The sequence below is a fragment of the Ranitomeya variabilis genome, chromosome 6 (assembly GCF_051348905.1).
Source record: "Ranitomeya variabilis isolate aRanVar5 chromosome 6, aRanVar5.hap1, whole genome shotgun sequence".
Classification (NCBI taxonomy): Eukaryota; Metazoa; Chordata; class Amphibia; order Anura; family Dendrobatidae; genus Ranitomeya; species Ranitomeya variabilis.
In genome coordinates this window covers 533027605-533315438 of record NC_135237.1, presented here as the reverse complement: position 1 = coordinate 533315438, position 287834 = coordinate 533027605, and the positions used below count along the sequence as shown (strand labels likewise).

Sequence of the window (287834 nt, the reverse complement as noted above, 5' to 3'; positions counted from 1 at the left end):
ATTCCGAAAGTAAAATAATGCGTAAAAGAAAAAATAATGACGAGAAGGAATGGAAAAAATTTCCTGCGTTGTTTGGTAAATATAATTAAAAAGTGAACATTATTAATATCGCCTAATCTAAAATGACTCAAACTGTGAATAATTACTTAATTTACCCTACATAATGAATGCTAAAAATAATAATAATAATAATAATAATAATAATAATGGAAAAACAGTGGTGGAATTGCTGTTTTTGTTTACCCCTAAAACAGCAAAAATGATTAAAGTGATCACAAAGTTGCACTTGTAGCCAAAATTGAACTAATAAAAAAGTACACCTTGTCCTTCAAAAAGCAATCTGTCAAATAGCTCTGACAAATGGAAAAAATAAGAACGTCATGGGTCTTTGAACGAAGGCACACAATATTTTTAAAAGTGTTTGAATACATAAATTTGTCATTCCCGTAATTGTGCTCACCTGCAGAATAAAGATAAAAATGCCATTTACTCTGTATGGTGAACGCTGTGAAATAAATAAAAACAAGTGAAGAATTGCTGTTTTCTATTTATCTCACCTCAAAAAAAAAAAAAAAAATAGAGATCAAAATGTTATATGTACTGCAAAATGGTACCACTGAAAACTACAGCTTCAAGAAAAAAAAAAACAGAGAAAAAAAGGCAAGATATACCTTTCAGAATATGGCAACACAAAAGCAAATTATTTTTAACCCCTTCATCTGCAAGTCTTTACTAACCTTCCTGACCAGGCCAAATTTTACAATTCTGACCAGCGTCACTTTATGTGGTAATAACTCTGGAACTCTCAAGGACTCAAGGAATCCCAGTGTTTTTTCAAGACAAATTGTACTTCATTATTGTGGTAAATTTAGGCCGATATTTTTCACATTTATTTGTTAAAATATCGGAATTTTGGAGAAAATTTTGCAAGTTTCAAACATTTAATTTTTATGCAATTCAACCAGATAGCTAAATAGTTAACACATAACATTTCCCACATGTCTACTTTACATCAGCACAATTTTTGAAACATAATTTTGTTATTTTTTGTTTGTTAGGAAGTTAAAAGGGATAAAAGTTGATCAGCGATTTCTCAATTTTCCAAAAAAATTTACCAAACTAATTTTTGCAGGGACCACATCACATTTGAAGTGACTTTGAGGAAGCCATATGACAGAAAATACAAAAAAAGACACCATTTTAAAAACTGCGTCCTTCAAAGTGCTCAAAACCACATTCAATAAATGTATTAACCCTTTACGTGCTTCATAGAAATTAAAGCAATGAGAGGAGCACGTGTCACAGGCACAGTATAACCCTGTGTAGGCCTGTTACAGTTAAGGGAGGGAGTGGTATAGTTGTGGGGTAGTCGGATTCCTGTCTGTGAAGCTGGCACTTGGGGTCTCTCAGGCTGTATAACTTGAATTCTGTGAGTTGTGGCTGTTGTGGCCCATACTGTGTTGGGAGAGAAAATTCTGTTATTTTTTGCATAAGTTATAAAGAAAAGTTGGTTTAATATCATATTGCACTCTGAGTCATTCATAGCAGCGCCGTTTTCTGTTCTCGAGCAGCGACCGGCATAACGGTCGTTACATTTTGGCGTAGTCGGCAGGATATGGTGCTCGCTATGGATGTTACTGATGGTACAGAAGGCGCTGTCGCTCTTGCTGTAGTTATTCACCCCCCTTCCCCCATTGTTTCTGGTAGAAATCGATTAGTGGGTTGCTCTGCCACGGGAGCGCTGCTTAATCACCTGGCCAAGTTTGATGGATACAATCTGCTGCTCAGTGATTGGGAAGGCAGGTTAAAGAATGCCATTGCCTTGCTCGGTGTTAGCCCCCGACTGCAGTCAGAAGTCGCGCTGAATGCTTTGGAGGAGGATGCCCACAAAGTTGTCTTGTTGAAATCCGAGGATAAGCGAAGAACAGTTGATGACATCATTCAGATATTGAAAAAAGCATTTGATCACGTGGCAGCGGCAGGGCAACTGCGAGTACAGTTTTTTGCTCGGACCCAGAGAGACGGAGAAAGTCTGATCCAGTATGCTATAGCGTTGGAGGAGCTGCATCAGGAGGTTAAAAGGAAGTCAACTGTGACTGTGGGTACCGAGGCCGAGGTTGACAGCATTCTTCGGAATCAGTTCATTGAGGGGATCCAAAGAGAGACACTAAGGAGTGAATTGTTACTGAAAGCACGAAGTATTCCTGGTATTACATATGCTGAAATTCAGGAAGAAGCAGTAGCACGGACCTTAGAAGTGAAGCCCATTCTGCAGAGGAGTAACCTGCAAGTGGCTGATACACGAGGGCCGGGACCAGATCCCATCCAGACACAGCTGGCAGCTTTACAGAAAACAGTGGAAAGCCTGGCAGAGCAGATGCAGCAGATGCAAGTTCGGGAAACACCTCCGATGTACCCGGCACCGCCTAACCCCTCTATTCCATTGTATGGGCGATAACCCTATACCTCAAGGGAAATGTCGACTGCTATAAGACCCTGGCCATCCAGAGGTTGGGCAAGAAGACCGGTGCAATGCTGGCGATGCAGGGAATTTGGTCATTTGCAGCGAGACTGCCAGAGGAACCGGGCAGATGAAGCTTCATCATCAGTAAAAGAGAGGCCCTTGCTGTAGTTGGGCATACGGCGGGGCAGGAACAAAAATCAGTGCCCAATGTCTGTTCTGAGGATCTGATTGAGGACAGTCCCACTTTGGAGGTGCAGTTTGCAGGCAAGAAGGTGGTGTGCCTGGTGGATAACGGGTCGGAGGTGACTACGATGCCAATTAAGTTTTTTAAGGTGCACTTCGAAGGGACTGTCAAACCGGAGTCGGGACATCTATTAAAACTGAAGGCTGCCAATAATGAGGAACTCCCAGTGGCGGGCATTGCGTGGATGAAGGTACAGCTGTGTGGTCAGGAGTTGGGGACCAAGGGAGTGGTGCTCGTGACGACGCAGGCGAGACCAAACCTTCCGGTGGTTCTGGGAATGAACATCCTGAGAGAGCTGGATTCCCTTCTGTTTGAACGTGATGGTCCGCGTTATTGGAAGCGGGTGACGCCCCACAAAGTCACTCAGAGAGTCCTAAAGCAGGTGGTCCGTTCATGCGGCATTCAGAAGCGTTCGGCAGAAGGAAGAGCAGTGGGAGTGGTGTATGTCCCACGCGGGTCTGCTGTTGTGATCGGTCTGGGTCAAGAGAAGCTTGTATTGATGCCGGTAGGGACACACAGAAAACTGAATGGTGTGGAGGTGATTCTGGAACCGACCAGTCAGTCAGAAGACATGGATAGTCTAATGGTAGCCCGAACAGTGGCCGTTGTACGAGATGGAAGTGTACCAATAAGGTGTTTGAATCTGCAAGATCATGAGATGACTCTGGCAGCAGGCACCAAGCTGGCTGATGTATATGTGTGCAGCGAGAGAGTCATTCCCAAAAGTCAGTTTATACTAAGAGCTGACCACAGGACTGCCTGGACCCTGTCAATGCAGACGACAACAGAAGAGTCCCGCACACCTGCGTGGAATGGCAGGAAGATCATGGAGATTATGGGGGTGGATGAGTCCCAGTTAACATTTGAGCAGGTGCGCAGGCTGGAGGATACACTGTGGGAATATCAGGCTGCTTTCTCCAGGGATGATGAAGACTTTGGTTGCACAAAGGCAGTAGAACACAAAATACCCACAGGAGATACCCCTCCGATTCGAGAGAGATATCGTCAGATCCCGCCGAACTTCTATCAAGAGGTTAAGCGGATGATAGCGCAAATGCTAGACAATGGGGTGATCCGCCAGAGTCAGAGTCCTTGGGCCGCACCAGTCGTGTTGGTACGGAAGAAGGATGGGTCCATACGGTTTCGTGTTGATTACCGCAAGCTGAATGCACATACTGTACGTGATTCTTATCCATTACCAAGAATCGAGGAATCCTTGTCCGCACTAGGGAAGGCGAAGTATTTCTCTACGCTTGACTTAGCCAGTGGCTACTGGCAGGTGCCCGTGGCGGATCGAGATCGGCAGAAGACAGCATTCATCTTGCCGATGGGTCTGTTCGAGTTTAATCGGATGCCCTTTGGACTGGGTAATGCCCCAGGAACATTTCAGCGATTGATGGAGTATTGCTTGGGTGACTACAATTTCGAATCTGTGTTGATCTATCTGGATGATGTAATCGTATTCGGAAATTCATTCGATGATCACCTGAAAAAGCTGCGGAAAGTGTTGCACCGACTGAGAGACAATGGACTTAAGATCAAGCCAAAAAAATGTCAACTGTTCCGGACGCAGATTGAGTATCTGGGGCATGTAGTGTTGGCTGAGGGTGTGCATCCTGCACTGAGTAAAATTGAGGCCATTCAAGGGTGGCCCAGACCCAAGACCCAGAGAGAAGTACAGGCATTTCTCGGTCTAGCCGGATACTATCGCCGATTTGTAAAAGACTTTGCTAAAGTGGCTGAGCCACTGAACGAGCTGTTGAGAGGGACGGCGCGAGGGCCCAAGAACCAACCCATCCAATGGACAGATCGACAACAACAGGCATTCGATCGGATCCGGGATGCCCTTGTGCAGGCACCTTTGTTGGCGTATGCACGTTTTGACCGACCTTTCATTCTGTACACTGACGGGAGCCTCCATGGCCTGGGAGCTGTGTTAGCCCAAGAGCAGGAGGGGCGTGAACGGGTTATTGCATATGCCAGTCGGTCTCTACAAGACACCGAGTGAAACCCAGATAATTATAGCTCATTTAAGTTGGAGATGTTGGCCTTGGTGTGGGCTATGACTGAGAAATTTGCAGAGTACCTTGCTGGCTCTGAGATTTTTGTGATGACTGACAATAACCCACTGGCACACCTAGAGAATGCCAGGCTGGGAGCCCTAGAGCAGAGGTGGGTAGCACGGATGTCCAAGTTTAATTACCGGATTCAGTTCCGTTCTGGTAAAGAGAACTCCAATGCCGATGCACTGTCACGAGTGACTTGTGGTACTCCCCGGCATGTTGTGGATGAAGACCTTGAGGATACCGAGATTCCTGACCTGAGACGATTACCTGTGTTCGTGAATGTGGCACGGTTAAGTGGGGTGGCGACACAGGTCCCCACTTTGCTGGGAAAGACTCGTCAGGAGTGGGCCGATTTACAGGATGCAGACTCCGAGCTGTCACGAGTAAAGAAGTGGCTGAGTCAAAAGTCCTGGCCCGACAGAAGGGTGAGAGCTCGGCTGGGTGCAGGGGGCAGAAACTGCTACGGCAGTGGGATCGATTGGCCATAACGGAAGGGGTACTGTATCGCTGGATCTACATAGCGGCAGAGCTGGGGTACTGTTGGCAGGTGGTGATCCCAGCCTCAATGGCTCCGGATATTGCCTGAGAGGCTCATACGCAGGGTGCACATTTTGGACCTGAAAAGACATATAGATGGTTGCATCGATTTGTGTACACACCTGGCTTGGAAGAAGTCGTGAGAGGTGTGTGCTAAGTGCCGACCCTGTGAATTGAATAAGTCTCCAGAACAGAGAGCTCCAGTTCAGACAATCATGACGTCTGCCCCGCTGGAAGTATTAATGGTGGATTATCTGTCCATTGGGTACTCCAGCAGTGGTCATCATTCATGCCTTGTCATGACCGATCATTTCACAAAATTTGCTGTGGCCATTCCCACTAAAGATCAGACTGCTAAGTCCGCAGCAGAGGCGATCTGTACACATTTCATTCCGGTGTATTGCTGCCCCCAAAGAGTGCATTCAGACCAAGGTACCTGTTTTCAGGGTCAGCTCATGACTGAGTTGCTGCAGGTCTATGGGATTCAGCAATCACGGACGACGCCCTATCACCCACAGGGAAATGGAGCTTGTGAGCGATTCAACCGAATGCTGCTCCAGATGCTGAGAACGCTGGAACAAAGGCAAAAGGGGCGATGGCCTGAGTTTCTCCCTGAACTTATGTGGGCTTATAATAACAGAGTCCATAACACTACAGGGTTCACGCCTTATGCGATGATGTTCGGCCGGCCAGGACGAGAAATCGGGGAGCTGAGTCTGACAGTACCGGATAAGCCGCAGTATCGTACAGCCAGTGACTGGGTCCAGGACCACCGAAGAAAACTGCGAGAGATCCATCAGATAGTGAAAGAACGTGTAAGGGATCATCCACACCGAGATCAAAAACCAGTGCACGGGCATGAGTTCCAGGTGGGTGACAAGGTGCTAGTGCGGGTTACACGTCCAGAAGGGAAGTTCAGTGACAGGTGGGAGGATACGCCTTACACAGTAGTGGAAAGGGTGTTCCCAGGAGGAAGTGTGTACACTGTGGTCCCTGAGGGGTGTATCGGACCTCGTCGCACGATGCATCGGAATTGGTTAAAGCGGTGTATATCTGACGCACCTGTCAGTTCCCCTGAGTCATCCGATCCAACGATGGTGCAACCGAGCAATGTTGAGTGTTACTGTTGGGATGACTGTGATGGCGACCTCTCAGAAATGCAGAGTCTGACAGTGCAAACTCCAGATATGCCCAATGATGTTACTGTTCCACAAGATACGACAAATGTTTTGTTGAACAGGTACTGGCTTACGGAGGTCAGAGAGGAGCACAGCCGGAATTCCTCCGATACGATATAATCCTGATGAGTATGTGTTGCTTGTGAGTTGTGAGAAGCCATTTGTTGGGACGCCAAATTGAAAGTGGGGTGGAGTGTTAGATGGTGATGGGTTTTTTTAAAATCATAAACAGTGTTGATACAGTAACTGTGTTCAGCCACCGGAGGTCACCCTTGAGTAATAGACATGATAATTACAATGTTGTTGCATATGCAAATTGCCTCTTCTGAGAAAAAAAGGACTTAACTCTATAGCGCCACCTGTTGGAAGTAGCGATCCTACAAGTTACAATCAACCCTCTAACGAGTCGTGCAATATGACTTAGGATAAAAGCCAAATCAGTATCTCAATTCGCAGACGCGGTGTTTTGGGCTGTTGGTCCTCGTTAGTGCGAAGCATGAGAACTGATTTGGCTAGGTGAGAGGCTCTGGACTGGGTCTAAGGGGTATCGTTTCTCCTTATGGAGAGTGACATACCATCTCAGGCTTGTCAAGGTAAGGAGGCTTATTTGCCGTACAATACTCCTCTGGGAAATTAAATATGCAAATTGCCTCTTCTGAGAAAAAGAGGACTTAACTCTATAGCGCCAATGTTGTTGCAGTAATTTTGTTCAGCCACTGCAGGTCACCCATGAGTAAAAGACAAGAAGATTCTGGAAATAGGACAGTTACCTCAGAGAGAGTTTCTGGGCGTTTGAGAAGAAGCAGCGCGGTGATGGAGAGTGGGGAATCCAGATCTTGAGGCATTCCTGTTTTGGGACTGTGTGATTTCAAGTAAGCTATTCTTGTGAGTAAACAGAGAAGTGTGACCGGTCACCGACTGTGTAGTTAGCTAGGGATAGCTAGATAGGAATCACAGCCGATTTAAGGACACTCTTGTATTAAGAATTGCCTGACAACTAATAGACACTGTGTGGATTCCTGCGCTTCACGATTCTGGCTGTGGGATATTCCTGGAATTATTTGTGAACTTTATCTGGATCTGCATCAGAAGATTTGGTGGCTCAAATACCTATTTAATCCGCTGCTGGACGGCTGTATAACAAATTCAGTTATTTACCGTTGAAGCATATATTGTGAACGAGTACACTGTGAGCACTCAACAATAAGACAGAGCACTGCGTATACACTGAGTATATACTGTGATATATATATATGTTGGGAAAAACGGGGTACCCGTGATTTATTGTAAATTAGGCGGGAGGCGGGTGTAAGATTGTATTCCTGAGAGGAGCACGTGTCACAGGCACAGTATAACCCCGTGTAGGCCAGTTACAGCTAAGGCTACATTCACACTAGCGTCGTACTCGGCCCGTCGCAGAGCGTCGGGCCCACGTACCGACGCTAGCGTTGTTTGCGCCACACAACGGGTGCAGCGGATGCTGTTTTTCCACGCATCCGCTGCCCCATTGTGAGGTGCGGGGAGCTGGGGGCGGAGTTCCGGCCATGCATGCGCGGTCGGAAAAGACGTTCTTGACGTAGCAAAAAACGTTGCAAGCAATGTTTTTTTGCTGCCAACGGTCTGCCACAACACGACGCAACCGTCGCACGACGGTTGCGATGTGTGTCAATGCGTCGCAATGCGTCGCCAATGTTAGTCTATGGAGAAAAAATGTCGCAATGCGTCGCCAATGTTAGTCTATGGAGAAAAAAGCAGCGCCGTATTCTGTTCTCGAGCAGCGACCGGCATAACGGTCGTTACAGGTGCTTCATAATGACAAGCACAGGGGTCTTCAACACATCATAGTAACCAGTCGGTGACCCGCGATCACTACATGGGCGTATAGAATGACGCACCCTCATGCCGGCGCGTAATTAATCCTTCTGACAGAGTTTGACAGCAGCATTTAACAGGTTAACAGGAGGCAGATCCTGGCTGTAACACACAGACATTACCTGCCAGGTATGGGGAGATCATGACGTGATTTCATAGGTGTAGGGTATCATATGCAGCGGTGGACGTCTACGTATAAATGGGAATGTAAAATAAATATTTTATACTATTTTTCTATCCATAGTGTGAACGAGGAGCGAGTGACCTCCACTAGATGGCAGTATTTTCCCACACTACGAAATGTACAATTTCAACAAATACCGCGCTGCTATTTTCATATCATCAGTTCCATTTATCCACTATTCATAGACCTTGGTTTATGGTAATAGCACGGAGAGATGTAGATGTGACATGTTACTGCTCACCGCTGCTCTTTCTTTTTGTTTTGCAGGTTGTAAGGCTTTTCTGTTCTAATAATTTACAATAGAAAACATATTGAATAGATAATTCCAGACTTGCTCCGTGATTTACTGTCCATAGCAGAGACGCGCCAATATATAATCGGAAGTCTATGCCTGTAATTATACATGTAGTAATGTTGGAAAGGTCATTTGTCTCACGACTGATTTATAAATTAGGACATTTTGCATATTCCCTTTTAAAAAGTTTGTCCAGCTTTCATGATTTTTTTAATTTTTTCACTTAAATTCACGTATTTGGGGCTAAAAATCATTTTGACAATTTGGATGCATTAAAAATGTTGCACCGTTTCGCTTCTACAGTTTCTTTGTTTTCCCGCATATTTATCTTTGATGCAGTCTGTGGTCGTAGATCAGACGAGAGGAGCTCAGAAGAAGACTTTGATTGATGATTTTAGCCCCAAAAACCTGCACTTAAATAATAAAAAAAAATATATATATATATATATATATATATATATATATATATATATATATATATATATATATACACTCACTGGCCACTTTATTAGGTACACCTGTCCAACTTCTTGTTAACACTTAATTTCTAATCAGCCAATCACATGGCGGCAACTCAGTGCATTTAGGCATGTAGACATGGTCAAGACAATCTCCTGCAGTTCAAACCGAGCATCAGTATGGGGAAGAAAGGTGATTTGAGTGCCTTTGAACGTGGCATGGTTGTTGGTGCCAGAAGGGCTGGTCTGAGTATTTCAGAAACTGCTGATCTACTGGGATTTTCACGCACAACCATCTCTAGGGTTTACAGAGAATGGTCCGAAAAAGAAAAAAAATCCAGTGAGCGGCAGTTCTGTGGGCGGAAATGCCTTGTTGATGCCAGAGGTCAGAGGAGAATGGGCAGACTGGTTCGAGCTGATAGAAAGGCAACAGTGACTCAAATCGCCACCCGTTACAACCAAGGTAGGCCTAAGAGCATCTCTGAACGCACAGTGCGTCGAACTTTGAGGCAGATGGGCTACAGCAGCAGAAGACCACACCGGGTACCACTCCTTTCAGCTAAGAACAGGAAACTGAGGCTACAATTTGTACAAGCTCATCGAAATTGGACAGTAGAAGATTGGAAAAACGTTGCTTGGTCTGATGAGTCTCGATTTCTGCTGCGACATTCGGATGGTAGGGTCAGAATTTGGCGTAAACAACATGAAAGCATGGATCCATCCTGCCTTGTATGGAGCATCTTTGGGATGTGCAGCCGACAAATCTGCGGCAACTGTGTGATGCCATCATGTCAATATGGACCAAAATCTCTGAGGAATGCTTCCAGCACCTTGTTGAATCTATGCCACGAAGAATTGAGGCAGTTCTGAAGGCAAAAGGGGTCCAACCCGTTACTAGCATGGTGTACCTAATAAAGTGGCCGGTGAGTGTATATGAGGGTGGTTTTTTATGGCGCTCATTGAGTGGTAAAAATAACCTGGAAATATGATTCTACAGGTCAGTACAATTACAGCAAAACTAAACTTACATTTTCTCTTTCTCATTAAAGTAATAAAAAAACTTTCAGAAATTGATAAAAAAAGAAAAATTTAGCTTGTGCCGCCATTTTTCAAGACCACTAACATTTTCATTTTTTGGTTTACGGCTTAATTTTTTCTCCCTGAGTTGAGGTTTTTATTGATATTATTATTGATATTATTTTAGGGCAGATACAATGTTTTGATTGCTTCTTGTATTTTTTTGTGGAGTTGCCGTATCCAAAAAAACGCAATTTTGGCATTTTGATTTTTTTTTTTCATTTTTACTCATTTGGTTAATTGATTAATTGAATTTTTATGCACATGGAGATACCAAATGTGAAGGTTTTTTTTTACATCTTTATTTTTAAAGGGGTGATTGAAATTTTTATGTTTTTTATATCTTTTAACTATTTTTATAAACTTTTAATTTATTTCTTAGTATTGGGCAGCGCGCATTAAATGCGGAGGTCAGAGATTGACATTTAACATGTTAAAGGTTAAAAAAAAAATAATAGTGGGTGAACAGATGACTGAAAAACACAGCCATCATCAGCTGGGAATGGTGCGGGCTCATCTCCTGCTCCCAGCAAGCTCCATAAATGTAAAGCACTCATTGTTAAATTGTTAGAGGGAATCTGTCAGCAAATTTTTGCTACCTCATCTGAGAGCAGCCTGATGTAGGCAAAGATTAGCTGAATCCAACGATGCATCAATTAGTTTACTAGGTGCAGCCGTCCGTTTCATTCCTTTGTAAAGCAATGGTGTTGCATTTCCCCGCATTTTCCCTAATAGTGACTGTACATTGAAAAGTCAAAGATTTTTTTGGATGATTTAAAATCCATTATTTTAAAACCTCTCCCAAAGTATAAAAAGTATGCAGAACTTGGACACCACAGATCGCAGCCGATGAATTCATGATGAATAACGTTAATATGATTAATAACATAATCCCCTATTAACTTGAAAGTTCTTCGAAAGTGTTGCTCCATAACATTGCAAATATTAGGCAAGCAGATCATAAAATAATCCATTATATCACTGGCAAAGTCTTTTTTTATGCATTTAATAGTTTAGATCAAACTACACAATGCTTAGCGTTCTGCTCCATCTGGTTACCTGGGACCACGGCCAGGTCCGGTTTACTTTTCCTGACTTTAAGTATGATTTATGACAGTTTCAATTGTTAGAACAGTTCCTTTCCCTCCATGTTGTAGTATATAATTTGCCATTGTTGTGTGCTTAAAGTGGTCCTATCAGTTTTATGAAAAACGCAAGAAGTGTCAGTATATGAAATGATGAGATTTTTCTCAAATACATGTGTGGTACACCGGAGCTCAGGGCGGTGGAGACTCTACAGTACATCGGGCGCAGGTAGGATCTTCTTTGTCCCTGTTACACGGTCGGTGGTGGCCATGCCAGTCTCCTCGTGCCTCGGAGGCACAGTGGAAAGGATACACGGCTGCGGGTGTGTGTGGGTTAAATGCCGCTGTGTTACCATTTCCTCTAGGTGTACTGATGGTGAGTGGGATCCCCATGATGTAGATGCCATGGGTGACAGGAGAGTCAGGGAGTAGTCAGGAGTCAGGTTAACGATGAACATGTTAACTTTTACCTCAGAACAACCATGGATGGTAACTGTCAGAGATTGTACATTGGAAAAAACGTGCAGATGACCAAACAGTCCCAAACCACAGACGGCATATGGCAGCAGAGACAGAGAACCGGGAAGCATAAGAGGACCTCATGACAAGAAGTCCCGTCAGTGGCCTAAGTCTGGTGCCAGTACTGGATGCTGTGGAAACTACCTTCCACCCTTTCAGGATCACAATCCCTGGATGGCCTCCATGTCCCAACCTCTATAACCTTCATTGACGTGTGAGTTGTGCTTAGTGGACTTTTTTCCCCATAGTTGCTATAAGTAACTACTCCTGGCCGAATGTTCTTCCTGCATTCTGGGCACTCTTGCAATGGCAGTAGACCAGGGTGCATGGTAGAATCAGGGCACTCACCCGAGCAGTAGACGTCTTGTGGCTGCTCCATATTGGCCTGGTGAAACAGGGGAATAAGTTCCCTCACCATGCTTCCTCGTGCTGCGTGGCTCACTGAACTTCCTTCCTAGACTCTTGACTCTAAACTCATTCTTAGTGACTCTCTGCTGAACTCTGACTGCAATTATTCTTACCATAACTTTTATATGCAAAACTCCACCCGCCAAACTGTTCTCTTAGGAACCTGCCTTTGTGAAGATATTTAACTGTTTCTCTTCCTTTTTAGTAACGCAGCTCTGGTGTATTACATATGTCATTAGCAAACCAGTTGATTTCCTTCAGTATTAGCGGGATGCACTTTTTAGTTGCACTTTTTCAGTGAACTCAAAATCTATTAAGGTTGGGATCAATCCACCAGTTTTGTCCAATTGCTTTTTTATTGAATACAATGGAAGAATCGATTAACCTATTTTCTCTTAAACAAAAACACAAACGTGGTGAATCATTTCACAAATTAATCCCACTTTGCAGTGAATCAGTAAGGCACAAATCAGGAGAAAACTTTCCTCCCCTTCAATCAGAAATCTGAACTTTTCTTGATGTTAACTATTAGTATTAATAATACATGTAACAAGATGTCATGTGTATTCTACAAACTAAATAAAGAGGACACAGCTGTTTATAAAGGGTTAATCTGCTAATATGAGGACACAGCAGCTTGTAAAGCTGGTGGTTAGGAGCACTCGGAATGACCTGATGAGCAAACTAGTAATACAGGACAAGCTCTGGGAAGTGGGAGCTCTGCTGACTGCAACCCCTAATCCTATCACAACAACTAGAAATAGCCGTGGAGCGTACCTGACTCTGCCTAGACGCCTCTTCACAGCCTAAGAGCTAACTACCCCTAAAGATAGAAAATACAGCCTACCTTGCCTCAGAGAAATTCCCCAAAGAAAAAGGCAGCCCCCCACACATATTGACTGTGAGTTAAGATGGAAGTCACAAACACAGGAATGAAATAGGTTTCAGCAAAGGAGGCCAGACTTAACTAAACAGACTGAGGATAGAAAAGGTATCTTTGCGGTCAGCATAAAAGCTAGCAAGGCAAAATCATGATAGCAAGCTGGACAAGAAAACAGTGGTAAACAAATAAGCTAGCAGGGACTTAGCTTTTGCTGGAGAAGACAGGTCATCTGAAAGATCCAAGAGAACTGAATCAGTACTAGGACATTGACAGCTGGCATCAAGTAACGATCTGAGTGGAGTTAAATAGAGCAGCCAGCCTAGGACTAAACGAGGTCAGCTGAGGAAAGAACCTCAGAACCAGCAGCTCCACTCACAGCCACCAGAGGGAGTCCATGGACAGAACTCGCCGAAGTACCATTCATAACTACAGGAGGGAGTACGAGAACAGAATTCACAACACTAAATATTGCCCAGATACAGCAGCATGCATAGCATCCAGAGAAGACTGGAGATCTGTACTGTTGCATCTTATCCTCCTAATTTCGCAGCTCCATATTATACAGGAATCAATCTGATTCCACAAATAGAGCAACATTCATCAAGATCTAAATAAACTCTCTTGTTTGGTTTACATGCAGCACTCTCCCAGGCACCCACACAATGGTATCGCTCAGCTCCAAAACAGCAACCTTCACAAAGCGGGATCATCAAGTACTGAGGAACAGAGGGCAGAAGTTTCACCAATGTTCTACTGACTCCATAATGGCAGAGTACAGGCCTCCTCTAGTATTAACATTAACAGAAAACTGTTCCATTGCCGGGATTTTCATGGCCGAGCAGCTGCATACAGCCTTACATCACCAAGCACAATGCCGAGTGTCGGATGAAGTGGTGTAAAGCCGCCACCACTGGACTCTGGAGGAAACGTGTTCTGTGCAGTGATGGATCACACTTCTCTATCTGGCATCTGATGGACGAGTCTGGGTTTGGTGAATACCAGGAGAATGTTACCGACCTTACTACATTGTGCCTGCTGTACAGTTTGGTGGAGGAAGGATAACACCATAGGCATGTTGTCAGGGGTCGACGGCAGCCACTTAGTTCCAATGAAGGGAAATCTTAATACTTCAGCGTACCAACAATTCTGGACTTTTGTATTATACAGCTTTTAAGGATCAGTTTGTGGAAGACCTTTTCATGTTCCCCATGACTGTACTCAGTGCACAAGATCCATATAGACATGGAGGAAGAGTTTGTGTAGAACAAGACCTGCCACACTGACCCCTTATCTCAACCCCCTCCAACACCTTTTGGATGAACTGGAAGAGATTGTGAGCCCGGCCTCTCCACAACATCAGTGTGTGACTTCACAAATGTTCTTCTGCATGAAGAAACAGAAATTCCTGCAGATACTTCAAAAATCATATATAAAGCCATCCCAGAAGAGTGAATGCTGTTTTGAGTGGGAAGTCATAAAAGCTCCTGCTTGTGTAATATTTATGTTTCCCAATACTTTTGTTTGGAAGTCTTGTGGCTAGCCGAGTACCTTGACCCAAACTTTGAAAATTGGGGGTACTATAAGTGAAATTGTTCTTTCTGGTAGGTTCCTTCTCATGAGAGAGGAAATCAGATTTGTATATAACCTTTTAATTTAGGCAATGCTTTCTGCTGAACACTGCATATCAGTCCCCAATAGAATCTCCGTCCGTCTCATAAGTGTTCTTCTACCACTATTTTTGTACACATGTAAAAAGATATAATTTGCTGGGTTGGAGGTGTCATTGTAATTTGGGGATACTCAGTGGATAACATATTTTGGAAAATTTCTGACACCACACCACACAGAGTCTGGTACAAAAGTGACCCTCTTTATTAGATTGAAGTAAAGATTTATATAATTTATGACATATTGACTCATTATAGATTCACTTTCCTTCCAGATCATGCAAAATAGCTGTAAATAGAAATCCAGATTGAACAGGATGTACCACTCTAAAGCCCCCGTCTCACTAAGCGAGATCGCTAGCGAGATCGCTGCTGAGTCACAAGTTTTGTGATGCAACAGCGACCTCAGTAGCGATCTCGCTATGTGTGACACGTAGCAGCGACCAGGCCCCTGCTGTGAGATCGCTGGTCGTGTCGGAATGGCCTGGACCTTTTTTTGATCGTTGAGGTCCCGCTGGGTAGCACACATCGCTGTGTTTGACACCTTACCAACGACCTCGTTGACGACTCAGACACTGAATCGTCATAATAGCTCCCATGTGACATCGTTGTACAGGTCGCTACAGGTCGCTGGTGAGATGTCAAACAGTGAGATCGCAGCTGCGATCGTTGGAGATCTCACTGTTTGACATCTCACCAGCGACCACATAGCGACGCAGCAACGATCCCTGACAGGTCGTATCGTTGTCGGGATCGCTTTAGTGTCGCTAAGTGAGACGGGGCCTTAATCCTTGAAAGATAAGAAATAAATCTCTCTGTAGTTCTATTGTGTCTATTTAAAGGCATAAATTGTCCTCTCTTTCAATTAAAGACATTAGCTGTGGTTCATATTACTATTTCTACTATAGGGGCGTGACACAGTACAAAGTGACTCTGTTGGTTTCCGATGGTCTCATATTTGTAAATGTCTCCATCGGGGCTCTGTTGGGCTTTGTTCCTTAGAATGCAGTTTTTTGGTGATTCTGAACAAAACCTTGATGCAAGGCTCAGTGTAAAGCATAGTGGAAGGCCTCATTCAGATGTCTGTTATTCTCATGTACAAGAAAAACAGACCGATTATTTTGATCCGACTTAGATCAGAGTTTGACGAGAGTTGGGTTCGAGTGTCACACATTTTTCTCATACTTGGAGAAGAAAAAAAGTTTCTGCACCTACTCACAGGAGACAGGTATCCATCTGAGTGTGGTTCAAATTTTTCACTGACCCATGGACTTGCGTTGCCTATTTTGATCCGCCTCTCGGATCAAAATCGGACATGTCACCACGATTTTCAGTGGACCGCTTGGTTCACAAAAAATCACGGACATGTGAATGGCCCCTAGACTATCATAGGTATGAGTACTATCTGTGAAATCCATGTATAGCATTCATATTCAAAAATCACACATCTGAATGAGGCCTAAGTGTGAGCTTTGCCTTAAAGATGCTTTCCCAGACTCTGGCTTTAACAAACCCCTGCCAACCTGCAACAAATACAAAAATATTCTATGTATCCATACTTGACAACTCACCTGGATCATGTAGGAGGCTCCTAAACTAAGGGGAGAACTCCTAGAATCCCAGAAAATCTTCTGGACCCAGATGAAATCACCCAGAAAGCAGTGATTTCAAAGGCTCTCAAGGCTGCTATCAAAGCAACATGGGCTTCCATAACTCCTCAGCAGTGCCACAGACTGATCGCCTCCATGCCACGCCGCATTATTGCAGTAATTGATGCAAAAGGAGCCGCGACCAAGTATTGAGTGCATTTACTGAACATACATTTCAGTAGGCCAACATTTCGGATTTTAAAATCATTTTTTAAGCTGTGTTATGAAGTATTCTAATTTACTGAGATAATGACGTTTCGGTTTTCATTGGCTGTAAGCCATAATCATCAACATTAACAGAAATAAACACTTGAAACAGATCACTCTGTTTGTAATGACTATTAATATATGAGTTTTACTATTTGCATTGAAGAACTGAAATAAATTAACTTTTTGATGATATTCTAATTTTGTGAGAAGCACCTGTATATACATTATTGTTCCTATGGTGAGCAGGACGCTAGATGGCAGCATGTACAGATCTAAGGCGCAGGAGAGGAAGTAGTCTGGTCTGTGCTCTGTGCAGTAGTTAGCATGTCACAGGCAGAGTGCAAACTCCAGTCCAAAAGAGCCGAGATGATTGGAAAACTACAGTTACATATAAGTATTTATTTTCAATGGTTGTACATCAAAAAGTTGCTGAATCCTTTTCTATACTTTTCTATACTGGAAGTGAACAAAAAAAATCTTGTATGCAAAAAAAATGTCTTGCCCAGCTTACACTTTTTTTATTACTCCAAGATTGCAAAAAAAAAATTTAAAAAAATAAAAACAGTAACCTGTTTGAAAATGATTTTTTTTTACATTTTTTTAGCAATCATGCTTAATTACTTGGATGCTTACTGTCATTTTCTGAGAGTGGCACTGAAGTGGTGCAGCGCTGAAGGGGCATTAATTTTGGTACCATTTGGGCCCCTCATGACGCTATCACAGGATGTCAATTATTTGCAATGGCTGCTGCCACCCTTGTACTTCCATAGCTTCATAGGAGATCGTGCTTTTTATTTTATACTGCCATAATGCTGTATGACAGCACAGAGCACAAGTGATAGCACCATCACGATTCAAGTAGGGAGACTAACAAAATAAATCAAAAGTAATTAATAAGTTTTTTAAAAAAATATAAAAAAAAATTAACACTTGAATCACCCTCTCTACCTAATCCATAAATAAAAAAATAAATATACCCGATATCAGTGCGCCAATAAAACCTTGATCTCCAAGAACAGAAAGTTAATTTAACAAATGCCATCAGTAAATGACAATAACAAAAAAAGTTAAACTGCAAGAGCTGCTGTTTTTCAGTCACTGTTCCTCCCTTCAAAAATGCAACGCAAAGCAAAAAAGTGATTAAAACGACACACACTGTATTTCCAAAAATATGACAAATAAAAATGTTAGCTCGCTATATAACTATTTAAAAAAAAAAAAGCCGTCGCAGATAGTTAAAAAAAAAAAGTCTCCGAAAACGACGACACAAATGGTTATTCTTTTTACGAAGTTCTGAATTTTTCATCCCATAAAGAATTAAAAGAAAGTTTGGTATCTACACAATTATCCTGACCTTAAGAATAATGCTGACAGGTGATTTTCTTACAGCTCCTGTTGTAAAAGCCAAATGGGAAAAAAACAATAATGGAATTGTGCTTTTTTTCAACATTTTGCCGAAATTGGATTACTTTTCAGCTTCTTCATTAATTAATGGTAACATGAATGGGGTCTTTCAAAATTACAAACGGTATACAATAAAAGCCACCATATGACTTTATAGAGACAGAAATATATATATAACGTATTTTGTGGATTATAAGACGCACTTTTTTCCCCAAAAATTTGAGGGGAAAATGGGGGTGCGTCTTATATTGCATATATACCTTACCAGTACCTTTGCTGCAGGCCGCAGGCTGGGATGAGTGGGTGTCCGGCAGTGCTGCGGGTGCCTGGCAGTGCTACGGGGGTGTCTGGCGCTGCGGGGGGGTGAGGCGGTGCTGCCCAGCGCTGCTGCTCTCCGGTCTGGTGCTGCTGCAGGGGGCTCTACTGATATTTTGTGAAAGGCCAGAGCCCCCGCAATGCCATGGTTTCCTGTGTGGTGGACTCCGGGAAAATGGCCGCCGGGGGGCGGCGAATGCGCAGATGGAGATCTTGGCACCAAGATCTCGGGAGATGAGATCTCAGCTGGACTGGAGACACCCGCAGCAGCACTGGGCAGCACCGCCAGATACCTCTGCAGCGCCGGACACCCACGTAGCACTGCCAGGCACCCACGGCACTGGAGACATCTGCAGCAGCACCAGGTAGCACCGCCGGACACCCATGTAGCACCGCTGGGCACCCGCAGCTCCAGAGACACCCACAGCAGCAGCGGGCAGCACCGCTGGACACCCCCTCAGCACCGGACACCCGTGCAGCACCGGACACCCACAGTGGCGCACATCAGAACACCCCCTCATCCCAGCCTGCGGCCTGCAGCATCACCTCACTCCTGCCTCCTCCAGCAGCGACCCTGGCATCCCGCTTCACCGCAGCCACCACCCCCAGTAAGCAATAAGACGCATGGATTATAAGATGCACCACCATTTATTAAAAAAATTCCTATTTTTCTCCCCAAAATTTGGGGTGCGTCTTATAATCCGGAGAGTCTTATAATCCAAAAAATACGGTAGATATATATATGGAGCACCCCCAGGGCAGCAGGGTACTCGGTACCAGGTCATTCGGTTCACAGGGGGATGTCACGGTGGCTGACCCAATCCGTGGCCCTGGGACGTCCGTATTGATAGGGAAAGGTCTTTAAAAGGGAAATGTTCGTGACGCCACCTGGGGTATTCGGTCAGGGTGACCGATGCTGCTTTAAGGGGTCCGCTGGGGTGATGTTGTGGCAGCCAGATGGTATACCTTCCCACAGGTGAAGTGTGTCCCCAGGGCTTCCCAGTGTGTAGATGGTGGATGGTGAGAGGCGCAGTGAAGAACGAGGACACAAGGTTGCAGTCTCTTTACCTTTACTGAAGACTTCAGCATCCACAGTCCAGAGCACCAGATCACAGGGCAGACAGAGTCCGGCTGGTTTGGAGGCAAATCCAGAGTCCCCTTGTCCAGGTAGAAATCAGTAGCCTTCCTCTAGTGCCGTGGTGTTGTAGATGTTATGTCTCTCTCTCTGTCCCGCAGATGGATAGGACTAACCCGTATGACCGGTGGCTTGAGGCATTTTACAGGGACTCTATCATGCCCCAGCCTCTAAGGGGTGCCACCTTGCCTCCTGGGTGTAGGGGCGGACAGGTAACATGAAATTAGTTGTCCTGCCAGTCTCTGGAGCAAGGCATAAAGGATCGTTGCTCCCTCGGTGTTCCGGCTACCGGGATCCTGTGTCTCAGAAGGAGGCAGCCTGTGTAGGGCTGAGCCCCTCCTGGTATCCACTCCTTTGCTACGACTTCTATCACCCTCTCTGCAATACAGTTCTCCTTCAGTGTCTCTTTCTGCAAGCTACAGCTCTCAGGGCATGCACAGCTTCGTGTCCTTCTGTCTCGATCTCTGACAGGATCCCACCCCTGCGAGGGACCAACTACCTGAGCGAAGCTCAGGCAGCAACTAACTAACTTCTTCCCCAGGCAACCAGTTTTACCTAAGTGTGAGGAGTGCTCCCCCTGGTGGCCTGGAGTACGAAATGTGTTGCATGTTTGTGATACCTGGATGCAGTTGTCCTTCTTTGCCTCCAAACGTAATATCACTCTCCCCTAGAGGAAAATGTCATTACTGCAACGACCATGACCCTGGGGTGCTGAATATATATATATATATATATATATATATATATAATATATATATATATATATATATATATATATAAATTATGCTTCTTGAAACACGGGTCAGTGTATGTTATATGCATTCCACGACATTCATGTAAATCCCTTTTTTTTCCCTTATTGTCTATATACAGTTTTACTTTCCTCTTTTTAATATTTAAATATACTGTTGGTAAAAAAATAAAAAAATGAAACAGCCACATAATATTTGGAATCTGCAACTTTTTTTTAAAACCATTTTTTGTATTTGTGATATTGCGGAAAGCGTGAGGGCGGGCAGCGAGCATTAATTTGATGTAGATGTCTACGCGGACTATTCAATCCCATAAAAGTATGATTTCAAATATGTCTCTGTGTACAACATGGCAGTAAAATAGCTTTTTTCCTGATTGTGTTCTTTTTCTATCTCCATAACATTCCCTTTAGCAAGGTGATATATCTCAGGCCCATAATTCTGTACGAGAAAGTCATCTTAAAGTAACTTAGCTTGGAAATATAGCGAGAGACTACACAATTAACATAAACTGCGCTGCACTTCCGAATGATATCCGCCACCATCAGCAACATAAAGACACAGAAGTAGAAGCCGCTTTTATGTTCGCTCGCCACTTTAGATACAACGCTCTGCGATTCCATAGCTATTGCTCCGTACTCCAGCGGTTTTATAGAAATATTTTCAGAGAACCAATAATGATATTATCCAGGGACTTTTTACAGTCTGAGTAAAGCGTTGTCCTTCTCTAGAAATAGGATTATAAAGAAGATTAACCAACACAAATAAAAAAAAGCTTTGGTTCAGTATATCGATGGTAATTTCATATATTAATCCTAGAGGAGATATGCTGCAGAGAGTGTCTTTTCTCTGCAAGACACCACACATTTGTGGATTCCATGGACAGTGTATTGATTTAAAGGAGAATTGTGCAATACTTCTTTCCTCCTGCGGGGGCACTGTGGGAGAATTGGACACTTACTCTTGGGTTCCCTAAGGGAGATCAGTAAAAGTGCACAGATACATTAGATGGCTTTCTCCCCTGAATTTTCCACACACAGAAAAGCTCATATTTTCTATGAAAGATCTGCTCCTGGGCAAATAACACGGAGAATAAATAGGATTATCTGTTTGAAATTCAATAGGCCCAATCCTCCACACCCCTGACAGCATATGTCAGGGAAGATTCGGGAGACCCATATACACATTAGGCTTTTGGCTATGGTGGGTTCAGCCAACTTCATTCTAATATTTATGGGGTCCTTAAGAGTCTCAGATGAAGCAAATAGTGATGAGCGAATATACTCGTTGCTCGAGATTTCTCGAGCACACTCGGGGGTCCTCTGAGTATTTTTTAGTGCTCAGAGATTTCATTTTTCTTGCCGCAGCTGAATGATTTACATCTGTTAGCCAGCAAAAGTACATGTGGGGGTTGCCTGGTTGTCAGGGAATCCCCACATTTACTTATGCTGGCTAAGGCTGGTTTCACATTTGCGGTTGTGGCCGCAGCGTTTGTACCGCAAATAAACGCATGCGTCGTGTATTCCTATATTTAACATTAGCGATGCATGCGGTTTTTTTTGTTTGCGTTTTGCCGCGTTTGACGACGCATGCGTCGTCTCGTTGTTTGCGGCTTGGCGCGGAAATGCAACATGTAGTAATTTTTAGAGGCGTCTATTTGCCACCTGGAAACGCATGCGGTCGATTGCGCAAGGATTGCGACAAAAAAACCCATTGCTGTCTATGTAAACGTATGCGTTTACAAGCACATGCGTTTGGTTGCGTTCTTGAACGCATGCGTTTCAATAGAGAAAAACATGTCTAGACACTGATAAGCCACCCCCCACCATCAAGGTGATAAAGGGAGGGTGTGGACAGTTGCTGGTCACTTCTCACCAGACTCTGAAGCAGACGAGACACAGGCTACATCTTGGAGGAAATCAAGACCCTGAACAATGTGAGTATATCCTGTTATGACCCCAATGGCAGGGGGTCTCAAAGACAAATAGCGAAGTCTGCAAACATAAAACCCAGCTCATAAGGCAGTGGTAACTGGGCTGACCATATACCTGAACCTAGCACACAAATAACAGCAGCCGGGGAACGTACCTACATTGATTCTAGACGTCTCGCGCCAGCAGGAGAACTAACTAACCCTAGCAGGGAAAAGAAAGACCTTTCTTGCCTCCAGAGGAAATACCCCAAAAAGTTGGATACAAGCCCCCAACAAATAATAACGGTGAGGTAAGAAGAAAAGACAAACACAAGAAATGAACCAGGTATGAGTATAGATAGTGTGACAGTGATTGTCTCTTCAGTTTGTGTCCAGTGGATACAGGAGAAGAGAATCATGACGCAATGACGTCAACAAGCTTACCAATAAAGCAACATGGCTGCCATAACACTAGCAGTATGTGGCCAGTGTTTTATATCAGTATTTGTAAGCCAAAACAAGGAGTGGAACAATTAGAGGTAAATTATGATATTAACATAATAACTAGCACCTCTGCTTTTATCACCCACTCTTGTTTTTGGATTACAAAAACTGATATTAAATATATATCAAATACTGCCAGTTTTAGGACAGCCTTGGTTTGGAGAGGAAAAAGATAGGAGACACGGTCAACACAACCAAAAGTAAAGTTTATTAATGAGAAATATTATTATCATTGTAGAAAATTACTGGTACAGATGTAATTCCAACAGGACATTTACACAACATTGTCCTGCCATGACACACGTCCAATATCTGAATAAAAAAAGGCAGCAAATTGGTCCCGCATGTGACCAACGGCTGCAGTTGACCACAGCAGGTGATGCTGGCTGATGCAAGAATGCGCCATTTAGCGACCAGAATGCCAAAGGTACACTCTACTGTTCTTCGGGCCCTGGTCAGTCTGTAGTTAAAGATCCTTCTAGTGTGGTTCAAGTCCCGACTGGAATAGGGCTTCAGTAGGTTTTCACACATCTGAAAGGCCTCATCCCCAACCAAAACAAATGGCATCGGTGGACCTTGAGTGTTGGGGAGAGGTTGTGGCGGGGGAAAATTGAAATTGTTGCCATACACACGGTGGCCCATATCCGAGTTCTTGAAAGTCTGGGAATTGTTGCCACGGCCAAAAGCTCCAATGTCCACAGCGATGAAGCGACAGTTCGCATCGGCTATTGCCATGAGCACAACAGAAAAATATTTTTTGTAATTGAAGTACTCCGATCCTGTTCTGGCTGGTTTGATAATGCGAATGTGCTTTCCATCCACCGCTCCTAAACAGTTGGGGAAATCACACACACTCCAGTATTTTTCCGCAATTTCCAGCCACATGTCCTAGGTGGGTAGGGGTATAAACTCATCCCGGAGTACATTCCACAAAGCCCGGCAGGTGTCCACAACTATTCCAGACAGGGTGGATATTCCAAGCCGGTATTGAAAGTGGAGGGATGATAAACTCTCTCCGGTTGCAAGAAATCTGGAAGACAAACAAACACAAAAAACATTACAATCTATTCTTTTTATGGTGTGGTTACGCTAAAGAAAGAAAGGAAAATACCCAAAAAATACATGTCAGAAAACACTAAATTGGGACTATCATTGGTTTAGATTTTGAACGTACCTTAATGTAACCAGCAGACGTTCCTCCGGTGGAATCGCTCTACGGAGCTGGGTGTCCTGTCTCCGTATGGCTCCTTGGACACGAGAAAGCAAATCCCGGAATAAGTCTTGCGACATCCTTGTGTATTCCTGGAATTTCTCTGGGTTGGCATTAAGCTCAGCATAGAGCGTGTGATAGGCTCCACGGCTCTCACGTAGTTCGATAATGGGGTGCTTCCAAAAACGCCTACGTTGTCTCCTTCTTCATCTTTCGCGATTTCTGTCTTGCTCCCAAGCAAAAGCACAGGCAAGAAACAGCTTGAAGCTTAAATCCAGGTTGAAATAAAAGCTCTCCATGCGAAGATCCATCGTGACACAGGATACAGTAGCAAACTGTTAAAATTTCAGTAGCCCTAGGGTCTATATATAGAGATCCCATAATACACGCCCTCTGTAGTCCCATTGGCGGTGTCTGGTTATCTTGATTTTTCTCTTGTGAAATTTCTCATCATGTGCACCAAAAACGCAAACGCAGGAAAAAACGCGACAACGCATGCGTCTAAAAAACGCCGCATTTTTACGCGTTTACTTGCGGATGCGTTTTAAACGCTGCGGATTTAAACGCTAATATGAAACTAGCCTAAGAGATGTAAATCATCCAGCTGCGGCAAGAAAAACTAAATCTCCGAGCACTAAAAAATACTCGGAGGACACGCGAGCGTGCTCGAGAAATCTCGAGTAATGAGTATATTCGCTCATCACTAGTAGCGAACCCTTTAATTAGCACAGACGAGTGGACCAGGGTAAATATTAATTTGCCTGTTCTCACAGATTTGCCTAAGAAATTCGATTCACAGAGAAGATATTCTAGCAAATTTAAAGGGAACCTGTCAGCATGATTTAGCAATGTAAAGTAAAGGTATGGCCATAATGGCGCTGGTATAAATATTAAACCAATACCTTTAGTGAAGAAATATGAGTTGTGGATTCCTTGTCCTTCCTGGGCAGCGTGTGTGCAGATCGATATCTTGCCCCAAAGACGTCCTTTAGAGATTTACTTGAGATCTTAATCTGTGCATGTGCCATCACTAGCACCAGTTTTTAAGACTGGCGGGAGTTCAATCTGCGCACGCGTCTCAATTGGCATTATTTTTTTTTAAGATTGGCAGGAGATCAACCTGTGCATGCGCTGCCAGTGGGACCATTTTTTTAAGACTGGCAGGAAATCAACCTGTGCATGCGCCGCCATAGGCACAATTGTTTTAAAGATTGGCGGGAGATTAACCTGCCCATGTGCTGCCACTGGCACCAATTTTTTTAAGACTGGCGGGAGATCAACCTGCGCATGCGCTGCCATGGCACCATTTTTTTTAAGATGGCGGGAAATCAATCTGTGCATTCGCCGCCTTAAGCAGAATTTTTTTAAGATTGGTGGGAGATCAACCTGCACATGCGCTGCCACTAGCACCTATTTTGTTTAAGACTGGCCGGAGATCAACCTGTGCAGGCGCTGCCACTGGCACCAACTTTTTTTAGGACTGACAGGAAATCAACCTGTGCATGCGCCACCATTGGCACTATATTTTTCAGGTCCACCGGAAGACCAATCTGCGCATGCACCGCCTGCAGCAAGGATAATGCAGGCACAAAATTTCTTAAAGGAAGCAGGTCACTCACAAAGCAGGGACTTATCATACAGACACCAGAGCAGGTGGAGGGGTGGGGCAGCAGGAGAAGACCCAGTGCACAGTCCCGCCCCTGTGCACTTAAAATTAATTATCCAAAACTGTTGTGAATTTGGATTCTGGGCTCCTCCGGTGGCCGCTTGTGGAATTGGACTTGTCATCCTCTTTCCTGTTTCACCTGGTTCCATCAGTAGTGGGTGTCGCTATTTAAGCTCATTTCTCTGGTGGTTTCTTGCCGGTCAACAATGTTATCTGATGCCTCTCAGTGCTTGTTCCTGCTTCTAGACAACTACTAGTTAAGTTGGACTTTTGTCCATGTTTTGTTTTGCCTATTTGTTCCAGTTCACAGCTGAAGTTTTGTTACTGTGTCTGGAAAGCTCTCGTTGATCAGGGATTGCTACTCTGGCGTTATGAGTTAATGCCAGAGTTTAAGGTAATCTCTGGATGGTGTTTTGTTAGTGTTTTTTCTGCTGACCATGAAAGTATACTATCTGTCTTCTGCTATCTAGTAAGCGGACCTCAAATTTGCTAAGACTATTTTCCTGCTGCGTTTGTTGTTTCATCTGAACTCACCGTCATTATATGTGGGGGGCTACTGTCTTCTTTGGAATATTTCTCTAGAGGTGAGCCAGGTCTTATATTTCCCTCTGCTAGCTATTTAAGTCTTAGGCCAGAGCTGGGCATCTAGCGATAAATAGGAAATGCTACCTGGCTATTTCTAGTTGCGCGGCAGGCTTAGTTCATGGTCAGTATAGTTCCATCTTCCGAGAGCTTGTCCCTCTATAGGCTTGCTATGATCTCTGCCTGCAGAGATCATGACAGTTTGACCGGCCCATAAAGTGTTAAAGACCCAGGTTGAGAAAGGAGAGTTATAAGAAGTCTGCTGGAATTTTTTTTTTTTTTTTTTTTTTTTTTTTTTTTTTTTCTTCCTCCAGTCTGCCTTGCTGCAGTCTTTTTTCTCTCTCTCCTCCTAATCTCTGTATGCTCTGTGTGCACCTGACAATAATGGATCTCCAGAGTGTAACTGCGGGTTTGAATAATCTCATCACGAAAGTACAAAATTTACAAGATTTTGTGGTACATGCTCCGGTATCTGAGCCGAGAATTCCTTTGCCGGAGTTCTTCACAGGGAATAGAGCTAGCTTCCAGAATTTCCGAAATAATTGTAAGCTTTATTTGTCCCTGAAGTCTCGTTCAGCTGGAGACCCTGCTCAGCAGGTTAGGATTGTGATTTCCTTGCTCAGGGGTGACCCTCAAGATTGGGCCTTCTCATTGCCAGCAGGGGATCCTGCGTTACGCGATGTGGATGCGTTTTTTCTGGCCTTGGGCTTGCTTTATGAGGAACCTCATTTGGAACTTCAGGCAGAAAAAACTTTGATGGCACTATCTCAGGGGCAAGACGAAGCTGAAGTTTTCTGCCAAAAATTCCGTAAATGGTCTGTGCTTACTCAGTGGAATGAGTGCGCCTTGGCGGCAACTTTCAGAGAAGGTCTCTCTGATGCCGTTAAGGATGTTATGGTGGGGTTCCCTTTGCCTGCAGGTCTGAGTGAGTCCATGACAATGGCTATTCAGATTGATAGGCGTCTGCGGGAGCGCAAACCGGTGCACCATCTGGCTGTGTCTATGGAAAAGACGCCAGAAAGTATGCAGTGTGATAGAATTCTGTCCAGGAGCGAGCGACAGAATTTTAGACGGAAGAATGGATTGTGTTTCTATTGTGGGGATTCTACTCATGTTATATCAGCATGCTCTAGGCGTACAAAGAAGCTTGATAAGTCTGTTTCCATTGGCACCATTCAGTCTAAGTTTATTTTGTCTGTAACCCTGATTTGCTCTTTGTCATCCATTGCCACGGACGCCTATGTTGACTCTGGCGCCGCTCTGAGTCTTATGGATTGGTCCTTTGCCAATCGTTGTGGTTTTGATTTAGAGCCTTTGGAGACTCTTATTCCTCTGAAGGGGATTGACTCCACCCCATTGGCTAATAATAAACCACAATACTGGACACAAGTAACCATGCGTATCAATCCGGATCACCAGGAGATTATTCGTTTCCTGGTGCTGTATAATTTACATGACGATTTGGTACTGGGATTGCCATGGTTGCAGTCTCACAACCCAGTCTTGGACTGGAGAGCAATGTCTGTGTTGAGCTGGGGATGTAAGGGTATTCATGGGGACGTACCTTTGGTTTCTATTTCGTCGTCCATTCCCTCTGAAGTCCCTGAGTTCCTCTCTGATTATCAAGACGTCTTTGACGAACCCAAGCTTGGGTCGTTACCTCCGCACCGTGAGTGCGATTGTGCCATAGATTTGATACCGGGTTGTAAATATCCAAAGGGTCGTTTGTTTAATTTGTCTGTGCCGGAACATGCTGCTATGCGGGAATATATAAAGGAGTCTTTGGAAAAGGGACATATTCGTCCATCTTCTTCTCCCTTGGGAGCTGGGTTTTTCTTTGTCTCAAAAAAAGACGGCTCTTTGAGACCATGTATTGATTATCGGCTTCTGAATAAGATCACTGTTAAGTATCAATACCCATTGCCATTGCTTACTGATTTGTTTGCTCGTATAGAGGGTGCTAAGTGGTTCTCTAAAATTGATCTTCGTGGGGCGTATAATTTGGTGCGGATCAGGCAGGGGGATGAGTGGAAGACCGCATTTAATACGCCCGAGGGCCACTTTGAGTATTTGGTCATGCCTTTTGGTCTTTCTAATGCCCCTTCAGTTTTCCAGTCTTTTATGCATGATATTTTCCGCGGTTTTCTGGATAAATTTATGATAATATATCTGGATGATATTCTGATTTTTTCTGATGACTGGGACTCTCATGTCCAGCAGGTCAGGAGAGTTTTTCAGGTTCTGCGGTCTAATTCTTTATGTGTGAAGGGGTCTAAGTGCGTTTTTGGGGTCCAGAAAATTTCCTTTTTGGGGTATATTTTTTCTCCCTCTTCCATTGAGATGGATCCCGTCAAGGTGCAAGCTATTTGTGACTGGACTCAGCCCTCCTCTCTTAAGGGTCTTCAGAGATTTTTGGGCTTTGCCAACTTTTACCGCCGATTTATTGCTGGTTTTTCGGATGTCGTTAAACCACTGACTGATTTGACCAGACAAGGCGCTGATGTTGCTAATTGGTCCCCTCATGCTGTAGAGGCCTTTCAGGAGCTTAAGCGCCGTTTTGCCTCTGCCCCTGTGTTGCGTCAGCCTGATGTGAATCTGCCTTTTCAGGTTGAGGTTGACGCTTCGGAGATCGGAGCTGGGGCAATGTTGTCGCAGAAAGGTTCCGACTGCTCCGTCATTAGGCCTTGTGCCTTCTTTTCTCGCAAATTTTCGCCCGCAGAGCGGAATTATGATGTTGGGAATCGGGAGCTTTTGGCCATGAAGTGGGCGTTTGAGGAGTGGCGCCATTGGCTCGAGGGGGCTAGGCATCAGGTGGTGGTATTGACTGACCACAAAAATTTGATTTATCTTGAGACTGCCAGACGCCTGAATCCTAGACAGGCGCGCTGGTCTTTATTTTTTTTCTCGCTTTAATTTTGTGGTGTCATACCTACCGGGTTCTAAGAATGTTAAGGCAGATGCCCTTTCTAGGAGTTTTGACCCGGACTCTCCTGGTAATTCTGAACCCACAGGTATCCTTAGGGAGGGAGTAATTTTGTCGGCCGTTTCTCCTGATCTGCGGCGGTCCTTGCAGGAGTTTCAGGCGGATAGACCGGATCGTTGTCCGCCTGATAGACTGTTTGTTCCGGATGATTGGACCAGCAGAGTCATCTCTGAGGTACATTCTTCTGCATTGGCAGGTCATCCCGGAATTTTTGGTACCAGGGATTTGGTGGCAAGATCCTTCTGGTGGCCTTCCCTGTCACGAGATGTGCGAGTCTTTGTGCAGTCATGTGACGTTTGTGCTCGGGCCAAGTCTTGTAGTTCTCGGGCTAGCGGACTGCTGTTGCCCTTGCCTATTCCTAAGAGGCCTTGGACACACATCTCGATGGATTTTATTTCAGATCTGCCTGTTTCCCAGAAGATGTCTGTCATCTGGGTGGTCTGTGACCGTTTCTCTAAAATGGTCCATTTGGTTCCTCTGCCCAAGTTGCCTTCTTCTTCTGAGTTGGTTCCTCTGTTTTTTCAGAATGTTGTCCGATTGCACGGTATTCCTGAGAATATTGTTTCTGACAGAGGTACCCAATTTGTGTCTAGATTTTGGCGGGCATTCTGTGCTAGGATGGGCATAGATTTGTCTTTTTCGTCTGCTTTTCACCCTCAGACTAATGGCCAGACCGAGCGGACTAATCAGACCCTTGAGACATATCTGAGGTGTTTTGTCTCTGCTGACCAGGATGATTGGGTTGCTTTTTTGCCATTGGCAGAGTTCGCCCTCAATAATCGGGCCAGTTCTTCCACCTTGGTGTCCCCGTTTTTCTGTAATTCGGGGTTTCACCCTCGATTTTCCTCCGGTCAGGTGGAGTCCTCGGATTGTCCTGGAGTGGATGCGGTGGTGGAGAGATTGCATCACATCTGGGGGCAGGTTATGGACAATTTGAAGTTGTCCCAGGAGAAGACTCAGCGTTTTGCCAACCGTCATCGTCGTGTTGGTTCTCGGCTTTGTGTTGGAGATTTGGTGTGGTTGTCTTCTCGTTTTGTCCCTATGAGGGTCTCTTCTCCTAAGTTTAAGCCTCGGTTCATCGGCCCTTATAGAATATTGGAGATCCTTAATCCTGTTTCTTTCCGTTTGGACCTCCCTGCGTCCTTTTCCATTCATAACGTTTTTCATCGGTCGTTATTGCGCAGGTATGAGGTACCTGTTGTACCTTCAGTTGAGCCTCCTGCTCCGGTGTTGGTTGAGGGTGAGTTGGAGTACGTTGTGGAGAAAATTTTGGACTCTCGTGTTTCCAGACGGAAACTCCAGTATCTGGTCAACTGGAAGGGTTACGGCCAGGAGGATAATTCTTGGGTCAATGCATCTGATGTTCATGCTTCTGATCTTGTTCGTGCCTTCCATAGGGCTCATCCTGGTCGCCCTGGTGGATCTGGTGAGGGTTCGGTGCCCCCTCCTTGAGGGGGGGGTACTGTTGTGAATTTGGATTCTGGGCTCCTCCGGTGGCCGCTTGTGGAATTGGACTTGTCATCCTCTTTCCTGTTTCACCTGGTTCCATCAGTAGTGGGTGTCGCTATTTAAGCTCATTTCTCTGGTGGTTTCTTGCCGGTCAACAATGTTATCTGATGCCTCTCAGTGCTTGTTCCTGCTTCTAGACAACTACTAGTTAAGTTGGACTTTTGTCCATGTTTTGTTTTGCCTATTTGTTCCAGTTCACAGCTGAAGTTTTGTTACTGTGTCTGGAAAGCTCTCGTTGATCAGGGATTGCTACTCTGGCGTTATGAGTTAATGCCAGAGTTTAAGGTAATCTCTGGATGGTGTTTTGTTAGTGTTTTTTCTGCTGACCATGAAAGTATACTATCTGTCTTCTGCTATCTAGTAAGCGGACCTCAAATTTGCTAAGACTATTTTCCTGCTGCGTTTGTTGTTTCATCTGAACTCACCGTCATTATATGTGGGGGGCTACTGTCTTCTTTGGAATATTTCTCTAGAGGTGAGCCAGGTCTTATATTTCCCTCTGCTAGCTATTTAAGTCTTAGGCCAGAGCTGGGCATCTAGCGATAAATAGGAAATGCTACCTGGCTATTTCTAGTTGCGCGGCAGGCTTAGTTCATGGTCAGTATAGTTCCATCTTCCGAGAGCTTGTCCCTCTATAGGCTTGCTATGATCTCTGCCTGCAGAGATCATGACACAAAACCTTCAAATGTGGATTATAGAAGAACCACAATGCAGATTTCTTCACTAACGGCATCAATTTATTCTGTTCACTAGCCCCATTGTGGTCATGTCTTTACGTTTCTAAATCATTCGGACAAGTTTTATTTAATGTCCCTTATTATGTTTTGGGGTCCCTAGAGACTCCAGAGCATACTAAACATGAGATGTAAAAGATACAAAAAATTCCTTATACACCTCTCCGGCCTCTATGCTCTACACCTTAACCTGTCCGGTCCTCTCCGCATCTGCTTATCTGCGAGGCTTGCACCGATGCCTATTAGGACATCATGATATGCGCCTCAACCTTGCCCGCACATACGCAGAACCCTCCTGGCCCCATCAAAGACAGATGTCCTGACCCAGTGAGAGAGGCCCAGAGATGAGATTTCTGCCGCTGTCCGAAGATGCGGTAAGTACCGGATAAGAGAGGTCAGAGAAGTGTGAGGTTAGGTGAGTAAAAGGATTTTAATTTTTTTTAATCCTTTGATGACCCTTTAGGGTTCAGAACAATGGTGTCCAGCAATAGTAATAAAACATTTAATAAGAAAAAAAATATTTGATAAAAAAAAATAGAAACCAAAGAATAAATGACTCATATACTATATAACCAAAACTAAATTCCAATTCCTATCTACTGGATATTGCCTCTATGTAAACATCAGGGGTAAGGGGAATATGCAATAAACATAAAGTCGGTATATGGCTACTCTGTGCATAAGCAGGTGATCAGAGTTAATGCCCAAGCAATGTGTACAGTTTGGAAACAACTCAGAATTCTCATAAGTACTTTCATTTTTATGGAGAACATTTTTTCGCAACCATGAAGCGGAAACACCTTGGCCGACGTTCCATATCTGCACTGAGATTACCGAGAAGCTCTGGAGAGTCGTAGCGAAGAATAGAAGGCATCAATAATTAGGCAAAAAACGCATTTCATCTTTATTCTGCTGCAACTTCTTAAATTACTGAATGCATGGGCAAATTAGAACAAATACTACCAGATAAACTACAGATTCATATTACGGCTGGATATACACATGCATTTTCACTTTTTAAAACTTTACTTAATTTTTGGGCAAATAAAAGTTGAAGGCATTGTCCGGGTATGGAATATTGTATCATCAGTATCAGTTTGGAGGGGTCAGACTAATCATTATTAGCTCCAATCATGGCCAGGTGCACACACTGAATGGAGCAGAACATCAGAGCCCTCTTTAATGTGTAGAAGCCGCTGATGGGTACTGCAGATCAGCTCCTATTAAAATAAAAAGAATAGGAGCTGATCTACATTAATGGCATATGTACTGTTCAATGTTTACATCTGGCCGCTGTCTAAGCCAAAAACAACTGAACAGTGGGGATGCTGGATGTTGGACCTCCATTGATCTGATATTGATGAACTATCCTAAGGACAGTACCAGTTTCAAATCTACACTCTGTAACACTATTCCCAGCTTTCCTGCATGGTTCCCCTCCCCCTCCATGCAGGGACGCAGGCATACTCACTGTTCCCGCCCCGCAGCGTGGTCACCTTCAGCTCCCATATCTTGTGCACACTGCACTTCATGGCAGCGCACCTAGTGTTCGCGAGAGTGTGCTTTCTCCTTTTTAATGCCTGTTGCTGATAAGCATTTAGTATTATTAGTTCACTTGCCAAATGGCTCCCAGCCAATTGTCGAGAACCATCCTATATAAAGTGCTCCCTCTCCCTTAGGGAGTCGACCCACTAGTGAGTTGTTAGGTCCTCTGGTCCTGGTGTGGCCAAGGCCTTTAACCCGAATCCCTGGTCCCGGTGTGACCAGGTCCTGAACCTCAATTCCTGGTCCTGGTGCACTCAGTCCTGTTCCCAAACTCGCTTGGGCCCAGTGTGGCAATTTACCTGAACATTGTCCCCTGGTCCTGGTGTGGCCAGTCCTGTTCCTAAACTCCCCTGGTGCCAGTATGTCCAATTTCCTGAACATTGTCTCTTAGTCCTGGAATGGCCAGTCCTGTTCCCAAACCCCCTGGCCCTGGTGCAGCCAACTTCTGAACATTGTCCCCTGGAACTGATGCGGCCAGTCCTGTTCCCAAACTCCCCTGTTCCCCTAGTGGCCAGTTTCCTGAACATTGTCTCCTGGTCCTGGTGCGGCCAGTCCTGTTCCCAAACCCCCTGGTCCTGGTGGAGCCAACTCCTGAATATTGTAACCTGGTCCTGATGCGGCCAGTCCTGTTCCCAAACTCCCCTGATCCTGGTGTGACCAGTCCTATTCCCGAAATCCCCTGGTCCCGGTGCGGCCAGTATCTGAACATTGTCCATATCTGAACCTCCATGTCAGTACTGTTGTGCAGTGAACTCCAATTTAACGTATTAGTCTGAATTGAGTCCTATTCAGTGTAAGCATACCTGACCCCTGGGGTCAGTAGTTGCAGTACCGGGTTCTGCCTAGGAATGGTACCTGGTTACTACCTGCCGCACAAACCTGACCTCACCCCTAGAGGCTCCAATGGTCACCAAGTAGCTGCTTAGCCACACCCTTTCCTTGGCAGGCCTGAACCTGTGGCATAGTGGGTCCACTAATCCACGTGCTGGGCGTAACATGCTCTATGTGGACGATGCATACTTGGAGTCATCACGGCAGCAGCTGGAGTTGTGCAGAGTAATTGAGTCGTAAGTCTTATCAATTTTGATTGAGAACCCCCTGGGCAAGATTTTAGAGCAGCTAGCACTAATGTGAAACATCATTTTTGAAAGTTTGGAGAATGTAGAGCAAGTGTGGCAACCTCTACACCAGTGGATGTGCTATAAATGTTGAAGACTGGAATTCTCGTTTACAGAGTTATGTAGAAAGGCATATCATAGTCAAAAGCCATTTGGCTGCTAGAGAGGAAAGAGGAGGCCCATTACAAAATAATCTCATCGCTAGGCTAGGGTCACATTGCGTTATGTGACCGCGTTTAACGAACTACGTTACACCGCGGCATAACGCGGTGTAACGTAGTCCGTTAACGCCGCCATTGCCTGTAATGGCGAACGCATCGCTAGCGCCCGCCCACATTGGGCGTGCGCTAGCGATGTGCCGTCATTTGAGTGACGGACCGCGAATGCTGCAGTGTTCGCGGTCCGTTCCTCGCTAGCGCAGATCGAGGATCTGCGCTAGCGGGATCGGCTAACGCGATCCCTTTTGGGACATTGCATTAGCGCAGTCCGTAGCGCTATGCGCTAAACGGACTGCCCTAACGCAATGTGACCCTAGCCTTACTTAAAAGGAACTTGTCATCTGATTCATGCTGCCCAAACCAAAGCCAGGTAGATTTGCAGCCAGGAAGATGTTCCTCTGAAATTTGTGACGTTACAGAGAATATACAGTTAGGAAATGTGACCAGGGGCCATAACCAGAGATCACACTAGCCCAGTGCTACCCCCAGTTGGATTTCCCAGCACTGCTGGAGGTGATTGACAGGTCTTTCCTACAGCAAGAGACATGTCAATCAACTAGGATGGCACTGGGAAGAGCTAGCTGGAAGTAGCCAGCTGTATATTATGCAGTATGGCGCAAGCCCAACTCCTGAGCCCAACTTGCACTCCATGTGCAATGGATGTTGGGAAGGGGATAAAGAATCAGTGAAAAATGCACTCAAAAAGAAGATGGGGTCATCAGGAGGTACTATTGAGGGTAGCTAGGAGTGTGTTGGTGTCAAGCAGCTTCCAATTTTTTTTTCTTTCCAAAACAAGCACAAAAACATTTCAGTCTCTCTCCACTAGGAGAATCATTACCCCTTATTCCCCAGTCAGAAGCCTCTCATGCAGCCGGATCAGATCTCTTGCTTTGCACTGAGGCGGGGCAACACCCCGAAACACCGTGTCTGCAAATTGACAATCTGCTTTGACTTTTATTCTAAGTCATATGTGAGGCTCATTAAAGGGTCGATATTGACTTTTAGGATTGCTATTTCCAATATTTGGTGCTAGAGTTCAGGTCTTCTTCCTCTCTGGAGAGGCAAATTGCATTTTTAATTTCTGAGAGAAGCATTGCGTGGCCTCCGTAAGTCTCCTTACACTGGCATGTCAAGCATCTCACTCTTTTGTCTTTTTTTTTTTTATCTGCCCTTAACAGTAACCACATTGTAAATATATTTTCTGCTACTTCACACAAAGTTTTAATTTGCTATTAAATAGCTAAAATAAAAATCCAAAAAGTCACTAAGAGGCTAATGAATAATATAGAACCTGACTGATTAAAAATCAATGATGTTAACAAATATTGGATTCGGGAAAGTATCCAGATTAAAGCAGCACTAGTTTTATGAGGCTGTAAGCAAATAGGACTCCATCAGCCAATAAACAAGGACATAAAACTTTGCTTTAAAACACTGGTTTGAATAAAACATAATGTGTACGTAGCCTTCTTGGTCAGACCTTAACATAATGAGCGCAGGAAGCCCGAGCGAAGATTTTACTTCCACATCATAATTTATAAATGAAGTTTGCAGCATTCTATACATAGTCAGCAATTTTCCTGTAAGGTCCTTTGTGTGAAGGTGTTTTTTTTTTTTTTTTTTTCATAATTAGAAATGAAATGCGAGTTCCAATCATGTTACATTAAGTTCTTCTCTGCCGGTGAAATGAAACTTGTATTGTAGCCACCGTGAGTTTTTGCTTCTATATTATGCCGCATCCAATACCCATTCTGAGCTCTATTCAGCTGCCGCACTTCAGGTCAAAAGATTAAAAAAACTTTAGAATCCAAATGTAAAAAAAAACTAATTAAGCAACTTTAAGAATATGCAAATTGAATGTTAACAGCATATTGAAGAACAATAACCATCGCTATGTTAAAATGACTTTGGGCGAATGTAGTTTTATATTACATTACGCTGCCAGAAAGGATTAAAATTGTGTTTTTTAATAAATAAAAAAATAAAATAAAAATGGCCGCACTTTGTTACATAAGAGACTGATACCTGATGACATCATTTATTTTTTATAAGGCGATAAAAAATCTTTCTCATCTTCTGGACTGTCCCTAAGTCTTGAGTAACATTGGCGAATGAAAAAATTGAGGACACAGAGGAAAGGAGAGGGAGGAGGGAGGTGAAGTTTCTGCTGCAGTTTCTCTTTTTTAGCCTACTGTATGCTGTGGGAGGGAAAGAAAGAGGAGCAGCAGGAGAAAACATCTCATTGGGCACAGCAAACTTTATTAAAAGAAATTAAATTGAAGGGGTGTCCTTTTTATTTTCATTGTTTTTCATTTTAATTCATTGTTGCCCTGTGCCTAAAAATAATGAATAGAGAATTATTAGCCTTGCGCTGACTCTCCACTGCTGACTTTAGTCTTTGTTAATGTGGTTGCACTGGTGACATCATGTGAGAACGAAACAAATTTTACAGCCAATCAATAGGCTCAGTAGTGATGCTCATGTAGAAGGCACCAGACAATTGAACCCAGTGGATTGGCTGTATGGGATGTCCCCATTCCAGCCACATCAAGACAGACCAGAGTCAGTGGGCTAGAACCTGTGCTGAAGTAGCAGTGGGTCAGTACAGGTGTAAGGCTCACCTAGTGAGGTAGATTCCCTAAGCCTCAGGTCTGGGTGGGCACACAGACCCCGGGTGTGTGTCTTAATAGACCTTACTCTATGGATCAATATATGGGGCCCATAATTCTGTACGGAACAATATATGGGGGCATCATATACTGTATGGAGCAATATATGGGGGCATTATACTGTATGGAGCAATATATAGGGCCCATAATACTGTATGGAGGACTATGTGGTGCCCATAATTCTGTATAGAGGACTATGTCGTGCCCATAATTCTGTATGGATTACTCTGTGATGCTCATAAAACTTGTTGGAGGACTATGTGGTGTCCATAATTTTGTTTGGAGGAGTATGTGGTGCTTATAATACTGTATATAGGACTATGTGGTGCCCATAATACTGTATGAAGGACTATGTGGTGCCCATAATACTGTATGAAGGACTATCTGGTGCCCATAATACTGTATGGAGGACTATGTGGTGCCTATAATACTGTATGGAGGACTATGTCGTGCCTCTAATTCTGTATGGAGCACTATGTGATGCACATAATACTGTATGAAGGACTATGTGGTGCCCATAATACTGTATGAAAGACTATCTGATGCCCATAATACTGTATGGAGGACTATGTGGTGCCTATAATTCTGTATAGAGCTCTATGTGATGCACATAATACTGTATGAAGGACTATGTGGTGCCTATAATTCTGTATAGAGCACTATGTGATGCACATAATACTGTATGAAGGACTATGTGGTGCCCATAATACTGTATGAAGGACTATCTGATGCCCATAAAACTGTATGGAGGACTATGTGGTGGCCATAATACTGTATGAAGGACTATCTGGTGCCCATAATACTGTACAGAGGACTATGTTGTGCCTATAATACTGTATGGAGCACTATGTGGCGCACATAATACTGTATGAAGGACTATGTGGTGTCCATAATACTGTATGAAGGACTATCTGGTGCCCATAATACTGTATGAAGGAATATGTGGTGCTTATAATACTGTAAGGCGGACTATACTGTCCGGTCTAAAGTTATAGGTCTGCAGTCACTCAGTGTGCTGTGCGCTGCGAGGATTCTGAGCTATAGCAGAATGTATAATAGATATCACTCATGTAATGGAAGAAGTAAAATATTTGGCATTGTACTATACCTATATTTCTGTGCATCTTGAATCATGTTATGTGTTAAAGGGGCCCACTGAGAGTCTTTTGCCCGGGGCCCACGAAAACCTGGAGCTAGGTCCTAGCATTTGTGCCCCAATATCGCTCAAGGTGTAGGGGAGACTGTGACAGACTCCACTAAATGATTAAAGGAAACATAGTGAACACTCTGATCCCGCCCACTGCACTTGTAACTTATTAGCATACAATTTCATCGAAGGATTTCTCTACAACAGTAAAACAGATTTCTAGGAGAAAGTTAAGGATTTACTCAGCATTAAAGCGCCTTTATATACACGCCATTAATTTGGGATGTAAAATACGGAAGACAGGTTCTCTTTAAGTTTTAATATTTGATAAGTGTTTATCTTCCTCAAATAATTCAGTAGTCAAATTTGGAGCATTTTTTTTTTGCAGAAAAGCCCAAAGATTTTATATGTTGCTTCTCTTTCCATGTGAAAATAAACAGAACCATGTGAACTACAAGTGTCTACGGTCACGTGGGCCGCCGCGATCAATCACAAAGCCGTGACGCCATCGGAAGGTCCTTCACGCGTTCATTCTTAAGAAGGAAGGCTGCCGGAAAGAAGCAGGGCGCGTACGAGGGTGAGTATATACCTAATAGGAATATACTCACCCTCGGCTTCTTTCCGGCAGCCTGGTTGTAACCGGCATCTTCCGTTCCTAAAAATGGCGCTTGAAAGACCTTTCGAATGCTTCACGGCTTGTGATTGGTCGCGGCGGCCCACGTGACCGCTGAGCGACCAATCACAAGCCGTGACGTAATTCTCATGTACCTGAGAACCAGAACAGGACCTAGAATTACGTCACCGGCTTGTGATTGGTCGCTCAGCGGTCACGTGGGCCGCCGCAACCAATCACAAGCTGTGAAGCATTCGAAAGGTCTTTCAAGCGCCATTTTTAGGAACGGAAGATGCCGGTTACTACCAGGGTGCATCAGAGGGTGAGTATATCAATTTTTTTTATTTTAATTCTTTATTTTACACGTAAATATGGATCCCAGGGCCTGAAGGAGAGTTTCCTCTCCTTCAGACCCTGGGAACCATAGTATCCCATTGCACTGCATTGGGTTTCGCGTTTCGGCCGACCCCGACCCCGACTTTTTTATAGGATCGGCCGATTTCACTCGACCCGACTTTTGAGAAAGTCGGGTTTCGTGAAACCCGACCCGATCCTATAAAAATAAAAGTCGCTCAACCCTAATTATTACACTTACTAAATATTGGGATATGATCTTGGAGATGGGAATACCCCTTTTGTAGGAAGCAAATTCAAAGTATATTTGAAGCAGTTTTTCATGTGGATTTTAAAGCAGAATCCACTCCAAATTCACATCCAAAAACTCAGTGGAAACATATCCTGAGTGTGTCAAGAGGAGAGTCAGAAAACAGCAAAATAATTGCTCTTGAACTCTTGTTGAAGAAGGACCATAGATATGTGCTCTGCTTGTAATACACACAGATTCCGCGCCACTGTCCACACAAAAATGCTTCAAATCCACATGCCAAAAGCTTCTCTTTTATTTTAATACGGAAACATGTCACTTTTTTCATGTGCTTTTTCTATTTCCATGTGGTAGAAAATTCTTTTGAAACATAAATTGTGGCAAAACACCTGTTTTCCCAAATTTGTATTGCTATTTTTGATGTGTTTTTAGCTATTTATTTCTTAAACAATCCACAAACACCTCCTATTAGGTCGGGGTCACACTTGCGAATGCAATGCGAGAATCTCGTGTGAGTCTCGCACATCAATACCCGGCACTGCCGCAGGCACTCGGGACCAGAGCGTTCAGCAGCACAGAAATACATACAGCTCGAGTGCCTGCGGCAGTGCCGGGTATTGATGCGAGAGACTCACACGATTTTCTCGCATTGCACTCGCAAGTGTGACCCCGGCCTAATAGTTAAAAACATTGCAAAACCTTACTGAAATTGTGCCAAAGACCGGATCAAAAAGCTGTCAAATGCTGTTTTTCCAAAACTAAATGTTTTTACAAGCTTTCTTTTATGTGGTTTTTCAATCTGAAAAATCCACACTGAAAAGCTCCATGTGAACATAACCTCGTATGAACAGCAAAGTGGATTTCCCACAGTGTTTTCCGAGAAGTTTTGATGAGGTATTGGAGAAGATTTGCTAAAAAAAAAAAACTTCAAGGAGGATCTAATCTAATTTGTTCACTGTTAGTTGATAAGAATTAAACTATTAACGCTTCTATTTGTGAAAACATTCTTGGTTTGCTGTATTTTTCCCCCCATACCTGCCTAAAACTGTTGCACAGTACTGTATATATATGTGTTAGTTGAATTCTAGAATGAATACAATTGCACGTCAATGTGCCATGATCATCAAAACTGGATTTTCTTCCATCTAGTATTAATAAAACCTGGATTTTAATAGCATACTATCCAATGAATAAAATTTGGAAAGACTGGACTATACTTACCACGGTTTCTTTTCTAGATAAAGGAATTTGCAGCAGTCTACCTAAGCTGATGGACAGGCATGATCACATCACAAAAAGGGATTATCCAAAATAAAAAAAAAAGAATACTGCTCATCTACGAGGACTACAGGGAGCCGAGCACAAAGCATCACTAGATTATGTATAAAAGCGCTCTCAGTTTTCAAAGGAAATGCAACTAAAATCATATGGAGCTGTGGACGATAACCTGCTTATCTGGCCCGCATGTCGCTTGTGCCCACGAGAGATGGGGGGATTTAATAAGCAGTTTTACATTGTATGCAGAAGAATCCGACATCGGCTTGGTGCACTAGACAGGGAAGTTCTACCTGAAATAATTCATCTCAGAGGCAAATATATTGCATGGATGAATCCAAGAGTCAAGTTATGAGATATCGAGAGTCTGAAAGCAAAAGATATTGCTTCTTCCTATCCATCATGTATATAAGATGATATATTATGCAGCACATTATAGGAAATTTACATCTTATCGGCCCTCGTTACCATTGGGGCTCAGAATCTAATCTCTGTATCTCAGATACATAGGGACAAAATCAGAGGAAGCCAAATTTTTGTATACTCTTTTTTGGAGGAGAACTGCAGGTACGGCACTCCATTCCCATGTTGTACTAGTCAGATTCTAGGGACTAGTTCTGATCAACAGCGGAAAATACATGTCAGTATTGGCTAAAGTTGACCCTTTTACATAGAGGCCAACCATAAGGATGCTATGGGGAAGTTTAAAGTCTAATGGTGGCCATTCAAGCAAATGACTGAGCATGTAGTGCATTGATGACCAGGTCTACCAGAGTAATAGACGGTCTTGAGGTGGCCCCAAGACCTTCTTTATGATATCCATATGTCCTTGTGTGTCAGAGCATGGGCCCACCAGAGGGACCTCTAAAGGTAACCATACATAATCGATAAAAGCAGGCTGAACCCGCTGATCGAGAGGAAACCAACTGACTTTCCACAATGAATGAGGATCTCATGACTTTTCCATGATAGAAGATATCAGAGTAAAGAAGGTTCAGGTATGTTGGATTTTAAAGCCTGATCTTTTTGTTCTCCCAGGAGATAAGCCATTCGAAAGGTTTTGGGGAATGGCTTACTCCCCTCTCCTCATTAGGGGGGGTCAAGAGGAAAAGCTGTGAGCAAACAATCATTCAGTCAACAGTTATAGGTCAAGATGGTTAAAAGGGCTGTCCATTTTTTCTTTGTTTTAATAAATTCTTGTGGTCCTTACTAGTATAAAACCATTACAGGTTCTTCTCCTGAACTTGCATTCCTCAACTTCATATGACCAGAAAGGATCAGCCTCCCAAAATTGAAAAACCGTGCACATGGGAACGTTGACTTGTAATTGGAAGAGGCTGATGGACAGGTCTGGTGACATGATCCTTCATCAGCGGCCATTTTGAGAAAATAATGTCATTAATGTATTTGCTAAAATATAGATATGGTGGCCTCCCAGACACCTCAGAGAAATGTCCACAAAACCTGCCAATTTTGTCAGGAAAGGCTAAAACTATTTTATGTGTATGGGAGCAGCTTCTCAACTATCGATAACATTATCAAAAGGATGAAGGAATGGACATGCTGAACATCCACACTAGATCCTTTAGTTCTCCAGGGAGACTAAATGCTAATAGAGATTTCTCACAGCGGCTTACAGCTATCTTCCCATACACATGCACACTGTGATGAACCTGACATGCCAGTACTGTACATGGGGATGTGATAACTATTAAAGACCCTGTGCACACTGCATTTCTGCAAGGCATTCAGAGGTTCGGTCTGAATCCCCCTAAAAATGGGATTCAGGCGAACCCCCGACAGAGCTACGGACTTCAATGATGCATGGGTTTTTTTTATGTATGGGCATATGAACAGTCTATGTTTTTGTGACCATTTGAAATGGTGGACGTTTTCAGAAAAAAAGTGCAAATGGAGTTCATTTCAATTCCGTTTGTGTCATTGCATCCTATGGTCCCATCAGGGGATTCACTTGCTTCCTGTTTTTAAGGATTTCAGGAGGAACTTCTGTACACATTACATTACATTACAGGTGGAATTGTGCATTATTATGAGCTCTTGGACTCTAAAGAGTCCATATACCGCTCTTGCTGCCATCATAAAGTTGACAAAGCTGTGTAGTTCCGCTCCACAACTGATCACATCCAGGGCTGCTGTCACCCAGAACAGCTGATCAGCAGGGGTTCCCCCAGTCAGATATTGATGACTTATCCTAAGTAGGCCATCAATATAAAGTACCAAGCAACCACTTTGACATTGCACTGTATGACCCAGGAAAAACAGTTCATTCTCTCGCAATGTATAAGTGATGTTTCCGCTGAAAGCTGAAATCTGCAACACATCAGAGAAAAATGTCAAACTACACTATAATTTCAGACCCCATGGCCACCAAATTATCTTATGAACATCTTTTGGGTCAGCCAGATCCTTTCCATGCCCAAAACCAGATAAGGATACCTAACAACCTGATGAACAATGCTTGGAAATTCCCCAAATTAATAAAAACAAAAGAATAATTACCATATGGAGCAAATAAAAAATGTAAATTGCCTAGACCAGTGTTTCTCAACTCCAGTCCTCAAGATCCACCAACAGGTCACATTTTCAGAATTTCCATAGTATTGCACAGGTGATAATTTCATCACCTGCTCAAGCATTAATTCCATCATCTATGTAATACTAAGGAAATCCTGAAAGTGTCACCTGTTGGCGGGTCTTGAGGACTGGAGTTGAGAAACACTGGCTTAGACCCTCAATAAAGAGAGAAAGTTCCTTTTCTTACATTTTTGCAATTTCTATTCTCTTGATCCAGTTTTTCTTCAATATCGACTCATTGCTACAGGTGATTGTATTCCGGTGAAATCTGGCAAAACTCGTTGTTCCTTATAATGTTTTTGTCAGAACCAGTTACCAAAGGATTTTTTCAAGAGTGAGCATTAAATCCTAAAATGCTGTTTATTATTCCTGGTGTGACGCTGTTCATTGTGCTTCTTTAGCTGCTGACTCTTTGTTTTTCGGTTCTGTGTCGATTGAATTGGATTTTACATTAACTCCTTTGTAGCCACTGGGTTGCCTAGTACCTCCATTAATTCACCGGCCCCTCATGTACTACATAATGAGGAAGAGATTTATGGAGTTTTGTTTTTTTTTTCAGAATATTTCAGAAGGGGAACATTAGAATAAAAGGAAAACAGAAAAAGCAATTTAACTCCAGAGATGGAGATTAGCTCACCATATGTAGGACTGTGCTGAAATGCCTGAAGTTACAGATGTAATGGAAGTGACTCATGAAAGGAAAGGTTAAGCATTATCATGTATTATGCATGAGGTCTGATTCAGGTTGGAGAAAGGTACATTTGTCTATGATTACAGTGAATCACAACACAATCAGCTTTGGCACCAAATGGACTCAAAGAATAATTCGACTTCAAATTAACGAGTAATTTTGGAACAGGAAAAACAAACATTTGAGTGCTGCAATGTTTGGATGGTGCAATTCATTTTTTACATGAAGAATTTTCACTATTTATGTGCACCTACTTTTAATATCCGTTACTTGTAGGGAAACAAACAGGTGCACTTGAGAAAATGGCCCCTGTTGTGGATTCTGTTTTTGGGCTCCCTCTGGTGGTTACGGCTGGTACTGGGTGACTTTGGTGGGTTGCGGTCTCTGGTTTCCACCTGTCCATCAGAGGCTGGGTGTTTCCTATTTAACCTGGCTTTCCTGTCATTCCCTTGCCGGCTATCAATGTATCAGTGTGTCTCTGTTACCTTTGCTACCTGCTCCTAGGCCTTCAAGACAAGCTAAGTCTGGATTTCCCTGTTTCATGTTTGCTTTCATGTTTTTAGTCCAGCTTGCAGATATGTAATTCTCTGCTGCTGGTTGCTCTAGTGGGCTGAAATTACCACTCATGTACCATGAGTTGGCACATGAGTTCAAGTAATTTCAGGATGGTATTTTGAAGGGTTTTAAGCTGACCGCGCAGTTCACCTTTTGTATCCTCTGCTATCTAGCTTAAGCGGGCCTCATTTTGCTGAATCTGTTTTCATAACTACGTTTGTGCCTTCCTCTCATTTCACCGTCATTATATGTGGGGGGCTGCTATTTCTGTGGGAATATTTCTCTGGAGGCAAGATAGGTCTGTGATTCTTCTGATAGGGGTAGCTAGATCTCCGGCTGGCGCGAGACGTCTAGAGTCCCCCCAGGAACGTTCCCCGGCTGCTGTTAGTTGAGTGTTGAGGTTCAGGATCGCGGTCAGCTCAGGTTCCAGCACCCTAGAGCTCGTCCTGTTTTTGCCCGTGTTACGTGTTTAATTCCCTGCCATTGGGAACATGACAGTATAGCCGGCTCACAAAGTGTTAATTGTTTGGGCTGAAGCAGGAGAAAAAGAAGTGTTGAAGGGAAATTTTTTTTTTTTTCCCCTCAGAGTTTTGCTGCCTAGCCCTTAATTGCTGTCTAGCTGCTTCTTACCTCCTCTTAACCCTTGAATGGCTCTGACCTTAGCTGTTTAACATGGATGTCCAGAGTTTGGCTTCCAGCCTGAATAATCTTGCTGCAAAAGTTCAAAACATACAGGATTTTGTTGTTCACACTCCTATGTCTGAACCTAGAATTCCTATTCCAGAGTTTTTTTTCTGGAGATAGATCTACCTTCCTGAATTTCAGGAACAATTGCAAATTGTTTCTTTCTTTGAAATCTCGCTCCTCTGGAGACCCTGCTCAGCAGGTCAAGATTGTAATATCTTTCCTGCGGGGCGACCCTCAGAATTGGGCATTTGCATTGGCACCAGGGGATCCTGCATTGCTCAGTGTGGATGCGTTTTTTCTGGCACTGGGATTGCTCTATGAGGAACCTAACCTGGAGGTTCAGGCTGAAAAGGCTTTATTAGCCCTCTCTCAGGGGCATGATGAAGCGGAAGTATATTGTCAAAAATTTCGGAAATGGTCGGTGCTTACTCAGTGGAATGAGTGCGCCCTGGCTGCAAACTTCAGAGATGGTCTTTCTGAGGCCATTAAGGATATTATGGTGGGGTTCCCTGCGCCTACAGGTCTGAATGAGTCTATGGCTATGGCCATTCAGATTGATCGGCGTTTACGGGAGCGCAAACCTGTGCACCAGTTGGCGGTGTCTTCTGAACAGGCACCTGAGACTATGCAATGTGATAGAATTCAGTCCAGAAGTGAACGGCAAAATTATAGGCGGAAAAATGGATTGTGTTTTTATTGTGGTGATTCAGCTCATGTTATATCAGCATGCTCTAAACGCACAAAAAAGGTTGATAAATCTTTTGCCATTAGTACTCTGCAGTCTAAGTTCATTTTGTCTGTAACTCTGATTTGTTCACTGTCATCCATTTCCGTCGATGCCTATGTGGATTCGGGCGCTGCCCTGAGTCTTATGGATTGGTCATTTGCCAAACGCTGCGGTTTTAGTCTGGAGCCTCTGGAAGTTCCTATTCCTTTGAAGGGAATTGACTCTACACCATTGGCTATGAATAAACCGCAGTACTGGACACAAGTGACCATGTGCATGACTCCCGTTCATCAGGAGGTGATTCGCTTCCTTGTACTGTATAATTTACATGATGTACTAGTGCTTGGTCTGCCATGGTTACAAACTCATAATCCAGTCCTGGATTGGAAAACAATGTCTGTGTTAAGCTGGGGATGTCAGGGGGTTCATGATGATGCACCTCTGATTTCAATCGCTTCATCTACTCCTTCTGAGGTCCCTGCGTTTTTGTCTGACTATCGGGATGTTTTTGAGGAGCCTAAGCTCAATTCGCTCCCTCCTCATAGGGATTGTGACTGTGCTATAGAATTAATTCCTGGCAGTAAGTTCCCTAAGGGTCGTTTATTTAATCTGTCAGTGCCAGAGCATACTGCTATGCGGAATTATATTAAGGAGTCCTTGGAAAAGGGACATATTCGTCCATCTTCGTCCCCTCTGGGAGCAGGGTTTTTTTTCGTGGCAAAAAAAGATGGTTCCCTGAGGCCTTGTATAGATTATCGCCTTCTGAATAAGATTACAGTCAAATATCAGTATCCATTGCCATTATTGACTGATTTGTTTGCTCGCATTAAGGGGGCTAGGTGGTTCACTAAGATAGATCTTCGCGGTGCGTATAATCTTGTGCGGATAAAGCAGGGTGATGAGTGGAAAACCGCATTTAATACGCCTGAGGGCCATTTTGAGTATTTGGTAATGCCTTTTGGACGTTCTAATGCTCCTTCAGTCTTTCAGTCCTTTATGCACAATATTTTCCGTGAATATCTGGATAAGTTTATGATTGTGTATTTGGATGATATTTTGGTGTTTTCTGATGACTGGGAGTCTCATGTTCTACAGGTCAGGAAGGTGTTTCAAGTCCTGCGGGCCAATTCTCTGTTTGTGAAGGGCTCAAAATGTCTCTTCGGAGTCCAGAAGATTTCTTTTTTGGGGTACATTTTTTCTCCTTCTACTATTGAGATGGATCCCGTCAAGGTTCAGGCGATTTGTGACTGGACACAACCTACATCTGTTAAGAGTCTTCAGAGGTTCTTGGGTTTTGCTAATTTTTATCGTCGGTTCATTACTAATTTTTCCAGTGTTGTTAAACCTTTGACTGATTTGACTAAAAAGGGTGCTGATGTTGCTAATTGGTCTCCTACGGCTGTGGAGGCCTTTCAGGAACTTAAGCGACGGTTTTCTTCTGCTCCTGTGTTATGTCAACCAGATGTTTCACTGTAACAACTCTGCTGGCATCACGGCATGGCCTCGCATTTCTCACACTATCTTACCCACTGCTCCAGGCCATGATGTGGTTTCTGTTTCTTGCCAGCTCCATGTTCTGTGTCTCTGCTCTCTGCATGCTTCATAGTTCTGTGTATAGAGGGGCGGCGCCTGAACTCTCTGGTTCTTATAGGAATCAGGTGCATCTGTCCAATCTGTTCCTGACCAATTGCCAGGAGACCTCCAGTATTTAGTTCAGCTCCACCCAGTGTTCTGGGCCTGTGCAATGTGTTAGCTCAGTTAGTGTCTTGCTTCTGAGTTTGCCTGGCCTTGCTCTGAGTTACTCCCTCTCTGGAGGATTCTCTGTGTTATTTCCTTGGTCTTGTTGTCCGCCCACCAGGAGGCAGAATATCCTGGTCCCAGTGTCTTTGTCCTTGTGTCTTGTTCCATTGCCTTGTCTGTACTTAGTCTTACCTCGGTCTTCTAGTCTTTGGCTTCCTTCCCTGTTGTCTTTCCTTGTATTCTCAGTCTGCTTACACTCCGCACTCTTGCAGCTCTGCCTGCTCTGAACCTTTGTTACTTTACCTCTGCTCCTCACTTCTGCGTTTCTGCTCCTTTCTACTCAGCTTATCTTCTGCTGTTGCAGTTATCCCTTGCTGCAGCTTCTCTCCACATTCCTTGTGGCTCTGCTCAGCTTTGCTGCAGAGACCTCTCCCGCAGCTCCTGGCTCCGCTCCTTGCGGTTCTACCTGGCTCCGCTCCTTGCGGTTCTACCTGGCTCCACTCCTTGCGGTTCTACCTGGCTCCACTCCTTGCGGTTCTACCTGGCTCCGCTCCTTGCGGTTCTACCTGGCTCCGCTCCTTGCGGTTCTACCTGGCTCCGCTCCTTGCGGTTCTACCTCCTCTGCACTTGGCTCCGCCGCCAGCCCTTGGCTCCGCCTCCTGCCTGTCTGCACTTGGCTCCGCCTCCAGCTATTGGCTCCGCCTCCTGCCTGTCTGCACTTGGCTCCGCCTCCAGCTATTGGCTCCGCCTCCTGCCTGTCTGCACTTGGCTCCACCTCCAGCTATTGGCTCCGCCTCCTGCGGTTTTTCACTTGGCTCCGCCTCCTGCTCTTGGCTCCGCCTCCTGCATTTCTGTTCTTGGCTCTAGCTTCTGTGCTTTCGCTCTGCATCCGCTCTTGCGGTCTTTATCTACTTATTCCTAGGTCCTCGTGTCTGAACAGGTTCTTACCCGTTCTACATACCTGCCTGCAGACCGGTCCCTACCGGTTCTTCCAGTGTACCAGTCTTGTCCACCAGTCCTGCCAGAGAGCCAGCCGTGCCCGCCTGCCTACCAGAGAGCCAGCCGTGTCCGCCTGCCTGACAGTGTTCCTGTTGTACCCGTCTGCCTGCCTATGTGCCAGCTGTGCCCGCTTGCTTGTCTATGTTCCGTTCCCCAGTGGGATCAGCAGCCACAACCAGACTCCACCCTGGAGTGGTACCTGGTAGCTTCCTATTGCACAAGTCTGACCTCACCATCAGAGGCTCCAGCGAACACCTAGGAAGCTACTTAGTTACGCCCCTTCCAGGGAGGTTTGGTCTGTGGCACAGTGGGGCCACACACTCCCCCGCGAGCTCACGCCCACCAGTCAGGGCGTGAGCGTGACAGTTTGCACAGGCCATGGCCTCCGCTGTATCCCATGTCCTACCGCTCGCAGAGCATGATGAACTTTTTTCCTGCCCGTATGAGCAACCTGAAAAATTTGTTCCACCAAGGGTGGTTCAGATTGAAGAGACCTCTGACCCAATTATAGTCTCTAATGCTCTCTTCAAGCAACTTCAGGCCTATGAGGAGGAGCACTACCCAGCTGACCCACCTAGGTTCTATGGGAATCCTGAAGAATGTCAGGGGTTCCTGAAACAGTGCTTACGCTACATCCTGCAGAATGCAGCTTGTTTTCCCTCTGACTGGGTCAAGGTGGGTTACATCATGTCCTACCTGGCCGAAGATGCTCTAATATGGATAACTCCCCTCTGGGAAGCAGGGGATCCTATTGTCATGAACCTAGGGGCCTTCCTAGTGGCCTTCCGTAAAGTATTTGACAAGCCTTGTCCTGCTGCTCCTGTTAAGTCTTCCCCATCTAGATCCGAGAGGCGCTCCAGACGGGCGAAACCCGTGAAGAAACCCCCACGTCAAGCCATGACCGTCTGTGACCCTCCTGTTCCTCTACCCGTTAAAGCAGCAACCTGTGTTAAGCCTAAGAAGGTTGATGAGAGTGGGCTGGCAAAGCAGCAGCCTGAAATCAACCATAAGAAGGGCATACAATGTCGCTGCTGTTGTGAGGAACACCTGGATGGCCTCTGTCCAGGGGATCTTAAGCTCCAAAACCTCGGGCCAGTTGGAGAGGCTGCCCCTGGCGAGAGTACGTCCTCTCCATCTAAGTTAATGACTGTTTCTCTGCCTTCTGGGAGCTTTGGTGTGTCTAAGCCGCCTGTCATACGGAGTCGGTGTATGGTCTCCGTTCTTCAGCTCCAGAACCCAGTGTGGGCGTTGCCTGATAATGGCCGAACCCTGCTAAAGAGCAGTCTAGTCCTGCAAGGACAACTACAGCTCCAAGTTGGAGTCTTATACACAAAGAAGTTTGTTTTCCGTATGCTGTCTGTTATGCCCATGGGTCATTCTAAGCCAAAGACTCTACCACCCGCCCTGGTCAAGAGTTGCAGTAAGGTGCTTCGTTTGAACTTACCCAGTCTTGAGAAGTGTCTGGTTCCCATGCGTCAAAGACACTCAGCAGTGACATCTTCTTCTGCTGGTCTGCTAGTCGTCGAGTCAAGCTGTGCTGACGTCACCGAAGATGGGGAAACGGTGACTATGTCTCCACACATCTCCAGCGACTATACCAGTAAACACTTAGTTGTCGAGTCAAGATGTGCTAATGTCACCGAAGATGGGGAAGCGGTGACTATCTCTCCACACGTCTCCAGCGACTTTGCCTGTGTTCCGTTCCTAGGAACATCCCCGCCGCTTGGACGATTTCTTCTGGATAACGGGCAGAAGATGGTTCCTATGTTTGTACCTTCTGCGTCCTTGTGGCCGGCTGGTGAAGATTTCAAGACAGAAGTTTGTTCACCTCAATTTTTCTCTGGCCCGGTGGAGCTGATGCTCTCCACACTCATCTCTAGTGACTTTTCCTGTGTTCAGTATCCGGGAGCTTCTCTACTACCTGTTGGGCAAAATTTGAATCCTATGAGACGGTTTCCAGTTTCCAAGTGTCTGGCTGGTGAAGATATTAAGATGGCAGCATTCAAGTCCCTGTTACCTATGTACCTGGAGGAGGTGGTCCTGCTCATTGTGGAAGCTAACCCTGTTGAGTACCAAAAGACTTTGTTTTCTGAGATACCTGGTGACCCTCCTGCCGCCTTCTACCCTGAAGATGTCATGTTGGCCTGGACTATGTGTGCTCCCATCCTTCTTCTACAAGTTATTCTGGCTGGCTTGAAGAAGAGGGGCCGTAAAGGGGGGGGTACTGTAACAACTCTGCTGGCATCACGGCATGGCCTCGCATTTCTCACACTATCTTACCCACTGCTCCAGGCCATGATGTGGTTTCTGTTTCTTGCCAGCTCCATGTTCTGTGTCTCTGCTCTCTGCATGCTTCATAGTTCTGTGTATAGAGGGGCGGCGCCTGAACTCTCTGGTTCTTATAGGAATCAGGTGCATCTGTCCAATCTGTTCCTGACCAATTGCCAGGAGACCTCCAGTATTTAGTTCAGCTCCACCCAGTGTTCTGGGCCTGTGCAATGTGTTAGCTCAGTTAGTGTCTTGCTTCTGAGTTTGCCTGGCCTTGCTCTGAGTTACTCCCTCTCTGGAGGATTCTCTGTGTTATTTCCTTGGTCTTGTTGTCCGCCCACCAGGAGGCAGAATATCCTGGTCCCAGTGTCTTTGTCCTTGTGTCTTGTTCCATTGCCTTGTCTGTACTTAGTCTTACCTCGGTCTTCTAGTCTTTGGCTTCCTTCCCTGTTGTCTTTCCTTGTATTCTCAGTCTGCTTACACTCCGCACTCTTGCAGCTCTGCCTGCTCTGAACCTTTGTTACTTTACCTCTGCTCCTCACTTCTGCGTTTCTGCTCCTTTCTACTCAGCTTATCTTCTGCTGTTGCAGTTATCCCTTGCTGCAGCTTCTCTCCACATTCCTTGTGGCTCTGCTCAGCTTTGCTGCAGAGACCTCTCCCGCAGCTCCTGGCTCCGCTCCTTGCGGTTCTACCTGGCTCCGCTCCTTGCGGTTCTACCTGGCTCCGCTCCTTGCGGTTCTACCTGGCTCCGCTCCTTGCGGTTCTACCTGGCTCCGCTCCTTGCGGTTCTACCTGGCTCCGCTCCTTGCGGTTCTACCTCCTCTGCACTTGGCTCCGCCGCCAGCCCTTGGCTCCGCCTCCTGCCTGTCTGCACTTGGCTCCGCCTCCAGCTATTGGCTCCGCCTCCTGCCTGTCTGCACTTGGCTCCGCCTCCAGCTATTGGCTCCGCCTCCTGCCTGTCTGCACTTGGCTCCACCTCCAGCTATTGGCTCCGCCTCCTGCGGTTTTGCACTTGGCTCCGCCTCCTGCTCTTGGCTCCGCCTCCTGCATTTCTGTTCTTGGCTCTAGCTTCTGTGCTTTCGCTCTGCATCCGCTCTTGCGGTCTTTATCTACTTATTCCTAGGTCCTCGTGTCTGAACAGGTTCTTACCCGTTCTACATACCTGCCTGCAGACCGGTCCCTACCGGTTCTTCCAGTGTACCAGTCTTGTCCACCAGTCCTGCCAGAGAGCCAGCCGTGCCCGCCTGCCTACCAGAGAGCCAGCCGTGTCCGCCTGCCTGACAGTGTTCCTGTTGTACCCGTCTGCCTGCCTATGTGCCAGCTGTGCCCGCTTGCTTGTCTATGTTCCGTTCCCCAGTGGGATCAGCAGCCACAACCAGACTCCACCCTGGAGTGGTACCTGGTAGCTTCCTATTGCACAAGTCTGACCTCACCATCAGAGGCTCCAGCGAACACCTAGGAAGCTACTTAGTTACGCCCCTTCCAGGGAGGTTTGGTCTGTGGCACAGTGGGGCCACACACTCCCCCGCGAGCTCACGCCCACCAGTCAGGGCGTGAGCGTGACATTCACTTCCTTTTCAGGTTGAGGTTGATGCTTCCGAGATTGGAGCGGGGGCGGTTTTGTCACAGAGAAGTTCCGATGGCTCGGTGATGAAGCCATGTGCGTTCTTTTCTAGAAAATTCTCGCCCGCCGAGCGCAATTATGATGTGGGTAATCGGGAGCTTTTGGCCATGAAGTGGGCATTTGAGGAGTGGCGTCATTGGCTTGAGGGTGCTAGACATCGTGTGGTGGTCTTGACTGATCACAAAAATCTGATTTACCTTGAGTCTGCCAGGCGTCTGAATCCTAGACAGGCTCGTTGGTCGTTGTTTTTTTCTCGTTTCAATTTTGTGGTTTCATACCTGCCAGGTTCAAAGAATGTGAAGGCAGATGCTCTTTCCAGGAGTTTTGTGCCTGACTCTCCTGGAGACTCTGGGCCTACTGGTATCCTTAGGGATGGGGTAATATTGTCCGCCGTCTCCCCAGACTTGCGACGTGCATTGCAGGAGTTTCAGGCGGATAAACCTGATCGTTGTCCACCAGAAAGACTGTTTGTTCCGGATGATTGGACCAGTAGAGTCATCTCCGAGGTCCATTCTTCTGTGTTGGCTGGTCATCCTGGAATATTTGGTACTAGAGACTTGGTGGCCAGGTCTTTTTGGTGGCCTTCCTTGTCAAGGGATGTGCGCACCTTTGTGCAGTCTTGTGAAGTGTGTGCTCGGGCTAAGCCTTGCTGTTCTCGGGCCAGTGGGTTGTTGTTATCCTTGCCTATCCCGAAGAGGCCTTGGACGCACATTTCCATGGATTTTATTTCAGATCTCCCTGTCTCACAGAAAATGTCCGTTATCTGGGTTGTGTGTGACCGCTTTTCTAAGATGGTTCATTTGGTACCCTTGCCTAAGTTGCCTTCCTCCTCTGAGTTGGTCCCTTTATTTTTTCAGAACGTGGTTCGTTTGCATGGGATTCCGGAGAATATCGTTTCTGACAGGGGATCCCAGTTTGTCTAGATTTTGGCGGACGTTTTGTGCTAAGATGGGCATTGATTTGTCTTTCTCGTCTGCATTCCATCCTCAGACGAATGGCCAGACGGAGCGAACTAATCAGACCTTGGAAACTTATTTAAGGTGTTTTGTTTCTGCTGATCAAGATGACTGGGTTGCCTTTTTGCCACTGGCCGAATTTGCCCTTAATAATCGGGCTAGTTCTGCTACTTTGGTTTCTCCTTTCTTTTGTAATTCGGGGTTTCATCCTCGTTTTTCCTCTGGTCAGGTGGAGCCTTCGGATTGTCCTGGAGTGGACGTGGTGGTGGATAGGCTACATCAGATTTGGAATCAGGTGGTGGACAATTTGAAGTTGTCTCAGGAGAAGACTCAGCAGTTTGCTAATCGCCGTCGCCGCGTGGGTCCCCGACTTCTTGTTGGGAACTTGGTGTGGTTGTCTTCTCGTTTTGTCCCTATGAAGGTCTCTTCTCCTAAGTTCAAGGCTCGGTTCATCGGTCCTTATAAGATCTTGGAGATTCTTAACCCTGTATCTTTTCGTTTGGATCTCCCAGCATCGTTTGCTATTCATAATGTGTTCCATCGGTCGTTATTGCGGAGGTATGAGGTGCCCGTTGTTCCTTCAGTTGAGCCTCCTGCTCCGGTGCTGGTGGAGGGAGAATTGGAGTATGTTGTTGAGAAGATCTTGGATTCTCGTGTTTCCAGACGTAAACTCCAGTATTTGGTTAAGTGGAAGGGTTATGGTCAGGAGGATAATTCCTGGGTGGTCGCCTCTGATGTTCATGCGACTGATTTGGTCCGCGCCTTCCATAGAGCTCATCCTGATCGCCCTGGGGGTTATCGTGAGGGTTCGGTGACCCCTCCTCAAGGGGGGGGTACTGTTGTGGATTCTGTTTTTGGGCTCCCTCTGGTGGTTACGGCTGGTACTGGGTGACTTTGGTGGGTTGCGGTCTCTGGTTTCCACCTGTCCATCAGAGGCTGGGTGTTTCCTATTTAACCTGGCTTTCCTGTCATTCCCTTGCCGGCTATCAATGTATCAGTGTGTCTCTGTTACCTTTGCTACCTGCTCCTAGGCCTTCAAGACAAGCTAAGTCTGGATTTCCCTGTTTCATGTTTGCTTTCATGTTTTTAGTCCAGCTTGCAGATATGTAATTCTCTGCTGCTGGTTGCTCTAGTGGGCTGAAATTACCACTCATGTACCATGAGTTGGCACATGAGTTCAAGTAATTTCAGGATGGTATTTTGAAGGGTTTTAAGCTGACCGCGCAGTTCACCTTTTGTATCCTCTGCTATCTAGCTTAAGCGGGCCTCATTTTGCTGAATCTGTTTTCATAACTACGTTTGTGCCTTCCTCTCATTTCACCGTCATTATATGTGGGGGGCTGCTATTTCTGTGGGAATATTTCTCTGGAGGCAAGATAGGTCTGTGATTCTTCTGATAGGGGTAGCTAGATCTCCGGCTGGCGCGAGACGTCTAGAGTCCCCCCAGGAACGTTCCCCGGCTGCTGTTAGTTGAGTGTTGAGGTTCAGGATCGCGGTCAGCTCAGGTTCCATCACCCTAGAGCTCGTCCTGTTTTTGCCCGTGTTATGTGTTTAATTCCCTGCCATTGGGAACATGACAGGCCCCTCCAAATTGGCCAGGCCTCCTCAATGTCTCGAATTAGAATTCTTGTCCTGAAATACTTCAGATCACACTTCTGTCCAAGTAGAAGCCATCCATTGCTGATCATTTCAGTAGGGTTTCCCCTGTGCAGATAAGTCATTTTAGTATCATCCTAGATGCTCTTTGAAAAAGGGAAGACCTCTTGACCTTTCGGAGAAATTGGCAAATCTCAACGACATGTGAAAACCTGTTGTGAATTTGGTTTCTGGGCTCCCCCGGTGGTTTCTGGTGGTACTGCACTTGTGTGCTTCATCTCCTCTGTTCACCTGTTTTCCATCAGTATGTGGGAGTTTTCTATTTAGCCTTGCTCCTCAGTCATTTCTATGCCGGCCAACAATGTTACCAGAAGCCTTTCTGTTGCATGTTCCTGCTCCTAGACTACTATCAGCTAAGTTGGACTTGTTGTCCTAAGTTTGTTTTGCATTTTTGTTCCAGTTCTCTGTGATTGAATATTTCTGAGGCTGGAAGCTCTTGTGAGCTGAAATTGCCACTCTGGTGTCATGAGTTGATATTAGAGTCTTAAAGTAATTTCAGGATGGTATTTTGAAAGGGTTTTCAGCTGACCGTGAAGTTCCCTCTTCTGTCTTCCTACTATCTAGTAAGCGGACCTCAATTTGCTAAACCTATCTTCATACTTTGTATGTCAATTTCCTCTAAAATCACCGCCAATATATGTGGGGGCTACTGTCTGCCTTTTGGGGAAAATTTCTCTAGAGGTAAGCCAGGTCTGTATTTTCCTCTGCTAGGGTCAGTCAGTTCTCCGGCTGGCGCTGGGCGTCTAGGGATTAAACGTAGGCACGCTACCCGGCCACTGTTAGTTGTGCGGTAGGTTTAGCTCATGGTCAGCTCGAGTTCCCATTTTCCAAGAGCTAGTCCTTTTGTATGCTTAATTACGTTCTCTTGCCATTGAGAACCATGACAGTTTGGCCGGCCAAGGGTTAAAATAATTGGCAGAAGAAAGGAGAGAAAAGAAGTCTGCAGAGAATTTTTTTTTTTTTTTTTTCCTGAGTTTGCTCATTAGTTGATTCACTAGCATCTCTGCTTACTGCAGCCTTCGTCTCTCTCTCCTTCTAATCCTTGAATGGTTCTGATTTCACCTGATTAATATGGATCCACAGAGTTTAGCTACAGGTTTGAATAATCTCGCTATGAAGGTTCAAAGCTTACAGGATTTCGTTATTCATGCTCCTACATCTGAACCTAGAATTCCTTTACCTGAATTTTTCTCTGGGGATAGATCTCGCTTCCAGAATTTCAAACATAATTGTAAATTATTTTTGTCTCTGAGATCTCGCTCCGCTGGAGATCCTGCACAGCAGGTCAGGATTGTAATTTCCTTGCTACGGGGCGACCCTCAGGATTGGGCATTTGCTTTGGCACCAGGGGATCCTGCGTTGCTCAATGTGGATGCGTTTTTCCTGGCTTTGGGGTTGCTTTATGAGGAACCTCATTTAGAGATTCAGGCTGAAAAAGCCTTAATGGCCCTGTCTCAAGGGCAAGATGAGGCTGAAATATACTGCCAAAAATTTCGTAAGTGGTCTGTGCTTACTCAGTGGAATGAGTGCGCCCTGGCGGCGAAATTCAGAGAGGGTCTCTCTGATGCCATTAAAGATGTTATGGTGGGGTTCCCTGTGCCTACAGGTCTGAATGAGTCCATGACAATGGCTATTCAGATTGATCGGCGTTTGCGGGAGCGCAAACCTGTGCACCATTTGACGGTGTCTACTGAGAAGGCGCCAGAGATTATGCAATGTGATAGAATTCTGTCCAGAAGCGAACGACAGAATTTTAGGCGAAAAAATGGGTTGTGCTTCTATTGTGGTGATTCAACTCATGTTATATCAGCATGCTCTAAACGTACTAAGAAAGTTGATAAGTCTGTTTCAATTGGCACTTTACAGTCTAAGTTTATTCTATCTGTGACCCTGATTTGCTCTTTATCGTCTATTACCGCGGACGCCTATGTCGACTCTGGCGCCGCTTTGAGTCTTATGGATTGGTCCTTTGCCAAACGCTGTGGGTTTGATTTAGAGCCTCTGGAAGTTCCTATACCTCTGAAGGGTATTGACTTCACGCCATTGGCTAGTAACAAACCACAATACTGGACACAAGTAACTATGCGTATTAATCCGGATCACCAGGAGATTATTCGCTTCCTTGTGTTGTATAATCTACATGATGTGTTGGTGCTTGGATTGCCATGGCTGCAATCTCATAACCCAGTCCTCGACTGGAAAGCAATGTCTGTGTTAAGCTGGGGATGTCAGGGGACTCATGGGGACGTACCTTTGGTTTCCATTTCGTCATCTATTCCCTCTGAGATTCCGGAATTTTTATCTGATTATCGTGACGTTTTTGAGGAACCTAAACTTGGTTTACTACCTCCGCACAGAGATTGCGATTGTACTATAGATCTGATTCCGGGCAGTAAGTTTCCAAAGGGTCGTTTATTTAATCTATCTGTGCCTGAACATGCTGCTATGCGGGAATATATTAAGGAGTCCTTGGAAAAGGGACATATTCGTCCTTCGTCATCTCCCTTAGGAGCCGGTTTTTTCTTTGTATCTAAAAAAGATGGCTCTTTGAGGCCGTGTATTGATTATCGGCTTTTGAATAAAATCACGGTTAAATATCAGTATCCTTTGCCACTGCTTACTGATTTGTTTGCTCGAATAAAGGGGGCCAAATGGTTCTCTAAGATTGATCTTCGTGGGGCGTATAATTTGGGCGAATTAAGCAGGGGGATGAGTGGAAAACCGCATTTAATACGCCTGAGGGCCATTTTGAGTATTTAGTAATGCCTTTTGGTCTTTCAAATGCCCCTTCAGTCTTCCAGTCCTTTATGCATGACATTTTCCGTGATTATTTGGATAAATTTTTGATTGTGTATCTTGATGATATTTTGATTTTTTCGGATGACTGGGACTCTCATGTCCAACAGGTCAGAAGGGTTTTTCAGGTTTTGCGCTCTAATTCCTTGTGTGTAAAGGGTTCTAAGTGCGTTTTTGGGGTTCAAAAGATTTCGTTTTTGGGGTACATTTTTTCCCCCTCTTCCATTGAGATGGACCCTGTCAAGGTTCAGGCTATTTGTGATTGGACGCAACCCTCTTCTCTTAAGAGCCTTCAGAAGTTTTTGGGCTTTGCTAATTTTTATCGTCGATTTATAACTGGTTTTTCTGATGTTGCTAAACCGTTGACTGATTTGACTAAGAAGGGTGCTGATGTTGCTGATTGGTCCCCTGCTGCTGTGGAGGCCTTTCGGGAGCTTAAGCGCCGCTTTTCTTCCGCCCCTGTATTGCGTCAGCCTGATGTTACTCTTCCTTTTCAGGTTGAGGTTGACGCTTCAGAAATCGGAGCTGGGGCGGTTTTGTCGCAGAAAAGTTCCGACTGCTCCGTGATGAGACCTTGTGCGTTCTTTTCTCGTAAATTTTCGCCCGCTGAGCGAAATTATGATATTGGTAATCGGGAGCTCTTGGCTATGAAGTGGGCTTTTGAGGAGTGGCGTCATTGGCTTGAGGGGGCTAGACATCAGGTGGTGGTATTGACCGACCACAAGAATTTGATTTATCTTGAGTCTGCCAGGCGCCTGAATCCTAGACAGGCGCGCTGGTCGTTATTTTTCTCTCGGTTTAATTTTGTGGTTTCTTACCTACCAGGTTCTAAAAATGTGAAGGCGGATGCCCTTTCTAGGAGTTTTGAGCCTGATTCCCCTGGTAATTCTGAACCTACAGGTATCCTTAAGGATGGAGTGATATTATCTGCTGTTTCCCCAGACTTGCGACGGGTCTTGCAGGAGTTTCAGGCGAATAGACCTGATCGTTGCCCGCCTGGTAGAATGTTTGTTCCTGATGATTGGACCAGTAGAGTCATCTCGGAGGTCCATTCTTCTGCATTAGCAGGTCATCCTGGAATCTTTGGTACCAGGGATTTGGTGGCTAGGTCCTTCTGGTGGCCTTCCCTGTCGCGAGATGTGCGAGGTTTTGTGCAGTCTTGTGATGTTTGTGCTCGGGCCAAGCCTTGTTGTTCTCGGGCTAGTGGATTGTTGTTATCTTTGCCTATTCCGAAGAGGCCTTGGACTCACATCTCCATGGATTTTATTTCTGATCTCCCTGTTTCTCAGAAGATGTCTGTCATCTGGGTGGTGTGTGACCGTTTCTCTAAGATGGTCCATTTGGTTCCCTTGCCCAAATTGCCTTCCTCATCCGAGCTGGTTCCTCTGTTTTTTCAAAATGTGGTGCGTTTGCATGGTATTCCGGAGAATATCGTTTCTGACAGGGGAACCCAATTCGTGTCTAGATTTTGGCGAGCGTTCTGTGCTAGGATGGGCATTGATTTGTCTTTTTCGTCTGCTTTCCATCCTCAGACTAATGGCCAGACCGAGCGAACTAATCAGACCTTGGAGACTTATTTGAGGTGTTTTGTGTCTGCGGATCAGGATGATTGGGTTGCCTTTTTGCCCTTGGCGGAGTTTGCCCTCAATAATCGGGCTAGTTCTGCCACCTTGGTTTCTCCTTTCTTCTGTAATTCGGGGTTTCATCCTCGTTTCTCTTCCGGTCAGGTGGAGTCTTCGGATTGTCCTGGAGTGGATGCTGTGGTGGAGAGGTTGCATCAGATTTGGGGGCATGTGGTGGACAATTTGAAGTTGTCCCAGGAGAAGACTCAGCATTTTGCCAACCGCCGTCGTCGTGTTGGTCCTCGTCTTTGTGTTGGGGACTTGGTGTGGTTATCTTCTCGTTTTGTCCCTATGAAGGTTTCTTCTCCTAAGTTTAAGCCTCGGTTCATCGGCCTGTACAAGATATTGGAGATTCTTAACCCTGTGTCCTTTCGTTTGGACCTCCCTGCATCTTTTTCTATTCATAATGTCTTCCATCGGTCATTGTTGCGCAGGTATGAGGTACCGGTTGTGCCTTCCGTTGAGCCTCCTGCTCCGGTGTTGGTTGAGGGTGAGTTGGAGTACGTTGTCGAGAAGATCTTGGACTCCCGTGTTTCCAGACGGAGACTTCAGTATCTGGTCAAGTGGAAGGGCTACGGTCAGGAGGATAACTCTTGGGTGACAGCCTCTGATGTTCATGCCTCCGATTTGGTCCGTGCCTTTCATAGGGCTCATCCTGATCGCCCTGGTGGTTCTGGTGAGGGTTCAGTGCCCCCTCCTTGAGGGGGGGGTACTGTTGTGAATTTGGTTTCTGGGCTCCCCCGGTGGTTTCTGGTGGTACTGCACTTGTGTGCTTCATCTCCTCTGTTCACCTGTTTTCCATCAGTATGTGGGAGTTTTCTATTTAGCCTTGCTCCTCAGTCATTTCTATGCCGGCCAACAATGTTACCAGAAGCCTTTCTGTTGCATGTTCCTGCTCCTAGACTACTATCAGCTAAGTTGGACTTGTTGTCCTAAGTTTGTTTTGCATTTTTGTTCCAGTTCTCTGTGATTGAATATTTCTGAGGCTGGAAGCTCTTGTGAGCTGAAATTGCCACTCTGGTGTCATGAGTTGATATTAGAGTCTTAAAGTAATTTCAGGATGGTATTTTGAAAGGGTTTTCAGCTGACCGTGAAGTTCCCTTTTCTGTCTTCCTACTATCTAGTAAGCGGACCTCAATTTGCTAAACCTATCTTCATACTTTGTATGTCAATTTCCTCTAAAATCACCGCCAATATATGTGGGGGCTACTGTCTGCCTTTTGGGGAAAATTTCTCTAGAGGTAAGCCAGGTCTGTATTTTCCTCTGCTAGGGTCAGTCAGTTCTCCGGCTGGCGCTGGGCGTCTAGGGATTAAACGTAGGCACACTACCCGGCCACTGTTAGTTGTGCGGTAGGTTTAGCTCATGGTCAGCTCGAGTTCCCATTTTCCAAGAGCTAGTCCTTTTGTATGCTTAATTACGTTCTCTTGCCATTGAGAACCATGACAAAAACCCCCCAAAAGCATCCTGGATCATTTTTCTGTGCACGATATCTCTATGCTCGGCCTTCAACCAGAGCCACAACTTACAGATACATATGTAGGGTAGGGGAAAAATGGTGCGGAAGGAGTGAGGTCTTTATAAAGGGGGCATTCCAGAAACTAAGGAAACTACAGCACAATGAGGCGTATTTATCAAGCTACATGCAGCAAAATTCTGGTTAAAAAATCAGTCTTTCATAATTTACACCATATTTATTTTGTTTTAGACATTATTAACGACTTGTCCAGCAAGATGGTGTGGTCTCTCTAGAAATATATAGAACAAGGTGCGGGGTCTAAAATACAACAAATGAGCAAAGATTGTGGCACATGTTTCTAGCACACAGTAGGTCATCCAATAAATGGTGTAAATTTAGATTAGACTGTAGTAAAATCAGACAGATTAATGTAATAGCATTAACCGTTTAGGATACATCTGATGCATTTTAAGATGTCTAGTCTAAGATTGCCGTGTCTAAGAGTTAGACAATTTTGATAACTATACTTCTATGTTTTATAAAAGTTGGCAGGCAGAACATAAATGGGTTGTCCAAGTATTTGATGACGTATCTACAGGATATATCATCAATAGCAGATCGGGTGGGGTTTTACACCAAATGCCCCCACCGATCAGCTGTTTTTTGCTACAGTGGCCGGATATAAACACTTACAATTGAAAAAAAATCATCTTTTGTACCTACACAAAGTACTTCCAGAAAATCCTTATTTCCTCTCCCGTCCCCCACAAAAAAAAATGAGGATGATTGTAAGGGCTCCTTCTCACTTGCGAGAAATATGTCCGAGTCTTGCAGGTTAAAACCCTGCTCTGGCGCCGGCACTCTAGAGCGGAGCATGCGGCCGCACAGCAATACATGGAGCTGCACGCTCCGCTCTGGAGTGCCGGCACCAGAGCAGGGTTTTAACCTGCGAGACTCGGACATATTTCTCGCAAGTGAGAAGGAGCAATAAAAGAAAATTGTTGTCATGGAAACTCATGAATTTTTTTTAGAAAAAATGTTTTTCCTTTTGTGCCCAGTCCTGCATAGGATTCAACAGGGTAAACCACCACCGTCGATTCCCATAAGATATTCATTTTTACAAAAACTTAGAATGATGGCAAAGAAAATTGCAGCTCTAGAAACCTATAAAGTTCTGTTTAAAAAAAATTTACGCCTTTTGTGCAGAATCAATTGGAGGATCTGCGTTATGCAGCGTGAAACTGTTACTTTTCTCAAACTCATGGCAGCAATGAAAAATATTTAGGGTAAGCTCACTGTCACGATGGGTACTGGGTAGACTAAGGCTGGTTACCCGGGCCCCTGCGATATCCCTCAGACTAGGGAATACCCTGTCTGTCCCTCTCCCAGAATTTACACTGATGGTGTACATGTCTGGCCCGCCAGGCCTGACCTTGACTCCTGTTTCAGTCCTATGCTGAAACCTCCACCCGCCACCCAGTGATAAGACCACACAACAACCCCTACAGAAAGCACAGACAGGGAAAACTAAAAACGCACCACGCCACAGACACACAGGAAAACACTATAATGTGCACAGGGCAAAACAAATACAAATATAGGAAGAAGAAATATGACAAAGGATAATACACCACCAGCTTCTCCTAGACCACCACTCCAGACCGAGATCACCAGGCACAAGACACAAGCTATAATCATCGACGCCCAAAGTCCAGAATGACTATTTAAAGGCCATGGGCGTGATCCAGCCTCCAACCCGATTACCAGCTAGATTAACCCCGGACAACCTGGATAAAGTCTAGCCGGTGCCGCTGAGCGTATAGTGGATGAATGTGGAATTACCGCTGTCTGTCGGATGCCCTAGTGTGAATAGCGCCCGACATGACAGTCACACTAGGCGTTTTTCCAGCATTTTTTTTCTGCAGCAAAACCTGGTTTCTTGGCAGGAAATAAGCTGCAGAAAAAAGCAGGTTTTCCTTGTTTTTTTTGCGTTTTTGTTGTGTTTTTTGTGCAATTTTTACTGCAGTTTTTTTATTCAAGATTTGTCTCTTGTGCATGCTGATAAAGTTTTGTGTTGAAAAACAAAGTCCTATTCTATAGAATCAGGTTTTGGCACAAAAAACACAGCAAAACCTGATACCTGCGTTTTTGGTGCGTTTTTTTCACTTCCAATTCATTTCAATGGTTGAAAAACTCTGAAAAAACTCTTCTCTTTCTATACCGCCCCTATTGGACAAACAATCAGTAGATTTGGTCTCCAATACCATCTCTCTGCTGATGACACCCAATTATACACCTCTACTCCTGACATCACGCCTGCATTATTACAAAACACCAGTGATTGTTTTACCGCTGTCTCCAACATCATGTCCTCCCTCTATCTGAAACTGAACCTGTCAAAAACTGAACTCCTCGTGTTCTCTCCCTCTACTAACCTACGTATACTCGACATTGCCATTTCCGTGTGGTTACACCATTGCACCCCAGCAACATGCCCGCTGTCTTGGGGTCATACTTGATTCAGAACTTTTATTCACCCCACACATCCGATCATTGGCCCGCTCTTCTTATCTGCACCTCAAAAACATTTCTAGAATTCGCCCTTTTCTTACTTTTGACTCTGCAAAAACTCTTACTGTTGATCTTACTCATTCTCGTCTGGACAATTGTACCTCTCTACTAATCAGTCTCCCACTTACCAAACCCTCCCCTCTCCAATCTGTCCTGAATGCTGCAGCCAGGATCATACAGTATTCCTCACCAACTGTTACACCGATGCCTCTATCTTGTGCCAGTCATTGCACTGGTTACCCATGCACTCCAGAATGCACCCTACATCTTCTCCCTAGTCTCAGTCTGCTACCCTACCTGTGCCCTCCATTCTGCTAATGACCTGGGGTAACATCCTCAATAATCAGAACCTCCCACTCCCGTCTCCATGACTTCTCACGTGCTGCACCAATTCTTTGGAATGCATTACCCAGGATAATATGATTAATCCCCAATACCCACAGTTTTACGCGTGTCCTTAAAAACATCTTTCTTCACACTGGCCTACCACTTCAACACATTAATCTAACTATCCTTGTGTTGCCCATTCAAATTTTTTACCATAACCAGTTTCCTCGCATCATGTTCTCATACTAATGCATTTAATAGCCCTCTGTGTCTGTACTGTTACATATTCTGGCTGATAATCGGTTCATGCAGCTTTACATGAACACCCGATTTCTTACAATATGGCTAGTCCGAACAACGAAAGCAATTGTTACCTTCCATCTTTCGTGTCTCTCCTATTTCATCATAGATTGTAAGGTTGCGAGCAGGACCCTCATTCCTCTTGGTATCTGTTGATTTATATGATTACTGTTATGCCATAATGTCTCTTGTCTGTACTAGTTCCATCTAAAATGTAAAGTGCTGCGGAACATGTTGACGCTATAGAATTAAAATTATTATTATCATATGATTGTAATAACCAGGCACTGGTTGAGGATGTGGCCTGGCCACTAGAAAGATAATCAGGAGGAGAAGAAGAAAGACAGTTTGAGCCTTGCTCATGCTAATGTAAAGCAGGTAATCTGAATGCAACAGCGGAGACAACAGGCAGGATCAACAATCTACTTTACTTTATTCACTTAACAGGGTTAAATGCAGGAAAGATTAATATCACAGATAAATGCACAAGAACAATTTTCACAGTGTCATTTACAAGCAACAGGCAATTATATACATATAGATATACTGGTTAGTACATTACAAGAGATATGTCCTCGAGATTAGCTCAGGGTCTACAGTCCAACTTTGTTCTAACTGGGGAGGGGGGCAAACGCTGTATTTAGCAGGAACAGTATCTAGGGCACCCTTGCAGCTTTACTGACAAAGCCTAATAACACTTTCTGGGACTCTTTATCGTCAGCCAGGCCCTGTCTCATCTGTAGCCTCCCCCTGCCCACACCCTATATCCTGAGTCTGTGCTGAAAGCAATGGCCCTGCTCACTCGCGTCCTCCGATCACCAGCTGAGGTGAAAGTCTCTGGTCGTGTATTCTTTGGGTATCTTCTGCGCTTGACCGCCAACGGGCGTCTCCTGGGTTCTGGGTCCTGACTGGTGTTGCTCTGGTCTTCAGTACTTGACCAGCGTAGTCTGGAGACCACTCCTTGACTGGAGTCACCCAAATCTCGCTCACTGATGCACAATGTCCTGCTTGTCTTGCTCTCCAAGCATGTCCAAGTAACTCGGCCGTGGCGTCTCTTGGGCCTGGCTTGGTTCTGATCACAGAATTCCACTGGAGCGAGGCATGGCTTTTCCTCACAACTTAGGCCTTCTCTGGCATCTGACCACTCTTGGGCTCTTCTGTGCTGATGGTGACTGCAAGCCCACCTCGCAGGCATACAACATGTCCTGGCACAGGTTCTGGCACCAACTCTCCTTCTCAGCCTGGTCAGGCTTTTATATTCAGGAAGCCCTTTCTGTGTCACCTGATCAGGACTAACAGCTTTATTCACTTCCCCTGCAAACCTCCCAGCACAATTTGGATCCTGCTAACACAAATCCTTTTCTCTCTTTCACTTTGGTCCAGCAGATGGTGGTCTTCACTTACAGTTGCTCAGTCTCTCTTATCTATCTCGCTACAACTGGTTAGTTTGTTTTTTCACACAAGCAGGTGATGTCACTTCATGTGCTCACTGAGAGCCATAGTTCCTATTCATTGTGTGCTGGTATGCCACAGCTTATGTTTCAGCTGCAGAGCCTGGACACTGCAATAGATAGGTCTTTCTGCAATCTGCAAAAGAACTGACAGCCGGTTCAGAGAAGGTGCAGTGCGCCGACTCCCAGTGATCAATTGTACTAGCACCTTTGAGACGCAAGTAGAATTAAAGCTCTGACCGCCGGATCAGGGCGACATCAGCAGCTTGATCAGGTCATGTGATCAAGCTGCTGATGTCACTCGCCAGCGCATAGAGGAAATAATCCACGTTATCTATAAAATTTATGGAGAAGATTGCATAAAGTTTTGTAGCGGCAGACAGATAATTTCTATGTTTGTATTGCGTATCCCTTTAGCAAAACCAAAGAAATGAGTCGGAGCTTCAGTTTGTATAGGTGCAATGTATAAGAGCACGTTCACACTGTGGCCATTTCGCAGACAAAACCCAAGAAAAAAAACAAAACAAGCATAGACCCTGTAGTGAGTAAATAAGTAAATAGTAATAGTACATGTAAATAACATAGCGTACCATGCTGATCAAAAAAGTGTAATAACCGTCATCCTGCGATAAGGTGTACCCATGGGGAGAGTCCTAACCTGTGTCTAGTAATAAAACCTTACCTTGTGTCAGGCGATCTCAATATTGAGCAGGACAGGAGCCTGACTATTGAGACACCTGCACATGTCACGGTGGGATGGATTTTTGCTTTATTTTAATCAAAATTGTTTTAACTTAGCACTTTATTTATATGTACTGGTATTATTTACTTACTATGGGGTATATGCTAATTTTGGTGTGCTTTTTTTGGGTTTTGTGTATTCCTTTAAAAAAAAAATGACATAATTTTTGCCAGAACTGTATTAAGTAAGAGACCACCACATCGGAACTCTGTCATGGGCAGCCCAATCTCCAGACCTGAACCCCGTTGAAAACCTCTGGAATGTAATCAGGAGGATGATGGATAGTCACAAGCCATCAAACAAAGAAGAACTGCATACATTTTTGCGCCAGAAGCAGTGTGAAAGACTGGTGGAAAGCATGCCAAGACGCATGAAAGCTGTGATTAACAATCATGGTTATTCCACAAACTATTGATTTCTGAAATTTTCCTGAGTTAAAACATAAATATTGTTATTTCTAAATGATTATGAACTTGTTTTCTTTGCATTATTTGAGGTCTGAAAAACACTGGGTTTTTTTAAAAAAATGTGACCATTTTTCTTTGTCAGAAAAAAAATATAAAATTCATTGCTTGGAAATTCAGAGACATATTGTCAGAAGTTTATAGAATAAATAAACAATTTACATTTCACTCAAAAATATACATATAAAGAGTAAAATCGGACAAACTTAACATTTTGCAGTGGTCTCTTAATTTTTGCCAGAGCTGTATAGTGTTGTTTCTCTGACACAAATGGAGTCTCCAGCCCCCAGCATTTCCAGTAACAAACAGAACAGGTTGTACTGGTTCTCTGCATTATTTAGACCCCTATGTCTTTGTCCATTAGAAAATTTACAAATCGGAACAAAGTAGCAGACGATCTAATTGCAGAGAATTTTGCTGCTTCTGATCATAAGTCAAAGTGCTCAAAAACATCCGGGCAGAATCCTATCTCTCCACAAACTGAGGTTATATATTTCGGGAGAGCTGAGATTTCACGGATGGTAAAATATTTATGGAATTCTATGTCAAGGTGGAGGCGAGCGAGCAAAGTACAAGAACAGAGGCGAAAAAAATACCCACTGCAATATTAAAGGCTCCAGACTTGTGTGTCAGACAGGTTAGCAGATGTACAAGGTAAAACAAGCTTTTGCTCAAAGGAAAGTAGCAAGTGTGGTGAAAGTAAAAAGAAAATGAAAAGTGTCGAAGAAGACAAAGTGTAAAAGTAGAGAGATGAGAACTTTATACTGTACGGCACAAATAACTTCACTACGAGATCAGATCATAGGAAAACAGAAAACTCCAGAGATCTGAAGCCAGATTATATTGACCAGATTCTACTTTTATTCAAAATATGGCTTATTTCGTTTTTTGTAGGTTTACTTTAAATAATATTTGCCAACTTTGACATCAAGAAAATTCAGAAAGGAGCTGCAAATGTTTTGCTCATCTGCCCCTCTCGTCTTTATATGATATGGACATGACATTTATAGTATTTGAATCCCAAATAATGCATATTAAAAATCGTTTTTATTTTAAAGCCTGAACATATAAAGCAAAACTTTACAATTCAGAGGGTACATAGTAAATAAAGAAAATACAGAGTATCATAATTCAACACATACCAAGAGGAGTGAGGGCCCTACTTAAAAGCTTACAATCTATGAGCAAATAGGGGTGATATAAAAGGTAAATGGTAAAAAGTGCTTACAGCATGTGTACACGTATAAGTGGTACTGAGTGCATGGAACAGAGAACGGGATAGTTAGATTAGGGAGGTGAGGCAAAGTGATGGTCTAATAAAATGTGTTTTAGGCTGTGTTCTAGGACCCTTACTCTTCTCAATCTATACAATTGGCCTGGGACAAGTCATAAAGTCCTATGGCTTCCAGTACCATCTATATGCTGATGACACTCAGCTCTACCTCTCTGGCCCAGATGTCACCTCTCTGCTGCCCAGAATCCCGGAGTGTCTATCAGCCATATCCTCCTTCTTCTGCTCTCGCTTCCTCAAACTCAATGTGGACAAATCTGAACTCATCATCTTTCCTCCATCTCACAGTTCTTCCTTACCTGACTTATCAATCGCAATTAACGACATCACGTTTTCCCTCGTACCAGAAGTTCGCTGCCTCGGAGTAACCCTTGACTCTGCCCTGTCCTACAAACCGCAAACTGCACATCCAAGCTCTTTCCACCTCATGTCGCCTTCAGCTCAAAACTATCTCCAGAATCCGTCCTTTCCTCAATCGTCAATCTACTAAAATGCTTGTACATGCCATCATCATCTCCCACCTCAACTACTGTAACATCCTTTTCTGTGGCCTCCCTGCTAACATCCTTGCACCTCTCCAGTTCATCCTTAACTCTGCTGACAGACTAATTCATCTCTCTCCTCGCTACTCCTCTGCTTCCCTCCTCTGTAAATCTCTTCACTGGCTCCCAATCCCTCAGCGTATCTAGTTCAAATTATTAATACTGACCTACAAAGCCACCTGTCTCCTCCGTATATCTGTGGACTAATATCCCGATATCTTCCCTCATGTAATCTCCAGTCATTGAAAGACCTCCTTCTCTCCTCCACACTTATTTGCTCCTCACCCAACCGCCTCCAAGACTTCTCCCGAATATCACCCATCCTCTGGAATTCTTTGCCCCAACACGTCCGACTATCAACCACATTTGGATTCTTCAGACGGGACCTGAAAACCCAACTTTTCAGAAAAGCTTATAGCCTGCAATGACCCCGCTGTCTCATCACTACCGGAGCTACTGGCTCACCAACACCAGAGCTGCTGCAACCCTCAACCTATTGTCTCCTTCCCCACCATTCTGTAGAATGTAAGCCCGCAAGGGCAGGGTCCTCTCCATTAAAGAAGTCTTGGAAATGGGAGAGGGAGGTTCCTATTATGGAGGATGTTAAGGTACCTTCACACTAAACGATATCGCTAGCGATCCGTGATGTTGCAGCGTCCTGGCTAGCGATATCGTTTAGTTTGACAAGCAGCAGCGATCAGGATCCAGCTGTGATATGGCTGGTCGTTGAACAAAGTTCAGAACTTTATTTGGTCGTCAGACCGGCGTGTATCGTCGTGTTTGACACCAAAAGCAACGATACCAGCGATGTTTTACACTGGTAACCAGGGTAAATATCGGGTTACTAAGCGCAGGGCCGCACTTAGTAACCCAATGTTTACCCTGGTTACCAGTGTAAAATGTAAAAAAAACAAACAGTACATACTCACCTTCGCATCCCCCGGCGTCCGCTTCCCACACTGACTGAGCGCCATAAAGTGAAAGTGAAAGTACAGCACAGCGGTGACGTCACCGCTCTGCTGTTAAGGCCGGCGCTCAGCCAGTGCAGGAAGCGGACGCCGGGGGACACGAATGTAAGTATGTACTGTTTGTTTTTTTTACATTTTACGCTGGTAACCAGGGTAAACATCGGGTTACTAAGCGCGGCCCTGCGCTTAGCAACCCGATTTTTACCCTGGTTACCCGGGGGCCTCGGCATCGTTGGTCGCTGGAGAGCGGTCTGTGTGACAGCTCTCCAGCGATCAAACAGCGACGCTGCAGCGATTGGCATCGTTGTCGCTATCGCTGCAGCGTCGCTTAATGTGAAGGTACCTTTAGTCTTAGGTCATTTGCAGAAGTGAGATGATGGGTTTGATAGTAGATGGAGATGAGGGAGGAGATATAGGGTGATGCAGAACTGTGGAGACATTTGGATGTAAATTTAAGTTTATATTGGATTCTATAGTTGATGGGCAACCAGTGAAATGGCTGGCAAAGGATATAGGCATCTGTGTAGCGGATGGACAATAATATCTTAATTGCTGCACTCATGATAGATTGGAGAAGGGAGAGTTTAGTAAGAGCGAGACTGATTAGTAGAGAGTTAAAGTAGTTCAAACGAGAATGAATCAGAGCAACAGTAAGAGTTTTTGCAGACTCAAAGGTAAGAAAAGGTAGAATTCTACAGATATTTTTGAGATGCAGGTGACATGAGCGGTTGAGTGATCGAATATAGGGAGTGCAGGAAAGATCTGAGTCACATATGATTTCAAGACAATGAGCATTCTGTGTCACGACTCTGTTGTTGGGTGTCCCAGGACCAGGGGTTGCATCTCTATGCCTAACGTTAGGAGTGCCCTAGCTCGCCCTGTTCTCCAGATTGCTTATGATGGTGAAGACACCGGGGCCATGTACCTTGTCTTAGCTCCTGAATCTGCCCTCAGTCTGTACCCTTCCCCCACCCAGGCAAGAGGGGAGTAGTAGTGTTCCGTAATACACCAACTAGACTAACAAGGTAATACAAACAGGGATAAAGGAAAACATCAATCATACAAATAAACTCATACAACAGATTTAAAAACACGGGGGAGTGGATGATGGGGTAAAACCAATGTAGGAATAGGACGGGAATTAGCACACACCCAAAACCTAGTAACAGTCTCAGATAAATCCATCAAATGACTTCTCAAACAACAACCACAAACCACCATCTCCTAATGATGCCGCATTAGTTTGCTCTGGCAATGAGTGCTTTCCAAGACTCAGAATATATAGGTGAGGAGCATGGCCAACAATGAACAGCTGAAGACATTATTGCTGGAAAGCTTCCAGGAGCTCTAAACAGAGCAGATTAACCCTTGCACTGCTAAAAGAAACTTGCACTGTTTAATATGAAGGTGAAGTGTTTCTAAAAGGTGCAGGAGTAAGAGAAATCAAATGCTGCGGTCTTCCAGCACCTCTCTGCCGTGGTAAATCCATGACACTTTCCTTGCTGACTTCACTGCATCCGTCCAGCTGCTTCCTTGATTCCTGAGAGTATCTTGTCCTTTCTCCCAACGTGCCATCAACGCTTGAAGACCATGTGCCTACCCAGAACTGGGCTTAGTGGGTCCGCTTCACAAAGTGAGCCTGACAGAATCCGAAGACCATGGAACTCAAAAGGGCAGCAGCAACTACACCGTTGCCATGGGATACGGATGATCTGCTGGGACTGGTACTGTAACTCTGATCAAGTCAACGGGAGCTTGTCTAGGCTATGTGGAATCTCACAGCTCATGAGGACACACTTTCCCAGATTCCTGCAGCATCTTCACCTGCTCCTCCATACCTGCTACAGCCTAATACATTCTTAGGATATTCTGCTTTTGAAAGATTCCCCATTTGCCCATTCATGCACGTTTTTATGGAAACCTTAAGGCCTGCCGGGGCTTTGTGAACCAATACACCAAACACTGAGTTATGTCCCCAGGATTTTTTTTTCTGACAGATCCAAAGTGGCATATATATTTTTTTTATGTCTGGGAACGCTTTGGCATGGGCTGCAACAATGTGGGAACAGGATGATCCTGTGATGGATTCCCTACCATCTTTCCTACCTGCCTTCTATAAAGAATTTCATGAACCAGGTGGTGTCCACTTCACTGTTGATCCCATACAGGGGCTTAGTGAGACGGGGCCTTAAGACAAAGGAGTCACTCTCTCTCTGGGATATTATGCCATTCAGTTCTGCACTCTGTTAGATTGTCCTGGAACAATGGCCTTCTACTGGCTGTCTTGAAACCAGCTTATCCAGTTGGATCAAAGATGAGCACGCAGGTAGAGATTTATTGTCTTTCATTAATGATTTAATTTCCCTTGCCACCCAAGTGGACTTGCGTTTAAAAGAACTGTCAAAGGAAAAAATGCTTGATTTTCGTGTGCCACTTTCTGAAACTTCTTCAAAATCGCCTTCCGGAATGGCTGAACTGGAACAGCAGAGAATTTTATGGACTTCTTTCTAACCAACAGGCTGAAAATTCCCTTAGTTTCTTTGCAAGTGTCCTTAAAGGGAACCTGTCACCCCGTTTTTTGAAGATGAGCTAAAAAAAGCGTTAAATAGGGGCAAAGCTGGGCGTTACATTAGTGTCTTTTGTGTGCCTTTATTACCCACCTATGCTGCTGAAATACCTTTGTAAAGTCGCCATTTTCTGCTGTCACTCACGCTGGTCTGGTCCTATGGGTGTTGTGACAGCACTGTTTCTCCCCCAGATCAGGCTCATCATTCCGTTGGTGGCGTAGTGGTGTGCGCATGTCCAACAGAGAATATCCACTGCCCAGGAGATGAAAAAGAGCGCGATCTGCGCTATTCAGCCGTTTACCGGTGGGCGCGGCCATCTTTCTGTGGCCGCGCGTGCGCAGATGGAGCGCTCTGCTGCCCGGGGCTTCAGGAAAATGGCCGCGGGATTCCGCACGTGCGCAGATGGAGATCGCGGCAGCCATTTTCCTAAAGCCCCGGGCAGCAGAGCGCTCCATCTGCGCACGCGCGGCCACAGAAAGATGGCCGCGCCCACCGGTAAACGGCTGAATAGCGCAGATCGCGCTCTTTTTCATCTCCTGGGCAGTGGATATTCTCTGTTGGACATGCGCACACCACTACGCCACCAACGGAATGATGAGCCTGATCTGGGGGAGAAACAGCGCTGTCACCACGCCCATAGGACCAGACCAGCGTGAGTGACAGCAAAAAACGGTGACTTTACAAAGGTATTTCAGCAGCATAAGTGGGTAATAAAGGCACACAAAAGACACTAATGTAATGCCCAGCTCTGCCCCTATTTAACGCTTTTTTTAGCTCATCTTCAAAAAACGGGGTGACAGGTTCCCTTTAAGCTAACCTCCACGAATGGCTCAGCAATTCCAGGTAGAAGTATCCAATTCTGGATAGTGAAGGTAACTCTCCAGATCGGTGCACTATACTTTGAGGACGTTTTTTTTTTATAATTTTGTCACAATCTGATACACTGATGCTTTTGGGACTTCCGTGGCTATGGCTACATGCTCCAGTAATTGACTGGTCATTCGAACAGATTGCCCACTGGGGATCATCTTGTTTTCATACCTGCTTCAAAATTCCTCCTGAAACAATTTTTCTGAAACTCTGTTCTACATCCTTTGCCTGTTATATTTCCGCCTCCTATCAGAACTTCACAGATGTCTTCTCCAAGCATAGGGCCAAAGAGAACTTTAGGGAAGACGTGACTCAGCCTGAATGTGTCCTTGCTTCTGCCTCTTAATTTTCTAACTCTCCATCTGCAGGTCATGCCGTGGCCCTCAACAGGTCCTCTTCTACAGTGAAAAACAGTTCTTGCTTCTACTGATGATTGACTCATCTGGACTGTGAAATGACTTGTGGTCCTGAGGAGAGATGCTAGGTGCCAAAAAGGACATAGATGCTCCAATCCTGCTCAAGAGATGAAATACCTAGCATCCTCTTTCTGCTGTCACAGACTCATCTAGGAGGGGCACTAAAAGTTGGGGTACTGTTACACACCTGTCCCAGGTATCCTGGTCTCCTATCTTTCTATCTTGGTGCGCTGCCCTCTGTTGTGCTCCACGTTGTGTTTTGCAAGTTGCCTTGCATGGATCCAGGAGAGCATCTCTCTAGACCTATTTAAGGTCCATTGACACACCACTGTGTTTCAAGACTCTTGTTTTGTATACTCCACCTCCTGTAAACATCATGCCAACCTGCTTCTTTCCTTGCTAACGTCACTGCATCTACGTAGCTATTCCCAATATTCCTGAGCATAACATGCCCTCATTCCCCATGTGCCATTCTGCTGGCTACACCAATGCCCAGAAATCGTTTACTCACCTTGATATGGGTCCTCTTCACAAGGTGAGCCTGAAAAACTTTTATTTGCTTAGGGCTTTCTCTGACTGCACCAAGTTCTGAATTAAGCATGGAACTTGAGCCAAGCATCGTTGTGTGCTGAAGGCACCAGTAGGAAAAAAATCCAAGGAGCCTTGTTGTAAAACTTCTAGTGTTCAGTGAATCTATGCCTAAAGGAATCAGTACAAAGGACGCAGATGTGTCCTTTCTTACCTTTCCTCTTAGTTTGGCATAGACCAAGATGAGTGATGACCAGCTTTGTGAAAAAAAAAATTAATTTGTGGTACTCTGTTAGGAGATGTTTGCAGTATGTCTGCATTTTGGCCCCCAGTGGTTATGATGTGAATTGCAACCAGTTGAGAATTTTTCATGCATATTGTGATATTGTATTCAATTTAGTGAAAAATTGGATTTCTTATTAAAATAAGATAAGGGTGGATACATCTGTGCCACTCCACTTAGTCAGACCAAACTTAGGGATGTTATAAAAACCGTGGTGTCACAGGCACTTACAAATAAAGTGACAGATTAGAAGAATGAGAACACTAGTTAGCTGACAGCACTTAAGGCTATATAGATGACTTCAGTAACTGACTCATTTCACAGAAAAAAAATAGACTGTTTGAGCAGCAACATTCCAAAAGTCATTTGAGAGGAACATGAGCAGAGAAAAGATTAAATACAAAAATCTAAAAGAAGCGCAGCAAACCATGAAAAAGATTAAACGCACTGCTTTGTCTGACCTTGTAGTGTGCCAGCTTGTGGCACTTGGGATATAAATATTATTTGCTTCTCGCAGCACACAAAATTGTGTTCTTGCATTTTCCCATAAAGAGTTTGAGCAGCCATGGCGGTTTTATTAGTTGTTGCTACTAAATGAGCAAGTAGAACGCAGGGCGCTTTATGATCATGGATTCAGGAACACGTACACTGCGGCTTTAGTGATTCCAGACTTCATCACTTTCCCTTCTCTCATTTTGTACATTTATCTCTGAAGTTGAATGCCATAGCCAGCAAGAACTTTGTGAAATTTGGGGAAATTATGTATGTTTGTATTGCTTGGAAAAGAAGAGTACAGAAAATGTCCTTATAGTCTTTAAAGGTGAGAAAAAAAAACATTTCAGTGTTCCTTATGTTGCAGATTTTAGCTTTCAGCAGAATCATCAGCACTCAGACATTGCTGAAGAGTTACTTGGGACATACAGGAACATTTATTATTATTACAACATGGATGATTGTTACACACCTGTTCCTGATCTGGGCTCTGCTTCATCTACCACGGTCCGTTAAACTCTCTGCTGCTCCACGTTGGGCTTTGCAGGTGACCTTGGCGTGTTTTCATGTGATGAACTGCCTGGGCCTATCTAGGGGTTCTAAGACACACACCCAGACTTACAGTTTGTATGTGCACAGCAAACTAGCTGTGGGCTGCAGGTAGTCCCTTGTAGACCAGCAGCTTCTAGTGCTGCTTCCTACTTGTCTCCGGCTTATAGTGACTCAGGAGTTATGTCAGTTATCTTTCCTCGGGTCTATTAGACCTCTTCACCTCGCCTGCAGTTTTCAGGATGTCTTCCTGGCTGTGTGTGGCCTCCTTGGTTGCTGACTTTCCCATTACTCTGGAGCGTTATCAGCTACCTGCTTGCAGTTTCCAACATTGCACTCTGCCTGCCTGTGGCTTCCTGTACTCCACCTGCCTGACTTAGGTTTCCTGCTTTCCAAAGGCTTGTATGCAATTTCCTGCACTCCACCTGCTTGCCTTCAGTTTCCTGACACCCTCCACCTCCACTGGGTTGCTTGCGGATTCCTGATGTCTTCTGCCTGCCTGCGGTTTCCTGCACTCCATCTGTCTACCTATGGCTTTCCAGTCCCTCTATTCACCAGCCTGCTGCACTGACACCCGTGAGCCATGTGCCCACCTGGACCTTAGGCTTAGAAGATCCATCTCATGCAGTGAGCCCCCTGAACTTCTCGTAACAAGGATGTCAAGAGTGTGTCATGTCCTCCTGGGAGATCCTGGCCTTCTCATCCCTTCCTGTGAAAATTTAACTTCCTGGCTTGCTGGAGATCGTGTGCTGAAGTTGGAGTTCGTAGTTGCTGCTGGAGATTGTTGTCTGTTTTAGGGTGTATGCTTTCTCCATTATCATATTTCCATTTGGTTTGTACCTTCCTATCCTTCTCTATATTCCTCCCTACATCTGTCCCAGGCCTCCTGGGGGAGGTGGAGTTGACAACTTAGGACCTTAGAAAATGCATGAAGACCACAGAGAGTTTTAAGTACCGTAACAATAATATGGATAGACAGCGGAGTGTGCTTACTTATAAATTAGTCACCAAAGACAAATTCTGTAAAGTTACAAAACATCTTTACTAATGCAAAAATTACAAAGAAACCACGTGCCAAATAAAGAATTGAGTCCATATTAGAAGTCAGTTTATATTAAAGGAACAAGCGGGCAGCAATGTAACCAAGAAAGCAATGGAAGGCACACAATGTGAACATATGGGGGAAGCCCAGACATGCATGTCAAAAATGCCATTCGTTAATAAAGTGCATAGTGCATAACATATGAACAAATATATGAATGCATGTACTGAGGCACCACCACAGGTCACAAAGAAGCAGGGCAAAAAGATAAAAATTATGTAATGCCAAGCAAAATCTACTTGGCCAAACATGTAAAGTCATATGATTATAGCTATAAAATAACAGCTCCAAATCATCTTACCCATACTGATGGGGCACCAGCACACTGGTTGGGCATCAGTACGGGTAAGATGATTTGGAGTTACTACTTTTAATGCATTTGTGGTGACTTATAGGCCATCATCATTAGCTGGAGCTGTTATTTTATAGCTGTAATCATATGACATTACATGTGTAAAGACACGCACACTCACTGTGTGTCTTTCTATGGGTCGCCGCACATGAAACGTAGGACAGCCAGGGAATGAACGGACACCGCAGTGCTCGAGGAAAAGCGGAACAGGATCTGTCTGATCACGAGATGGCTGGGAAGGCGCCGGGGGGCGGAGCCAAGCTCCAAGAATGGAGGAGAACCGACAGCTAGGTGAACGCTGGGTACATAGTTAGGCAAGCCGAGGTCAGAAGCCGGGAAGACGAGCTGTAGCCAGGGATGAGACAGAAGGATGGTGGGGGACAAGCCGAGGTTGGTAGCCAGACGGGAACGCAGGACAAAAGAACAAGACAGAGAGTGGTCAAAGACAGAGCCAGGGGTCAGAACTAGAGAGTACAGAGCGGTACTGAATCAAGAGGCAGAAACAGAGTCTAAGCCGGGTCATACACTGGAAACACAAGCACACAGAGGCACAACGATATCAGAACGATAACCTGGGTCAACAACTCAAGCCGGGTAAGCAAAAGTATCACTGACACAGACCAAGGCCAGCAGCAGACCTAAATAGCCCTCCATAAACCAAAGAGAGGCTAAGCAAGGTTAACCCCCACCTGACCAGGACAGGAAAAAACCCTGTCCTGTGTCATGACAACATGTTTGGCCAAGTAGATTTTGCTTGGCATTACATAATTTTTATCTTTTTGCCCTGCATCTTTGTGACCTGTGGTGGTGCCTCAGTACATGCATTCATATATTTGTTCATATGTTATGCACTATGCACTTTATTAACGAACGGCATTTTTGACTTGCATGTCTGGGGTTCCCCCATATATTCACATTGTGTGCCTTCCATTGCTTTCATGGTTACATTGCTGCCCGCTTGTTCTTTTAATATAAACTGACTTCTAATATGGACTCAGTTATTTATTTGGCACGTGGTTTGTTTGTCATTTTTGCATTAAAAAGACGTTTTATAACTTTACACAATTTGTCTTTTTTGACTAATTTATAAGTAAGCACACTCCGCAGTGTATCCATATGATTGTTACGGTACTTAAAGCTGTCTGTGGTCTTCATGCATTCTCTATTGCATATTTGAGAATACCCCCCCTTTTTTAGGAATATGTATTATGTACTGTATATACTCAAGTATAAGCCGAGAATTTCAGCCCATTTTTTAAGGCTGAAATTGCCCCTCTCAGCTTATACTTGAGCCATTCCCAGGATTCAGCAGGGGAGGGGAAGCGACAGCTGTCTAATCATACTCACCTGCTCCTAGCGCGGTCCCTGCACGTCCCTGGTTCTCCGGCGCCGACCGCTTCTTCAAAGCGTTGAGTGGTCACCGGTACCGCTCATTACAGTAATGAATATGGACGCGATTCCACTCCCATAGGGGTGGCGCCGCATATTCATTACTGTAATGAGCGGTACAGGTGACCGCTCAATGCTGGAAGAAGCTGTCGGTGCCAGAGAACCAGGGACGTACAGGGACTGCGCCAGGAGCAGGTGAGTATAACGGGGGCATTGCGCGATATTCACCTCTCCTCGTTCCACCACCAGGCTTAGCTATACTGTACAGTTAATAATATCAGCATAAACTGCATTTTATGTGGCCATAATCTACTTTTATGCAGCATTATATGGGGCAAATTTCCTATGGAGCATCTTATGGGGCAATAATCAACTTTTATGCAGCATTATATGGGGCAAATATCTTTATGGAGCATCTTATGGGGCCATAATCAACATTTGTGCAGCATTATATGCAGCAAATGTCTCCATGGAGCATCTTATGGGGCAATAATCAACTTTTATGCAGCACTATATGGAGCAAATTTCCTATGTAGCATCTTATGGGGCAATAATCAACTTTTATGCAGCATTATATGGGGCAAATATCTTTATGGAGCATCTTATGGGGCCATAATCAACATTTGTGCAGCATTATATGCAGCAAATGTCTCTATGGAGCATCTTATGGGGCCATTATTAACCTTTGTGCAGCATTATATGGGGCGTATTTTAATATGGAGCATCTTATGGGGCCCATCATGAACTGTAAGGAGCATTATATGGGGCTCCTGATTCAATATTGATATTCAATAACACTTAACCTACTGATGTCTCAATTAATTTTACTTTTATTGGTATCTATTTTTATTTTTGACATTTACCAGTAGCTGCTGCATTTCCCACCCTAGGCTTATACTCGAGTCATTAAGTTTTCCCAGTTTTTTGTGTCAAAATTAGGGGTCTCGGCTGATACTCGGGTCAGCTTATACTCGAGTATATACGGTAATTCATTGGTTCCGGTATGTTTTCATAATTTAGGACCTTAACAGGAGCATAGTAAGGTTGGAGACTTGGGCCTCTCTACCTTTAAGAGTACCCCCAGGAGAGGGATAGTTAGGGTCCCTGTTCCCAGGACAGATTGAGGCCCTCCTTCCTTACCAAAGACCACCACAGCGTGACAAAGGATTAGAGGAAGAACACATGCAAACAAACTGGAGAGGTTAACACAGACAATGCAGGCATGCACAATCTGCAGCCTAGGGGCTCACTCCTTTTTTTTGCTTGGATACAGCTATGCTTAGTCTGGACTGAACTACTTCTGTCCTGGAGCGTCTGAAACGGCCATCGTAGTGGTGAGCTGAAATTATCCATTTTTTTCCGTTATGAAACAGTGGTAAGAAGGAAGACATTTTTTAAAGCAAGTGCAAGGCTGCAGTAGCATCATACGCAGTGAAGAGGCAGTGACCCCCAAATTCAAACACAGAAGTCTCTTTTAATGTGTTTCTTCAAAGCATTAAAGTCCAATTCACATAAATGCATATAACTTCAGTGGATATTATCAGTTACCAGTTTACACCAGTTCAACGCAATACATATCACATGGCTTTAGATTTGCGGTCCCTAAACAGGCCAGATTTCCCTTGTCCAGTTTCCCTGGGCGACCGCACGCCATCTCACAGTCTCTATACGTCTCCATACACACAGCCTCATATGTTGCAGACACTACACACGCCAGCCCTCCTCTGACTAGTTCTCGTGGGTGTCCTGCATCCCTGTATCACAGTCTCTTTACAGACTCTTTACTCACACAGTCGTACACAGTTCAGGATATCCTCCGGATAGCAGCCGGGCACCATATCCACCTGTTTGCAATCGTTGCACATGCTAGTCCTCTTTCAGACACAGGACATCCACCTCCAGGCACAGGACTGTCCATATCCGATTCCTTCGGGCACAGGACATCCACCTCCGGGCACAGGACTGTCCACATCCGAGACCAGTACCATGGATGACTTGCATCTCTGTGTATGCTGCGGGTGCCAGGCTATTCAGCTGCCCTGGCTGCTGGCTCTGCTGGCCTCCATGCACTCTGCAGACCAGCACACATCAGACTGACACTGACGTGCACCTCGCACACCTGACCTGACACTGACACCCATACCCCTTACTGCAGGGTTTTTAAACACACACACAAACCTGTGGCCTTCAGCCACAGATGACGTCACCGCTGTGCTCTGCTTTACTGCCGGCGCTGACACATTCAGTGCAGGAAGCTCTCGACAGCAGCGCGTAACCCTGTGGACGCTGGGGGACGTGACAGACATCAGAATGTGAGTATGTACTTTTTTTTTTTTTTTTTACATTTACAATGGTAACCAGGGTAAATATCGGGTTACTAAGCGCGGCCCTGCACTTAGTAACCCGATGTTTACCCTGGTTACCCGGGTGCTGCAGGGGGACTTAGTTGAGACAGTTTCAACGATGCCGAAGTCGTTCCCCTGATCGTTGGTCGCTGGAGAGAGCTGCCTGTGTGACAGCTCCCCAGCGACCACACAACGACTTACCAACGATCACGGCCAGGTCGTATCGCTGGTCGTGATCGTTGGTAAGTCGTTTAGTGTAACGGTACCTTTAGGAAAATACCTTCACCAATACACAGTTAGATTTTTTTGGGGGGGGGGGGTTCCCTAGGACCGGGCTCAATTCTGGGGGATGGACTGGGTTATTTAGGACTCTGATCAGGTAATCTGGGGTTATTCCTGGCTGGAGCTGGATACATGTGCTGTGGTCGTGGTATCCGTCATCTGTAAGAGCTTGGACTGACTGCAGACTATACAGGCAGGAGATACAAAACCTATGGGCCAACCAAAAGTTGTGAGACAGTGGGTATCGCCTGGTACGGGGGCAGTGGAACTACCGGTTCTGGGTTGGGATCTTGCGGACTGGGGGTATCTCATTATTGCCATCTACTTGGATTTGCTGTACCCTAAATGGAAGAAATAAACTAATTGCATTGTTAACCTGCCTAGGTGATGATTACAACCCACAACCTCAGACCTTCACAGAGAGGATTTGTCCTCCTCCACCCCTAATTCATTATAAGTCCCTGACAGCGTCTTCTCCCCACCATCAATTCATTTAAATCCCTGTATAGCATCCTCCAGCTTCTTTCTCTATTCAATATAAGTCCCTGATAGTATCCTACCCCCTTTACCCCCTCATCACTCACCCCCAATTCATTATATGTCCCTGATAGCATTATAATGAATTGGGAAGGAGTAAGACGCTATCAGGGACTTAGCATACTTCCCCACCCCAAATTAATTATGAAACCTTGTATAACATCTTACATTCCCCCTCCTATTCATTATGAGACCCTGATAACATCTTTTCCCACTCTCCAATTCATTACAAAGATTCTTATTCCCCTTACTGCCATCTGTCCCATTATACGCCGCCTCCCGCAAGGGCCTCCTCCACCCCTGGTCCTCGCTGCAACTGCTAAGGCTGCAACGGTGGTAAGATTGCTGCTTGTTGATTGTTTCCAGTATTTTCCTCATACATTGTACACAATAAAAAAAAAGTAAAAAACAGCAAGAGTATACGGAATATAAACTGTAAAGATACTAAATGTTATATTTGCTGACTAAGTTCATTAAAAGGAGCTTCACTGTTAGCGTCACTCTGCTCGTACAAATCATATCGGAGGCTCATAAAATAACAGCACAGAAAAATAAACCTATTGTTTAATATTATAGAATGCAATGTATCCTAGGTCCGATAATAACAGAGAAGGCGTTACTGTACATACACAGGACATAGCTGGGGCTTCACTGCTTTTTAATCTTTTAATCCCATAAATTTGGACATTGGGAAAAAGACTGCAAACATCGCCTCCTGCTGGCAGTTATGGAAAGTGTTGTCATTTAGTCCTCGCTGCTTTGTTAGGTGTCCCTATGCAAATGAGACCACTCTATGGTGCCCATAATTTCTTAAAGGATAGATCAAAGTGCAAAACCAAAATGAGAAAACCCACCCAGATAAAAAGAAAAAAAAAATACTTGCTGCCCATTGGGTGCCTCTAGGTACTGGACTTTTTCTGCACCGTAGTGATGGGACCATCTAAAAATTTTCTTATTCTGCTGATGCTACACACAAATATATACTGTATATACAGCACAGACCAAAAGTTTGGACACACCTTCTCATTTAAAGATTTTTCTGTATTTTCATGACTATGAAAATTGTACATTCATACTGAAAGCATCAAAACTATGAATTATCACATGTGGAATTATATACTTAACAAAAAAGTGTGAAACAACTGAAATTATGTCTTATATTCTAGGTTCTTCAAAGTAGCCACCTTTTGCTTTGATGACTGCTTTGCACACTCTTGTCATTCTCTTGATGAGCTTCAAGAGGTAGTATATATATATATTTCAAAGTCAAACTGGGAAAAATAATTAAAGAAAATGTATTTTTTCATGCTTTTTCCTTAAAGGTGTTGACCACTTTCTATTTTATTTTTTTTTAATTTTTTTATTTTCTACAAATGTGCAGATTACCTCTTTTCTCAAGGTTAAAAAAACAATCTCGCTAGTGCCACCTACTGGAGGTAGCTATCCTTTATGCTAAATAGCTCACAAGAGCTGTCTGTAGATGGTGTCTGGCATGGCTTATATTGGCACTAATGAGGAGACTGATGGCATTGGTAGGGACATGGCTGACACAGGAGGACATGTAGAGCTTTTTATAGGTGGTAGTCATGGTAGGAGCATTGTGGTGGGCATTGCCTGATGTGATATTCAAGATACACAACACTGCTCTGTGAGCCACTCTCATTGGGGTACAGCCACTAGCAAACGTCAAGGATATGGAGACTTGTGCTGATTTATTTTTCTTAACTGCAACCTAAATAGTAAAGGCATGGCTGTATAGAGTGACTGCAGACTTGTAGTTTCAGACCGGGCAACCCATTTAAGTTCACCAAAACGCCCTGTCTGCGGCACACAGCACGAATAAGGGTTCACCCACTCCCTGTGCAGTTTATTGCTAATGTATTCAGGACCCTGAATACGAAATAATGCAAGTGAAATTAATTAATTAGGCAGCAGTAAAAAAATAATCCCCTAATGATTAATTATTCCACAACACTTGTTGTTGCTGTAATTTCCCTTTAAGTAATTGATAAAACATTAGATCTAGAATTAGGATGCGCGGTTATATGTGCAGCCTGTTCTTTATCCCCGCCAGCTGCCAGCTTTCCCCTGATTTGTGGAATAATCATTATATTGCGGAGCTGAGAGTCCTAGATGGCACCAACATCCTTCAGATCAAGGGTTCTTGTAATTGCACATGAGATCTTCTGTCTCTTTGAAGCTGATACGGCTCCACTTCTAAAAAAAAAACACAACAGATTTCAAGTGTTTACCGAGCGTCTTACAACCAAAGCTGAGGATAATGCAATGAGCTCCTCAGTCCTCGTCTTATGATAATATGACGGGAGAGGCATTGATTACAGGGCCGAGTCCTGGACCTGTAGGACAAGGCAGGTAACAATCTATAATGTTAATGATCAGTCTAATAAAAGATACGTGCAAACAAAGCTAGTTCTTTAACAAATACATATATATAAATCTGTTCACCGCAGACAGATCTTAGTCCTCTACATAGGCACAGAGTTATATAATGTCAGTCTGTAGCGTGCACCATACAAATGCATCATAGAAGTGTGGAGCTATGAATTAATCCAGACTAAAATATGATGTATACAGACTGTACCGTGCCATCTTCCACCATCGCCCTCTAATCAGCATGTCCATTTATCTATTCTTCCTACAGTTACGTCACCCAGCTTTCCACACTGAATTTCCCCTACCATTTCTCCTTGCAACCACTTGGTAAGTCACCCAGCTTTCCATGCTGAATTTCCCCTACCTCTTCTCCTTGCAACCACTTGATACATCACCCAGCTTTCCACACTGAATTTCCCCTACCTCTTCTCCTTGCAACCACTTGGTACGTCACCCAGCTTTCCACACTGAATTTCCCCTACCTCTTCTCCTTGCAACCACTTGGTAAGTCACCCAGCTTTCCATGCTGAATTTCCCCTACCTCTTCTCCTTGCAACCACTTGGTACGTCACCCAGCTTTCCACACTGAATTTCCCCTACCTCTTCTCCTTGCAACCACTTGGTACTTCACCCAGCTTTCCATACTGAATTTCTCCTACCTCTTCTCCTTCCAACCACTTGGTACGTCACCCAGCTTTCCACACTGAATTTCCCCTACCTCTTCTCCTTACAACCACTTGATACATCACCCAGCTTTCCACACTGAATTTCCCCTACCTCTTCTCCTTGCAACCACTTGGTATGTCACCCAGCTTTCCACACTGAATTTCCCCTACCTCTTCTCCTTGCAACCACTTGGTACTTCACCCAGCTTTCCATACTGAATTTCTCCTACCTCTTCTCCTTGCAACCACTTGGTACGTCACCCAGCTTTCCACACTGAATTTCCCCTACCTCCTCTCCTTGCATCCACTTGGTACATCACCCAGCTTTCCACACTGAGTTTCCCCTACCTCTTCTACTTGCAACCACGTGGTACGTCACCCAGGTTTCCACACTGAATTTCCCCTACCTCTTCTCCTTGCAACCACTTGGTACGTCACCCAGCTTTCCACACTGAATTTCCCCTACCTCTTCTCCTTGCAACCACTTGGTACGTCACCCAGCTTTCCACACTGAATTTCCCCTACCTCTTCTCCTTGCAACCACTTGGTACATCACCCAGCTTTCCACACTGAATTTCCCCTACCTCTTCTCCTTGCAACCACTTGGTATGTCACCCAGCTTTCCACACTGAATTTCCCCTACCTCTTCTCCTTGCAACCACTTGGTACATCACCCAGCTTTCCACACTGAGTTTCCCCTACCTCTTCTACTTGCAACCACGTGGTACGTCACCCAGGTTTCCACACTGAATTTCCCCTACCTCTTCTCCTTGCAACCACTTGGTACGTCACCCAGCTTTCCACACTGAATTTCCCCTACCTCTTCTCCTTGCAACCACTTGGTACGTCACCCAGCTTTCCACACTGAATTTCCCCTACCTCTTCTCCTTGCAACCACTTGGTACGTCACCCAGGTTTCCACACTGAATTTCCCCTACCTCTTCTCCTTGCAACCACTTGGTACGTCACCCAGCTTTCCTGTTATGATCCCAGTGGCAGAGGATCTCAGGGATTTCAGCAAAGTCTGCAAACACAAAAAACCAGCTCATAGGGAGGTGGTAACTGGACTGACCGCATAGCTGATCCTAGCCCACAACTAATAGCAGCCGGGGTACGTACCTACGTTGATTCTAGACGTCTCGCACCAGCCGGAGAACTAACTAACCCTTTCAGAGAAAATAAGACCTTACTTGCCTCAAGAGAAAGGTACCCCAAAGTAGATACAAGCCCCCAACAAATAATAACGGTGAGGTAAGAAGAAAGGACAAACGTAAGTATGAACTAGATTCAGCAAAGAGAGGCCCACTATATAAAAGCAGAAAAATAGGAAGCGGACTTATGCGGTCAGCGAAAACCCTACAAAAATATCCACGCTGAATATCCAAGAACCCCCAAACCGACTAACGGTGTGGGGGGAGAATATCAGCCCCCTAGAGCTTCCAGCAAAATCAGGAATCACATTTTGAACAAGCTGGACTAAAATTAGAGCAATGCAAATAAACAAAAAATAAGAAAGCAGGACTTAGCTTATCTTGCAAAAATCAGGACCAGTAGACAGGAGCAAACAGACATGAACTGAATACATCGATGCCAGGCACTAGACTAATAATCCAGGAAGTTTAAATAGAAACACCCAAGGCCTAACGAACCAGGTGAGTACCAACCTGGGGAAAGACAATCCAAGTGCCATACCGCTAGTGACCACAAGAGGGAGCCAAGAAGTATAGTTCACAACAGTACCCCCCCTTTAAGGAGGGGTCACCGAACCCTCACCAAGACCACCAGGGCGATAAGGATGAGCAGCGTGAAAGGCACGAACCAAATCGGCCGCATGAACATCAGAGGCGACCACCCAGGAATTACCCACCTGACCATAGCCCTTCCATTTGACCAGATACTGAAGCCTCCGTCTAGAGAGACGAGAATCCAAGATCTTCTCCACCACGTACTCCAACTCGCCCTCAACCAACACCGGAGCAGGAGGCTCAACAGCAGGAACCACAGGCACAACGTATCGCCGCAACAAAGACCTATGGAACACATTGTGAATGGCAAACGACACCGGAATATCCAAACAAAAAGACACCGGGTTAAGAACTTCCAAAATTTTATAAGGACCAATAAAGCGAGGCTTAAACTTAGGAGAAGAAATCTTCAGAGGGACATACCGAGAAGACAACCAAACCAACTCCCCAACACGAAGTCGGGGACCCACACCGCGGCGGCGGCTTCTCCTGTGACAACTTCAAGTTGTCTGCCACATGATTCCAAATCCGCTGCAACCTATCCACCACGAAATCCACCCCAGGACAGTCAGAAGGCTCAACATGACCCGAGGAAAAACGAGGATGAAAACCAGAGTTGCAGAAAAATGGCGAAACCAAAGTAGCGGAACTAGCCCGATTATTGAGGGCAAACTCAGCCAATGGCAAGAAGGTCACCCAATCATCCTGATCCGCAGAAACAAAACATCTCAAATAAGCCTCCAGTGTCTGATTAGTTCGCTCCGTTTGGCCATTAGTCTGAGGATGAAAGGCAGATGAAAACGACAAATCAATGCCCATCTTAGCACAAAAAGATCGCCAGAATCTGGACACAAACTGGGATCCTCTGTCAGACACGATATTCTCAGGAATGCCGTGCAAACGAACCACATTCTGAAAGAACAAAGGAACCAGATCGGAAGAGGAAGGCAACTTAGGCAAGGGCACCAAATGGACCATCTTGGAAAAACGATCACACACCACCCAGATGACAGACATTCCTTGAGACACCGGAAGATCTGAAATGAAATCCATGGAAATGTGTGTCCAAGGCCTCTTCGGGACGGGCAAGGGCAAAAGCAACCCGTTGGCACGAGAACAGCAAGGCTTAGCCCGAGCACAAGTCCCACAGGACTGCACAAAAGAACGCACATCCCGCGACAAGGAAGGCCACCAAAAGGACCTAGCCACCAAATCTCTGGTACCAAAAATCCCCAGATGCCCTGCCAACACCGAGGAATGAACCTCGGAAATAACTCTGCTGGTCCATTTATCAGGAACAAACAGTCTGTCAGGTGGACAAGGGTCAGGTCTACCAGCCTGAAATCTCTGCAACACACGTCGCAAATCAGGAGAAATGGCCGACAAGATAACTCCCTCTTTAAGAATACCAGCTGGCTCTGAGACTCCAGGAGAGTCAGGCACAAAGCTCCTAGAAAGAGCATCAGCCTTCACATTCTTCGAACCAGGCAGGTATGAGACCACAAAGTCAAAACGGGAGAAAAACAATGACCAACGAGCCTGTCTAGGATTCAGGCGCTTAGCAGACTCGAGATACATCAGATTTTTGTGATCAGTCAAGACCACCACACGATGCTTAGCACCCTCGAGCCAATGACGCCACTCCTCAAATGTTCACTTCATGGCCAACAACTCCCGATTACCAACATCATAGTTCCGCTCAGCAGGCGAAAACTTCCTAGAAAAAAAAGCACATGGTCTCATCACAGAGCAACCAGAGCCTCTCTGTGACAAAACAGCCCCTGCACCGATCTCAGAAGCATCCACTTCAACCTGAAAGGGAAGTGAGACATCAGGCTGGCACAAAACAGGCGCCGAAGTAAACTGGCGCTTCAGCTCCCGGAAGGCCTCCACGGCTGCAGGAGCCCAATTAGCAACATCAGAACCTTTCTTGGTTATATCCGTCAAAGGTTTAACAACGCTAGAAAAGTTAGCAATAAAACGACGGTAGAAATTAGCAAAACCCAAGAACTTCTGAAGGCTCTTAACAGACGTGGGTTGAGTCCAATCATGAATAGCTCGGACTTTGACTGGGTCCATCTCCACAGCAGAAGGGGAAAAAATAAAACCCAAAAAGGAAACCTTCTGCACTCCAAAGAGACACTTTGAGCCCTTCACAAACAAAGCATTATCACGCAAAACCTGAAACACCATCCTGACCTGCTTTACATGAGAATCCCAATCATCAGAAAAAAACAGAATATCATCCAGATAAACAATCATAAATTTATCTAGATACTTCCGGAAGATGTCATGCATAAAGGACTGAAACACTGAAGGAGCATTAGAGAGCCCAAAAGGCATTACCAAGTACTCAAAATGACCTTCGGGCGTATTAAATGCAGTTTTCCATTCATCTCCCTGCTTAATGCGCACAAGGTTGTACGCACCACGAAGATCTATCTTGGTAAACCAACTGGCACCCTTAATCCGAGCAAACAAGTCCGACAATAGTGGCAAAGGATACTGAAATTTAACCGTGATTTTATTCAGAAGCCGATAGTCTATACAGGGTCTCAAAGATCCGTCTTTCTTGGCCACAAAAAAGAATCCCGCACCAAGAGGGGAAGAGGATGGACGAATATGCCCCTTCTCCAAAGAGTCCTTTATATAAGAACGCATCGCGGCATGCTCAGGTACAGACAGATTAAATAATCGTCCCTTAGGAAATTTACTACCAGGAATCAAATCTATAGCGCAGTCACAGTCCCTATGAGGAGGAAGGGCACTGGACCTGGACTCACTGAATACATCCTGATAGTCAAATACTCAGGAACTTCTGAAGGAGTAGAGGAAGCAATAGACAACGGTGGGGAATAGCAATGAATTCCCTGACAACCCCAACTTGACACAGACATAGCCCTCCAATCCAAAACTGGATTATGGGTCTGTAACCATGGCAGACCCAAAACGACCAAATCATGCATTTTATGCAGAACAAGAAAACGAATCACCTCCCGATGTTCAGGAGTCATGCACATGGTCACTTGTGTCCAATACTGCGGTTTATTCTCCGCCAATGGCGTAGCATCAATTCCTCTAAGAGGAATAGGATTTTCTAAAGGCTCCAGGACAAAACCACAGCGCTTGGCAAACGACAAGTCCATAAGACTCAGGGCAGCACCTGAATCCACAAACGCCATAACAGGGTAGGAAGACAATGAGCAAATTAAAGTCACAGACAAAATAAATTTAGGCTGCAAATTACCAATGGCGACAGGACTAACCACCTTTGTTAGGCGTTTAGAGCATGCTGATATAACGTGTAGAATCACCACAGTAAAAACACAACCCATTCTGACGTCTATGATTTTGCCGTTCGGTTCTAGTCTGAGTTCTATCACATTGCATTGAGTCAGGTGTCTGTTCAGACAACACCGCCAGAGGATTAGCGGATTTGCGCTCCTGCAAACGCCGATCAATCTGAATGGCCAGCGCCATAGAATCATTCAGACTTGTAGGAATGGGGAAGCCCACCATCACATTCTTAATGGCTTCAGAAAGGCCATTTCTGAAATTTGCGGCCAGAGCACACTCATTCCATTGAGTAAGCACCGACCATTTCCAAAATTTTTGGCAATACACTTCAGCTTCATCCTGGCCCTGAGAGATAGCCAGCAAGGCTTTTTCTGCCTGAATTTCAAGATTGGGCTCCTCATACAGCAATCCGAGCGCCAGAAAAAACGCATCAATATTTGCCAATGCCGGATCTCCTGGCGCCAATGAGAAAGCCCAATCCTGAGGGTCGCCACGCAAGAAGGAGATAACAATTTTAACTTGCTGAGCTGAGTCTCCAGACGAACGAGGTCTCAAAGATAGAAACAATTTACAATTATTCCTAAAATTCCTAAATTTAAATCGATCTCCAGAGAACAGCTCAGGAATAGGTATCTTAGGCTCTGACATAGGACTACTAATAACAAAATCCTGAATGCCCTGCACTCGTGCAGCAAGCTGATCCACACTAGTAATCAGAGTCTGAACATTCATGTCTGCAGCAGAGCTTCAAGCCACTCAGAGAAAAAGGGGAAGGAAGAAAAAAAAAAAAAAAAAACTCAGAACTTCTTTTCTTTTAATCCCACTTCTGCAATGCATTAACTATTCACTTAGGCCTGGCATACTGTTATGATCCCAATGGCAGAGGATCTCAGGGATTTCAGCAAAGTCTGCAAACACAAAAAACCAGCTCATAGGGAGGTGGTAACTGGACTGACCGCATAGCTGATCCTAGCCCACAACTGATAGCAGCCGGGGAACGTACCTACGTTGATTCTAGACGTCTCGCACCAGCCGGAGAACTAACTAACCCTTTCAGAGAAAATAAGACCTTACTTGCCTCAAGAGAAAGGTACCCCAAAGTAGATACAAGCCCCCAACAAATAATAACGGTGAGGTAAGAAGAAAGGACAAACGTAAGTATGAACTAGATTCAGCAAAGAGAGGCCCACTATATAAAAGCAGAAAAATAGGAAGCGGACTTATGCGGTCAGCGAAAACCCTACAAAAATATCCACGCTGAATATCCAAGAACCCCCAAACCGACTAACGGTGTGGGGGGAGAATATCAGCCCCCTAGAGCTTCCAGCAAAATCAGGAATCACATTTTGAACAAGCTGGACTAAAATTAGAGCAATGCAAATAAACAAAAAATAAGAAAGCAGGACTTAGCTTATCTTGCAAAAATCAGGACCAGTAGACAGCAGCAAACAGACATGAACTGAATACATCGATGCCAGGCACTAGACTAATAATCCAGGAAGTTTAAATAGAAACACCCAAGGCCTAACGAACCAGGTGAGTACCAACCTGGGGAAAGACAATCCAAGTGCCATACCGCTAGTGACCACAACAGGGAGCCAAGAAGTATAGTTCACAACATTTCCACACTGAATTTCCCCTACCTCTTCTCCTTGCAACCACTTGGTACGTCACCCAGCTTTCCACACTGAATTTCCCCTACCTCTTCTCCTTGCAACCACTTGGTACATCACCCAGCTTTCCACGCTGAATTTCCCCTACCTCTTCTCCTTGCAACCACTTGGTACGTCACCCAGCTTTCCATACTGAATTTCTCCTACCTCTTCTCCTTGCAACCACTTGGTACGTCACCCAGCTTTCCACACTGAATTTCCCCTACCTCATCTCCTTGCAACCACTTGGTACATCACCCAGCTTTCCACACTGAATTTCCCCTACCTCTTCTCCTTGCAACCACTTGGTATGTCACCCAGCTTTCCACACTGAATTTCCCCTACCTCTGCTCCTTGCAACCATGTGGTACGTCACCCCGCTTTCCACACTGAGTTTCCCCTACCTCTTCTCCTTGCAACCACTTGGTACGTCACCCAGCTTTCCACACTGAATTTCCCCTACCTCTTCTCCTTGCAACCACTTGGTACGTCACCCAGCTTTCCACACTGAATTTTCCCTACCTCTTCTCCTTGCAACCACTTGATACATCACCCAGCTTTCCACACTGAATTTCCCCTACCTCTTCTCCTTGCAACCACTTGGTACGTCACCCAGCTTTCCACACTGAATTTCCCCTACCTCTTCTCCTTGCAACCACTTGGTACATCACCCAGCTTTCCACACTGAATTTCCCCTACCTCTTCTCCTTGCAACCACTTGGTACATCACCCAGCTTTCCACACTGAATTTCCCCTACCTCTTCTCCTTGCAACCACTTGGTATGTCACCCAGCTTTCCACACTGAATTTCCCCTACCTCTTCTCCTTGCAACCACTTGGTATGTCACCCAGCTTTCCACACTGAATTTCCCCTACCTCTTCTCCTTGCAACCATGTGGTACGTCACCCAGCTTTCCATACTGAATTTCTCCTACCTCTTCTCCTTGCAACCACTTGGTACGTCACCCCGCTTTCCACACTCAGTTTCCCCTACCTCTTCTCCTTGCAACCACTTGGTACGTCACCCAGCTTTCCACACTGAATTTCCCCTACCTCTTCTCCTTGCAACCACGTGGTACGTCACCCAGCTTTCCACACTGAATTTCCCCTACCTCTTCTTCTTGCAACCACTTGGTACATCACCCAGCTTTCCACACTGAATTTCCCCTACCTCTTCTCCTTGCAACCACTTGGTACATCACCCAGCTTTCCACACTGAATTTCCCCTACCTCTTCTCCTTGCAACCACTTGGTACATCACCCAGCTTTCCACACTGAATTTCCCCTACCTCTTCTCCTTGCAACCACTTGGTACATCACCCAGCTTTCCACACTGAATTTCCCTTACCTCTTCTCCTTGCAACCACTTGGTACATCACCCAGCTTTCCACACTGAATTTCCCCTACCTCTTCTCCTTGCAACCACTTGGTACGTCACCCAGCTTTCTATACTGAATTTCCCCTACCTCTTCTACTTGCAACCACTTGGTGCATCACCCAGCTTTCCACACTGAATTTCTCCTACCTCTTCTACTTGCAACCACTTGGTACATCACCCAGCTTTCCACACTGAATTTCCCCTAACTCTTCTCCTTGCAACCACTTGGTACATCACCCAGCTTTCCACACTGAATTTCCCTTACCTCTTCTCCTTGCAACCACGTGGTACATCACCCAGCTTTCCACACTGAATTTCCCCTACCTCTTCTCCTTGCAACCACTTGGTACGTCACCCAGCTTTCCATACTGAATTTCTCCTACCTCTTCTCCTTGCAACCACTTGGTACGTCACCCAGCTTTCCACACTGAATTTCTCCTACCCTCTTCTCCTTGCAACCATTTGGTTCGTCACCCAGCTTTCCACACTGAATTTCCCCTACCTCTTCTCCTTGCAACCACTTGGTACATCACCCAGCTTTCCACACTGAATTTCCCCTACCTCTTCTACTTGCAACCACTTGGTACATCACCCAGCTTTCCACACTGAATTTCTCCTACCTCTTCTACTTGCAACCACTTGGTACATCACCCAGCTTTCGACACTGAATTACCCCTAACTCTTCTCCTTGCAACCACTTGGTACATCACCCAGCTTTCCACACTGAATTTCCCTTACCTCTTCTCCTTGCAACCACGTGGTACATCACCCAGCTTTCCACACTGAATTTCCCCTACCTCTTCTCCTTGCAACCACTTGGTACGTCACCCAGCTTTCCATACTGAATTTCTCCTACCTCTTCTCCTTGCAACCACTTGGTACGTCACCCAGCTTTCCACACTGAATTTCTCCTACTCTCTTCTCCTTGCAACCATTTGGTACGTCACCCAGCTTTCCACACTGAATTTCCCTTACCTCTTCTCCTTGCAACCACTTGGTACGTCACCCAGCTTTCCACACTGAATTTCCCTTACCTCTTCTCCTTGCAACTAGAGTTGAGCTAATTTGCTCAGGTTCCCTCAACAATCCCCACTCCACAAACTTGCACACCCTGGCAGAAATCTTAAACACCTTGATCCACGCTCACTTTCTGAATTCCTCCTCCCTCTTACAGATGTAAGTTCCCTACACAATGTGAACACTGCTGCTGCTTTATATAACACCATAATAGCTATAGCTCTGTAATTGTTCGCTCCTCACATACTAAAGCTTGCAAAATCAACAGACAACCCTGGCACACCAGCCTGAAGAGCTGAGGCGGGCTTCTAGGGTTGCTGAGCAGAGATTGAAAAGATCCCACTCCAATGAGCACTTCATCGCATTCAAACAGTCGCTCACTAATTTCAAGGCCACACATGAAAATGTAAATATATGTAGTACTTTATATTATGAGTGTTTTATCTCACTCCAGTGCTGGAATTTCAGCTACACTGCTCAGTATTTCTAATACACATTCATGATAGCTTTTGCTGAAAAGTTACTTAAATGCTGCATGTATGTGGGTTATATAACTGTGTTCAAACACTGATATCCCTTATAATGCCTACATGAAAATCTAAATTTATGTAGTACTTCAAATAATGAGTGTTTTATCTCACTCCTGTGCTGGAATCTCAGCTACACTGCTAAGTATTTCTCATACACATTCATTACAGCTTTTGCCGAAAAGTTACCTAAATGCTGCACGTATGTGGGTTATAAAACTGTGTTCAAGCATTGACATCCCCTTTAATATCTGCATGAAAATCTAAACAGATACAGTCTTTTATATTAGATATTTTTCATTCTTTTCAGATCTCTGGAAATATATAAAAACAAAAACCTTTTCGGTGCTTGTGAAATTGTTCTGCTGTCATCCTCTCTGCTGCTGGTGGAGTCACACAGAGTAGACTGCCTGGAGAGGAGCGAGAAGATACATGAACCAAAAGAGCCATTTTTAAAATGAAAATGTAAAAGAGCTCAGTGGCCTGCAGCAAATGGTCCATTTAATAGCCTATTGTCACACAGGAAATGGTGTGTTATAATGAATCTCACCTTTTATTGATACATCGTAGCGCCAAGGACCGGTACATCGAACACCTGTGAGCACATTATTGCTTTTTTTTTACATCTTTCGACGTATCTCACAGACTGTACAGACTGTGCCTAATGAACTCCATTTGCTACTTGTCTGTAAACTTCTCCTGCACAGTTCGTTATAACCTAAATTTATATTCGGACTTACAAAGGCAGAACCTGTACCTAATTATATTCATTATTCAACCGAGTGTACTTAAACAGTATTTATTACCAAAATCGGGCACGAGATATATTTCTTAACCGTTGCAAGCGCATTAGAGAATACCTTGGTCGGTAAATGGACTCTTTAGAAACAGAAAAACAAGTTCCTTTTAAAAACAGCGCCACTTGTGGCCTCAGGTTGAAGTTGGTATTGCAGTATCATCATATTAATTTAAAGGGTAACCGTCGTTTTATTAATTTATTATTTCATAAATCAATAATTCCCATGAAAAAAGGAAACTCTGTAATACATCTTATCAGAGAAATCTGTTTCTTTCTATTCCTGGACTTTTCATTAATTCTCAGTTTTTTATTTATGTGTTAAATCTGTCTATATCTTATCAGAGAAATCTGCTTTTCCTTCATTCTCAAAATTTTCAATTCACGTGTGAAATCTGTCTCCTGTGGCGAAAGACTTTACCATTACAGAGAAAGGAGATGACATTTGGTGCTCATAAAGAACCCGTGTGCCTCTGGCTCCTCCTCCCATCTCTATACATAGAACTTTATGAGCACCAACTGTCATCTTCTATCTCAGGAATAGGAAAATCTTCATATTTTACAGATTTTACCCATGAAGTGAGAGTGACAGATCATCCCAGGAGGAGAAAGAAACAGATTTCTCTTACAAGATACATTACAAAGTTTCTTATATTCATATGTACTACTGATCTATGAAATAACAATTAAAACAAAAGTTACTCTTTATCACCTTACCGCTACTTTTCATTTTTGCAAGTTTGGTTTTTTACTCCCTTTTTTCCAAGAGCCATCATTTTTTTTAATTTTTCTAGTGACACAGCCTTATGGCGGCTTGTTGCTTGCAAGTCAAGTTGTTGCTTTTAATTTCACCATTTGTTTTTTCTCTGTAATATATTAAAAACATATTCCAAGTGAGGTGAAATGGTAAAAAAAGCATAATTTCAACCTTTGGTTTTAATTTTACAGAGTTTATTGTCTAGTAAAAATGTCCTTTCAAGATGATTCTCCTGTTTTCACCTTCCTGACGTGGCCAAATTTTACAATTCTGACCAGTGTCATTTTGTATGGTAATAACTCTGGAACACCTCAACATATCCCAATGATTCTAGGAATGTTTTTGTGACACATTGTACTTTATGTTAGTGGTAAACGTAAGTCGATATTTTTTTGCCTTTATTTGTGAAAATATTGGCCTTTTGGAGAAAATATTGAAACTTTCACAAGTTTTAAACTTTTAATTTTTATGGCCTTAAACCGGAACATTATATCACACAAAATAGGTAATAAATAAGATTTCCCACATGTCTACTTTGCATCAGCACAATTTTTGAAACATAATTATTTTTGGTAGGAAGTTAGAAAGGTTAAAAGTTGACCAGTGATTTCTCAATTTTCCAACAAAATTTACAAAACCATTTTTTATAGGAAGCACATCACATCTGAGGTGACTTTGAGGGACCTATGTGATAGAAAATACCCAAAAGTGACAGTCAAGAAGTTTATTAACCTTTCAGGTGCTTCACAGGAATTAAAGCACAAAAACGTTAATTTAGCCCCAAATTTTGGATTTTTACCAGGGTAATAGGAGAAAATGGACCATAGAAATTTGTTGTACAATTTCTCCTGAGTATGCCGATACCCCAAATGTGGGGACAAACTACTGTTTTGGCACATGGCAGGGTTCAGACGGAGCACTGTTTGACTTTTGGAGCGCAAGATTGGTTGGAAAAGCTAGTGGACACCATGTCGCGTTTGCAGAGCCGTCGATGTGTCTAAATAGTGGAAATTCCCAACAAGTGATCCCATTTTGGAAACTACAGCCCTCAAGAAATTTTATAACGTTGAATCAGGAGAATAAAAAAATACATTTTTCCCACAAAAATTTTATGCCCAATGTTTTCATTTTCACAAGGGTAACAGGAGAAAATGGACTATACAGTTGTTATACAATTTCACTTGAGTACGCCGATACCCTATATGTGAGGGAAAACTACTGTTTGGGCGAATAGCAGGGCTTGGACGGGAAGGAGCACCAATTGAATTCTTGGTCTCAATTTTGGCTGGAATAAATAGCAGATGCCATGTCACATTTGAAAAGCTTCTATCATGCCAAAATGGCAGATACCCCCACAAGTGACACCGTTTTGGAAACTACATCTCTCAAGGAATTCATTTAGGGGTGTAGTGAGCATTTTTATCCTTCAGATAAATCCCAGAATTGTATGATATTGAGCTGAGTAAACAGATAATTACCATTTTGCCACTAAAATGTTTTCTTTAGCCCCGAGTTTTCAATTTTCAAAAGGCATAATAGGAGGAAATTAACCATAAAATTTGTTATGCAATTTCTCCTGAGAACATCGGTACCCAATATGTGATCAATAACCACTTTTGAGGCACAGTGGAAAGATAAGAAGAGAAGGCCATATTGGAGTTCAGATTTTGCTGGAATGGCTTGAAAGTGCAATGTCACATTGGCAGAGCCCCTGAGGTGCCAGAACAGTGAAACCGCCCATAAGATCATAAGACAGACGGTGTCCATGGTGTCTCTATCTGCTTCATTATAATGAATCTTCTGGCTGGGGTTCTGTCTGAATCACGTATTTCAGAGATTTACACACAAACCCCATATAGGGCAGGATAAATGTGAGTCAAGCCTTACTGTGATCTTTGGGAGGCAGATTGAATAAATGAACAGCAGGTGAAGAATTGGTTTTATTTTGCTTTTACGCTGTTCCTAGTGCAGTAAGTGATTAGACTACTTCATTCTTCTGATTGGTGCGATTCCAACTATACCAGATTTATATTGGTTTTTTTTTGTTTGGCTGCTGTCACACATTAAAAGACGCTTTTTATTGCAAAATAAAAGTTTTTGCATCCCCATATTTGAGAGCTATAATTTTTCTATATTTCATAGCATCCTATAATGGCTTGTTTTTTACAGGACGAGTTGACGCTTTTATTGGTACCATTTTTGAACACATAACATTTTTTTATCACTTTCTATTCAGATTTTTGGGAGGCAGGATGAACAAAAACCAGCAATTCAGGAATTGTTTTTTTTAATGTCGTTTACCATGTGGTAAAAGTGATAAGACGGCTTTATTCTTTGGGTCAGTACAATTTTCGCAATGCCTCACCTCACCTCACAGCCCCCATAGAATGTAATGCAGCACAGCCCCCATAGAATGTAATGCAGCCAGCCCCCATAGAATGTAATGCAGCCAGCCCCCATAAAATGTAATGCAGCCAGCCCCCATAAAATGTAATGCAGCCAGCCCTCATAAAATGTAATGCAGCCAGCCCCCATAGAATGTAATGCAGCCAGCCCTCATAAAATGTAATGCAGCCAGCCCCCATAGAATGTAATGCAGCCAGCCCCCCATAGAATGTAATGCAGCACAGCCCCCCATAGAATGTAATGCAGCACAGCCCCCCATAGAATGTAATGCAGCACAGCCCCCCATAGAATGTAATGCAGCCAGCCCCCTATAGAATGTAATGCAGCACAGCCCCCCCATAGAATGCAATGCAGCACAGCCCCATAGAATGTAATGCAGCACAGCCCCCATAGAATGTAATACAGCACAGACCCCATAGAATGTAATACAGCACAGCCCCCATAGAATGTAATGCAGCACAGCCCCCATAGAATGTAATGCAGCACAGCCCCCATAGAATGTAATGCAGCACAGCCCCTATAGAATGTAATGCAGCACAGCCCCCATAGAATGTAATGCAGCACAGCCCCTATAGAATGTAATGCAGCACAGCCCCCCATAGAATGCAATGCAGCACAGCCCCCATAGAATGTAATGCAGCACAGCCCCCTATAGAATGTAATGCAGCACAGCCCCATAGAATGTAATACAGTACAGCCCCCATAGAATTTAATGCAGCACAGCCCCCATAGAATGTAATACAGCACAGCCCCCATAGAATGTAATACAGCACAGCCCCCATAGAATGTAATGCAGCACAGCCCCCATAGAACGTAATACAGCACAGCCCCCATAGAATGTAATGCAGCACAGCCCCCATATAATGTAATGCAGCACAGCCCCCATAGAATGTAATGCAGCCCAGCCCCCATATAATGTAATAAATCCCCCCCCATAGAATGTAATACAGCCCCCCCTCAATAGCCCCACAATCCAGTTATCGCTCATTGATATATTTTAAAAAAAACCCACTCTCCTCACCTCTCCTCGTGCCTGTGCTGTTCCCGGCTCCAGTCTCAGCAGCTGCAGTCTGCCCGCCCGACACACAGCAGGTGCGCGATGATATGACGTCATCGCGCACCCGCAGTGTCAGAGGCAGAGCGAGGAATGATGGGAGAGGGAGCGACAGCAGACGCTCTCTCCTCCATCATTGCATTCAACTGTACCGGAGTCATAGACGCCGGTATAGTTGAATGCTGCGGCGCTGGCAGGGGGGTGAGTTGGCGGCGGGGGGGAGTCGGCGCTGGCCAGCGGCCCACTGTCCAGAAATACAAACTCCTTTACTTTAATTTCAGCCAGGTAAATTTCTGCTGGTTTAAAAAATTGTGTCCTACACATGGAGGTGATGAGTACCCCCAGGTTGCTAACCTCACCGCAACCTGGGCTTCTTAGTTTACCTGAAGGCTGTTTACTGCGAGATAAGGAAGGGCATATGTGTTAGAATCTGTTTTGTTTTTTGACCATCCGCCATATTGTTGTGGTTTTTTTTGCTGCTGGTCCTTTTCCCCCTGGTGCTGGGTTGTCTTAGGTCAGGTGACTGTATCACCCTTTATTACCCAGCACCTGCCTCCCAGTCCTTGCTGGACAACAGTGTTAATCCGCTTGAGTTCTGGCTAGGTGCTTTGATAGCTTTCTGTGTTTGATATTGTGCAGTTCTGGGATCTCTGGTTCTGCTATCTTTTGTTTCTGTTTTCAGTTGGTTTCTGCAGCCTTCTCTGTGTTTTCTATTGGAAGGTGACCTGTTTTTATACCCAGTCCTTAGATCTTTTAGGGTCCCCCTTCCCCCTATCTATAGGTCTTCGCTGAGATTAACCTAGGATCGTCGGTGGGTCTTTTCGCAAGGAATGGGTCGCCCACTCCATCATAGGGTATCAGCCTAGTCTCAGAGCAGGGTCCGTTTTCCCCCTTCTATCCTAGTTCTGTGTTGCAGTTCCGTAACAGTTTGTCCAGCCACCCATAAAAAAAAAAAAAAATTATCTCCCGGATTCCTTTAATATGTGCAGCATCGAGGAACTTGCTCAACGCTTATAAGGGTTAACTTTGGAAGTAGCCGACCTGCAACAGCATGTGAGTAATTAGTCTGGAGCACACTCTGAAGAACATAAGGTAGGATTACCTGAGTTTTTTTCTGGTAAACGGCAGGAATTTTTTACATGTAAAAATGCATGTTTACTATATTTTCGGCTTAGACCCAGATCCTCTGGGAGTGAATTACAGCGTGTGGGGATTATTATGTCTTTATTGCAAAGTGAACCCCAAATCTAGGCATTTTCATTACATCCTTGTTTGACATCAGTAGAAGCATTTTTTTTCTGCTCTGGGGTTGTTATATGATGATCCTGATCGGGTCACATCAGCTGAGGCAGAGCTCAGACAGCTTAAACAGGGTTCTCTTGATGCTGAAAGAAGGTATTACACCCTGTTTAGACGATGGTCTGCAGAGGTCAGGTGGAATGACCCAGCGCTCAAGAGTCAATTTTTGGCAGGTTTGAGTGAAGAAGTTAAAGATTTGCTCATTGCATATCCTGCACCTGATACTTTGGAAACTGCTATGCATTTAGCTATCCGTGTGGATAGAAGAAGATAGACAGAATGAAGGGAAGGCTCTTATAATGCTTAACCCCGTCTCTCAGGATAGTCCCGTCGACTGCGGGAACCGATGCAACTTGGGGCGATGTCCTCTCATTCCCAGGAGAGGGAGAAAAGGTTTCAACAATTCCTAGACAAATATAAGTTTGATTCTGAACCACTGTCATCTCCTATTTCTGTTGTGGCTATTGACAACACTCCTCTGGAACATGAGTGTATTTCTTGAAAGGTTACCGGGTTCCCACTTACTGTGAATATGGAACATCAGGAGTGTATAGACTTGTTTGTCCTTGCTACATTACCTTGCCCAGTCGTCCTGGGTTTACCCTGGTTAAAAATGCACAATCCTTTTCTGGGCTGGTCGTCTAGTACTATAAGGTCCTGGGGTCAGGGGTGTTATGGTAATTGTTGTGAAGAAGGAGCTACCTGAAGCCATTCAGGATTTCTGGAGGGTATTTTCAGAGGTTGAGTCGCAAGCTCTACCACCCCATAGAGATTACGACTGCGCTATTGAGTTCGTCCCAGGTGCCACACTTCCTAAGAGTCATTTATTTAATCTGACGATTCCCGAGAGGGAGGCCATAAAGGAATACCTACAGACTAGTTTAGCTGCAGGTCATATAAGACCCTCTAAGTTCCCTGTGGCTGTAGGATTCTTTTTTGTCAAAAAGAAGGATGGGGCCTTAGGCCGTGTCTGGATTTTGGGGAGATTAATAAGATCACTGTGTGCAATCCTTACCCGTAGCCCTGATTCTGGATTTGTTTAACCAACTAACCGGAGCAAAGTGGTTCTCTAAGATTGACCTTCATGGGGCATATAATTTGCTGTGGGTGAATGAGGGCGATGAATGGAAGACAACCTTTAATACCCCTGAAGGTCATTTTGAGTGTCTGGTGATGCCTTTTGGCCTTACTAATGCGCCTACGTTTTTTCAAAATTTCATTAATGACATTCTGAGGTCGTTGATTGGCAGGAGTGTTATTTGTTTATTTGGATGATATTTTGATCTACTCGTCCAATCTGGAGTCGCATTGGCAGAGAGTCCGCGAAGTTCTACAGATTTTGAGCGAAGACTCACTCTTTGCTAAATTCGAGAAGTGTGAGTTTGTGGAACAGAAAATGAGTTTTTTGGGGCACCTTGTCTCCAGTGATGGGTTTGAGATGGACCCGGTGAAGGTTCAGGCGGTATTGGAGTGGCGTAGGACTGAGTGTTTGAAGTCGGTTCAGAGATTTTTAGGGTTTGCTAATTATTACAGAAAATTCACAAATAATTTTTCTGTAATCGCTAAAGCTATAACTGATCTCACCAAGAAGGGTTCTAATACTGTTAAAGGGAACCTATCACCCCGTTTTTTAAAGATTAGATAAAAATAGTGTGAAATAGGGGCAGAGCTGGGCTTTACATTACTGCCTTTTTGGTGCCTTTACACCCCCGTTAGGCTGCCGAAATACCTTTGTGAAGTGTCCGTTTTCTGCTGTCACTCAAGTTGGTCAGGTCGGATGGGCGTGGTCACAGCGCTGTTTCTCCCCCAGATCAGGCTCATCATTACGTTGGTGGCGTAGTGGTGTGCGCATGTCCAAAGAGAAGATCCACTGCCCAGGAGATTCAAAACAGCGCGGTCTTCGCTATTCGCCGTTTACCGGTGGGCGCGGCCATCTTTCCTGTGGCCGCGCGTGCGCAGATGGAGCGCTCTGCTGCCCGGGGCTTCAGGAAAATGGCCACGGGATTCCGCGCGTGCGCAGATGGAGATCGCGGCGGCCATTTTCCTGAAGCCCCGGGCAGCAGAGCGCTCCATCTGCGCACGCGCGGCCACAGGAAAGATGGCCGCGCCCACCGGTAAACGGCGAATAGCGAAGACCGCGCTGTTTTGAATCTCCTGGGCAGTGGATCTTCTCTTTGGACATGCGCACACCACTACGCCACCAACGTAATGATGAGCCTGATCTGGGGGAGAAACAGCGCTGTGACCACGCCCATCCGACCTGACCAACTTGAGTGACAGGACAAAACGGCCACTTCACAAAGGTATTTCGGCAGCCTAACGGGGGTGTAAAGGCACCAAAAAGGCAGAAATGTAAAGCCCAGCTCTGCCCCTATTTCACACTATTTTTATCTAATTTTTAAAAAACGGGGTGATAGGTTCCCTTTAAATGGTCCTCTGAGGCGGTTAAGGCTTTTGAGCATCTCAAGGAGAGGTTTAGCTCTGCTCCTGTTTTGATCCAGACAGATGAGACCAAGCCATTTCTGGTAGAAGTTGATGCCTCTTCAGTAGGGGTGGGGGCAGTTCTGTCCCAGGAGGGAGAGGATGGGGTGCATCCCTGTGCTTTCTTTTCTAAAAAATTTTCAGAGACTGAGCTCAACTATGATGTTGGGAACAGAGAGTTGCTGACCATTAAACTCACATTTGAGCATTGGCGACATTTTTTGGATGGGGCTAGACATCCGATACAGGTTTTTACTAATCATATGTTAGGATTGGCGGAACGCACCAAATAATAATAGGAGATAATATAAGGTGCGTTCGCAGTCCGGGGTCCACCGTGCAGCTAAGACACCTGCTGCTTGGTAATAACGGACGATATGGCGGTATAATGTGAGTACAAACACGGGTTAGCTTCACCCGGTATGAAGGAAGCGAACCCTGTTGCGTCACAGGGCCGTGATACCGCACAGAGAGTGCTAGCAAGGCGACACAGAACTCTGCCCCAAGACTCAGGGTAAGAGTCCCTCTAGATCTCTTGCGCTCGACACCGCTACTGCGGTGCCAGGGAAACTAAAGTAAATATTTACCGCACAGGAGTGCGTGCTGCGTCGCTCTGGCGGACACCACTAACCACCCTAATTAGGGACAGGAAAGCACACTATCTGCGCACGGCGCCGCTCTGGTGGTCGCTGCTAACTGAATTCAGCAACTTGTGCAATTGTGCAGGATAGCCCTGTCGGGTGCTAAGTAGCTTTATCATTCACGAGCAGGCAACAACACTAGGGATGGGAATGATTAGGAGCTTTCATCCATCGACAGACCTTCATCCATACACACAAGTTAATAAGTTTACACTAGCGCATGGCCGAGCTGCCATGCAAACCTTTTATAGCAGTAGCGCTCCAGGACCTTCCCGATGGACCAATAGGAGCCGCAACAGGACCTGAGCATGTGACCCCCGACCCTCCAATGGGCATGCTCAGTGTGGGAAAAGCAGGACTTAGTCCCTGAAATGCCTGCTCACTGCTGAACAGTGCTGGCTACAAAGGCAGAGCCTGGAAGGACAGCAGTACCCAAGTGCACTGTATCAGCTTGAGCCAGACGCTGGGATCGACGTCTCTGCTGAGCAGGTTCCACTGCGGCTAGAGGAGAATGGGAGACCGCAGTGGACATGGTTCAAGGTTCCCCCTGTGCAGTGGCAGGAACTTGACACCTAACATCATAAGAATCTGATATATCTGGATGCTGCTAAACGTTTGAATGCCCGTCAAGCTAGGTGGGCACTGTTTTTTGCCTGGTTTCATTTCTCCGTAACATACTGTATATCCCTGGGACAAAGAATGTTAAAGCGGATGCTTTGCCTTGTAGTTTCTCTCCAGCAGTTAATACTGAGAAGGAGGTATGTATTTTGCTGAGAGGGGTGGTGTTGGCAGCATTGGATTCTGAGTTGGAGAGTAGCATCCTAGAGGCCCAGAATGCTGCACCAACTAACACTCCATATGGTAAATTATTTGTGCCTAGAGCCTTGCGGAGAGCTTTGTTTGCTGAATGTCATGAGTCTCGGTTGGCGGGTCATCCAGGGATTTCGGAAACTAGAAAGTCGATCGGTCGAAGTTTCTGGTGGCCAGGGTGGCAAAGAGAAATCATCAAGTGGGTGCATCAGTGTACTGTGTGCGCTAGGTCGAAGGCCTCACATGGTCTGGCTGCAGGGTTGCTGTGCCCTTTAGAGGTTCCTAGTTCTCCATGGTCACAACTTGCTATGGATTTTATCACCGATCTGCCGGAGGGCTTTTCTGTCATCTGGGTTGTTGTGGACCGGTTTAGTAAGATGTGTCATCTTGTCCCGTTCAATAAATTACCCTGCGCCAAGACTCTAGCTAAAGCATTTGTGAAAGAGATTGTCAGGCTCCATGGGGTTCCCACGGACATTGTTTCCGATAGAGGACCATAGTTTGTGGATCGCTTTTGGCGTGCTTTTGTGACAGATTAAAGGTTTATTTGTCATTTTCGTCAGGTTATCATCCGGAGTCCAATGGACAGACCGAGAGAAACAACCAGGATGTTGAGCAGTTTTTGAGATGTTTTGTAGCAGACAATCAGGAGATGTGGTCGGAATATCTACCACTAGCTGAGTTTGCTCTTAATAATCATACATCTTCCTCGGCTGGGTGTTCTCCTTTTTTTTGCTGTACAGGGAGGCATCCACCTTTCGGTCCATTTTCTAAGATTGGGGCAGCGGTGCCTGAAGAGGAGAGTTTTTCTGGAAATTTGGACAGGGTTTGGACCAATGTACACCATAATCTGAAGGAGGCAAATAGGAGGTCAAAGAAATATTTTGACAAGAAAAGAAGGGAGGCGTTGCTTGCAGTTGGGGACATGGTCTGGTTGTCCTCTAGGAATCTGCGTTTGAAGATCCCTTCTAAAAAACTGGGGCCTAAGTTTGTAGGACCCTTCAAAGTGGTTCAGGTTGTCAACTCGGCAGCGGTGAGATTAGACATCCCCTCGTCCTGGAGAATTAATTCAGTTTTTCAGGTATCTTTACTGAAGAAAGTTGACACATCAGATAAGGAGGTGATGCCGACTGTTCCCCCAGTTGACGAGGACGGCAAGTTTGAGATTTCACGCATTTTATATTCCAGGTGGCACAGAGGAAGGTTGCTGTATCTCCTGGAAGGGTTTCGGTCCCGAGGATAATTCCTGGGTGAAAGCTGAGGACGTCTTGTCCTCAAGGCTGATTAGGGCTTTTCACAGGAGATTTCCAAATAAGGCTCGGCCAAGAGGATCCTGAGGATCCTCGTAAAAGGGAAAGGTACTGTTAGAATCTGTTTTGTTTTTTGACCATCCGCCATATTGTTGTGGTTTTCTGGCTGCTGGTCTTTTTTCCCTGGTGCTGGGTTGCCTTAGGTCAGGTGATTGTATCACCCTTTATTACCCAGCACCTGCCTCCCATTCCTTGCTGGACAACACTGTTAATCCGCTAGAGTTCTGGCTAGGTGCTTTGATAGTTTTCTGTGTTTGATATTGTGCAGTTCTGGGATCTATGGTTCTGCTATCTTTAGTTTCTGTTTTCAGTTGGTTTCTGCAACCATCTCTGTGTTTTCTATTAGGAGGTGACCTGTTTTTATACCCAGTCCTTTAGATCTTTCAGGGACCTCCTTCCCCCATCTATAGGTCTTCGCTGAGAATAAAGGGAACCGTCACCCCCAAAATGGAAGTTGAGCTAAGCCCACCGGCATCAGGGGCTTATCTACAGCATTCTGGAATGCTGTAGATAAGCCCCCGATGTATCCTGAAAGATGAGAAAAAGAGGTTATATTATACTCACCAGGGCGGGCGGTCCGATCCGATGGTTGTCGCGGTCCGGTCCTGGGCCTCCCATCTTCTTACGATGACATCCTCTTCTTGTCTTTACGCTGCGACTCCAGCGCAGGTGCACTTTGTCTGCCCTGTTGAGGGCAGAGCAAAGTACTGCAGTGCACAGGCGCTGGGCAAGGTCAGAGAGTCCCGGCGCCTGCGCACTGCAGTACTTTGCCCTGCCCTCAACAGGGCAGACAAAGTACGCCGGAGCCGGAGCATGGAGACAAGAAGAGGGCGTCATCTTATGAAGATGGGAGGACTGGACGCCCATCAGACTGGACCACAGCCGGACCGCCCCTGGGTGAATCTAACCTCTTTTCCTTATCTTTCAGGATACATCGGGGGCTTATCTACAGCATTCCAGAATGCTGTAGATAAGCCACTGATGCTGGTGGGCTTAGCTCAACTTCCATTTTGGGGGTGACAGGTTCCCTTTAACCTAGGATCGTCGGTGGGTCTATTCGCAAGGAATTAGTCACCCACTACATCGTAGGGTATCAGCCTAGTCTCAGTGCAGGGTCAGTTTTCCCCCTTCTATCCTAGTTCGGTGTTGCAGTTCCATAACAATATGCCCATGAAATGGGACATTTCACCACAGTAAAAACACACTCCCCCTTTTTGCCGATCAACAGAGATTTTTCCAGAATGAGTTGCTGCGCCCACCTGAATGGGTTCCTCTGATGACTCAGTCCCAATCTCCATTGGCCTCAGACCTCCAGTACCTTGGGGTGTCTCTCTATGTCTCTGGCGAAGATGGCGATCAACCCAGATCTCCAGAAACATGGCCACCTCAAGGGAGACAGGAGTCTCATACAGGGCTAAAATATCCTTCGCTAGTGGTTTCTAGAAATAAAAAAAACAAACCCTTATTTCTAATCACAGACGGACCCTTTTTTCAACAATATTATTTCCTTATTTTTGGGAACTAACATTGCTGTCGGACGGCTGTAATACAAAGACTCCAGACTTATAGAAGGGTAACAATTCCTATTATGCATGAATGAACAATCCCAGACTATGAATGAGCATGCTTCATAAATGTAATGAATTCATATATTAGTTATTATTGAAAAGCACTTAGATCTCTGATATATGGAGCAAAGCACTTTAGACTTTTTTGCTAAATGCGTCTAACTCCTGTAATTAAGAATTATTGAGTGGCGCGGTACTTTTTGTACAGATTCCACCACTTTATTATACCGTTCACCTTATCATGCACTTTGCAATAACGGCCGACTTTCTCCCCTTTTTAATCAATGCGTCCAACATTAGATCAATAGGGTCATCACCGCTGACTAATCAAGAGTCTACTTTACATTTATGCAGCTAATTCACGAGTGCTCAAAAGGACGGATATATTTTGTGGCTCTGACTTCTGAAAACTGTAAAGTCTGAGATCTACCCAGCTACTTAAGGCGAACCGATCACGTTGTACATGAAGTCCGATCTTGGACAACAAGGAGATGTTGAGCAGAATGATATTTGTTGGAAAAGATTCAGTAAAACTTGTATTAATTGAAATCCCTGCTGTTTGGATGAAGATGAGGAGAGATGAGCAGATCTGACAAGATTCGAATTGGCCAATTTTCAATTTGCATTTTTATTCTCTGCAAATTAAATGTCTCTTCTTATTGTCTGGGGTCTGGAGAGATCCTAAGATATAATTGTTGCATAGTTTGGTTGCAGAGGAAACTTATGAGAGTAGATTATATGGGGTAATTCAACTTTTATCTTCACAGAACATGAGGTACATGCATCAGCTTCTTAATACAGCATAACAAGAAGTCTGAATTACCTTTTACCAGAGAGAATGTGAAACCAAAGTATAACAAGTATATGCATTACATTCAACTAATAATATAACAGTAACAACATCACCATCTACTGTCAGAAAAGTATAAACTCCTCCTGCACTCAAATAAGTCTGTATCTGTTGCATATCTGCCAACACCCTTTCTCAACAGTAAGGACTTATTCAGTTAAGCCTAATTTCTTCATCAGTCACTGATGCCTTTCAGCATTCAATGCTTTTGTGAAAATATCTGCTCTCATATCTTCAGTTGGGCAGTACTCTAAATTTTTGGATTCCTTGTTCCTGGTGATTTCTCAAGAAGTGAAACTTCACATCAATGTCTTTAGTTCTTGGATTAATCATTTCTGTCTGAGCAAGAACTAGACACCCTTGACTGTCCTCATACATCTTTATTGGTTCCAACTGTTGTTGTCCTAAGTCTGTTAGCAGTTGTCTTAACCATAGAACTTCTTGACTGGCATGTGCTATGGTGACATATTTTGCTTCTGTCGACGACAGTGTTACTTTAGATAGTTTCTTGCTAGTCCAACTAATTGGTCCACCTGAGAGCAAGAAAAGATAGCCACTGGTAGATTTCCTGTCAATTGGATCTCCACCCCAGTCTGCATCAACGTATCCGGATAAAATTCATTTCTCGCTCGCAGGTAGTTTCAGTTTAACACTGCTATTCCCTTTCAAATAACAGATTACTCTCTTCACGGCATTCCAATCCATTTTGTTTGGCTTTGACACCTTCCTGCTCAAAATTCCCACTGCTGCTGCAATGTCTGGCCTTGTAACAGTCGCAAGATATAATGTATATACTCGAATATAAGCTGACCCGAGTATAAGCCGAGACCCCCTAATTTTACCACAAAAAAATTGGAAAACTTATTGACTCGAGTATAAGCCTAGGGAAATGCAGCAGCTACTGGTAAATTTAAAAAATAAAAATAGATACCAATAAAAGTAAAATTAATTGAGACATCAATAGGCTAAGTGTTTTTGAATATCCATATTGAATCTGGAGCCCCATATAATGCTCCATAAAGTTCATGATGGGCCCCATAAGATGATCCATATCAAAATATGCCCCATATAATGCTGCATAAAAGGTTAATGATGGTCCCATAAGATGTTCCATAGAATATTATGCCCCATATAATGCTGCACAAAGGTTGATGGCCCCATAAGATGCCCCATAGAATATTATGCCCCTGATAATGCTGCATAAAGGCTGATGGCCCCAATAAGATGCTCCATAGAATAATATGCCCCATATGCTGCTGATTCTGCTGCGATAAAAAAAAAAATGACATACTCACCTCTCGTCGCTGGGGGTCTGGTGCTGGTGTCCTGAGCATGCGGGGACACCGGCGCACAATGGGTGCCAGATGCTGGAGTCGCCACTGGCTCATGCCCCTGGCACTTGTGATATATACCTGTCCCTGTCCCACCACCACGCGCCGCTGTGTCTTTCGGGTCTCTGCAGTGACTGTTCAGGCAGAGAGCACGCACTAACCAAGTCATCGCACCCTCTGACCTGAACGTCACAGCCAGAGGACGCAGAAGACAGAGCCCGGCTGTGAAACGGGGACAGGTGAATATTGCATGGCTCACCCTCCTCCATCATACTCACCCTCCTGGCACGGTCTCTCTGTATGTCCCTGCTTCTCCGATGGTCTCTGGCAGCTTGTTCCTGTGTTCAGTGGTCACGTGGTACCGCTCAATAAAGTAATGTATATGAGCTCCACGCCTATGGGAGTGGAGTCGCGTCCATATTCATTCACGGTACCACGTGACCGCTGAACTCAGGAAGAGCTGCGAGCGCTGGAGACCATAGAAGCAGGGACCTGCAGAGACCGCGTCGGGAGCAGGTGAGCATGACGTGACAGCCGCCACTCCTGCCGCTCCCCCTCCGACCCCCTGGAACAATGACGCGAGTATAAGCCAAAAGGGGCACTTTCAGCCTAAAAAAATGGGCTGAAAATCTCAGCTTATACTCGAGTTTATACGGTAATAATTTTCCCATTGCCTTTCTATATTAGTCATCATTCGGTATCTGTTGCATGATATTGATAAATCTAAAAACAGCACCAGAGATGAACCACTGAAGACTTTACCCAGGCACTTTAAGGATTTCCATATTTCAGATTCCAGTGTCCTGAAAATGAGAGCAATTGATCAGGTATCAATGGGTCAAAGGGGTGGAGATTTATTTAAAAAGCTGGCACAAATTGAAAGTCGCTGGATATACCGCTTACAAACAGTGACACCATTAGGGCTTAATGAAAATTTGGGGTTTAGTTCTTTTCTGTAATGGTATTGGTATCTCTTAACATGGTTTAGGGTTGGGGTGTTTTTAATGGGCATGCAGTCGATGTTTCATCACAGTCTGCATGGTGTTTCATATTTTCATTTCATTTATCTCTTTTTTTAATACTTTATTATATTATAGGTTTTCTTCTCTTTGGCTGGGTAGCCTATGTCTTGTTTGGCTCAGTGATCAGGTACTGGATCTGACAACGATTCATGGGAATTTGATCTGAATCAACGTATGAAAAGGATATTAACCTCTATAAGGACCATTTTTTTCCATCTAAGCAATCTACGATCCAGCCATTGGCCCTTTATATCCGGAGTATCATTCGTGGTCATATGGACTTTTTTAATTTTAATATTTTTAACTAATATAAGTTTATTCACTGTCGGGATTTGATTGTATCATATTTTTAATGTAAATACACTTGACAATTTATAACAACTTAGTCCTATTAGTATATAAATGATATACACATGTACATATATGTAAACAGGTAATATATTACGATCACACTTAATTAGGGGATACCTGGTTATTAGTGGGTATTTATATTTTAATTATATTTAACATAATACATATGTAGAATGTAATATGCAAAAGAAAAAAATGTCCAGCTTCACTGACTTCACAAACTTAAACACACAAACGCGTTTCTGGAATCTAAGCTCCCTTAATCATTCATGACCATTGGTCATGATTAAGGGAGCGTAGCCTCCAGAAACGCGTTGAGATTCTTACCCATATGGTTTATGCTGAAGTTTGTATCCTCCGTGTCTAAGTTTGTGAATAAAGAAAACTTTTTTTCACGGATTCTGTGAAGCTGGACATTTTTTTTCTTTTGGATTCTACACGCCTGGACACAGCGGGTCTGTGCTCCCGAAACTCAGCTTATGCATCACGGGTGAGCTGGTTTATAGTCCTTCTCTTCAGAATTTAATATGCACTTTTTATTCACATACCCTATTGCTATATCCTTGAGGTATAGCGATTCGGGACATTTTAGGAGTCATTGTTTCTATTTCTCCCACAGCACCATCAAATTATGTAACACTATGAAACAATAGGTCAAACACATTACTTAGCACTTTATTGAGCACTATGCACTTTTATTTATCTATTCAAATTACAAATGATAACGTTGGAATTTTTTTTTCCTCCAGTATGACACGTGCCCTGCTGTTATATCCATTGGCGCTATGGTGAGCAGGCACTGGGAGCGGGACGCCTGCGCCGTCTCCTTGATGGCTCGGGCTGAGCTTGCGTTCCACGGCCGCAAACCATGGCGTCGCACAGATGGATGGTACCAGAGGCGCATGCGCGATATATACCAGATGTGAACTCCGTATGACACTGAGCGTGTTCATACAAAACAAAACCAGGTTTTTCATTGGTTACCCTTCATATTTAAGGTACTCTCCCCTCCCCTCCAGCAATCGCCTCCTGACGAAGGGACGAAACGCGCGTTGGGGCGCTAGGGGATAACTACATACAACAGACCACTCCAAATGTAAGTGCCATCAATTGATATATTTTACTATGGTCTCATGAGCACGCAAGCTATAGCTGAGACAGGATATTCTATGGGATCATATGATAGGATTGTACTATGCACTGCATACATAGGCTGTAGGTCAGGTTTATGTTGGCACATTTCCCCATTAAGGTTAAGTAGTGACCTGATTTGTGATATGGACTAATTTTGGATTTATTTTGAAGTATTTATGTATACATTTTGTCTGGTTTACTCTAATAAAAATTGTACCTTTTACTTGGCACAGTATCCTGGATTTTCTTTTGTGGTTATGTATGTGATCTGGCGTTTGATGCGAACTGTTAATATCTAATTGGTGAGGACATGGTGCAGGAGTGGAGTTTTTCCAAGACTGGATGGTGGAACTGTGTAAAGTTTGAGAGGTGAAGGCGGGGCTGGGGTGGAGCCTGGGCGGAGTCTCAAGGGGACCCAAAAATGTTGCCAGTATGGGGCCCTGAAATTCCTAGTGGCATGGCAGCCCTGCACATAGTCACAGCAGAAGAGGGCAATGCATGACTGGGAACTAGGTAGCTTTCAAAACTCCGTGAACTTTTGCAAGTTTACTTTTTTACCTGCTGTCATTCTTAGTGTATAAGAGATGTGAGCAACCAGTGGTTATCCAGTGCACGCTGGGCTGGGAGATGGAGTCTGACAACAGATGGAGTCCTACAGGTTGCCATGGAATTGAAAGCTGTGATGGGTCTTCTAATAATCTGTATTGTATGCAGCGATGCAGCAAATAACCTCTTTCTCTAGTGAAGAAACTCAAAACTAAATTGATTTTGTTTACTGCTTTCCACATGACGGCCGCTACAGGGCCAGAACATAATTCAGAATGCAATAAACACATTTTCTAGAACTTCGCATAGGTCTGCCTAATGACTGCACTCACAGACATACTTAATTCTGAACTACATTAAATATTAAACCCATTTTTATGTTCTTTTATACATTTTACATTTTCGTAGCTACAACAGGCGGGATACCTGGTATGCCAGAAAAGATTGGAGGGACATAAGAGAACCCTGTGCATTATGTAGAGGCAGTGTGCTGTATAGCAGATACAAGGTCCTAGGGACGTAGGGGGCAAACCTATAGGAGGTGCGAAGGGTGCAGTCACACACTTCCCGGTGAGAACCAGCAAAACTGCAATAATGTACATTTTTCATGAGATGTGACCACGGAAGACAGTAAGTTGACCACTTAACAGAGCTAGGAAAGAGTAATAAAATGGGACAAACCAGAGGATGAACCAATACCACAGTCAAGAAAAGTAGGAACCAGGAATAGAAAAGTAGATACCAAGTGTACAATCCAAAGGACAATGCAGGGGTGTAGTAAGGAACTCATCACTGGAGCCAGGGAAGATAAGGAACAAAGTGGTAATGTTTCTCCCTGTGGGGAGTGCCAAATTGCCATAAGGAAACTTATAAGACCATACAATGCTCTTTTGGGAATTTAAATATGCAAATAGCATCTTCAGAGAAGAAAAGGACTAGGGGTAGCAATCATAAAAGTTAATATTAACCCATTAATGAGCCTTGTCACATCGCTTAGGATAAGTAGCCAAACTAGAAACTCCATTTGCAGACACTTGCTTCGGAGTGTTTGCCCCTCATTAGTGCAAAGCAGGAGGTCCGATTTAGCTAAAGGTACCTTCACACTAAGCGACGCTGCAGCGATACAGACAACGATGCCGATCGCTGCAGCGTCACTGTGTGGTCGCTGGAGAGCTGTCACACAGACCGCTCTCTAGCGACCAACGATGCCGAGGTCCCCGGGTAACCAGGGTAAACATCGGGTTGCTAAGCGCAGGGCCGCGCTTAGTAACCCGATGTTTACCCTGGTTACCAGTAAAATAACAAACAGTACATACTCACATTCGCGTCCCCCGGCGTCCGCTTCCTGCACTGACTGAGTGCCGGCCCTAACAGCAGAGCGGTGACGTCACCGCTGTGCTGTGCTTTCACTTTACGGCCGGCGCTCAGTCAGTGCAGGAAGCGGACGCCGGGGGACGCGAAGGTGAGTATGTACTGTTTGTTTGTTTACATTTTACACTGGTAACCAGGGTAAACATCAGGTTACTAAGCGCGGCCCTGCGCTTAGTAACCCGATGTTTACCCTGGTTACCAGTGTAAAACATCGCTGGTATCGTTGCTTTTGCTGTCAAACACAACGATACACGGCGATCTGACGACCAAATAAAGTTCTGAACTTTAACCAACGACCAGCGATATCACAGCAGGATCCTGATCGCTGCTGCCTGTCAAACTCAACGATATCGCTAGCCAGGACGCTGCAACATCACGGATCGCTAGCAATATCGTTTAGTGTGAAGGTACCTTAAATGAGAAGCCTCTTACAGAGAGTCTAAGGGGGAATGTTTCTCTTTGTGGAAAATGCCAAGTCGGTGTAGAGACTTATAAGCCCTGTAATGCGCAAATCTGATTTTGGAGTATTTTGTGGATCATTTTCCTTGATTTTTAGGTTACATATTTGTTATAAGCCCTGGCCTTTTCTTAAATGTATAGGTTAGTTACTGAGTCTAAACCAGTGGTAATCATTCAGACATATTGGGGGGGGGGGGGAAATGTGGCTCTGGAGTTTATCAAGGAGCCGCCTACCATATTCAGCAAGGACTGCGTCAAGGGGTAAGTACCAGATGAGTGAACTGAAGCTGTTCAATCCAGTGCAAAACCTTTAAAGAGAACCTGTCACCAGTTTTGTACCTTATAAACTATTCCCATCACCTTTACAAGCATGAAAAATTGGTTCCTTCAACCTCATTACACCCTCATAGGTGACCCTGCAGACCTCGAAAAAGTTATTTATTCATGTTGCACGATGCATGCAACTTGCGTTGTCCGGTCTGATGGGGTGAGTGCCACCCCGGTCTCTTCAAACGCCATCTCGTTTATCCCAATGAGATACATCTAGATTTGCCCATGGGAACAGACCTCACAATTTGTGTGCAGCCCAGAGGCGTAGCTAGGGTTTTGGTTCGGGGGGGCGAAACTTCTGAGTGAGCCCCTAACCAGGTAAGGCTAGGTTCACACTGCGTTAACAGCAGCCCGTTCAACACATACGTTAACGGGCTGCTGTTAACGCAAGTGCCGGTATGGCAGCACGCTAGCGCAGATAGAGCATCTGCTAGCTCTATCTGTGGTAGCAGTGACAGACCCGGAAATGCTGCAGCCCGCGTCTCGGGGTCCGTCACACAATGACGGCACATGGCTAGCGCATGCCCATTGTGGGCTAGCGCTAGCGATGCGTCCGACATTGAACTAAATGGCGGCGTTAACGGACTACGTTACACCGCGTTATGCCGCGGTGTAATGTAGTCCATCTAACGGATGCATATAACGTAATGTGAACCCAGCCTTACCCTGATTACAACAAGGTGATGCGCCCTAATAGTGGAGGAGGACCTCAGCACATGACCGCGCTGTTACTGAAGATAATCTCTATATAAAGACCACTATTGATATTACCGCCATATGGTCAATGGTAGATACCAGCCCTACAGAACATATAAGAGATCACTGCACAGTTACAGATAATGACTTACCGCTGACGTCCTTTCTGATGGAATCATTATTATTATTATTATTTATTTATATTGCACCATTGATTCCATGGTGCTGTACATGAGAAGGGGTTACATACAAGTTACAGATATCACTTACAGTAAACAAACTAACAATGACAGACTGATACAGAGGGGCGAGGACCCTGCCCTTGCGGGCTTACATTCTACAGGATTATGGGGAAGGAGACAATAGGTTGAGGGTTGCTGCAGCTCCGGCGTTGGTGAGGCGGTAGCGTCAGTAGTGATGAGGAGGCTGCAGGGTCAGTGCAGGCTGTAGGCTTTCCTGAACAGATGGGTTTTCAGGTTCCGTTTGAAGGATCCGAATGTGGTTGATAGTCGGACGTGTTGGGGCAAAGAATTCCAGAGGATGGGGGATATTCGTGAGAAGTCTTGGAGGCGATTGGATGAGGAGCGAATAAGTGTGGAGGAGAGACGGAGGTTTTGGGAGGACCGGAGATTACGTGAGGGAAGATATCGGGAGATTAGTTCAGAAATATATGGAGGTGACAGGTTATGGACGGCTTTGTAGGTCAGTATTAGTAATTTGAACTGGATACGCTGAGGGAATGGGAGCCAGTGAAGAGATTTGCAGAGGGGGGAAGCAGAGGAGTAGCGAGGAGAGAGATGAATTAGTCGGGCAGCAGAGTTAAGGATGGACTGGAGAGGTGCAAGGGTGTTAGCAGGGAGGCCGCAGAAAAGCATGTTGCAGTAGTCAAGGCGCGAGATGATGAGGGCATGCACAAGCATTTTAGTAGATTGACGGTTGAGGAAAGGACGGATTCTGGAGATGTTTTTGAGCTGGAGGCGACAGGAGGTGGAAAGAGCTTGGATGTGCGGTTTGAAGGACAGGGCATAGTCGAAGATTACTCCGAGGCAGTGGACTTCCGGTACAGGGGAAAGCATGATGTCATTGATTGCGATAGATAGGTCAGGTAAGGAAGATCTATGGGATGGAGGAAAGATGATGAGTTCAGATTTGTCCACATTGAGTTTGAGGAAGCGAGAGAAGAAGGAGGATATGGCTGATAGGCACTCTGGGATTCTGGGCAGCAGAGCAGTGACGTCTGGGCCAGAGAGGTAGATCTGAGTGTCATCAGCATAGAGGTGGTACTGGAATCCATGGGACTTTATGAGTTGTCCCAAGCCAAGTGTATAGATTGGGAAGAGTAGAGGTCCTAGAACAGAGCCTTGGGGGACTCCAACAGAGAGGATGGGATGAGGAGGTAGTGTGGGAGTGGGAGACGCTGAATGTGCGGTTGGAAAGGTACGAGGAGATCCAGGATAGGGCGAGGTCTTTGATACCAAAGGAGGAGAGGATCTGTAGTAGGAGGCAGTGGTCAACTGTGTCGAAAGCAGAGGACAGGTCTAGATGGAGGAGTACAGAGTATTGTCCATTAGCTTTGGCGATAAGTAGGTCGTTAGTGATTTTGGTCAGGGCTGTCTCAGTTGAGTGATGGGGGCGGAAACCAGATTGTAGATGGTCAAAGAGCAAGTTAGATGAGAGGTGGGAGGAAAGTTCAGAGTGGGAGTGCTGCTCCAGGAGTTTGGAAGCGAATGGGAGCAGTGATATTGGGCGATAGCTGGACATAGCAGTTGGATCGAGGGTTGGCTTTTTAAGGATAGGCATGATTGTGGCATATTTGAAAGCAGAAGGGAAGGTGCCAGAAGATAGTGATAGGTTGAAGAGGTGGGTTAGGGATGGAATAAGTGTGGTGGTGAGGTTGGAGAGGAGGTGGGATGGGATGGGGTCGAGCGTACAGGTGGTGAGGTGCGATTTGGAGAGGAAACAATTAAGCCCCCCTTCAGTGATGTTGGATAGGGAGGTTATGGGGTTTGGGCATTGGTCTGGTATACAAAGGGGTTGTGGTGGTTGAACAATGAAGACTTGCCTTGTTTGGTCGATCTTATTTTTAAAGTGTGTGGCAAAGTCCTCAGCAGAGAAGAGGGAGGTTGGAGGGGGCAGTGGGGGGCGGAGGAGGGAGTTGAAGGTTTTGAATAACTGTTTGGGGTTGTAGGATAGAGAAGATACGAGGGTTGTGAAGTAGGCCTGTTTAGCAGAGGTGAGAGCAGATTGAAAAGCGAGTGTTGCCTGTTTGAATGCAGTGAAGTCGTCTTGCAGGTGTGTTTTTTCCAATGCCGTTCCGCAACCCTGGACACTTGCCGGAGCTTTTTAGTGGTGTTATTGTGCCAAGGTTGTCTATTGATACGTCGCACTCTGCCATGGACGAGAGGGGCAACTGTGTCAATAGCTGATGCAAGAGTGGCATTGTAGAAAGCAGTGGCAGTGTATGTGTTGTGGAGTGAGGATATGGATGCCAGTGGTAGGATAGAGAAAAAAAAGGTTGCACTCTATTGTGACAAAACACGTCAAATATGAAATACATGAAATATGAATAGCAAAATGGCTTTTTGAACATTAGGAAAAAAAATTTGAGACGCTTAGCACAGAATTTGGCCAAATAGTGTGAGCCCATCAACCATCGTCAAGGTGGTCTCATTAAACTGATGGGTACCTGACCTCCCTGTCCAAATGTGAACACTTACCGAAGGCCAATGTCTGTATGCTTGGGTGAATATGGACACCTCTCTCAGCAAAGCCTACATATGGGTTGGCCGGAACCAAGTGTGATAAGATGTAATAAAAAACCAGATGGTTCCGGCCAACCCATATGTAGGCTTTGCTGAGAGAGGTGTCCATATTCACCCAAACATACAGACATTAGCCTTCGGTAAGTGTTCACATTTGGACAGGGAGGTCAGGTACCCATCAGTTTAATGAGACCACCTTGACGATGGTTGATGGGCTCACACTATTTGGCCAAATTCTGTGCTAAGCATCTCAAAAATTTTTTCCTAATGTTCAAAAAGCCATTTTGCTATTCATATTTCATGTATTTCATATTTGACGTGTTTTGGCATGATAGAGTGCAACTTTTTTTGTATATTATATATGGAGGTAGCTGCTCCTGGTATGCACCTTGTCAGGACTCTGAACATTTTTTACCTTTTGTGCATTACTGCCCTTTTCCAAGATGGCGTCTTTGGTCTCATGTGCACTGTGTCTTCCTGCTATAAAACTCCACCCCAGCCTTCAGTCTGTGCTAGAGTATTCTGCCTTGCATCCAGCTCCTGACGACTCCCTGGCTTTGCACCTGCACCTGCTTCTGTGAACCTGTGTGGAGATCCTGCTACTCTGCTCTGAGTTCCTGCTGCATACACCAGTGTCCAGTAATCCTCCTTCATCTGCTGCTCGTGTTTACTTCCATCTGCATTTGCTGGACATGTAAGCTGTTGCTGCTTTGCAAAAACCTGAGACTATTAACCAGGCCTCCCTGGTTGAGCTAAAATAAGATTTGAACTGCCTTATAAGCATATCTATCTGTGTTTGGACTAAGACAAGGATTTATTTGTGTCAAGTATCCTGAAGAATAATTGTGCTTCATAGACTTTCTGCGTGATTGCATTTTCCTCTGAAGTTCCCTATAGACTGCTAAGCTGCGTTTAACGCACCTGTTTGTATCACCGTGTGATAATATAGACTTTACCACTTATAAAACTGTGTCCTGTAGTTGTCTTGTTCCACGCAAAGAGTCTCCTGAGTTATCCCCTATAATTATTACACACCTATTCACACTAGTTTGGATGTGCCAGTCTTTTTTCTGTCATTTCAGTGGTAGGATAGAGGCAGAGAGTGTGTTGGCATCTAGGTGTGCAAGGTTTCTGCGGGGGTGCGCATTTTGTTGGACATGGATGACCGGTGAGGAGGACAGGGATGAGAAGGTGAGCAGGTGGTGGTCGGATAGAGGGAGAGGGGAGGTGGTGAAGTTAGATAGAGAGCAGAGACGGGTTTATACCAGGTCTAATGTATGTCCGTCTGTGTGGGTGGCTGCGGAGGACCACTAAGTCCAAAGGATGAGGTAAGGGACAGAAGTTTGGAGGCTGTTGACTGAAGAGTATCAATGGGGATGTTGAAGTCACCCATGATGATGGTGGGAATGTCAGCAGAGAGAAAGTGAAGAAGCCAGGTGGAGAATTGGTCAATAAAGGCAGTGGCTGGGCCTGGAGGTCGGTATATGATGGCCACTTGGAGGTTGGAGGGAGAGTAGATGTGGACAGAGTGGACTTCAAAAGAGGGGAGGATAAGGGAGGGTAGAAGTGGGATTGGGTTAAAGGTGCAGTTAGAAGAAAGGAGAAGACCCACTCCTCCACCATGTTTGTTGCCGGGTCGAGGGGTGTGGGTGAAGTGGAGGCCTCCGTAACACAGTGCAGCAGGGGAGGCGGTGTCAGAGGGTGTTATCCATGTTTCTGTGAGGCCAAGGAAGGAAAGATTGCAAGAGAGAAAAAGGTTGTGAATCACGTGAAGCTTATTGCAGATTGAGCGGGCATTCCAGAGTGCTCCAGAGAGAGGGAGTGGGGGGGACGTCAGGGGCACAGGTTTTATGTTGGAAAGATTGCGGTAGTTCACATTAGATAGGGAGCGATAGGAGGGGGTAGGAGTGGGAGGTATGAGCTGTGGGGGTACCGGGTTGGTATATATGTCTCCAGCAGTGAGGAAAAGCAGAGAAAGGGAGAGCAGGTGGGAGAAAGAGTGGCCGACTTGTTTTATGTTTTCTTAGGACAGATTTGAGGTTGAGGAGCAGGTTAGCAGAGGAGGACAGGTGGGGAGGTAAGAGGGAAGGGGAGATGATTATTAGGTTAGGGAGTGCTGGGGTTTGTGATAGGGAAAGAAAGAGAGGATTAGTGGAGCAAACACTGTAAGGGCATAGGTAAACATGGTGAGGGAGTAATGGTGAGGGAGTAAGCTAGGTCCAAGTAATAAGTGAATCATTCACTTTTCCCGTCTGGCCCAGACCGACATGACTTCTTCCAGGTACAACTCGTCTGCAGAGAATACAAGAAAGAGACATTTCACTTCTCACATTCCAGCCCCATCACCATCTATTCCCAACCTGCACAAACTCCTCATCCTGCTGATACCCCAATACTGAGCCGCTGCTGCCGTATGTGTCCCTATTACTGCCCCTGATACCCCAATACTGAGCTGCTGCTGCCGTATGTGACCCTATTACTGCACCTGCTGTGTGGTTCTCTGTGCCTTCTAAATTCTAAAGCAACCCTCTATAATATAGTAATGCCGGATGCAAGTGCCCTAGAAAACAGTGCCCATATTTTGCCCCTAGAAAGTAATATTGCCCTGTGTGCCCCTTTGATAGTCACAGTAACCTGAGTTCCCCTATAACAATGAGTGCCCACTTTACATTTAATAAAGTCCTGAGTCTTCCCCTGTACAACTCTCCTATACACAGCATGATGCTCTCTTATACACAGTATAATGCCCCCTCACTGTATAGTACCACCCACACAGTATACTGACCCCTTAGTAGCCTCCAAACTGTTTTATGGCTCCAACACTGTATGATGGCCCCTTCACTGTAATCCCCACACTGTATGATGGCCCCCTCGCTGTAATCTCCACACTGTATGATGGCCCCTTCACTGTAATCCACACTGTACGATGGCCCCTAGACAGCCTCCATATAGTATAATGCACCAATTCATCCTAAATATAGTATAATGCACTCCACATAGGCCTACTCTATATTGTATAATGCATCCCCATAGGCAGACTCTATAGCACAAGACAGCACCCATAGGTAGACTCTATAACATAAGGCAGCCCCCATAGGCAGACTCTATAGCATAAGGCAGCATCCCCATAGGCAGACCCTATAGGAAAAGGCAGCACCCCCATAGGCAGACCCTGTAGTATAAGGCAAAACAACATGAGCAGACCCTGTAGTATAAGGCAGCACTCCCATAGGCAGACCCTGTAGTATAAGACAGCACCCCATTGGCAGACCCTGTAGTATAAGGCAGCACCCCATAGGCAGACCCTGTAGTAGAAGGCATACCCCATAGGCAGACCCTGTAGTATAAAGCAACACCCCATGGGCAGACCTGTAGTATAAGGCAGCACCCCATAGGCAGACCCTGTGGTATAAGGCAGCACCCTATAGGCACACCCTGTAGTATAAGGCAGCACCCCATAGGCAGACTCTGTAGTATAATGCAGCCCACAGAGGCAGACTTTGTAGTATAAGGCAGACCCAACCATAGGGAGACTCTGTAGTATAAGGTATCACCCATAGGCAGACAATTCAGTAAAAGGCAGCACCCCCATAGGCAGACCCTGCAGTATAAGGCAGAACCCCCATTGGCAGACCCTGCAGTATAAGGCAGCACCCCATAGGCAGACCCTGCAGTATAAGGCAGCACCCCTATAGGCAGACCCTGCAGTATAAGGCAGCTCCCATAGGCAGACCCTGCAGTATAAGGCAGCCCCCATAGGCAGACCCTGCAGTTTAAGGCAGCACCCCCTAAGCAGACCTTGTAGTTTAAGACAACACCCCCTAGGCAGACCCTGTAGTATAAGGCAGCTCCCCCATAGGCAGACTCTGCAGTATAAGGCAGCACCTCCATAGGCAAACTCTGTAGTATAAGGCAGCACCCCCATAGGCAGACTCTGTAGTATAAAGCAAGGCCCCCATAGGCAGACTCTGTAGTATAAGGCAGCACCCCCATAGGCAGACCCTGTAGTACAAGGCAGCACCCCCATAGGCAGACTCTGTAGTATAAGGCAGCACCCCCATAAGCAGACTCTGTAGTATAAGGCAGCACCCCATAGGCAGACCCTGTAGTATAAAGCAGCACCCCCATAGGCAGACACTGTAGTAAAAGGCAGCACCCCATAGGCAGACCATGTAGTAAAAGGCAGCAACCCATAGGCAGACTCTGTAGTATAAGGCAGCACCCCCATAGGCAGACTCTATAGTATAAGGCAGCACCCCCATAGGCAGACCCTGTAGTATAAGGCAGCACCACCATAGGCAGACTCTATAGTATAAGGCAGCACCCCCATAAGCAGACTATGTAGTATAAGGCAGCACCCCCATAGGCAGACTCTGCAGTATAAGGCAGCACCTCCATAGGCAAACTCTGTAGTATAAGGCAGCACCCCCATAGGCAGACTCTGTAGTATAAAGCAAGGCCCCCATAGGCAGACTCTGTAGTATAAGGCAGCACCCCCATAGGCAGACCCTGTAGTACAAGGCAGCACCCCCATAGGCAGACTCTGTAGTATAAGGCAGCACCCCCATAAGCAGACTCTGCAGTATAAGGCAGCACCCCATAGGCAGACCCTGTAGTATAAAGCAGCACCCCCATAGGCAGACACTGTAGTAAAAGGCAGCACCCCATAGGCAGACCATGTAGTAAAAGGCAGCAACCCATAGGCAGACTCTGTAGTATAAGACAGCACCCCCATAGGCAGACTCTATAGTATAAGGCAGCACCCCCATAGGCAGACCCTGTAGTATAAGGCAGCACAACCATAGGCAGACTCTATAGTATAAGGCAGCACCCCCATAAGCAGACTATGTAGTATAAGGCAGCACCCCATAGGCAGACCCTGTAGTATAAAGCAGCACCCCCATAGGCAGACACTGTAGTAAAAGGCAGCACCCCATAGGCAGACCCTGTAGTAAAAGGCAGCAACCCATAGGCAGACTCTGTAGTATAAGGCAGCACCCCCATAGGCAGACCCTGTAGTATAAGGCAGCACCCTTATGGGCAGACTCTGTAGTATAAGGCAGCCTCCATAGGTAAACCCTGTAGTATAAGGCAGCATCCCCATAGGCAGACTCTGTAGTATAAGGCAGCACCCCCATAGGCAGACCCTGTAGTATAAGGCAGCACAACCATAGGCAGACTCTATAGTATAAGGCAGCACCCCCATAAGCAGACTATGTAGTATAAGGCAGCACCCCATAGGCAGACCCTGTAGTATAAAGCAGCACCCCCATAGGCAGACACTGTAGTAAAAGGCAGCACCCCATAGGCAGACCCTGTAGTAAAAGGCAGCAACCCATAGGCAGACTCTGTAGTATAAGGCAGCACCCCCATAGGCAGACCCTGTAGTATAAGGCAGCACCCTTATGGGCAGACTCTGTAGTATAAGGCAGCCCCCATAGGCAAACCCTGTAGTATAAGGCAGCATCCCCATAGGCAGACTCTGTAGTATAAGGCAGCACCCCCATAGGCAGACCTTGTAGTATAAGTCAGCACCCTCATAGGCAGACCCTGCAGTATAAGGCAGCCCCCTTAAAAAAAACAGTAAATACTCACCTATCTTCCTCCTTGTTCTCGCGGTGCTCCGAGCTCCCGCTCATCTCCTGACAGCTGGCGCTGGGTAGTGACGTCATCGCGCCCGCTGTCAGTGTCAGCATTGGTGACGTCAGACGCTGACATGGGTACGAGAGAAAGAGCGTAGCGCTCCTTCCCTCATCAATGAGGTTAGCTGTATCGGCTAAATGCCAAAACAGCTGACCTTGCAATGACAGACGAGGCCCACAGCTGGCACAGGGCCCCCGCCTGCTCCGGGGCCCCATAGCGGCAGAGCAGGGAGATCGATTCTCCCTGCTCTGCCACAGAATGTAACTGTATCGTCGCGCTGTCCGCGCCAATACAGTTACAGTAGCGTAGCTCAGGGTGGGCCCCCTCTGTGTAGCTCAGGGTGGGCTTGGGGCGATGGCCCCCTCTGTTCCCCCGGTAGCTACACTTCTGGTGCAGCCTGAGAAATAAATTAAACACTTTTTTGGAGGGTTGCATTGGCTCCTATAAGAGATCAAAGGAGTTGCAGTAACTCCATTTACAAGATTTTAAGTGTAATAGTCATTGTTTATAAGGTATAAAACTTGTGACAGGTTCCCTGTAATTGGGCCATAATTATTATAATTAATAAATGACGGTAATTATAAATAATTATTTATAGTGCTGGTGTAGAAGAGCAGGAGGAAAAGTCTTGGATAGCATCATTTCCATCAGTGTGTTTGTGCTAGACACAATACGTAATGTTCATTTTAAACCTGGATTAAAAGATATTTTTTAGCAACCTACGCCCCTCGCTGGATCCTTGTTTTTTCCATATCCTGCTGTGGTTGCCTCACCCTGTCCCTTGCAAGGAGCTGGTTTGCATCAGGGAGTACACATACCTATGCTGGTAAGCTGACTTTTTGCATTTTTCTCCTGCATCTTCACCATAAAATGCAGCATGAGAAGTATGCAAAAGAACATCTAAACAAGCCTGATGCATTCTGGAAACAAGTCCTGTGGACCAAAAAGATTAAAATAGAACTCTTTGGCCACAATGATCAAAGGTATGTGTGGTGAAAAAAGGCCACAGAATTTCAGGAAAAGAACAACTCGCCTAACATTAAGCATGGGGATGGATCAATGATGCTTTGGGGTTGTGTTGCAGCCAATGGCACGGGAACATTTCACGGGTAGAGGGAAGAATGGATTCAATGAAATTTCAACAAATTCTTGATACAAACATAACACCAGCTGTAAAAAAGATGAAGTTGAAAAGAAGATGGCATCTACAAATGGCTAATGAGAAGTGTTGAGCATTCTGATACTGCAAATATCGGGTATCGTCCGATATTCGCTGTATTGGAATTCCGATACCGAGTTCTGATATTTTTGCGATATCGGATACCGGAATCGGAAGTTCCCACAGTGCAAAAATGCAGTATAATTGAGTGTGGGCGGTGCGTGGGCGGAGACTGCGTGTCTCTGGGTGGTCTGTGCATGCCTGACGGCGGTTTGTACGGCCTGCCGGGGTGCTCTGTGCGGCGTGCCGGGGCTCTGAGAGCGTGCCGGGGCTCTGTGCGGGGCTCTGAGAGCGTGTCGGGGCTCTGTGCGGGGCTCTGTGAGCGTGCCGGGGCTCTGTGCGGGGCTCTGTGAGTGTGCCGGGGCTCTGTTCGGCGTGCTGGGGCTCTGTATGGGCTGCCGGGGTCTGTGCGTGTGTGCAGTGAAGGAACAGATGATTGGCCTCGGGGAGACCAAAACATCCAACACCGCGGAGACACCATCACGTGTTTCTCAACGCAGTGATCCAGAACACTGCCCCCATCCCTTATGGGAAATATGCAAATGCATGTAGGATAGCTGCGGAGACACCATCACATGTTTCTCAATGCAAGCAGTGAATAGCCAGACCTTTCCCCGGGAAGGAACAACCACGGGAAGGGCAGCATCCAATAAAGGAAAACATCCAATACAGGAAAACCACCTATGCCAAGCATGGTATCCATCCACATGTGCGTGTGTGCAGGCATCGTCCGATGGGAGTACAAGTCCCATCGGATGATGCCTGCTACAATGACAGTGATTAACACATTAGCCAATGATGGGACAGTAGTAGTCCCATCATCCGGCTAATGTGTTGAATGTAAAAAAAACCCCACTACATACATGCTACATACTACATACATACATGCTACATACATGCTACATACATGCTACATACATACAACATACATACTACATACATGCTACATGCTACATACATACTACATACATGCTACATACATACTACATACATGCTACATACATGCTACATACATACTACATACATGCTACATACTACATACATACTACATACATGCTACATACTACATACATACTACATACATGCTACATACATGCTACATACATACTACATACATACTACATACATGCTACATACATACTACATACATGCTACATACATACATACATGCTACATACATACTACATACATACATGCTACATACACACTACATACATACTACATACATGCTACATACATACATACATGCTACATACATACTACATACATACTACATACTACATACATACATACTACATACATACATGCATACTACATACATTACATACATACTACATACATACATACTAAATGCATACTACATACATACATACTGCATACAATACATTCATACATTACATACAATACATACATACAGACATACAGTACGTTAAACATAGATTACATACTCACCTTTACTTGTCACTTTGTTCCCCGAAGCCAGTGTCATCTGTAAAAAAAAAAGATTAAAATAACAAACATCCAATATACTCCCTGATCCGCAGAAATCCACGAGTGTCCCACGAAGATCTCCCATGGAGAACGGCAGCATCAGCTGGTGCGACCGCTCTCCAGGGGCTGCAGGAACACAATGACGGGAGGAAGGTATCCTTCCGCACTGTATTCCTCCGCCGCTGTAAAAAAACAGTCTCTAGTCTCACTGTATGCCATTGCTGTGTGAGAAATTTTCCCAGGCAGCAATTGCCATAAAGTTAGACTTTGAACTCAGGTAACCTCAGTGATACACTGCAGGAGCCATTGTCTCCTGTCAGTGTGTTACTGAGGGTTCTATAGAGCAGTGACATCACCCAATGTCACTGTTCTATAGGGGAGGTCGTCGTGGGACACTCGTTAATTAATTGGACTATGGCGGACAGGTAGTATACAGTTTATTATTTTACGCTTTTTGCAGCCGCTAAAATCTGGTAAGTATGGTTAAATGAAGAATATTAAAATACTTTTTTCCTAATGTGTGCGTGTTTTATTAACCCTTTCCTACTATTGGATTAATAATGGATAGGCGTCTTATTGACGCCTCTCCGTTATTAACCCGGCTTAATGTCACCTTACGATAGCAAGGTGACATTAACCCCTTATTAACCCATATCCCACCGCTACACGGGAGTGGGAAGAAGAGGGGGTAAGTGCCGGAATTGGCGCATCTTACAGATGCGCCATTTCCGGGGCGACTGCGGACTGGTATTTGTACCTGGAGGGGGCCAATATCCATGGCCCCTCTCTAGGCTATGAATATCAGCCCGCAGCTGTCTGCATAGCCTTTCTGGCTATAAAATATAGGGGGACCCCACGTCATTTTTTTTGGGTGGGTCCCCCTATTTTAATAGCCAGTAAAGGCTACGCAGACAGCTGCGGGCTGATATTCATAGCAGGCTACAAATATTGGCCCCCGGTCGTCGGCTTTCCCCCTCTGGCGCAGAAAATTGCGCGGGAGCCCACGCCGTTTTTTTTCCTTTTTTTTTTAAATTAAACGCTCATTAAGGCCTCTTTCACCCTTGCGTCGGTACGGGTCCGTCGCTATGTGTCGGGCTGACGTACCGACGCACGTTGTGAAATTTTGCATGACGTTGGCAGCGGATGCAGTGTTTCAACGCATCCGCTGCCCATTCTGAAGTCCGGGGAGGATGTGGCGTAGTTTCGGCCGCGCATGCGAGGTAGAAAATGGCGGACGCGACGGACAAAAAAACTTTCACTTGAATGTTTTTTCGTGCCGACGGTCCAACAAAACACGACGGATCCATTGCACGACGGACATGACGTGTGACCATCCGTCGCGATCCGTCACTAATACAAGTCTATGGGTAAAAAACACATCCTGCAAGCACATTTGCAGGATCCATTTTTTTCCGCTGGATCCATTTTTTCTCATTGTATTAGCGCCGGATTGCGCCTGATGGCCACATGTTTCATCCGTTTTTTTGCCGGATCCGTCAAAAAAGCTGTTTCTGCCTGACAGATAACACATACAGAGGAACGTTTTTTCTGTCCGGCGAAAACACGCACAGTGATGGATCCGGCAAAAAACGTATGAAACTGAGATGTGAAATGATGAATCCGGCCTCTGAATCTGTTTTTTCATGCATGTTTCCATTCAAATCATGCACATTTTCCGTTTATTTATTTTCCAAAAAACACATCAAAACCTGCATCAAAACTGCACCAAAAACTGCATCAAAACTGCACCAAAAACAGCATCAAAAACCGCATCAAAAACCGCACCAAAAACCTGCATCAAAAAAAGCACCAAAAACTGCATCAAAAACCGCACCAAAAACCTACACCAAAAACTGCACCAAAAACTGCATCAAAACCTGCATCAAAAACTGGTGCAATTTTTTATGCTGTTTTTGATGCTGTTTTTTGATGCAGTTTTTGTTGCAGGTTTTTGATGCTGTTTTTGATGCAGTTTTTGGGTGCGGTTTTTGATGCTGTTTATGATGCTGTTTTTGATGCTGTTTTTGATGCAGGTTTTTGGCGCAGTTTTTGATGCTGTTTTTGGTGCAGTTTTTGATGCAAGTTTTTGGTGCGGTTTTTGATGCAGTTTTTGGTGCTTTTTTGATGCAGGTTTTGGTGCGGTTTTTGATGCTGTTTTTGATGCAGGTTTTGGTGCAGTTTTTGGAAATAAATAAATGGAAAATGTGCATGATTTGAATGGAAACATGCATGAAAAAACGGATTCGGAGGCCGGATTCATCATGTCACATCTCAGTTTCATATGTTTTTTGTCGGATCCGTCGCTGTGCGTTTTTTTGCCGGACAGAAAAAACGTTCCTCTGCATGTGTTTTCCATCCGGTGGAAACAGCTTTTTTGACGGATTCAGCAAAAAACAGATGAAATGTGTGGCCATCAGGCGCAATCCGGCGCTAATACAACTCTATGAGAAAAAACATATCCGGCGGAAAAGCGTATCCGGCGGGAAAAAATGGATCTGGCGGAAAAAAACGGAACCAGCGGAAAAAACTGATCCGGCGGAATAAAAAAAGGATCCGGCAAAAAAAAAATGGATCCGGTGGAAAAAAATGGTTCCTGCAAATGTGCTTGCAGGATGTGTTTTTTACCCATAGACTTGTATTAGCGACGGATCGCGATGGATGGCCACACGTCGCGTCCGTCGTGCAACGGATCCGTCGTGTTTTGGCGGACCGTTGGCACGAAAAACGTTCAAGTGAATGTTTTTTTGTCCATCGCGTCCGCCATTTTCTACCGCGCATGCGTGGCTGAAACTCCTCTCCGGACTTCAGAATGGGCAGCGGATGCGTTGAAACACTGCATCTGCTGCCAACGTCGTGCAAAATTTCACAACATAGCGACGAACCCGTACCGACGCAAGGGTGAAAGAGGCCTTAATGAGCATTTAATTTTTAAAAAATGGAAAAAAAACGGTGTGGGCTCCCGCGCAATTTTCTGTGCCAGAGGGGGAAAGCCGACAGCTGGGGGCCAATATTTGTAGCCTGCTATGAATATCAGCCCGCAGCTGTCTGCGTAGCCTTTACTGGCTATTAAAATAGGGGGACCCCCCCAAAAATGACGTGGGGTCCCCCTATATTTTATAGCCAGAAAGGCTACGCAGACAGCTGCGGGCTGATATTCATACGATAAAGCAGAAAAGGAGAAACGGAGTTTCATGTCCAAAAAACATTTATATAAATATTTAATTAAATTACAGCAATTTTTACCAATGATTACAAATACATACAAATACATAAAAATAAGAATCAAGCGCTTTAGAAGGGTAGGGGTAGCACAGACAAGAAAACGGTGCAGAAATCGGCCTGATGCCACATGTAAAAGCAGATCACTTGTATTGTGCAAAGTATAACATAGGTCTAGAGACGGGGAGCGTATAGCCAATTATATGCCAATACCATGAGCCCTGTACACTGACTCATATCTCGCATGTCAAACCATAAAGCCTCCCCCCGGACTCTTACCCATGTACTGGCACCACGACCGGACCACACCGTTGCCCCAACGCACGTTTCGCGTCAGCTTGCTTCCTCAGGGGGATGATACTTACATTTGGTATCGGCGATATCCGATATTTTTGGGATATCGGCCGATCCAATCCGATACCGATACTTTTGGATATCGGACGGTATCGCTCAACACTACTAATGAGCCTAAACACACATCAAAATCCACAATACACGACCTCAAAAGGCGCACACTGAAGTATATACAATGGCCCTCAAAGTCCCCTGATCTGAACATCATTGAAAATCTGTGGCTAGACCTCAAAATAGCAGAGGATTTAAGACGACCCAAGAATCTCACAGAACTGGAAGAATTTTCCAAGGAGGAATGGGTGAAAATCCCTCAAACAAGAATTGAAAAAGTCTTGTCTGCCTACAAAAAGTGTTTACAGGCTGTGATACTTTCAAATAGGGGGTGCTGCTAGGTACTAACCATGCAGGGTGCCCAAACGTTTGCATTGGCCCATTTTCCTTTTTGTAATTTTTAAAATGTAAAAAATGAAAATATACAGTACAGACCAAAAGCGTGGACGCACCTTCTCATTTAAAGATTTTTCTGTATTTTCATGACTATGAAAATTGTACATTCACACTGAAGGCATAAAAACTATGAATTAAGACATGTGGAATTATATACTTAACAAAAAAGTGTGAAACTGAAATTATGTCTTATATTCTAGGTTCTTCAAAGTAGCCACCTTTTGCTTTGATGACTGCTTTGCACACTCTTGGCATTCTCTTGATGAGCTTCAAGAGGTAGTCATCGGGAATGGTCTTCCATCAATCTTGAAGGATTTCCCAGAGATGCTTAGCACTTGTTTGCCCTTTTGCCTTCCCTCTGCGGTCCAATTCACCCCAAACCATCTCGATTAGGTTCAGGTCTGGTGACTGTGGAGGCCAGGTCATCTGGCGTAGCACCCCATCACTCTCCTTCTTGGTCAAATAGCCCTTTCATAGCCTGGAGGTGTGTTTGGGGTCTTTGCCCTGTTGAAAAATAAATGATGGTCCAACTAAACGCAAACTGGATGGAATAGCATGCCGCTGCAAGATGCTGTGGTCGCAATGCTGGTTCAGTATGACTTTAATTTTGAATAAATCGCCAACAGTGTCACCAGCAAAGCACCCCCACACCATCACACCTCCTCCTCCATGCTTCACGGTGGGAACCAGGCATGTAGAGTCCATCCGTTCACATTTGCTGCGTCGCACAAAGACACGGTGGTTGGAACCAAAGATCTCAAATTTGGACTCATCAGACCAAAGCACATATTTCCACTGGTCTAATGTCCATTCCTTGTGTTCTTTAGCCCAAACAAGTCTCTTCTGCTTGTTGCCTGTCCTTAGCAGTGGTTTCTTAGCAGCTATTTTACCATGAAGGCCTGCTGCACAAAGTTTCCTCTTAACAGTTGTTGTAGAGATGTGTCTGCTGCTAGAACTCTGTGTGGCATTGACCTGGTCTCTAATCTGAGCTGCTATTAACCTGCGATTTCTGAGGCTGGTGACTCAGATAAACTTATCCTCAGAAGCAGAGGTGACTCTTGGTCTTCCTTTCCTGGGGCGGACCTCATGTGAGCCAGTTTCTTTGTAGCTCTTGATGGTTTTTGTCACTGCACTTGGGGACACTTTCAAAGTTTGCCCAATTTTTCGGACTGACTGACCTTCATGTCTTAAAGTAATGATGGCCACTCGTTTTTCTTTACTTAGCTGCTTTTTTCTTGCCATAATACAAATTCTAACAGTCTATTCAGTAGGACTATCTGCTGTGTATCCACCAGACTTCTGCACAACACAACTGATGGTCCCAATCCCATTTATAAGGCAAGAAATCCCACTTATTAAACCTGACAGGGCACACCTGTGAAGTGAAAACTATTCCCGGTGACTAACTCTTGAAGCTCATCAAGAGAATACAAAGAATGTACAAAGCAGTCATCAAAGCAAAAGGTGGCTACTTTGAAGAACCTAGAATATAAGACATAATTTCAGTTGTTTCACACTTTTTTGTTAAGTATATAATTCCACATGTGTTAATTCATAGTTTTGATGCCTTAAGTGGGAATGTACAATTTTCATAGTCATGAAAATACAGAAAAATCTTTAAATGAGAAGGTGTGTCCAAACTTTTGCTCTGTGCTGTATATATATATATATATATATATATATATATATATATATATATATATATATATATATATATATATATATATATATACATAACTTTAGCCCTTGAAGAGATCACTTCATCTTGAACTTGCTTAATTGTTCACAATAACAGTCATTTTGACCAGTGGTGCCCATTTTTACATGTCACTGTTCATAAGCAAAAAGCATAGAGCTCAAGTGTATAAAAAAAACCTGTACAAAATTACAGAAAAGGTGTGTGGTAAAGGCCATTTTCACACAAAACCCACCACCCAGATAAAAACCATTCCATATATATCAGAAGACATATTCTTCGAATACTACTGAGAATATAGACAAAATGCCTAAAATATGACAAGTTCCAACGACCCTGGAATTTATCAGAATAATATAATGCAGCCTTTTTATTCACTGTGACAGTTCACTTTCCAATTTCAATACATTTTTTTTTCCAGAAATGTACTAATCTTCTTAAACTGCGATCAAATGTCTAGAAAGACTTTTCCCCCAATTGTGACAGTTTCCTCGGAGCATCAAGTCATCCTCCACAAAGGACTTCAATGGTTTGTTCTAAGTAGACGGCGACGATATTAGAAGCTAAAGGCGTTCCTATTAACAAAGTGATGTAGGCAATTCATATCGCACAATGGATCGCATTACCCTGTTCAAACAGCAGGAGAAAATGGTCTGTGAAAATGGATTTTATTAAGCTATTCTGCAAAAAAAAAAAGTGTCAGAAGTAGACGTGTATATCAAGGTTTCTGGAGTAAAAGTCTCCTAAAGTGGAAATAAGTTTGAGTTATATACAGGTAATTTCATACTTTTCCGGTTGCGTCGTTAACAATGTACAGGCAATTTATGTATGGCGTCTTCTCTAAAGCTGCCCCATCCGTATGGAATTTTGCTATTGAAAGACGTTAATGTCAAATTGTAAATTGTACTGAGCTCCACGGGTAGATTAATCATCTATAAATGGCAGCCAGGTCACCGGTGTTCAAACTTTAGAAAGCTTTTAAAGATTCAATTTCAATTCTCAAAGTAAAAAATTCAGAACAAATATGGCTCTTGGTAATATAAGGATATTTACGTCCTGCCCCGAGACCCACTTCTAACTCCACCAAAGAGTAAAAGTGTCATCTCTTGTGCCCCACACAATAAATTTTGATAGGGTTTTTGCTGACCGTATAAGTCATCTTACTATATTCTGCTATTAGTCAGTGGGCCTCTCTTTGCTAAATATCTAGTTCATTCTTACGTTTGTCTTTTCTCCTTACCTCACCGTTATTATTTGTGGGGGGCTTGTATCCAACTTTTGGGGTCTTTTCTCTGGAGGCAAGAAAGGTCTATCTTTTCCCTTCTAGGGTTAGTTAGTTCTCCGGCTGGCGCGAGACGTCTAGAACCAACGTAGGCACGTTCCCCGGCTGCTGCTATTTGTGGTGCTAGGATTAGATATACGGTTAGCCCAGTTACCACTGCCCTATGAGCTGGTTTTTTATGTTTGCAGACTTGGTATGTACTTTTGAGACCCTCTGCCATTGGGGTCATAACAGTATGCCAGGCCAAAGTTGAATGTTTAATGCATTGCAGAAGTGGGATAATAAGAAAGGAAATTCTGAGTTTTTTTTTTTTTTTCCTCTCTTTGTTCCTCCCCTTTACCTCTGAGTGGCTTGTGCTTGCTGCAGACATGAATGTCCAGACCTTGATTACAAGTGTGGATCAGCTTGCTGCTCGTGTGCAAGGCATACAAGATTTTGTTACCAGTAGTCCTATGTCTGAACCTAAAATACCTATTCCTGAACTATTCTCTGGAGACCGATTCAAGTTTAGGAATTTCAGGAATAATTGTAAATTGTTTCTATCTCTGAGACCCCGTTCATCTGGAGACTCAGCTCAGCAAGTTAAAATTGTTATCTCTTTCTTACGGGGCGACCCTCAGGATTGGGCCTTCTCGCTAGCGCCAGGAGATCCGGCATTGGCAAATATTGATGCGTTTTTTCTGGCGCTCGGATTGCTTTACGAGGAACCCAATCTTGAAATTCAGGCAGAAAAAGCCTTGCTGGCTATTTCTCAGGGCCAGGATGAAGCTGAAGTGTATTGCCAAAAATTTCGGAAATGGTCCGTGCTTACTCAGTGGAATGAGTGTGCTCTGGCCGCAAATTTCAGAAATGGCCTTTCTGAAGCCATTAAGAATGTGATGGTGGGTTTCTCCATTCCTACAAGTCTGAATGATTCCATGGCGCTGGCTATTCAAATTGACCGGCGTTTGCGGGAGCGCAAAACTGCTAATCCTCTGGTGGTGTTGTCTGAACAAACACCTGATTTAATGCAATGTGATAGAATTCAGACTAGAAATGAACGGAAAAATCATAGACGTCAGAATGGGTTGTGTTTTTACTGTGGTGATTCTACACATGTTATATCAGCATGCTCTAAACGCCTAACAAGGGTTGTTAGCCCTGTCGCCATTGGTAATTTGCAACCTAAATTTATTTTGTCTGTGACTTTAATTTGCTCATTGTCTTCCTACCTTGTTATGGCGTTTGTGGATTCAGGTGCTGCCCTGAGTCTTATGGATCTGTCATTTGCCAAGCGCTGTGGTTTTGTTCTTGAGCCTTTGGTAAATCCTATCCCTCTTAGAGGTATTGATGCTACGCCATTGTCGGAAAATAAACCGCAGTTTTGGACACAGGTAACCATGTGCATGACTCCTGAACATCGGGAGGTGATTCGTTTTCTTGTTCTGCATAAAATGCATGATTTGGTCGTTTTGGGTCTGCCATGGTTACAGACCCATAATCCAGTCTTGGATTGGAAGGCAATGTCTGTGTCAAGTTGGGGCTGTCAGGGAATTCATGGTGATTCCCCGCCGGTGTCTATTGCTTCCTCTACTCCTTCGGAAGTTCCTGAGTATTTGTCTGATTTTCAGGATGTATTCAGCGAGTCCAGATCCAGTGCTCTGCCTCCTCATAGGGACTGTGACTGCGCCATAGATTTGATTCCAGGTAGTAAATTTCCTAAGGGAAGACTATTTAATCTGTCTGTGCCTGAGCATACCGCAATGCGTTCGTATATCAAGGAGTCTCTGGAGAAGGGGCATATCCGTCCATCCTCTTCCCCTCTTGGTGCGGGATTCTTTTTTGTGGCCAAGAAGGACGGATCTTTGAGACCTTGTATTGACTATCGGCTTCTGAATAAAATCACTGTTAAATTTCAGTATCCTTTGCCTCTGTTGTCGGACTTGTTTGCCCGGATTAAAGGTGCCAAGTGGTTCACCAAGATAGATCTTCGTGGTGCGTACAACCTTGTGCGCATTAAGCAGGGAGATGAATGGAAAACTGCATTTAATACGCCCGAAGGTCATTTTGAGTACTTGGTGATGCCTTTTGGGCTCTCTAATGCTCCTTCAGTGTTTCAGTCCTTTATGCATGATATTTTCCGGAAGTATCTGGATAGATTTATGGATTGTTTATCTGGATGATATTCTGTTTTTTTCTGATGATTGGGACTCGCATGTAGAGCAGGTCAGGATGGTATTTCAGGTTTTGCGTGAGCATGCTTTGTTTGTTAAGGGCTCAAAGTGTCTCTTTGGTGTACAGAAGGTTCCCTTTTTGGGGTTTATTTTTTCCCCTTCTGCGGTGGAGATGGACCCAGTCAAGGTCCGAGCTATTCATGATTGGGCTCAGCCCACGTCAGTTAAAAGTTTTCAGAAGTTCTTGGGTTTTGCTAACTTCTACCGTCGTTTTATCGCTAATTTTTCTAGCGTTGTTAAACCTTTGACGGATATGACCAAGAAAGGTTCTGATGTTGCTAACTGGGCTCCTGCAGCCGTGGAAGCTTTCCAAGAGTTGAAGCGCCGGTTTACTTCGGCGCCTGTTTTGTGCCAGCCTGATGTCTCAATGCCCTTTCAGGTTGAAGTGGATGCTTCTGAGATTGGGGCAGGGGCCGTTTTGTCGCAGAGAGGCCCTGGTTGCTCTGTAATGAGACCATGTGCCTTTTTCTCTAGGAAGTTTTCGCCTGCTGAGCGGAATTATGATGTTGGCAATCGGGAGTTGTTGGCCATGAAGTGGGCATTTGAGGAGTGGCGTCATTGGCTCGAGGGTGCTAAGCATCGTGTGGTGGTCTTGACTGATCACAAAAATCTGATGTATCTCGAGTCTGCTAAACGCCTGAATCCTAGACAGGCCCGCTGGTCATTGTTTTTCTCCCGTTTTGACTTTGTGGTCTCGTATTTACCAGGTTCAAAGAATGTGAAGGCTGATGCTCTTTCAAGGAGCTTTGTGCCTGACTCTCCTGGAGTCGTAGAACCAGTTGGTATTCTTAAAGAGGGAGTTATCTTGTCAGCCATTTCTCCGGATTTGCGACGTGTGTTGCAGAGATTTCAGGCTGGTAGACCTGACTCTTGTCCACCTGACAGACTGTTTGTTCCTGATAAGTGGACCAGCAGAGTCATTTCCGAGGTTCATTCCTCGGTGTTGGCAGGGCATCCGGGAATTTTTGGCACCAGAGATCTGGTGGCTAGGTCCTTTTGGTGGCCTTCCTTGTCACGGGATGTGCGGTTATTTGTGCAGTCCTGTGGGACTTGTGCTCGAGCTAAGCCTTGCTGTTCTCGTGCCAGCGGGTTGCTCTTGCCCTTGCCTGTCCCGAAGAGGCCTTGGACACACATTTCCATGGATTTCATTTCAGATCTTCCGGTGTCTCAGGGCATGTCTGTCATCTGGGTGGTATGTGATCGCTTTTCCAAGATGGTCCATTTGGTATCTTTGCCTAAGCTGCTTTCCTCTTCCGATCTGGTTCCTTTGTTCTTTCAGAATGTGGTTCGTTTACACGGCATTCCTGAGAATATTGTGTCTGACAGAGGATCCCAGTTTGTTTCCAGGTTCTGGCGATCCTTTTGTGCTAAGATGGGCATTGATTTGTCGTTTTCGTCTGCCTTTCATCCTCAGACTAATGGACAAACGGAGCGAACTAATCAGACTCTGGAGGCTTATTTGAGGTGTTTTGTTTCTGCAGATCAGGATGATTGGGTGACCTTCTTGCCGTTGGCTGAGTTTGCCCTTAATAATCGGGCTAGTTCCGCTACTTTGGTTTCGCCTTTTTTTTGCAACTCTGGTTTCCATCCCCGTTTTTCCTCGGGACATGTGGAGCCTTCTGACTGTCCTGGGGTAGATTCCGTGGTGGATAGGTTGCAGCAGATCTGGAATCATGTGGTGGACAACTTGAAGTTGTCACAGGAGAAGGCTCAGCGTTTTGCCAACCGCCGCCGCGGTGTGGGTCCCCGACTTCGTGTTGGGGATTTGGTATGGCTGTCTTCTCGATTTGTTCCTATGAAGGTCTCCTCTCCTAAATTTAAGCCTCGCTTCATCGGTCCTTACAAGATATTGGAAATCCTTAATCCTGTGTCCTTTCGCTTGGATTTTCCGGTGTCGTTTGCCATTCACAACGTGTTCCATAGGTCTTTGTTGCGGCGGTACGTTGTACCTGTGGTTCCTTCTGTTGAGCCTCCTGCTCCGGTCTTGGTTGAGGGCGAGTTGGAGTACGTGGTGGCGAAGATCTTGGATTCTTGTCTCTCCAGGCGGAGGTTTCAGTATCTGGTCAAGTGGAAGGGCTATGGTCAGGAGGATAATTCCCGGGTGGTTGCCTCTGATGTGCATGCGGCCGACTTAGTTCGTACCTTTCACGCTGCTCATCCTGATCGCCCTGGTGGTCTTGGTGAGGGTTCGGTGACCCCTCCTTAAAGGGGGGGTACTGTTGTGAATTAGACTTTTTTGGCTCCCTCTTGTGGTCACTGGTGATATGACTCTGGGATTGTCTTTCTCAGTTTGGCACCCACCTGGGTCGTTAGTCCAGGGGTGTTGCTATATAAGCTTCCTGGATTCTCAGTCCAGTGCCTGGCATCGTTGTAATCAGATCCTTTCTGTTTGCTCCTGTCTGCTGGTCCTGGTTCTTGCAAAACTAAGCTAAGTCGTGCTTCCTTGTTTTTTGGTTATTTGTATGGCTCTTATTTTCTGTCCAGCTTGTACTAAATGTGATTCCTGATTTTGCTGGAAGCTCTAGGGGGCTGGTATTCTCCCCCCAGGCCGTTAGACGGTTCGGGGGTTCTTGAATATCCAGCGTGGAAATTTTGATAGGGTTTTTGCTGACCGTATAAGTCATCTTACTATATTCTGCTATTAGTCAGTGGGCCTCTCTTTGCTAAATATCTAGTTCATTCTTACGTTTGTCTTTTCTCCTTACCTCACCGTTATTATTTGTGGGGGGCTTGTATCCAACTTTTGGGGTCTTTTCTCTGGAGGCAAGAAAGGTCTATCTTTTCCCTTCTAGGGTTAGTTAGTTCTCCGGCTGGCGCGAGACGTCTAGAACCAACGTAGGCACGTTCCCCGGCTGCTGCTATTTGTGGTGCTAGGATTAGATATACGGTTAGCCCAGTTACCACTGCCCTATGAGCTGTTTTTTTATGTTTGCAGACTTGGTATGTACTTTTGAGACCCTCTGCCATTGGGGTCATAACAGGGTCCCACTCCTGACAGGACCTCTCTGGGTCTAACCCAGGCTGCTCCTGACTCGGTGTTATCTCGTCGAAGCCCAGTCTGCTTCTCTCTAACTTTCTATCCAACCCCCAGTTTTACCAGAGTGTGAGGAGTGTCCTAATAGATAGGACCTTTTGCTCCCCCTGGTGGCCGGAGTGTGAAGTGTAGTGTGTGACTGTGATACCTGGTCAGGTGAACTCTTTTAGTGCAATCAGACGTACCATCACTCCCCCTGGTGGAGAAGCGACGTTACTGCAACGACCAGGACTCTGGGGCGCTGCACTCCCCCCCCCCCCCCGTTAAATCCAGTACTCCCGGACTGGGAAAAGAAGAACAACAATGCATGTTAGCAAAAGACATACAAAATTTTGAAATGCTGTAAACAATTAAATATAACAGTGCTTCCCTTTATGGGAGGTGAGGACACTTGAACGTTACAAACAAGAACATATTTACATAGTGCAAAAAGGCAAATTTGCAAACTGTTACTATCTATCTATCAAATACTATTACTCATACAAGTATTCTACTTACTATCTACTAAGTGCTATCTCTCAACAATAATTTAACTTTTCCTTTAAGGGCGTAAGGGCAGGTACCCACTAAAGGTATACTAACTATTAAGTGATATAACAATATGTTAACTTTCCTCTTATTCTAAATGCAAAAGTCTTTCAACCATCTACCTATGGCTCTCTAGAGGACTCACTAACCCCTACGGGTTCACTTTATTGAAATTCAGCTTTCAATCTTCTCTTGTCCTCAGTTTCCTTTTTCTCAACATTATCAAACATTTCTATTCCAAGCTACATACTATCATTATGTAAGAACATTATTACTATCTAACTATCTAAGGCAACATTATCATGTTTCGGCTAAGTGCAACTAGTGAACATTCCCTTTAAGAGGGAACCAATTCTCTTTTAAGGTAGTGCAAACTATTTGCAAGTCAGTTTAAAGCAAGAGCCTCCGTGCTGTAATCCGGAACAGTCTCTTCAAAAAGCTCTTCTTTTTGTAAAACCAGTAGGGAGCACCTTTAAGAAGGTGCAAACTATGTACAAGTAGTTTGTGAATCATTTGTAGTTCATGATCCCAGCAGTTCTTTGATGCAAAAATAGAAAAACTTGTGCAAACTCAAAAACAATAAGGATCCCGGGTCAACAAAGGGATCCCTTTAAGAATAACCCTAGATGGGTTTTAGCAGCAAAGCAGGAAACAAACAGTTAAATGAACTATGTACAGTTTCATGGCTCTGAGGTTTATTCTCATAGTAGGTTGCAAGGCATCAGTTGGTAGCGGACGCCTCCTGACCGGCAAAGCTTCGGTTCCGTGTTCTCATCTGATGCGGTGTCAATGGTTCGTCTCTCAGGTGTGGCCAGGTCACCAGGGGTCTGGATTCGAATGTCAGTTTTGGTAGCAAGTTCAGTAGCGGCAATAATGCACACAGTGGTAGTAGTGCTGGGACTCGTCAGTTCAAAGGTAGTCTTAGTCAGGGCAGCAGGTGGCGCTGCGACGGGGCCTATCAATAGTTCCTCAGTCACCGGGGCAGGGTTGGCATTCTCACCTGCCGCAGCGGTATCCTGGATGTCGGCTGGCTCTGCTGGTGGCGGCATCCGCGACGGTGTTGGCATCCGCGACGGTGTTGGCAGCGGCTCCTGTAGCGATATAGGGAGTGGTGGCGGTGTTGAGGAATCCTCCGCAGGTGTCGTCCGGTATGCGACTTTGGTGTTTACCCGCATCTGCAGGAGCCGATCAATCAACTCCTCCATTCCGGCCTGCAGGAAATCAGAATCAGCGATGGAGGCCTGGTTACTGTGCCCCTCCAGGTAGCTGGGGGAGTCCTCTGCTCTGACCACACGCTCTGGTCCTGGGCAGCTCGCCATGGCGTCCTCCTTGTGGTTCACCTCTTCCTGGTCCTTTTTCCGCTCTCTCCTTCGTGGGCGGTTTCGTTTTCTTTGTCTCCGCCCGCCATTGAGGATCAGGAGGCGGATCTTGGCTGCTGAAGGACACGTCCTCCGGACACAGAAATATTTAGACTGGGCGGCCATTATTTTTCGCGCTTCTCAGTTCGTTCACGCCCACTCCACACCCTTCTTCTTCTCCTTCGCTCCTCGTGGCGCTGTAATAGCGGCAATTTTGGCAGGAATTTTTGGCGGCAAGTGGCAATACACAGTCTTTGCAATAAATCACAGTTCAAGCACAATTCAGACACAGTTCCAAGGCACACATGACCCGATTCTCGGGCTTAAGTAGATCCTGTTAGTGACGCCAAAGTTGGATAGCCCAAAGGCGCAGGGCAAGGGGGCACTCGGCACCGGGTCCGTCCCTCTCTCGGTTCTGGGGATGTCACGGTGGCCCGACCCGGTCCGTGGCCCTGCTAAGGGGCGTACAATTACAGGTGATAGTTTGTCAAGTGTTCGTGACGCCACCTGTGGTATTCGGTCAGGGTGACCGACGCTGCTTAGGGGTCCGCTGGGGTGATGGAATGGCAGCTAGATGGTAAACCTTCCCACAGGTGAAGTGTGTCCCCAGGGCTTCCCAGATGTGTAGGTAGTGATGGTGGACGTTGTAAGGCGCGATAAATAACGAGGACACAAGGTCGCAGTCTCTTTACCTTTTACTGAAGACTTCAGCGTCCGCAGTCCAGAGCACTGTTCACAGGGCTGGCTGAATCCGGCCGGTCCGAAGGCACATCCAGAGTTCCCTTTGCAGGTGGAAATCACTAGCCTTCCTACTAGCGCCTGTGTGTTGTAGTACCTCCCTGCTGAGCCCCACGGGATAGTCCTCACAACTGTTGTGTATCTTTCTGATGTTCTCTGTTGTGAATTCTGCTTTTGTGCTCCCTCCGGTGGTTGTAGGTGGTAATGCAGTTGTCCCTGAGTTGCAGTCCTGGTCAGGTGTATCTGCTGATTGCAGTTCTGACTGGGGTATTTAGGCGTGCAGGATTCATTAGTCCTTGCCAGTTGTCCATGGTTGTTGGAAGGTTTTGGTCCTGGTTTGGTTCCTTCTGCCTTCTGCCAAATCAGCAAAGATAAGTGTCTGGTTTTGTTTCTGTGGCACACATGCTGTGTGCTTAATAATTCTGTGCTATTCAGTGTTTTTTGTCCAGCTTAGATTGTGTCAGTATTTTCTCAGTCTTGTTGGATTCTCTGGAGTGGCAGATATACATTCCATGTCTTTAGTTAGATTGTGGAACTTTTTGTATTATCTGCTGTGGATATTTTTGGATGGGTTTTTAATACTGACCGCTTAGTATTCTGTCCTATCTTTCCCTATTTAGCTAGAGTGGCCTCTTTTGCTGAATCCTGTTTTCTGCCTGCGTGTGTTTTTCCTCTCCTACTCACAGTCAATACTCGTGGGGGCTGCCTATCCTTTGGAGTTCTGCTCTGAGGCAAGGTAGTATTCCTATTTCCATCTATAGGGGTATTTAGTCCTCTGGCTGTGTCGAGGTGTCTAGGGTTTGTTAGGCACACCCCACGGCTACTTCTAGTTGCGGTGTTAGTTCAGGTTTTGCGGTCAGTACAGTTTCCACCTACTCCAGAGAAAGTTCATGCGGCTCCAAAGTCACCGGATTATAACAGTTCTCTCTCTCCTTCCCCCAGATGGTATGGATAGGACGCACCCGTATGACGGGGTAGGCCTGGAGTTATTTTATAGGGACCCTTGAGACGCCCCTCTCCCACAATTGCCTCCGTTGTCTTCATTAGGTGAAAAGGTTGGACAGCCAACTTGGAATTAACTGCCCTGCCGTAGTTCAGGGTAATGCATAGAGCCTATTACTCCCTCGGTGTTCCGGCCACCGGCTACGCGCCTCAGAAGAATGTTGCCGATCTTAAGGCAGGACTCCTCCTGGTTCTATCTCCTTTGTGCTGTGATCTCGTTTCTCACTTCTCCACAATATACTTCGCTTCGTGTCCTTTCTTAGGATGCCGCCGCAATGAGGTGCAAGCGCAGCTCTGTAACGCTCTGTCTCTTGCTAGGCCACTGTCAGTGTCCCACTCCTGACAGGACCTCTTTGGGTCTAACCCAGGCTGCTCCTGACTCGGTGTTATCTCGTCGAAGCCCAGTTTGCTTCTCTCTAACTTCCTATCCAACCCCCAGTTTTACCAGAGTGTGAGGAGTGGCCTAATAGATAGGACCTTTTGCTCCCCCTGGTGGCCGGAGTGTGAAGTGTAGTGTGTGACTGTGATACCTGGTCAGGTGAACTCTTTTAGTGCAATCAGACGTACCATCACTCCCCCTGGTGGAGAAGCGACGTTACTGCAACGACCAGGACTCTGGGGCGCTGCACTAGCTCCAGCTCTCATGGGGTTAATCGACAACTTCCTTTCTCCTGACTTATTGTGCTCTAATACTACAAGTTCCATGATGCATTGCACTGGCCACTAAGCCCGAACCTAGCACACCCACTCCAAAACACACCCAAACCCCTCCCTCCTGTAGCTTCAAAAAGATTTGTGATGTCATTTCTGTCCAACCTCCTCTTTTACATTTGTCCAACCCACACTCCATTACACACATAGACAGATAGATAGATAGATAGATAGATGATAGATAGATAGATAGATAGATAGATAGATAGATAGATAGATAGAAAAGAGTCCAAAAAGTCAGAGGCAGCACACCATTGCAAATACATTTCAAAAAGTGTTCAGGTTTTAATCGCCCATCATGGCAAAGTTTTAGCTCATAAAGAGCCTTTCTCAAGCTTTCTCGTCCCGAGATCTCGGGAGACGAGATCTGAATCTGAGCATGCGCCTCCCCCAGCAGCCATTTTCCCGGAGGCCACCGCATCGCAGCAATGGAGCTGCCAGTGCCTCCGGGCTTTGAGGAAATGCCAGCGGAGCCCTGATGCTGCACAGAGATACGCCGCCACCGCCCCCCAGCACAGAGCCCCCACACTGCGCAAAAAGGAGCCGCCGCCGCCCCCAGCACGGAGACCCCACGGTGAGCATAGAGGAGCCGCCGACACCGCCCCCCCAGCACAGAGAGCATCGCTGCTGCAATCAGGTAATGGGGGATACTCCACTCACATCTTCCCTCTCTTCATCATCGGGACCACTCCACCCCACCATATGCACATTGGTCACCCGCCCTATAAGACGACATGGCGTATAAGAAGACCCCTGACTTTTAAGATTTTATATTTTAACTAGAAAAGTTGGGGGGTCGTCTTATACGCCCAGTCGTCTTATATGCCGGAAAATACGGTATATGCTCACCCCGACAAATATATAAATCTGCATAAGATCCCTCAAAAATCAAAGTGCTGCTTAGGTGCAAAAAGCACATCAGTGTGAACACCTCATCTCAAGGTATGAACAAAATATTCAAAATATTCCAAAAATAGATGGACCAAAAATTAATCAAGGCCAAAGGCCAAGGTAAGTATGGTGGACCTATCCAAATCCGTATTGCTCATATAAAGCTTGCAAAATTTAATAATAATTCATTAAGGCCTTTGGGGCTCTGTGATTCCAGCCAGAAGGTCCAGCGTGCTTCACGTTGTAATATTTTCTTTTCCCAGTCACCCTGTCTAACTGCAGGTTCCATTTTCTCAACTACCTGGAAAGAAATGTTGCTGACATCACCCCAATGCCTAGAGTTCACGTGGCTAGCAAGCGGAGTGTCCCTACCGTGTCTGATATCACCCAGATGTTCACTAATTCAAACACGTAGCTCACGCTTGGTTTTATCTACATAATCCAAAGGGCATGTGCATGTACATAGATATACCACCCCCATTGTTTTGAAGTTAGCAAAACTTTTCATAGTATATACTCTCTTCCTGTAGGAACTGGAGAATGTTTTAGATGGACATATGCATTTGCAGAAACTACAGTTCCCGCACCTAAAGGTTCCAACTGATCTATTTTGCAACCAAGTCCCTTCTCTCTTGAGGGGTTGGAGGTGACTATGTACCACACAGTCCCTTAACGATTTTCCTCTTCTGTATGTAACAGATGGTTTGGGGGAGATATGATTAAAATTGCCCAGTGTTTTTCTAGGGCCTCCATTACTTTCTTAGATTGATCATCAACTCTGCCTATCAGCCTTGTCTGACTATTGGAATCTTGTTTTTCCTTTGGGACCAGTAGGGAGGATCTACTAGTGAGCTTAGTATGATTATACGCTGACTCAATAGTGTTCATCGGATATCCCCTATCCCTGAAGCGTCCCTTCAGATCCTTTGCCTCAATTTCAAAGTCTCCCCAATCCGAACAGTTCCTCCTGACCCTGAGGAACTGACCCCTGGGGATCCCACTCTTCAGCGTGGGAGGGTGACAGATAGATGATAGATGTGAGATACATAGATAGATAGATAGATAGATAGATAGATAGATAGATAGATAGATAGATAGATATGAGATACATAGATAGATAGATAATAGATAGACAGACAGACAGATACAGTAGATAGATAGATAATAGATAGACAGACAGATAGATAATAAATAGATAGATAGATAGATAGATAGATAGATAGATAGATAGATAGATAGATAAAGGTTCACATCTATTTGAACCGAAACATTGCTGAGATGGGCTAATAAAAGTAGCTCCTGCTTTTTCACTATGAACACAACACATTAGCCGGATGATGGGACTACTACTGTCCCATCATTGGCTAATGTGTCACTCACTGTCACTGTAGCAGGCATAGCCGGATGGGACTTGTAGTCCCATCGGACGATGCCTGCACACACGCACACACCAATGACCCCCCTGCACAGTCCCACAGACCCCAGCACCGCCCACCCGTAGACACCAGCACCGCCCACCCGCCCACAGACACCAGCATCGATCACCCGCAGATTCCAGCACAGCCCGCAGACACCAGCATCACCCGCAGACACAAGCACCGCCCTCCCACAGATCCCAGCATCGATCACCCGTAGACACCAGCACCGCCCGCAGATCCCAACATCGATTGCCTGCAGACCCTAGCACCGCCTGCAGATCCCAGCACCGCCCGCTCGAAGACCCCAGCACCGCCCGCCCGCAGATCCAAGCACTACCCGCCAGCAGACCCCAGCACCGCCCACCCGCAGACCCCAGCACCGCCCGCCCGCAGATCCCAGCACCGCCTGCAGACACCAGCACCACCCGCCCGCAGACAATAGGACCGCCCGCAGATCCCAGCACCGTCTGCCCGCAGACACCAGCACTGCCCGGCCGCAGATCCAAGCACCGCTCACAGCCCAGTTACTCTTGATGAGTGACAGCTATCTGTGGAGGCTGGGTCACGCCTGTGGAGTCTGGGTCACGCCTCACATCAGGAAATTGACGTGACGTCGGCGGATATTAGAGGCAGCTGCAGCCTGGGGGTCACGTGACCCGGACTCAGCCGCTGGCATAGCGCTGCTCACAGGCTAAAACGGCAACAGAAGGTATTTACAAAATTCATGAGGGGCCCTGGGGGGATACATTGGGGGTTAATTGAAAGTAGTGGACAACCCCTTTAATGTTTGGAACTAGGCCCGAATGGGATGGGCTACATGGGAGGAGAGAGGAGGATTTCCTGCTAGAAAGATAGATAGGGCCCAGCTGGCAGCTCTAGCAGACCTTAGGTCTGACTAATTGGCAGATTCACATGTAGTTGGTATTCCTGTGGAAAGAGTGGGATGAGAGAGGCAGATAGTAAGACCCTAAAGAGAGAGAGAAGTGATCCAGAAGCTGTATAGCAATCCAAAGTCAGAACAGAGACAGAAGTGGGAGTGTATTGAGGCCTCGGCCAGGAAGCCCAGAAGAACATTATAGAGTTTTCAGCTGTAAAGGTAATGGAATTGGAAAAGGAAACAAAAAGAAGAGAAAGTGCACCACGTGGTAGTTCAGAAGCGTCAGAAAAAAGGAAGCGTAGAAAAAAGGAAGCTGAGTAGCTGTCTTATTGGCACAGAGACTGTCCTACGGAGAGAAGGACGCAATATCGTGGGCTGGAGTTTAAAACTCTTTCTTAGTGGACTTTAGTGAAATTATTTGGGAAAGACTGAAGCTCCGAAGGAAGTGTGCTGGCCTGTGCTAAGAGTTGAGAGAAGAAATGAGAGAGACAAAGTGATTTCAGCAAGGTAGGAAACATGTGTGATGTTGTGTCCTACTAAAGAAATGTCCAAAGTTATTCTACAGTAAAAAGAAGTTAAATTTTGAACTGCGGTCTCCCTCACTTAACTCCTTAACATCTGGTCCTGGCCGACCAAATACAACAACGCCATGCGGTCTTCAGCGGCGTATCGCCAAAACACCCAAAGTATTCATGTAGCATGCCAGAGCGTGAATGATGAGTACCTCGCTCACGGCTACCACTGCACACTATGTTACACTTGGTGTAGTTGGCAGGATCAAGTCTTGCAAAGGAATGCGAGGAAAGCTCGAAAAACATAGAAAATGGCAACTATGGGGCACTTCAAGATGGCTCAGAGAGTTGACCCTAAAATGGCTATTGGTGGCGCAGCACGAAAAGAAGATCCTGCACATAGAGAAGTGTGAAGAGTCGCCTCAAGAAAGGAGTGTCCTGCTGAGAATAGCAGAAAATAGAAAAGGCCTGCCCACCGAGATGTGACGAGAGAAAACGGGAGGAGACGTGTCATGATCTCCATGGCTAGAGAACATAGCATAAGCCTATATAGGAACAAGCTCTTGGAAGATGGGAACTGTACTGACCATGAACTAAACCTACCGCACAACTAGAAGTAGCCAGGTAGCATGTCCTACTTTTTATCCCTATATGCCCAGCGCCGGCCGGAGAACTAAATAATGCTAGCAGAGGGAAATATAAGACCTGGCTCACCTCTAGAGAAATGCCCAAAAAGGAGACAGAGGCCCCCCACATATATTGGCGGTGATTTTAGATGAAATAACAAACACAGCAGGAAAATAGTTTTAGCAAATTTGAGGTCCGCTTTCTAGATAGCAGAAGACAGAAAGAACACTTTCATGGTCAGCAGAAAACCCTAACAAAACACCATCCAGAAATTACTTTAGGACTCTGGCATTAACTCATAACACCAGAGTGGCAATTCCTGATCAACAAGAGCTTTCCAGACACAGTAACGAAACTGCAGCTGTGAACTGGAACCAAAAAGCAAAAACAAACATGGACGAAAGTCCAACTTATCTAGTAGATGTCTGGGAGCAGGAACAAGCACAGAGAGGCTTCTGATAACATTGTTGACCGGCAAGCAACTAACAGAGAAGCCAGATTATATAGCGACACCCAGATCTGATGAGAACAGGTGAACAGGAAAGATGATGACACAAGTTCAATTCCACCAGTGGCCACCGGGGGAGCCCAAAATCCAAATTCACAACAGTACCCCCCCCTCAAGGAGGGGGCACCGAACCCTCACCAGAACCACCAGGGCGATCAGGATGGGCCCTATGAAAGGCACGAACCAGATCGGAGGCATGAACATCAGATGCAGTGACCCAAGAATTATCCTCCTGGCCGTATCCCTTCCACTTGACCAGATACTGGAGTCTCCGTCTGGAAACACGGGAGTCTAGGATTTTCTCCACAACGTACTCCAACTCACCCTCAACCAACACCGGAGCAGGAGGCTCAACGGAAGGCACAACAGGTACCTCATACCTGCGCAATAACGACCGATGAAAAACGTTATGAATGGAAAAGGATGCAGGGAGGTCTAAACGGAAGGAAACAGGGTTAAGAATCTCCAATATTTTATACGGACCGATGAACCGAGGCTTAAACTTAGGAGAAGAGACCCTCATAGGGACAAAACGAGAAGACAACCACACCAAATCTCCAACACAAAGCCGAGGACCAACACGACGGTAACGGTTGGCAAAAAGCTGAGTCTTCTCCTGGGACAACTTCAAATTGTCCATCACCTGCCCCCAAATATGATGCAATCTCTCCACCACCGCATCCACTCCAGGACAATCCGAGGACTCCACCTGACCGGAGGAAAATCGAGGATGGAACCCCGAATTACAGAAAAACGGGGACACCAAGGTGGCAGAGCTGGCCCGATTATTGAGGGCGAACTCCGCCAATGGCAAAAAAGCAACCCAATCATCCTGGTCAGCAGACACAAAACACCTCAGATATGTCTCCAGGGTCTGATTAGTCCGCTCGGTCTGGCCATTAGTCTGAGGGTGAAAAGCAGACGAAAAAGACAAATCTATGCCCATCCTAGCACAGAATGCCCGCCAAAATCTAGACACAAATTGGGTTCCTCTGTCAGAAACGATATTCTCAGGAATACCATGCAAACGAACAACATTTTGAAAAAACAGGGGAACCAACTCGGAAGAAGAAGGCAATTTGGGCAGGGGAACCAAATGGACCATCTTAGAAAAACGGTCACACACCACCCAGATGACAGACATTTTCTGGGAAACAGGCAGATCTGAAATAAAATCCATCGAGATGTGCGTCCAAGGCCTCTTAGGAATAGGCAAGGGCAACAATAATCCACTAGCCCGAGAACAACAAGGCTTGGCCCGAGCACAAACGTCACAAGACTGCACAAAGCCTCGCACATCTCGTGACAGGGAAGGCCACCAGAAGGATCTTGCCACCAAATCCCTGGTACCAAAAATTCCAGGATGACCTGCCAATGCAGAAGAATGCACCTCAGAGATGACTCTACTGGTCCAATCATCAGGAACAAACAGCCTATCAGGCGGACAACGATCCGGTCTATCCGCCTGAAACTCCTGCAAGGCCCGCCGCAGGTCTGGAGAAACGGCTGACAAAATAACTCCATCCTTAAGGATACCTGTGGGCTCAGAGTTGCCGGGTGAATCAGGCTCAAAACTCCTAGAAAGGGCATCCGCCTTAACATTCTTAGAACCCGGTAGGTATGACACCACAAAATTAAACCGAGAAAAAAATAATGACCAGCGCGCCTGTCTAGGATTCAGGCGCCTGGCGGTCTCAAGATAAATCAAATTTTTGTGGTCAGTCAATACCACCACCTGATGTCTGGACCCCTCAAGCCAATGGCGCCACTCCTCAAACGCCCACTTCATGGCCAAAAGCTCCCGATTCCCAACATCATAATTCCGCTCAGCGGGCGAAAATTTACGGGAAAAGAAGGCACAAGGCCTCATCACGGAGCAGTCAGAACTTTTCTGCGACAACACTGCCCCAGCTCCGATCTCAGAAGCGTCGACCTCAACCTGAAAAGGAAGAGCCACATCAGGCTGACGCAACACAGGGGCAGAAGAAAAACGGCGCTTAAGCTCCTGAAAAGCCTCCACAGCATCAGGGGACCAATTAGCAACATCAGCACCCTGTCTAGTCAAATCGGTCAATGGCTTAACGACATCCGAAAAACCAGCAATAAATCGACGATAAAAGTTGGCAAAGCCCAAAAATTTCTGAAGACTTTTAAGAGAAGAGGGCTGCGTCCAATCACAAATAGCTTGAACCTTGACAGGATCCATCTCAATGGAAGAGGGAGAAAAAATATATCCCAAAAAGGAAATTCTCTGAACCCCAAAAACGCACTTAGAACCCTTGACACACAGAGAATTAGACCGCAAAACCTGAAAAACCCTCTTGACTTGCTGGACATGAGAGTCCCAGTCATCCGAAAAAATCAGAATATCATCCAGATACACTATCATAAATTTATCCAAAAAATCGCGGAAAATATCATGCATAAAGGACTGGAAGACTGAAGGGGCATTAGAAAGACCAAAAGGCATCACCAAATACTCAAAGTGGCCCTCGGGCGTATTAAATGCGGTTTTCCACTCATCCCCCTGCCTGATCCGCACCAAATTATACGCCCCACGGAGATCAATCTTAGAGAACCACTTGGCCCCCTTTATGCGAGCAAACAAATCAGTCAGCAACGGCAATGGGTATTGATATTTAACCGTGATTTTATTCAAAAGCCGATAATCAATACATGGTCTCAAAGAGCCGTCTTTTTTTGACACAAAGAAAAAGCCGGCTCCTAAGGGAGATGACGATGGACGAATATGTCCCTTTTCCAAGGACTCCTTTATATATTCTCGCATAGCAGCATGTTCAGGCACAGACAGATTAAATAAACGACCCTTTGGGTATTTACTACCCGGAATTAAATCTATAGCACAATCGCACTCACGGTGCGGAGGTAGTGAACCCAGCTTGGGTTCTTCAAAGACGTCACGATAATCAGACAGGAACTCAGGGATTTCAGAGGGGATAGATGATGAAATGGAAACCAAAGGTACGTCCCCATGAGTCCCCTTACATCCCCAGCTCAACACAGACATAGCTCTCCAGTCAAGGACTGGGTTGTGAGACTGCAGCCATGGCAATCCTAGCACCAAATCATCATGTAGATTATACAGCACCAGAAAACGAATAATCTCCTGGTGATCCGGATTAATACGCATAGTTACTTGTGTCCAGTATTGTGGTTTATTATTAGCCAATGGGGTGGAGTCAATCCCCTTCAGAGGAATAAGAGTCTCCAAAGGCTCTAAATCATACCCACAACGATTGGCAAAGGACCAATCCATAAGACTCAAAGCGGCGCCAGAGTCGATATAGGCGTCCGTGGTAATAGATGACAAAGAGCAAATCAGGGTCACAGACAAAATAAACTTAGACTGTAAAGTGCCAATGGAAACAGACTTATCAAGCTTTTTAGTACGCTTAGAGCATGCTGATATAACATGAGTAGAATCCCCACAATAGAAACACAACCCATTTTTCCGTCTAAAATTCTGCCGCTCGCTTCTGGACAGAATTCTATCACACTGCATACTTTCTGGCGTCTTCTCAGTGGACACCGCCAGATGGTGCACTGGTTTGCGCTCCCGCAGACGCCTATCGATCTGAATAGCTATTGTCATGGACTCATTCAGACCCGCAGGCACAGGGAACCCTACCATAACATCCTTAATGGCATCAGAGAGACCCTCTCTGAAAGTAGCCGCCAAGGCACACTCATTCCACTGAGTAAGCACAGACCATTTACGGAATCTCTGGCAGTAAATTTCAGCTTCATCTTGCCCCTGAGATAGGGACATCAAAGTTTTTTCTGCCTGAAGTTCCAAATGAGGTTCGTCATAAAGCAACCCCAAGGCCAGAAAAAACGCATCTACACTGCGCAACGCAGGATCCCCTGGTGCCAATGAAAAAGCCCAGTCTTGAGGGTCGCCACGGAGCAGAGAAATCACAATCCGAACCTGCTGTGCAGGGTCCCCGGCAGAACGAGATTTCAGGGACAAAAATAACTTGCAATTATTTCTAAAATTCTGAAAACCAGATCTATTCCCCGAGAAAAATTCCGGCAAAGGAATTCTCGGTTCAGATACCGGAGCATGAACAACAAAATCTTGCAAATTTTGTACTTTCGTGGTGAGATTATTCAAACCTGCAGTTACACTCTGAAGATCCATAATAAACAGGTGAACACAGAGCCATTCAAAGATTAGAAGGAGAGAGAAAAAAAAGAAAGACTGCAGCATAGACAGACTGGCAAATGATCCAATTAAGAGCACAAAAAAAAAAAAACTCTCAGCAGACTTCTTATTTCACTCCTTTCTCAGCCAAGGAATTAACCCTTTAGTGGGCCGGTCAAACTGTCATGATCTCCATGGCTAGAGAACATAGCATAAGCCTATATAGGAACAAGCTCTTGGAAGATGGGAACTGTACTGACCATGAACTAAACCTACCGCACAACTAGAAGTAGCCAGGTAGCATGTCCTACTTTTTATCCCTATATGCCCAGCGCCGGCCGGAGAACTAAATAATGCTAGCAGAGGGAAATATAAGACCTGGCTCACCTCTAGAGAAATGCCCAAAAAGGAGACAGAGGCCCCCCACATATATTGGCGGTGATTTTAGATGAAATAACAAACACAGCAGGAAAATAGTTTTAGCAAATTTGAGGTCCGCTTTCTAGATAGCAGAAGACAGAAAGAACACTTTCATGGTCAGCAGAAAACCCTAACAAAACACCATCCAGAAATTACTTTAGGACTCTGGCATTAACTCATAACACCAGAGTGGCAATTCCTGATCAACAAGAGCTTTCCAGACACAGTAACGAAACTGCAGCTGTGAACTGGAACCAAAAAGCAAAAACAAACATGGACGAAAGTCCAACTTATCTAGTAGATGTCTGGGAGCAGGAACAAGCACAGAGAGGCTTCTGATAACATTGTTGACCGGCAAGCAACTAACAGAGAAGCCAGATTATATAGCGACACCCAGATCTGATGAGAACAGGTGAACAGGAAAGATGATGACACAAGTTCAATTCCACCAGTGGCCACCGGGGGAGCCCAAAATCCAAATTCACAACAGAGACGCTAGTGAATTGGCATGGCGCATCAGAGAAAGCTACTATCTGCTGTATATAGTTCTTAATAAGTTATCCTGCAGTAAAAAAGAAGACGTTCATTTTTTAATTGTGGTTTCCCTCACTTAACTCTGTAACATCTGGTCCTGGTGGCCGAATGCAATGGCACAATGAGGTGGCAAAATAACTCAAGGCCACACACCAAGCCAGGACCACCATCTTTACGTAGGGTGCTGGGGTGTGGAAGATGAATACCTCACCCACGGCTGCCGCATCGTGCCACGTTACAGCCTTGTAAGCCATCTCCTACCTACATTCGTGACTCTTCTTTTAGTTAGCCAGTCTGCCATGGCATCATATGTGCGTCATGCCGCAACAAAGACGCCAGGAAGACTAATCAAAACAAAAGACTTGGATGCCATCAGGTAAGAGGCGGTTCTCAGGTCCACAGATTAAAAGGGTTGTCCGGCCTAAATTGATAAATCAACCCCTTTAAATGATTTGGCCGCTGGACCAGGTCCTGTGAATTGATTCACAGCATCTACAACTATAACATCCAAAAATCATATGATTCGTTTTTCACATGAATTAAATTTTATTACATATTCATAACTTAAAAGGAAAAACACATTAGTCATCCACCCGACTGTATTAACATAAAAAATTAGTTTGATGGGTTATTTAATTTGAAACGTGAACAGTAAAAAAAATGAAAAGGAAAAACAATTCTAGAAATTGTTTTTATCTGCGTTATCCAGTCATTTATATGTACATATGTAATACAAAAGCTCATACAATGTCAGAAAAATAATAATAATAAAAAAATAAAAAAAAAGTAAGGCAGATTATCTGCCCGTTGTGATGTATTTGATTGGGGAAGGAGAAAGCTACATGCAATTTGTCTTACTTAAAGGCTGTACAGGCAGCAGAGCAGATTTGCTTTTTTTCCCCCTTATTCTTTTTGTTAAAGCTTTATGTTTGCTAACAATGCAAAATAATAAAACACACAACCTGATAAATGAACTCAATTTACATTTTCTTCTACCAGTACACCAAGGAGAATGCAGAAAACAAGCCAGAGGAATAATAAATCATTAAGTATTACAATCATATATTACTTTTTTCTCAAATTTACCAGGTCACGTGTATCACCCATGAGTCATGGGCCATGTCATTTTCCTATTAAGATCTAATGAACCAAATCTGAAAATGGGTTATAAGGCCTGGTGAGGCTCGAGAGAAATATTCATCTATTCTAGAAACGGATATTAGCGCGGTCCTGTGATAGGAGCCACCGGTGTAACAAGTCCATTCATAACATTTCTTCCTCCTAAATCTTCCCCCATCACCTGTGAGTGATATTACTGAGAAGTGGAAAGAACTCGGCGATGAAGTATTGACCTTGTAGTGGTACAGAGCGGGGGAGGAGCAGCGGGGAGAAAAGTCACCAATGTTCTGCTGACCCCATAACTGCAGAGTCCAGACCTCTTCTGGTATTAACATCATCACAAACACTGCGCCAGGTGTTGGCCTATTAGTTCCAGTGAAGGGAAATCGTGATGCTTCAGTACAAGACATTTTACACAATTCTAGTTGTGGGAACAGTTTGGAGAAGGCCCTTTTCTGTTCCCCATGGCTGTGCCCAGTGCAAAAGGTCCATACAGACAAGGTTGGGGGAGTTTGGTGAAAAAACATGACCGGCTACATGAGCCTGGACTCCAATCCCATCCACCACCTTTGGGAGGAGATAGAATGGAGATTGTGAGCCCGGCCTCTCCACAACATCAGTGTCTGACCTCACAAATGCTCTTCTGGATGAAGGGGCAAAAATTCCTAAAGACATCTCCAAAATTTTGCAGAAATTCTTCCCGGAGGAGAGGAAGCTGTTATAGCCTGATGAGAATAAAACATTTATAATGGATGATGAGTCCTAAAAGATAAGGTAAACCAGTGTGCACAATTAAAGCAGCTGGCCATACACGAGAGGTGTATGTAGCATTTAAGCAAGCCCTTTAGTCTTAGCCATGCAAGGAGGTACTCATCTTCAGGTTTGACACTATATCTGAAGACAAAAATGAAACATCATATGTTGCAGCATTTACTACAATTGTGTGCCCATGCCATTAGGTAACCAATATCAGCCAATCGTGTCCCGGCGGGATTCCGTAAGCGTGATCAGTGGCGTATCCAGGGGGGGCAGCCGGTGCATGTGCCCCGGGCACAGCCGACAGGGGGGCGCCTGATTATGCGGCGGTCCAAGGAGACTCCTTGTCGAGTCATACCCAGAGGTCGGCAGGGGAGGGTGAGCGGGGGCTGTCTATTTATACTCACCTGCTCCCGGCGCGGTCCCTGCAAGTCCCTGGCTCCCCGGCGCCCCAGCTTCTTCCTGTACTGAGCGGTCACATGGTACCACTCATTACAGTAATGAATATGCGGCTCCACCTCCCATAGGGGTGGAGCCGCATATTCATTACTGTAATGAGCGGAACCATGTGACCGCTCAGTACAGGAAGAAGCAGCGATGGGGAAGCAGGGATTGCACCGCGCCAGGAGCAGGTGAGTATAACGGGGAGGGGGAGCGCTGCGCAATATTCACCTGCTCCTCGTTCCAGCTGCCGCTCTGTCTTCAGCATCTTCTGCAGTGACGCTCAGGTCAGAGGGCGCGATGACGTGGTTAGTGCGCGCCCTCTGTCTGAACGTCAGTGCAGAAGACGCTGAAGATGGACCTGCGGCTGGAACGAGGAGCGGTGAATACTGAAAGTGCCGAGGGCCTGTGCGATGGAGAGGTGAGTATGTGATTTTTTTTTTATCGCAGCAACAGCAAATGGGGCAAGTGTCTGTATGGAGCATCTTATAGGGCCATAACGTTTGTGCAGCACTATAACGGGGCAAATGTCTGTATGGGGCCATAATTAGTGTTTGTGCAGCACTATATGGGACAAGTGTCTTTATGGAGCCATAATCAACGTTTGTGTAGCACTATATGGGCCAAGTGTCTGTATGGAGCATCTTATGGGGCCATAACGTTTGTACAGCACTATATGGGGCAAGTGTCTCTATGGAGCATCTTATGGGGCCATAATCAACGTTTCTGCAGCATTATATGGTGCAAATATCTTTATGGAGCATCTTATGGGGCCATAATCAACGTTTCTACAGCACTATATTGGGCAAATGTGTCTATGGAGAATCTTATGGGGCCATTATTAACCTTTATGCAGGATTATATGGGGCTCCTGATTCAATATGGATATTCAAAAACACTTAACCTACTGATGTCTCAATTAATTTTACTTTTATTGGTATCTATTTTAACATTATGGGGATTTAGGAATGTACCTTGGCTTGGTCATACAGTTTCAATAGAGTTAAGGTTCAAGTGGGGGAGGTTTGGGGGGGCGCCAAATTGATCCTTTGCCCCGAGTGCAGGAAAGGCTAGATACACCTCTGAGCGTGATGTCACCAGCTCCCGCTTATCTCCTGATGCGGAAGTCGGTGGAGCAGCACTGGCCCTTTAACTTCACATGCAGCCTCTGTACATGGTTGGTATTCACCTAGGTGCTGTCGTAATTTAGTAATGCTGCAGAAGCAATGAGGGTTAAAGTAGAACAGGCAAAAATTGGTGGCTGGGGGTAATTAATTATTTTATGTTTGGGGTAACATATATCATGAGGGATAGAAACTTTTTTGCCTGACCCGATGCTCTGGCAAAATGTACCACCTGATGAAGATAGTGTTATGCTATCGAAACGCGTTGTGGAGATCGAAGGGTTAATAAAGGTTTGTTAACCAGATTGCTGTCCCTACATTTATCCCTTATCTCAGCGCTCCACAGACCACTACAAACTTTTTCCTCCAAAGCTTACAGGGAAGACATAATCTATTTGTTCACTGGGTTCCCCACATGATGATCACTGATAGCAGTAATCTAAGGGTACTGTCACACTCTGCAACTTTCCAACTATCACGACCAGCGATACGACCTGGCCGTGATCGTTGGAAAGTCGTTGTGTGGTCACTGGGGAGCTGTCACACAGACAGCTCTCCAGTGACCAACGATGCCGAAGGCCCCGGGTAACCAGGGTAAACATCGGGTTACTAAGTGCAGGGCCGCGCTTAGTAACCCGATATTTACCCTGGTTACCATCGTAAAGGTAAAAAAAAAAAAACAGTACATACTCACATTCTGGTGTCCGTCAGGTCCCTTGCCGTCTGCTTCCCGCTCTGACTGAGTGCCGCCGTAAAGTGAAAGCACAGCACAGCGGTGACGTCACCGCTGTGCTCTGCTCTTACTTTACGGCCGGCAGTCAGTCAGAGCGGGAAGCAGACTGCGAGGGACCTGACGGACACCGGAATGTGAGTATGTACTGTTTGTTTTTTTTTACTTTTACGATGGTAACCAGGGTAAACATCGGGTTACTAAGCGTGGCCCTGCGCTTAGTAACCCGATGTTTACCCTGGTTACAAGTGAACGCATCGTTGGATCGGTGTCACACACACCGATCCAACGATGACAGCGGAAGATCCAGCGACGAAAGAAAGTTCCAAACGATCTGCTACGACGTACGATTCTCAGCGGTGTCCCTGATCGCTGCTGCGTGTCAGACACAGCGATATCGTATGGATATCGCTGGAACATCACGGATCGTACCGTCATAGCGACAAAAGTGCCACTGTGTGACAGTACCCTAAGAGTATACAGTGGGGAAAAAAGTATTTAGTCAGCCACCAATTGTGCAAGTTCTCCCACTTAAAAAGATGCGAGAGGCCTGTAATTGACATCATAGGTAGACCACAACTATGAGAATCAAAATGAGAAAACAAATCCAGAAAATCACCTTGTCTGATTTGGAAAGATTTATTTTGCAAATTCTGGTGGAAAATAAGTATTTGGTCATTAACAAAAGTTAATCTCAATATTTTGTTTTTTATCCTTTGTTGGCAATGACAGAGGTCAAACGTTTTCTGTAAGTCTTCACAAGTTGGCCACACACTGTTGGTGGTATGTTGGCCCATTCCTCCATGCAGATCTCCTCTAGAGCAGTGATGTTTTTGGCCTATCGCTGGGCAACACGGACTTTCAACTCCCTCCAAAGGTTTTCTATGGGGTTGAGATCTGGAGACTGGCTAGGTCACTCCAGGACCTTCATATGCTTCTAACGAAGCCACTCCTTTGTTGCCCTGGTGATGTGCTTGGGATCATTATCATGCTGAAAGACCCATCCACGTTTCATCTTCAATGCCCTTGCTGATGGAAGGAGGTATGCACTCAAAATCTCATAATATATGTCCCCATTCTTTCTTTCATGTACACAGTAGAGTCATCCTGGTCCCTTTGCAGAGAAACAGCACCAAAGTATGATGTTGCCACCCCCATGCTTCACAGAAGGTATGGTGTTCCTTGGATTCAACTCAGCATTCTGTCTCCTCCAAACACGACGAGTTGTGTTTCTACTAAACAGTTCTACTTTGGTTTCATCAGACCATATGACATTCTCCCAATACTCTTCTGGATAATCTAAATGCTCTCTAGCAAACTTCAGATGAGCCTGGACGTGTACTGGCTTAAGCAGGGGGACACGACAGGCAGTGCAGGATCTGAGTCCCTGGCGGCGTAGTGTGTTACTGATGGTAGCCTTTGTTACGGTGGTCCCAGCTCTATGCAGGTCATTCACTTGATCCCCCTGTGTGGTTCTGGGATTTTTGCTCACTGTTCTTGTAATCATTTTGACCCCACCGGGTGAGACCTTGCGTAGATCCCCAGATTGGGGGTCTTGTATGTCTTACGTTTTCTTATTATTTCTCCCACAGTTGATTTCATCACACCAAGCTGCTTGCCTATTGCAGATTCAGTCTTCCCAGCCTGATGCAGGGCTACACTTTTGTTCCTGGTGTCTTTTGACAGCTCTTTGGTATTCGCCATAGTGGAGTTTGGAGTGTGACTGTTTCAGGTTGTGGACAGGTGTCTTTTATACTGGTAACAAGTTCAAACAGGTGCCATTACTACAGGTAATGAGTGGAGGACAGAGGAGCCTCTGAAAGAAAAAGTTACAGGTCTATGAGGGACAGAAATCTTGCATGTTTTTAGGTGACCAAATACTTATGTTCCACCATAATTTGCAAAATAAATCTTGCCAAATCAGACAAGGTGATTTTCTGGAGTTGTTTTCTCATTTTGATTCACAACCCAGTTATGTGTCAAGGGCAAATTCAACAAAGAGACCAATGTGTTGTAAAAAAAAATCACAATTTTGGCCATGTATCAAAAAAAGTGTAATTTTGGCCATATACCATACTTCAATACTTTAGTATAATTCAGTAGTCTGGAGGGAAATAGAGATGGGTAGTCCAGCTCCCTCCCAAATGAAAGAAAGAGTGTATGGTATACTGGTCACTTATCAGGGCCGGACTGGCCATCGGGCAGTTCTGGCAAATGCCAGAAGGGCCGGTGGCAGTAGTGGGCCGCTCGAGTGTGCCGCTGTCGGCACACTCCCCCCGCTGTCGGCACACTCCCGGCCCTGCATTCAACTATACTGGAGTCATAGACGCCGGTACAGTTGAATGCAATGATGGAGGAGAGAGCGTCTGCTGATGCTCCCTCTCCCATCATTCCCCACTCTGCCTGCCGCTGACACTGCGGGTGCGTGATGACGTCATATCATCGCGCACCTGCTGTGTGACCGGGAGTTTGCAGCTGCTGAGACCAGAGCCAGGAGCAGTGCGGGGCAAGAGGAAAGGTGAGTAGAGTGGTTTTTTTAAATTATTATTATATATCAATGACTGAGTGATAACTGGATTGTGGGGCTATTGGGAGGGGCTGCATTACATTCTATGGGGCTGTGCTGCATTATATTGTATGGTGGCTGTGCTGCATTACATTCTATGGGGCTGTGCTGCATTACATTCTATGGGGCTGTGCTGCATTACATTCTATGGGGCTGTGCTGCATTACATTCTATGGGGACTGGCTGCATTACATTCTATGGGGCTGTGCTGCATTACAATCTATAGGGCTGTGCTGCATTACATTCTATGGGGGCTGTGCTGCATTATATTGTATGGGGGCTGTGCTGCATTACATTCTATGGGGCTGTGCTGCATTATAGTGTATGGTAACTGTGCTGCATTACATTCTAAGGGGCTGTGATGCATTATATTGTACGGTGGCTGTGCTGCATTACATTCTATGGGGACTGGCTGCATTACATTCTATGGGGTCTGGCTGCATTACATTCTATGGTGGCTGGCTGCATTACATTCTATGGGGACTGTCTGCATTACATTCTATGGGGGCTGGCTGCATTACATTCTATGGGGGCTGGACTGTATTACATTCTAAGGGGGCTCTGTTGTATTAAATTCTATGGGGGCTGTGCTGTATTACATTCTATGGGGGCTGTGCTGCATTACATTCTATGGGGCTGTGCTGCATTACATTCTATGGGGCTGTGCTGCATTACATTCTATGGGGGCTGTGCTGCATTACATTCTATGAGGGCTGTGCTGCATTACATTCTATGGGGACTGTGCTGTATTACATTCTATGGGGGCTGTGCTGTATTACATTCTATGGGGGCTGTGCTGTATTACATTCTATGGGGGCTGCGCTGTATTACATTCTATGGGGGCTGGCTGTAATGCTGGATACAGCTGTAATTATATGTTATATAGTCGTGTTACACTCCCCTCACTTCTTGTAACCTACAAGTGTACAAAGATATTATACAGTCACCATGTGACAAGTGGGCCTGTGTAACTTCAAATGCCAGGGCTGAATTTTAGTCCCAGTCCGGCCCTGTCACTTATTAATAAACGGGGACCCTACAGAGTTCTTTCATTACCTTGCTCATGAAGGGGGTTCCCTGGTCTGTCAGAATCTCCTTCGGCAGACCTGTCCTAGCAAAAATATAGACAAGTTACTCTTAGCCAAAGAGTTCTTTAGGGGTGCTATTTCAGGGCACTGGGTCGTATAGTCCATGACCACTAGGATATATTGATGCCCTCATGCGGACTTAACTAAAGGACCTACTAGGTCCATGGCAATTCGCTCAAACGCGATCTCTATTACTGGTAACGGGAATAGAGGACTTCAAAAGTGCAAAGAGGGAGCGGTTATCTGGCAGGTGGGGCAGGACCTACAATAATTCAGGATCTCCCGATAACATCCTGGCCAATAGAACCTCTGCAATATTCTCTCCTGCGTTTTCTCCACCCCCAGATGTTCCCCCAAATCATGCGAATGGGCCATGTCTAGAACCCTCCGCCGGTATGGCACTGGATCCAACAGCTGCTCCACTATTTCACCTCCCCACAGTGTAGTCACTCTATACAACAATTCACTATTGACTGCAAAGTGTGGGTACCTGGTGTCAGCCCCCGGCTCTTGAGCAACCGCAGCAATCACAAACACATTTTCAAAGGCCACTTTTAGGGTTAAATACCACATTTGAGTAGTCCCCAAATTTTCCCCAGAAACCCCCAGTTCAGGACCTCGGCCTCACTGGTCACTGTTTCTTCCTCATCATCAGCTAGGACACACAAGGAGAACTCCTCCACCTCAGGGTTGCGCTGGCTCCTGGCTGAGCCACTGGGCAATCCTGCCTTTCCCCACAAATCCCAAAACAGGATGAAGTCCCGGCCGATTATCTCAGGGTATAGTAAGCCTCTGACTACCCCAACCTCATGGGACTCTGTACCCAACTTGATTTAATCAATACTCTGGCAACAGGGAAGTCTTTGGCATCCCCATGGATACAACGTACGCCCACGTTTCCCTGGAATCAACTGGTGGGGAAGCGTGGCCCTTATTAGGGTCATCAAACTCCCAGAGTCTAAGAGTCCTGATACCAGTACTCCGATTTTGGTCACGGGGCATGACTGCAGCCCATCTCTGGGCTGATAGTTCACACTGCAGGCTGGGTAGGCATAATACGAGCAGCGCCTGCCTAAGCTACAATTCATCTGCTCAGCAGACATAGGACAACGGGCCACTATGTGTCCAGGACCATGACACCGCCAGCAGATCAAGTCTTTAACTGCAGCTTTTGGTAGCCCCTCATTGGCTCCTCGGACTCCCCCCAGTGGTGGCTCTGTTACCCCTTTTTTGGGACTCCGGCTCCTGGTGGATATCCCATTATGGAGATGTACCGCCCCCTGACTTCCTCATGGACCTCTCGACCACCTGATACCTTTCTATGAGGCCGACCAGATCATCCGCATTCAGGGGGTTTCCTTAGGCAAACCAGGTCTGCACTGGCCTGGGGAGAGAGTGAATAAATCTGTCCATGACAACCCGCTCGACCATCTGGGCTGGAGTGGAGGACTCCGGCTGCAACCATTTCTGGACCAAATGCAACCAGTCAAACATTTATGAGCTGAGAGGTTTGTCACCACAACACGCCCAGTGATGAACCCTTTGGGATGCCATTTTCAAGTTGGCATATTCCTGGGCATCCTGCAATGCCAAGTCAAAATAGGCTTTCTGGGCTTCACCTGTCAGATAGGGGGCCAGCACCTCTGCCCACTGCCCCGGGGGCAGACTCTCTGGCTCTGCCCCCTGTTCACAGTCAAAAATGCCTCGACGTTATGCACGACGCTAGTGTGAAAGAGACCTTAGTTGCTCCTCGAGGTAGACGCAGGCACGAGTAGAGTTAAAGTCTCTTGGTGGTTTATTACGTCATAAACCAAAAATGGTAACAGAAAAACAACATTTATGGCTCAAAAGAAAATAAACAGTTCATACACAGTCCTGCCAGTACTTCTGGGACAACACATATAGCAGCTCTAAAGGAGCATCAGCCTGGAGGCTTTCTTGCCTCTACACAACACAGACACAGAGAAGGAAAAACTGGCTGGACATTGATTTCCCCAGCCACACCCTTGAGGAGGAGATATGGTGAGTAGGTGTCCGGCCCATCTCTTACCTGCTCACCTAAAAACCCACCCATAACATGGACACTTAACTCCTTCAGCACATATCATGCTGAAAAGAAACTTATGGGTTTCTAGATAACGGAGGAAAGCAATCTCCCCTCACATGCAGTGCCAGTGACCCTGTCACAGGGGTTTATTCACATTAATATTATTTTTTCCTGAGGGATGTTGGAAAAAAAATGTAATCCTGTAAACCCCTTCAATGCACTATTTAGTGGTCTTTCAGGGCTGTATGATGGCATTATCTGTGGACAATGCAAAATACTAGCGGTGTGATTAAAGGGTTATTCCCATAATAACGAGTTATCCTTACTGATCACTGTGGATGGGATGACTGGGGCCCCAGCGGACCTGAGTATATAGAGCCCCATCCTGAAAGGAGCAGAGGTGCAACTTTGTCTTTACGACAAGAAAAGTGATCCCCTATTTCCGGATCTCCCACTGATGGTCCCAGGATCATAAGGCTACTTTCACACTAGCGTTGGGAACTGCACGTCGCAATGCGTCGTTGTGGAGAAAAAACGCATCCTGCAAAGTTGTCTGCAGGATGTTTTTCCCCATAGCCTAACATTACCGACGCATTGCGACGCAGTGCCACACGTTGCAACCGTCGTGCGACGGTTGCGTCGTGTTTTGGCGCACCGCCGCCACAAAAAAAGTAACATGTAAAGCTTTTTTGTGTGTGGGGACCGCCATTTTCGACCGCGCAAGCGCAGCCGAAACTCCGCCCCCTCCTCCCCGGACCTTAAAATGAAGCAGTGGAAGCGTCTTAAGACTGCTTCCGCTGCCAACGTTGGGCATTTTCTTCACAGTTTGCGTCGGTACGTCGGGCCGACGCTAGTGTGAAAGCAGCCTAAGGGGTCCCAGCGGTGGGACCACCAGTGATATTTTAGAAATAACCATTTAAAGTAGTAATATAGACCTTAACAATTGTTGTTTACCCAGATGATAAGCCATCAACAGGGGCGTAACTACCGCGGTCGCAGCGGTCGCCATTGCGACCGGGCCCCGCAGGTCAGGGGCCCCGGGCCGGCAGGTCTGAGCAGGGCCAGGCTGGCCATCGGGCACTTCTGGCAAATGCCAGAAGAGCCGATGCCAGTAGTGGGCCGCTGCACTGTTCCTCCCCCGGAACCCCCCCAGTGCCGCCGCCGCCGCATTTAACTATACCGGCGTCTATGACACCGGTATAGTTCAATGCAATGATGGGAGGAGAGAGCGTCACCTGACGCTTCCTCTCCCATCATTCCCCGCTCTGCCTCTGACAGTACACTGCGGGTGCGCGATGACGTCATATCATCGCGCACCTGCAGTGTCCTGGGCAGACTGCAGCCGCCAGGAGCAGCGCGGGCAAAAGGAAAGGTGAGGAGAGTTGTTTTTTTTTTTTTCTTTTTAACCGGACTGTGGGGCCATTATCGGGGGGGGGGGGGATGAGATGAGATGTGGGCTGTGCTCTATATACCCCTGTGCGGGCTCTGCTGTATATACCCCTGTGGGGACTCTGCTGTATATACCCCTGTGCGGGCTCTGCTGTATATATCCCTGTGCGGGCTCTGCTGTATATACCACTGTGCGGGCTCTGCTGTATATACCACTGTGCGGGCTCTGCTGTATATACCACTGTGCGGGCTCTGCTGTATATAACACTGTGCGGGCTGTGCTGTATATACCACTGTGCGGGCTGTGCTGTATATACCACTGTGCGGGCTCTGCTGTATATACCACTGTGCGGGCTCTGCTGTATATAACACTGTGCGGGCTGTGCTGTATATACCCCTGTGTGGGCTGTGCTGTATATAACACTGTGCTGGCTGTGCTGTATATAACCCTGTGCGGGCTGTGCTGTATATACCCCTGTGCGGGCTGTGCTGGATATACCACTGTGAGGGCTGTGCTGGATATACCACTGTGCGGTCTGTGCTGGATATACCACTGTGCGGTCTGTGCTGGATATACCACTGTGCGGTCTGTGCTGGATATACCACTGTGCGGTCTGTGCTGGATATACCACTGTGCGGGCTGTGCTGAATATACCACTGTGCGGGCTGTGCTGGATATACCACTGTGTGGGCTGTGCTGGCACCCAACACCATGTTGCAGTGCAGGAGATTCCTGCAACAGTCCGAGGCGTATCTAGGGGAAGCGGGGCGGGGGAAGGTGGGGGGGTTGTGGGGGCGGGGGAAGGTGGGGGGAGGGTAGGGGGGGTAGGGGGTGGGGTAGGGGGCGGGGGAAGGTGGGGGGGGTAGGGGGGGGCCCCATTTGGAAGTTCGCACCGGGGCCCATAACTTTGTAGTTACGCCACTGGCCATCAATATCAGTTTTGTGGGGGCCCGACTATCGGAGACCCCATAGCCTGAAGCTACTGTATATGTAAACATTGAGGATGCTGTGGATTTTTAAGGACGTATTCCAATCTCGTATATATATTTATGGCATATCCTAAATCTACAGCATGTGCAGGTCTCAACAGCCTGGAGAACGACGCCCGGACACACGCCAGCGGACAGGAAATAATATCATTATATTTCTTTGAGGTTTTTTTTTCAGCAAACCCTTTAATGCACCATATGGCTTTGTGGCACTACATGGCACCACTATTACACTGTATGGTGGCATTATTACATACTTTACAGCAGTAGTACTTTTATTAAAGGGAGTCCGTCACCCCCGAAATGCATTTTAAATGGGATGCACAGGGTTGTAGGGGGTTAGGCCTCTTTCACACTTCCGTCTTTCAGCTCCCGTCACAATCCGTCGATTTTTGAGAATGCAGGATCCTGCATTTTCCCATAGACTTGTATTAGCGACGGATTTTGACAGATGGCCTTCTGTTTCATCCGTCGCGCACTGGATCCGTCGTAAAATAGCGGTCTGTCGTGCAGAGAAAACGTTCATAGGAACGTTTTTTGTGCACGTCGGAAAATCGGTCAGCGACGCATCCTGCGCTGCCCGTCGTCGGCTACAATGGAAGTCTATGGGAGCAGGATCCATCGCTGAGCTTCACACACAGGAATCCAGCGACGGATCCCGTTTTTCCCCTCTGAGCATGCGTGGAAGGATTTTCAATTCCGGGAAAAGGTCTCTCTCTCTCCCTGGACATTCAATTCCCGGAATTTGTGAACGACGCATCCGTCATTACACTGGATGCGTCACACATGGTTTTCCCTATTTTCGTGACGTCCATCGATCCATCCTTTTGCTGTACAACGACAGACAGCAGAAAACGGAAGTGTGAAAGAGGCCTAAGCCCTTATAACAACCACACTAGCACTGCGCCTATTACTGGCACAGGGTTGGAGAAAATAACTTTTAATTCGTATGCTTCGGTGCTCCTAGGCGTAGACAAGAGTTTAGGGCACAGTTACGCCAGTGCCAGCATGGTTGTTAGAGGGTTGAGTCCCCTAGAACACTGTAGAGCACATTTAAAATACATTTTGACTCCTTACACGACCTTGTAGTATGAATTGAAAACAAAAATGTTTTTTTCCCACGGTAACCAATCAGAGCGCAGCTTACATTTTTCAAACCCAGAATACGAAATAAAAGCAGAGCTGTGATTGGTTGCCATTGGAAACCAATAACTTGCTGACCAACTAGGGTGAAGCCCCGCCCCTTTGTTTGAACTACGCCCAGTCCGCTCGCGCGGTGCCTTCACTTATTATAGTATTGTTTATTACACACCGCCTTACTGTTTATATCCCAAATCATGACCCCCTGAAATAAAATTGATATTATGAACAGTATGCTTTCCGTGTTTTTCCTTAGTTCCCTCAACCAAAATGGCGTCTTCGCCTCCTGACTACACCCCGCCCTTTCCTCCCAATGACGTCACACGCACCTCGCCGCTCTGCCCCGCTAGCTCCCCGCCCTCTCTATGGTTACGCTCGCTGCCTGTGGTTTTTCATCAGTAAACATCCTGCGGATTTGAACGCGCTGTTTGGGCGGCAGGAAGGGCCGCGGCCGCCATCTTGTTTGTGTCAGTGTGGGCCCGAGAGGCGGAAAGGGAGCCAGGAACCGAGCGGCGGCCGCCTCAGTGCAGAGCGGGGGGCAGCACACGGCGGTGAGTGTCCGGCAGGGGGTGAGTACGCGGGGAGTAGTGAGGAGAGGGGCGGCCGTGTGCGCGGAGTCCTCCCCGGGGCGGATATCCAATATGGCGGGCAGGAGGAGGAAGAGGCCGCGCTCGGTCCTCGGCTGCCTACACCGCCTGTGTGCTCGTATGTGCAGGCGGAGGCCGCGGGAGGTCCGCGGGCTGTAGGCGCCATCCTCCGCCCGGTACCGGCCTCATAGCCTGCCGCTTCTCCGCGCTCGGGCGGACATGTTTATTTAAAGGGGCCGCGCACCTACAGCAACATCCGACCTCACCTGTGGACTGTACTGGTGCACGGGCCTGCAGAGGGGCTGATAACAGAGAGCAGCAGCTCAGCTTCTGAGGCTGTAAAGTTCATTGTTATCCGGTTCAGAGGTGTCTAATCTGCCGATCTCCAGCTGTTATGGGACTACAGCTCCCAGCATGTCTTGTGAATGAGAAATGCAACTGTATCTTCTTAATCTTTTTTTCATATTCTGTAATTATTTTTTTTCTGGTGATGGAGCTGGAAGGGATTTTTTTTCTTTACTTTTTATAACTTTTATCAAATTGTTTGTTTGATGTTCTCTATCATGAGCACACGCACCCTCTGCCTCCCGGCTTGCCCCGCAGGGTGTGGGCGGGGGGCAAAACATGTCTGTGAGAAAATACACATATAAATGTGGGGAGGTGAAGTGCTCTGGAATAATTTACCCCAGACCCTGGCAGTGCATTGAGTTTCTGGGACACTGTTTAACCCCTTAGCGACCGCCGATACGCCTTTTAACGGCGGCAGTTAAGGGTACTTAAACCACAGCTGTGGAAAAAGTGAATAGCGCCCCCCAGAGTTGGATTTTCTCTGGGGTCTCGGTTACCGGGGATAGCCGAGACCCCAGAGAACATGATTCGGGGGGTTTTTACCGACCCCCGAGTTGCGATCGCCGGTAATTAACAGTCGCAAACCCCCCCCCCCTTCCGCGATTTCCCATTTAATTTCTCTGTCCTCCGATGTGATCACACATCAGAGGACAGAGAAATGGGGTCCCTGATCGCCCCTCCGATACTCACCTGTCTCCCCTGGTGCTCCTCGTGGCTCACGATGGGCGCCGCCATCTTCCGGCCAAAAAGTGGCCGGCCGGCACCCGGGAGATCTTTGGGGTCTCGGCTGCAAAGAACATGATCATGAACATGATCGGGGTCGGTTTTCACTGACCCCTGTTTTGCGATCGCCGGTAATTAACTGTTTACCGGCGACCGCAAAAAAAAGCGATGTGTAATTCTCTGTCCTCTGATGTGATCGCACATCAGAGGACCGAGAAATAGGGGGATTCGGGGACCCTGTCATACTTACCGGTGTCTCTGGGTCCTGTGTCCTCTCCTGGTCCTGGCCGCCGGCTTCTTCCTTCGGTAAGCATGATCTGCTGGCTGGCAGCTGGAGGGGTTGGGGCTAAATTTAGGGTTGGGGCTAAATTTAGGGTTGGGGCTAAAGTTAGGACTAGGGTTGCGGCTAAAGTTAGGGTTAGAGTTGGGATTAGGGTTTGGATTAGGGTTGGCATTAGGGTTACGTTTGGGATTAGGTTTGGGATTAGGTTTGGGGTTAGGGTTGGGATTAGGGGTGTATTGGGATTAGGGTTAGGTTTGAGGTTAGGGTTGAGATTAGGATTAGGGGTGTGTTGGATTTAGGGTTATGGTTGTTTTGGGGTTAGGGTTGTGATTATCGTTAGGGTTGTGATTAGGATTATGGATCGGGTTGGCATTAGGGTTAGGGGTGTGTTAGGGTTAGGAGTTAGATTTGGGGGGTTTCCACTGTTTAGGTACTTCAGGGGGTCTCTAAACGCCACAGCCAATTTTGTGCTCAAAAAGTCAAATGGTGCTCCCTCCCGAGCTCTGCCGTGCGCCCAAACAGTGGTTTACCTCCACATATGGGGCATCAGCGTATTCGGGATAAATTGGACAACAAATTTTGAGGTCCAATTTCTCTTGTTACCCTTGTGAAAATAAAAACGTGGGGGCTAAATAATCTTTTTTGTGGAGAAATTTTTTTTTTTATTTTCACAACTCTGCATTATAAACTTCTGTGAAGCACTTGGGCATTCAAAGTTCTCACCACACATCTAGATAAGTTCCTTGGGGGGTCTAGTTTCCAAAATGCGGTCACTTGTGGGGGGTTTCTACTGTTTAGGTACATCGGGGGCTCTGCAAACGCAACATAACACCTGCAGACCATTCTATCAAAGTCTGCATTCCAAAACTGTGCTCTTTCCCTTCCGAGCTCTGCCATGCGCCCAAACAGTGGTTTACCCCCACATATGGGGTATCAGCCTACTCAGCATAAATTGCACAATTTTGGGGTCCAATTTCTCCTGTTACCCTTGTGAAAGTAAAAATTTGGGGGTGAAAAATCATTTTTGTGGAAAAAATGATTTTTATTTTCATGGCTCTACATTATAAACTTCTGTGAAGCAGTTGGGGGTTCATAGTGCTCACCACACATCTAGATAAGCTCTTATGGGGGTCTAGTTTCCAAAATGGGGTCACTTGTGGGGGGTTTCTACTGTTTAGGTACATCAGGAGCTCTGCAAATGCAACATGACGCCCGCAGACCATCCCATCAAAGTCTGCATTCCAATCGGCGCTCCTTCCCTTCCGAGCCCCAGCATGTGCCCAAACAGTGCCCCACCCCACATATGGGGTATCAGCGTACTCAGGAAAAACTGGTCAACAGATTTTGGGGTCCAATGTCTCCTGTTACCCTTGAGAAAATAAAAAATTGCAGGCTAAAAAATCATTTTTGAGGAAACAAAAAAGGATTTTTTATTTTCACAAGGTGCTGGAATCATTCTGTGCAGGTGATTAAATTATCACCTGTGCAATACAAGGAAATCCTGAAAACATGACCTGTTGGCGGCCCTCGAGGAATTCAGTTTGACACCTCTGCCTTAAGGGGTCTAGTTTCCAAAATGGTGTCACTTGTGGGGGGTTTCCACTGTTTAGGCACATCAGGGGCTCTCCAAACGCGACACGGTGTCCGATCTCAATTCCAGCCAATTCTACATTGAAAAAGTAAAACGGCACTCCTTCTCTTCCAAGCTCTGCAGTGCGCCCAAACAGTGGTTTACCCCCACATATGAGGTATCGGCGTACTCAGGAGAAATTGCACAACAACTTTTGTGGTCTAATTTCTCCTGTTACCCTTGTGAAAATATAAATTTGGGGGCAAAAAGATCATTTTTGTAGAAAAAATTTGATTTTTTTATTTTCACGGCTCTACTTTATAAACTTCTGTGAAGCACTTGGGGGCTCAAAGTGCTCACCACACATCTAGATAAGTTCCTTAAGGGGTCTAGTTTGCAAAATGGTGTCACTTGTGGGGGGTTTCCACTGTTTAGGCACATCAGGGGCTCTCCAAACGCGACACGGCGTCCGATCTCAATTCCAGCCAATTCTCCATTGAAAAAGTCAAACGGCGCTCCTTCTCTTCCAAGCTCTGCGGTGCGCCCAAACAGTGGTTTACCCCCACATATGGGGTATCGGCGTATTCAGGAGAAATTGCACAACAACATTTATGGTTAAATTTCTGTTTTTACACTTGTGAAAATAAAAAAAAAATGGTTCTGAAGTAAAATGTTTGCAAAAAAAAAGTTAAATGTTCATTTTTGCCTTCCACATTGTTTCAGTTCCTGTGAAGCAAGTAAAGGGTTAATAAACTTCTTGAATGTGGTTTTGAGCACCTTGAGGGGTGCAGTTTTTAGAATGGTGTCACACTTGGTTATTTTCTATCATATAGACCCCTCAAAATGACTTCAAATGTGATGTGGTCCCTAAAAAAATGGTGTTGTAAAAATGAGAAATTGCTGGTCAACTTTTAACCCTTATAACTCCCTAACGAAAAAAAAATTGTTTCCAAAATTGTGCTGATGTAAAGTAGACATGTGGGAAATGTTATTTATTAACTATTTTTTTGTGACATATCTCTCTGATTTAAGGGCATAAAAATACAAAGTTTGAAAATTGCAAAATTTTTAAAATTTTTGCCATATTTCCCTTTTTTTCATAAATAATCGCAAGTAATATCAAAGAAATGTTTCCACTATCATGAAGTACAATGTCACAAAAAAAACAATCTCAGAATCAGCAGGATCCGTTGAAGCGTTCCAGAGTTATAACCTCATAAAATAAGGGAATGTGCACACGTTGCGGATTTTTCCACAGCGGATTTGGAAAATCCGCAGTGCAAAACCACTGCGGTTTTCACTGCGGATTTTATCGCGGTTTCTTCTGCGGATTCCTCTACGGGTTTTCAACTGCACTTTCCTATTGGTGCATGTTGAAAACCGCTGCGGAATCCACAGAAAGAATTGACATGCTGCGGAAAATAATCCGCTGCGTTTCCGCAGCCTGTGCACAGCGTTTTTTTTTTTTTTTCCATAGGTTTACATGGTACTGTAAACTTTGGGAAAACTGCTGCGGATCCGCAGCGTCAAATCCGCTGTGGATCCGCAGCGTGTGCACATACCCTGGCTGGTCAGAATTGTAAAAATTGGCTAGGTCACTAAGGGGTTAACTTTCACACCTTGGTCAGCCACAGGCATTGTTCCATCTCACACCTTGGTCGGCCAATGTTTACTTTCTACGCATCACTAATTTAATCAAGCTGTACTAATCCAAGACAGGGTGGTAAACCTGCGAAAATCAAACATAATTGGGTTTCACATACTGCTGTACTTGCTTTATTTTCACTAATAACGCAGCAAAACGTGTGTGGGGTTTTTTCAGCGTTTTCACCACCCATTTTAATGCAAATTTTGATCTGCGTTTTATAGTACCAGCTATGTCTTGAGATTTCATGCACAATTTTTTTTTGTCATTATTTTGTGCTTTGCAAGTTTTTTGCACAATAGAGCATGCCACTTTTTTCAACATTTTCCATCCATTAACATGAATGGTTGGTGAAAAAAACACTGAAAATCCGCAGATGTCGAGGTTTTTTTTACATTAAAGTTTTAGCATGCACAAGAGACAAATTTTGCATGACAAAAACCACAAGAAAAAAAACCAAAACCTGCTTTTTTTTTCTGCAGTTTATTTCCTGCCAAGGGATCAGGTTTTGCTGCAGAAAACAAAATGCCTACTGTGAACTTATCCTTACTTTCAATGGGTAAAAAACGATGAAAGTGACATGCTCTATTGTGCAAAATAAAAAGCAAAGGATAAAATACTGAGGGCAAAAAAAAATTCAAGCTATGGGCATGAGATTTCTGAAATCTCATAGACTTTGCTGGTACTGTAATACGCAGCTGAAAATTAGCATTAAAAAAAGCTGAAAAACCACCACGTGTGAACATAGCCTAAAAGGTCAAATGTGGTGACAGATTCCCTTTTTAATAAGTTAAATTGCTAAGTTTCTTTTGCAAGCACCTTGCAGATTTATATATTTGTGAAAATTAAATTGCACAGGAAGGTGAGCAAGAAAATGGCGGCATTTCTCCTGAGGTGCGGTGTTGCTTTCAGGTTCTGTTTGCGTTCGTTTAGGATTCTGTAGAGAAGGAATAACTTGGAAAAAATCTATTTATAAGGAAAGGATTCCTAACTGAAACCAAAGTTTGTTACGATGATCCATGAAATGATTTGTTGCTCTTTGCACAGGTTTGTTCTTAGGGTACGGGGTACGTGTCCATGGACTGGATTACATCCGGATTAGCTGCGGACTGGATGCTGTGTACAGCCGCAACGTTCAACCTTCAGCGTCCAGATGTTACAGCATAGTGGACGGGATTTTATGAAATCCCGTCTCCACTATGTGTGCGAACTTGCATCCGGCGGCCCTGCATTTCCGGACATGTGATGCATCTTTTTAGAACGCATCATGTCTATCTTGCAGCGATTCTCCATCTCTACAAGATAAATCACTGGGCCCTATATGTATCTGGTGCGGCGATTCCGCATGTGTGCAATGAACATATCCGGAATCACCACACATACCACCACGGAATCACCACACGTACGTATAGTTTAATGTTTAAAAGGGTTGTCCACTACTCCAGCAACCGTTTCTGAATCCCCATGTCACCCCACCACCACCTATACTCTCCTCCGATGCTGGCGTCATACCAAGGGTCTTAGCACTGGCTCTCCCGGGGCGAGTGACATGGCTTTACTGATCTCCCCTCCTTCGGACAAATCGGGACATCAGGTGGAAGTGAGAGCAGCCGCAGCTTTGACTTCCTTTGGATATAAATAAATAATAATCTTTATTTTTATATAGCGCTAACATATTCCACAGCGCTTTACACACATTATCATTGCTGTCCCTATCAGTAAGTCTTTGGAATGTGGGAGCAAACCAGAGAACCTGGAGGAAACCCACGCAAACACGGGGAGAGCATACAAACGCCTTGCAGATGTTGCCCTTGCTTGGGTTAGAACCCAGGACCCCAGTGCTGCACAGTAACAGTGCTAACAGTGCTGCCCTATATATTGTATCCATAGGAGGTGGGAGTAAGGCCATGTCACTCGCCACTGTAGATCAAGTGCTGAGACCCTGAGGCGGTTATAAGGGGTTATTCTACGGGGGGGGGGAATCGGTAGTGGACAACGCCTTTTTTGTTCAAGTTTTTTTGGGTTTTTGTTTTTTACGGCTGTTTAGGTATCAGCAATGTATGTTCTCTGTGTAGTAAATACCAGTTGCCGTCTTCTACTCTTGCCAGCGCTGCTCCTTCTTTCTCCACCATCCTGTGACAGCAGCTGTGACAGGCTGGAGATCATTGGCCAAACGTTACTTTCTTGGAAGCACCACTCCGGCTGTTTTTTTTATCTGTCCCTAGTAATAAACTTAGACTTACCAGCTGCCGTCTTTTGCTCTTCCTGTCTCCGGTCCTGATCCGCCATCTTGTGACCACAGCTCTGACTGACCATAAGTCAGAGGTAGTGGTCACAAGCTCTGCGTAACCTTTGGAACCTTCTTTTGGCCTTACTCTGGCTCTCATAGACTTACACTGAGAAGTGACCTCCGCCTCACCACTGGAGAAGTCTGGCAGCTAGTAAGCTACAGAGGACAATGGCGGCTCATGAATATTAGGGATCAATCTGCCACGATCGTGGCCTAGTGTTATTTTACTGTAATCCAATTTTATTGCATGCAAGAATCAGCTCACAGGTGTGGGGAAGATGGAGAACTTAATTTCTCCTTTGTGTGAGTTGGCATACACCGGACTGCACTCTGATGACATCCAAGTGCAGTCCGACTGATTGCATGCACCCTTACATTGTATGGTGCACGTCATCTGATCTACGCTGCTTATCCGGTGACACATCAGATGGCATTTGTTCGAGTTATACGCTGTCTACTTACCAATATTATTGAACCCTAAAACTGGGGGCAGGGGAGCTTAACATTAACGACACCACTCCAGTCATGTGATCCTAAAAAGAAACGGCGCAGCGCTGTAAAGTGCAGGAGAAGGCAACCGGTTAGTGTTCTACTACACACATGGAACATACCTTACCGATACCAGTGGTGAAATGAAAAGAATGCCAAAGTGGTTCAGCTTCTGATGGGCTCTGCGGGGGCAGGAAGCTGCGATATCCTATTTAACCGCTGCAGCCGATCACAGGCCATAGCATGTGACCGATGGTCAAGATGTCGCTGCTCAGCACCTGATGGGGGATAGAGCAGGTAATGCTACCGTCATTCCTGCCCCTGATGTTCTGTGCGGTCACTTCATTTTGTGGCTCAGTACTGATACTGACAAGGGGTTTTATATAGTTTAGATTTTTTTTTTCCTTACTCTGGGATCCATTATTTTATATTTCCGTCATCACTTGGGCATTACCAGGAATAACCGTAGTTTTCATTGACATTTTGGGCTACGTAAGACTTTTTCATCATTTTCTATTTTAGGAGCATAGATGACTGACAGAATTTTTATTGTGGCTTTCCTTCTAATCAAAACTTTTGTGGCCCAAATGTTTCCTGTTCCTTTCTATTTGCTGGTAGATAAGTGAATGTATATTTTCCAACTGAGGCAGTGGTGGGTGCGCAGGCGCGGCAGTGGTGGGTGCGCAGGCGCGGCAGTGGTGGGTGCGCAGGCGCGGCAGTGGTGGGTGCGCAGGCGCGGCAGTGGTGGGTGCGCAGGCGCGGCAGTGGTGGGTGCGCAGGCGCGGCAGTGGTGGGTGCGCAGGCGCGGCAGTGGTGGGTGCGCAGGCGCGGCAGTGGTGGGTGCGCAGGCGCGGCAGCGAGCGCTGCTACATTGCAGGTCATTTCATTGTTGCAGGTTGGTTGCCACAGGCGGTAGTTTCTATGTCTGTAATTATAGGACATAGGGCAGTTTTGTAGTCTGAGGTCCACTGCAAACCACAGTGAGGGACAGGTAGAGGCATGTAATGCCAATTCTGAAAGTTTCTCCACTTTGTTTTTGTTTTTTTTTTCCCAAGAGCTTTATGAGGACTTTTGTGTGTGAGTTGTAATTTGATACAATTCACTTTATCATATTATGTGCAGGAAAATAGAGAAAAGAATGTGATAAGGGCAGGTGGAATGGTGACGAAACGACTGCTGCAATTATTTTGAACCTGCAGTAAAAATGAGCTGGCAGCATGTTTGTCCATGTCAGTGTGAGGCACCAGGGATCCCAGCAAGTGAAAGTTGTCATCTAAGGTCTCCCATCCGGTGACCACTGGGCCAGGGTCCTGCGGGATGATGGCCCATGTCTAATTGCAGCACTCGGTGGTTGGCGTCTACGGTTGTCATGTTAGGGGCCCTTTATTCTCATGTGGCTCCAGAGAGCAGTAATTACATGTTGAGCTGGTGAATATTTTTTTACTTTGCCTGTTCTTTTATAGCGGAAAGTTTAGTTGCTATATAGATGCATGAACAGTGTCCTATGTACATCTGTGTATGTATATAATCTCTACGCATCCAGTCCTGTATCCGGTGGGGTGATCTGGAGGACAGATGCATTTCTATGGATGACAAGTTGCAGTGTGTGTCTGTCCCATGATGACGTGTATAGGAACTTGCTGGACGTCTGTGGTTAGGGGATGGTGACCAGAGAGATGCTTAACAAGTGACGGGTTAACAAATACATCTTATCAGAAAGAACATTCTGCTAAAACATAATTTATTAAATCATAACATTAAAGTAGTCAAAGACCAAATTAAGGCATGAGACTATAGAGATCAAAACAATCAAAGTTTATAGGTAATACAGAGCTTTGTCCTTAAAGAGAGAAATCCGAAATAGTTTTTTATTTCACCCTAAGGCCGGTTTCACACGTCAGTGGCTCCGGTACGTGAGGTGACAGTTTCCTCACGTACCGGAGACACTGACACACGTAGACCCATTAAAATGAATGCATCTGTGCAGATGTCATTGATTTTTTGCGGACCGTGTCTCCGTGTGCCAAACACGGAGACATGTCATTGTTCGTGGGAGCGCACGTATTACACGGACCCATTAAAGTCAATGGGTCCGTGTAAAACACGCACCTCACACGGACGGTCTCCGTGTGGCGTGCCGGAGACAGCGCTACAGTAAGCGCTGTCCCCCCCACTGGTGTTGAATCCGCGATTCATATGTTCCCTGCAGCAGCGTTTGCTGCAGAGAAAATATGAATAATAGTGTTTAAAATAAAGATCTATGTGTCCCCCGCCCTCCCACCCCCTGTGCGCCCCCCCCCCCCCCGCTGTTCAGAAAATACTCACCCGCTCCCACGTTGGTTGTAACTCCTTCCTCTCTGCCCCGCACCTTCTACTGTATGCGGTCACGTGGGGCCGCTCATTTACAATCATGAATAGTCGGCTCCGCCCCTATGGGAGGTGGAGCCGCTTATTCATGACTGTAAATGATCGGCCCCACGTGACCGCATACAGGAGATGGGGCCAGACCAGGAAGCCGCGACAGCCAACGAGGGAGCGGGTGAGTATTTTCTGAACAGCGGGGGGGGGGGGGGGGGACACATAGTGTTTAAAATAAAGATCTATTATTCATATTTTCTCTGCAGCAAACGCTGCTGCAGGGAACATATGAATCGCGGCTTCAGCACGATGCAGGGTACCACACGCGTGGGTACCACACGCTCCGTGTGGTACCCACTCGCCATACGGGCGGCACACGTGTGCCGCACGTATGGCCTACGTGAGTTCACAGGCACACGGACACGGATAACTCCGGTACCGGAATTATCTGGACGTGTGGGACAGCCCTAAAAGTGGCCTCAATTATGTCCCTTCCTAACCGCAGAGGTTGGCACCTTATCTTGGCGCCCCCGCTCACTGACGGCTACCCCTAACATTTCCTAATCTGACTCGTTCCACATTAACAACTGGTAGACATATAACCTGCCTCCATAAACGGAACCAAACTTCACTAATACGGTGGTGAGTCAAAGAAAAAACAGATTAGTTAGATGGCTTAAAGATATTGAAACGACAGCATGGGTGAGACAATCACACAAGTATTTCAGTTTAAATTCCATAGAACAACCATTGTATCTTACAAAACATTTAAAGTAGGGCTTAAAGGATAACCTCCATTATTTTTAGCCCCAGTCAAAAAGACACAGCCCCTACACATACTGCCAGAACAGATAATGGATCGAGAGTTAAATGCCAGGACGATCAGTATGGATATTGAGCCTGGCTTACCCTGACAGGTCCCCCTAGTACGTGTCCTGCCTTGCTGCGGACGTTGGCACCCTATTTTGGATGCAAAAGTGGCTTTCCCTCAATCATCCTATTATTCATCCTGTGCTGAGATATAATTAAGGAAATTAATGATATCTCACAATATTACCTATAAACATTGTTTTGATCTCTCTAGTCTCATGCGTTAATTTGGTCTTTGACTATTTTAATGTTATGATTTAGCAAATGTTATGTTTTATCAGGATTTTCTTAATAAGGTCAAGTTATCCCCTAACCCCTTAGCGACGGGGCCAAATTTTTGAAACCTGACCAGTGTCACTTTATGTGGGAATAACTCTGGAACGCTTCAACAAATCCCAGTGATTTTGAGATTGTTTTTTTCGTGACACATTATACTTTGATAATGGTAAATTTAGGTTGATATGTTTTGTTTATTTATAAAAAAAATTGTAAACAAAATTTACAATTTTCAAACTTTGAATGATGATCCCTTTAATCCAGATATCGCAGCAAAACATTAATAAATAACATTTCCCTCATGTCTGCTTTACATCAGCACCGTTTGGAAAATGTTCTTTTATTTTGTTAGCATTTTAGGAGGTTTAAAAATGTAACAGTAGTTTTTCACTTTTTCAAGGAAATCTACAAAATTTATTTTTTTAGGGACTTATCCATGTTTGAAGTGACTTTAGGGGTCCCATATATTGGGAAACCACCAAAAGTGATACCATTTTAAAAAGAGCACCCCTAGACATATTGAAAACTGCTGACAGGTAGTTTATTAGCTCTTCAGGTGCTTTACAGGAATTAATGCAAAGTGGCATGATAGGAATGAAAATGTGAATTTTTACCACCTAAATTCCTCTGACTTCTGAACAGATTACTACAGCTGTCAGACTCTAAAGGTACCGTCACACTAAGCGACGCTGCAGCGATACAGACAACGATGCCGATCGCTGCAGCGTCGCTGTGTGGTCGCTGGAGAGCTCTCCAGCGACCAACGATGCCGAGGTCCCTGGGTAACCAGGGTAAACATCGGGTTGCTAAGTGCAGGGCCGCGCTTAGTAACCCGATGTTTACCCTGGTTACCATCGTAAATGTAAAAAAACAAACAGTACATACTCACCTTCACGTCCCCCGGCGTCCGCTTCCTGCACTGACTGAGCTCCGGCCCTAACAGCAGAGCGGTGACGTCACCACTGTGCTGTGCTTTCATTTTACGGCCAGCGCTCAGTCAGTGCAGGAAGCGGACGGCGGGGGACGCGAAGGTGAGTATGTACTGTTTGTTTTTTTACATTTTACACTGGTAACCAGGGTAAGCATCGGGTTACTAAGCGCGGCCCTGCGCTTAGTCACCCGATATTTACCCTGGTTACCATTGTAAAACATCGCTGGTATCGTTGCTTTTGCTGTCAAACACAACGATACACAGCGATCTGACGACCAAATAAAGTTCTGAACTTTAATCAACGACCAGCGATATCACAGCAGGATCCTGATCGCTGCTGCGTGTCAAACACAACGATATCGCTAGCCAGGACGCTGCAACGTCACGGATCGCTAGCGATATCGTTTAGTGTGAAGGTACCTTTAGGCCACTATTTGGCTGTGAATTGCCATAGCAAACATCAGGACCACACAATCATGATCTGAGGGCACCAATTGGGATAAAGAGGGAGAAGCCACACTCTGCTGACCATTTATAGGATGTAGTCACTATTGACAGCAGCATCTAAGGGGTTAAACAGATTTGGACAGTGCAAACACTGATCGTGGCAGCAAGTTGTCAGCTATAGTGTACAGCCGACAGCTGCTGGATTGTTACCTGTATGTGGAGGCTATCCTCTTATATCTCAGGTCAGTTAAAAGACGTATTGGCTGTCATTAAGGGGCTAATCCAGTGGGTAGGCGATAACTTACTACAAATAACCATTTAATAGCCGGCTGAGATGTATCAGCCGCCAGTAACCAGTCAGCACATTGCCTCTTGTCTATAGACGTGGTGGTTTTAGGCATCAGCTGTGGCAGTCACAGCGATGACAATCTATATGGTGACATGTTACACCAATCCATTTTACCTTTTTTTATTTTTTTTTTCAATGGCAAATCTGTCCAGTGTGAACATGTTGCAGGAATAAGCTGACCTTATTCCATCAGTAGCCACAATACTTTGTGGGTGGTCTGTGATATGGAGGGTCCCCGTGTACATGTGACAGCACACCGTGGACCCTGAACCAGGGTGGGTCATCTGTTTCATTTACAGAATGCAGATGTAAATCTAGCAGGGTGACTACAAGGTCCAGCATGTCTAGATGCTGTCAGTAATGTGATACCTAAAAAGAGCTGAGTATTGGAAGTCTGAGCTCCTGCCTCGCTGATGGGAAGTTTATGAACTGCGCAGTATTAGTATCAGTCACCATAACGTTTTTAGTTTGGGGTCCATCACAACAGTCACCCGCTATGTGCATCGTTTCCTAGAGGCAAGTACATTAACCCCTTTCTGACCTCGGACTGGATAGTACCTCCGAGGTCAGAAGCCCCGCTTTGATGCGGGCTCCAGCGGTGAGCCCGCATCAAAGCCGGGACATGTCAGCTGTTTTAAACAGCTGACATGTGCCCGTAATAGGCGCGGGCAGAATTGCGATCTGCCCGTGCCGGTTAACTAGTTAAATGCCGCTGTCAAATGCAGACAGCGGCATTTAACTACCGCTTCCGGCCGGAAATGATCGCATCGCCGACCCCCGTCACATGATCGGAGGTTGGCGATGCTTCAGCATTGTAACCATAGAGGTCCTTGAGACCTCTATGGTTACTGATCCCCGGCAGCTGTGAGCGCCACCCTGTGGTCGGCGCTCATAGCAAGCCTGAAATTCTGCTACATAGCAGCGAACATCAGATCGCTGCTATGTAGCAGAGCCGATCGAGTGGTGCCAGCTTCTAGCCTCCTATGAAGGCTATAGAAGCATGGCAAAAGTGAAAAAAATATAAAAGTTTAAATCACCCCCCTTTCGCCCTTATCAAAATAAATCAATAAAAAAAAAAATCAAACCTATACATATTTGGTATCGCCGCATTCAGAATCGCCCGATCTATCAATAAAAAAAAGCATTAACCTGATCGCTAAACGACAAAGTGAGAAAAAAATTCGAAACGCCAGAATTACGTTTTTTTTGTCGCCGCGACATTGAATTAAAATGCAATAACGGTCGATCAAAAGAACGTATCTGCACCGAAATGGTATTAAAAACGCCAGCTCGGCACGCAAAAAATAAGCCCTCAACCGACCCCAGATCATGAAAAATGGATACGCTACGAGTATCTGAAAATGGCGCAATTGTTTGTTTTTGTTGTTTTTAGCAAAGTTTGGAATTTTTTTTCACCACTTAGATAAAAAATAACCTAGTCATGTTAGGTGTCTATGAACTCGTACTGACCTGGAGAATCATAATAGCAGGTTAGTTGTAGCATTTAGTGAACCTAGCAAAAAAGCCAAACAAAAAAGTGTGCGACTGCACTTTTTTGCAATTTCACTGCACTTGGAATTTTTTTCCTGTTTTCTAGTACACGCCATGGTAAAACCAATTATGTCGTTCAAAAGTACAACTCGTCCCGCAAAAAATAAGCTCTCACATGGCCATATTGACGGAAAAATAAAAAAGTTATGGCTCTGGGAAGGAGGGGAGTGAAAAACGAACACGGAAAAACGGAAAAGCCCAAGGTCATGACGGGGTTAATATAGTGTTTGAGCTGCAAGACACAAGATCAGTGTGACAGACCCGTGGGCCACTGATTAACATGTTGGCAAACTGCATCCATCAGAAGGGGCCACATTTCAGTCTCTTAGTGAATGAACAGCTAAATAAATTTACACTTGTTTCAATATGAAAATTGTCTCTTTAGAGAGGAAGCTGATTGCCGCTTCCAATAGGTGGCGCTACAGTTCTAGTTCTTTCTCTGACGTGACAATCTGCATAGTTAGTTATTTCCCCAGAGGAGCATGTATGGCCTGTAAGTCTCCTCACTCTGACATGCCAGGCCTGGCTTGTTACTCCCCCAAGGAGAAACGTTGCCCACATTGGTTGATTGCTGCGACCAAAGTGTCCCAAGAAAGGCTGCTCGCTGCTATTGTAGGCGGTTGCAATTTGGGATCTGTGTGAAGTAGATGCAACTATTTTTTTGGCATTTCAGAATTGTCTAACTCTTGGCCAAACATGACGGTAGCCGCTCTTACAAACATGGCTGCTTGTGGAGACAGCACAGAGCTCAGCTTGATTGTTGCTTTGTATATAAATGTTATTGCCCGTGTAGCAGAGTCCCGGTAACCAAACTGTGTGGTATTGAGTTGTACGTTGGCGAAACCATTGTCTGTTCATTAAAATGTCATAAAACTGGCTCGGTGAAGACCCCGGAGAATCAGACTAGTGGGGGGCTACTCTCTTTCCTACTTTGCAGTCAGTATTTTTAATTCCTTTGTCCCCTTGCCATTTTTTTCCCTCCCGTTTTTCCCAGACCCACAACTTTTTTTTTTTTTTTAAAACATTTCCGTCAATATAGCTGTGAGGGCTTCTTTTTTTTTTTTTTGCGGGATGAGGTGAACTTTTCTTTTGAACGACACCATTGATTTAACCATATAGTGTACTGGAAAATAGTGTGTGTGTGTGTGTGTGTGTGTGTGTGTGTGTGTGTGTGTGTGTGTGTGTGTGTGTGTGTGTGGGGTCCAAGTTCTGTGAAGTTGCAAAAAAAAGTGATTCATTTTTTTTTCCTTTTACTTTCTTTAATAGTCCCCTTAGGAGACTTGGAGCTGCAATCATCTGATCACTTGTGCTATATGTATAACAGAAATCACAGGAGTATCGTAATGATAGGCATGGGGGTCTTCAGCAGACCCTCGACTGTCATGACAACTGTTCGGCGCCTCGCGATCACTTTCCAATGGGAGCATGGAATGACGGGTTTCTTGGTATATCTTGCTGTCAGAGATCTACAGCAGGATTGTGACAGGGTAACAGCCGCGTGTGCAGCACCCACCCATGACTTTTAAAGGCACATGACAGCTAATTAAATCAGATGTCATGTGCGGGGAAAGGTGTGGGTTCAGCGCCGTTACTAGCATCAGTCAGGGACATGACATAGGATGGAAATTTGTCATGTTGTGAAGGGATTAAGGTGGAATCGGTCCCTAAACTACGCCAGGTTGGGCACTCAGCCGGCAGGTGTCGCCCAGATTGGCCACGTTTTTGTGCTCCTGTACTGTTCACCTTGTGGTTTCTACACTTTTGTAAAAGGCCTCATTTCTAATTGTCTTTCAGGTAACTAAAGCGTTGGAAAATGTTCTACGCACACTTTGTCCTGAGCAAGAGGGGGCCGCTAGCCAAAATCTGGCTGGCGGCCCACTGGGACAAGAAGCTGACGAAGGCCCATGTGTTTGAGTGCAACCTGGAAAGCAGCGTGGAGAGCATCATTTCACCCAAGGTAACGAGGCCACGCGTTATAACGACTGTATGGGAGCTGCCCCTTCCATCTGTAACCCGTCCCTGTCGTTTCTCTAGGTGAAGATGGCTCTACGGACTTCTGGTCACCTCCTTTTGGGCGTCGTAAGAATCTATCACAGGAAGGCGAAGTACCTCCTTGCCGACTGCAACGAAGCTTTTATCAAAATAAAGATGGCTTTCCGGCCTGGTGAGTAAAGGCGCTCTGCCGTGTTTTCTGATCTTTTAGCTCATAAGTAATTTTCCATCAAAGTAAAGGAATCACTTCTTGATTGATTTATTTTTCTTTTTTGGGTCTGTCTACAATTAAGTGATGGGCGTCCCATTTATCTGCCAAACCCTACTCCTCCCGCGAAATGACATTTCATGTTATCACTACTGAGCAGAGCACAGGATGCAGTGTCCATGATCAGATCGGCTACGAACTGATCCGTTCAGACATTTAGATTTCAATTTGCGGGGAGATGGTATCTGCTGGTGCTATAATTGAAGGTGGCACGCAATCGCTGCTACTAATCAGGGACTGGACGTGTGCCCGGGACACAGGGTCCCAACCTCCCGCTACCTAACTAAACACATCATGGCGCTTTCTGTTTTCACCAGTTTTTCAGACTTCTGCCATAAAACAAAAAAATATTTCAAGGTTTCTGTACGCAAATATAAATTTTTGCAGCATTTGATAAGTGGCAAAGGTCCAAATAGATATGATGCTCACCAATAGGAATCCTGTTCAGTGCAACATAAATGGACTATTTTTTTTTTCTTTTTCCCCAAAATTGAGTAGCTCTCCGCATACTTATAATTTTTTTGTGTGTGTGCTCCAGCATTTTTTCCTTATTTCTGTAACTGTCTGCAGTTCCCATGAATTAAGACCATAACCCTTACAATACTTTTACTGTAGGTGTGGTGGATTTACCGGAGGAAAATCGTGAAGCCGCATATAACGCCATCACACTGCCGGAGGAGTTCCATGATTTTGACCAGCCTCTGCCAGATCTGGAGTAAGTAAATTAATAATTATTGTTTGTAGCCCAGGTAATATTCATCCACACACTGCCAATAATCTCCGTATGGGTACATGACCAGCCTCTGCCGGATCTGGAGTAAGTAAATTAATATTTACGATTTGCAGCCTAGGTAATATTCATCCACACACTGCCAATAATCCCCGTATGGGTATTGACCAGGCTTGCAGTTTTAACATTATTTCCCCCTGATGAATTTCAATGATTTCAATGATTTCACCCTTCTGTACAAATTATATTAGAGATCCTCAACACAGAATTTTTCCGTCATGTGTGAACATCTTCATCAGCCATTTTTGGTATGTCAGAAAAGTGAATGATCGCCTTCTCTTCCCTCAGTGACATCGATGTAGCCCAGCAGTTCAGCCTGAACCAGAGTCGAGTGGAGGAAATCACCATGAGAGAAGAGGTCGGAAATATCAACATTCTGCAAGACAATGATTTCGGTAGGAATTTGCTTCTTTTGTCTCCCAATCCCTTCATTCAATCGGGTAAATTTGCAAAGTGATTGTAGAAATGAGCAACTTTGCAGAGTGGACTGTGTCCCAGCAAACTGGAAGCTAAAAAGCTGTGGAGCGGTGAGCTCCTGTAACTAAGTATAGCCCTCTAGAGTCTTAAAGGGTGGTCCCGGTCAGGAAACTTTACCTGTATTCACAGACCTTAGTTACAAAATGAGTTGTGCTCTTAGTCCAGCGCGAGTCTCCACTGCTGCCCCGCGTTAAGTTTTGACCGTTACATTAGCATCACGGAGCTCTGTGGCTCATGCCATCTGCATAGTCATCGCCACAGGGCTCAGTGATTGGCTGCAGCGGTGTCGATGTGACATCACTGCTGCAACTGAGCCAGCAGCAGACACGGCTGGACCCAAGGAGGGTAAGTGAAGCGCACATTATTTTCAGTGAACTGTACTTATAGGGAAACGTTTTCTAAAAGGGAAATTAAACTCTCTTTAATTGTGGTGTTCAGTTTGTGCTGATTACCTGAAGAACGAACAAATGACATTAGCTCATCACATGCTAACAAGTACAACAAAGCCACAGTATGTGATTGCCGTCCTCAAGACGCGGGATATTATGCACAGTGGCCAATGTCTAAAAAGGATTGATAATATAGGTGCACAATTGGCCCTTTTTATTTTTTATCTTTGTGATCTGCATTAAAGTATCAACTCTGGATTACATATTTGCTACTAAACTCTTAGTTCGCTGGTTGCATATAGATTCTTGCTGCATTAATGGATTATCGATATTGCAGGTGACTTTGGCATGGATGACCGAGAAATGATGCGGGAAGGTAGTGCGTTTGAGGACGACATGTTGGTCAGTACCAGCGCCTCCAACCTGTTACTGGAGCCGGAGCAGAACGCCAGTGAGCTCAATGAGAAGACCAACCACCTGGAGTTTGAGGAGCAGTACAAGGATGACAACTTTGGAGAGGTCAACGACGGCGGCATACTGGGTATGGATCACAGCTTACCGACCAGTTAGTTGTAGGCAGGATGAATGTTGGTGGTCTTATTATAAAGGTCAGGCAGGAGACGTGTACGTGTGTGTGGCTTTCATAAAAAATATATATATATAAAATATATTCTTATCCGATTTCTCCCGTTCTGTTTCATCAGATGATAAACTCTTAAGCAATGATGGAGGCGGCATCTTCGACGATCCACCAGCGATTCCGGAGGAAGGAGTTGTAATGCCGCAGCAGCCTCCCCGCGAAGATGACATGGATGATGACGATGTTGTTTCAAGTGAGTGTCTGTCTTACTCACAAGTGCTTTAGATGTTTGCTCCTTGATGGCGCATCTGACCCTCATGCCCTCTCTTGGCTTTCAGTGGGTGGACCAGACAGCCCTGATTCTGTGGATCCTGTGGAGCCCCTGCCCACCATGACCGACCAGACTACTTTAGTTCCCAATGAAGAGGAAGCTTTTGCACTGGAGCCTATCGACATTACAGGTAACATTACAATTTATACAATCGTGGTTAATTAGGTGATCAGGTGGGAATGGATCTTAATAAAAGATGGTTGTTCTAGATTTTCATTAAAGGGGCATGTGTCCTCAGAGAAACGACTTACTGGTTAAACCAGGTATTAGGCTGGTTTGACATTTGCGGTTGTGTCCGCAGCGTTTCATACGCATACATCCGCATGCATCTTGATTTCCTATCTTTTACGTTGTAGACGCAGGTGCATGCGTTTGCTTCGTGGTCTGCGGCTGACGCACCATGTTACAATTTTTGTTGCTGCAAATTTCGGCCACCATACACATGCAGACGCTTGCAGAAGGAGTGCATCAAATAAACGCATTACAGTCTATGGGAACGCATGTGTACGCAACTGCTTGCGTTTGCACCAGGGTTTATATACAGAAATCCCATGAGACATGCCCATTGGGCGTAGCTTGTGTCAAGAAAATTATTCTTGAAACAGTTTTTCCTATCAAACGCATGCGCATAAGAAACGTGAATGCGTGCAAATGTTGAGGTTTTTTTTATAAGTCATGCGTAAGTTGATGCAGAAAAAAACGCAGCGTTATCATGCATGCGTTTTGCATTGCGGTTGCGGACGAGATGTTGCAGACTCAACCGCAAATGTGAACCTAGCCTTAATGTTGATTTATTTGTATTCATTTTTTTTTAATGGTTACATTTTATACTTCATATCTTGCAATATCCCAGTTGTGACCTGCTCTTTCAAAAAAGCTAAATTGACACTGGCAGCAATAGAGACCCAGACCAGATTTATCACTACGACTAGTAAACGTGCCGCCCTGTAGTCCTCCATTTGCATGAGCTCTGTATAACCCCTTCCCCCACCAGTGATGGTAGTTTGGCAGATTTGTGCCTATGCAGAGTACACCAATCAGTGGTGTGTTCATGATTATACACAGTTCTGTATTTTGAGAATTGAAAGATCTGCAACATTTAAGTGTTTTTATAAAAAACGAATTTCAGCAAACAGCTCAGTAAGTGACACATTGCTCGAATGCGGGTCTCTGCCCCTACATCAAGCTGCTTTCAGATGGGGTAGTAAAATCTGGTGACAAATTCCTTTCAGTGTGGGATAAAAAGGATTCTGATGATGAATTCCTTTGTTTATGCCTTGCTTATATAGCGTTATCGTATTCTGCAGCAGTTTAAAAGACATCACTGTCCCCGATGGGGCTCACGATCTAGATTCCCTATCACCGTCTTTGGAGTATGGGAGGAAACCAGAGTACCCCGAGGAAACCTACACAAACATGGGGAGAACATTCAAACTCCTTGCATATATTGTCATTGGTGGGATCTGAGCTCAGGACCCCAGCGCTGATTAATCTTGATTAATCTGTAATGAATAATCCCCTTTAATGTCAACAGTTAAGGAAACTAAAGCCAAGCGGAAAAGGAAGCTGATTGTAGACAGTGTAAAGGAGTTGGACAGTAAGACCATCCGTGCCCAGCTGAGCGACTACTCCGACATAGTCACCACCCTGGACCTGGCGCCCCCCACAAAGAAGCTGATGATGTGGAAGGAGACGGGTGGCGTGGAGAAGCTCTTCTCTCTGCCTGCTCAGCCTCTGTGGAACTCCCGACTTCTGAAGGTAAATTTTCCTGTTCGTAGCCACAAGACTTTTTTCTATTATTATACATTTTTATAGCGCCATTTATTCCATGATGCTTTACATGTGAACGGGGCAAATATAGACAAGTACAATAAACATGAGTAAAACAAGGCACACAGACGTACAGGAGGAGGGAGGACCCTGCCCGCGAGGGCTCAGTCTGCAGGGGACGGGTGAGGATACAGTAGGAGAGGGTAGAGCTGGTTGTGCGGCGGTTCAGCAGACAGAGGATGGCTGTAGGCTTGTCGGAAGAGGTGGGTATTCAGGTTCTTTTTGAAGGTTTCTATGGTAGGCGAGAGTCTGATGTGCTGGGGTAGAGAGTTCCAGAGTATGAGGGAAGCAAAGGAGAAGTCTTCTATGCAGTTGTGGGAAGTAGAGATGAGGGGGGAGTAGAGGAGGAGATCATGAGACGATCGAAGGTTGCGTGTAGATAAGTACCAGGAGACCATGTCACAGATGTATGGAGGAGACAGGTTGTGGATGGCTTTGTATGTCATTGTTAGTGTTTTGAACTGAAGCTTCTGGACAATAGGAAGCCAATGAAGGGCCTGGCAGAGAGGAGAGGCTGGGGAATAGCGGGGAGATAAGTGGATTAGTCGAGCAGCAGAGTGTAGGATGGATTGGAGAGGTGCTAGAGGGGAGGCCAGAGAGTAGGAGGTTGCAGGTTGTCAAGGCGGGAGATAAGGGCGTGCACTAGTGTTTTTGTGGTTTTAGTCAAGGAATGCAAGGATTTGGTAAATGTGCGAGTTTGAGTCGGCAGGAGGAGGCAAGGGCTTTGGATATGTGGCTTGATAGAAAGGGCAGAGTCAAGGATCACCCCGAGGCACCGACCATGCGTGACCGGGCAAAGTGAGCAGCCATTGACATTGATGGAGGGGTAGAGTGAGATGGGGAAAGATGAATTCTGTTTTGTCCATGTTTAGTTTTAGAAAGCGAGCAGAAAAGAAGGCCGAGATAGTTAGACATTGAGGGATTTTGGTCAGTGAGGAAGTGAGGTCAGGTCCAGATAGGTAGATCTGCGTGTCATCGGCGTAGAGATATTGTAAACCGTGGGATTCTATGAGCTGTCCCAGGCCGAAGGTGTAGATGGAGAAGAGCAGGGGCCCTAGGACTGAACCTTGTGGAACACAGACAGGGGGCGAAGTGAGGAGGTGGTGTGGGGGTGGGAGACACTGAAAGTCCAGTCTGTTAGATATGATGAGATCCAGGATAGGGCCGAGTCAGTGATGCCAAGAGATGAGAGAATCTGTAACAGGAGGGAGGGGTCCACAGTGTCGATGGCAGAAGACCGGTCCAGGAGGAGGAGGACAGAGTAGTGTAGAAGGCAGTGGACAAGTCCAGGAGGAGGACGGAGTAGTGTCGCTTGTTCTTGGTTAGTAAGTCGTTAGTCACTTTAGTTAGGGCAGTTTCAGTTGAGTGATGTGGTCGGAAGCCAGATTGTAACAGGTCAAAGAGGGGACAGGAGGAGAGGTGGGAGGACAGTTCTGTTCCCAGTTTTGTTCTGGGCTAATGTCTTAGTGTGAATATTTGCTCCTTTACTCAGTACCCATCTGTTTTGTCCTGTCAGCTGTTCACTAGATGCCTCACCCCTGTGGTACCTGATGAGCTCCGAAAGAGAAAGAAAGGAGGTGAAGCCGACAACTTGGACGAGTTCCTGAAGGAGTTTGAGAATCCTGATGTTCCAAGAGAGGAGATGAGGCAGCAGGATGTTATCGGTACGTGCTCAGCATTTGCCACTTCTGCTTTACCTTCTAATAACAATGGGGTCAAATACTCCATGATGGTTACGTGTGGGTTGAAAATGAAAGGGGTCGTCCCATCTTATTAAATTGGTAAAATTGTAATGTACTGGTCAAAAGCTGCCTCTGCCACCAAGATGGGTGAAAGCACAGTTCTGAGCTGTGCCATCACACCCTCTCTGGAGGATGGAAAGTGAGAACCCGTTGACTGTCATGGAGTGATGTATTGATGACCTGGCACATGCACCAATTGTTTGTTTGCTGCTTCCGCGATGGCTAAATGTAAACTGTATGGAGACTACTCACCAGCACTCCACAACTAACACTGATGGGCTTTCATCCGGCCTTTAATCCGAGACTTTCTAACTAGACGGCTGCTCATTATGTTTTAGTAAAGTCTTGTCTTGTGCCCTATAGATCAGCCCATCTTGGAGGAAGCTAGCAGACTACAGGAGTCCATGATGGAGGGAAGCAGGACTCATCTGGATGAAACCGTGATGCCACCACCTCCTCAGCCACAAGAGCAAGGCGTGAAACGCGACTCCCAGCAAATGGAGCCAGAGCCATTACTGCCGGTGAGTGCCAGCCTGCCGAATCGCTGATTGTGCACAGCGTACACCAGATACATTGGAAACGCTTGCTTCTATTTGGCAGGCGTGAAATCTACGTATAATTGCACATTCACATTGTGGGTTTTTGTATTGCAGCAGGAGCCAGAGCCTCAGATCGAGATGCCACCAGTGGAGCTTCCTCCTGAGGAACCGCAGAATCTTAACGACCTGATCCCCGAACTCAACCTCATTCCTGAGAAAGAGAAGGAAAAAGAGTTTGAGGAGGAGGAGGAGGTAGGGATCACCGTGCTTGTGTGCTAAAGATAACCACCTAAAAGGGGGAGTTTTTAACTCACGGGGGTTAATCATGGGCTTCAGAAAATTATCTCCTTCACTTATGTGTTTAAAAAAAAAAAAAAAAAAAAGGCTCACTTAGGCTACGTTCACATTTGCGTTGTGCGCCGCAGCGTCGGCGCCGCAGCGCACAACGCAAACAAAAACGCGGCAAAACGCACGCTAAAACGCTGCGTTTTGCGCCGCATGCGTCGTTTTTGGCCGAAAGTTGGACGCAAAAAAAATGCAACTTGATGCGTTTCTTGCGTCCAACGCTTGCGGCCATGCGGCGCAAAACGCAGCACAACGCATGTCCATGCGCCCCCATGTTAAATATAGGGGCGCATGACGCATGCGGCGGCGCCCGACGCTGCGGCGCTGACCGCAAATGTGAATGTAGCCTAAGAACAGCATTTATAGGGACTCTTGTCACCAACTTTGTACATCAGCAACAGACCCCATGGCCATGTAGGTCTTAAAAATACAAGGTAATGGATGATGTGAAGACTCCCAATCGCTCCAACCCTGCAGGAGTATTTTTTTTTTTATGTTTTCCTGCCGCGTGGATCTCTGCCCCGGTTGGTGTCTTGTCATGTTTCTAGCCCTTTGTGCTCGGGGTCCGCAGCCTTCACTATTGTCCCCATCTGTAATTTCCACCTGCAGTATAGCTTTTGGCACAGTCACCGATGTGTGTGCTCCTGAAATGACACCACAGTACGTCGTCATATCTCCAGCCAACTAAACACATCTGTGGTTTTAACATCTCAAAAAAATCTGTTTCACCAAATATTTTCTGAGGAGACTGGAGAGTCATTTGCGATGTACCAGACAAGCGGGTGGTTTAATACGAGAGCTCGGTGCTCCGGAGATAGTGAGAAATATGAATTTGTTTTCTCCTTGGCTTGATATCCTATGAATATTGATCAGGACTCGCAGATGTTCCTCATTGCTGTTCTTGTTACTGCAGGAGGAAGACACCACCGGGACGGAGCAGGACCAGGAGGAACGGCGCTGGAACAAGAGGACTCAGCAGATGCTGCACGGCCTTCAGGTACTGTGCCGATAGTAATCGCCGACACCTCGTATCTGTATAGTTTTATCTCTCTACGCTGGTGGATGAGTGACGCGCACCATCACTGCATCCTCATCCATTATAGCCCTGCACGTGAAAAAAATCTATCGAGCTTTTGGGGTCCTTTGTGCTGTTTTATTGAACTATAAATAATTTCACAGATGATCCCATTATACGCATCAGTTTTTCCCATTGCATATAGACACGTGTACAAATACATTTTTTATGTCTAGACTTTTTTTTTTTACTAAACCTTCGGGGCATATGCCTTGTAATGCCGATCCAACAGTAAAGGGATTAGTATTGGCCCTTTGCATTTAAAGCCATTTCATAAGCGGAGTAAAAAATTTACCTGGGGAATAATCCTGACTTTTTTATCTTTTTTGTAAAATTAATTGCGGGTTAGTGTTTGTTACAAGGCCAGGTACATGCTTCTCGGTACTCACATCCTGGGCCCAATAGTAAATATGGCTTTTACAGGCCTCATCCTGTACCTGCGCCTCGTGCCTCTGATTCTACCTCCACATACACGGTGCGATGCAGGTGCAGCATCTGGAGCTCCTGGTCTGAACGCCTTGTGCCATCTCCGCTACATGGGTCAGGGCACAATGTACATGTAGCTATATAGGTGGTCACTGACTAGTTGGCCCTCCCCATTGGATAAGTATATACATATTCACCTGCTGGTTACTAAAGGACTGTGACCTGCTCTTCAGATTTGCTAAAGCTCATCCACCATGGCTTATCCCACTTGCCAAATGGGTCATGGTTCTCCAAAGTCTAGGAAGTGAAAGTAGTAAATCTACCCTTTAGTTAAAATAGTTTAAAGGGATTGTCCAGCAGATACTTGTTTTTAGGCATGGATGCTTTTAACATTATAAAGGCACACTCTCCTAACAGCAGCTCCGTGTATCCAGTGTAGGACGCTCAGTATGGAAGTCACATGACCACTGAAGCCAGGGATTTGCTGCATCGGTCATGTGACTAACAGAAGAGCGTGTCATTGGATGATTCTCTGATGTGTTGTAGTCACCTGACTGCTGCAGCCAATGACATACTTCATTGGTCCAGTGGCGTCTGAGAGGACAGACGTTTCTTCCTGAGCCAGGACAGATCCCCGGAGCGTCCTACACTAGATCGATGCAGCTGCTAGTAATGGATTATACCTCCGTTTATTATTTTAAAAGCATCCAATGAAGAAAAACACTTTTTGACAACCTCCTTTAAATCTTAGGTTTTGGGCTTTGCTGATTTTTTTTTTCTGTTTTTTTATTTGCAGCGAGTCCTCGCCAGAACCGGCGCCGAGTCCATCAGTTTGCTTGACCTGTGTCGAAACACAAACCGGAAGCAAGCAGCGGCCAAGTTCTACAGCTTCCTGGTCCTTAAAAAGCAACAGGCCATTGAACTTACCCAGGAGGAGCCCTACAGCGACATCATCGCCACGCCAGGACCCAGGTTTCATGTGGTGTGATTTGGCTTTCTGCATCCGCCAAAGCAAGCGACTTCCCAGCCTGTACAAATCCTGCCTGCCGGAGCTCGCATGGCAGAGCGGCGTGATGAAAAGTGACCCCCATGCCGATCAGCACCGGCTCACGCTGGTCATGTCACACAAGGCTATCCTATTGGCTCATGGCTGGTTTCAAATGTAAAAAGTTTGTCCCGTTTTTATTTTATTTTTCCAATGCAACATCTATTTTTTATGGGTTTTAAATGTGGATGGGTGAATGTGATCTCCATCGTCTTTAGTCACTGACTCATTTTACAAGTTCTGCTGAGGTTAAAAAAAAAAAAAAAAGTGTTCAGAGTGCGGTGAGCAAATGTGGAGGGCAGCAGTGTGCAGTGTTGGCCGCCATAAGCATCGCAAAACCCAGTTTTACACTTTTTTTTTTTTTTTTTTTTTTTTTTTTATTGTTTTTGCGCTCCGCTGTTTGTTTGATTGGATAGAAGAAGTTACCTCTATTTTCAACGTTTTTGGTTTTAAAGTTGCAGAAATATTTCCTACTAAGTATTTACTATCTGGATCTCCTCCTCTTTCACTTGCTCTTTGATTTTTCACCATTGGCCTTTTTTTTTCACCCTGTTCTTGTTCTTCTGAGTTTTCTATTAACCCATCTATGTTCCTGGTAGTTCCAGACAATTCTTTTAGTTTTTTTTTTTCTATTTCCAGTTTAATTACTTATGGTCAACAATTTAATATTCCTGACACCTCCTAATTCACACCTAGTCCGACGTGTGGTCTCATGGAGGAATGCATGTATAGACCTGTGCTCACTGGGTCTTCGGGGGCCGGAAAAATCTGTCATGACTATCAATATCAAGTCTATGACCTCCACGTGTATCGATAAGATCCTTAAGACTTATCTGCAATGTAAATCTACTGCAATGATATCGGATGCAGATTTTGTTGCAGAAATGCGGCAGATTTTCTTCACTTGCGTAGTTGTTGGCGACATAATTCAATAGCACTAATCATTTAACATTGCGGATTTCGGGAAATCTCATTCACTGCCCAGCTGCTATAATGAGGAGCTGAGACAGAATATTTTCTGCCTATGCAGAGAACATGCTGCTGGCAGGATTCCCACTCGTATATGGCTCAGGTCTATGCGTCGGTATAGAAGTGTCTGTACTTTTAGTACCAAATTAAATGGCTTCTGGGCATATAACCGAGGACTTATCTTCGCAGCCCACCAAGCTGTGTAACTTCCCTCACTACTCACCCGGGACCCCCAGAACTAGAACACAAGGCGACTTCCCTAGGAATGGCCAAATCTGTCTTTGTTTTGTTTTCATTTGGGTTTTTTATTGGCTCTTATTCTACTTTTGTAAATTTAAACTGAGTGTAAATAATGACATTTTAGTAGTATTTTAAGGCATTAAAGGAAAGCTAAGTAATGTATGTTTTGGGGTTTTTTGTTTTTTTTTTGCATTCAAGCATAAAATCTTAGTTTAATTTCCCCAAAATGTACAGAGAAGGGGATAAGATTACCCCCCTGGAGAATGAACGCTCTGTCAATCTTTGTATCTGATCTGGCAGCATTTTTCACGCCGACAGGATGATCATATTATTTTCCAATAATAATAGCTATAGTTCTTTTGTCTTGTTTAGACATTTCCAGGAGAGACGACAGGTAACCGTGACACAGTTCTTTAAAATTAAAGATTCTTCATTGTGTATCTTTGTATAATGACCTTTCTGCTGAGAAAGTCCATTAATTTCCCAGTCTGTCCGGCCATAATGTAGGACGTGCGAGGCCGAGGTGAAGGCGATGCCCTGCTGGACCTTACTGGTATACAGCTCCTGTATCATGTCTCACATATCGCCATATATCTGTATGTGTACGTTCCGGCCATAAATACTGCACACTGCTGTGTTTTGCCTCTTTGATTTCCAAAAAATACACAAATTTAAAATCTTTATCAAGCCTGGCTGATATTGTAGATCATTTATTATATGTGTATAAAGATCATGTTCTACTACAGCTCCCAGCATGCCCTGACAGCTGTAGCCTCTCTGTTTATGCTGGAAGTTATAGTTTTGCAGTGGGGAATGGCAGGTCAGTACAATATTTCACTAATGGTCCCTTTAATTTCCTATTTAAGATCTTTTTAATTTATTAAAGTTGACTACAAAAAATACAATTTCATAAATGACTATATCTGAGCTAAAGTTTTGGCGCTGTTTAATATTTCATTAAAGGGCTATTCCCATCTCCAAGATCGTATCCCAGTATGTAGTAGGTATAATAGCAAATACCTACAAATTGCAATTTAGTACAGTTCTTCTGGTTTGCTGTGTCACTTACCCCTTTTGCAGGGCATTACAGTAGCTTAGGTATCCATGGTTACGACCACTGATAATGTGACAGTTCTTACTGGTCATAACCATGGATACCAAAGGCGGCGTCAATGCCCTGCACATGGTGTAAGTGACATAGCGAATCAGTAGAACTATATACTACAGTTGTAATTAGAGGTATTTGCTAATATTATACCTACTACATATTGGGATATCATCTTGGAGCTGAGAATACCGCTTTGTCTATGGGCCCATACACCGCTGAGTAATTCTGTCCGGCGATTTACACAATCGTTGACCCACCGCATTTAAGGGCATCCAAAATATCACAGGTTTAGTCACACCTAAGTGCTCTGCATTGGCCAATTTGAATTTTAAGTCTGCGTGCGTATCTGCCAGCCACCACTAGAGGGAGCCTAGAGCATCCTGTATGCAGTAACCTCTCCAGCTCCCTCTAGTGGTGTAGGTTTTCATCATTCAGTTTGTCTATGGAGGTAATTTGGAGCTTTGGAGCTCTGACCGCTATACAAGGGATTTCGAGAGATAACCGGCACAAAATTTCTGGCTTTAAATATGATTTGCCGTTAAAAAGAGCTTCACTTAATTTTTTTTTTCTACAGTCTTACATTGTCATCCACCAGGCTTTAAAGGGTATTACTCCCCCCCCCCCCCCCCCAACCACACAGGGGAGAAAACAAGTCAACGAAATTAATATTTTAAGCATTTTTCGTGCAGTTTCCCCATCCACAATAATGTAAAAAAAAAAAAAGCTTTACGCGTGCTTTGCTCTTTTCTATATGACGTGCCTCCGAGCCCCCTCCCCACTTTGTATAAAGATATTGTAGATAACGTGGATGTTCTAATTATAGAGATTAATCTTGTTACACCATTTGGTCGGTTTTCATCGCTTCTTGAGAATAATTGTTCCTGAATATAGTTGATATGCCGTGTTATGTATAACTTTTCTAATAAAAGCCTTGATAATCTGCGCTCCCGTGTTGGTTTCATTATCGGGGAATTTACAGTAAGATGAACTGATCGCCGGAGTCTTTATATAGAGAAGTCCCTTTGGCAGTAGGAGGCCGGTCCCGGCATGGGTGTGCGGTAAACAAGTCCTCGGAGAACATCCCCGCACCTAACACCATTGTACTGTAGGTGCAAGAAAATCACATCATCACATTGCAAACGCATTACACACCGATGACCATACAGAGAACACTTGTGCGACTCTCAGCAAAGAGACTAAGACCGATTTTTCCATACGTTTAGTGCAGTGATTCCCAAACTCCAGTCCTCACGGACCCCACGGGTCATGTTTTCAGGATTTCATTAGTATTGCGCAAGTAGTGGAAGTATTATCAAGGCATCAGGAATTTTCTCACCTGTGCAACACTATGGAAATCCTGAAAACATGACCTCTGGGGTCCATGAGGACTGGAGTTTGTGAAATACTGATTTAGTGTGACCCCGGCCTAAGTGCAGCTCGGGGATGAGAGTGTAAGGGCAGCTCTGGGATCTCGGGGATGAGAGTGTAAGGGCAGCTCTGGGATCTCGGGGATGAGAGTGTAAGGGCAGCTCTGGGATCTCGGGGATGAGAGTGTAAGGGCAGCTCTGGGATCTCGGGGATGAGAGTGTAAGGGCAGCTCTGGGATCTCGGGGATGAGAGTGTAAGGGCAGCTCTGGGATCTCGGGGATGAGAGTGTAAGGGCAGCTCTGGGATCTCGGGGATGAGAGTGTAAGGGCAGCTCTGGGATCTCGGGGATGAGAGTGTAAGGGCAGCTCTGGGATCTCGGGGATGAGAGTGTAAGGGCAGCTCTGGGATCTCGGGGATGAGAGTGTAAGGGCAGCTCTGGGATCTCGGGGATGAGAGTGTAAGGGCAGCTCTGGGATCTCGGGGATGAGAGTGTAAGGGCAGCTCTGGGATCTCGGGGATGAGAGTGTAAGGGCAGCTCTGGGATCTCGGGGATGAGAGTGTAAGGGCAGCTCTGGGATCTCGGGGATGAGAGTGTAAGGGCAGCTCTGGGATCTCGGGGATGAGAGTGTAAGGGCAGCTCTGGGATCTCGGGGATGAGAGTGTAAGGGCAGCTCTGGGATCTCGGGGATGAGAGTGTAAGGGCAGCTCTGGGATCTCGGTCACGCCTCAGTGGGCCTGCTATCTGGAGATTGGGCAGGACTGATCCATACGTAGAGTGCGCATTTTGGATTAGTCAGAATATGCTGCAAAAGAAGTTAGATAAAAGAAGTAATGTAATGTGAACTTGTCCCACACAATGGGAGTCTGCAATCCGCTTTAAAAGACAAATGCCGCCATGTACCGTAATTGGTTTATAGGTGTTGTCCCTGCTGTCACATTCCCTTTAATCGTGGACCTAGGTGTTGAAACAAGCGGGTTCCTCCATTGAGTGCTAGGCCCATCACCTTAAATCAGCTGACTTTGGGTAGCAGTGCAGAGGGTCTTAGAAGCCGATAAACTCCTACTACTAAATCTGCTTTAAAAAAAAAAAAAAGCCTGCCCCAAAAACACATGGAAAATTCTTCTATTAATCATTTATATGGGAAATGCACCTTTTTTTAAAAAAAAAAAAAAAAAAAGTTTTCCTTTACTGAAAAGCTTTGGAAAAACACCTGGTGGAAAATAGAAAGTGCCTGCCGCTTCTTTGAAGCTGATCCTGATGGAATCCGCTCAAAAGCAAGCACTGTTCAATCAAAAGGCTAAATACAAAACTTTTCCAAAACTCATCAAAACCGCTTAAAAAGAAAACTCTCCAAAGAAGGAACGTTTCCTGAAGTGGTTTCTGTTTGAACACCCGTTATTGTACATTGTATTTGAACACCTCGAAAAGCTGTGTGTGAATGTGGCCTTAGAGATTTGGCCAGCAGTTTCAGCACTTTTCAAAACTTCGGACATCTTTATGTCAAAAGTTTCCTGAAATTGCAGTTACTCTGAAAGGTGAAACTTGGATCACCTTGAATTGCACAAGTCTCGGAGAAGTTTTCCATGGCGGAGCTGACTCTTCCTTTTCTCAGTCAGATAAGTCTGTCGTTCTGTTCCTAATCCGATCTAGCTTTGTGCCAAATACCAAGATGGTAACAAACACAAGTCATATATTAGATAAGAGGGGCCTGTTCCAATCTAAGAGCCGTCGGCTTCCGCAGCCTGATGTGGATATAGATTTTTCTGCCACGTAAAGGAAATCTGAAGATGCCTCGCTTTGCAGTTTTGTCAGATGAATCTCTTGCCGGAATCCTCCTAGTTCAGTGTGAATAATTGTCCTACAACTTCCACAAACTTACATTTCTGTACTATATTCTGGATTATCAAATGTCTTGGATATTCCGACGCTGATATAAACATTACAGGCCTAAGCTGATACAAATGTTCCAAACCCTACCCAACCTTAGGACTCATTCACAAGGCAGTATTTTCCACGTAGCAGAAAAATGGTGTGATTATTCTGATCTAAGTACGGTTCGAATTTTTCACGGACCTATAGATTTGGATTCCCGATTCGGTCTATGAAAATTGGACCCCACCCGGATGTCATCTAAGTACGGTTCGAATTTTTCACAGACCTATAGATTTGGATTCCCAATTCGGTCTATGAAAATTGGACCTCACCTGGACGTCATCAAAGTGTGGTTCGAATTTTTCATAGACGTATAGATTTGTATTGCTGATTTTGATCCGACCCTTGACTATAAATCAGACATGGCACCAATGTTTTCTGTGGACCACTGGGTTCAAAGAAAAAATTAAACGTGCACAGCCCAATAGAATATCGTGGGTACAAGTGCTATCTGTGAAAAACATGGATAGCACTCGTACGAGAAAATCGGATGTGTGAACGAGCCCTTAGGCTACTTTCCCATGGTTTATTAGCAAGGACCTTGTCTTTTTACCGACTTTGATCCTATAGTGATCCACACCTAGGACAGCAGAGCTGTCAGAGATCTCTGCCTTTCGGCCATAATACTTGTGCACAAACCGTAAAGGACATTATACCACATCAAGGATTGACGATAAAATGGGTAAAGTCTCCACTGCCGGCAGAAGAGTGATAAGGAGTCAGGAATTCAGAAATGCGATTTATTGATCAACGCGTCGCGAAGTGTCACATGGCTTCATCAGGACAAACCGCAGCAGTTTACGGTACGTGCACGTTTTCTTTGGTGCGTCTGAGCCACCGAGTATTCCTGGGCAAAGCCACTCCAAAAGAACACCGTCAATCCTTTTCCTGATTGTACTCGCAGGCGCCATCGTTTTCTCTTTCTCTTCATTTTACACCACAGTGGCGAGCGACTTTCAAGAATGAACGTGTGACTTTTATCTGCTTCACGGTTTCCAGACCCTGAAGACCAAAGAAGTAACAAAAGAATGAACGTGCACACAAGGTCATTTTCAAAAAGTCGTCATGTGCACATTCCCTAAGGGTTTGTTCAATATTGAGGTTTTTCAGGAGTTTTTGGAACCGAAAACTCTCTAAAATCCTCCTCAAAAACATCTTACAAAACCCTTTCAATTCATTTCTATGGCAAATTCACCGTTTCTAAGGGAGGATTTTGGAGAGTTTCCATCCTAAAAACTCAATGTGAATACAACCTGAGGGTTTGTGCTCAGGACGTCTTTAGGATGCTGACGCAACCGCCAGGAGTTTTTGTAGGCAAAGAACTTCAGGGGAAAAATTTTTAATTATTTTAATCTCTATAACTAGCGATAGAATGAACGTTACTTCATTTAACCCCTTCAGTTTCTGAACCCTCAATTTGTTAAAAGACGTAAGGAAAGTCTGATCATGTGCTGTTGGGGCCTAATAGTGTGAGTAGGAAACTGTAGGGATATTAACCTGTATATAGGGGGCTGTGGGGGCCATTATACTGTGTAGGGAGCAGTGAGCACATCATATTGTTTATGGAGGGATGTGGGGGCCATCATACTGAATATAGGGAGCTGTGAGGAACATACTGTATACAGGTGGTTGTGGGAGACATCATACTTTATTTAGGGGAGCTGCGGGGCCCCATATTGTGTATAAGGATTTATGGGAACATTATAATTTACATAGGGTATTGAGGGGTCCACATACTGCATATAGGGAAATGAGGCGATACTATCCTGTATATAGGGGGTTGTGGAGGCCCAATACTGTATATATTTGGATGTGTAGGCCATTTTACTATATGTAGGCAACTGAAATGCCCCATATTGTATATACGGGGCTGTGGGGACCCCAATATGTATACAAGGGAGCTGTAGGGACCATGGTACTGTATATAGAGAAAGTGTAGGGACATACTGTATAAATGCACTTGTGGGGTCATATCGTATACAGTGAGCTGTGGGGAAATCATACTGTATGTAGGGAAGCTGTTGGGCCATCGTATTGAATACAGGGAGCTGTGGGGATCATCATTCTGCATATAGGGGGCTGTTAAGGCATTTGTGGACATTACTGTTGCGGGCACTTCAGGGGAGAATAGTTAATATTAAATGCACCCTTAGAGGCATCTTAACATTATAAGGGAACTCGGGGGCGCACAGGAAGCATTATTATTTTCTAGGTGCAAAATGTGATCACTTACTTTTTTGGGCGCTCACAGAGGGCTCTGTCACTTTCTATGGAGCATTTTTACGATCTGGAGGGCACAAAGGGGCAATTTTGTTATGTAAGGGGCAGAGTGGTGGCATGTGGGGCAGTGAGAGGAGCGCAGTTACCATGTCACAGCAGGGGTAGTAAGGACAATCACAGCAACGCAGGCTCCGCAGTGGGGTATCAGCAGGAATGGGAGTTTGTGCCGGTTGGGAACAGATGGAGACGGTGCAAGAAATGTCAAATGTCTTTGTTGTAATTCTACAGACACTTGTTGCTGAAGAAGTCATGTCGGTCTGAGCCAGATGGAAAATAGATGAAAAATGAATGACTCCAAGAGAGAGCATCACCTCTAAGTCACTGTCTATACTGTATCTGCACTGTCAGCTCTTAACATGATCCTCTGACGTAGCGTCTGTGAGGTGGCCAGGGTGGTAGTCATGGCGAGGGACTGCTTTTCCCGGTACACCCTGGTACCCCACAAAGAAAACATAGTGTTCTGTCTGGGAGTATGTGTGGTGTGGAAGTATTGCATAAAACTCATGTTTGCATTTGCAGATCCAGCTGATTCCATAGTCCCATCTCTGAACGATATCACACACTCAGGAACAGACACCGTATTCCGCTTTAACAATGCAACTTTACTTGACAACAAACAATCCATGGTAGTTTCAGTACAGCACAAGTTCATGTTCTCAGCCTGAGCTTTCCCTGTCAATACTTGCTCCTCCTGGCTTCTGAGATGCTCTTCCTGGCTCTGCAGTCCCATTCTCAGCCTGAGCTTTCCTTCTCAATGCTGGCTCCTCTGGCCTCTGAAATGCTCTTCCAGACTCTGCAGTCCCATACTCAGCCTGAGCTTTCCTTCTCAATGCTGGCTCCTCTGGCCTCTGAAATGCTCTTCCAGACTCTGCAGTCCCATACTCAGCCTGAGCTTTCCTTCTCAATGCTGGCTCCTCTGGCCTCTGAGATGCTCTTCCTGGCTCTGCAGTCCCATACTCAGCCTGAGCTTTCCTTCTCAATGCTGGCTCCTCTGGCCTCTGAAATGCTCTTCCAGGCTCTGCAGTCCCATACTCAGCCTGAGCTTTCCTTCTCAATGCTGGCTCCTCTGGCCTCTGAAATGCTCTTCCAGGCTCTGCAGTCCCATTCTCAGCCTGAGCTTTCCTTCTCAATGCTGGCTCCTCTGGCCTCTGAGATGCTCTTCCTGGCTCTGCAGTCCCATACTCAGCCTGAGCTTTCCTTCTCAATGCTGGCTCCTCTGGCCTCTGAGATGCTCTTCCAGGCTCTGCAGTCCCATTCTCAGCCTGAGCTTTCCTTCTCAATGCTGGCTCCTCTGGCCTCTGAGATGCTCTTCCTGGCTCTGCAGTCCCATACTCAGCCTGAGCTTTCCTTCTCAATGCTGGCTCCTCTGGCCTCTGAGATGCTCTTCCTGGCTCTGCAGTCCCATACTCAGCCTGAGCTTTCCTTCTCAATGCTGGCTCCTCTGGCCTCTGAGATGCTCTTCCAGGCTCTGCAGTCCCATTCTCAGCCTGAGCTTTCCTTCTCAATGCTGGCTCCTCTGGCCTCTGAGATGCTCTTCCTGGCTCTGCAGTCCCATACTCAGCCTGAGCTTTCCTTCTCAATGCTGGCTCCTCTGGCCTCTGAGATGCTCTTCCTGGCTCTGCAGTCCCATACTCAGCCTGAGCTTTCCTTCTCAATGCTGGCTCCTCTGGCCTCTAAAATGCTCTTCCAGGCTCTGCAGTCCCATACTCAGCCTGAGCTTTCCTTCTCAATGCTGGCTCCTCTGGCCTCTGAAATGCTCTTCCAGGCTCTGCAGTCCCATTCTCAGCCTGAGCTTTCCTTCTCAATGCTGGCTCCTCTGGCCTCTAAAATGCTCTTCCAGGCTCTGCAGTCCCATACTCAGCCTGAGCTTTCCTTCTCAATGCTGGCTCCTCTGGCCTCTGAAATGCTCTTCCAGGCTCTGCAGTCCCATACTCAGCCTGAGCTTTCCTTCTCAATGCTGGCTTCTCCTCTGGCCTCTGAGATGGTCTTCCTGGCTCTGCGGTCCCATACTCAGCTTGAGCTTTCCTTGTCAATGCTGGCTTCTCCTCTGGCCTCTGAGATGGTCTTCCAGGCTCTGTAGTCCCATACTCAGCCTGAGCTTTCCTTCTCAATGCTTGCTCCTCTGGCCTCTGAAATGCTCTTCCAGGCTCTGCGGTCCCATACTCAGCCTGAGCTTTCCCTGTCAATGATGGCTTCTCCTCTGGCATCTGAGATGGTCTTCCAGGCTCTGCAGTCCCATACTCAGCCTGAGCTTTCCTTCTCAATGCTGGCTCCTCCTCTGGCCTCTGAGATGCTCTTCCTGGCTCTGCGGTCCCATACACAGCCTGAGCTTTCCTTGTCAATGCTGGCTTCTCCTCTGGCATCTGAGATGGTCTTCCAGACTCTGCAGTCCCATACTCAGCCTGAGCTTTCCTTCTCAATGCTGGCTTCTCTGGCCTCTGAGATGCTCTTCCAGACTCTGCAGTCCCATACTCAGCCTGAGCTTTCCTTCTCAATGCTGGCTTCTCCTCTGGCCTCTGAGATGCTCGTGTTGACTCTGAGGTCCCCATATTCTTGCGCCCACTTTCCCGTACTGGTTCCCACTCTGGTTCCATTCGCTGGGAGGTGAAAAAGGTTCCACTGTCCTAATTGGAGAAGTAGGCCCTGGATTCTCTAAGGGATACCATTGTACCAAGTAGCGGCCAACCACATTCTGCTTTTCCCAAGCGTTCTGTGCCTTTCCTACTGTGTGGCCCTTTGGCCTATTCTGCCTTCTCCTAAATCACTCTCCAGCACTTTCTTAACCCTTTCATGACCGTGGGATTTTCCGTTTTTCCGTATTCGTTTTTCACTCCCCTCCTTCCCAGAGCCATAACTTTTTTATTTTTCCGTCAATTTGGCCATGTGAGGGCTTATTTTTTGCAGGACGAGTTGTACTTTTGAACGACATCATTGGTTTTACCATGTCGTGTACTAGAAAACGGGAAAAAAATTCCAAGTGCGGTGAAATTGCAAAAAAAGTGCAATCCCACACTTGTTTTTTGCTTTGCTTTTTTGCTAGGTTCACTAAATGCTAAAACTGACCTGCCATTATGATTCTCCAGGTCAGTACGAGTTCATAGACACCTAACATGACTAGGTTATTTTTTACCTAAGTGGTGAAAAAAAATTCCAAACTTTGCTAAAAAAAAAAAAAAAAAAAGCGCCATTGTCCGATACTCGTAGCGTCTCCATTTTTCATAATCTGGGGTCGGTTGAGGGCTTATTTTTTGCGTGCCGAGCTGGCGTTTTTAATGATACCATTTTGGTGCAGATACGTTCTTTTGATCGCCCGTTATTGCGTTTTAATGCAATGTCACGGCGACCAAAAAAACATAATTCTGGCGTTTCGGATTTTTTTTTCATTACGCCATTTAGCGATCAGGTTAATGCTTTTTTTTAATTGATAAATCGAGCGATTCTGAACGCAGCGATACCAAATATGTGTAGGTTTGATTTTTTTTAATTGATTTATTTTGATTGGGGCGAAAGGGGGGTGATTTAAACTTTTGTTTTTTTTATTTGTTTCACTTTTTTTAACTTTTTTTTTTTACTTTTGCCATGCTTCAATAGCCTCCATGGTAGGCTAGAAGCAGGCACAGCCCGATCGGCTCTGCTACATAACAGCGATCATCAGATCGCTGCTATGCAGCAGAAAATCAGGTGTGCTGTGAGCGCCGACCACAGGGTGGCGCTCACAGCTACCGGCGATCAGTAACCATAGAGGTCTCAAGGACCACTATGGTTACAATAATGAAGCATCGCCGACCTCCGATCATGTGACGGGGGTCGGCGATGACGTCATTTCCGGCCGCCCGGCCGGATGCGGTAGTTAAATGCCGCTGTCTGCGTTTGACAGCGGCATTTAACTAGTTAATAGCGGCGGGTGAATCGTGATTCCACCCGCCGCTATTGCGGGCACATGTCAGCTGTTCAAAACAGCTGACATGTCCCGGCTTTGATGCGGGCTCACCGCGGAGCCCTGCATCAAAGCAGGGGAGCTGACGTCGGACGTACTATCCTGTCCGAGGTCAGAAAGGGGTGTTAGAACTATAATACACTACTGCACACTGCTCCCACTGACTGACTGTGAGAATCAGGAAGTCTCCCACTGACAAACTCTTACCCCTCCCAATTTGGAAATCTACTTTAACTATTCTTATACTGGCACCCTAGTTTCCTGACTCTATTGTACTAAACCCAATCCTATCCTATTTTATAGCTATCCTCTTATCTTATCCTTTACATCTTCTCCTAATCTTGTAACAATATCAAGACGCATAAATTTAAATGTAAAACCTTTATACAATATAGGAACCTCATAATTATTAGTAAGGTACAACTAAGCATCATTTACATTACCACACATTAATGTATGCACATGAACACTGGGGGAGATTCTCATGACAGCTTCTGTCACACTCTTACATATCCACCACTATATAGTCATGGTATGGCGGTAATATTGGCTTGGTTCTTAGCCTTTTTCAAGACTGTCCCTGCCTGTGACTATAAGTAATCATGCTCATCAATTAGGCACTCCAGAGCTGAAATCCCTAAGGAATAATTAATTCTGCGCAGTTTTGTAATACTAGCGGCATTCTACAGTGGCATCATGGCGCCGGCAGTAGAGGATTCTGTGTCACGGCCTTGGATAGCTGTACCATTTTAACTAGAGAAACGCGACAATGATAAAAACACCTCAAGGGACTCTCCCAGCTGTCAGCGTAAATCCCAGATCTAAAGGGCAATGTATAAAGCAGACAATTTATATACCAGCAGCAGAGCGAGTCTCCGCGTATAAATAATCCCGCGTGGAGTGAAGAACGCCGGGTGCAGCAGAATAAATATTCCCTCTATATCTGTGAGGGGTCGTCACTGAACCATGTAGTCACCGGCTCCTGTATTATTTTCCGCGTTAGACAGGAATAAACTCAGCAATTTCTTCAGGGTCAGCGACTAACATTATGCGTTCACGGCAATAATGAACATTTCCATTCGAGCGCCAGGAGACTCTTAATGAGGATGTAGCAGAGCCAGACGTGTACTCATACCCGACACTGCATTAAAACTGATCTTCACTTACAAATAAGACACATCGCTTTACCCCTTCAGGACCCGGAGATTTTTTAATTTTCTTCCCCTTTTTCCAAGTGTCATAATTTTAATTTTTTGTCAGGGCTTTTTTTTTTGCTGGATGTGTTTGTAATTTTGAAAGATACTATTTATTTTAACATATGATATAAAACTCCAAGTGGAGTAAAATGATGAAAAAAAATGCACTTCCGCCATTTTATGATGTGGGATTACCTTTTTATGGCACTCATTGTATGATAAAAATAATCTAGCAAAATGATTATCCGGATCAGAACGATTTCAAATCATGTTTCCTGTGTAGTGAGTGAGCAGGACATGTATTGTTTCCTGCGTGCGGAGTGAGGAGGACGTGTATTGTTTTCTGCGTGGTAAGTGAGAAAGTGTATTGTTTTCTGGTGATGAGTGGGGACGTGTATTGTTTTCTGCATGGTGAGTGAAGACATGTATTGTTTTCTGCGTGTTGAGTGAGGAGGACATGTATTGTTTTCTGCATGGTGAGGGAAGACGTATTGTTTTCTGCATAGTGAGTGAGGACATGGATTGTTTTCTGGTGGTGAGTGAGGACGTGTATTGTTTTCTGCGTGATGAGCGAGGACATGTATTGTTTTCTGTGTAGTAAGTGAGGACATGGATTGTTTTCTGGTGGTGATTGAGGAGGACATGGATTGTTTTCTGCGTGGTGAGTGAGGAGGACGTGTATTGTTTTCTGCATGCTGAGGGAAGACATGTATTGTTTTCTGCATAGTGAGTGAGGAGGACGTGTATTGTTTTCTGCATGGGGAGTGAAGACATGTATTGTTTTTTGCGTGGTGAGTGAGGACGTGTATTGTTTTCTATGTGTTGAGTGAGGACATGTATTGTTTTCTACGTGTAGAGTGAGGACGTGTATTGTTTTCTATGTGTTGAGTGAGGACATGTATTGTTTTCTGTGTGGTGAGTGAGGATGTGTATTGTTTTCTACATGTTGAGTGAGGAGGTGTGTTATTTTCTGTGTAGTGAGTGAGGACGTGTATTGTTTTCTATGTGTTGAGTGAGGATGTGTGTTGTTTTCTGTGTAGTGAGTGAGGACATGGATTGTTTTCTGGTGGTGAGTGAGGACGTGTATTGTTTTCTGCGTGATGAGCGAGGACATGTATTGTTTTCTGTGTAGTAAGTGAGGACATGGATTGTTTTCTGGTGGTGATTGAGGAGGACCTGTATTGTTTTCTGTGTGGTGAGTGAGGACGTGTATTGTTTTCTACTTGTTGAGTGAGGACGTGTATTGTTTTCTACATGTTGAGTGAGGATGTGTATTGTTTTCTGTGTAGTGAGTGAGGACATGTATTGTTTTCTGTGTGGTGAGTTCGGAGGACGTGTATTATTTTCTGCATGGCGAGTGAAGACATGTATTGTTTTCTGCGTGGTGAGTGAGGAGGACGTGTATTGTTTTCTGCATGGTGAGTGAAGACGTGTATTGTTTTCTATGTGTTGAGTGAGGACGTGTATTGTTTTCTACATGTTGAGTGAGGATGTGTATTGTTTTCTGTGTAGTGAGTAAGGACATGTATTGTTTTCTGCATAGTGAGTGAGGAGGACGTGTATTGTTTTCTGCATGGTGAGTGAAGACATGTATTGTTTTTTGCGTGGTGAGTGAGGACGTGTATTGTTTTCTATGTGTTGAGTGAGGACATGTATTGTTTTCTACGTGTAGAGTGAGGACGTGTATTGTTTTCTATGTGTTGAGTGAGGACATGTATTGTTTTCTGTGTGGTGAGTGAGGACGTGTATTGTTTTCTGCATGGTGAGTGAAGACGTGTATTGTTTTCTATGTGTTGAGTGAGGACGTGTATTGTTTTCTACTTGTTGAGTGAGGACGTGTATTGTTTTCTACTTGTTGAGTGAGGACGTGTATTGTTTTCTGTGTAGTGAGTGAGGACATGTATTGTTTTCTGTGTGGTGAGTTTGGAGGACGTGTATTATTTTCTGCATGGCGAGTGAAGACATGTATTGTTTTCTGTGTGGTGAGTGAGGAGGACGTGTATTGTTTTCTGCATGGTGAGTGAAGACGTGTATTGTTTTCTATGTGTTGAGTGAGGACGTGTATTGTTTTCTACATGTTGAGTAAGGACATGTATTGTTTTCTGCGTGGTGAGTGAGGAGGACGTGTATTGTTTTCTGCATGGTGAGTGAAGACATGTATTGTTTTTTGCGTTGTGAGTGAGGACGTGTATTGTTTTCTATGTGTTGAGTGAGGACATGTATTGTTTTCTGTGTGGTGAGTGAGGATGTGTATTGTTTTCTACATGTTGAGTGAGGAGGTGTGTTATTTTCTGTGTAGTGAGTGAGGACGTGTATTGTTTTCTGGTGGTGAGTGAGGACGTGTATTGGTTTCTGCGTGATGAGCGAGGACATGTATTCTTTTCTGTGTAGTAAGTGAGGACATGGATTGTTTTCTGGTGGTGATTGAGGAGGACCTGTATTGTTTTCTGTGTGGTGAGTGAGGACGTGTATTGTTTTCTACATGTTGAGTGAGGATGTGTATTGTTTTCTGTGTAGTGAGTGAAGACATGTATTGTTTTCTGTGTGGTGAGTGAGGAGGACGTGTATTGTTTTCTATGTGTTGAGTGAGGACGTGTATTGTTATATACGTGTTGAGTGAGGATGTGTATTTCTTTCTGTGTGGTGAGGGCGGACGTGTATTGTTTTCTACGTGTTGAGTGAGGACGTGCATTGCTTTCTACGTAGTGTGAGGACATTTATTGTTTTCTGGTGGTGAGTGAGGACGTGTATTGTTTTCTGCGTGATGAGTGAGGACATGTATTGTTTTCTGCATATTGAGTGAGGACTTACACGTCTAGTCGGCATGTGCGTCCATGTAAACAATTTGCATACTTGCGGTCATACACCCATTGCTCCCAGTTCTGAGACTCCTCACACTGCACAGTGAAGATGAACAAGTTTGCAGTCACATAGGGTGACTGTAGACGTGTAACCTAAAGCCGGACAACGCCCTTAAAATTATGTTGAAGAAAAATAGCATTTGCGCTCCCTCAACCAAATCCTTTCCTGAGATTCAGTCTAATGTCTGATCTCATTGTGGCAGCCGGGCCTGGACCTCCTTTCTAACCGGCAGAGCTAGTCAGGACTCTAATGATACCTGACTAGGTGTTCAACTTAATTGCTGAAAAAAAAAATGAAAAGTTATGGCTCTCGAAAGATGAAGACAGAAAACAATTTTTTTTTAAATAAAGAATAAAATGTTTTTAAGCCACTAACTTATTAAAAATAAAGCTATACAAGTCTGGTATCACTGTAAGGAAGCAATCAGACGGCCGTATAAATTGGAGCAAAATCGTAATGCAGTGCACGGACTGGCCGGCGGCTGTCCCTACTTGAGTGTGAAGGCTGCATAGAGATACATGAAGCTGTCGCGTTTGGGTCGGGAGAGCTGCCGGCCAGTCCGTGCACTGAGTAACGATCTTGCTCCGATTTATATGGCCGTCTGAACTGAAGAATCGTGTTGCCAGGTCATTTTGACTACCGTAAAAAAATAGAAGGCAAAAATCAATTCACTTTAATTTTATTACCCACCCAACAAGTGTCAGGGTTATAAAAAATAAAAAAATAAACACAACCCTTTTGTTGTGCTTTTCGGCTCCGCATGAGGTGTTGGGGCCAACGAATGAATATTATTGATTAGTTTTGTGTGGTCACGTCGAGGGTATTAGTGGCACTCCTGTCCACAATCATCCCTCTACCCCTCACATACATATGTATGGCGTCCTGTCTCCTGAATGGCATGGATTAGTGTGACATCACGGTGCATTGTCTGCTAATGAGCCCGGCGTCTTCCTCGCTCCTCTCTCTTTGTTGTTATTTAAATGTAAAAGAAAAATCAGTTTCTTTGCTCCCGAGAGTTCAAGTCCATTATCGATTTCTCTCCGCTCTCTCTATTGAGAAAGATCTGATTAGTCCGCTCCGAGAAGAAAGTAACAAACTTCATGGAGCCAAATTAACTCGTCTGAAATGAGTCGTGGAAGTCTTTTCTTTTCATCAGCCGCAGAATTTGCTCATGTGGATTGTTTATCAATGAGTTGTAGAGGAAAAGTTATAAGATTTGGGTAGAGAGGATGTGCTGCTTCTGTTCTCATCCGGTCTCATATACTTTGCAAGATCTTTGCTTGCTGTCACTAGACAGAAAAACACAGTGTGACGATTGTCCTTATGGTGTCTCGTCTAGGTGATAAATGCAGAAAGTGGCCCCAGAACAAAATAAATAGGCATACTTCCCATTCATTCACTAAATTTACAGCACATTCTATTAAAGTCAAAGGGAACCTGTCAGAAACTTTTACCCCAAAACTATTTACATGACTGAGTAGTAGATTCATCTGTAATTTGTGGCCAACGGACGGGAGCATTGAGAACCGCCACTTCCCTGAAGACATCCTCAGATGCTTTTTTGATTAGCAGAGATGGTACAACGTCACATAAGCGTCAACCCAAAATGATGACATCACGCCAGGCCGACTGATCAGAAGAAGAGCTGAGGTAGGTGGTAGGTCTCTGTCCTTGACATGGCTGGAGGACCAGGTCCTACAAACTTATTTTCACCTACTTTACCAAGAGCAAGACGCCCCTTTAAAAGATAAACCATTGATCCCCTTAAAACCCCAATCCACTGCTGGAAGATCAAGAAAAGCTCATCTAAATCTATTTTTCTAACTCCATGATGCCTACAGTGAAACATGGTGGTGGCAGTGTTCTTGGGGCTACATGTCATTGATGGTATCGTGCATTTACAGATGTGCTGCTCTATAGTGAAAGAGAATATGCCGCCATCACTCCGTGCTCTTAGACATTCATATTTCCAGCAAGACAATGATCCAAAACACATATCTGTTGCATTTATGAAGAAGAACACAGGATGAAAGTGATTCAGTGGTCAAGGGTCTCCTGATCTGACCTGACCGGATACCCATGGAGAATTCTTAAGAGACAAGTAGTCATCACTTTCCATCCATCATCTGGGCTCTAAAACAGGTCAATCTTGAGGAATGGAAAAAGATAGATGTTACAATATGTCAGCAACTTGTTCATTCCAGGCCTAGAAGAATTGGTGATGTCCTTAAATATCATGATAGTCATACAAAATACTTGATGTGGTAGTTTTTGAAGTGGGGTGTCCTCATTTTTCCATCAACTAGTTTGAGTAAAGCTGAATATTTTGTATTGAAAGTTATATTATTAACCTTATTGTTATGTTATGGATTCAAAAATATTATATGAATCTCAGTCTTGTCAAAATTTTGGAAATTGTTGTTGTGTTCAGTGAGAAATTGATAAAAATCTTACTTATCAAACAAAGGTGTACTCATTTACATTGAGCACTGTATTTTCTCTCTCCTTCTCTGTAGTCTGTTTTTGCTGCCTTCCATGAGACTGTACATGCTTTCTACCCTTTCCATGCTGTGGACATCTGTGTATAACCCTTTCACTGCTGCTATTGCTAACACTGAAAGAAGGGATGAGAGTGGTCAGTCCGGAGCAAGAGCTCTGATGGATTTGTTTTATTTTTGCAGAGAACTTGGCTTCGATAAAGCAGTTACAGAAAATTGGGGCGATTCATTAAAAATGGCGTAGTGCACACCAGTCTTAATGATGCGCTTATTGGAGTATAATTACATAAAAAGAAGTCTAGCACTCAACTTCAGTAAACGTGAATAACGTTTTATTTGTAGCACTCGAAACATTTCAGTCCTATCTGGACTTTCATCAGTCACGTGCAGGTGTGGGCCCGTTGGGCCAGGCCAGAATAAGGTGGGGAGATGGAGGCTTTAAGTCAAGATATAAATGAGGAGCTCAAAAGGGCACTGACAAGGTGAAAACTTTAATTGAGGTATGCTCGTGGTGGATGTTAATCCGCCAAGTGGTATATAGCACCTGAGAACCGTGTAGTGCCGGTGAGGGAGAGAGGGAACTCAATACAGAGCTCTATATGGCACCGATGGGGTAGAAACTTAGGAGAGATATCTACGTGGTGGAAACTAATCCGCCAGGTGGTATGTTGTACCCATATGACGCCGGTGAGGGAGAGAAAGGTATGGCCTTCAGACACGGCATCCACCGCTTGTCACAGACAAGTTTCTACCCCATCGGTGCCATATAGAGCTCTGTATTGAGTTCCCTCTCTCCCTCACCGGCACTACACGGTTCTCAGGTGCTATATACCACTTGGCGGATTAACATCCACCACGAGCATACCTCAATTAAAGTTTTCACCTTGTCAGTGCCCTTTTGAGCTCCTCATTTATATCTTGACTTAAAGCCTCCATCTCCCCACCTTATTCTGGCCTGGCCCAACGGGCCCACACCTGCACGTGACTGATGAAAGTCCAGATAGGACTGAAACGTTTCGAGTGCTACAAATAAAACGTTATTCACGTTTACTGAAGTTGAGTGCTAGACTTCTTTTTATGTATACTGACGGTTTGGGAACCTAGTCTATGCACCACAATTTAGCTGTGCACACGGTGTTTTTCCCTATTGGAGTATAATGACCTGATCCATTAAGCAGTGTGCACCACTAAATGAATCAGGGGCCTCCGCACATTTTTGGATTAATTAGTTGTGTAAATTTGACTATAAATTTGACGGGTGAGCTTAATCACACACTGCCATATCCCACCCATGCTACCCCCATATTGGTGTATCTGGCTGGGACTGGTGTGTTCTGTCAAATTGCTAAAAAATATTGAGACTCAAGGTGTTTACACCAGATCGATAGCAGCAAAATGGAACAAGAATCTAACTACCATAATACTGCTCCTACGTACAAGAATATACCTACTATAATACTGCTCCTATGTACAGGAATATAACTACTATAATACTGCCCCTATGTACAAGTATATAACTACTATAATACTGCCCCCTATGTACAAGAATAGAACTACTATAATACTGCTCCTATGTACAGGAATATAACTACTATAATACTGCCCCTATGTACAAGTATATAACTACTATAATACTGCCCCCTATGTACAAGAATATAACTACTGTAATACTGCTCCTATGTACAAGAATATAACTACTATAATACTGCCCCCTATGTACAAGAATAGAACTACTATAATACTGCTCCTATGTACAAGAATATAACTACTATAATACTGCTCCTATGTACAAGAATATAACTACTATAATACTGCCCCCTATGTACAAGAATATAACTACAATAATACTGACCGCTAATGAACTAGAATATAACTACAATAATATTGCCACTCTGTACAAGAATATAACTACTATAATACTGCCCCTATGTACAAGAATATAACTACAATAATACTGCTCCTATGTACAAGAATATAACTACTGTAATACTGCTCCTATGTACAAGAATATAACTACCATCATACTGCCCCTATGTACAAGAATAGAACTACTATAATACTACCCTCTATGTACAAGAATATAACTACCATCATACTGCCCCTATGTACAAGAATAGAACTACTATAATACTACCCTCTATGTACAAGAATATAACTACTATTATACTGCTCCTATGTACAAGAATATAACTACCATAATACTGCCTCTATGTACAAGAATATAACTACTATAATACTGCCCCTATGTACAAGAATACAACTACTATAATACTGCCCCTATGTACAAGAATATAACTACTATAATTCTCCTCCTATGTACAAGAATATAACTACTATAATACTGCCCCTATGTACAAGAATATAACTACTATAATACTGCCCCTATGTACAAGAATATAACTACAATAATACTGCTTCTATGTACAAGAATATAACTACTATAATACTGCCCCTATGTACAGGAATGTAACTACTATAATACTGCTCCTATGTACACGAATATAACTACTATAATACTGCTCCTATGTACAAGAATATAACTACCATAATACTGCCCACTATGTACAAGAATATAACTACTATAATACTGCCCCTATGTACAAGAATATAACTACAATAATACTGCTTCTATGTACAAGAATATAACTACTATAATACTGCCCCTATGTACAGGAATGTAACTACTATAATACTGCTCCTATGTACACGAATATAACTACTATAATACTCCTCCTATGTACAAGAATATAACTGCTATAATACTGCTCCTATGTACAAGAATATAACTACTATAATACTCCTCCTATGTACAAGAATATAACTGCTATAATACTGCTCCTATGTACAAGAATATAACTACTATAATACTGCCCCTATGTACAGGAATGTAACTACTATAATACTGCTCCTATGTACACGAATATAACTACTATAATACTGCTCCTATGTACAAGAATATAACTACCATAATACTGCCCACTATGTACAAGAATATAACTACTATAATACTGCCCCTATGTACAAGAATATAACTACTATAATACTGACCCCTATGTACAAGAATATAACTGCTATAATACTGCCCACTATGTACAAAAATATAACTACTATAATACTGCTCCCTATGTACAAGAATATTACTACTATAATACTGCTCCTATGTACAAAAATATAACTACTATTATACTGCTCCCTATGTACAAGAATATAACTACCATAATACTGCCCCTATGTACAAGAATACAACTACTATAATACTGCCCCTATGTACAAGAATATAACTACTATAATACTCCTCCTATGTACAAGAATATAACTGCTATAATACTGCTCCTATGTACAAGAATATAACTACTATAATACTGCTCCCTATGTACAAGAATATTACTACTATAATACTGCTCCTATGTACAAAAATATAACTACTATTATACTGCTCCCTATGTACAAGAATATAACTACCATAATACTGCCCCTATGTACAAGAATACAACTACTATAATACTGCCCCTATGTACAAGAATATAACTACTATAATACTCCTCCTATGTACAAGAATATAACTACTATAATACTGCCCCTATGTACAAGAATATAACTACTATAATACTGCCCCTATGTACAAGAATATAACTACAATAATACTGCTTCTATGTACAAGAATATAACTACTATAATACTGCCCCTATGTACAGGAATGTAACTACTATAATACTGCTCCTATGTACACGAATATAACTACTATTATACTGCTCCTATGTACAAGAATATAACTACCATAATACTGCCCCTATGTACAAGAATACAACTACTATAATACTGCCCCTATGTACAAGAATATAACTACTATAATACTCCTCCTATGTACAAGAATATAACTACTATAATACTGCTCCTATGTACAAGAATATAACTACCATAATACTGCCCACTATGTACAAGAATATAACTACTATAATACTGCCCCTATGTACAAGAATATAACTACTATAATACTGCTCCTATGTACAAGAATATAACTACTATAATACTGCTCCCTATGTACAAGAATATTGCTACTATAATACTGCTCCTATGTACAAAAATATAACTACTATAATACTGCCCACTATGTACAAAAATATAACTACTATAATACTGACCCCTATGTACAAGAATATAACTGCTATACTGCTATAATACTGCCCACTATGTACAAAAATATAACTACTATAATACTGCTCCTATGTACAAGAATATAACTACTATAATACTGCTCCCTATGTACAAGAATATTACTACTATAATACTGCCCCTATGTACAAGAATATAACTACTATAATACTCCTCCTATGTACAAGAATATAACTACTATAATACTGCTCCTATGTACAAGAATATAACTACCATAATACTGCCCACTATGTACAAGAATATAACTACTATAATACTGCCCCTATGTACAAGAATATAACTACTATAATACTGCTCCTATGTACAAGAATATAACTACTATAATACTGCTCCCTATGTACAGGAATATTGCTACTATAATACTGCTCCTATGTACAAAAATATAACTACTATAATACTGCCCCCTATGTACAAGAATATAACTGCTATAATACTGCTCCTATGTACAAGAATATAACTACTATAATACTGCTCCTATGTACAAAAATATAACTACTATAATACTGCCCTTATATACAAGAATATAACTACTATAATACTGCTCCTATGTACAAGAATATAACTACTATAATACTGCCCCTATGTACAAGAATATAACTACTATAATACTGCCCTTATGTACAAAAATATAACTACTATAATACTGCTCTTATGTACAAGAATATAACCACTATAATACTGCCCACTATGTACAAAAATATAACTACTATAATACTGCCCTTATGTACAAGAATATAACTACTATAATACTGCCCCCTATGTACAAGAATATAACTGCTATAATACTGCCCCTATGTACAAGAATATAACTACTATAATACTGCCCCTATGTACAAGAATATAACTACTATAATACTGCCCTTATGTACAAGAATATAACTACTATAATACTGCTCCTATGTATAAGAATATAACTACTATAATACTGCTCCTATGTACAAGAATATAACTACTATAATACTGACCCCTATGTACAAGAATATGGTATCGCTGTAATTGTATTAATGAGGAGAATCATATTGCATGGTAATTTTTACGACAAAATGTACACCGTAAAAGCAAAACAATTCCCAAAAAACAGAATTGAGTGTTTCTTCACAATGTCACTGCACTTAGAATTTTTTTTTTCAATTTTGAAGTACACTGTATAAAATAAATGATGTCATTCAAAAGAACAAGTTATCATGGAAAAAATCAAGCCCTCATATGTCTATGTGGACAGAACAGTATAAGAGCTGTGTCTCTGGCAAGAAGGGGAGAAAAAAAATCTGAAACAAAAAAGCGAAAACAGGCTGTGGGGTTTTCTTGGTCAATTAAACTCTACCAAAAATGCAATAAGAAGAGATCAAAACATCACTTGTGCCTGAACATGGTACGAATAAATAACGCAAATAAGCCCTCACAGATCCATCATCAGATAACGATAAGTATTGCGGGCTTAAATGATGGACACACAAACTAGATTTTTTTAAAACAAATTTCTCATTTTTTTTTTTCATCATTTAAATAAAAAAAATGGTGTAGAAGTTTGGTGTCAGAGTAATTGTAAAAAACCAGAATACAAATAGCTAAGGTCCAGTATACTGACAGAAAAAAACAAAATAAACTAACAGAGACCTAAAAAATATGCTTTAATATAAATGATTAAAACAAAAAGACCATAGATGTAAACATAGAAAACCAATAGTAGAGAACCTGCAGGATCTATGGTCTCCGATGTATGATAACGGCAAAACAATAAGGAAAGGACTAGGGAGGATAGATGTGCCTTTCCCTAAACACTTCCCTTCCTGACAGCGGAGGTTGGCACCCTGGGACACGATATGGCGCCCCCGCTCACCGTAGACTGACCCTTAAGACCCTAGCAGGTATCCCTACCAACAGCCACCACCAAAAAACACCACAAAAGAAAAAGAAGTGTGATAATATACACTAAAAGTGCTGCTAACGCTGGCTATTAGTGCAAAGATAGCACTAGAGAGCTTGTATGAAAAATTTTTTCAAAAATGTAGTCACACTCGGAGTATTAGCATCACCGCCAGAGTAGCAAAGGCATCGTCGCCAGAAAAAACCTCATTTACACGCAAATCACATATCAATAACTCATGTGTGGGCTATATTTGCCACACTTGAAATTAGGATGAATGCAGGAATGAGAAAATATGTCACTCAGTCTTAGTACCTAATGGCATCACCGCCAGATAAGAAAATAATCAATTCATTCAAATGCATGTAAGGGCATCCTCGCCAGAGATAGAGTAATGTGGAAATACAAAACACTTGATGGCATCAACGCCAGAGAAAAGAAATGCCCAAGGAGTAACAGTCACCTGATCAAAAACCTGATGGCATCATCGCCAGACAAAATAATATTTCTAGCATATAAAGGCATCATCGCCAGAGATATGGTTCATCAGTGCAAATGGCATCTCTGCCGATTTAGGCATGTTCACCACACTGTGATATGCGCATAATCAGAAAGTGATACGGTATTGCTTGATAACCAACCTTGTGTACAAATGGCGTATTGACAGACCGCCAGCACAGCAGCACGTGTGTATGGTTGCAGTACACTTATCTTAATGACTGAAAACACCTCTATACACAGCAGATAACACGGGATCCACCATTCACAATAGGTGATGTCACAGCTCACCTCCTCCTCCTGTACAATGACTGATAACACCTCTATATACAGTAGATAACACAGTATCCATCATTCACAATAGGTGATGTCACAGCTCACCTCCTCCTGTACAATGACTGAAAACACCTCTATATACAGCAGATAACACGGGATCCACCATTCACAATAGGTGATGTCACAGCTCACCTCCTCCTCCTGTACAATGACTAATAAGACTTCTATATACAGTACATAACCCCAGATCCACCATTTACAATACTTGATGTCACAGCTCACCTCCTCCTCCTGTACAATGACTGATAACACCTCTATATACAGTAGATAACACAGGATCCACCATTCACAATAGGTGATGTCACAGCTCACCTCCTCCTCCTGTACAATGGCTGATAACACCTCTATATACAGTAGATAACACAGGATCCGCCATTCACAATAGGTGGTCACAGCTCACCTCCTCCTGTACAATGACTGAAAACACCTCTATATACAGCAGATAACACGGGATCCACCATTCACAATAGGTGATGTCACAGCTCACCTCCTCCTCCTGTACAATGACTAATAAGACTTCTATATACAGTACATAACCCCAGATCCACCATTTACAATACTTGATGTCACAGCTCACCTCCTCCTCCTGTACAATGACTGATAACACCTCTATATACAGTAGATAACACAGGATCCACCATTCACAATAGGTGATGTCACAGCTCACCTCCTCCTCCTGTACAATGGCTGATAACACCTCTATATACAGTAGATAACACAGGATCCGCCATTCACAATAGGTGGTCACAGCTCACCTCCTCCTCCTGTACAATGACTGATAACACCTCTATATACAGAACCAGAAACACATGGGCCACTTGCACATTGAACAAGTCTGTAGGAACCTGTTCACACCACCAGAAAACTTGAAGACACAAAAGAGCACAGTGAGGTCAAAAATACTCTGTTGTAAAAAAAAAATCACAGTAATCAGCAAGTGCTAGTCAAAAGATGTAACGAAAACAGGGTATTTAGTTGATACGTTTTTTTGCAAAAAAATGTATACTAAGCTGCTCCACCAAATCGTCAAGGTATACCCTTATAGAGCAGTCCTAACTAATGTATAGAATCCCTATCTGATGTAATTAAAACCTGATCATCGGTATAGTACCTGTATAAGCAGGGTTCAGAGAAGGACTATCCATGTGGACATGCAGGATGGAACAGCTTAAATGCAAATGACCCACAGAGGAGTGGTGGACTCCCCAGTCTTGTAGAAACAAGAGAACAATTATAGAACCAGAAACACATGGGCCACTTGCACATTGAACAAGTCTGTAGGAACCTGTTCACACCACCAGAAAACTTGAAGACACAAAAGAGCACAGTTTTCTGGTGGTGTGAACAGGTTCCTACAGACTTCTTCAATGTGCAAGTAGCCCATGTGTTTCTGGTTCTATAATTGTTCTCTTGTTTCTACAAGACTGGGGAGTCCACCACTCCTCTGTGGGTCATTTGCATTTAAGCTGTTCCATCCTGCATGTCCACATGGATAGTCCTTCTCTGAACCCTGCTTATACAGGTACTATACCGATGATCAGGTTTTAAATACATCCGATAGGGATTCTATACATTAGTTAGGACTGCTCTATAAAGGCCCCGTCTCACACAGCGACGCTGCAGCGATACATACAAACGATGCTGATCGCTGCAGCGTCGCTGTTTTGTCGCTGTGTGGTCGCTGGGGAGCTGTCACACAGACAGCTCTCTCCAGCGACCAACGATCAGGGGAACGACTTCGGCATCGTTGAAACTGTCTTCAACGATGCCGAAGTCCCCCTGCAGCACCCGGGTAACCAGGGTAAACATCGGGTTACTAAGCGCAGGGCCGCGCTTAGTAACCCGATATTTACCCTGGTTACAAAAAAAAACAAACAGTACATACTCGCCTTTCGGTGTCCGTCAGGTCCCTTGCCGTCTGCTTCCTGCTCTGACTGAGCCGCCGTACAGTGAGAGCAGAGCGCAGCGGTGACGTCACTGCTGCGCTCTGCTCTCACTGTACGGCCGGATCTCAGAGCAGGAAGCAGACGGCAAGGGACCTGACGGACACCGAAAGGCGAGTATGTACTGTTTGTTTTTTTTGGTAACCAGGGTAAACATCGGGTTACTAAGCGCGGCCCTGCGCTTAGTAACCCGATGTTTACCCTGGTTACCAGTGAAGACATCGCTGGATCGGTGTCACACACACCGATTCAGCGATGTCAGCGGGACCTCAACGACCAAAAAAAGGTCCAGGCCATTCCGACACGACCAGCGATCTCGCAGCAGGGGCCTGATCGCTGGTACGTATCACACATAGCGAGATCGCTACTGAGGTCGCTGTTGCGTCACAAAACTAGTGACTCAGCAGCGATCTCGCTAGCGATCTCGCTATGTGAGACGGGGCCTTAAGGGTATACCTTGACGATTTGGTGGAGCAGCTTAGTATACATTTTTTTGCAAAAAAACGTATCAACTAAATACCCTGTTTTCGTTACATCTTTTGACTAGCACTTGCTGATTACTGTGATTTTTTTTTTTACAACAGAGTATTTTTGACCTCACTGTGCTCTTTTGTGTCTTCAAGTTTTCTGGTGGTGTGAACAGGTTCCTACAGACTTGTTCAATGTGCAAGTGGCCCATGTGTTTCTGGTTCTATAATTTGTCTCTTGTTTCTACAAGACTGGGGAGTCCACCACTCCTCTGTGGGTCATTTGCATTTAAGCTGTTCCATCCTGCATGTCCACATGGATAGTCCTTCTCTGAACCCTGCTTATACAGGTACTATACCGATGATCAGGTTTTAAATACATCAGATAGGGATTCTATACATTAGTTAGGACTGCTCTATAAGGGTATACCTTGACGATTTGGTGGAGCAGCTTAGTATACATTTTTTTGCAAAAAAGCGTATCAACTAAATACCCTGTTTTCGTTACATCTTTTGACTAGCACTTGCTGATTACTGTGATTTTTTTTTTTTTTTTTTTTTACAACAGAGTATTTTTGACCTCACTGTGCTCTTTTGTGTCTTCACCTCTATATACAGAAGATAACACAGGATCCGCCATTCACAATAGGTGATGTCACAGCTCACCTCCTCCTCCTGTACAATAACTAATAAGACTTCTATATACAGTACATAACCCCAGATCCACCATTTACAATACTTGATGTCACAGCTCACCTCCTCCTCCTGTACAATGACTGATAACACCTCTATATACAGCAGATAACACAGGATCCACCATTCACAGCACGTCATATCACAGCCCACCTCCTCCCCGTCTCTTCACATGGGATGGGAGCATGTCCAGAATATACTTTAATACAACTTGAAGTCGGAGTCTAATATTTGGCCTAATACTTTTTTCTTCAAACATTGATACTGATATAGAAAAGGAAACATCCACCTTTAAAAAAAGAAAAAAATTATCCTAAAATCCTGATTGAAACAATGCTTTGCTATTTCTGGTACAGTGCACAAGAGTCCATTTATGTCTTTAGTATTACACAATAGGTGATTATCGGACGACACATACGACGCTTCCTTGTAACGCAGCAGTAATAGGGTCGGTATCCGGCACGTATCATGTCCGCCTCTGCAGGAGAGACAGTGACTTTAGCAGTGATGCAAATCGTGACATGAACCTTACGACTCACAAATCTACGGGAGAGAAAGAGTCGGGCACAGAGCGACTGCAAGATAAATCAGAGCCAACTCCGGGCCATGGAGATTGACGTGGACTCTGACAGACGCTGGCAAGAAGCTTTGAAGATGTCTGAATTATAGTAAAATCCAGCGAGCATGGGATAGTTACAATATCTCAGACTGTCAGATACTGTAACATGGACTGATAAATGGCGGGGGTCCGAGTGAGCGCAGGAAGGATTGCATCTGACAGCAGCACAGAGGAGACATTAATAGTCCGTGTGGATGGAGAGCTGAGCCGCCGCATGTCATTAGCCACCTCGGCCCCGACTGATCATTGCTGAGTGATTACATTTATACAGTAAGTGACGCCGCTCGCCTCCTTACATGTATATGTCATTTATATACAGCCATTCCAGGGGAAAGGAAAAATGGAACATATAGTACCGAGAGGTGCGGGCACTGTTTTCCCAGCCATCATCGAAGACATTTTCAGGATTGTTTTTTTTATGTCAAGGATTATTGTCCATTCCGGAACATAAATGATTATAAATAGTGATGAGTGAGCATGCTCCGGTGTTATCCGAGTGTCTTGGCCATGCTCATATATTATGTTCGAGCAAGGCTGCCACTAGGAATTTCGGGGCCCCATACTGGCAAAAATTTTGGAGCCCCCTTGAGACTCCGTCCAGGCTTCACCCCAGGCCTGCCTCCACCCCTCGAACTGTCCACAGTCAAAAGATATTTTAAGCCGCCACCACGACAAGGTCGGGCCCTACTCTACTCTAACCTATTAAACATTTGCTAAAGTATCCAATACAATTTAGGTATATTTTTATTTATTTTTCAATTTTTAAAATGACCAATAATACCACATACAAGGAACAAATACCACCACCCCATGACCGGACAACATATTACCTCCACATAGTGACTGAATACTGCAATACTGATCAGCAATAAAAAACAACACAACACTAATATCACCATTTTCCTGAGCACGCTCGGGTGGTCTCCGAGTATTTGTGACAATACTCCCACATGTACTCAGGCTGGCTAGCAGCTGTAAATCATGCAGCTGAGTCAACAAAAACTAAATCTCCGAGCAGTCACAAATACTCGGAGACCACCCGAGTGGGTGGTTTTTTTTTATTACTGATACTGATACTCGCTGATCACTAATCACCATAATTGCCATTATTCACAGGAGATCTGTACTTAGTATGCAGTGTCTGTGTACAGGTAATACAGTGATCACCGGTGACATTATACACAGGAGCTCTGTATATGGTGTATAATGTAAATGTAATACAGTGATCACTGGTGACATTGTACACAGTACCGCTGTATATAGTATACAGTGTATAGCATCAGTGTACAGGTAAAATAAAATAAATACATCACTGCAGCAATAACATCCCTTAATTAGCCCCTATGGTAATAATATCCCCCATCCTGGCCCCCGTGTGTCTCATTCCTGGCTCCAGCCATATTTTCTCCTATCCTGCCCCATATGATCTCCCAATCCTGCCCCATCTGTCCCATGATCCTGCCCCATCTGTCCCATGATCCTGCCCCATCTGACCCATGATCCTGCCCCATCAATCTCCATCCTACACCATCTGTCTATATCCTGCCCCATCTGTCCCATGATCCTGCCCCATCTGTCTCCATCCTGCCCCATATTCCTGCCCCATCTGTCTCCATCCTGCACCACGTCTCCCTCCTGCACCACATCTCCCTCCTGCACCACGTCTCCCTCCTGCACCACGTCTCCCTCCTGCACCACGTCTCCCTCCTGCACAACATCTCCAATCCTGGCCCTCGTGTCTCCATTCTGCCCTCGTGTCTCCATTCTGCCCCCGTGTCTCCATTGTGCCCCCGTTTCTCCAATCCTGCCCCATGTCTCCAATCCTGTGTGGCACCTCCTCTCGGGAAGGGTAGCGCCATGCCTGGAGACAGGAGCGATCCCCTTTGGCAGGTAATCTTGCACACAACACCTTCTGACTCTAGGCCAGGAGGTTTAGCTCAAAACCCGGTTTCAGGGCTGCTTCCCTGAATATAGATCGTGGTCTGGAGGAGGAGTCAGACAGTTGGTCCCAGGAAACCAGTGACAGCAGACAGTCTGAGGGAGACAGTCAAAGAGTGAAGAGAGACAGGGAAGGAGCAGAGGAGAGATCCAGGCGTAGAGGATGATGCGAGTGGGCCTCCATGAGCCAGTGCGCAGAAACCGGGCACCGGGAGCCCGAGCCTGTGGGGAAACTGCAAGCCCGCCAGCAGAGCCGGAGGGCACAGGTCTATACGTAAGTTGCCCACACCACACCTGAGGCACAGCAGCAATTTAGAGCCTGGAGTCACGGTGCCAGAGACCCCAAGTGAACATGTCAGGCTGCCTGCCGTGCAGGTACCTGTCCCAGGACAGGAGAGAGAAAAGGGGACCTTGCTAGGACTACAGGCAGCAAGGGACCAGAAACCAGCACAGAAGTGGAAGGCCCCTAACCTGACCTGCCAAAGGGATCCTTACTCGTCTGCAGGCTGCCTGGACTCCAGCTACACCTGTTACTGGTACCCTGGACTGAGGCTGAATACCATCTCAGTAAACCAGGTAAAGACTGCAACCCTGTGTCCTCTGTTTATCAGCAACCCACCATCTTTTCCATATACCTTGGGAGCCCTGGGGACCCCGCTTCACCTGTGGGAAGCATCACCATCTAGCTGCCATACCATCACCTCAGGGGACCCCTTTAAGCGGCGTCGGTCCCCACTGACCGAACACCACAGGTGACGTCACGACAAACTTTATTCAAAAACCCCTTAAAAGACCGTTCCCCTTTAATTGAGCGCCCAGGGCACGGACCGGGTGGCAGCCACCGTGACCACCCCTTAACTGCGACCGGTCCCTGTGCCGAGTACCCCAGGCCCTGCCGGGCAACACAACCCTGGCATCACGAACACGATTTTGTGCCCTGGCATCGCCAGGTACTGTGTGCCAGAGACTGTGACAGTTTGCTCGCAAACCGCCATTACCGCGCCACGTGGAGCGCGAGGGAAGAAGGGGCGTGCCTTCGTGGACGGAGCCAGCAGAAAGAGCGCGAAGAAGGAACCGGGTGCCGCGCTGCCAGAGGAACACCACAAGTGAAGACGCCGTGCAGCAGAGCCGGAAATGAAGATGTCGTGCAGGGGCCCTGGACGGAGGACCGGGTGAAGCACCCGACCGCTGACAACAGGAACCGCTACAGACCGTGCACTGGAGGGACTGCTGCAGCCTCCGGAGGAGAGACGCCGGCCCCTACAAGGTTAGCGAGGGGGAAAAAGCCATGTCTGACCTGGGAGGAGGATTGGCGGTGGTCGCAGCCGCAGGCCCTGTGATGACCCAACACCCCGCTGTGGATGCAGCCGCAGACCCAATGGTACCCCTAGGTCCCGCCATGGATGCACCCGCAGGCCCCATGCTGCCACCAGGGCCCGCAGCTTCTACCAGCCGGCCGGACCCCGCTGCAGCTACAGCGCCCATCATGCCACTGTCCATGCCCTATATTCCTGGAGCGGCCTGGCTCACATAATATTCCGGGGAGTCCCATGCATTAAGTGACTTTAAGGAACAGCTCTGCAGCCTATTTGAGGTATATCCCCTGACCGAGCACCAAAAGGTCAGCATCTTAACTGGCCAACTGATTGGCGCGGCCCTAAGAAGTAAAATCCTGGCCAGATATGGAAAAAGGAACTGTGCAGCAGATATTTGCCAGACTTAAGACCACTTTTGACACCCGCACCACTGCAGAAATCAAAGTGAAGCTTTTCGGGTGCAAGCAGAGAGCACAGGATAGCATATGGTACTATGCTCTTAATCTACTGGAGGCACTGCGAGCCATCAAACAGGTTGACCCTAACAGTGTACAGGACGGGGATAAGCTCTTAAAGGAACAGTTCATTGAGGGACTCCTGTCCAGCACCCACAGGACACAGCTGCGCATCTTGGCCTTGCAAAACCCAGACCTGGACATTGCACAATTTAAGGACAGGGCTATTCGGGTGCTGCACGAACCTCAGCCCAGCCGCACAGTGCCCCTTAGGCGTCCAGCCCTCACGTACTACCAGGAGGTGGAACCCTGCCATCAGGTCCCTGTTGAGGCCGACGCACAGATCCTGGATGATGATACTTCCACAGGACTGCGCCTCCAGGTCCAGGAACTGACTAAGAGCGTAGCTGCACTAGCTAAAACCGTGCAGTCCCTCCAGGAATCCCCAAAGGAGAAGATCAAGCTGGGATCCAGACCGGAGGACATCCCTGGCGATGACAGAAGAGGATCCCGCCGACCAGAGGAAGAGACAATGACTGCTATCATCAGGACGGACGACCCATCTGCCGCCGCTGCAACCAGCCAGGACACATCGCAAGGTACTGCCATTTAAACGAGCAACCCCTGGGGCAGAGGGCCAACCCCCAGTAGTAGGACGACCAGGCTCACAAAATTGGCGAGCCAAGTACGTCAGAGGACGGCCGGTCCTCCCCATTGTGATTGACGGCATCCCGATGAACTCTTTATTGGACACCGGCTCTCAAGTGACGACTATGCCTTACATCCTCTATAAACGGTATTGGGTTGACACAGACATTACCCGGGACCAGATAGTGATTTGACAATAGTAGCCAGTAATGGTCAGCCTTTGCCACAGGTGGGGTACATGGAGGTCACCATTAAAGTGGGGTGGGTAGAATTGAAGGCCCAAGGACTGGTGATTGTGGATATTGACCAACATGAATGTAACCCCATGATGACCATAGGTACTAATGTCATTGAAAATTGTCTTGCAGAGGTTATTGTTATTGTTACAACAGGTGGCCGAAACTGCTGGTTCCAGCGAGCAACATGTCCTGCAAAAGGAAATCAGAGCTCTGGTGCAGAGACAACAGGTAGAAATGTCTGGTGGAGAAATTGGCCTTGTCAGAGTGAGTGATCCGATCCCCATTGCAATACCTCCCAGAAGTGAAATGTTAATATGGTGTCGTGCAGCAATTGGCCTCAGAGGTAAAGACTACCAGGCCCTGGTAGAACCTGTATATTCAGACAGCAGGCCCACAATCCTGACAGCCAGAGGGGTGGTTGATGTCCGCAAGGGGAGGGTACCAGTTCGTGTCCTTAACTGTGGAGAGAAAGAGGTCCACTTAACCAGATATGCCACACTTGCCAAACTGTTTACTGTTGATAATAATGTAGTACAGGCGATAGAACCCTTGGTCCCATCAGACCAGGCAGAGGACAATGGCTCTGCAGGACAGTTGGAGGATTGGTGCCAGAAGTTACACGTGGGCACAGACTCTACCCAATCACACCAAAAACAAGGGGTGTACCGGGTGGTCCATGAGTATGAACGGGTATTCAGCAAACAGCCACTAGATTTTGGGCAGGTAAAAGGGGTTCAACATCATATCCCCACGGGAGATCATCCGCCCATTAAAGAGAGGTACCGGCCTGTACCTCCAGCTCATTACCAGTGTGCCAAAAGTATGCTACAAGAGATGAAGGAGGCTGGGGTAATCCGAGATAGTTGTAGCCCCTGGGCAGCTCCATTAGTTCTCGTCAGGTAAAAGGATGGCACAATGAGAATGTGTGTTGATTACAGGCAGATAAACTGCATAACACACAAGGATGCATACCCTTTGCCCAGAATAGAAGCCATTAGCTGCTTTAAAATCTGCTAACTACTTTTCCACCTTGGATCTCACCAGTGGGTACTGGCAGGCTCCCGTAGTAGAAGTGGATAAGGAAAAGACAGTCTTCACGACACAGATGGGTCTCTCTGAATTCAACTACATGCCGTTCAGACTGTGCAACGCACCAGGAACATTTCAGAGGATGATGGAGTGCTGTCTCGGGCACAGGAATTTCAAAACCGTCTTGTTGTACCTGGACGATGTCATCGTCTTCTCCAAGACTTATGAGGACCACCTGAAACACCCGGCCAAGGTTTTTGAAGCTCTGTCCAACTTTGGCCTAAAGGTAAAACCATCTAAATGTCACCTGTTGATATCCAAGGTCCAGTACCTGGGCCATGTGGTAAGCACTGAAGGAGAGGCACCAGACCCTGATAAGGTCACCGTGATGAGACTGGCCGTAGCCCAGCAACATCCATGAAGTCCGGCAGTTCCTCGGGTTGGTAGGTTACTACAGAAGATTTATCAAAGACTTCACTAAGATAGCCGCACCACTGCAATACCTGTTAGTGGGCCAATCTAAGAAAACCAGGGGAAAGAACACCCCGTTTGACTGGAACGACAGGCTGGAGGGATCCTTCGCTCGGTTGAAGTTGACTCTCATGAGAGATGAGGTACTGGCCTACCCTGAATATGACCAACCGTTCCACTGTACACGGATGCAAGCAATGTGGGACTGGGAGCTATGTTGTCCCAGGTACAGAAAGGCAAAGAAAGGGTAATTGCCTACGCCAGCAAGAAGCTTCGTCCCATGGAAAGGAACCCCGAAAACTACAGTACCTTCAAGCTGGAATTCCTCGCCATAGTCTGGGCGGTAACAGAGAGGTTCAAGCAATACCTGGCCTCCGCAAGATTCATTGTTTTCACAGACAACAATCCGCTGACGCACCTGGAGGAGGCAAAACTAGGTGCCTTGGAGCAGCGATGGATGGCCCGGTTGTCCAACTATGAATTCACAATCAAGTACCGTGCTGGGCACAAGAATGCCAATACCGATGCGCTGTCCAAGATGCCCAATTTGCCAGAGATGGGAGAAGATCTAAAAGCACTCAAAGAGGTGGAATTACCAGCTTTCCATTGCCCCAGGGAGACTCAGTATTCCCATTATGTGAGGAACAGGAATAATGACAAACAAGAAGCTATGATGAACCCATTGCCTCACCATGGATGGGCAGAGACGCAGGACAGTGACCCAGCAGTCCGTCTGGTCAAAGAGCTGCTGACGCAAGCCGATTCGCACCCTGGTCCAGATGCTCCGCAAGAGACTCAACAGCTGTGGAAAGAGAAAGGCAAATTGTTTATGTATGACGGTAAGCTGTGTCGGAGGAATATTGACCCATGCACTCACGAGCTGGTCTGGCAGATAGTGGTCCCAAGACAAGATTCGCCAATGGTTTTGGAAGCGTACCACGATGGAGCGGGACACTTCGGATGGAAGAAGTTAGAGATCCTACTTCGTGGACGGTTCTATTGGATTGGCATGAGAAAAGCCATTGAAAAGTGGTGCCGAGAGTGTGGCCCATGCAACCTGCGCAGAAAGAACCGTGACAGCCAGAGCGCTCCCCTACAGCCCATAGTCACCAAACAGCCACTTGAATTGATCGCGCTGGATCATGGGAAGTTAACTTCAAGCTGGTCAGGCTATATCTATGCTCTGACCATTGTGGACCATTATTCCAGATTCCTGGTAGTCGTACTTGTCAAGGACCAGACAGACAGCAGCCAAAGCCTTCCAACAACACTTCTGTAGACCACATGGTTACCCAGAGAAGGTACATACAGACCAAGGCCCAGCCTTTGAAGCGGACGTTTTTCAAGAGTTCTGCAACCTGTACAGATGTAAGAAGATCAGAACAACACCGTACCACCCACAAACCAATGGTATGTGTGAAAAGATGAATCAAATAGTGATTGATTTACTAAAGACCTTGCCTTGCACGAAAGAAACTTATGGCCAGAGAAGTTGCCAGACTTGGTAGATTTGTATAATCACATCCCAGTGAATTCCACCAACTGCACTCCAGCATACCTGATGCGAGGAAGATCTAGCAAATTACTTGTTTATCTAGACATGGGAGTCTTAACCCCAGAAACAACTTCACAAGATGTGGATTGGGATACCGAGCGACAACAGAAATACCGCCAAGCACAAGAGTGTGTGGAAAGAAGCTTGTCCCAGGCAAGACAAAAACAAGAGAGAGACTATAACCAACGTGCCCCTGCAATTCCCTTGTCACCAGGTGAACAAGTGCTAAAGCGTAAAAGAAGAATGCATAAACTTGACGACTAGTGGGAAGCAGAACCATATACTATCTTACCAACTTTGACAATACTAAAGTGTGTCTTATCAGCAAAGTTGGAGGAGAAACTTCGACTGCAGTATCCAGAGATTATCTCAAAGTATGCCCTGACAAATTGAGAGACAAAGAAAAAGATCCAAGTACTACTCAACCCATGGTAGAAGAAGAGAAGAAAATCCAGACCGTTCTTGGAGATTTTCCCCAGTCTTGGACTCAAGTACATCAGGCCATAGTCATACCTGTCTTGACATTACCCCAGCTGGAAATACCAGAGGAAAATGTGACTCAGAACCATTCAGCAACAGAAGAGACTTTACACCAGCAGGTACAAGCAGCAAACGTCACCCCAGATCTGGATACGCCTTGTAGCCCACCGATTACCTACATTGGGGGTTTATGATGGGTCCCTAGCTTTGGTACTGTTATATTTATGAACAAGAACACCCTGGTATAAGACCAGATGTACATTTGTTTTGGAACATTCAAGCCAAAAGTGCCCCCCGTAAGGGATGAAGAAGTTTACACCTGTTTAATGTATTTCAAAATGTTTGCATCTTATGTAACCTGTTGGTTATGTTTCCTTTCCCAGTCCGGGAGTACTGGAGTTAACGGGGGGATGTGGCTCCCCAGGAGTTCAGGTACCACAGTGATGTTGCCCTCCTCTCGGGGAGGGTAGCACCATGCCTGGAGACAGGAGGGATCCCCTTTGGCAGGTTATCTTGCACACAACACCTTCTGACTCCAGGCCAGGAGGTTTAGCTCGAAACCCGGTTTCAGGGCTACTACTCTGAATATAGATCCTGGTCTGGAGGAAGAGTCATACAGTTGGTCCCTGGAGACCAGTGAGAGCAGACAGTCTGAGGGAGTCAGTCAGAGAGTGAAGAGAGACAGGGAAGGAGCAGAGGAGAGATCCAGGGCTAGAGGAGGATGCGAGTGGGCCTCCTTGAGCCAGTGTGCAGAAACCGGGCACCGGGAGCCCGAGGCTGTGGGAGAACTGCAAGCCCCCAGCAGAGCCAAAGAGCAAAGAACTATGCGTAAGTTGCCCACTCCACCCCTGAGGCACAGCAGCAATTTAGAGCCTGGAGTCACCGTGCCAGAGACCCCAAGTGAACAGCTCAGGCTGCTTGCCGTGCAGGTACCTGTCCCAGGACAGGAGAGAGAAAAGGGGACCTTGCTAGGACTACAGGCAGCAAGGGACCAGAAACCAGCGCAGAAGTGGAAGGCCCCTAACCTGACCTACCAAAGGAATCCTTACTTGTTTGCAGGCTGCCTGGACTCCAGCCACACCTGTTACCGGTACCCTGGACTGAGGCTGAACTGAATACCATCTCAGTAAACCAGGTACTGCAACCCTGTGTCCTCTGTTATTTATCGGCAACCCACCATCTTTGCCATATACCTTGGGAGTCCATGGGACCCCGCTTCACCTTTGGGAAGCATCACCATCTAGCCGCCATACCATCACCCCAGAGGACCCCTTTAAGTGGCGTCGGTCCCCATTGACCGAATACCACAGGTGGCATCACAACAAACTTTATTCAAAAACCACTTAAAAGACCATTCCCCTTTAATTGAGCGCCCAAGGCACGTATCGGGTCACAGCCACCGTGACCACCCCTTTATCTGCGACCGGTCCCGGTGCCGAGTACCCCAGGCCCTACCGGGCGACTCACCTGCCCCCGTGTTCCCATTCAGCCCCTTGTCTCCTTTTTGCCCCCTGTCTCCATTCTGCGCTGGGCAGGATGAAGACACATGGTCGATGTGTCTCTATCCTGCCTGCGAAATATTGCGGCTTGCCACTTTTAACAAAAATAATTTAAAAAAAAAATGAAAAAAACTGGATGTGGAATCTTTGTACTCCAATATTCCACACCAGGATGGATTAAATGCCTGCAAATTCTTCCTGGAAAACACAGGGACTGATGCAATTTCTGTGGTGAAACTTATAAAATTCATCCTCACCCACAATTACTTTGAATTTGACAAGAAGATCTATCTACAGGAGACTGGCACCGCAATGGGAAGTAAAATGGCCCCACAGTATGCAAGTCTTTTCATGGCCAAGCTTGAAAGCGACTTTTTGTCCTCATGTCCCATCAGGCCTCTGGCATACTACCGCTACATTGATGACATTTTAATCATCTGGACTCTGGACGGAGTCTGAGCCACAACTAAAGATGTTCCATGAACAGTTTAATCAATTTCATCCTACCATCAACTTGACACTCAACTACTCCTGTACTGAAATTAACTTTTTGGACACCATCATTAAGCTGCAGAACAATAAAATAGAGACATCCCTGTATCAGAAGCCAATCGACCGTCCAACATACCTTAAATGGGACAGTTTCCATCCAAAACACATAAAAAACTCCATTGTCTACAGCCAAGCCATCAGATACAATCGTATATGTTCCAACTCCATGGATAGGGATGAACACCCTGGTCGCCACAGAAAGACCTTTTTGAATCAGGGCTACCATCCAAGAACAATTGAAAACCAGATTACAAGAGCCACCAGAATATCAAGGAATCACCTGCTACATTACAAAGCTAAAGAAGAAAATAACCGGGTGCCTCTAGTAGTCACCTACAATCCAAATCTGGAGGTGCTAAGAGGAGCTGCATGGAAATTACAACCTTTACTACAAAAAGATGCCCGATTACAATCCATTTTTCCAGACCCCCCTCTACTGTGTTTTAGACGTCCCCCAAATCTAAGAAGCATCATTGTCAAGAGCTCCCTGTCCTCTCCAACAGCTGCAGGAACTTTTCCTTGCAATCAGAAAAAATGTAAAACCTGTCCATTTATAATGACCACGGACAAGATAAAGATCCCCAATTCACACCAGGACTACAAGATACCAGGTACATTCAGCTGCATCACTTCTAATGTGGTGTACTTAATTATTTGTACTAAATGTCCAACTGGGGGTCTATATGTAGGGGAAACAGGGCAGAAACTGAGAACAAGAATGAATTCTCACCGCCACACAATAAGAGAAAAAAGAATGGATCTACCTGTGGCAATACATTTTTGTCTCCCAAATCATAACATTATGGACAAGAAATTACTTGTGTTAAAAGGTAGCTTCAAAACTCAGAGAGACAGAAGAGTCTGGGAGTATAAACTGATGATGACCTTTGACTGTCTTAGTGGTGGAATGAATGTGTCGCATGGATTTATGTCTTTTTACATCAACTAAGGAACTTGCCCCTCAGACTATGAGGGGTCATCACAACAGAGACCCCAATCAGAGGACAATAAAACATTCCTTATCTAAGAAGTGGTCCAATATTTGTGGACATAACTGTTTATCACTCATGGTAATTCTGCTTCATGTCACCTGTCTTATCCATGTTTTTTTTTTTTCTGTGCTGTTGTGCATAAATATGTGATTCTTCAGAATTTGTATTAGTCTATGCCTGATGAAGAGACCTGTGTAGTCTCGAAAGCTTGCAATTTGTTACCATCTTTTCAGTTAGCCATTAAAAGGTATCAACCACTGAGGACTCTCAATTCTAAATATTTTTCACGTGTAGAGTGGACATTTGGGACCAATTATCGTATATACCTGCACGCTGAAGTTCTCTTGTAGTTTGATAAAATGACCTGCGTTTTTGCATAGTGTTTCTGGATAAATCCTTGAAGAAAGTTAAATTATTATAGGGCGATGAAAGGAAGATTGACTCTTTTAGAAATGCCTAGGAGCGTATTTCTCACCCAATTAGGGTAGAACGAAACAATGACATCTCTGGCTGAGTCAGACGACAGAGAGGGTGGTCTACGAATCCTTAATGCTCTTTCAATAACATTTTTCCCTTTGTTATCTGGTATCAAATGGCATACCATTGAAGAGATGTAGTTCTTCAATCGAGATGGATGAATTGATTCCGAGATTCCTCTGACCTTCAGATTATTTTTCCTTTTTAAATCTTCGCAGTTGGACAGACAGGATCTGAAAGTAATTATATCATTCTGAATGTTTCTCAGAGATTTCGAGAGTTTGTAGATACTTGGAACGTTATTAGAATTCGAGATTTCTTGATTATTATTTTAAGAATCAAGTATTTTTGAGTCTTGAGAAGTGTTGAATACAGTATTAGGTTTTACATCGATATCTCCAGCTGTTGACGATAATGTGTCTTTAAATAGTTTCTTGATAAAACTCTCTGATGCCATGACTTTGTCTGTTTGCTGAGGGTTTATTTCTTTATGTATAATTTCAGACGGTAGTCCTGAATTACGCTCACTGTTAGTAAGTTTCCCCAGAGTATCCAATGATATTAAAAATGCTTTGCATAAATTAACCAAAAAACCTACAGGGGGGTAATTGTCGGACACTGGGATACATGGGCGGACATACCGCCTGTTCAGCCTGTGCGGCTGCACAGGTGCCCTGAGGCTCCAGGGGGCCCCTGCAGGCAGGGCCGGCATTAGGGGCAGGCAGCTGCCTAGGTCCCTGCTCCCCCAGGGGCCCCCAGCTAGCGGCACATCACGCAGCAGCTATGGGGCCCCTGTGAAGCAGGGGGGCCCGCCTGTGGCCAGCGACAACTCCCCCCGCCGCATTGAACTATACCGGCGTCTGCCGGTACAGTTCAAAGCAATGATGGAGGAGAGAGCGTCACCTGATGCTCCCTCTCCCATCATTCCCCGCTCTGCCTCTGACAGACACTGCCGCGCACTCACTGTGTGCCGACAGGAGCAGGAAGTGGAAGCAGCGCGGGCACGAGGAGAGGTGAGGAGTGTGTTGTTTTTTTTTTACTCTAGAACAGTGAGTACTGGACTGTAGGGCCATTCTGGGGGGAGCTGGGCTGTATACCATGAGGCAGTGTGCTGTATACCATGAGGCTGTGTGCTGTATACCATGAGCCTGTGTGCTGTATACCATGAGGCTGTGTGCTGTATACCATGAGGCTGTGTGCTGTATACCATGAGCCTGTGTGCTGTATACCATGAGGCTGTGTGCTGTATACCATGAGGCTGTGTGCTGTATACCATGAGGCTGTGTGCTGTATACCATGAGGCTGTGTGCTGTATACCATGAGGCTGTGTGCTGTATACCATGATGCTGCACTGTATACCATGAGGCTACGCTGTATACCATGAGGCAGTGCTGTATACTATGATGCTGCGCTGTATACTATGAGGCTGTGTGCTGTATACTATGAGGCTACGCTGTATACCATGAGGCTGTGTGCTGTATACCATGAGGCAGTGCTGTATACTATGAGGCTGCGCTGTATACCATGAGGCTGTGTGCTGTATACCATGAGGCAGTGCTGTATACTATGAGGCTGCGCTGTATACTATGAGGCAGTGCTATATACTATGAGGCTACGCTGTATACCATGAGGCTGTGTGCTGTATACCATGAGGCAGTGCTGTACACTATGAGGCTGCGCTGTATACTATGAGGCTGTGCTGTATACTATGAGGCTGTGCTGTATACTATGAGGCTGCGCTGTATACTATGAGACTGTGCTGTATACTATGAGGCTGTGCTGTATACTATGAGGCAGTGCTATATACTATGAGGCTGCGATGTATACCATGAGGCTGCGCTGTATACCATGAGGCTGCGCTGTATACCATGAGGCTGCGCTGTGTACTATGAGGCAGTGCTGTATACCATGAGGCTGTGTGCTGCATACCATGAGGCTGCACTGTATACCATGAACCTGTGTGCTGTATACCATGAGCCTGTGTGCTGTATACCATGAGGCTGTGTGCTGTATACCATGAGGCTGTGTGCTGTATACCATGACGCTGCGCTGTATACCATGAGGCTACGCTGTATACCATGAGGCAGTGCTGTATACTATGATGCTGCGCTGTATACTATGAGGCTGTGTGCTGTATACTATGAGGCTACACTGTATACCATGAGGCTGTGTGCTGTATACCATGAGGCAGTGCTGTATACTATGAGGCTGCGATGTATACCATGAGGCTGCGCTGTATACCATGAGGCTGCGCTGTGTACTATGAGGCAGTGCTGTATACCATGAGGCTGTGTGCTGCATACCATAAGGCTGCACTGTATACCATGAGGCTCTGTGCTGTATACTATGAGGCAGTACTGTATACCATGAGGCTGTGCTGTATACCATGAGGCTGTGTGCTGTATACTATGAGGCAGTGCTGTATACCATGAGGCTGCACTGTATACTATGAGGCTGTGTGCTGTATGTTATGAGGCTGTGTGCTGTATACTGTGAGGCTGTGTGCTGTATACCATGAGGCTGCGCTGTATACCATGAGGCAGTGCTGTTTACTATGAGGCTGTGCTGTATACTACGCGGGCGGTGCTGTGTAATATGAGGCTGCGCTGTATACTATGAGGCTGCGCTGTATACTATGAGGCTGCACTGTATACTATGAGGCTGCGCTGTTTACTATGAGGCTGTGCTGTATACTATGCGGGCAGTGCTGTATACTATGAGGCTGCGCTGTATACTATGAGGCAGCGCTGTATACTATGAGGCTGCGCTGTATACTATGCAGGCAGTGCTGTATACTATGAGGCTGCTCTGTATACTACGCGGGCAGTGATGTATAATATGAGGCTGCGCTGTATACTATGAGGCTGCGCAGTATACTATGAGGCTGCGCTGTATACTATGAGGCTGCGCTGTTTACTATGAGGCTGTGCTGTATACTACACGGGCAGTGCTGTATACTATGAGGCTGTGCTGTATACTATGAGGCTGCGCTGTATACTATGAGGCTGCGCTGTATTCTATGAGGGCAGTGCTGTATACTATGAGGCTGCTCTGTATACTACGCGGGCAATGCTGTATACTATGAGGCTGCGATGTATACTATGAGGCTGCGCTGTATACTATGTGGGCAGTACTGTATACTATGCGGGCAGTGCTGTATACTATGCGGGCTTTGCTGTATACTATGTGGGCTGTGCTGTATACTATGCGGGCTGTGCTGTATACTATGCGGGCAGTGCTGTATACTATGCGGGCAGTGCTGTATACTATGCGGGCAGTGCTGTGTATTATGCGGGCTGTGTTGTATACTATGGGGGGTACATTATACGTTATATTCTATGGGGGAGGCTGTGTTATATACTATGGGGGGTGCATTATATTCTATGGGGAAGGCTGTGTTATATACTATGGGGGCTGCATTATATTCTATGGGGGCTACATTATATTCTATGGGGAGGTGGGCTGTATTATATTCTATGGGGGGCTACATTATATTCTATGGGGGCTGTATTAGATTTTATGAGAAAGGATTGCATCATACTCTTTGATGGGGCTACATTATAGTCTATGGGAAGGTGGGCTGTATTATATTCTATGGGGGCTGTATTATACTTATATTCTATGAGGGGTGATTGCATCATACTTTATGAGGGGGCTACATTATACTATTTGAGGGGGGCTGCATTATATTCTATGGGGGTTACATCATACTCTGTGGGGTGGCTGCATTTTGCTCTATTGGGTGGCTGCATTTTGCTCTATTGGGTGGCTGCATTATACTATATGTGGGCTGCATTATACTGTATCAAGGACTATAGGGAATACATTATACTATATGAAGAACTATGGGCTGCATTATACTATGGAAAAGTGAATTGTACTACATGGATGACTATGGTGATGCATTATACTATATGGAGCACTATGAGTGTATTATATTATGTGGAGGATTGAGTGGTGTATTATAATATATGGAGGACTATGAGGAGTGTATAATACTATATTGAGGACTATGGGAAGTGTATAATACTATATGGAGGACTGAGGAGTGTATTATACTATATAGAAGACTATAGGGCACATTATATTATATGTAGGACTATGCGGTGTGCATTTTTACAATATGGAGGACTGTGGTGCACATTATAATATATGGAGGACTATGGGGTGTATTATACTAAACAAGTAAAATGCTGCCTATTCATCGAGTGATTGGATTGGTTATGCCGGAACAGAAATCATTGTTCTCAGCAGCACATCGCCGGTGTAAACTGTAGGTGTGCTGCTAGTAACAGGATACTGTATGGTGATCTGTTAGTGATCTATTAGTGATTGTTCTGTCCCATCATTCTTTCTCAGACGGTGTAAAGAGGCCGGGATCAAGCGTTGAACGAGTTCAATATTGTCGATCACACTCCTTTAGTGGCCTGAACTCAGCGCATGTAAATACAACCAAAATGCTTCTGTGTGATGTGCAAAATGTTAGGATTTGAGGCCCCATTTTAAACTTCGCCTAGGGCCCCACTTTGCCTAAAACCGGCCCTGCCTGCAGGGTGGCTAATAATGAGGGCAAACTGGTCAGTTTATGCGGCTCCGGGGGGGCCCTGGCCAGATTGCCATCATGGGATTGCAGCTCCGCTGCCTGCAAGAGAAAAAGGCAGCGGAGCTGCAGGGAATGGATCCATCCTGCTTCCTGCCTGTGCTTCTTGTCACACAGCAGCGGCTGAATGACATCATCATTCAGCGCCGCGGCTGTGTGAGACCGGAAGCTGCCGGCGATGATGCGGCTTCAGGATACCATGCGAGCAGAGGTGAGGTGTGTGTGTGTGTGTGTGTGCGTGCAGAGAGGTGAATGGTGCTGTGTGTGTGTGTAAGTGGAGGAGAGGGCAATGATCGGGGTGATGGGGCCGAAGGCAATGATTGGGTTGATGGAGAGGGCAATGATAGGGGTGGTGGGGCAGGAGGAAATGATGGTGGCAGTGGAAAGGACAATGATGGGGGTGGTGGGGAGGAGGCAATGATGGAGGTGGTGGAATGGGCAATGATATGGGGTTTTGGGGGAGAAAGCAATAATGGAGGTGGTGAAGAGGGCAATCATGGGGGTGGGGGAGAGGGCAATAATGGGATGCGGGGGATTTATAATGGGTTTAAGAACAGGGGGAGGTAAAGGAAGACATTATTATCGATTATTATGTCTAACACAGTCCCTTAGTATAAAGTGTACTCACTTATGTATAGCACAGTCCATTAGCTTTGTCGCAGTAAAAGGAGGGGGCCCAGGCACAGTTCCTGCACAGGGGACCCAAGCTGTCTGTGTCCGCCCCTGCTGGGATAGTATCTAATAATAAAGTGTTAATCATAGATTCTCCAAGACTCGCACCAGGTTCCTTTTGAACCATATTAAGTCTATCAGGTTGTAATAAAGATCTCCGTACATTATCAATGTCCTCATAGTTAAAAGAATTCTCTGAAGAAGAGTAAAATGAAGAAACTTCATCAGAATCTGCCTCATTAGAAGGGTCACTTCCCATATCCTCAGAAGAAACCATCTCATCAGTAAGCTTTTCCAAATGCGTACTTTCTGGCTTTTCCCCGGATTCAGAAGACATATCTGATTCAGAATATAAAATATGGTTTGAGTCTGACTGTTCTTTTTGTTCTTTTATATCTTTGTTGAAACTACCAAAGCTGTCAATCAAGCGCCTATTTTCTTCAAACATAGATTTTAAACAGGATTTATAATTAGCTATTGATTGTTCAAAGGAAACTGATTGATTATTAAGAGACAGGTTTTTGTCTGATGGACTGCTTTGAGCTGTGGTATTATTCTTTATAGACAGTGTCTCCGAATTTTTACAGATAGATGGAGTGGACTCATGACAGGCAGTTATAAATTCAGAGGAGCTGTCACTTTTAACACCAAAAGCTTCCCCTTTCTTTGATGGTACTAAGTATGGTCCCTCCAGAGTTGCATCTATATATATAATCATCTAAGGTCCATTTCCGTCTGTTTGTCTGTCTGTCCTGGAAATCCCGCGTCGCTGATTGGTCGCGTCCAGCTGGGCAGTGGCGTATCCAGCGGGGGGCAGCCGGGGCATGTGCCCCGGGTGCAGCCGACAGGGGGGCGCCAGCAGGCCGCCTGATGATGCGGCGGTCCAAGGAGGCTCCTCGTCAGCGGCATTCTGCCTCCCCCACACTGAGATACTCACCTACTCCTGGCGACGCGGTCCCTGCAGGTCTCTGGTTCCCCGACGCCGCAGCTTCTTCCTGTACTGAGCGGTCACATGGTACCGCTCATTACAGTAATGAATATGCAGCTCCACCTCCCATAGGGGTGGAGCCGCATATTCATTACTCTAATGAGCGGTAATGGTGACCGCTCAATACAGGAAGAAGCTCCCGGCGCCGTGTCGGGGAAGCAGGGACTGCACCGTGCCAGGAGCAGGTGAGTATAACGGGGAGTGGAGTGCTGCGCGATATTCACCTGCTCCTCGTTCCGGCGCCGCTCCATCTTCAGCAGTGATGCTCAGGTCAGAGGGCGCGATGGCGTGGTTAGTGCACGCCCTCTGCGTGAACGTCAGTGTTGAAGACGGAGCGGCACCCGGAACGAGGAGCAGGTGAATATTGAAAGTGCCGGGGGCCTGAGCAACGGAGAGGTGAGTATGTGATTTGTTTTTTTTATCTGCAGCACTATATGGGGCAAATATATTTATGGAGCATCTTATGGGGCCATAATCAACATTTCTGCAGCATTATATGTCACAAATATCTCTATGGAGCATCTTATGGGGCCATAATTAACGTTTGTGCAGCATTATATGGCGCAAATATCTTTATGGAGCATCTTATGGGGCATAATCAACGTTTGTGGAGCATTATATTGGGCAAATGTGTCTATGGAGCATCTTATGGGGCCATTATTAACCTTTATGCAGCATTATATGGGGCTCCTGATTCAATATGGATATTCAAAAACACAACCTACCGCTATCTCAATTAATTTTACTTTTATTGGTATCTATTTTAACATTATGGGGATTCAGGAATGTACCTTGGCTTGGTCATACAGTTTCAATAGAGTTAAAGTTCAAATGGGGGAGGTTTGGGGGGGGGCGCCAAACTGATCCTTTGCCCCGAGTGCAGGAAAGGCTAGATACACCTCTGCGGCTGGGCGTGACCAATCAGTGACAGGCACAGTCCGGCAGCGAGTTGGCCCCTCCCTGCTCCCCTCCAGTCAGTGCCCCCTCCATACTCCCCTCCAGTCAGTGCCTATGCAGCATCAATAGTAAAAACATATAATGTTAAAAATAATAATAATAAAAAAAAATCATTATATTCTCACCTTCCGGCATCCGCGGCAGCCTTTCCTGCTCCTCGCGACGCTCCGGTCCCAAGAATGCATTGCGGCAATGACCCCAGATGACGTAGCGGTCTTGCGAGACCGGTACATCATCACGGGTTATTGCCGCAAGGCATAACTGGGAACGGAGCGTCACGAGGAACATCGCTAAAGGCCTGGGCAGGATCCGGGGGCCGCCGGAAGGTGAGTATATAACTATTTTTTATTTTAATTCTTTTTTTAACAGGGATATGGTGCCCACATTGCTATATACTACGTGAGCTGTGTTATATACTACGTGGGCTGTGTTATATACTGCATGGGCTGTGTTATATACTACGTCACTGTGCTATATACTACGTGGGCTGTGCTATATACTACATGGCCATGCAATATACTACGTGGCTGTGCTATATACTACGTGACTGTGTTATATACTACGTGGGCTGTGTTATATACTACATGGGCTGTGCTATATACTACATGGGCTGTGTTATATACTGTGTGGGCTGTGTTATATACTGCGTGTGCTGTGCTATATACTACGTGGGCTGTGCTACACACTGCGTGGGCTGTGTTATGTACTGCGTGGGCTGTGCTATGTACTGCGTGGGCTGTGCTATATACTATGTGGCTGTGCTATATACTACGTGGCTGTGCAATAAGCTACATTGCTGTGCTATATACTACGTGGCTGTGCTATATACTGCATGGGCTGTGTTATATGCTACGTGGGCGGTGAGACTCTTTCACCCGGGGCCCTCAAAAACCTGGAGCTGGCCCTGGCTTCACTGATTGGTCGCGCCCGGCCTTCATAAATAAACTACATACATATTCTAGAATACCTGATGCATTAGAATCGGGCCACCATCTAGTTAAATATAAATATGGTCCCATTTCCCTGCAACCCCCATTGGAGGATGTAGTAACACTTAAAGGTAATATACCTTCCGCATTATATTAATAATTAATAGGATTCTTTGATCCAGAAGAAGGCTGCACCTCATTATATTCTGATAGCGACTTTTCACTTACCGCTCCAGATAGTAGCTGATTTGAAGCATCTTTAATGAGATTGGCAGGTTTTGGGAAGGATTTCTCCCCTGTCTCAGAATGTCCCAACCGATCACCAGGCTGTACATCCTCTGTGCTATCAGGAGGAAATCCTTCTGGCAAGCGATGCTGTTGTTGGGAGTTCCCCTCCACCACCGTCTCCTTCGCAAACACCTGACTTTTACTGATACCTGCAGCAGCAGGTACAAACATCTTTGCATCGTTCCAAAGGCTGCTTCCAAGATGCCGGGCTATGGAGGGTGATCTGACAGGTCCGTGCAGCGACGGAGCAGGAAGCTCTGCTCCAGCTTTCCCCATCTGGGGCTCAGCCGAGGCATTTACCTTGATCTCCCGGAGCTTCTTTAAAGCTTCAGCGTCTGGAGCAGGAGCCACGTAGAGCACAGGAAACGTCACCGCTGATGTCTCTGGGGTTATCTGGACTCCACTGAATCTCGAGTTCACCGGCTTGTAGTTTAGATCAGCTGCTTGAAATGCTAACTTAGCTTGTTAACCTCCAGGATGGAGATGGCCCACGTAGGAGGTTTTCCCAGAGCTTCTCTGTCCTGGCAAAGGATTTTTTCTCCATGCTGTTCCCATTCCATTTGAGGGCTGTTTCCATCCATTTCAGCCATTTGCCTGTTCCCTCCCCCCCGGGTCTTCAAGAAAAATGCTTGAGTCTCCCATTGACTTCCATTATACTATTACTCAAATCGACCCCGTCCAAGAGTCCAGCCTGCTCAACTCAAATACCGATCACTTGATTATTTTAGTGCTCGATCATCACTAAAGAGTAGGCTATGTGTACTCGGTCTCTTGGTAGACTGTGCCGATTCAAATTCTATTATGGCAATAGCCATCTCTAGGGTATTGTTTCACTCTAGGAGATTCTAGGACTTGCACTGGCTAGACCAATCCTCTCAAACATTGGAAGACTTGAAATCTAAAATAAATAAAACTATCTGTTCAGAAAGGGGAGCGTGTACACCAAAAGAAATGCAGTAAGAAAAATTGTAAAAATCTGGGAATGTTGGTTGTCCGCACCAGGAATTGCTTCTGTGGACTTACTCAGGATTACTATAGCAGATCGACTACTTCTATGGTCAACATAATCTCATGTCATAGATGATGGTTTTCTCATGGATAATATCTATATATGTGTTGGGAAAAATATAATCATTTTAATGCCTTGCCTCCATGTTAAATAACATTTGTTCGAACACCCGACCTTTCCATGAGATTCATGTATTTATTTTGACATTGGCTTTCTATACTTGTAACTTGCGACATGTTGGTTTATGAAAATCATTTATGTACTATTTGGGCTGTGTTATTGTAATGTACTTTACTATTGTTTTGTTTCAAAATGTGAACAATTTGAGACTGGTAATATGCTTTTCACAATAAAACAACACATCAGATTTAAAGAAAATTATTTTTATTGAAAAATTTCTCATTATTATTCAAACAGATATTCTATTTCTAATACATGTACAAAGAGATATTAAAATCAAGCGAAAGACAAAGGAATTATATTTTCTTCCACAGTATCTCACCCTTATTACCATTTCATTATCACCCATTATGTAAGCTAGCTATGCTCCTGCCTATCGTGAAATGACCCCTGTTGACAGCCCATACTTCATGAAGTATACAGCTAGTCTGCATAGATCATGGGATGTCAGACATCCATTCCTGGCTGCCTTATAGTTGCCACTTCATCTAAGCATTCCCTACACTTTATTAAAGTATACACACAAATACATTAATTCTTATCTGAGGCCATGTTCACACTTAGCGGTTTTTACCGCGGATCCGCGGCGATTTTGATGCTGCGGGTCCGCAGCAGTTTCCGCAAACTGCTGTGCACATGCTGCGGGAAAAAACGCGCAGAAACGCAGTGGTTTAAAACCCGCAGCATGTCACTTCTTTGTGCAGAATCGCAGCGATTCTGCACCCATAGAAATGCATTGAACCGCTTACTTCCCGCATGGGGCTGTGCCCACGTTGCGGGAAGTAAGCGGATAATGTGCGGGTGGTACCCGGGGTGGAGGAGAGGAGACTCTCCTCCAGGCCCTGGGAACCATAAATAGTGTAAAAAAAAAAGAAATGAAATAAAAAATGATGTTATACTCACCTCACAGCGCTGCCCGCGGCCGTCCGGTCTTCGGTTTGCTGTGCGAGCAGGACCTGTGGTGACGTCGCGGTCACATGACCGTGACGTCACGAAGGTCCTTCTCGGCACAGCATCTTTGGAACCGGAGCGCTGCGTGCAGCGCCGAGGAGATCCGGACATCAGAGGGGGTGAGTATAACCGATTTTTATTATTTTTATCATTAGTATTGATGCTGCTTATTGCTGCATATGCAGCATCAATAGTACAGGAGTAATCCCGCAGTGGAAACCGCGGAACAAACCGCGATAAATCTGCAGGGATAACCGCAGCGGTTTTGCCCTGCAGATTTATCAATTCCGCTGCGGGATAAACCTGCAGAGCACACAGCAAAGTGTGAACATGGCCTAATAGGATGACGACAGCTGTCCAGACCTGCATCCCACCACAAGGACCACTCCGGAGTAATCCCTGGGGAATGAAATCATCCTCAGTGACAAAAAGTGAGGGACTAGCGCCCTGTCTCAGGGCATTGACTCTTCTAGAGTGCTGCTCAAACTGTTGGGGTGCAGCTGTGGGACCCTATTTTCAGAGATGATGTCCTCCACCCACTCTCAAAAAGCTGAAAGGGTCTTCAGGAGAGATGGATAGTCGAGCTAGGCTATCAGACGGTCACCTCTGTAGCTGTAGTGTCATCCTTCCTAAGGTTCCAATCAGGTGTGGACATATCATTGGTGAAACCTGTGCACATGAGCCCAAGAGGTAAGGCGGCTCATTTCCACCTCCTCAGCAAATGGAATTGTGCATTGTGATGAGCTGTTGGGCTGCAAATGGCTCATGTATTGTTCTTGCACAGGGGCCCTCTTCTGTCTGTGTCCACCAGTCGTCCTATTGTATAATTCATTTCCTGCAATAAGAAACACATGACATAAATAAATCAAGATCAATACAATCAGTGCTATCACTACTACTATGGGCTTTAGCAAAGTCGAGTGTATATTGATTAAACAAACTCAAATGGACCCCATCCATGAGAAGAGATTCCTTCCCTCTTTGAATAAATCTCTGGCTTTTTGTTGCAGCTCCTTTACTTTATGCATGTTGAATTATGTGCATCTTCAATCTTGTAGCAGCATCCCTCACCTACAACAGCACAAGTTCCACCTTTCATTGCTAACAGGTAGTCAAGAGCCATTATGCTGTGAAGGGGCTACCTTCCACATTTGGTGGCATCACAAGTAGTAGCTGATGGGAACGAAACGAACAACCAAAACATTCCGTGACATGAAAAATAAGGGCTAATGTGGGCGAAGCCAACGAACAGATTAATTCCTTATTTCACCGTAAACAGTCTGCACTTTATTACATAAAATTAACATATAGCTTTAAAAGTTAATATTAAAATCATGACATTACGAAGAAAGCAAAATTTTGTACGTAAAAAAGTAGAACCACCACCATGCACCTTGGTGTGCACAGAAAGAGGCGAGGGGGACGGTGCCTCACCCTGTTCAATCACTACCTTACCCTGCCTTGCAGCGGAGGATGGCATCGTATAGTTGCACAAGTGGCGTCTCCCGTTCACCAACCAATGGGTGACCCTTCTGGCCCTGTTGGTAAGAGAGGTCTAAATGATCTATTTACACATTAGTATCACAGTAATGTCTCAGGTGCCAGGTGCAGAACACACAACATTTTATCCCTCAGATAAATGCACAGTCTCCCAAACAGCCTATGTAAGAAACAACAATGCTAATGTGCTAGGTGCATCTGAGCAAAATAATAGGGATATAGGATACACATATAGGAGATGATGTTGCTCTCACTTTTTGGATAGCCGTCTGGATGAAGAAACACAATAGGGAGTAAAAAAGACACATATATATATATACATCTCGTTTTTCAAAAACAATGTTTTGGCAGATGATGAAGCTTTACAAGATACACCCTAATACTGAGCACTAGAGGCTATAAGTAGTGTTATCCACACTGTCTCCCCACAATTGCGCTGCTGTGCAGGCGTACTCACCTCCCTCTCCACTAACTACAACCCTCAAATAGAATGTTGGCTCCGGAGATCCTTATAGAATGTGAGTGATGTCATAATGCAAGGGGGCGGAGTCAGAAGCCTCAACATTCCGTGACATCAGCAGCAGGAGCAGCAGCAGTTATTTAAAGGGGCCAGACCAGGCCATGCAACCAATTCATTGCCATATAGATGAAATGGACTCTTAATATCCACCTTGACCCTCAAACCTTTTACAAAGTGCCACAATGTCATTATTGCCACACAATCTGATTCCAGAATAGTTTCCACTGATTTGAACAGTGATAAATGTATAATAATAAACCATATACCCCAGTAATACAAAAGATTAGATTATATGGGTGGTTGGATGGGGAGGAGAGGACACTATAGACAATATTACTATATACGAGGGGTGGGCAATTAAAGGGAATCTGTCACCTACTTTTTCGTATATAAGCTTCAGCCACCACCATTCTGTAATGCTGTACATAAGACCCCAATCTTACCTGAAAGATAAGAAAAAGAGGTTATATTATATTATACTCACCTGGGGGGCAGTCCAGTGCGGTCCGGTCCGATGGGCGTCGCGGACCGGGTCCGGTGCCTCCCATCTTCATGCGATGACGTCCTCTTCCTTGCTTCCTGTCGTCGCTCCTGCGCAGGCGTACTATATCTGGAAGGAAGACATGTGGCAGAATGTTTTTACCTGAAGTTATTGGCGATATCAAATGGTCAAACACTCCTGTCCCACTGCCGCGATGCGCATGTTTCGCCCTGCTTCTTCAGGGGACGCGTGAAGCCACATGTCTTCCTTCCTGTTTTACATCCCACATTTAGAGTACATAACATTGTCTCCACGCATATCTGATTGAGTTTGCTAAACAGTATATAATGGAGTTTGCTAGTAATACTTGAACCCACAGCTACCGCAGATGCACTTATTAAGCACTTTATGTTAACTCCAGTGGCATGAACTGAAAGGAAATTAATGGACAATACTATCATGATATATACTAGTTCTTAGGATTCTATGCAATAGTCATTATTGATCAGGAATTATTTGTTTGTACACAGTTTTATTATCATTCTATTGTGGACTCCAATATTTAATGAAATTCCTTTATCATGTACGTTTGTCACATACAAATGTATTTATGTACAATTTATAATTGTTTACAACTTACCTAAAGGTTAAAATCATCCTACAAATTCCGGTCCCTCTTTCTTTATCTTTTTCTGCTCCTTTCTTTTCACAAAAATTTATTTTTTAATGTATAATTTAATAAAAGAATTCTTTGAGGGCCAAACTGGGACTGAAAATCAGCCCTGGCACACAAACCAAAGGAGCCCACATGCAAATCAATGAAATAAGGGGTATCTTTTCTATGCAGCCTTTTCTATACAGTTTGCGGGTGAAAACAATAATGAGTTAAATAGATGAAAAATGACAATATACGTCCCTCCTTGTCTCTAAAAGTTGGGAGACACGGCATTGTGTGACTGTGCCTGTGCCCCCACTGACAGTACTTGTTTTGAAAAGAAAAAAAATTGCACCGCGCTGCGAGTGGCTCCAAAATGCGGTCACGAGCACCCATACAAATCTATGGGTGCGTGTGACACATTGGACTACAATCTGATTTAAGCGGACACAGAGAATGGAGAGGATGGAGAAATTACCATAAGTTCTCTGTCTCCTCCGCACCTGTGATACCGTTATCTCATGCGAGAGAATCAGATCACCGTAAACTGACACTGATCAAACGCGGATCAGAGTGTGATCAATGTCATTACCACAATCGTGTGAACAAGCTCTTAATGATATCACCACATAAAGAAAAAAATAAAGGGGTTGTCCCTCTACTAATAACGACCATTCCTCCATCCAGTTCTGCACCAGGAGCTTATTTGGCCAAGAAGATCTGATTTATATAGAGACGGATTGTCCAGCACTGATAGAAATCAGATCTTCATGGCCAAATAAGCTCCTGGTGCAAAACTGGCTGGAGGACTGGGAGAAAACGTAATTCTCATCAGCCCCAAAAGTCAGCCACCAGCCAGTTCTGGACCAGAGGAGGGACACAGGAATATGTAAACTGGCTGTCCACTACTTTAACACTGATGACCTATCCTTAGGATAAGTGATCAATGTCTCATCGGTGTTGGTGTGACACCTGGCATCACCGCAAGTCAGCTGCTCTCAGTGCCGGACGGAACTGCTCGGTTACAGAACTGCACAGCACAGCTCAATTTACTGTATAGTGGCCACAACCGGGTTCTGCACATCCGCCCCTTTATTTGAATAGGTACCAAATGTGCATTACCCGCCACTATACAGTAGGTGGAGCTGTGCCATACCTGAGCAGTTCCCACCGGCACCGAGTACATCTGATCTATGGTGGCGCACCCACACAGATCAAACCTTGATCACCTATCCTATAAGGATAGATCATCAATCTTAAAGCAGTGGACATCTCTTTAAATTTATTAAATTTGTTCCTGAGATGAGATAGACACTAACTCACCCAGTGACCCAGATTCCTGCAGATTGGGGAAGGAACGACAAAACACCGCGGCCAACTGCTGGTCTGGAGCTAATTAGGTGGCTGCCAGGGGTGTATATATGAAATTTGCCTCTTCAGAGAAAAAGAGGACTTGAACTCTATAGCGCCACCTGTTGGAAGGAGCGTTCAAGTCCTCTTTTTCTCTGAAGAGGCAACTTGTATATTGAATTTCCCAGAGGAGCATTGCACTGGGAATAAGCCTCCTTACCTTGACAAGCCAGAGCTGGTATGTCAGTCTCCACAAGGAGAAACCTTACCCCTTACACCAAGGGGTGTATATAGAAATCATGAGACCCCAGTGCAAATGGCCTCATGTACAGTCCTGCATATCTCGGCCTTTTAGCTAAGATCAAGTGTAGTATCTTTCAAAAAGGCGGCTTTGGCCTGGGCCGCCTAGTAGATTGATGCAATGCACACTGGGGTTTGGCGCTTATTAGTACGCCAGGTGGCTCATATAGTCATCTGGTGGAAAACCTGGCCCCCTAGGATCAATGGCATTGGGCTGGGAAAGTTTTAAAGCCCGAGGAGTGCCCCAGGTATGGTGACCCTGGGGTGCCTTAACTCATTGGGCCTGGGAAACCCATGAGTTTTGGCACATTTTGCATGGCACTTCAACATTTCTTACATTTTAAGCAAGCACCCTTAATCCGGACATTCTGGCTAGGATAGAGGAATTTTTAAATTTCCGGTGGAAGGTCCGGCCAACATTATGTTGTGGAAACCTTCACTTTAACTTATTTCTTTTTAACTGTTTGTGTGTTCACTTTTTCACGTGTGTCTTGTCACTTGGATTTGTTGGATGGCGGTTCCCTTATAGGGTCCCTTCTGATAGGTCTAGGGGGGGAATGTGTGTGGCCATCAAGTTCCGCTCCCCCCAGACTCTCCTCTTTCTTGAGGGGAGTCGACAGTTGAAGGTTCCCAGCTCTCGCTTGGGTAGCAGCCTGGGCAGAAGCTGGGAGCACGACCGAGGCTCCCTTGCTTCAGCTGAGGGAGACAACTTAGTCCCTGACCCTTAATGTGGCTTTCTGGCTCGGAGAGACAGGGAACAGATTTGGGTACCCTTCTCCTGTTGGAGAGGGTTTTAAGAGGCTAGCATCCAAGTGAACTTTTTGTGGCACCTTTAGTCACTTTTTTAGCGCACTTGGGTGGACAGCACAAACGGGCTTTAAAAAAATTGGCCCCACATACAGTCCTGTACATATAATGGCCCCACATATAGCCCTGCACATATAATGGCCCCACATATAGTCCTGCACATATAATGGCCCACATATAGCCCTGCATATATAATGGCCCCATATATAGCCCTGCACATACAATGGCATCATAGAATCATAGAATCATAGAATGGTAGAGTTGAAAGGGACCTCCTGGGTCATGTGGTCCAACCCCCTGCTCAAAGCAGGATTCACTAAATCATCCCAGACAGATGTCTGTCTAGCCTCTGTTTGAAGACTTCCATTGAAGGAGAACTCACCACCTCTCATGGCAGCCTGTTCCACTCATTGATCACCCTAACTGTCAAAAAAAATTTTTTAATATCTAAACTGTGTCTCCTCCCATTCAGTTTCATCCCATTGCCTCTAGTCTTTCCTTGTGCAAATGAGAATATAGATGATCCTTCTACAATGTGACAGCCCTTGAGATATTTGTAGACAGCTATTAAGTCTCCTCTCAGTCTTCTTTTTTGCAAGCTAAACATTCCCAAATCCTGTAAACGTTCCTCATAGGACATGGTTTGCAGTAACAGTCACCATTCTGGTCGCTCTTCTCTGAACTTGCTCCAGTTTGTTGATGTCTTTTTTAAAATGTGGTGCCCAAAACTGGACAAAGTATTCCAGATGAGGTCTGACCAAAGAGGAGTAAAAAGGCAGTAATGACTTCAAGAAGGATTGTGTGAGATACCTTGTCAAATGCTTTGCTGAAGTCAAGATATACTATATCTACAGCATTTCCCTGATCCACCCAGTCAGTGATTCTGTCATAGAAGGAAATTAAGTTAGTCTGACATGACTTATTAGTTACAAACCCATGCTGAGTCTGTTTAATCACTTCATTCTTATCCAGGTACTTACATACATTTTGTTTAATAATTTGTTCAAAGATCTTTCCTGGTATAGACATCAGACTCACCAGCCTATAGTTCCCTGGGTCCACTTTCTTCCCCTTTTTGAAGATAGGAACAACATTTGCCCTTCTCTAGTCTTCTGGGACTTCTCCTGTTCTCCAAGAATTTTCAAAAATTATGGAGAGTGCTTCAAAAATTTCTTCTGCTAGCTCCTTCAGTACTCTGGGGTGTAATTCATCTATACCTGGAGACTTGAATTCATTCATGTTAACCACCGTATATACTCGAGTATAAGCCGAGATTTTCAGCCCAAATTTTTGGGCTGAAAGTGCCCCCTCAGCTTATACTCGAGTCACGGTCGGCGGGTGAGGGGGAGAGGGCGCTGAGGCATACTCACCTAGTTCCGGCGTTCCTGGCGCTCCCCCTGCCCGTCCCACTGTCTTCGGTGCCGCAGCCTCTTCCCCTGAGCGGTCACGTGGGACCGCTCATTAGAGAAATGAATAGGCTGCTCCACCCCCCATAGGGGCGGAGCCGCACAATTCATTTCTCTAATCAGCGGTGCCGGTGACCGCTGATAGAGGAAGAGGCTGCGGCACCGAAGACCAGCTGTCCGGGGGAAGGAGCGGGACACCGGGAGCAGGTAAGTATCGCATATTCACCTGTCCTCGTTCCACACGCCGGGCGTCGCGCCATCTTCCCGGCGTCTCTCCGCACTGACTGTGCAGGTCAGAGGGCGCGATGACGCATATAGTGTGCGTGCCGCCCTCTGCCTGATCAGTCAGTGCGGAGAGACGCCGGGAAGATGGCGCCGAGGAGCTGCAAGCAAGACAGGTGAGTATGTGTTTTATTATTTTATTGCAGCAGCAGCACAGCTATGGGGCAATAATGGACGGTGCAGAGCACTATATGGCACAGCTATGGGGCAACGGTGCAGAGCACTATATGGCACAGCTATGGGGCAACGGTGCAGAGCACTATATGGCACAGCTATGGGGCAACGGTGCAGAGCACTATATGGCACAGCTATGGGGCAACTGTGCAGAGCACTATATGGCACAGCAATCTATGGGGCAACGGTGCAGAGCACTATATGGCACATCTATGGGGCAACGGTGCAGAGCACTATATGGCACAGCTATGGGGCAACGGTGCAGAGCACTATATGGCACAGCTATGGGGCAACGGTGCAGAGCACTATATGGCACAGCTATGGGGCAACGGTGCAGAGCACTATATGGCACAGCTATGGGGCAACGGTGCAGAGCACTATATGGCACAGCTATGGGGCAACGGTGCAGAGCACTATATGGCACAGCTATGGGGCAACGGTGCAGAGCACTATATGGCACAGCTATGGGGCAACGGTGCAGAGCACTATATGGCACAGCTATCTATGGGGCAACGGTGCAGAGCACTATATGGCACAGCTATCTATGGGGCAATGGTGCAGAGCACTATATGGCACATCTATGGGGCAACGGTGCAGAGCACTATATGGCACAGCTATGGGGCAACGGTGCAGAGCACTATATGGCACAGCTATGGGGCAACGGTGCAGAGCACTATATGGCACAGCTATGGGGCAACGGTGCAGAGCACTATATGGCACAGCTATGGGGCAACGGTGCAGAGCACTATATGGCACAGCTATGGGGCAATGGTGCAGAGCACTATATGGCACAGCTATGGGGCAACGGTACAGAGCACTATATGGCACAGCTATGGGGCAACTGTGCAGAGCACTATATGGCACAGCTATGGGGCAACGGTGCAGAGCACTATACATATGGCACAGCTATGGGGCAACGGTGCAGAGCACTATATATATGGCACAGCTATGGGGCAACGGTGCAGAGCATTATATATATGGCACAGCTATGGGGCAACGGTGCAGAGCATTGTATATGTGGCACAGCTTTATGTGGAGTATCTATGGGGCAACGGTGCAGAGCATTGTATATATGGCACAGCTATGGGGCAACGGTGCAGAGCATTGTATATGTGGCACAGCTTTATGTGGAGTATCTATGGGGCAACGGTGCAGAGCATTGTATATATGGCACAGCTTTATGTGGAGCATCTATGGGGCCATAATGAACGGTATGGAGTATCTATTTTTAATTTTGAAATTCACCAGTACCTGCTGCATTTTCCACCCTAGGCTTATACTCGAGTCAATAAGTTTTCCCAGTTTTTTGTGGCAAAATTAGGGGGGTCGGCTTATACTCGGGTCGGCTTATACTCAAGTATATACGGTAAGTATTTCCTCACTATCTTTCTGTTTATAGATATCCTGGATTCTTCTATTCCTTTAATAGGACAGTGAAGATCAGTTGATGTTACATTTCCATTCTTAGAGAAAACAGATGCAAAATAGGAATTTAAAAGTTCGGCCTTCTCAACACCCTTTCTTACCATTTCATCATTTCCATCCTGTATCCTGTAAAAATCCTATAGCATCTTTGACGTTTCTTTTACTTTTGACATGTCCCCAATATGCTTTTTTATTGCATTTTACATCTCTTGCAAGTCATAATTCATTGTCAGCTTTAGATAATCTGATTCGTGCCCTGCAGGTTCTGCAGACAGCATTATTTTCTTCTTTAGATATGTCTCGCTCGTTTCATTTGATAAACATTTATTTCTTCCTATTTAGCATGTGTTTATGTTCTGTGTTTGTTCATCCATCCTGGTTTCTTTAAATGCTTCCTATTCTTCCCTCTTTTCAGAATTGTTAACGATTGTGCTTTGAGAATCTCATTTTTCAGGATTTCCCATCCTTCCTGGACATTTTTGTCCTTAAGGATATCCAGCCATTGGATCCCTCCAATTCTCTTTCGGAGTCCCTTAAAATCTGCCTTTCTGAAATCTAACCTTGATGTCTGAGTCTTCACAGGTCTTCCTCCTCTAGTTATCCAAAATTCTAAAATAGCATGGTTGCTACCTCCTAGGGTTCCAGGCACTCTTACCTCCTCAACCATTTCCTCCCTGTTTATAAGGATTAGATCCAAGGTAGCAGATCCCCTTGTTTTCTCTCCTACGTTTTGGAAGATAAAATTGTCAGCAAGAGAGGATAAGAATTTGCTTGACCTGTTAGTTTTGCCTGAGAGAGATTCCCAACTAATGTCTGGACATATAGTGCTGCACATACAATGGCCCCACATATAGCCCTGCACATATAATGATATAACATATAACCCTGCACATACAAAGGCCCCACATACAGTGGTGAAAAAAATATTTAGTCAACCAGCAATTGTGCAAGTTCTCCCACTTAAAAAGATGAGTGAAGCCTGTAATTGACATAATAAGTAGACCACAACTACAGTTGTGGCCAAAAGTATTGACACCCCTGCAATTCTGTCAGATAATACTCAGTTTCTTTCTGAAAATGATTGCAAACACAAATTCTTTGGTATTATTATCTTGATTTAATTTGTCTTAAATGAAAAAACACAAAAATAAGTGTCCTAAAGCCAAATTGGCTATAATTCCACACCAAGCATAAAAAAGGGGGTGGACAAAAGTATTGGCACTGTTCGAAAAATCATGTGATGCTTCTCTAATTTGTGTAATTAGCAGCACCTGTAACTTACCTGTGGCACCTAACAGGTGTTGGCAATAACTAAATCACACTTGCAGCCAGGTGACATGGATTAAAGTTGACTCAACCTCTGTCCTGTGTCCTTGTGTGCACCACATTGAGCATGGAGAAAAGAAAGAAGACCAAAAAACTGTCTGAGGACTTGAGAAACCAAATTGTGAGGAAGCATGAGCAATGTCAAGGCTACAAGTCCATCTCCAAAGACCTGAATGTTCCTGTGTCTATCGTGCGCAGTGTCATCAAGAAGTTTAAAGCCCATGGCAATGTGGCTAACCTCCCTAGATGTGGACGGAAAAGAAAAATTGACAAGATATTTCAAAGCAAGATTGTGTGGATGTTGGATAAAGAACCTCGACTAACATCCAAACAAGTTCAAGCTGCCCTGCAGTCCGAGGGTACAACAGTGTCAACCCGTACTATCCGTCGGCTTCTGAATGAAAAGGGACTGTATGGTAGGAGACTCAGGAAGACCCCACTTCTTACCCCGAGACTTGAAAAAGCCAGGCTGGAGTTTGCCAAAACTTACCTGAAAAAGCCTAAAATGTTTTGGAAGAATGTTCTCTGGTCAGATGAGACAAAAGTAGAGCTTTTTGGGCAAAGGCATCAACATAGAGTTTACAGGAGAAAAAAAGAGGCATTCAAAGAAAAGAACACGGTCCCTACAGTCAAACATGGCGGAGGTTCCTTGATGTTTTGGGGTGGCTTTGCTGCCTCTGGCACTGGACTGCTTGACCGTGTGCATGGCTTTATGAAGTCTGAAAACTACCAACAAATTTTGCAGCATAATGTAGGGCCCAGTGTGAGAAAGCTCGGTCTCCCTCAGAGGTCATGGGTCTTCCAGCAGGACAATGACCCAAAACACACTTCAAAAAGCACTAGAAAATGGTCTGAGAGAAAGCATTGGAGACTTCTAAGGTGGCCAGCAATGAGTCCAGACTTGAATCCTATAGAACACCTGTGGAGAGGTCTAAAAATGGCAGTTTGGAGAAGGCATCCTTCAAATATCAGGAACCTGAAACAGTTGGCCAAAGAAGAATGGTCTAAAATTCCAGCAGAGCATTGTAAGAAACTCATTGATGGTTACCGGAAGCGGTTGGTCGCAGTTATTTTGGCTAAAGGTTGTGCAACCAAGTATTAGGCTGAGGGTGCCAATACTTTTGTCTGGCCCATATTTGGAGTTTTGTGTGAAATGATCAATGTTTTGCTTTTTGCTTCATTCTCTTTTGTGTTTTTTCATTTAAGACAAATTAAATGAAGATAATAATACCAAAGAATTTGTGATTGCAATCATTTTCAGGAAGAAACTGAGTATTATCAGACAGAATTGCTGGGCGTCAATACTTTTGGCCACAACTGTATAAGACTCAAAATGAGTAAACAAATCCAGAAATCATCTTGTCTGATTTGGCAAGATTTATTTTGAAAATTATGGTGGAAAATAACTATTTGGTCACCTAAAAACATGCAAGATTTCTGGCTCTCACAGACCTGTAATGTCTTCTTTAAGAGGCTCCTCTGTCCTCCACTCATTACCTGTAGTAATGGCGCCTGTTTGAACTTGTTATCAATATAAAAGACACCTGTCCACAACCTCAAACAGTCACACTCCAAACTCCACTATGGTGAAGACCAAAGAGCTGTTGATGGACACCAGAAACAGAATTGTAGCCCTGCATCAGGCTGGGAAAACTGAATCTGCTATAGGCAAGCAGCTTGGTGTGATGAAATCAACTGTGGGAGCAATAATAAGAAAATAGAAGACATACAAGACCACTGATAATCTCCCTTGATATGGGGCTCCGTGCAAGATCTCACCCCCAGGGGTCAAAATGTCATATGGTCTGATGTCGTCATGTTTGGAGGAGACAGAATGGTGAGTTGCATCCAAAGAGCACCATACCTACTGTGAAGCATGGAGGTGGCGACATCATGCTTTGGGGCTGTTTCTCTGCAAAGGGACCAGGACAACTGATCCATGTACATGAATGCATGAATCGGGCCATGTATCGTGAGTAGTGTTGAGCGATACCGTCCGATACTTGAAAGTATCGGTATCGGAAAGTATCGGCCGATACCGGCAAAGTATCGGATCTAATCCGATACCGATACCCGATACCAATACAAGTCAATGGGACTCAAGTATCGGACGGTATCCTGATGGTTCCCAGGGTCTGAAGGAGAGGAAACTCTCCTTCAGGCCCTGGGATCCATATTAATGTGTAAAATAAAGAATTAAAATAAAAAAATATTGCTATACTCACCCTCTGACGCAGCCTGGACCTCACCGAGGGAACCGGCAGCGTTGTTTGCTTAAAATGCGCACTTTTACTTCCTTCCGTGACGTCATGGCTTGTGATTGGTCGCGTGCCGCCCATGTGGCCGCGACGCGACCAATCACAGCAAGCCGTGACGTAATTTTCAGGTCCTCAATGCCTAATTCTAGGCATTCATGATTTTAAAATTACGTTCCGGCTTGTGATTGGTCGCGTCGGGGTCACATGGGCGACGCGACCAATCACAAGCCGTGACGTCACGGGAGGCAGGAGACGCGCGCATTTTTAAAATTACGTCACGGCTTGTGATTGGTTGCGTGCCGCCCATGTGACCGCGACGCGACCAATCACAGCAAGCCGTGACGTAATTTCAGGTCCTGAATGCAGAAATACGTCACATTATTGCTGTGATTGGTCGCGTCGCGGTCACATGGGCGGCACGCAACCAATCACAAGCCGTGACGTAATTTTAAAAATGCGCGCGTCTCCTGCCTCCCGTGACGTCACAGCTTGTGATTGGTCGCGTCGCCCATGTGACCGCGACGCGACCAATCACAAGCCGGAACGTAATTTTAAAATCATGAATGCCTAGAATTAGGCATTGAGGACCTGAAAATTACGTCACGGCTTGCTGTGATTGTTCGCGTCGCGGCCACATGGGCGGCACGCGACCAATCACAAGCCGTGACGTCACGGAAGGAAGTAAAAGCGCGCATTTTAAGCAAACAACGCTGCCGGTTCCCTCGGTGAGGTCCAGGCTGCGTCGGAGAGGTGAGTATAGCAATATTTTTTATTTTAATTCTTTATTTTACACATTAATGTTGTTTCGATACCGATACCCGATACCACAAAAGTATCGGATCTCGGTATCGGAATTCCGATACCCGCAAGTATCGGCCGATACCCAATACTTGCGGTATCGGAATGCTCAACACTAATCGTGAGTGGAAACCTCCTTCCATCAGCAAGGGCATTGAAGATGAAACGTGGATGGGTCTTTCAGCAGTATAATGATCCCAAGCACACCGCCAGGGCAATGAAGGAGTGGCTTCATAAGAAGCATATGAAGGTCCTGGATTGGCCTAGCTAGTCTCCAGATCTAAACCCTATAGAAAACTTTTGGAGGGAATTGAAAGTCTGTGTTGGCCAGCGACAGGCCCAAAACATCACAGCTCTAGAGGAGATCGGCATGAAGGAATGGGCCAACATACCACCAACAGTGTGTGCCAACCTTGTGAAGACTTACAGAAAATGTTTGACCTCTGTCATTGCCAACAAAGGATATATAACAAAATATTGAGATGAACTTTTGTTAATGACCAAATACTTATTTTCCGCCATAATTTGCAAAATAAATCTTGCCAAATCAGACAAGGTGATTTTCTGGATTTGTTTCCTCAGTGAGACTCTCATAGCCTTGGTCTACCTATGATGTTAATTACAGTCCTCTCTCATCTTTTTTAAGTGGGAGAAATTGCACAATTGGTGGCTGACTACATACTTTTTTTCCCACTGTATAACACTGCACATATAATGGCCTCATATATAGTCCTGCTGTCCGGACTCTGAACATTTCGTCTTTGGTCTCATGCGCACTGTGTCTTCCTGCTATAAAACTCCACCCCAGTCTTCAGTCTGTGCTAGAGTATTCTGCCTTGTATCCAGCTCCTGACCTCTGGTTACTCCCTGGCTATATACCTGCTCCTGTGAAACTGTGGGGTTATCCTGCTACTCTGCTCTGAGTTCCTGCTGTATACACCAGTTCCAGTAATCCTCCTTCATCTGCTGCTCGTGTTTACTTCCATCTGCATTTGCTGGACATGTAAGCTGTTGCTGCTCTGCAAGAACCTCAGAGTATTACCCAGGCCTCCCTGGTTGAGCTAAGATATTATTTGAAATGCCTTATAAGCATATCTATCTGTGTTTTGGACTATGCAAGGACTTATTCGTGTCAAGTATCCTCAAGAATAATTGTGCTTCATAGACTTTTTGCGTGATTGCATTTTCCTCTGAAGTTTCCTATAGACTGCTGAGCTGCATTTAATATTTACTCCAAGTGTTGTGGACTTGAGTTTCTCTCTGCACCTGTTTGAATCACCGTGTGATAATATAGACTTTACCACTTATAAAACTGTGTCCTGTAGTTATCTTGTTCCATGCAAAGAGTCTCCTGAGTTATCCCCTATAATTATTACAGGATACTCTAGCCATAAAAAAGGAGACTGCTGGAACAATGACTGCAGAAAGCAGACTAGAGCAGGTGTTTTCCATAATTAGATCACTGCAGAAAGATGTGGAAGGTCTGCAAAAGAAGTTTGGAAGCTTTGAACACAATCAACAAGTGTTTGGACAGACATTGCAGGACTTAAGCACCCGCATGGCAGCCCAGGAAAACAAACTTGCTGGCATAGAGTCCCAGTATGGACGCGCTTTTCAGGACATAAGCACGCAAATAGCTGCACAAGCGACTTTTCCCTCTGGGCAACCGCCACCAGCTAACCCACCTAAGTTGCCCCCATTCAGATTTAATGGTGATCGCGACAAATTTCGTGGCTTTGTGAATCAATGTATGCTATATTTTGATGTGCATGCTGACCATTTTCCTAATGATAGATCCAAAGTATTGTGTGTAATAATGCTGCTGACCGCACGAGCGCTCGCCTGGGCGAATCCGATGATTGAGTCTCGTGACCCACGGTTAAATAACTTGGATGATTTCTTGGCCGCTATGGCATTAATGTTTGATGACCCTAATTGCCGTGCAACCGCTGAATCTGCTTTATTGTCTTTATGCCAGGCAAAACGTTCTGTTATTGAGTATGCTACTGAATTCAGGAGATTAGAGGTAGATACCAATTGGGACATTTATGCACAATTGCCTATTTTTAAAAGGGGTCTGTCTAGTATTGTAAAAGATGAACTAGCTCGCTCTGAGTCACCACAAGAGCTAGAGACATTTATACAGCATTGTGTGCGCGTTGACATTCGCCTTACTGAGTGTAGGCAGGAGAAGTTTGCTGCATATAACCGTATTTCTAACTTTTCCCTTCCTTCCAAAGAGCCTGCAGGTAAAACATCTTGGGAGGTGGAGGAGGTGCCCATGCAAATTGATTCCGTTCAGAGGCGCGAGATCAATGAGCGCCGGGAGCATCGCCTTCGTGAAAGTCTATTTTTCTACTGCGGCCAGTCTGACCACTTCAGAGTTGCATCTATATATATATAATCATCTAAGGTCCATTTCCATCTGTTTATCTGTCTGTCCTGGAAATCCCACGTCGCTGATTGGTCGCGGCCGGCTGGGCAGTGGCGTATCCAGCGGGGGGCAGCCGGGGCATGTGCCCCGGGTGCAGCCGACAAGGGGGCGCCAGCAGGCTGCCTGATGATGCAGCGGTCCAAGGAGGCTCCTCATCGGCGGCATTATGCCTCCCCCACACTGAGAAACTCACCTACTCCTGGCGACTCGGTCCCTGCAGGTCTCTGGTTCCCCGACGCCGCAGCTTCTTCCTGTACTGAGCGGTCACATGGTACCGCTCATTACAGTAATGAATATGCAGCTCCACCTCCCATAGGGGTGGAGCCGCATATTCATTACTCTAATGAGCGGTAATGGTGACCGCTCAATACAGGAAGAAGCTCCCGGCGCCGTGCCGGGGAAGCAGGGACTGCACCGTGCTAGGAGCAGGAGAGTATAATGGGGAGGGGAGTGCTGCGCGATATTCACCTGCTCCTCGTTCCGGCGCCGCTCCATCTTCAGCAGTAACGCTCAGGTCAGAGGGCGCGGTGACGTAGTTAGTGCACGCCCTCTGCCTGAACGTCAGTGTTGAAGACGGAGCGGCGCCCGGAACGAGGAGCAGGTGAATATTGAAAGTGCCGGGGGCCTGAGCAACGGAGAGGTGAGTATGTGATTTTTTTTTTTTTTTATCACAGCAACAGCAAATGGGGCAAGTGTCTGTATGGAGCATCTTATAGGGCCATAATCAACGTTTCTGCAGCACTATATGGGGCAAATATATTTATGGAGCATCTTATGGGGCCATAATCAACATTTCTGCAGCACTATATGAGGCAAATATATTTATGGAGCATCTTATGGGGCTATAATCAACATTTCTGCAGCATTATATGTCGCAAATATCTCTATGGAGCATCTTATGGGGCCATAATTAACGTTTGTGCAGCATTATATGGCGCAAATATCTTTATGGAGCATCTTATGGGGCATAATCAACGTTTGTGGAGCATTATATTGGGCAAATGTGTCTATGGAGCATCTTATGGGGCCATTATTAACCTTTATGCAGCATTATATGGGGCTCCTGATTCAATATTGATATTCAAAAACACAACCTACCGCTATCTCAATTAATTTTACTTTTATTGATATATATTTTAACATTATGGGAATTCAGGAATGTACCTTGGCTTGGTCATACAGTTTCAATAGAGTTAAGGTTCAAATGGGGGAGGTTTGGGGGGGGGTGCCAAACTGATCCTTTGCCCCGAGTGCAGGAATGGCTAGATACACCTCTGCGGCTGGGCGTGACCAATCAGCGACAGGCACAGTCCGGCAGCGAGTTGGCCCCTCCCTGCTCCCCTCCAGTCAGTGCCCCCTCCATACTCCCCTCCAGTCAGTGCCTATGCAGCATCAATAGTAAAAACATATAATGTTAAAAATAATAATAATAAAAAAAAATCATTATATTCTCACCTTCCGGCATCCGCGGCAGCCTTTCCTGCTCCTCGCGATGCTCCGGTCCCAAGAATGCATTGCGGCAATGACCCCAGATGACGTAGCGAGACCGGTACATCATCACGGGTTATTGCCGCAAGGCATAACTGGGAACGGAGCGTCACGAGCAACATCGCTAAAGGCCTGGGCAGGATCCGGGGGCCGCCGGAAGGTGAGTATATAACTATTTTTTATTTTAATTCTTTTTTTAACAGGGATATGGTGCCCACATTGCTATATACTACGTGGGCTGTGTTATATACTACGTGGGCTGTGTTATATACTACGTCACTGTGCTATATACTACGTGGGCTGTGCTATATACTACATGGCCATGCAATATACTACGTGGCTGTGCTATATACTACGTGACTGTGTTATATACTACGTGGGCTGTGTTATATACTACATGGGCTGTGCTATATACTACATGGGCTGTGTTATATACTGCGTGGGCTGTGTTATATACTGCGTGGGCTGTGCTATATACTACGTGGGCTGTGCTACACACTGCGTGGGCTGTGTTATGTACTGCGTGGGCTGTGCTATGTATTGTGTGGGCTGTGCTATATACTATGTGGCTGTGCTATATACTACGTGGCTGTGCAATATGCTACGTTGCTGTGCTATATACTACGTGGCTGTGCTATATACTGCATGGGCTGTGTTATATGCTACGTGGGTGGTGAGACTCTTTCACCCGGGGCCCTCAAAAACCTGGAGCTGGCCCTGGCTTCACTGATTGGTCGCGCCCGGCCTTCATAAATAAACTACATACATATTCTAGAATACCCGATGCATTAGAATCGAGCCACCATCTAGTTAAATATAAATATGGTCCCATTTCCCTGCAACCCCCATTGGAGGATGTAGTAACACTTAAAGGTAATATACCTTCCGCATTATATTAATAATTAATAGGATTCTTTGATCCAGAAGAAGGCTGCACCTCATTATATTCTGATAGCGACTTTTCACTTACCGCTCCAGATAGTAGCTGATTTGAAGCATCTTTAATGAGATTGGCAGGTTTTGGGAAGGATTTCTCCCCTGTCTCAGAATGTCCCAACCGATCACCAGGCTGTACATCCTCTGTGCTATCAGGAGGAAATCCTTCTGGCAAGCGATGCTGTTGTTGGGAGTTCCCCTCCACCACCGTCTCCGTCGCAAACACCTGACTTTTACTGATACCTGCAGCCGCAGGTACAAACATCTTTGCTTTGTGCCGAAGGCTGCTTCCAAGATGCCGGGCTATGGAGGGTGATCTGACAGGTCCGTGCAGCGACGGAGCAGGAAGCTCTGCTCCAGCTTTCCCCATCTGGGGCTCAGCCGCGGTATTTACCTTGATCTCCCGGAGCTTCTTTAAAGCTTCAGCGTCTGGAGCAGGAGCCACGTAGAGCACAGGAAACTTCACCACTGATGTCTCTGGGGTTATCTGGACTCCACTGAATCTCGAGTTCACCGGCTTGTAGTTTAGATCAGCTGCTTGAAATGCTAACTTAGCTTGTTAACCTCCAGGATGGAGATGGCCCACGTAGGAGGTTTTCCCAGAGCTTCTCTGTCCTGGCAAAGGATTTATTCTCCATGCTGTTCCCATTCCATTTGAGGGCTGTTTCCATCCATTTCAGCCATTTGCCTGTTCCCTCCCCCCTGGGTCTTCAAGAAAAATGCTTGAGTCTCCCATTGACTTCCATTATACTATTACTCAAATCGACCCCGTCCCAGAGTCCAGCCTGCTCAACTCAAATACCGATCACTTGATTATTTTAGTGCTCGATCATCACTAAAGAGTAGGCTATGTGTACTCGGTCTCTTGGTAGACTGTGCAGATTCAAATTCTATTATGGCAATAGCCATCTCTAGGGTATTGTTTCACGCTAGGAGATTCTTGGACTTGCACTGGCTAGACCAATCCTCTCAAACATTGGAAGACTTGAAATCTAAAATAAATAAAACTATCTGTTCAGAAAGGGGAGCGTGTACACCAAAAGAAATGCAGTAAGAAAACTTGTAAAAATCTGGGAATGTTGGTTGTCCGCACCAGGAATTGCTTCTGTGGACTTACTCAGGATTACTACAGCAGATCGACTACTTCTATGGTCAACATAATCTCATGTCATAGATGATGGTTTTCTCGTGGATAATATCTATATATGTGTTGGGAAAAATATAATCATTTTAATGCCTTGCCTCCATTGTTCGAACACCTGACCTTTCCATGAGATTCATGTATTTATTTTGACATTGTCTTTGTATACATGTAACTTGCGACATGTTGGTTTATGAAAATCATTTATGTACAATTTGGGCTGTGTTATTGTAATGTACTTTACTATTGTTTTGTTTCAAAATGTGAACAATTTGAGATTGGTAATATGCTTTTCACATTAAAAAAACACATCAGATTTAAAGAAAATGATTTTTATTGAAAAATTTCTAATTATTATACAAACAGATATTCTATTTCTAATACATGTACAAAGAGATATTAAAATCAAGCGAAAGACAAAGGAATTATATTTTCTTCCACAGTATCTCACCCTTATTACCATTTCATTATCACCCATTATGTAAGCTAGCTATGCTCCTGCCTATCGTGAAATGACCCCTGTTGACAGCCCATACTTCATGAAGTATACAGCTAGTCTGCATAGATCATGGGATGTCAGACATCCATTCCTGGCTGCCTTATAGTTGCCACTTCATCTAAGCATTCCCTACACTTTATTAAAGTATACACACAAATACATTAATTCTTATCTGAGGCCATGTTCACACTTAGCGGTTTTTACCGCGGATCCGCGGCGATTTTGATGCTGCGGGTCCGCAGCAGTTTCCGCAAACTGCAGTGCACATGCTGCGGGAAAAAACGCGCAGAAACGCAGTGGTTTAAAACCCGCAGCATGTCACTTCTTTGTGCAGAATCGCAGCGATTCTGCACCAATAGAAATGCATTGAACCGCTTACTTCCCGCATGGGGCTGTGCCCACGTTGCGGGAAGTAAGCGGATAATGTGCGGGTGGTACCCGGGGTGGAGGAGAGGAGACTCTCCTCCAGGCCCTGGGAACCATAAATAGTGTAAAAAAAAAAGAAATGAAATAAAAAATGATGTTATGCTCACCTCACAGCGCTGCCCGCGGCCGTCCGGTCTTCGGTTTGCTGTGCGAGCAGGACCTGTGGTGACGTCGCGGTCACATGACCGTGACGTCACGAAGGTCCTTCTCGGCACAGCATCTTTGGAACCGGAGCGCTGCGTGCAGCGCTGAGGAGATCCGGACATCAGAGGGGGTGAGTATAACCGATTTTTATTATTTTTATCATTAGTATTGATGCTGCTTATTGCTGCATATGCAGCATCAATAGTACAGGAGTAATCCCGCAGTGGAAACCGCGGAACAAACCGCGATAAATCTGCAGGGATAACCGCAGCGGTTTTGCCCTGCAGATTTATCAATTCCGCTGCGGGATAAACCTGCAGAGCACACAGCAAAGTGTGAACATGGCCTAATAGGATGACGACAGCTGTCCAGACCTGCATCCCACCACAAGGACCACTCCGGAGTAATCCCTGGGGAATGAAATCATCCTCAGTGACAAAAAGTGAGGGACTAGCGCCCTGTCTCAGGGCATTGCCTCTTCTAGAGTGCTGCTCAAACTGTTGGGGTGCAGCTGTGGGACCCTATTTTCAGAGATGATGTCCTCCACCCACTCTCAAAAAGCTGAAAGGGTCTTCAGGAGAGATGGATAGTCGAGCTAGGCTATCAGACGGTCACCTCTGTAGCTGTAATGTCATCCATCCTAAGGTTCCATTCAGGGGCGGACATATCATTGGTGCAACTTCTGCAGTAGCACAGGGACCCAAGAAGTAAGGGGGCCAATTTGCACCTCCAAAGCGGGTGGAATTGTGCATTTTGATGAGTTATTATGCTGCAAAGGGCCCATATATTGTACTTGCACAGGGGACTTTTCCTTTTGATAGCTTCATTATCACACATTATGTAAGCTAGCTATGCTCCTGCCTATCGTGAAATGACCCCTGTTGACAGCCCATACTTCATGAAGTATACAGCTAGTCTGCATAGATCATGGGATGTCAGACATCCATTCCTGGCTGCCTTATAGTTGCCACTTCATCTAAGCATTCCCTACACTTTATTAAAGTATACACACAAATACATTAATTCTTATCTAATAGGATGACGACAGCTGTCCAGACCTGCATCCCACCACAAGGACCACTCCGGAGTAATCCCTGGGGAATGAAATCATCCTCAGTGACAAAAAGTGAGGGACTATCGCCCTGTCTCAGGGCATTGCCTCTTCTAGAGTGCTGCTCAAACTGTTGGGGTGCAGCTGTGGGACCCTATTTTCAGAGATGATGTCCTCCACCCAACTCTCAAAAAGCTGAACGGGTCTTCAGGAGAGATGGATAGTCGAGCTAGGCTATCAGACGGTCACCTCTGTAGCTGTAGTGTCATCCTTCCTATGGTTCCAATCAGGTGCGGACATATCATTGGTGAAACCTGTGCACATGAGCCCAAGAGGTAAGGCGGCTCATTTCCACCTCCTCAGCAAATGGAATTGTGCATTGTGATGAGCTATTGGGCTGCAAATGGCTCATGTATTGTTCTTGCACAGGGGCCCTCTTCTGTCTGTGTCCACCAGTCGTCCTATTGTATAATTCATTTCCTGCAATAAGAAACACATGACATAAATAAATCAAGATCAATACAATCAGTGCTATCACTACTACTATGGGCTTTAGCAAAGTCGAGAGTATATTGATTAAACAAACTCAAATGGACCCCATCCATGAGAAGAGATTCCTTCCCTCTTTGAATAAATCTCTGGCTTTTTGTTGCAGCTCCTTTACTTTATGCATGTTGAATTATGTGCATCTTCAATCTTGTAGCAGCATCCCTCACCTACAACAGCACAAGTTCCACCTTTCATTGCTAACAGGTAGTCAAGAGCCATTATGCTGTGAAGGGGCTACCTTCCACATTTGGTGGCATCACAAGTAGTAGCTGATGGGAACGAAACGAACAACCAAAACATTCCGTGACATGAAAAATAAGGGCTAATGTGGGCGAAGCCAACGACCAGAAAAATTCCTTATTTCACCATAAACAGTCTGCACTTCATTACATAAAATTAACATATAGCTTTAATAGTTAATATTAAAATCATGACATTACGAAGAAAGCAAAATTTTGTACGTAAAAAAGTAGAACCACCACCATGCACCTTGGTGTGCACAGAAAGAGGCGAGGGGGACGGTGCCTCACCCTGTTCAATCACTACCTTACCCTGCCTTGCAGCGGAGGTTGGCACCCTATAGTTGCACAAGTGGCGTCTCCCGTTCACCATCCGATGGGTGACCCTTCTGGCCCTGTTGGTAAGAGAGGTCTAAATGATCTATTTACACATTAGTATCACAGTAATGTCTCAGGTGCCAGGTGCAGAACACACAACATTTTATCCCTCAGATAAATGCATAGTCTCCCAAACAGCCTATGTAAGAAACAACAATGCTAATGTGCTAGGTGCATCTGAGCAAAATAATAGGGATATGGGATACACATATAGGAGATGATGTTGCTCTCACTTTTTGGATAGCCGTCTGGACGAAGAAACACAATAGGGGGTAAAAAAGACACATATATATATATACATCTTGTTTTTCAAAAACTATGTTTTGGCAGATGATGAAGCTTTACAAGATACACCCTAATACTGAGCACTAGAGGCTATAAGTAGTGTTATCCACACAGTCTCCCCACAATTGCGCTGCTGTGCAGGCGTACTCACCTCTCTCTCCACTAACTACAACCCTCAAATAGAATGTTGGCTCCGGAGATCCTTATAGAATGTGAGTGATGTCATAATGCAAGGGGGCGGAGTCAGAAACCTCAACATTCCGTGACATCAGCAGCAGGAGCAGCAGCAGTTATTTAAAGGGACCAGACCAGGCCATGCAACCAATTCATTGCCATATAGATGAAATGGACTCTTAATATCCACCTTGACCCTCAAACCTTTTACAAAGTGCCACAATGTCATTATTGCCACACAATCTGATTCCAGAATAGTTTCCACTTGAACAGTGATAAATGTATAATAATAAACCATATACCCCAGTAATACAAAAGATTAGATTATATGGGTGGTTGGATGGGGAGGAGAGGACACTATAGACAATATTACTATATACGAGGGGTGGGCAATTAAAGGGAATCTGTCACCTACTTTTTCGTATATAAGCTTCAGCCACCGCCATTCTGTAATGCTGTACATAAGCCCCCAATCTAACCTGAAAGATAAGAAAAAGAGGTTATATTATACTCACCTGGGGGGACGGTCCACTGCGGTCTGATCCGATGGGTGTCGCGGACCGGGTCCGGCGCCTCCCATCTTCATGCGATGACGTCCTCTTCCTTGCTTCCTGTCGCGGCTCCTGTACTATATCTGGAAGGAAGGAAGACATGTGGAAGAATGTTTTTACCTGAAGTTATTGGCGATACCAAATGGTCAAACACTCCTGTCCCCCTGCCGCGATGCGCATGTTTCGCCCTGCTTCTTCAGGGGACGCGTGAAGCCACATGTCTTCCTTCCTCTTTTACATCCCACATTTAGAGTACATAACATTGTCTCCACGCATATCTGATTGAGTTTGCTAAACAGTATATAATGGAGTTTGCTAGTAATACTTGAACCCACAGCTACCTCAGATGCACTTATTAAGCACTTTATGTTAACTCCAGTGGCATGAACTGAAAGGAAATTAATAGACAATACTATCATGATATATACTAGTTCTTAGGATTCTATGCAATAGTCATTATTGATCAGGAATTATTTGTTTGTAAACAGATTTCTTTTCATTCTATTGTGGACTCCAATATTTAATGAAATTCCTTTATCATGTACCTTTGTCCCATACAAATGTATTTATGCACAATTTATAATTGTTTACAACTTACCTAAAGGTTAAAATCATCCTACAAATTCCGGCCCCTCTTTCTTTATCTTTTTCTGCTCCTTTCTTTTCACAAAAATTAATTTTTTAATGCATAGTTTAATAAAAGGATTCTTTCAGGGCCAGACTGGGACTGAAAATCAGCCCTGGCACACAAACCAAAGCAGCCCCCATGCAAATCGATGAAATAAGGGGTATCTTTTCTATGCAGCCTCTTCTATACAGTTTGCGGGTGAGAACACTAAATGAGTTAAAAAGATGAAAAATGACAATATACGTCCCTCCTTGTCTCTAAAAGTTGGGAGACACGGCATTGTGTGACTGTGCCTGTGCCCCCACTGACAGTACTTGTTTTGAAAAGGAAAAAAATTGCACCGCGCTGCGAGTGGCTCCAAAATTCGGTCACGAGCACCCACACAAATCTATGGGTGCGTATGACACATTGGACTACAATCTGATTTAAGCGGACACACAGAATGGAGAGGATGGAGAAATTACCATAAGTTCTCTGTCTCCTCCGCACCTGTGAAACCGTTATCTCATGTGAGAGAATCAGATCACCGTAAACTGACACTGATCAAACGCGGATCAGAGTGTGATCAATGTCATTACCACAATCATGTGAACAAGCTCTTAATGATATCACCACATAAAGAAAAAATAAAGGGGTTGTCCCTCTACTAAAAACGGCCAGTCCTCCATCCAGTTCTGCACCAGGAGCTTATTTGGCCAAGAAGATCTGATTTATATAGAGACTGATTGTCCAGCACTGATAGAAATCAGATCTTCATGGACAAATAAGCTCCTGGTGCAAAACTGGCTGGAGGACTGGGAGAAAACGTAATTCTCATCAGCCCCAAAAGTCAGCCACCAGCCAGCTCTGGACCAGAGGAGGGACACATGAGTATGTAAACTGGTTGTCCACTACTTTAACACTGATGACCTATCCTTAGGATAAGTGATCAATGTCTCATTGGTGTTGGTGTGACACCTGGCATCACCGCAAGTCAGCTGCTCTCAGTGCCGGACGGAACTGCTCAGTTACAGAACTGCACAGCACAGCTCAATTTACTGTATAGTGGCCACAACCGGGTTCTGCACATCCGCCCCTTTATTTCAATAGGTACCAAATGTGCATTACCCGCCACTATACAGTAGGTGGAGCTGTGCCATACCTGAGCAGTTCCCACCGGCACCGAGTACATCTAATCTATGGTGGCGCACCCACACAGATCAAACCTTGATCACCTATCCTATAAGGATAGAGCATCGATCTTAAAGCAGTGGACATCTCTTTAAATGTATTAAATTTGTCCTTGAGATAAAATAGACACTAACTCACCCAGTGACCCAAATACCTGCAGATTGGGGCAGGAACGACAAAACACCGCGGCCGACTGCCGAAATCATGAGGCCCCTGAGCAAATGGCCTCATGTACAGTCCTGCATATCTCTGCCTTTTGTCTAAGATCAAGTGTAGTATCTTTCAAAAAGGCGGCTTTGAAAACCAAAAAAGAAAAATAACCCTTAAAAAATACCTTTATTTCTATTTTTAAAATGAAATCAATAAAAAAGTCAAATATGTGAACTAACACCAAAAGAGAATAGGGCTGGGTGTTGGTGGGCCAGTGCAGTGGACCAAAAAACAGGGGGAAAAAATGGGATTACAAATTCCTCATATGACCTTGATAAGATCCTAAATAACCTGTGCCCTACCTAACAGTGGAGGTTGGCACCCTAACCCACGATATGGCGCCCCCACTCCGCGTCGACTGTCCCTTATGTTCCTACACCGCCCTAGCCACTACTCAAACCCAAATCCCTCCACACCATGCATGGATCGCCCCCACGTAAGGGCAAGGGGTACTCGGTACCAGGTCCTTTCTCGGTTCAGGGGAATGTCACGGTGGCCCCGGTCCGGTGGACCCGGTCCGTGGCCCTTTGAGGGGCGCCCAATTAAAGGTGTAGTTTGTTTAGTGTTCGTGACGCCACCTGTGGTATTTGGTCAGGGTGACCGACGCTGCTAGGGGTCCACTGGGGTGATGGAGTGGCAGCTAGATGGTGTACCTTCCCACAGGTGAAGTATGTCCCCAGGGCTTCCCAGATGTGTAGGTGGTGATGGTGGACTATGTAAGGCGCAGTGAATAACGAGGACACAAAGAGTGCAGTCTCTTTACCTTTACTGAGGCTTCAGCATCCACAATCCAGAGCACCGATCACAGAGCAGGCGGAGTCCGGCCGGTCCGAAGGCAAATCCACAGTTCCCTTAGCCAGGAAGAAGTCAGTAGCCTTCCTACTAGCGCCTGTGTGTTGTATTACTTCCCTGTTGAGCACCACGGGATAGTCCTCACAACCTTTGTAGATGTTCTCGAGGTTATTCTTCCTCTCTGTCCCCAGATGGTATGGATAGGACAACCCGTATGACTGGGTAGGCCTGGGGCTTGTTTATAGGGACCCTAGAGACACCCAGACCCCCACAATTTGCCTCCGTGTCTTCTTAGGTTTTGAGGTCGGGCAGCCAACTTGGAATTGACTGTCCTGCCGGTCTCTGAAGTAATGCGTAGAGTCAATTACTCCCTCGGTGTTCCGGCCACCGGCTACGCGCCTCAGAAGGAGGCAGCCTATTTCAGGGCAGAACTCCTCCTGGTGTTTTCTCCTTGTGCTGTGACTTCGGTTCTCACTCTCTACAATACAATTCTCCTCGTGTCCTTTCTTAGGATGCTGCCGCACGTGGGGCAGGCGCAGCTCCGTATCTTTCTGTCTAGTGCATGGCCTCTGTCCGGATCCCACCCCTGACAGGGACCCTCTGTCTGCATCTCAGATGTTCCTCCTTTCCCCCTGTCTGCCTGACAGGTGTTGTCTGGGCAAAGCCCAGGCAGCTTCTCTCTCACTTTCTATCCAGCCCACCAGTTTTACCCTTCTGTGAGGAGTGCCCTACTAGATAGGAGCATGGCTCCCCCTGGTGGTCTGGAGTGTGAAGTGTGTTGTGATGCCGTGATACCTGGTAAGGTGAACTCCTTTAGTGCCATCAGACGTAATATCACTCCCCCTGGTGGAAGAGCGTCATTACTGCAACGACCAGGACTCTGGGGCGCTGCATGCACACAGAAAAACCAGATCTAGCTGAGTGATCTTAGCCTTAAACAGTTTTCTGCCTAAACAATGGGCCAGAAAAATAGGTTTGCCAATCAAATGCGGCTCTAGTTATTTTAGCAATGTGTCAACTAGATGTAGACCACAACTGCATATAATTATGCTCAAAAGATGATAAAAAATGGAGGTATAAGCCAGGGTATTCTATAGATTGATAGTGTTTGTTGACTATAATATAATGTGTGTATAGACAACCAATTAAGCACTTATACACTCCCTGTACTTCAGGTCTACATATGTAATAGATTGCCACAGAATTATATACCTCAGCGACCAGTATAACTTAACATAGCATGCTAGAAAATAGTAAACACCTTGTTCCTTTCTCGATGGAACATAGTTCACCAAGATGCTCTTTTGCTGTATATCATAAATATGTCATCATATAATTTAAACAGCAGCATGCTAGGAACACCATAATAGGTAAACTTGTCTGAGTGAAAACAGCATTCTTTGTCACAGTGTCCTTGTCCCAATGCGTTTCACCCCCTCCTAGTATAGGGGCTCATCAGGGGACCATAAATTGGAGTAGACCATAATGGCAAGATAGTAGATGTACTATAGTAGATGTAGTCCACATCTACTATCTTGCCATTATGGTCTAATCCAATTTATATGTATATACATAAGGGACAGTCGACGCGGAGTGGGGGCGCCATATCGTGGGTTAGAGTGCCAACCTCCACTGATAGGTAGGGCACAGGTTGTTTAGGATCTTAACAGGGTCGTATGAGGAATTTGTCATCCCATTTTTTCCCCCTGTTTTCTGGTCAACTGCACTGGCCCACCAACACCCAACCCTATTCTCTTTTGGTGTTAGTTCACATATTTGACTTTTTTATTGATTTAATTTTAAAAGTAGAAATAAAGGTATTTTTTAAGGGTTATTTTTATTTTTTGGTTTTCTATTTAAGTATACCCTGGTTGTATTCGGTTTGGTTTGCTATAAAAAGGCGGCTGCGGCTTTGGCCTGGGCCGCCTAGTAGATTGATACAATGCACACTTGGGTTTGGCGCTTATTAGTACTCCAGGTGGCTCATATAGTCATCTGGTGGAAAACCTGGCCCCCTAGGATCAATGTCATTGGGCTGGGTAAGTTTTAAAGCCTGAGGAGTGCCCCAGGAGTGGTGACCCTGGGGTTCCTTAACTCATTGGGCCTGGGAAACCCATGAGTTTTGGCACATTTTGCATTGCACTTCAACATTTCTTACTTTTCAAGCAAGCATCCTTAATCCGGACATTCTGGCTAGGATAGGGGAATTTTTAAATTTCCGGTGGAAGGTCCGGCCAACGTTATGTTGTGGAAACCTTCACTTTAACTTATTTCTTTTTCACTGTTTGTGTGTTCACATTTTCACGTGTGTCTTGTCACTTGGATTTGTCGGATGGCTGTTCCCTTATAGGTTCCCTTCTGATAGGTCTAGGGGGGGAATGTGTGTGGCCGTCAGGTTCTGCTCCCCCCTGACTCTACTCTTTTGGGAGGGGAGTCGACAATTGAATGTTCCCAGCTCTCGTTTGGGTAGCAGCCTGATCAGAAGCTGGGAGCACAACCGAGGCTCCCTTGCTCCAGCTGAGGGAGACAGCTTAGTCCCTGACCCTCAATGTGGCCTTCTGGCTCAGAGGGACAGGGAACAGTTTTGGGGTCCCTTCTCCTGTTGGGGAGGGTTTTAAGAGACCAGCATCCAAGTGCACTTTTTTGTGGCACCTTTAGTCACTTTTTTAGTGCACTTGGGTGGACAGCACAATCTTGGGCTTTGGAAAAAAAAAATGGCCCCACATATAGCCCTGCACATATAATGGCCCCACATATAGCCCTGCCCATATAATGGCATCATAGAATCATAGAAAGGTAGAGTTGGAAGGGACCTCCTGGGTCATCTGGTCCAACCCTCTGCTCAAAGCAGGATTGACTAAATCATCCCAGACAGATGTCTGTCTAGACTCTGTTTGAAGACTTCCATTGAAGGAGAACTCACCACCTCTCATGGCAGCCTGTTCCACTCATTGATCACCCTGTCAAAAAAAAAAAATTCCTAATATCTAATCTGTGTCTCCTCCCATTCAGTTTCATCCCATTGCTTCTAGTCTTTCCTTGTGCAAATGAGAATAGAGATGATCCTTCTACAATGTGACAGCCTTAGAGATATTTGTAGACAGCTATTAAGTCTCCTCTCAGTCTTCTTTTTTGCAAGCTAAACATTCCCAAATCCTGTAAACGTTCCTCATAGGACATGGTTTGCAGTAACAGTCACCATTCTGGTCGCTCTTCTCTGAACTTGCTCCAGTTTGTTGATGTCTTTTTTAAAATGTGGTGCCCAAAACTGGACAAAGTATTCCAGATGAGGTCTGACCAAAGAGGAGTAAAAGGCAGTAATGACTTCAATAAGGATTGTGTGAGATACCTTGTCAAATGCTTTGCTGAAGTCAAGATATACTATTTCTACAGCGTTTCCCTGATCCACCCAGTCAGTGATTCTGTCATAGAAGGAAATTAAGTTAGTCTGACATGACTTACTAGTTACAAACCCATGCTGACTCTGTTTAATCACTTCATTCTTATCCAGGTACTTACATACATTTTGTTTAATAATTTGTTCAAAGATCTTTCCTGGTATAGACATCAGACTCACCAGCCTATAGTTCCCTGGGTCCACTTTCTTCCCCTTTTTGAAGATAGGAGCAACATTTGCTCTTCTACTGTCTTCTGGGACTTCTCCTGTTCTCCAAGAATTTTCAAAGATTATGGAGAGTGCTTCAAAAATGTCTTTTGCTAGCTCCTTCAGTACTCTGGGGTGTAATTCATCTGGACCTGGAGACTTGAATTCTTTATGTTAGCTAAGTATTTCCTCACTATCTTTCTGTTTATATATATCCTGGATTCTTCTGGAGAGTGAAGATCAGTTGATGTTACATTTCCTTTCTTAGAGAAAACAGATGCAAAATAGGAATTTAAAAGTTCGGCCTTCTCAACACCCTTTCTTACCATTTTATCATTTCCATCCTGTATCCTGTAAAAATCCTATAGGATCTTTGATGTTTCTTTTACTTTTGATATATCCCCCAGATCCTTTTTTATTGCTTTTGACATCTCTTGCAAGTTTTAATTCATTGTCAGCTTTAGATAATCTGTTTCGTTCCCTTCAGGTTCTACGACAGCATTATATTCTACTTTAGATATGCCTCCCTCTGTCCATTTGATAAACATTTATTTCTTCCTATTTAGCATGTGTTTAAGTTCTGTGTTCATCCATCCTGGTTTCCTTAAATGCTTCCTATTCTTCCCTCTTTTTAGAATTGTTAACGATTGTGCTTTTAGAATCTCATTTTTCAAGATTTCCCATCCTTCCTGGACATTTTTGGATCCCTCCAATTCTCTTTCAGAGTCCCTTAAAATCTGCCTTTCTGAAATCTAACCTTGATGTCTGAGTCTTCACAGGTCTTCCTCCTCTAGTTATCCAAAATGCTAAAATAGTATGGTTGCTGCCTCCTAGGGTCCCAGCTACTCTTACCTTCTCAACAGTTTCCTTCCTGTTTATAAGTATTAGATCCAATGTAGCAGATCCCCTTGTTTTCTCTCCTACGTTTTGGAAGATAAAATTGTCAGCAAGAGAGGATAAGAATTTGCTTGACCTGTTAGTTTTGCCTGAGAGAGATTCCCAACAAATGTCTGGATAGTTGAAATCTCATATGACAACTCTGTCATATTTTTTGGAGAACTTGGTCATTTGATGCATAAAAAGTTCATCCATATCTTCAGCTTGCACAGGCAGCCTGTAGTAAATGCCTACATATAGCCCTGCACATACAATGGCCCCACATATAGCCCTGCACATACAATGGCCCCATATATAGACCTGCACATACAATGGCCCCACATATAGCCCTGCACACATAATGGCCCCACATATAGACCCTGCACATATAATGGCATCACATATAGTCCAGCAAATAAAGGCCCCGCATATAGCCCTGCACAAATGTTGAGGAGAGCCATAAGATCAAATACTTAATTAACCTCAAGACATGAGAGAAGTGACCCATAACGTGTATTGTTTAACCTTACTTAAGCTTTCTCAGATCAAAGTGACACACTATAGATGGCTGCCATTTCCTGTTTCACTACACCATGTGCTGATATCCAAGATGATCAGTGAGACCCTACAGATGGCTGCCATTTCCTGTTTCAGCACACCATGTGCTGATATCCAAGATGATGCCCACCCTGATGACCTCATGGATAAACCCACAGTGACGCGCACCTTGATGACCTCATGGACCAACCCACCCTGATGACCTCATGGATCCACCCACGACTTGCTCATTGCCCAACCCACTAACCAAGGGAATACATATGAACACTCCCATTTTAGAGCTAACCGAGCCCCCCTTACAAGGGTTATATAAACCTGTGTTCTGACTAAATAAAGGCCCTTGGAGCTGAGCCATAGATTGATCAAGGAGAGTTTACATCTGACTGTGTGTCTGTCTGATGTTATTTCTTTAGTGCGCACCTGATCAATATCCATTAGGCCAGGAGTAGGCAACTGGAATGAACATTTATTAATTGTTCAACCTAACATATTTGGCAGCCCAACGTGGGGCCAGCAGAGGAAGAGCCCTGAACCCTGAGGACTGGCGAATGGAACGGCAGGACACGCTGAATACCCCGAACCTGGAGACTGATCACCTCCTTATCAGAACACAGTAAGTCTGCAGAGTTTTATAATCTGTAGTCTTTACCTGTGTCCTTCGGGGTATCCTGTGCAGATTGCCTGACAGTGTCCGGTTTTTGCGGTATCTGTAAGACGGCAGAAGGGTCTCTACGCTGCTGGTCATTTAATTGCAAGAACCGTCACATGTTTTAGTTGCCTACTGCCTGTTACATGTTGTGAAGAGGGGAGATGACTGGTAGTTAAGAGAGCAAGCGGATTTTTCAGTGTTTAAAAAAAATATATTGTCTGTGGTACAGTAAACGGTTGTCACCTGTGATATGGTTTTCAGTTCTGTATAGGAGAAACTAGGACCTGGAGTAAATTGACTCGGCCTAGTAGGGGCCCGTTAACTTGGAGTGAGATGACTCAGTTTGGCACCTAATAAATTGTGTAGCGGCCCGTAAACATGGAGTGAGATGACTCAGTTGGTGCCTAATAAATTTAGTTTTGCCTTGTGACTTGGAGTGAATTGACTCAGCACGGGGCCTGGTAATTTAGGAGTAATTTGATTAAGTAGGGAATAATTGGTTTGTAAAGGACGGAACACGGAAGACAGACAGGGAGCACGTGACAAGAAGGAATAGGAAGTGAGTGCTGCAGATTCAGTTCTCTTTAGAATCTCAGGTTTGAGTCATCTCCCCAGTCTTATTGTTTGTTTTGTATTTGTTATCTTGAGATATATATATATATATATATATATATATATATATATATATATATATATATATATATATATATATATATATATATCTCTATAGAAAGATGGAGAAATTAATGCAGTTCTGCCGTATTGGCACTAAGCCAAATTCAGATGGCAAGTTAGACTCGTGTACATTAGTGGCGAATTGTGAAGGGAAGAGTCATGTTAAACAATGTAAAAAGCTTATGAAGTTGTGTGGAATGCCAGAAGGGGGGAGGTTACAGCCCCTGGAGTGGAAGATTGTCTTAAGGAAAAAAAAAAGGTACCCTAGAAGATAATGGATTGTTGTCTACTGCTAAGGCATGGGAAAGAGTCTCTGAAAGAGGCTCAAAGGGAGGCAAAGGATGGCTCAGAGGAAAGCAAAGGATAGCTCAGAGGAAGGATGGCAAAGGACGGCTCAGATGAAAGCAAAGGATGGCACAGAGATAGGCAAAGTGTGGTTTAGAGGAAGGCGAAGGATGGCTCATAAGAAAGCAAAGGATAGCTCAGAGGAAGGCAAAGGATGGCTCAGAGAAAGGAAGGCAAGTGATGGCTCAGAGGAAGGCAAAGGATAGCTCAGAGGAAGGAAGGCAAGTGATGGCTCAGAGGAAGGCAAAGGATAGCTCAGAGGAAGGAAGGCAAGTGATGGCTCAGAGGAAGGAAGGCAAAGGATGGCTCAAAGAAAGGCAAAGAATGGCTAAGAGTAAGGCAAAGGATGGCTCAGGGGAAAGAAAAGGATACCTCATAGAAAAGCAAAGGATGGCTCAGAGGAAAGCAAAGGATAGCTCAGAGAAAGGAAGGCAAGTGATGGCTCAGAGGAAGGCAAAGGATAGCTCAGAGGAAGGAAGGCAAGTGATGGCTCAGAGGAAGGCAAAGGATAGCACAGAGGAAGGAAGGCAAGTGATGGCTCAGAGGAAGGCAAAGGATAGCTCAGAGGAAGGAAGGCAAGTGATGGCTCAGAGGAAGGAAGGCAAAGGATGGCTCAAAGAAAGGCAAAGGATGGCTAAGAGTAAGGCAAAGGATGGCTCAGGGGAAAGAAAAGGATACCTCATAGGAAGGCAAAGGATGGCTCAGAGGAAAGCAAAGGATAGCTCAGAGGAAGGAAGGCAAATTATGGCTCAGGGGAAAGCAAAGGATGGCTCAAAGAAAGCCAAAGGATGGCTTAGAGGAAGGCAAAGGAATGCTCAGGGGAAAGCAAATGATGGCTCAGAGGAAAGCAAATGGTGGCTCAAAGAAAGGCCAAAGATGGCTTAGATGAAGGCAAAGGATGGATGGCTCAGAGGAAGGCATAGGATGGGTCAGGGGAAGCATGTCTTACACGCGAAACAGCTGTCAGCCACATTGTCTCTACAATCTCTGTTTAAAACCGCAAATAAAGCTTATTTTAACACACAGGTGAGTGCCCATTCTCTCCCTACATTAAAAACTATTTATCTTGAGGTTTTTTTTAAGTTAACTTCACTTGTTCAGCATTATGGCTGTGGTTTTCCTCATTCACTAATTTCTTATTGCAGCCTAATTCATCATTTGTGACTTTTGGAAAAGTTGCAAAATTTGTGCTCAATTGTACTCCAGTGCCTTAGTAGAGTACTAACACTTGACATGTTGCAACTTTTTGCAATAAAAACATCACAAAATAGAAAAGAAAAAAATTTGCAAAATTCATCAAACTGCTTGCAGTATAATGAAGTTGGAACTGAATAATAACAATAACCAGCCACATAACTTTACAGTAGAAATGTTAAGGTGCATTTCATTTACGCTACACAATAATAGCATACGATGATCCATAGGAATTCTTGTTTCACGATAACCGTGCAGTCTAAACTGTCTACCTCTCACCAGAAAAATGTGCAAAATCCTCATTTATTGGTTGAAGTGATCTTTTTTTCTGCACAAGGTCTTGTTCTCAGCAGGACATCATCCCGCGTAAACAGGGAAATGTGCTGCCGAGAACAATGGCAGCCTGTCCACTGAACGATCTAGAGTTGATTGTGCATTTGAAGCGGGGTCAGCTCCCGAGTACTATGCCATGGTAAAACAAAAGAGCCATGGCTGTGTACAAATATCTGTAACCAACTAATATTTGTTCCACTTTTTGGAGGATTTCTCTAGGAACAGCTATGGGATGAACAAGATAAGAAGCCCTCGGTCGACCTCAGTATCTTCCAAGATTAACTCAATGCCAATAACGGCTATTTCATTAGTAAGGAACATTATACTCCCGTCCAATTCCAAGACTATAGTTTACAGTTTTATCAATGATCGGAGACATAATATGCCTGCTAATGAGGAAGCGGAGCGCTGGACTGTTTAATGTCCATATCTCTGATATAATTGTATATTCGCTAATGACAGTTATGTGCTTTATGTTCAATAAACTCATTTACTTCATTACCTTATCTGTTGTTCCCGGCAAGCGAAACGTGTTGTTACGATCCAATACAGAATGAATGTTTCTGGAATGCCGAGTCTTCACTACTAGGTATGGGGACAAGATCCTGTATATGTGGATGTGATTTATGTGCTGTTTTCTAGTGTGCAATCTGTATTGTAGTAATGAGCTGGTCAATTAACGGAGTAATTTAATAAGGCAATGCAAGGCAAAATGTGCACAAAGTGTCGGACTGATATTTTCATTTCATACGTACAAATATAGTTCCATGTAGTTCCATGCATAGTTTGCTGTGGGTGAACCTACAGAGCTAAATTTTGGGGATCTTAAAGATGACACTTCACCTCATTTTTCATGTTCTACTGAAGACACAATGTAATAATGGCTGTAGAACAGTATACTTTTTTTCTGTTGTTCTTTTCTTTTATTTTGCCTCTCCATTGCAGAGATATTAGCAAAGTATTTGGCACCTAATGAGTAACTTTTCTTAAAATTCAAGTGGGTGATGTAGTATAGTTTTCACTGGGGGCGTGTACTTCTTCCCCCTGTAAGATGATGACCAATCATAAGCAGGCAGCAACATTCACAGGAAAGAAGAACACGCCCCCACCATAGCTTAGAGCAGGTTTCTCAGTGTATAAAATGTATGAAACAGTCCTGGTCTCCTGGTCTGGCGTATGGCATGATTAGAAATCATAGATTACTAGCACCTTTCAGATAAGGTCCCTGTGAGGGAAAGGGGCAACACAGGTGAATTTAGCTGTGCTAGATGACAAACCCTTCTACCAAATTTCCTCCTCTAATGGAATTGCACACTTTGCTATACTGTTCCTCCCCTCTGTCTGTCCAGAAATGATAGCTCAATGTGTCAGTATTACACTTATGTCTGCTGTGAGATGTCTTTGAGATGTCAAAGAATCACAGAATGCACACAATAAAGATGAAAATGGAGTGCACCAGGTGTTTTGATTAAGGTTTATGCAATTATTATGAAATTTCCTTTATGAATTTGACAGTCACTTTAAAGAAGACCTAATTAACAAATTGAGTTAAATACCTTGTAATCATCCCTTAGCTTCCCTGATCCTGCTGTTTTTTTTACGTTTTACATGTTTGCATCCTTCCATTGCACCAGTTCATGTTTATTTCTTCTGGAGCACAATATGTGAAATCTCTACTTACAGATTAACTGGGCATTTTTTTTTCAGAGTCTTCTTTGGAGGTGTTTGCTTTCACTCGTCCCTCCCAATCACAGCACAGCGGCATCTGTTACTTGTAGACTGCTAGAGAAGCTGGTGAGCTGTGATTGGCAATGTTTGGGAAGGAGGGGTCAAAGCGTGTACCCCAGAGAAGACTCTGCAGAAAGGCCAACTTTGTCTGCAAGCAGTTTCACATATTGTGGGCCAAAAGAAACAAATATAAACATCTCTGCAATGGAACAATGCAGCCAAAATGGAAAAAGAGCAAAGGGATCTCATTGTTGAAAGGCATCAGTCTTGAGATCGGTGCAAAAACATTTCCAAAGTATTAGCTATACCATGGAACACTGCGAAGACAATCATCAGGAAGAAAATTGGTCCACGATGCAGCCCAGACGTCTAAAGCAACATTAAAGGAGCTGCAGGAATTTCTGGCAAGTACTGGTTGTGTACTGCATGTGACAACAATCTCCCGTATTCTCCCTATTCTAGGTTTAATCATACTACCTAATGTCCAGTGTTCGCGTTTCTTCCATCACATGTATGGTTTACTGTTATCTCCTATTTTTAATTGTTCTTAAAAATTTTCTTGTATCTGAATAAAAAATTAGTTTATACCCAAGTTTACTGATGTTGGAGGACTTTGTTGTTTCTTTCATTCTACTGGTTCACATACGGTCCTCCGTGTGTATTTTGGGGCTATTCTTTTTTGTTTAAGGTTAGTAACTAGTAGCACCCCTTTTTTGAAAGTATCACAGCTTGTAAACACTTATTGCAGCCAGCCAAGTGTCTTTCAATTCTTGTTTGAGGAATTTTCATTCATTCTTTCTTGGAAAATTCTTCCAGTTCTGTGAGACTCCTGGGTCGTCTTGCATGCACTGCTATTTTGAGGTCTAGCCACATATTTTCAATGATAAGATCAGGGGACTGTGAGGGCCATTGTAAAATCTTCAACTTGCACCTTTTGAGGATTTTGACATGTGTTTAGGATCATTATTAATGTTGCGCTAACGTGCTCGGATAAGGTGTTATTCGAACATGTTCGGGTGCTATCAGAGTGTCTTTGGCATGCTTGAATACTATGTTCGAGTCGCCACAGCTATATGTCTCATGGCTATTCGACAGCCACAAAACATGCAGGGATTACCTAACAAGCAGGCAATCCCTGCATGTTTTGTGGCTGTTGACTGGGGACTCAAACATAGCATGATTGATCCACCCCATGCTTAATTGTTGTCGAGATGTTCTTTTCTTGAAATTCTGCATCCTTTTTTCTCCACACAAACTTTTCATCATTGTGGCGAAAGAGTTCCATTTTAACCTCATCAGTCCACAGGACTTGTTTCCAAAATGCATCAGGCTTGTTTAGATATTCATTTGCATACTTCTGATGCTGAATTTTATGGTGAGGACGCAGGAGAGGTTTTCTTATGATGACTCTTCCATGAAGGCCATACTTGTGCAAATTTATGCAATCACATTATTATAGTTATTTATTTTTTCTGATAAGCCTGAAAAGATTTCAATGTATTTTTCTACTCAATTGTTCACATTATGAGCGATATTAAAGATAGAAAACATTCAGAAATGATTCTTCTTTGTATAATTTTTTTACATTACAAAAACCTGCCATTTTAACAGGTGTTTGTAGACATTATATTTCCACTGTAGCAACCACACTTCTGCCCAACATCACAAGCAGACAGATTTCTCTTTAATTTTTCCTGTAATTCAATAATACACAAGAAACTTTGTAATATATCCTATTACAGAAATTGACTACTTTCTCCTCCTGGACTGATAAGTCATTTTAAAGTTCTCAATTCTCAGAGACTATCTGTCTTCAGTGAATACAGACTTTCCCATTTCTGAGAAAGGAAATGACAGTTTGCGCTTATAAAGTTCTATGGAGAAATGTAACTATCATTTTCAGGAAATCTTGCAGTAAAGTATCTGTGTCTGCTGCTAGCTCCTCCTCTCCATAGAATTTTAAAAGCACCAACTATCTCTTATGTCATAATGTAAATATCTGTCTTTAGTTAGTACAGATTTTATTGATTTTACACATAACATGACACTGAAAGATCAGTCCAGAAGGAGAAAGAAGCAGATTTTTTTGATAAGATATGTTACAAAGTTGCTTATTTTCATGTGTATCATTGATTTATGTAGAGATGAGCCAATCTTTTGAAATTCAAATTCGCCCACTATGCTGAATTTTTACAAAAAATTACATTTGTGGCGAATATATTTACTCAGATTTTAATACTGGAAAGCTTGTAATTGCTGGGAAAATACACATGGGGGAAAGGTGAGAGAGGACCCTGCTGAGCATAAGAGCTTACAATCTACAGTAGTGAGAAAGCGAGAGAGAGAGAGGTCACCACTGACCATAAGAGCTTAAAAAGTACATTAACTGACACTGATATCAGATTTTTTTTAATCTAAAAAAATATAGTGATGGCTTGCTACTTTCTAGTGCATTAAGAATAAAGAAAAAATGTCTAATTCATATGCAGCAGGGTAAATGCCAGCTACACCATATCACTAATCAATCAAACAAAATCTGGCACCTCTCATATCTCTGTCTTCTCCTTTTAAATGAATCTCTGTATTATTCCCAGACTACTATACAACTTTTTTTCCACTGCTGCACTTGTACAACACACAGTGTCTGGAAGAGATGACAAATGTTTTAGGGCTTTCTCTTCCCATCTCTCTTGCTGAGACGAGATATCGACTTATTATCCTGAATCACCCTACAATGAATGCTGTATTCGCTTCCTTGACTTTTATAATGGCTCTGAGAATCCCTCCTGATTAGCTCTGTTGCATGGCTTAATGAGCAAGGCCATGTAGCTACACCTGTAGTTTTCTTTCTGTAAAATGGAGCCAGGCATTTTTTTAATAGACTCGCTCATTTCAACTCCCTAAACCTGCTTTCAGAAAACTTGACCAACTAGGTCAGAATGTAAGAAGTTCTCTCCTTTATTCCAGGAGCTCCCAAAATAGAAGAACTGACAAGTATCCATCTCTGTACTAGAAATGACATAAAATATTTGCAGTACCCAGTTGTGATTTTTGGTCCAGAAATCTGCTCTGCAGCCAAGCTCAACTGGCATCCTCAGCCCAACATCTCATGGGCACCTCTGTTGCTTCCTAGATGTCAAAACATCATGATATCGCATAAGGCCTAGTCACCAGACTTCACTCAAGGTCATGCATTATGATGTCGTGGGCCCTAGGAAGACAGCCAGGAAATGTTGGGCCAAGGATCCCAGCCACAGAAGTGAATTCAAGAGAAACATGAAGTAGCCTGGAGTAGAGTCTACAGGAAACAGGAATAAGGCTGGAATAGACTCTACAGGAAACTTGGAAGTAGTTTGGAGCAGACCCTACATTAAATAGGAAGTTGTCTGGAGCAGACACTACAGGAAAAAGGAAGTAGGCTGGAATAGACTATACAGAAAACAGGAAGAAGCCTGTTGTAGATTCTACAGGAAACAGGATGTGGTCATAGAATATTGGAGTTGGAAAAGGACCTCAAGGGTCATCATGCCCACTCCCCTGCTCAATGCAGGATTCATTAAACCTTCTTAGACAGATGTCTATCCGGCCTCTGTTTGAAGACTTTCATTGAAGGAGAGCTCACCACCTCTTGTGGCAGCCTGTTCCACTCATTGATCACCCTCACTGTCAAAAAGTTTTTTTCTAATGTCTAATCTGTATATTCTCCTTTTCAGTTTCATTCCATTGCTTCTCGTGTTTCCATGTACAAATGAGAATAAGGATGATCCCTCTACACTGTGGCAGCCCTTCAGATATTTGTAGAAGGCTATTAAGTCTCCTTTCTCCTTTTAGCCTTATATTTTGCAAGGTAAACATTCCCAACTCCTTTAGTCGCTCCTCGTAGGACATCCTTTGCAGTCTTCTCGCCATTCTGGTAGCTTTTCTCTGAACTTGCTCCAGTTTTTCAATATCTTTTTGAAAATGTGGTGCCCAGAACTGGACACAGTATTCCAGATGAGGCCTGACCAAAGAGGAGTGATCTAGACTCTATGCTTCTCTTAATACAACGTAGAACTGTTTGCTTTTTTTTGCTGCTGCATCACACTGTTGACTCATGTGCAGTCTGTGATCTATTAATGTACCCAAGTCTTTTTCACATGTGCTTTTGCTCAGTTCTATTCCTCCCATTCTGTAGATGTAATTTTTGCTTTTCTTTCCCAGATGTAGAATTTTGCATTTCTCCCTGTTAAATACCATTCTATTAGTCAGTGCCTATTGTTCAAGTTTATCTAGATCATTCTGAATCCTTTCTCTGTCTTCTCTAGTGTTAGCTATCCCTCCTAGCTTTGCATCGTCTGCAAATTTGATTGGTTTACCTTCAGTTCCCTTATCTAGATCATTTATAAAAATGTTGAACAACACTGGGGCCAAGACAGAGCCTTGTGGTACCCCACTTGAAACACTCTTCCAATTGAATGTGCAACTATTTATTATCACTAGTGTTGAGCGATACCTTCTGATACTTGAAAGTATCGGTATCGGATAGTATCGGCCGATACCCGAAAAATATCGGATATCGCCGATACTGATACCCGATACCAATACAAGTCAATGGGACACCAAGTATCGGAAGGTATCCTGGATGGTTCCCAGGGTCTGAAGGAGAGGAAACTCTCCTTCAGGCCCTGGGATCCATATTAATGTGTAAAATAAAGAATTAAAATAAAAAATATGGATATACTCACCTCTCCGACGGCCCCTGGACCTTACCGATGTAACCGGCAGCCTCCGTTCCTAAGAATGAGCGCGTGAAGGGCCTTCGATAACGTCGCGGCTTCTGATTGGTCGCGTGACCGCTCATGTGACCGCTCATGCGACCAATCACAAGCCGCGACGTCATCGAAGGTCCTTCACGCGCTCATTCTTAGGAACGGAGGCTGCCGGTTACATCGGTAAGGTCCAGGGGCCGCCGGAGGGGTGAGTATATCCATATTTTTTATTTTAATTCTTTATTTTTTACATGAATATAGATCCGATTCCGATTTCCGATATCACAAAAGTATCAGAACTCGGTATCAGAATTCCGATACCGCAAGTATCGGCCGATACCCGGTACTTGCGGTATCGGAATGCTCAACACTAATTATCACCCTTTGAGTACGATCACTGAGCCAGCTTTTAACCCACCTAACCGTAGCCTTGTCAATCCCATACATGATCATTTTTTCATTAGTAATAGTATGAAATACTTTATCAAATGCTTTGCTGAAGTCTAGTTACACTATATCTAGCGCATTTCCCTGATCCATCCAGTCAGTGATTTCATCATAGAAGGAAATTAGATTAGTCTGGCATGACTTGTTTGCTACAAAACCATGCTGGTTTTGGTTAATTAGTGTATTCTTATCCAAGTACTTACATACATGATTTTTAATAATGTGTTCACAGATCTTTCCTTTTATAGAAGTAGGGCTCACTGGCCTGTAATTTATTGGTTACATCTTCCTTCCTTTTTTGAAGATAGGGACAACATTTGCCCTTCTCCAATCTTCTGGGACTTCTCCTGTTTTCCAGGGTTTTTCAAAGATTATGGAGCCTGTTTCTGCAATTTCCTCTGCTAACTATTTCAGTACCCTAGGATGTAATTCATCTGGACCAGGAGATTTAAATTTATTAAAATTAGCTAAGTGTTCCCTCTTCATCTCTCTGTTAATAGATAGTGTGGATTCTTTTATTCTTTCGATGGCACATTGAAGATCAATTGATGTTCCAGTTGCTTTCTTAGAGAACACAGATGCAAAATAGGAATTTAAAAGTTCATCCTTCTCAACTTCATTCTTGACCACATCACCCTTTTCATCCTGTAAAAATCCTATAGCATCTTTGACTTTTTTTTTGCTTTTGATGTAAGATGCCAAAGCGAGGTAGTCGTGGGCGAGCTTTGGTCCCCACTTGCTCTGGCATCCTACAGACAAGGTGCGTCTCAGTCCTGGTGTGCTGCTGTGTATTTGGTGCTTCCCACTTACTTCTGGCCTGCAGGCCTCTTTTGAGTCAAGGAATCCCTATTCTGGAACCAGGGCAGCAAACAATCCAGGATTCACATGGTTAATATGGAAGACTGTACAATATTTACCCGCAGGTTTAAAGGATAAGGCCCAACGGGTTATCATCTTTCCCATAGGTACAGGATACAACTTTAGCCCTGGTTCTCGGGATAGGTGGCATATCACCCTCTCTGAATTTCCTAGCTCTTGGGCATCTTCCTAACCTCTAGCAGAATTTCTGGATTGCAATACTTTCCACCCCTTGTGGTCTGAGTCTACCTCTTCCTGTAGCTTCACCAGCTGAGTGCACCCCTGGCCCCGACGTCCATCTCGAGGTTACCCTTGGCCATTAGACAGAGTCACACAAAGGGTATTTATGGCCCCAAATATGGTAGGCTCACGTTGTCCCTAGCAGCCCAAAAGTCAAGCTGCGTACTCACTGCTGCCTTCACATTAACTGACTGTCACTTCCTGCCTCTTTTACTAACACGAAGTTCCCCTTCCCATCTGGGCTGGCCACTTCAGTTAACCCTGTCCCAGCCAACTGCAGCCCCAGGGGGTATTCTACCTGTTCCACATACAAGTACATTAAACACATTTAACCCTTGGGGTCTGGGAGCAGTCCATGAGCTCTAACCACCGTTATATTGACATACCCCCAAAATCCCCAAATCCTTTTTTATTGCTTTTGGTCTCCTTAGTTTGAAGTAGACCCTACAGAATACAGGAAGTAGCTCGGAGGAGACTTAGTGACAACTTCAGCATTCATGGGATTAGAAGATTTCATCAGTTGTCACACTGGATTGTTTCTGTTCGATGACCCTAGCATATTGTATGTGATATCATAGCATTCAAACCCAGCAACAAAAGATATTCTTTTTAGATATACTTATTGTCCTGTTACTTCCAGAATTAAGTAATCAACGCGTGAAAAAAGGCCACCATTTGTCTTCTGTATCACATGAATAGCAGACTGTAGAAGAACATTGATGTCCCTTCTCAAGATTCTCCCTCACTGCTCTTTACTATCTGGTGTCATATAAATATTAATGAACTATGACGTTTGACAAACCAACCATGGACTGTAAATCCCCAGTTATTACGCTGGGTTATAATGTGACATTTTACAAGCCTATATGCTGCAGAGCAAGCAAAAGTGGCCTCACGATGAAGCTGAGCTGTCCTAGATCTTCTTTACAGGTGCCTGACCTTTTATTGATCGGGGTCAATGTCTTCGCAATTGTCTCAATAACCACTTCCAGCGTCAGTCGCAGCTCAAGACTAGAGCTCCCAGTTATAGAAATTAAACATGTTTCTAGTCTATTAAAATAATCTTCAGCCTCGTCTTTTCTTTAG

The 287834-nt window shown here is 45.0% G+C and overlaps 1 protein-coding gene and 2 long non-coding RNA genes across 4 annotated transcripts; 1 reads left to right on the top strand and 2 right to left on the bottom strand.

Annotated features, from left to right (window-relative positions):
- Window positions 1–83524: 83524 nt before the first annotated feature.
- Window positions 83525–166809, bottom strand: LOC143782996 (uncharacterized). Its single transcript, XR_013217075.1, has 3 exons — window positions 166688–166809; window positions 94446–94517; window positions 83525–83649 (listed from the first exon to the last, which is right to left on the bottom strand). It is a non-coding gene; the product is annotated as an uncharacterized LOC143782996 (long non-coding RNA).
- On the top strand, window positions 166736–196163 carry RAD21 (RAD21 cohesin complex component). Of its 2 annotated transcripts, none has more exons than XM_077271111.1 (14): window positions 166736–166909; window positions 182870–183032; window positions 183110–183239; window positions 183951–184050; window positions 184414–184520; window positions 185329–185532; window positions 185696–185824; window positions 185910–186032; window positions 187437–187660; window positions 189249–189396; window positions 189838–189995; window positions 190128–190265; window positions 191272–191355; window positions 192656–196163. In XM_077271111.1, the coding sequence occupies exons 2-14, from the start codon at window positions 182889–182891 to the stop codon at window positions 192845–192847; spliced, it is 1881 nt and encodes a 626-aa protein (XP_077127226.1). In that variant the 5' UTR covers window positions 166736–166909; window positions 182870–182888; the 3' UTR covers window positions 192848–196163. The 2 variants fall into 2 exon arrangements, with proteins under 2 accessions (XP_077127226.1, XP_077127227.1); XM_077271112.1 differs by having other exon boundaries at window positions 166739–166927.
- A 67545-nt stretch (window positions 196164–263708) lies between these two features.
- On the bottom strand, window positions 263709–267258 carry LOC143781537 (uncharacterized). The gene is made up of 2 exons (XR_013216753.1): window positions 266618–267258; window positions 263709–265997 (listed from the first exon to the last, which is right to left on the bottom strand). It is a non-coding gene; the product is annotated as an uncharacterized LOC143781537 (long non-coding RNA).
- Between the last annotated feature and the right edge of the window lie 20576 nt (window positions 267259–287834).

What these genes read in the sequence shown, in the direction of transcription:
- RAD21 (XM_077271111.1), top strand. Translation starts at nt 182,889, where the DNA reads ATGTTCTACGCACACTTTGTCCTGAGCAAGAGGGGGCCGCTAGCCAAA. An exon ending in AGAGCATCATTTCACCCAAG is followed by an intron (nt 183,033 to 183,109) that starts GTAACGAGGCCA and finishes TCGTTTCTCTAG; the next exon opens with GTGAAGATGGCTCTACGGAC. An exon ending in TGATGACGATGTTGTTTCAA is followed by an intron (nt 185,825 to 185,909) that starts GTGAGTGTCTGT and finishes CTTGGCTTTCAG; the next exon opens with TGGGTGGACCAGACAGCCCT.